This window comes from Choristoneura fumiferana, chromosome 14, assembly GCF_025370935.1.
Source record: "Choristoneura fumiferana chromosome 14, NRCan_CFum_1, whole genome shotgun sequence".
Lineage (NCBI taxonomy): Eukaryota > Metazoa > Arthropoda > Insecta > Lepidoptera > Tortricidae > Choristoneura > Choristoneura fumiferana.
In genome coordinates this window covers 8619593-8907950 of record NC_133485.1, presented here as the reverse complement: position 1 = coordinate 8907950, position 288358 = coordinate 8619593, and the positions used below count along the sequence as shown (strand labels likewise).

The 288358-nt window shown below is 37.8% G+C and overlaps 10 protein-coding genes across 29 annotated transcripts in view; 5 read left to right on the top strand and 5 right to left on the bottom strand.

Moving 5' to 3' along the window:
• LOC141435069 (uncharacterized) overlaps nt 1–28982 on the top strand; it is a 29900-nt gene extending 918 nt beyond the window's left edge. The window contains exons 2-11 of one of the 2 annotated variants that reach the window (XM_074097609.1): nt 142–573; nt 911–1069; nt 1728–1781; nt 1864–2191; nt 3305–3471; nt 3863–3991; nt 4158–4263; nt 4818–5025; nt 7506–7605; nt 27825–28982. In XM_074097609.1, coding sequence (XP_073953710.1) covers nt 142–573; nt 911–1069; nt 1728–1781; nt 1864–2191; nt 3305–3471; nt 3863–3991; nt 4158–4263; nt 4818–5025; nt 7506–7605; nt 27825–28016 — 1875 coding nt within the window. In that variant the 3' untranslated portion in view covers nt 28017–28982. Of the gene's footprint in view, nt 1–141; nt 574–910; nt 1070–1727; nt 1810–1863; nt 2192–3304; nt 3472–3862; nt 3992–4157; nt 4264–4817; nt 5026–7505; nt 7606–27824 lie in introns of both variants that reach the window. The other variant, XM_074097610.1, reaches the window with a different exon arrangement.
• Nucleotides 28983–68900: 39918 nt separating this feature from the next.
• Nucleotides 68901–119868, top strand: LOC141435081 (follistatin-A-like). Its single transcript, XM_074097628.1, has 6 exons — nt 68901–69041; nt 89385–89576; nt 93938–94147; nt 116264–116479; nt 116941–117162; nt 117809–119868. Exons 1-6 carry the CDS (start codon nt 68984–68986, stop codon nt 117880–117882), a joined length of 972 nt encoding a protein of 323 aa, XP_073953729.1. The 5' UTR covers nt 68901–68983; the 3' UTR covers nt 117883–119868.
• A 724-nt stretch (nt 119869–120592) lies between these two features.
• On the bottom strand, nt 120593–136988 carry Mad1 (Mitotic arrest-deficient 1). 2 transcript variants are annotated; one of them, XM_074097605.1, is made up of 14 exons: nt 136701–136988; nt 136449–136612; nt 134906–135094; nt 134290–134448; nt 133342–133536; nt 132557–132739; nt 130677–130850; nt 129262–129404; nt 128889–129055; nt 128224–128360; nt 127202–127279; nt 126891–126997; nt 124733–124831; nt 120593–123259 (listed from the first exon to the last, which is right to left on the bottom strand). In XM_074097605.1, the coding sequence occupies exons 1-14, from the start codon at nt 136840–136842 to the stop codon at nt 123043–123045; spliced, it is 2154 nt and encodes a 717-aa protein (XP_073953706.1). In that variant the 5' UTR covers nt 136843–136988; the 3' UTR covers nt 120593–123042. The 2 variants fall into 2 exon arrangements, with proteins under 2 accessions (XP_073953706.1, XP_073953707.1); XM_074097606.1 differs by lacking the exon at nt 120593–123259 and adding an exon at nt 126350–126395 and having other exon boundaries at nt 124745–124831.
• Nucleotides 136989–137243: 255 nt separating this feature from the next.
• Art8 (Arginine methyltransferase 8) lies at nt 137244–140444 on the top strand. The gene is made up of 6 exons (XM_074097608.1): nt 137244–137432; nt 137521–137757; nt 137998–138191; nt 138647–138858; nt 139396–139621; nt 140231–140444. The coding sequence occupies exons 1-6, from the start codon at nt 137388–137390 to the stop codon at nt 140418–140420; spliced, it is 1104 nt and encodes a 367-aa protein (XP_073953709.1). The 5' UTR covers nt 137244–137387; the 3' UTR covers nt 140421–140444.
• A 516-nt stretch (nt 140445–140960) lies between these two features.
• On the bottom strand, nt 140961–155106 carry Grip75 (gamma-tubulin complex component 4). The gene is made up of 12 exons (XM_074097607.1): nt 154776–155106; nt 154115–154247; nt 153206–153500; nt 151751–151925; nt 150282–150487; nt 146607–146733; nt 145661–145817; nt 144953–145093; nt 143539–143713; nt 143008–143209; nt 141658–141821; nt 140961–141172 (listed from the first exon to the last, which is right to left on the bottom strand). Exons 1-12 carry the CDS (start codon nt 154836–154838, stop codon nt 141013–141015), a joined length of 1998 nt encoding a protein of 665 aa, XP_073953708.1. The 5' UTR covers nt 154839–155106; the 3' UTR covers nt 140961–141012.
• A 210-nt stretch (nt 155107–155316) lies between these two features.
• LOC141435064 (uncharacterized) lies at nt 155317–160050 on the top strand. 2 transcript variants are annotated; one of them, XM_074097602.1, is made up of 7 exons: nt 155317–155561; nt 155684–155867; nt 155958–156145; nt 156238–156441; nt 156636–156926; nt 157010–157196; nt 157500–160050. In XM_074097602.1, exons 1-7 carry the CDS (start codon nt 155426–155428, stop codon nt 159634–159636), a joined length of 3327 nt encoding a protein of 1108 aa, XP_073953703.1. In that variant the 5' UTR covers nt 155317–155425; the 3' UTR covers nt 159637–160050. The 2 variants fall into 2 exon arrangements, with proteins under 2 accessions (XP_073953703.1, XP_073953704.1); XM_074097603.1 differs by lacking the exon at nt 155317–155561 and having other exon boundaries at nt 155757–155867; nt 156077–156145.
• A 539-nt stretch (nt 160051–160589) lies between these two features.
• LOC141435065 (zyxin-like) lies at nt 160590–162647 on the bottom strand. Its single transcript, XM_074097604.1, has one exon. The coding sequence runs from the start codon at nt 162311–162313 to the stop codon at nt 160901–160903; it is 1413 nt and encodes a 470-aa protein (XP_073953705.1). The 5' UTR covers nt 162314–162647; the 3' UTR covers nt 160590–160900.
• A 1457-nt stretch (nt 162648–164104) lies between these two features.
• Secp43 (tRNA Selenocysteine associated protein) lies at nt 164105–172523 on the top strand. Of its 3 annotated transcripts, XM_074097599.1 has the most exons (7): nt 164105–164253; nt 165370–165501; nt 166367–166595; nt 169025–169242; nt 170122–170199; nt 171002–171182; nt 172352–172523. In XM_074097599.1, the coding sequence occupies exons 1-7, from the start codon at nt 164221–164223 to the stop codon at nt 172474–172476; spliced, it is 996 nt and encodes a 331-aa protein (XP_073953700.1). In that variant the 5' UTR covers nt 164105–164220; the 3' UTR covers nt 172477–172523. The 3 variants fall into 3 exon arrangements, with proteins under 3 accessions (XP_073953700.1, XP_073953702.1, XP_073953701.1); XM_074097601.1 differs by lacking the exon at nt 170122–170199 and having other exon boundaries at nt 171074–171182; XM_074097600.1 differs by lacking the exon at nt 170122–170199.
• Nucleotides 172524–173557: 1034 nt separating this feature from the next.
• Bdp1 (transcription factor TFIIIB component B'' homolog Bdp1) lies at nt 173558–191255 on the bottom strand. The gene is made up of 9 exons (XM_074097581.1): nt 190424–191255; nt 188798–189036; nt 188182–188312; nt 186605–186703; nt 184990–185112; nt 184404–184575; nt 183487–183708; nt 182717–182927; nt 173558–177292 (listed from the first exon to the last, which is right to left on the bottom strand). The coding sequence occupies exons 1-9, from the start codon at nt 190995–190997 to the stop codon at nt 176694–176696; spliced, it is 2370 nt and encodes a 789-aa protein (XP_073953682.1). The 5' UTR covers nt 190998–191255; the 3' UTR covers nt 173558–176693.
• Nucleotides 191256–197659: 6404 nt separating this feature from the next.
• Nucleotides 197660–288358, bottom strand: part of Ih (hyperpolarization activated cyclic nucleotide gated potassium channel Ih) — a 263913-nt gene continuing 173214 nt past the window's right edge. For 4 of the 15 annotated variants that reach the window (XM_074097582.1, XM_074097584.1, XM_074097598.1 and 1 more), the window contains 10 exons: nt 254957–255233; nt 208919–209082; nt 208663–208805; nt 207077–207214; nt 205955–206029; nt 205595–205696; nt 205028–205177; nt 204385–204603; nt 202798–203062; nt 197660–200292 (listed from right to left, as the gene is read on the bottom strand). In XM_074097582.1, coding sequence (XP_073953683.1) covers nt 199661–200292; nt 202798–203062; nt 204385–204603; nt 205028–205177; nt 205595–205696; nt 205955–206029; nt 207077–207214; nt 208663–208805; nt 208919–209082; nt 254957–255233 — 2165 coding nt within the window. In that variant the 3' untranslated portion in view covers nt 197660–199660. Of the gene's footprint in view, nt 200293–202797; nt 203063–204384; nt 204604–205027; nt 205178–205594; nt 205697–205954; nt 206030–207076; nt 207215–208662; nt 208806–208918; nt 209083–254956; nt 255234–257603; nt 257901–259416; nt 259677–259819; nt 260209–283639; nt 283851–288358 lie in introns of those variants that run through there. The other 11 variants (XM_074097596.1, XM_074097595.1, XM_074097589.1 and 8 more) reach the window with 11 other exon arrangements.

The window sequence follows — 288358 nt, the reverse complement described above, 5'->3', positions numbered from 1 at the left end:
GTGCGCCTGGCTTAAACACATTTAATATTATTTGAACAATGACCTGGTTACATTTTTCTATTATGATTGAATTAAGTAGGTACTTACGTGTTTTATTTATTTATTTGATTATTAAAATAAAAGTTTTTTTTGTTATTTCAGACTCCTTTACAAACAACAAATGCATCCACACAAACAGAAAATGATCCTGAAGAATTTATTCAAGATAAAATTCCTACTAAATACAAAGAGGATGAAAGCATTGTTAACCATGAGGAAAGCAAACATCAAAATGCTTTTACACAGACAGATGTTTCAACTAATTTATCAAACACATCCCAAATGCTAGAAGTAACTGATACTAAGACAAATGAAGTAATAGAAATATCAAATTTAGAATGTCCCAAGGAACAAAATATTGCCAGTGATGAAAATAAGGGCTGGAAGTTGAGCAATGAAAACAGTGATAATGGAAAAAGCATTGCAGAGCAAGTGAAGGAAGCGGCACAAAGTGCCATGCAGCAATCAGGAATGGTTTATATTGAGTCAGCTGGCATGTATTATGACTACAAGACAGGTTACTATTACAGTTCTGTAAGTGATATTGTTTAATTTTAATAATAATAGAAAATACAAAAAATATATCATTGACCTGTTGGCAGTTAGAGTTCAAGTTTTATCATTTTAAGAGGTTGGTTGATCTAGTACTAGACATAGGCAATGCTTAACCATACTTAATCCATATTAAAAGTCCAAGACATAAGCAGAAAAATTTGCATTTTCCATACAATTATCTACTCTGACTGAAGATTGAAATCAGAACCTCTAGCTTCATAATTAAACCACTGGGCTAACCCATCATTAGATATTGGACTAGTCATTTCAGTACTATGGTGGATTGGAACATATTGAATATTGATTATTTTTTCAGGAACTCGGTCTGTACTATCATCCAGACACTGGATGCTACTATCACTACTCGGAAGACAAACAAACATTTGAATTTCACTCATACCCTGATAGAAGTCAAACTGCAACCAATGCGCTATATGAAGCCCATGAAAAAAAGAAGGCTAGAAAACTGAGAAAGGTTTGTTCAAAGCATTCAATTGTTTATTTTAAAGACAATAAATAAATATAACAAAGTCCCAGTGGAGATGTATGTCTTGTTTGTTTTGACATACGGGTGGATCAACTATTGCTTGTTGTTATTCTGTCCTGTCAGCAGGGGACAAAATTAGTACAGTTTAATAGAAGAAATGTTGTGTCATCTTATACCAACATGCTTATTAGACTTGACCAATTATAGAAGGGGCTTAAAATAACCACAAAAATGCATGTTTGGCAAATTTTTCATACAAAATGGATATATATATCAAACTTTTGATATATATTGGAAATATATCATAAATATCCGATATTTTCGAACCCTGATTTTAATCGTATAAAGTTATGGTTTAAAAATATACATAGAAATATATCTTATTTGCATTAAATGTTGTTACAGTAAATGATGTTTACAATCAATATCAATTAATACAAAAGTGACTCAGGAGACCGTAACTATAGCAATGAGTGACAAGAAAAGTTTATTGACCCATATAATACTGTGTCAAGTTATTTATGCTTATGCAGAGGCTAAGCATTATATTATGTGTCTGATTTTAACTAAATTTTAATTTTGGTGACAAAAAATCTCAGCCAAACTCAAATGCACTGTTCTTTTAATTTGTTTTCTTTTTTCACAGGAAAGACTACGTGAAGAAAAAGATATTGAAAACCTGACGAAAAATTTATCTCAGGTTTCACTCCGAGGCCAAACCGCCTTAGGTAATTAAATGCTAAAAGTATCTACGAAATACCAAAGTCAATGTTGTATTACAGGGGAAAGAAGACGAACAAGGAAGCAAAGCCAAGCGAAGAAAGAAGTCAAGTAAGAAGGGAACTGAAAATGGAGAAGATGAAATCACAGAGAAAGAGACAAAAGAGAAGGAAACAGATGCTGATTCTAAAGAAATAGCTGTTGAGAAAGAAAAAGCATCTGTTAGTGAAGAAGCTATTTTCGACGACAAAGATAAGCACATAGAGCCTCAAGATTTAGAAGAAGGTGAATGCAGTGAATCGGATAATGAACAAGAAGACGAAAAGGAAACAGATGCAGGGTCAGAATCCGATGTCAGCGTGTCAACTGTTAGTGATGCTGATAACGATGGTAAATGATGCCCTTGTTGCTAAAGAAGATGGTCGGTTTCGTATTTACATCGTAATACTGAAATGCCGTGCTTTTTTTCATTTTGTTTATCGTCAAATCAAGTAATAGCTGCCTATTTTGGGGTTAGTCAAAATAAATTTAGAAACACTAAATCCAATTGACAGAAGAGTTGGCTGGTCATATTTATGGATTATTCACATAGTTGCTTCGTCAGCATTTTTATTATTATTATTTATAATGCACAGGCAGCTTACAGCTGATGCGTGCATATCCTTGTTTACTTGTGTATTTGTCTTCAAAGTACTTATCAAGTCTGTTTTCGAAAGAATTCTTTCATAGAACTTTTTTCGTATTAGTTCATAGCACTATTTTCGTTTAAATAACTGGTGAGATGAAGGAGCTGCTCCAAATAATCCGTTTGTGTGAACATTAGTCTAGAAGATTTATGAGATTGGCTGTGCACTATGACCAATAATGTGCACAAAAACTACATGAGGTGTCTTAAAATTCTTCCGGAATATATCAGCAGGTGGTTCGTTTGACTGAACACCCCTATAAAAGTTTTCCGGACTTTCGAATTGTGGATAGCAAATATTGCCATACATTGATTGATGTTCAAAATGTATGGCACCATATGCATGACTACAATTTGAGTCGCATATTTTGATTAAAAAACCTTTCGAAGGCCCCTGGGCCTTCAATCAATCAAGCTATCTAACAGAAATATTTCGGAACAATTTAAGACATTCTGTATATGTTAGTTTTTTATTGCTATATTGTCATTGTTCAATTATATAATAGCAAATGTTAGTTATGTTATAGGACATGTGGGTGACTTTTAACACCAAAGGGAAGCGTAAATTTTCTAATTAAATATTTTGTATTTTGATAAACCTACTTTTTACATAATTACTATCATTTTTTATTTATAAAAAAAATGTGGTACTGAACATTAACTTATTTAAAATTATTGATTGATTCGGGACTTAGCATATAATGAAACTTACAACTCTTTTATTTGTAGTATTTTATTTATTTAGTAGTAAAGGAGCAAAGTGAAAAATGTTCATTAGTTTTATATTGTATATTAAATAAAATTGTATTTTGTTTAAGATTCCATCGCTAAGCACCATCCGCCTAGCATGCGCGTGATTGTGCGCGAGACCAATTTGCCCAAGCTCAAAGTGGGCAGTCTTTTCCTTGTCACCAAAGATGGCGGCACTGTCGGCAGGGAGGGAAGCTCGCATTCTATTCTCATTGAAGATAGCAATGTATCTAGGGTGTGTATACTACTATACTTATATAGTATAACAAGCTGTACTAAGGTTTTAGTTTTAACGTGCTTCTAGATGGGTTCCATTTCATGATAAATAAAGGCAATAAAGTCCGATTTGCATCTTTTCATCCAAAGTAAGAAGCAACGGCCAAGATAAGACGGTCTGAACGTTTCAACTACCAGACTTTTTTCCAGTTTTTTTTAATTGCCGGCAAACTTCTGTAGCGTTGAGCGACGTGGTGGGGGTAAATTCATGCATGTACTCGTATTGAACCCAAGAGACATTCACCATAGCTATAAATTTGAGAATCGTAATCAAATGGTGTCTTAATCTTAAACATTTCTGAGGAAGAGGTCCACTGTGCCATTTTGAAAAATTGTTTTTTTTTTTACAGAGCCATCTTGACATTAAATACGACATGATCAGGAGTATATACACCGTTACGGATTTGGGATCGAAAAACGGGACGACTCTTAACGGCGTGAGGATATCAGAAAGCCAGATTGTTAGCGAACCTGTTGAGGTACGATAGTTGAACTGTGGTTTATCAAAGTAACATCTGTTGGATGTTAGTTGGTCAGAATGAAAATAAACCTGCAGTATCTGTTTGTCCAATATACTGCAGTAGCAGTGTTTGGACAGTGTGCGTAGCCAGCGATGATGTTATGTTTATTTATTATTTGTTAAAGGTCATGCACGGGAGTATAATTCAGTTGGGAGAAACCAAACTGCTGTGTCATATACACCCTGGGATTGATACCTGTGGACATTGCGAACCTGGTCTAGTGATGGAAAGTAAGTTGTTATTTATATCAAAGTATAAATGTTCAGTTGCCATCAAATGTGTCAGTGAAAGAACCAACCCGGCCAAGTGTTAGGCGAAATCGCGCACCGATGGTTTAAATACTTTAGTTACTTATTGTTAGCAATATAGTTAGAAGTTACTATTGTCAAAAAATAGATTTGTATTTTATAAAATGTTAACTGTTGCCCGCGACTTTATCCACATAGAATTCGTGTATCGCTATCCCGCGGCAATTATGCAATTTTCCAGGATAAAAACTCCTATGTCCTTCCCCGGGACTCAAACACTCCGTATACCGAATTTCATCTAAGTCAGTTCAGCGGTTTAGATGTGATGAGATAACAAAGAAACAGACTTACAAACTTTCGCATTTATAATATTAGTGGCACAATGAAGTTAAACGAATAAGATAACATTTATCTGGATGGGTACTGAGGCTGATTGAAGTGGCTGCCGCTCAAAGGATATAACCACAATTGATACGAGTATCTTAAAAACTAAAATTATTTCTATTGTTATTAATTCGATTCAACAAACTTCACAGTGCAAGAGAAAGAAAAAAAAGTTGCATACACGCGAACGTGTAGCGTGAAGAAACAACATGAATTAGAGTTGGCTAGACTCAAGAACAAGTACGCGCCTAAACCTTTGGCCATCGAAGAGACGGCGTACAACGACAGAGCCAAGGAACGGCGGGACAAAGTCGGCTCCTCGCACCATTCGGAGAAGACGCAGAGCAGCGATTTAGAAACGTAAGTGTTTAAAGCTATCCTTTAATTTATTGCATTAGGCGTTACTTTGAGGACGTCCATGTCAGTGAACTATAAACAAAACTATCACCACCATCACACTACGCTGAGGTATCCTTCATCTCCGGCCTGTCGTATACGTCCTACTGCAAGGTACAGGACCTTACAGAATGGGAAGGCTTGGGCAATAGCTCCTACGTATGCCCAGTGAGAATTATAAACTTTACACACACCCACCGTTTAATTGCTTCGACGGTGCTTGCCGGTTTCGTGATGTTTTCCTTCACTGAAAGGCTCATGGTAAATTTTAAATGTAATTTCAAACATACTCGTAAACTCAGAAAAATTAAGAAGTCCGACCCCGGGCTCAAACCCACGATCCTCTACTTGAGAGGCCATAGGTCAAACCACAAGGCTGCCACGGCTTTAAGATTGCTTTATTTGTGCACCTTTCTGTTGAACGAAATGTGATTTAAATCTCATTTAAACGACCAAAGACGGTAACGTCTTTATAAAAATAAAAACTAGCTTTTACCCGCGGCTTCGCTCGCGTGAACCATAAACATTTCAAAGAATCAAGCAATCAAGCAAGCATACAAGTGAGCATGCAAGCAAGCATGCAAGTGAGCATGTAATTTTGCAAGAAATAGTGCCAGCAAGCATGCATTCAAGCATGCAAGCAAGCGTGCAAGCCAGAAGGCAAGCAAGCATGCAATCAAACATGCAAGCAAGCATGCAAACAACAGATAAAGCAAGCATACTCCCAAATGTGCAAGAAATAGTGCAAGCAAGCAAGCAATCAAGCATGCAAGCAAGCATACAGGCAAGCATGCAAGCAAGCGTGCAATCCAGAAGGCAAGCAAGCATGCAAACAATGAATCAAGCAAGAATACTTCCAAATGTGCAAGAACTAGTGCAAGCAAGCATGCAAGAAAGCATGCAAGCAAGCAAGCAAGCATGCAAGCAAGCTTGCAAGTAATAATGCAAGCAAGCAGAGTTAGTACGCCAGTGGTGGTAGTGAAAATCAGTTCATCATCATCATCATCATCAACAACATCATCATCAGTTCGTTTATCGCTATCCCGCCGGAACTATGCTATTTTCCGGGATAAAAACTATCCTATGTCCTACCTCGGGACTCAAACTATCTGTATACCGAATTGCATCTAAATTGGATCAGTAGATCCAGAGATTACCCCCTACAACCTCACAAACTCACAAACTTTAACCTCTTTATAATTATAAAAAAAATATTAGCTGACAGCATCGTATATAGGAAATCATTGTATAAAATTTCGCGCACCTCAATTTTTCCTCGAAGTCACGTTAGTAATCTTTTAAAAACATATGGCGATAATGTCAATGTCAACATCCTCGTCTGGCCACAAATATGGATATACCAGGACTCGGTGTATCATGACATAAATGCTCCGCATGACACAGACGTACTAATGGGTTTTTGATTCGGCGCGTAATGGAGTAATAATTTCTGAGAGAAAACGTACATTCCTATTTAATTATATATGTACCTAGCCCGTGCCTGTGCCCGTGCAAATAAAGAAAAACGTTGTCTGGTGCCATGTATGGCATAAACAAGTCAAAACCCAAAACATTTATTAAAGAACAAGGATAAACGATGCGCTTTGGGTACCGTCCAAACTAAACTAACCCAAACCCCAGATCCATACATTTGTAAAACGCTAGCAAACATATTCACCGAAATATTTGCATGTACGAAAGAGATGTACTATACCATTTCTAGCAGGAGCGATGGAGATGTCAACAGCGCAACGCGAATACACAACGCCGAGTGAAGAGCCACCAATATGTTAGAGTAGTTAAAGGCTATTTCAGCCTTATGTCCGGTTTACATTATTTCAGTAAAATCGTTCCAGCGTTATTATGATACTACAAGGCTGCGATGCAAACAAAGTTCAACAGATTGATAGAGCACCAGTGTCATACTACTGGAATAATGTAAACAGGGCTTGTTGTATTCTATGACTACGCCCTGTGCATTTTCCAGCGCTTGCCAGATTTCTCGATTCCATGTAAAAAGTTAAATATAGCGACATTCGCCCATTAGATTCTGATTTTTAACTCATGTTCTAGAAAACGTTTCTGCTTTAGCGTTATGCCTGGTTATTACGGACTTATATCACAGAATAAGTAATAATATAAGTATTCTATGCTTCTCTGCCGTACAAAAAGGAAGAAGCGTAAAGTAGGCATGATTCTTTTGCCTAAACGTGATTTATGCTTCTTTGTCTAAAACTTCTCTGGTTAAAATCGCAACCCACCGTCAATAAAATATGACCCTAATCGATTAAGTTAAAATGGGGCACACTTATGCTTGTTTTTTCATTTTATTATGTCACCACTTTTTTATCTTGTCTATTCAAACTTTTTATTTACTGAAATATTGACCCTGTAAGTTGACAGAACCCGTTTCGCGCACGACTCACACTCAAACCCTTTTGCAGGTTTATTGCACCCGAAAATAAAGGCTTCAAATTATTGGAGAAGATGGGCTGGTCGAAAGGCGAGGGCCTCGGCAAGGATAACCAAGGAGACACCGAGCCGGTAAGTCCACGAGCCCACATAAAAAATAATGAAGCCATACCTCATCTGACAATGTTGCCAAAACCCACAAAATTAATTGTATATCCATTCCGCTCTTGACGTGACTAATTAGTCCAGAGCGAGGGTATCGTTAACCTTGCCACGAAATCGTAAAACCTCAAAAAAAGGTTTTGCATCGTTTTTGGCAATAACTGGCAGTCTGTAGGTCAGCCGGGCGAGCCTACCTGCCCATTTAAAACAATTTGCGCACTCTTTTTTTTCTGTCGCGGCTCGCATTAGGCGGAGATATGATGCCCTGTCATTAATTTGCGCTCAGGCGGTGACGCTTAGGGCGTGCGTATGTCTCGAATTCGGGGTAAGGCCGTAGTTTTGTTGCCAGCGAATTTAATTTAACCTTATCTGTGTCCCGTACGAATTTGGCACCATACCGAGATAAAAAGTACCTAACGTATATTAATAATTATGTAGAGTGTAGCTTTCCATAAAAAAAACCGGCCAAGAGCGTGTCGGACACGCCCAAAATAGGGTTCCGTAGCCATTACGAAAAAATTAAGTAATATTTTTCTGAGGATTTCGTATTTTATACGGAATCTTCCAAGTTTAGGTATATTTTATACCGTAGGCTGCTATTTACTCATAAACTACTAATAATTCTCAAGCAAACTTAGCGGTTATAGTTTTCTTTGAAAGTTTGATAAGTATACTTACTACCATCCTGAATTTTTTCAAATTTTTCCACCCACCGGTTTAGATTTTAGAGGGGGGGGGGGAGACGCTCGATTTTAATGAAAATTTGCACTTTAAAGTTGAATATTTCGCAAACAAATCACTGAATCGAAAAATTGTCGTAGCAAACCCCTAATGGTTTTAAAAAACCTATCCAACGATACCCCACACAATAGGGTTGGATGAGAAAAAAAAATCACCCCCACTTTACTTCTATGGGAGGTACTCTAAAAAAATAATTTTTTGAAGTTTTTATTGTACCGTTTTGTCGGCATAGTTTACATGTATGTTATCCGTGCAAAATTACAGCTTTCTAGCAGTGATAGTCCCCGAGCAAAGCCGCGGACGGACAGACAGACAGACATGGCAAAACTATAAGGGTTCCGTTTTTGCCATTTTGGCTCCGGAACCCTAAAAATTAGCATCGGTTTAATGAACCTATTTTAACAAAATCTTACAAACGAAAAACAACATTTATTATTTAATTAACTAAACAGTAATAAGTTTACAACATAACTTTTCCCTGATCTAGATCTAAAATGTGAGTTTTACGAAGTTACTATACTTAATGGTAACTAATGTCAAACCAGGCCTCGAATCCTTTTAATTTGACGCTGATATGAAAATACATTCTAATCCTTCAACTTTGAAATGCTGCAAATCGTGTATTCTGAACAGTAATAAAATTTAATTCATTTCCTATCCATCGGGTTTTCGGTCATGGGGGACAAGTGTGCAATCAACTGAATGCAGTCAGTATTTCTCACAACTGACTTGTCACTGCTGTATAGAAATCATGGGCCGCCTTTGAGGGTCATTCAATCGCGCTCAAGCGTGCCATTACAAGCAGTTACAATGCAGTATGAGGGTCCGCCAATGATAATGGCGCGTAGCCGCTCGTATTCAAAATAAATAACCTTAACAAATAAAAAACGTCGTTTAAAATTACACTCCACATTTATTTACTCATATCGGATACCAAGACGTGGCGAAATCTCTGATGTATACCTATTCTCCCACATAAAGTATCTTACCTACCGTTATTGGTCGAGAGGCAATTTAGTCATTTGTCAGTTGACAGCCGTGGGCCGGTCGGCGGTCGGCGGTCGGTGCAACAATGTTGCTCCCTCCAACCTTTTGCACGTCATATATCATCGTTCAATAAGCTATAGGCAGGAACGCGGCGCATTATGCGTCATTAAGGCGCTAAGCCGATATTAGTTATTTATGGAGAATGGAACAAGCCCGAGATTAGACGAGATTAGATGGGCGCTAGCGGTATTTAGATGGCTACGAGATTTATGCATCGCTTCTATATTTGTGCTACATTATGAAGACGAACGACAAAGATAATCTCGAGAGATCTACGATAAGGAATTTTTAGCGTTTTGGAACTGTTACCAAACTTGATACTAATGCTATTTTGGAGAAACCAAATAAAGATGATCGAACACATGTATGTATTTATGTTACCGAAGCTATGAGTTAACATGAATTCGACTAATTCTTAACATAATTTTGAACATATTCTTGACTTCGCCCCCAATGGCTGCATTTGCCAGCTGTCTTCTGAACGAGTTTACGTCATCAAATTACTACGCCACGCCAAGCATTATTGATGACTAAAGATTTAGACATTTCCTTATATGTAACTATTCTCGCAACTTTCCACGAATTTCATTTTTCACCGCTGACAACACGTGGGGTTAGGTTAACGTAACTGTGAGTTCTTGGACAAAATAGTTTGAGTTAACTATTTCCTGGTGAATCAAGACCGCTTTTTTCCTTGTTTGTTTGTAACTTGGCGATGATGCCTTGAGATTTAGCGGCGTTCTCACACATAATAAGCAATTTTACACAGAAATACGTACGTGAGACGGGTCTCGATAAAAATAAGTTGTTGTTTACCTAAATTCATCTACCGCCTCCATTGTTTCATAGTTTAAGAGTTTAAAGAAATGATTACGTTTCTTTTAGGTACATCTGTCTATATCTCTTCACTATTATTTTAAAGCATCTAAAATGCGACATGAAACCTTTCCAAAAATTTAGGGACCTTATGTGCGATACAGTAATTACCAACGATCTGTTGTTTTAAACGATCGAAACGACTATTATTTCTATCTATAATGTATTGTCGCGCTTAGCGGCTAGCGGGTCAGCTTATAGGAGAGAAAGTAAACAATGAATTATCTGAAGACTCGATTTATTCAGTTGCTTAACAATTAGGCTCTCCTTCAGATCGCGGCATGAGATTTCAGGGCGAAGGATCGTACAAGTGGTTGGTTCAGGAATTACAGGCAGGCACTTCCCTTGGCCCGGGTGTGCAGGTGGCGCAGGTGGAGTAGCGGCTGGACGTGCTGGTCGGAAGCCTCTTGAGCAGACGGTGCGCTGGCGCAGACGCAGGTGCAGACGTTGAGAGGACCTCGGAAAGTTCTACTCCGTAGGGAGTCGCCTGGAATATCCATCAGCTTCAGCAAGGGCTCCGTGAGGACAGTCTTTGCCAACCGCAGCAGCCCATTCCCAGCTCTGGGCATAGGGAAAGCCTGGTTCTGGTTGCGGCGGCAATTTAGAAGGCAAGGACATTCGTTACGGAGTTACAAAAAATAGAAAGGAAGAAAGGAAACAGTAGTTTATTGAAATAAAATTCGGTTGAAGACCGTTACAGTTTTAAACTATAGTGAACAGCGACAGAGTCCGTTACGTTATATTTAAATTGAAACTGTTAAAGTGTTTAACGGACATAGCTAGAATTTAAAAATAGAAATTACACAGAGAAAGAAGTTTTGAGATTAAATATTAGGGCTCACCTTGAGTTCGGCGATGTGAAGATATAAAATTAAATAAATTGTTAATAATTAAATACGAATTAGTAGTAGTACGAATAGTAGCTTGATGTGCTCGAAGAAAGTGAAGCTTTCAGCCGAGCTTTCCTTTTTAAAGGTCGTTGACCTGCGATCAGCTGTCCGAATTAGGTGATCGATAACACGCCGTAAGATGCAGGCGAGAGTGTAATTTTTAATAAGCTATAAATACTCAGGAAATTAGCTGTTTTTATCCAGGCCCCTTTTAGATTTAGAGTATTTATTTTTAATAATAGAATTTAGCTAGCATTCATGTGAATATTTACGCTTAAACAGCGCCCTCTAACGGTGAGTATCAGAACTAAACACAGCTGTCATTAGGCTGTCAACAAAATTGTTAGGGCTACCGCGTGACAGTATGGAACCATATTCAGGTATCTACGCGTTCTTTCGATCAGTCGGAAATAAATGACAAATAGTATGCAATATATAATGTTCTGTTTCTAGCGCTCTATTTCTTGCGCTCTTGAATTGAAGTCTATTGCTTGGTTCGTTAACATAACTACCTCAATTTTATCATGCCTTAAGTTTGTTGTCTTTTGGGTGCTACTTGGTTACGCAGCAGAACGTACAGTTTGTTTGTCCCCGGTGCATTCCGGCCGAGTGTTGTATAAACAGTTTGGTCATCAGACGATTATGGGTGATTCTCTCGAAAGCTCAAGTTAAATATATCACGGGATGTGATTATTTTTATGGCAATTGTTATAAATCTATGATGGTGTAGGTATATTTGATATTGCTCTAAAAACATAATAACCGTTGAGCGAGAAAGTTTTACGAGTAGCGAGCACGAATCAGTTGACGCAGCGTTCACAGGCCTCCCTAGGTGGCGATATTAAGTTCTGAAGGGTAGGCCCTTGTTCAACAGTGGACGTTTTCCGGCTGATGATGATGATGATGATTTAGTTCCATGCTCAAACATTTAATAAACCTACGTTTTACGTTTTTATAATATTTATAAGGTTCAAATATTATGTGTTGCTTATTTGTGATCTGTTAATTCGGATAAAATTATTGTTTCTTTGATCCTAGTATTCCTAGTATACTTACATAAATTGGGTACCAACTGTGGTATATAAAATTTGTAGGTACAAGTTTCGTCTCAAGAATTGCTCTGCGGGTAAACCTGCCTACTTACTAGAAATTATGCTTGAAACTCAGCAAGTCAAACACTAGAATATGTAAAACATTGCTACTGCACATACCACTTACAGTAAAAGCCAAAAGCAAAGCAAGTTTCTCTTCATATCCAACTTAATTTAAATAGAAATTCATATCCGTAGACCGCTGCAATGCGATTCTCGTCCTCATATGATTCAGAATGTAAACTTCTTATTTTACAACTCGGCTTCAAATTAATTCCAAACTTCCAGAACAAATGATGCTATGAATAATATTTCGAGAAGTGCATATGAAAAATGAACGCCGCGAACGGAAAGGGCCTTTTTTATTTTTGCCAAATAAAAACTGCACCGGCCCACGCACGCTGACAATAAACTTTATTTTGGGACTTTGCAAAACGCGAACTCTTAAAAATTACCCTTTTTTACTTTTACTGAAACGGCCTTTTAACCGGTCGGAAAGGAACAAAAATGAAAAGATAAAATTTTGAGTAAGTGAAGGTTAAACATCAATCTGCGGACGTGCGCGCGCGGGTATGCGCGAGGGATCCGAATGTTTCCAAGTCAAACATATTTTCATCTACACGTAGGTATATAAATTCGGTAGATTCATGGATAAAAATGAGTAAACATTATAGGATACATATTTTTTCTTTTGTCCGTCAAATAAAAAATGACAGATGAAGCGCGTCAAAGTCCGGGAGTGGGGGCCTGTGACGTCACTTCTTAATAAAAAGTGTACGTAGGTGTGACGTCACACGGAACTTTAACTGGCTATATCTTCATAATTTTTTGTTTAATTGATAAAAGGAAACATAGTATTCGATATTTTTTGAAAATCTAGGTAACTGAAGGACTTGTTACATATATATTTTTAGAAATCTAGCCTATTGTGAATGACGTCAAGTCGGTATCGAACTTTTCTTAGTTCATAGCGTGCGTACTTTTTGTAATCTAATCTTACGCCTGACAGCTGTACTGTCCGGAACATATATGGATAGTTAGTTACACCTATCAAGTAAAGCGACAGCTGTTCCGCTTCATGTCGCTGGCCAGTTGTCTCATCGCAACATTGTTGCTTTATTACACGAACATGTTGGCGTTTCGCAAATTGCCCGTCCGCCTGCCTTGACACCTCGCCTTTGGCCATGCCCACTTCCCTGCATCACTGTGTTTACTATGTCTTAGGTGACGTCTGGTGGTTTTCATTTGGACTGACGAAGGCAACTGCACTGCGATGTTATAGTTGTTTTTGGTATGCAAATAGCCGACGGAATGTTCAATAACATCATTAGTTCTATCTAGTTCTGTTTAGCCCTGGATATAACAAAACCTCTAAGAATTGTCTCCAGAAACTCCAGAACAAAAGCATGTAAAGCGACTAAAAACCGGCCTGGTGCGAATCGGGCTCGCGCACTGAGGGTTCCGTTCAAATCTGCAGGCATCAATGAATCTAATGTTATTTTCATCACACTTGCTCGTCAGTGACGTTATTCCACGCCTGTATACTAAAAGACAATGGCCTCAATTGTTCCCGCGGGAATTATGGATTTACGTATAGTTTTCCTCCCCAAGGGAGTTATGACTGTTTTACAAAGTTAGTAGGTACTTCATTTGAGACTAAAGAGGTTTCAAGTCAGCCAACGTTTTATTTAGATCTTTAAAACTTACATATAACCTAATTTTACACCATAAAAATTTGCCACGCTTCATGAAACTTCGTTATTTTTATATTTTAAATTTATATCAAATTGTTTTGCAATAGATAATTTTAGTAAATATATTTTAAGCATGTTGGAATAATCTGGCCGTAAGACCATTCGAATTCTAAACTAACCACGGTTCTTAGTATTATCTATGGTTGACGACTCGAAAAAAGTGTCAAAAATTCGAAAATCGAAAATCGAAGTTCATATCGTTTTCCTGACGCTAATATTATTTAATACGAAAGTAAGAGGGACGGTATGATACGAACTTCGATTTTCGAATTTTGTAGTAGCCCCTGTATTGGCGGGTAGCCATATTTTATTCAGTTGTTTTCTTAGCGTCTTGCTTTTGCCAAAATAATTTAATTTTTTGCATTTTATCCTCGCAATGTGATGAAAATCATTCTGTGTATCACGGGCCGTAAGGCGGAGGGCTTTTAATAACCCGAGTTTGTAATCCCCTTCTTACGCCCCTTAATACACAATGTACTATTATTCGTAGTGTACAGTAGGTAGTGTCAAAATTTATGGAGTTAATTCCTAACCCAGAGAGAGTTAACGATTTCATTTTTCTAACCGTAGACCGTGCAACGACCCTCTCCCTTAGTGTCTCCCAACACCTGTCTACGCTGAATCGGCTTAAGCCGATAAAAAACGGTTTAGGTCCGCGCGATAAAAACGAAAAAGACGTCGATCGGCTCAGCCGACGTGCAACAACGTGTATCGACGGCGAATCGTCTACAATGCGCAGCCACTGGCAGAAGTAAGTGCCATTGAGTGGACATAAAGCGTTTTTTGATCGGCTAAAGCCGATTCCGTGTCTACAGATGTAGGGAGACCCTTACTTGTACCTGTATGTTGTGTCGGTTGACCACAAGCCTGCGTTGCAACTGACGTCTGACCATTTAGTCTGAAACTGAACACAATCAGAGCCCAACCGCATTTGGGAACAGCTTGAATACTTCATCAAGTGCAGCTATATCCGCGCAACAAATACATGCTACTGGAATGTAATAAACTATGATTTTACCACATCGTGTATGAAGTTACTTTGTAACAGATACATCGCTTCGACACTAGTGCATTTGCACGATATTGCAATAACTTGCTGTCGACGTAGTTTACATACAGATCTAAGACATAGAGCCTCTTAATCAGTGAGAAAGTATGTCATACTAAAATCATGCCACTTTTAGCAATTTGAGGTTTTAAGTTTGACAAAAACGTGAAAAAGTTAATAAATAAACCAGTTAGTTTACCTATACTAATCACTCTTACAGTAGGATTAATACCTACTTTTACTGTACAGAAAATCCCAATGCCCTTTGAAACATTATTATAGGTAGAGTCGTTCACGATGACGCGTGCCGTGGTTCTTATTACAATGTCATTAATTTTGACAAAATCACGCGTCTTCGTGGATGGCACTAGGCATTATGTAAGTACACAGTTGGGCGTTTTAAAAAAAAAAGCGTACCCTTTCTTCCTTGTGTTCCTTCCTTTTCTTGAAATTTTGGAAATAATATGGTTTTTCCTACTCAGAATCAAGAGCACAATCGATTCCGATCGTTTAAAAAAAAATCCTCATTTTTTCATACAAAATTGTATGAGTCAGTTTTGTCACGCCCATACTGAGTGTATGAAAAAAACGTCACAAAACTATCATTTTTTGGTTACATTTTTTTAATCTCGGAATCGATTGTGCTCTTGATTCTGAGTAGGAAAAAACATATTTTTTCCAAAATTAAAAAAAAGAAAGGATACACTTTTTTATTATACGCCCAGTTGCACAAAATTTGCATTACTTTACCATGGTTACTTACATCCACTTTATACTTTACATCCACAAAATAATAAGAAAAAAAACGGTCTTTATAATTTCAGCGAAACTTTCTCAAGCTGTCGCTTAAACACTGCCTCTCAGGTTTACTCACGGGTATTTAGTTCTCCTGCCCATGCCTCCCGCTCACACTCCGCTGCGGTTTGCCGTATATTACATTTCATTAGCAACATTGTTGCAAGGGCCTACTATCAGGGAATACTGACAGATCTTAGTATAAAATAAAATTAATTGAATTTATTTGTGTTTTAATTTCAACGTTAAGCCTGGAACACACTGGGTTTTTATGTATTTAGTAGGTAATTTTCAATAGCATAAATGTACAGTCGAGGATAGTGAATCACGTACCAGGGTGGAACCTTTCCATAACCAATTTCGCTATCATTACTTTGGCAAATGTATGGCATGTCAACGTGACATTATTAGTAGCACAACGGTTCCACCCGTACAGTCACCAGCACCAATATCTGACAACAAAGCGTGCATTAATATCTGATACGACTCTATGTCTTAAGTAGTTCTGCTATGCAGGTGACTGTACGTGATTCACTTGCCTCGACTGTACATACAATAGTCTCACAACGATGTATCTTTGTCGTAAAGACATAACTTTTTTCGAATAGAAGCTACGACCAATAATCGCCAAAATTTCAAAATGTGTATGAACAATGAATGGGCATGTGAGCATTTCCAGCAGGCGACACTAGTTTCGGTACAAACCCATGTCATGATATTTTCTCTTTTTTTTTTCTATTCCGTGTCGTGTGTTTCACACCTAAATAAAACAACTTGTCAGTTCAAAATTCCTACTAATATTATAAATGTGAAAGTAAATCTGTCTGTCTGTTACCTTTTCACGCTTCAACTGCTGAACCGATTTACATGAAATTCTGTATGGAGATAGTTGGAGTCTCGAAAAAGGACAACGGTTAAAGGTTAGGTTAGGTAAGGATAAAGGTTAAAGGTTTTTAATCCCGAAAAACTGCACAGTACCCGCGGAATAGCGATAAGCGGATTCTGCGTAGAAGGAGTCGTGGGCAACAGCTAGTCGTCGTATCGTATAATAACATTAATAACGTACCAAGTTTCCATTACTATCTCGTTTTGTTAGTTTGAGAATTGGTCGCAATTCACAGGCATACACTTAACGGGAGTATGCAGGTTAAGGTCGGTAGGCATAAACAAGCAGGAATGGCATTGTGGAAGTTACGCCCACTGCTGGGGACAGACCTACTCTTAGAATGAGAGGGCTTGGTCCTTAGTTCCCATGCGAGCCCACTGCGGATGGGAACTTCGCACTCACCACTGAATTGCTTCGCAGATTTCTACAGGTTTCCTCGCAACGTTTTCTTTCACTGTAAAGCTCGTGGTCAATTTCAATCTCAGAGGTTCAAACCAGAACCCAAGATCCTCTGTTTGCGAGTCTATAGGTCACCACTAGGCCACCACGGCTTTTAACTTGGTTTAATCTCTGGGAAAACGCGTGCTATCGGGTATTAGACCAAGTGAAGCTCGGTCGCTCTGTCGCTCACGTCCTGAGACTTAATAAGTGCCAGATTAATAGTATTTAAGTTGCAACTTGACTCTCACTGGTTTGCCTAAATTTTTTACGTGACGTCAGTGATGAGGAGCATTGCAAAGGCTGCGCACTTAAGCGAGTTGTTGCATCCAAAGCCTTAGCTAATTGAAGCTTCACTCAACTCTCCGGTTTTTTTTATTTGACCATTATCTTTGTTCCACTGGTGGGCAAAGGTCTCCTCCTCGGATTTCCAACATCGTGTCGGCAGCTAAGTCTAGCCGGTCGCTTCTATTTGCGTCTGGAGGCCGTATTGTCTAACGCGCTGTCGTTCGCGGTCGCATCCACTACTTCTTTCTACCCTCGTCTTATGTGTGTGTAGACAATAAGGCCTCAAGTCGTCCCGCCACCTTCGTCTTGATCTGTCTGTCTCTGGGTTGTCTAAAGAAAATGTTACTCCACAAACTGCAATGTTGTAAGCAACTCTTTTGCCCAAGGGGTGTCAAAATAGTACCTATTACAGTGCGTCCGTCTAGTCTGTCACAGAGTTGTATCTATTGAACCGTCATAGGCTAATAGCCCCTACAATAACAAATGTATAATAGAAATATAACAAAGCTAAAAAGTTAAGAGAAAACAAAAGTTTTTTTTTCCAAGCGTATATTTAACTTGCTAAAGTATGTGAGTTGTGAGTTCAAAATTTGCAAACCATATTTCGACCACTTCCTGGTGTCCGACTGAGCTGAAATTCGGCATACCTAATTGTATAAGGTCAGTGACTTAACAATCTGGTAGTGAAATTCTGGTGGTCCGGCCAGGATCATCTACGCAGGGCGGAAATCTCCTACGGTGTCAATGGCATCGATTTGAAACTTGATTTGGTACGGATATGTAGGTAGTTTAGTTGACAATGCATGCAAGTACAGTCAAAATTACCTGAAGGCAGAAAAAGCTAGTATTAAGTAGTATTAAAAATGAAATTACTTGAGCGTTGGTAAGGGAGTTTTCTGATGTGAGTCCAACTCGCTGTTGTTCGATATATATTTATTTAAAGATTATTAATTTTGTAGGGTATTATATAATTATGATTAAAAAGGTAACCTTAAGATAATCTTATTAATAATTTAATCGTGATTTTAATACATAAATCTTAAAAATAAATAGGTAGGTACAATGTAAAACATAAAAACTTCCTTATCTGTATCTGTCTGCTTACCTACAAAGTAAATTAATAACAAAACAATGGAAACGTTACAAAGCTAATATGTTGATTACGTCCCATTTTCTTTGCTCTTGACTATACATGAGTAATTGAGCATTCAGTTTTCGAGAGCGCAGACGACGGCTGCCAGCCAATGCAAATTGCACTGACCACACCCGGTGCATTGCATTCGCTTTAATTATTACCGAGAACGCTATGAGCTTGTGAAACTTTTTTTATACTGGTTTTTGAGATTTTTTGCTACTGTCCTTGTCATTTGTTATTCGTTAACAACACAACCTATTCATTTGCCATCTATCCCGTGTGAGCTTTAACTGTCAGAGGAAAGTCATTGAACTGTATTATTATGAATTTCAAAGCAATTTATAAGCATCCATAAGTGCATTTATGAGCCATAGACTTTTTCCCGGACTTATTATGTATATAATTGTATTCGTGTTTGTGGGCCTTTAATTGTCGAAAAAAGTACAGGAGTAGTAAAAAATATTTTGAATATCAAAAGCCAACGGTCGAAATCATTACCTTACCTACTTAAAAAGTTAGTCTACCTACTTAGAATAGTTTTATATTTTACTAGCTTTTGCCCGCGGCTTCGCCCGCGTGGTATTCGGTTATCGCGCGCTGTTCCCTCGGGAGCTGTGCATTTTTCCGGGATAAAAAGTAGCCTATGTCACTCTCGGGCCCATAAACTATCTCTATGCCAAAAATCACGTCGATCCGTCGCTCCGTTACGGAGTGAAAGACGGACAAACATACACAAACACACACACTTTCGCATTTGTAATATTAGTATAGTATGGATTATTATTAAAAATTGTTCTCTTAGTTCGAAGCAAGTAAATCTTTTATTAAATTAAAGCCCTCTAGTAATCTGCCTACTCATACTACCTATGCAAACTTGAAAAAAAGACGTGTTTGGACTTTAAACAGTTATTTTATAAGTTTATTTTGGATTTTATCGTCGCGTCCCATTATCAGAAACGTGAAAATGTCAAAGTATTATCCAATTTCGTTGTCATATTATTATGTAGGTATGAATTTTACTGTTTTTAAATGGCTGATAAGTTGCATCCATTACGTTGGCGTTAAGAACGCGTGAAAGATTTTATCTACCACTTTATATTGTAATCCGGCAAGAAGCAAGAACTGATAAAAAATTATATAAAAATGAGTAAGATCAATTTCGTGTTTTTAAATGTCGGGTACATAATTGTAATTTGTTATGTTTGTATTACAAATATATCTGAGTGCACCATCCGTAGCTTCAAGTGAGATCTTTGTAATTTATTTCGAGGCCTTAGATTTTGAGGTCGGGTGTATTGCGCGAATAAATGCATATAACTTTTGACAAAAACCTCCATGATGTAAACTTAGTCGCAATCAGCGTGGGACCGTTCCTGCTTGCTGTGTCATGGTTCCTAAACACCAGCAGTGTTCTCTCGTTGGAAAGAGACGCTGATTCGCTAAGTGAGATACCTATGTATCATCACTTGGCCCTTTGTTCCCCAATGGCGTCTCAATGCTTTTGCATCTCTATGATGGGCCTGTGTACTCTGGGTCCCCGTTAACCCAGGTTCTCAAAGCTAAAGTCACTAACATTTTAAACCGAAGTACGCTAAATCCGCGTGTTTAAGTGCCACAACACTATCTCCTGAAGCGAACAAAATGAAAGGTCGGCCTATTTAAATCGAAACTTTACGACTGTCTTTATCTACCCGTGCAGGCTTAATGTGTAAACATGCCGATTCAGCCGCGTAAATGGCGGACGAGGCTCGTTCACGGATTATCTAGCTTTTTATTGTTTGCTCCGGGATATTTTTATACGTTATTTTACGCGCTGCCTTTTCCAGATTACACGAATAAACTTTCTGAATCAGTTGAATCCTATTTGTTAACCCACACTATCATTGAAGCTTTGCTTTGAAACGTACCTATTGGAGCTTGGTTGGATATGTCAATTGTTATCTCTTTTTATATTTAACAATCATTGATAGAAAAATAATAACAAATTTTGACTTAGAGTCAAAATTATGGCTCACCCCCAAAATTTGCTGTGAAACCTTGAGTAGGTATGTGTAGATACGCTATTAAATATGTGTATTTCTATTTTGGAATTTTAACATGGGTCACAAATAACTGTGCAATAAATATTAACTTAAATAATGCACTATACCCTTACAAAATCGTGACTGCAATCTGCACTATATTCGTCCGTCATTCAGCACGCATCCAGTGCAGTGGCTGGCCATAAACCTCGCACTGGCAACACTATGGCCATTCGCATGCAGATGTGGCAACACCACGCCAACTCGCGCCAAAGGTGTTCAGTTTTCAGGGTTCTGTTGGATACGAAATTGGGAGAATGGTTAACGAACTTCTTAGAACACTAAGGTTAAATAACTAGTGGGGTAAATAAGTGTACCTATCTATTATCAATCCTGGAGCGAACTACTGGGTGCACCTTTGATAGGTTTTACTTTTTTTAATTTCTTATTCTGGCGATACTTATTGTATTTACATTTCGCACGAGTACAGAATTAGTCATTAAAAGCTCTAATTTAGTTATACGATGCGTTAGTTACCTACACAAGCTAGTTTTCGTTGTCGCCTCTGATTTGCTGTCAGTGGCCTGTATTTAAGGCAGTCAGTTTTGGCTGTACATATATTTTTAATTTTTGTCCTTGACTCTGTGGGACCCTGGGTGAGCGAGTCCAATTCACACTTGACTGTTTTTTAAACAATAGACAGAACCCAAATCTGCAGTAGGCTTGAATATTTAGATATAAACCCCTGGTCAGGTGTAGGCCTGTGCCAAAGACTTACGTGACTTTGTTAAATTTGCAGCTAGCATGTCAGTTTAAGTTTTCATTGCATGCGCACGTAGTGTTAAGCTTAGCAATGATTATAGGAAGAAAATAAACATTTACGCAACCAGGAATTTATGTAAAGTTACCATGCCGGCTCAGTCTTTGTAAGTCTGTTAAGTGGTAGCGCTAAACTGTGTCACGCATCTCTAAACATATTAAGAATAGGATGAACTAGCTTATGCCAGCAGCTTTAGTTTAAAAAATGAAAAACCAGCCAAGAGCGTGTCGAACACGCCCAAATTAGGGTTCCTTAGCCATTACGAAAAAATTAAATAATATTTTTCTAAGGATTTCGTATTTTATACGGAATCTTCCAAGTTTAGGTATATTTTATTTAGTTTAGCTATTTAAGAGTAAAACTACTAATAATTCTCAAGCTAACTTAGCCGTTATAGTTTTTCTTGAAAGTTTGATATACTTACTACCATCCTGATTTTTTTCAATTTTTTTCCACCCACCGGTTTAGATTTTAGAAGGGGGGGGGAGGGGGACGCTCGATTTTAATGAAAATTTGCACTTTAAAGTTAAATATTTCGCAAAAATCAAAAATCAAATTATAAAAAAAACAACAAAATAAAAAATTAAAACCAAAAAAAATTACAAAATTTGGATTTGAAATAAAAAATACAAAAAAAACTCCAAAAAACCAATCATAGTTTGATTGATTAGTAGCGACATCTGTTGTCTGGGTGAGCGGTTAGTTCCGAAAGAATGTGACGTCTCTATCTAATTAATTTTTATATTATAATTTCTATGCCAGCAATGTTGAAATGGAATTAAGCCCAAGATCACCTAATCTGATTTCTATACTATTTCGTATATAAATTTGATCTAATGAGAAATATTTAATGTTTAATCCTATTCAAGTGCTGATTCACCAGGACTGTTGTTCTCCGTGTAAAGCCTCGCATACCAGATCGTCATCTCGATGTTTGCGGTGATAACAGTGCCTACATTCCTTCGCGGTCGATTGCTTTAAAAACTAAAAATTCCTCCTTAAAAGTCAGATAAAAATTCCGAATATCTGTCAGTTTCACTGGCAGTTATCGGAAAAGGTGGACTTATTAGTCATGCCGACCGTCGGTCGCCCGCGCCCGGTGATATTGCAATTTGTTGCAATTATCTATAGTTTCTTAGTATTTATGGAAATGGAATGCGACGTTTTTTGAAGTCAAATTGTTACGCCGAAGGATTAAAGCTAATTGGGTTGAGTTACTGATTTTAATGAAGTAAAATTATCTGAAAATACGACGAATTTCTAGTCGTAGGACGTTAAATGTATTTTACCGCGAAATTTGCAGGATCTTTGATTATAACAATTATTCAATTTAATTAAAATTATACCAAGACATATAAATGTATTGAAATATGGTGGATATCATGTTACATAATATTATGGAAATGAATGTTAAACAAGTCTAGAAGGGATAGTAGGGGAGCCCACGATGCTAAATCGGGATTTACTCGAGCGTCATAGATACATATTGGGTTGCGAAGCTAAAAGAAAAAAATGACATATAATGTATACCTTTTCATCGGTGGGGGGAGCGGCTACAGATTTTCAAAAATGCAAAAAAAAACTGTTGCATGAACATACTCGAGCGCAGCAGATATTGATATCATCCATATCCTACGTATTTTAAAAAAATGTATGTATGTTAATCTGATTGTTTCCATGATGGGGGTGGTCGTACGTAAGGGTTAAAAATGAAAAAAAAAACGAGCTTGTCAGACTTTTAAAGGGGATGTTAAGTGAACCTAAAAAAAGCTCTTATATAATAATCTGACGATTTGGATGTGACGCTAACTCGCGGTCATTATTAGAATGTGCAAAAAAAATCGTCATTTTGAAATACTCAATAGCGCTTCAGATTAAAATATATGGTTCATCTTTGTGCGCTAGACGTGCTTTCTCATCATCTGACGATTATCTGGAGGGATTCGCCTAATCTGACAGTTATTTTTTTAAATCGTTGAACATAATTAATTGAAAATCTCAGGAAATAACATGCAAATAAAAAAGTGCATGTTTTTTTAAGTAGAATACTTGTATTTATAAGCTTGGGCTAGCCCGCTTGGGCTCCCCTACTAATATAATAGTTGCAGGATCGCTAAAGTGACTCTACTTTCTTAAAACATATTCATAATTGTTTCCTTTTCGTGTCATGTTTTGCTATGATTTAAGTAAAAAAAGGTATTTATAACCAAGTAGGAATTAAATGTATAAACATATTGTTTGGAAAAGAAATAAACTTTATACTTAGGTACTCATGTGAACACATTTGGTGTAGTATAACTCATTCAATTTACAAAAACCTTGCTTAGCTAGCGACGAATACCAACATAAAAGTTTTAATTTAAATTTCTCGACGTCCATCTTAGCCGGTATCAAAAGTGCAGATCGCCGACTCTCGTCATGCTGTCATTGTTTGGTCTGGGTTGCGAGTTGCCAAACCACATAACGACTTTTAACTTATGTGCATACATATTTATTTAAATTACACAATACAGTACAAATATTCTTTGTTGTACAATGAATTAACAAAATAAAACAAAGTTTGACAAACTGTATTTTTTATGAATGACGAAAAGTTTACAATACAATACAGTAACTCTATATTGAACACCAACACATACTAAGCAGTACAGAAAACAGAGGTATACAGAGATACCGCTTCAGAGCAATCTCTTCCTGGCAGGGTTTACTTTAGCGATATCTTCAAAACTTTAAACCTGTGTATACAAAAAGGGTTTCGTATATCTCTAAGTGACAGGAAAAAAGAGGAAATTCAAAGAAAAATCAGTTTTATCACTATATTGGTATTTGTTATTGTAATATGCATCAAAATAAATAAATAAATTCTTTATCAAAATTGAAAATGTCTGATCTTAATAGTGACGCGCGGTTTGGCCTCGCGCCGCCGCTATCTAAACTGCATCGACGCCTGCGCACCGCGCTGCACCGCTTCATTATTACCCGCTTTTAACAACTAACTGTCTTTATGGCCGTATTAAGTTTAAACTGCCCTTGGAATATGCAGGCGAAACGTTTTTGGATAACATGACTGACGTTTCCAAGTCTGAATCGTGAGAGTTGTATTCTGGAGATGCAACTGCAGGAAAACTTCAATGTGCGCCCGATTTGGCCCAATTAATCAACAATAAAATGTTTGTAGAAGACTTTTAAAGAATTTATAGTAAAGAACTTTGTGCGAATCCTGGATTTTTTACTAAGACTTCAATCGTTAGGATTAGGACCATTAAATTTGGCGCAAGTTTTTTTTTTATGTACCTAATACATATTCAATTTATTCAATTGCTTGGCCTTATGATTTACGCGTGCGACGCCGCGGGTTAAGACTAGTAAATTGTAATTATATATTTATTATTTTTTATACAAGACTGCTCTATCGTAGGCAGATGGGATAAGTTGATAACTATAGAAAGAGATGCAACTTAAAGGATAATAATTATGGCTATAGGCAATTAACGCTGTGTGACCGGAATTGCACTTTATTGTGTCGACAGTCGTCTCAAGAGTCGCTATTTATTTAAATGAGTATACGGAGAGAATATTCTGTACTTTGTGTTCTGTGCTAAAAACCATAATCGAAACAATCAATAATGACCTTATCTCAAAGAGAAGTGATTCACCTAAAAAACCCCCTTCAGTTTCAAAAGCCATTCAATCGGCTTATTGAATCAAACTGTTGATGTCACTGCATATCATTCTTAATCATTTATCGATTTGGTTTGGTCGGTCTTATGAACAAAAAAACCTTATGTGTAGATGACCTGTAATTCAGTTTGTACCTACATACATACTCGTATGCATGGCTCCTCTGTTATACAGGAAACGATAAGGAGATATATGCTGAAGAAATCATCTAGCTTAGGTATTATTTTTAATCCTTTTTTAGGGTTCCGTAGTAAACTAGGAACCCTTATAGTTTCTCCATGTCTGTCCGTCTGTCTGTCCACGGCTAAGCTCAGAGACCGTTAGTACTAGAAAGCTGTAATTTGACATGAATTATTTTTAAGGGTACCTCCCACGTACAGTCAACGTCATAAAAAAGTGATCACTTTTGTACCTTGTCACTTTCAACGTCATGTTTGAAAAGCCATACGAAATTGTCTAACGACTGAAAGCGACAAGGTACAGAAATGATCACTTATTTATGACGTTGACTGTACCACGTACACGTAAAGTGGGATGATTTTTTTTTTCACTACCACCCTATGTTGTGGGGTATCGTTGGATAGGTATTTGAAAATGAATTGGGGTTTGCAAAAAACATTTTTTGATAGGTACAGTGAATATTTTCGATGATATTCACTCCGAAAGTTCAAAAAAATGTCCCCCCCTCCCCCTCTAACTTTTGAGCCGCACGTCCAAAAAATATAAAAAAATCACGGAAGTTAAGCTAAAAAACTTTCTAGGATTTTTTTTTCAACTTAATCAGTTGAGCAGTTATAAGTTTTTTTTATTTATTTCTAAACTAAGATTGTAATTTAACCGCCACTGTTGCCCCCGACGGTTGTTCCCTTGTGTAGTTGAAATATATTAACTCCTTCTTCAGTTATCATCATCCCATAGGGGCCCGTTTTTAGCCTTTAAACTATAATAGTTAGTACCTATCTAACTAAAAAAGTATTTTAAGTCCGCCTATTGTGACGGTCGAGCCGGTGTGGCCCGACATGCTCTTGACCGGTTTTTACTTATAGGTACTACTGCTCTCTCAAACAATACATGAATTAGGTTTCCTGGTTTTCAAGAACACAAAATTTGTATACTTAAAGTTGTATGCCTTTAATTTGACTGTTTGGCAGAGTCCGAAATGCGTCCAATATCTCCAACTATCAAAGTAAAATTACCGAGTTCCTCATACAAACGGCGATAATGGTTTTTGGAATTTTTGATATTTTGTCACTTGACACTAAAACTAAGTTTTTACTAAATTTGACAAAATCAGCTAACGTTTAGAGGTAGGGAACCGTTATCACTTGTTGTATGAAAAGGCTTGTTTTCGGCTTACTTCACAATCCTCTTAATAGGGCGTACGTGTGACACACACTGAAGATGATACACGCGACCCATTCACAATCATTGTCGCCAACCGGTTGCTTCGCAAAAAATGGTCTAGCCGGCATTGAACAGCCCGTACAAGGAGTTGTTTTTATCAGTGCCGTTGGCCCCATAGACCACCGTAGGGAACCTGCGTTCTATTTAAAAAAAAAACATTCAACAAAATACTAAGAGCTGGCTTTATCACAGCAGAAGATCTGAACATGATATAAAGCATTTTTTACAACGTGTCTTCATCATTTAAGATTCTTGGCGATAAAGTGCCTGAAATTCGAATCTAGACTCACCTTAAAACGTTAAAATTGTAAACGCCATGTTATTTTCCTGGTCAGGCGATGCCATTTTTCCACTAAGTAAATTGTGAAAAGGTTCCACAGCGTGTCACAATTTAATTGCTTCGATGACATGGTAATAATGAATACAGATTTATTAGCACTCGAAAATAGGGAAACTTCGCTGGTTGCACTTATAAACTCACTCCAAAAAAAAACTGAAACATTTCAGAATAAAATTAATTTACTTGGCCAAAAGAAATACAGTACTTGCTTATCAAATAAGTAGGTTCTCTAGTTACGAAATTTGAGTAAAAAATTAGGATAACATTTAATGTTCCCGTTTCTGTGCCCACTTTAATTGTAATCAAAGCAGTAACGTTTTCCGCGCATGTTCCCAATTGCGCCGGAGTCAGATCTCGTAAGGCACCGGAAATCTGGACTTCCGCCCGTCTAGGCTGTTCACCTGGCTAGACAATGAACCGCTAATAACACATTGTCCGTCTGTCTGTCGTTATACTTAATGGATGCGTAGTTACCTGCCTTTTATGGTCTAGTGGTCCGATGGCTTTTTTGATAGCAAGTTGATGTCTGCCTTAGGATATGTCGGGAAAATTAACGAAGTACACTACTCGTAAGAGTTTATCAATCAACGACTTTATCAAAACGCACTATAATATAGGTAAAAAAACTTAAGAAGATGACCTGTTGTATCTAGTAGTAACGTATCTGTAAAAATAAGTCGACGTATCATATTCGAAAAATGACTTAAGTCCCACAGCGATTCTGTGCGCTACTAACATACAAAAGGTCATTCTTACATTTTTTATCTATACAAGATTCGAATGAGTCGATAGATTTTACGAGTAATAACTTTCAAGCGCCGTAATGTATACTTTAAAATCCTGCAAACCTAGAGGCCGATTTTTTAAATCATATTTGAAAATAACAAAAAATAGCGTAAGCTTGTGTAGTGCAAGAACTTTTTTGTTGTTACAGGTTCCCCTGGTCGGTAACGAAGGTAAGCTAGGTCTGGGCACAACCGGGGCTGTGGCGGCTCCTCCTTTGGTGCCCACTATCCGTCCAAAGAACTCCCTTGGCCCTTCCACGATGAGGTTAGCAGCCAAGACGAAAATGCTTCAGCCTCCCGCCAAAGCATTCCAGGACCCTTTGAACGATGATTCTGAATGAATCCTTAGTTTTAGACAAAATGTAAAAAAACATCTGTAAAATATTGACTAGCCTATTCATAGGCTATCTTTTTATCTTCATAAAAATACCTGAAGGACACCTGAGGTATTTAAAATCAAATCGAATGATTTTTGAATCATTAAGATTGAAATATACATTTATAAATTGATTATTTTTACCCGACTGCCCGAAGGAGGGTTATGTTTTTCGAGCGTATGTATGTCCATTTTTTTGGTCCTCGCTGTAGCCTAAACGGCTGGACCGATTTTAACATATGAGGTATCATTGGATTCGTTATAACTGTCGGAGTGACATAGGCATAATATTTAAATATGGCGTCTGCGAAAAAAAATATGGCGGAGGAATGAAAAAAATATATTTTGTATTGTAAGAATATGGGTATCAAATGAAAGCTTATAATTAGCCCATTCTAAATATAGATGGGTTATAATACTTTTAATCTACCGTTTTCACTTAAATATCAAAAAAGTGCAAAATAAAACATTAAATTAAAAAAAATTAAAAACCCGGCTGCCAAAACTAAAAGGAAGAAAATAAGCCTAGTGGTCTAGAACTCTGTTAAGTAGCTAATTTAAAGTTCAACAGTCGGGACCCATTTAAATCGTGACGCTCAAAAACTCTTAGTAATGGGTTGAACTGTTGAACTTTAAATTAGCCACTTAACTGAGTTCTAGACCAATAGGCTTATTTTCTTCCTTTTAGTTCTGGCAGCCGGGTTTTTTTATTTTATTTTATTAATGTTACATTCACTGAAATGTACTCAAAATTGTATTATGTTTTATTTAAGTAAGCGGGTACTTAACTTGTCTTTCTGGATTATTTGTAAATATTTTTACCTAGTGCTAAATTGTAATATTATATTTAGAATATATTTTTAAGTTTGTAAAGTTAGGTTAATTCGCCAAATACCATTACGTTACTATTTAATATACAGTATTTATAAGACGTCATGAGTTTATTTTAACATTCTCTAACGTTGTTAAGTCCTTATCTTTACTACTATTACATTACAAAAGCAAAAGTAAATCTCCGTCTGTGATCTCTTCACACTTAAACCGCTGAACCGTTTATAAAATTTGGTATGGAAATAGTTGAGATTTCGGGAAATACTTTTTATCCCAGAAAATTGCAAATGAATTCTTCGCAGACGGTATCGCGGGCAAGTGCTAGTCCATCATGGATCCAGAGGGGGTCATGGACTCTGGGGCTGGGTCTAAGACAACAAGATTTAGTCACCACTAGAATTTGATTACCTATGTGACCCCCCTGGCTGTAAAGCTGGATCCGCCCTTGTTAAATCTGACAATAATTTTGTAGGAAAAATTTTAGTTGTATGTTTCCTCCCTTCCCCACTCTTAATTCATCCCATCCCACTTACATTGTAAGTGCGAAAGTTTGTAAGTCTGTTTGTTTGTTTGTTACCTCGCCACGTCTAAACCGCTGAACAGATTTAGATGAAATTCGGTATACAGATAGTTTGAAGGGAAGGACATAGGATAGTTTTTATCCTGGAAAATTGCATAGTTCCCGCGGGATAGCGATAAACTTATTCTACGCAGACTCACCATAGACCCCTATTCATAGATCTTCAAAAATAGTTTTGTTATCGTTGATTCGACTTCCACCTAACCGATGTTTACCGACGATTCTCGAAGCACCGCTTGTAAAAAGCCGTGCAGTTAATTGAGGAAGGACAAGATTAAGCAGCTAATAATTAATCTAAGCCGGCTGGGATCCGAGTAAATGATACTTCAATTGGTCTCCATTACGGTTTCTAGAAACTGCAAATGCTAGGGGTGCGCTGGCGCAGGGCCGGTCACTCAGCCGCTCTGTCATTTTGCTGTCAATAAAAAGTTACGACTGGGTAATTTAACCGAAAGCCTCCAATATCCCTCTATTCTTCTATGCCCTAAAAGAAAGAAAGAAAATAAAAGATTAGCGCCTTACGCAAAACCGGCAGATTGTTGATTTGGGACCATTTGGTGACATGCGCATTTTCATCCCGTGTTGGCACGAATAAATAAATAAATATATATCACGGGGACAACACACATCAATTGTCCTAGTCCCAAAGTAAGCTTAGCAAAGCTTGTGTTATGGGTACTAAGCAACGGATAAATATAATTATATAGATAGATACTCGTACATACTTAAATACATATTAAACACCCAAGACCCGAGAACAAACATTCGTATTTTTCATACAAATATCTGCCCCGACACGGGAATCGAACCCGGGACCACAAGCTTCGTAGTCAGGTTCTCTAACCACTAGGCCATCTGTTAAATGTTATCTTTCTTTCTATCCCTAACTAACTTAGGTATCAATTTCATCAATGTTCATTTCAGTTATACCGCGAGAAAGGGGCGGCCGAAGTCTGAAGTCAAATCCAATCCGTAAAGGCGGGTTTTCTACTGTACCTAGTAGAAAATAGTTACAAAACTATTGACAGCTGTAACTTATACAATTAGTTCGTAGGATTTCCGTCAGTTATACATTTACCTATTCAATCGTTTTAGTGCCTACCTGTATCCACGAAAAATCTACAAGTAATTGCGAATAATAGCGAATATTAATTTAATTAACTAATTATTTAAATTTAAAATAATAGCCCATACAATTACCCGATCGGATATGGAGTAGCACTTGGTATCGTGTATGCAACATTCGTAGAAACATTGCCGGTAAAAAACATGCAAATACTGGCGCGTTTCACTGTAACCTATACTTAGGCTTCTTGTGCTAAGCCAGCTGTCATTAAACGAATGGAAATCGCTTTTACGCAATCAGTTGGACTGATTATTGTGGCCGTGGGAAGATTAATATGCGATCATTTTCTGTTTACAATTTACTTACTGAACTGTTTTTTTTATGCATAGTCTTACGATGTACCTACTGATGTTTTTGCGATTAAGGTACCTATACAAGTTAAATATACAATCTAGAGCATACAGCAAAGGTGTGCAAATATAAAAATTCAAGCGACTTTAATTTGCAATCGACGCTGATACTTTTGACTGACTATTCGAGAATCATGTCTCATATTTGATTTGGGATGCTAATTGCTGTGGTGATCATACTATCCATTCTTAGTGTAAACTTTCTTGCTGACTGTACTTACACAGGTAGTCATCCAAGCTATCTGCATATTTGTGCCAAATTTTAAGTCAATCCGATCATTAGAAGTGGGTAAAACTCGACTTGCAAAATTTAAGACAACTGATGTGCTATTGCTATTACATACCTATGTAAGAATATTGCAAGTTCAAAAACTTGTGAAGAATTATTTAAGTAAGTAGGTATTGAGAAACAAAACTCTTGTAGGTATTATAATAGCGTGTGCTGAAAGCTAGCGGTTTACTCTATCGTCTGGCGATAGCGTGCACAATCGACTATAGGCTTAGTGAGTAGGTACATAAGTACTTCCAAGAACATGCACTTTCCTGCCACAGCCTTGTCATTAGCAGCGGAAACGCCATTTTGATACTAGCCTGTAGCCACACCACAGCCTTTATTGTAAACATCTATACATTTAGTTGCGGTACTAACAATAGGTACCTACAATTCTGGAGCCAAGCGGTCTCGTATTGGAAATGTTGCCAGGCTGATAACTGGATGTTTTCAAAACGTGTAAGTAGGTATCTGTTTATGCATGTGTGGAACAAGTGGCGTGACGCCGTGATAACTCGATTCCCAAATTGTAGTCTAAATTTTTCAGTGGCATGTGAAGCGTGGCGCCTGAAGATTTATAGGTACCTAACTCAAAGTTTTCGTCACATTCCGGGTAACCTAACAAAAATATTCACTCCACGCCACTGGAGACTGCGCAGAGTTGAAGAATGAAAAGCTTGATCATTTTCATCAACAATGAAAATTTAACGTCCGGATAGTTCAGATTTTAGATAGATGTCGATGGATTTTAGAGAACCTGAATACGAAACTTGAGGAGCCGAGTTCGATCTCGTTCGGGACAGAAATTCTGCATGAATAACAAAAAATTTAACCGACTACAAAAAACCATGAAAATAATTTTCTATGAAATACCAGTCTGAAGTCGGTGCCTTAGCACGAGCCAGCAGGGAGTGGACCTATAGTCGCGTACCTAACCTACATTCTGTACATATATTGGGCTTCAATGACTCCTTACTGGCTCGTGCTAAGGCACCGACTTCAGACTGGTAGAAAATTATTTTCATGGTTTTTTGTAGTTGTTGAAATTTTTGTTATAAAGTTTTTTTCACGCTTTTTAGTGTAATTAATCTAAGATACTTACAATAGTTTAATGTCAACAACTGCTCGTCACCTTTTACGAAAGATTGCTTTTTTCGATGCTGAGACGTTCATTATTGAGGAGTCCTGGTGCTTCACCACCCATTCCATTTCACAATATGCAGTACGACGCGCGTAATTGCTTAGCAACTGTGTAAAAGTAATTGAAATTCAACCCGTGATGTAATTGTTATTGAATATTAGCTCCGTTGGTCAAATGCGGTCTTCATCATCAGTTTCACTGCAAATGATTATTTTCAAAAGCAAATGCACGAGTTACTACTAAATATATCCAACTTATACCATAGGTGTCACTACAATATTTGCAGAGTTCCTTCGATTTCCTTAGAATCATTCATCAGATGAGATCACACTTTAATGAGTCGATGTTCGTAATTCTAGTACCTACCGCCCGTCCGTGCGACAGAATACAATGTTTTTCATCACATTTGCCAGTAAAATAGTATCTATTTTTTTTTAATTGAATATTTAAAAAATTGTAATATTTTTACAAAACTTGCCGATACCGCTGGCTGCGATATTTGTAAAAATAATACAAATGTTAGTTCTCAAGTCTTGGTCGTTAAATATGTATTTATATTTATAAGTATGCTTATCTGTTGCCTAGTTTGGCACTAGGTCAATTGGTGCCAAATAGTCCTATGATATTTGTTTATTTTAACTCTGTGCCCCTAAGCTTGTACTGATGATAGACAGGGCTATTGTACGGCTTACGCATTTATAATTGTAACACATGTAAGTAATGTGAAAGGTCAGAGTGACCTCGCGGCGGCAGGTGGCGCCCGGGCATTAGCTATGCGCCGGCGGCGAGCGGCCGTCTGCCCCGCTTCCTGTAACCTGCACCCACCAACCCACCACCCTTCGCATTAACAGGGAACGCTTAATGGAATGTTTTTACACTAGCAAGTGAAGGTGTGTTGCTACGCGTTAGTGATGCGTCTTATTTTGTAAAGAGACTAATCTATAACGGGTAAGAGTGCTTCATGTTTGTCCTTTTCAGATTGATCCTGGTAATCCTCTCGTGGCATGGTAAGTAATGTAGGTAATTATCAGCAATAATTACGATAACTGTAACTATACCTTAAAATTTTGGCACTGAATACAACCTGGTAGAATAGAATAGCGCAGTGTTTTAAAACATATGAAAATGTGGAAATTATGCCAGTTTAACGACTTAGTTTTTGATTCAAAATTCTTTTGACTTTACTTACCTACAATAACCTAAAATGTTAGTAATAAAAGTCGAAAATTAGTACATAAATAAATTCAATTAAATCTAAAATAAAAACAAGTTTAGTAGTCTAAAACTCTGTCAAGTAACTTATACCCGTAGTTATTGAATTATAAGTTACCTACCATAAGTCGGGAGTACCTACCTATTTAATGGGTCCCGACTTATGTTACATGTTATGTTAAACTTTAAGTTAAGTACTAAATGCTAGCTAATCCTAAAAACTAGGATGCAATGCAGTACCCAAATGGTATGGACGGTACCTACACCAATTAAACTCAAAGTTATTTGTAATCGAATGAAAGCAGACGAGCTAATGCAAAAATAATAGAGCGTCTGCCACCACACATGTTTTTAGCTTGATCCTACTTTTCTGAATCATAACGACCACTTCAATGAAAGCGTCTGCGCATTATAATAATAAAAAGTTTACAGCTTCAGAAATAACTGGCCCGCCTAAACAGTCTACCAGCGGAGCAGACACTAACCAGGTGCTGGGCGCGACCTCTGCTGCCTCGAACGTTATGCAGCTACCTATATGAAGAAAATGAAGTAAACAACTCTCCAGCATTACTTATTCTGTGTCTCCAGTTAACTCAGATTTCGAAAAGCTTTAATAAAGACAGTCAGCTGCAGCAGTTCTAGTAAGCAGAAAGGAAAGACTATCCAATGTAAGACAAATACAAGTAGGTACTTACCTCGAAGTTAATACCTATTGACTTTGGATAAAAAAATTGATTTCTCACACCTGACCTATTTATTGCAGAATACTTAAAAATCAATAGATTCTTCATTAATTACCTCTATGTGAATTTATATTTCATGGCATATCCTTTGAACTCTTACTCCCAATTCAGTTACAGTCTCGAGAACATCATAGATACTGCACATGTGTCGGCTTCTATGTTTCCAGACAACAATCGCCGATTCCCGCCGATGGCCCACGTTTCGGTGATCGTAAAACGCGGTGCAACAGGTGCCAAGGTCGCGAGTCGCGGGCAGACGGCGTAACGCGTCCCCGAGGCGTATCCTTCGTAACCTTCAATGTGCCTACAGCTGTACGACTCGACTGTACAACTGTTACAAGTCCGTCTGGATTGTAATATACTGCAGCGTGCAATGTTAGCCAATTAACTGCTTAGGGTCGTCCTTACGCACCTACACCAAATAGGCTCTTAAATCCATAGTCAAGCTTTAAAAAAACCGACTCCAAAAAAATAAAAAAAAATGGAACCAACTACAAAACCCTTGAAAATATTTTTCTAGGTACGAACTAGCTCGAAGTCGGTGCCTCAGCACGAGCCAGCAGGAGTGGGACAAAAGTCATCTACCTCTTTTACATACTATGGGTTTCAATCCCTCCTGCTGGGTCATGCTGAGTCACCGACTTCGAGCTAGTACGTACCTAGAAAAATATTTTCAAGGGTTTTGTAGTCGGTTCCATTTTTTTTATTTTTTTGGAGTCGGTTTTACTTTTTGTTAAAAATATTCTTTATTTCTCACTTTTTAGAGATTTGTAGCCAAAGTACATCTACAATCGTTTATAGACGAGCGAGCATTACTTAGCTTTGATGAGTTCCATTGGTCATCACGGTCTTCTTCATCAGGTCCAGGTTACAAAATGATACTTTCTGAATGTAAATGCTCATCTTAATGCTAAAAATGCCAAAATCGTCATAGGTGTACCTATAAAATTTGAGGTTTGCCCTCGATTTCCCTAGGATCCCATCATCAGATCTTGACTTGGGGACAATGGGACCACCTCAGAAAAATACCCTTTCGATTAAAAAAATAATTTTGAAAATCGGTCCACAATTGACTGAGTAATCGGTGAACATACATAAAAAAAATAAAAAAATACAAACATTGGAACATAGAACCTCCTCCTTTTTTGAAGTCGGTTAATTAGGAGTTGATTTGCCGCTCCAAAATGCCAAGTGCGACCCTTTTTCGCTTAATTACATTTGTATTTGAATTTGACATGGATTGTTGCATGCTCTCCACACCGCTACTTTAAATACGGAATCGCAGTGACGTACCGTAAACGTCAGCGGGGCTACTTCAAAATTCGAAAATCGAAGTTAGTGTCGTTCCGTCCCTCTGACGTTTATAGTTTATACCTACTATTTAATACGAGGGTAAGGGGGACGGTACGATACGAACTTCGATTTTCGAATTTCGTAGGCACCGTTTACGTATTTCAAGCAGCAGTGTGGAAAGCATGCAAAAAAACGGTGCGCATACGATGCGTCACTGCGATTCGATTCCGTACCGTCACTGTTTTATAAGCAGCGGTATGGCCGCTCCTTAATTAAGAGCGTTTATACCTGCTGAGCTGGCAACGTTGCATTTTTGTTAGTTTTTCTTGATTATTCCATAAAAATTAACTGAAAATTAATTTTCTCAAAAGTGACCGTAAAAGTTGACATTAGCTCGACAATAATGAATTAGCGCTCCTGCAATCAGTCACATTTTTTTTTAAAGTTAAAAAGGCCATGGAAATGTTGGCACAAGTCGTATACAGCCAAGTCTAATGGCCGGTATCAGATATTTTGTTGGAACTCCGGACTTTTTCTATTGGGTCTGAAATAGCTTGTGGTGTTTTCGGTGGAAAAATACACCTGCAGTTTATTTTTAATGAAAAAAGGCGGGAAAGCATAAGAAAAATATTGGAATAAAATTAAATTTTACAATATATTTTGAGAAAAAGTTTATTCTATTTCAGAATTATTCACCATTTTTGAGAAAAGCTTTATATTAGTCTCGGCTGGAATAGCAATTGCTGGCTTCGTATTAGTTAAACGGACTCGCAAGCTCGTCCGTTTAATACTCATACTCAGCCAGCAATTGCCTACTTCCAGGCCACAACCATAATCTACTAATAGTTTTCTGATAGAACACTTCTTAATATATAAGTTAATGTGTCTACTTCAATAATTATTCGTTATAGACTTTTATTTAAAAACCGGCCATAAACATTAATTCGTTTTTAAGGAATATAACAGTCAGCAGGAATAAACGCTCTTATTATAGTACTGTTGTATGTATCATGAGTGCAAGATAGGTACGCCACCGACAAGAGTTAAAGAAGGAAGTGTATGTAAGACAATCTATTAATTTGTTTCATTGTTTTATTTTTTGTGTTGTATTTAGTAGGTGCTTATATCGAATCGTTAAAAGAAAATCTGGCAGCCATTATCAAATGTGGTTTGGCATTTGTTTCTCGAACATGATATCTGGGCACTGTTTGGGTAACTGGCGTTGCTGGGCCATCGGAGCCTAGACGGCCGCTTGTCTAGTCTAGACAGGCCATTCCGAGATCACGTTTCGAACGGTCGAGCATGCTAAGTGCACGTCTAGCCGTAGTTACAAGGAAGTGGAGGTGTCAGTTGGGGCCCACAATTTTCTAAATACCCAATATTCGAGTAGGTATCTGATTGGTAGAACCAACCAAACGTATTTTTTGGACATTCTTTACTGCCAAAGGGCCGCGACAGGTCAAACACATGTGGAAAAAACTTAAGTTAAAATTATATGGAGAATGAACCATTCATTCAATAAAGAACCAGTCATTATGAATTTAGGAAAGAATTATTAGGACTCTTACTTAACTTTATGTACTTACTAGCTTTTGCCCGCGGCTTCGTCCTCGTTGAAATCGGTTATCGCGCTGTTCCCTTGGGAACTATTCTCTATGCCAAAAATCACGTCAATCTGTCTCTCCGTTTCGACGTGAAAGACGGACAAACATACAAACACAGACACTTTCACATTTATTATATTAGTATGGATTTGTCTGTATAGCTTATACATAAGAAATTAATTATATTATTATAAAATCTCATTACTGCTGCATTATTTGTAAAAGTTATTAAATGTTACCTTATTAACATCTCAATTCAATTTTATTCAATTTTTGGGATTACAATGCCCCATCGAACGATGCGATGATTCCGCCAGTGTCGAGGTTGGATAAGACACTGCCAGTTGACTTTAGGTCGAGTAGATACGGTAGAGCTGTCTGTGTTCGGTAGAAAACGTGTACACATTGGATTACAATTCACAGACATTGACAGACACGGGATAGACGCGATACAAACGAGCGCAAAAAAACGTCGTGTGGTGGGTCCCTAAGACTATGTACTAGCTCTTGCCTGCGACTCCGTGTGCGTAGTATTGGCTTATCATATTAAATGATATTATCCCGGATAACTCACGTCTTAAATCGAGTTTAGCTCGACATATCCATAATATATATATTATACGAGTACTCGTTTATCGCTATCCCGCGGTTACTATGCATTTTTCCGGGATAAAAAGTAGCTTATGTCCTTCCTCGGAATTCCACCGATCTCCATACCGAGTTTCGTCTAAATTGATTCAGCGGTTGAAGCGTGAAAAGGTATCAGACTGACAGACAGAGTTACTTTCAAATTTATAATATTATATATAAAAATATATAAGGTATAAGGTAATATAAGGTAAATAAGGTAATAAGGTATATAATTAAGGTACTGTACCGATTGCAGATGTTACTTTAAAAAAGGTAAGGATGTAGGTATATTATGCTAAGATTGTAATGTAGGTACCTATCTAATCTTCCAGTTGCACTAGGTACCTATATCTCAATACCTACTCGTAGTACGAGTGCATAGGCCTAGACGGCACACAGTCACACAAAGATATCTGATTGCTAAGACAGTTAAGCGACACAGTACCGTGACGAATGCTCGTAATTACATAGCAATTGCATATACGTAATGGGGTATTGAAAATGATGTTTTTTTACAAAGAATCCACTAACATTGAAACGACCTAGACTAATGAGGATTGTATGAAAGTCATGCGGAGGTGTTTCTGGGAATATAAGTACGTAATAGTTACATGATTCATGTCTCATTATATGCGGCAATTTTTATTAAAATAGGTATACCTTTTGCAAAGTATACACAGAATAGAACAATTGATATTCGAGTTATAATTCATCATCATATCATCAGCCTGTGTTTGTAGGTACTCACTGGTGTACAGTAAAGGAATACAGTCAACTGAATCACTAAGTTAAGCTGCGAACGGACGGACGGACATAGCAAAACTATAAGGGTTATTGTACTACGGAACCCTAAAAACCGGCTAAGCGCGTGACGAGCCACCCACAGTGAAGGGTTCTGTACTAATATGCAGCAAATAATCATCATCATCATCCCAGCCTATATACGTCCCACTGCTGGGCACAAGCCTCCTCTCAGAACAAGAGGGCTTGGGCCATAGTTCCCACGCGGGCCCAGTGCGGATTGGGAACTTCGCACGCACCATTGAATCGCTTCGGAGGTTTGTGCAGGTTTTCTCACGATGTTTTCCTTCACCGCAAAGCTCGTGGTAAATTTCAAATGTAATTCCGCACATGAATTTCGAAAAACTCAGAGGTGCGAGCCGGGGTTCGAATCCACGACCCTCTGCTTGAGAGGCGATAGGTCAAACCACTAGGCCACCACGGCTTCCATACTTGCATGCAGCAAATACTTATTCAATATTAACTGATGTTAAGTTTAGAAAGACGGTAGTTAACTTGTGAGAACTATAACAGGTAATAAATAATAGTTATTTGTTATGCAAGGCTGGAAAGTATCTGTTTGGCACGAGTGCTTATATTGAAAGCCGAGCAAGCGAAGGATTCTAGGATTGAACCACGAGTGAAGCGAGAGGTTCAAAAGAAAAATCCTGAGCATAGTCGAGGATTTCAAAGGCACGAGATGCTAAACAACTTTACAGCCGAGCGAAACACAATTTTTCACCTCACGACAGCGAGGAAAATGTAGATGGAAGAAAATAAAATGAACACACTTATAAATCAGTTTCAGGTTATGCTAGCTAGCTTATGCCAATGGCTTCTAAATCGCAGAATTTTCATCCAATGGAAATATAAAATACATCCACGTTCTTGTCTCCATAAAAAGAGGGAATTTCGAAGTCCAAGTATAAGTTCAGCTTTCTAGATCCAGGGTTTGGGTTGGACGTTTATAAGTGAGTTAGCCAGTAATTTTTACATTTAATTATGCAAGTAGCTAAACCTACTTAAAATTAAAATAATTATTCGGCACTGGAATTGGTAATACAGTGTGAACTTTTTCCCTCCGGTAGGTGCGTTCTGAATTTGACCACACATCTATCAACCTACCTATTTGTCGTTATTTTTTGTGAGTAAAGACGAAAAAACTTATGTAATAGAACAAAATGTAAATAAATGTTATCTATTTTTTTTGGTATTAATAAATAACAACAATACTTATCTAATAAAAACAATGAAAACACTAACGCATTTATATTAATGAAATAATGACAAACCACGTTTCAGAACGTGTCATTGTGCTTTTTTTTTCTCGGGTGTGTTTCCGAATCTCTTTTCATCATTTGATATCCTATTTTCTTCTTGTTTGTTCTGTATTTTTTTTTGTAATTATAGACGCATTTGGAATAATTTCAGAAAACTGAAATGAGCTTTATTATTACTAAATAAATGTTTAGTAATAAGAATAAAATAACAGATTAATTAACAGATTTAAATATTAAATTAATTCAACAATGTATGAAGAACTTCAACGCTTACTTCCTCAACCTCGTATCTACCCGAAATATATACAACAAATCAACACTATCGTACCTACCATAAAGATGATTCTAAAGCAATATTGTGGCCAGATACGAGGTTGTGAAAGTAAGTGGTCGATATGTATTTTCAAGGCGGCACCCGTTCACGATAACGTTCGAATTTCAAAAACTCTTTCCAGCCAAGAGGATACAAAGTGACTTTCCACGCAGATTTCGAAGGATAACTAGACAACTTTTTCGAGCTAGTGAGGTGAAAATATAATAGGTACCCTATAGCGTCCGCAACTTTTTTGGCTCTGATGCTTTGACGTTTTGAAATTTCATCGCGACATTGTGACAAAAATCAAACCTATAACGTGACATTACACTCTTTCAAAGATCATAGTACATGGTCGCGCTGTCATCGTTCATCCACCATTACCTCTCATATTTCGTTTTCTAGAATTTTTTACCGTACAACGGCAAAAACTACTAGACACTGGCAAAATTGTCTTCCGATGGACAGAGCCATATTTTTTTAAAGAAACAGCAACAACAACAAACCTATAACGTTTTGATTTATAATACAAAATTACTGTGATACCGTGATTTGGGTGGACAAAAGGTCGTGAATTCATTTTTGGTCATTAAAATTAAATGAGGTAAGTAAAATTTATTCAAAAAGTGTGTTTTAGTTTCGTTATGTCAGGGTTTGTTTACTTCATGTTTAGTTGTACTTTTACTGTAAAACGAAAAGATAAAGCTATCTTATTAGTTTCTTTGAATAATAGTAAAATTATATAATTGTTCTTATATCGCTACTAATAAATTAAATATCGTTTTCAGATCAAAATGAGTATCATTTTGAAGACCGATTTTGTGAGTATCACTCAATATAAAATTTCAACCACAAACCGTTTTATAAGGAAAATTGTTGCTGGACATGTCCGAGATGTAGAGGAATTAAGAGCAAAACAGGGACAGTGTTCAATAATTCAAGCTCGCATCATAACTCAAACATCTATTACTAAAATTAGGTAGTTAAAGTCTATACAAATTGCTTTGTTAATGACAGATTCATATGAGTATGGCAGATGACAGAGCCAGAACTATTTCTACTTTTGGCCACTATGAGCGCTGCGATAGATTTCATCACCCCCACCTAGTACTTCGCACCCTCCCAATAGTACCTAACTAATATTCTTAAGCAGCCAAGTGTCGTGTCACCAGTTCTGATGACAGTTCTTACTTAAAAAATAAGACTAATAATTCTAATGAATGACACATTGACTAGAAGTAGTAGTAGGTACCTAGTAGTAGAGTGACACATTCTGCCGTAGGTAAATTCAAAAGATCACCATGCTTTGTTCCAGCGTGACAATTAAAACGCCAGTAAAATAACCTCAAACTTTTCGTAGTAGAAAGTCAAAACCATGCTTTGTGAATGAATGGGACACGAAAGTAAGTATAGCATAGTATCCTCGAGAGCGAGGCGCGGCGCGGCGTGGCACCGGTCCCTAGCGTCCGGCGCGGGCTGCGCGGGAGTGGATGCAATGTTGCCAGCTGCGTAAGAATACCATTATCTTATATACCTACTCTTATTTCTGCTGAAACACTAGACAAGGCGAAAGTAAATAAATTTCGAAAGTGAAGAACTATGTTGAATTTGAAGTGCTAGAGGAATAAAACGAAGTTACCATCCTACTTATTTTTCGCAATATTCTCAAAGTGCTGTCGATTTCAAACACATCGACTTTTTGCGACGACGATATCCAGAATGCCCGTAATTTAGTCTTGAAGTCCGGGATTGGTCCGAATTTTGAATTATATGTAAGTAACTATGTATTCCTAAATCTCTTCTGCGTCTCATTTCCCTGGAACACGCACGGACTAAGCATATTAATATTTTTCAATTTTCGTTTTATTCCTGAATTATGATTATTGTTACACATGTGTGTAATCGATAGGCCTAGCAATTTAATTGAGATTTCGGGGTTTAACAAAAGGGTAGCTCTACGAGCGTTTCAACCGCTATCAGTTTACTGAAGAACTGAGTCAGGTAGAATGGAAGGATTTTAGAAAACGATATGGTGTGCATGCGGTGCAATTACATATCTTTAAAATTTCTTACTTACGGTGTCTCATTTCTTCAATATAGGTATGGGACAGGAACTGCAGGGCTATTACGAAACTCGAAACTCGAAGTTCGTATTGTACTGTCCCTCTCGCTCTCGTATTAATTAGTACCTACAAGTGTCAGAGGGACCGTACGACACGAACTTCGAGTTTCGAGTTTCGTAGTAACCTTCTCTCTACCGTCTCTAACCTTAGCGGTTGACATTTTGGGATTGTATCCCGATCGCGTAGGAATTTTAGGGCAAAAGTAACCTAAGTGCGTGTTATTCCAAAAAGATTACTTACCCCAAAAGTTCCCACGGGGCAACCTTAAAATTATTTAGGTACATCTGAATTGAATCCAGCCAGAATGGTCCCCCGACGGAAATCCTCAACGTTTGACATTGACTTAAGATTTGGTACGGACATGTAGTTTGGACGACAATGAATGTTTTGAAATCTTATTGTTTAAATAAAAGGTAGGTAAGCCTTCACTATATTTTTATTTTTAACTGTCTAGAAAAATTGATTCCGCAGCCTAGCAACACAGTGGATGCAACTAGTTTTTTACTCGGGCGCACATCCGCGTCGGCCCAAGCTGGTTTTTGCGCGCCTGCGCGTCTGCGCGTTTTTCTGCCGGCGATTGATTAACGTCTGACTGCGCGCTGTTTACACGGCGCGGGCGACTAAACAGCTACTGTATTGTGCTGTGCGTAACGCGCATGGCAAAGTTACACGGCGAGCGAGCTGCGCAGCGAGGAAACAGGCCGTTTCAATTTTTGAAAAAAATATCTTTAAAATTAAATTTCTGATTCAAAGTAGCACCAGTCACGCCTTTGACGTACTAGTAAATAGGTAAGTAAGTTATCTTTAAACTATCATGTATGTACATGTAAAAAGAAAAAACGAATATTGGGAAAATCTGTCAACCACAGTTAATAAATCCAGAAAAACACATACAGGGATGTTCAATGAAACCAACCAAACCTGAAAATTTGCTGAAATATTCTGGAATAATTTGAATTGAAGACGCCTTTATTTATTTATTTATTTCAAACATTATGTAAGTTAACAGTTATGACCAAAACACTTACAAATTAGGTTAAATCGCACATATGACAACTTAATATTAATAGGTAATCTCGAAAACGGCTCCAACGATTTCGATGACATTCGGTATGTAGGGGTTTTCGGGGATGAAAAATCGATCTAGCTTGGTCTTATCTCTGGGAAAACGCTAGTTAGGTACCGTGTTTTATCCCGAGCGGAGCTCGGTCGCCCAGCTACTAAAATATTAATAAATCAATAGAAGATCCAAGTCAGAAATTACTTTAAACATAACAAAAAATAATGCCAAGAAGTGCAAAAGTGCATTACAAAAAAATACCTATTCAATGTAGAAAACTTTGTTCCAATAATCATATACTGCATTGCAACTGTCAAGATACAATTTCGCACATTTTGAGAATACTCCTAAGCCGGCGTCGTAATTATAATCAGCTTCAGGTACTACGATATTGATATGTGTACGGTATTGAAAATTATACCCGCACTGATATGGGCATCTAAAACTGTAGTGAATCTTAAAAATATCCGGAAATTGTTCTGAAAAAAAAAACTGTAGATTAAGATCACCCTAAACTTAAGGGCACCTCTCTTTGAGATGATGATTTGAGATGATCTCTTTTATATGACAATAATATTTTTTAGGGTTCCCTATCGAATTGTGACAAACAAAACCCTATCATTGTCGCTGCGCTATCCATCTGTCTGTCTGTTACAGGAATGTATCACATGTAATAGCAAGACAGCTAATATTTATTATATACTCTTGCCGCTACAACAACAAATAACAAAAATTAAATAAATAAAAACCCGGCCAAATACGAGTCGGACTCGCGTACCGAGTATTTCGTACAGATTTATTTAATGTATCCAGCGTTAGTAGAGCCTCTCTAAGCATAATGTACGCATTGTGGGGAATTTTAGATGGTTACTGGCATAGAAAGACATAAAATATTAAGGGACTGTTTCACCATCCATTGATTAGCTTTAACGACGGTTAAATGTGATGCCGTCTCCGTCTATTCGAACAAAACAAATAGAGACGGCATCACACCTAACCGCCAGTTAACACTAATCAATGGATGGTGAAACAGCCCCTTAGATTTTTAAATTAAGAAATCTGGCTGCATTTACCAACACGTTGACCAGCAGCATTGCACCAGATTAGGGTTTGTTACTAGCCCAAGGATTGAACTGCCTCCACCCTACCATTAAAAGATTTCGCTGAAGTTTTGGCATGAGATCGATCCATGAACAGCTATCAGACAGTCACACGATACGTTTGTTTGTCCTGCTTCGACGAACGTGGGCAGAAACAACGTTGAATTGATCATTTTGCTGGCGTATTTACTAAATCTTTTCGCTGTACGAGTATGTATATCAAACAATGTTATAAAGGAACCAAAATACTTTTATGCAGCGAGAAACCATGGAATGTAGAATTTAAGGAGTTACAGTCTCCGCGTATGCAAGAGTGTCTGTTGTAAGGTGAAAAATAAGCGGCTCTACTAGCCGTTGTTGCCCGCGACTCTATCTGCGTAGAATAAGCGGCTCTACTAGCCGTTGTTGCCCGCGACTCCATCTGCGTAGAATAAGCGGCTCTACTAGCCGTTGTTGCCCGCGACTCCATCTGCGTAGAATAAGCGCTCTACTAGCCGTTGTTGCCCGCGACTCCGTCTGCGTAGAATAAGCGGCTCTACTAGCCGTTGTTGCCCGCGACTCCATCTGCGTAGAATAAGCGGCTCTACTAGCCGTTGTTGCCCGCGACTCCATCTGCGTAGAATAAGCGGCTCTACTAGCCGTTGTTGCCCGCGACTCCATCTGCGTAGAATAAGCGGCTCTACTAGCCGTTGTTGCCCGCGACTCCCTCTGCGTAGAATAAACGGCTCTACTAGCCGTTGTTGCCCGCGACTCCATCTGCGTAGAATAAGCGGCTCTACTAGCCGTTGTTGCCCGCGACTCCTGCGTAGAATAAGCGGCTTCTACTAGCCGTTGTTGCCCGCGACTCCATCTGCGTAGAATAAGCGGCTCTACTAGCCGTTGTGCCCGCGACTCCATCTGCGTAGAATAAGCGGCTCTACTAGCCGTTGTTGCCCGCGACTCCTGCGTAGAATAAGCGGCTCTACTAGCCGTTGTTGCCCGCGACTCCATCTGCGTAGAATAAGCGGCTCTACTAGCCGTTGTTGCCCGCGACTCCATCTGCGTAGAATAAGCGGCTCTACTAGCCGTTGTTGCCCGCGACTCCATCTGCGTAGAATAAGCGGCTCTACTAGCCGTTGTTGCCCGCGACTCCATCTGCGTAGAATAAGCGGCTCTACTAGCCGTTGTTGCCCGCGACTCCATCTGCGTAGAATAAGCGGCTCTACTAGCCGTTGTTGCCCGCGACTCCATCTGCGTAGAATAAGCGCTCTACTAGCCGTTGTTGCCCGCGACTCTGCGTAGAATAAGCGGCTCTACTAGCCGTTGTTGCCGCGACTCCCTCTGCGTAGAATAAGCGGCTCTACTAGCCGTTGTTGCCCGCGACTCCCTCTGCGTAGAATAAGCGGCTCTACTAGCCGTTGTTGCCCGCGACTCCATCTGCGTAGAATAAGCGGCTCTACTAGCCGTTGTTGCCCGCGACTCCATCTGCGTAGAATAAGCGGCTCTACTAGCCGTTGTTGCCCGCGACTCCATCTGCGTAGAATAAGCGGCTCTACTAGCCGTTGTTGCCCGCGACTCCATCTGCGTAGAATAAGCGGCTCTACTAGCCGTTGTTGCCCGCGACTCCATCTGCGTAGAATAAGCGGCTCTACTAGCCGTTGTTGCCCGCGACTCCATCTGCGTAGAATAAGCGGCTCTACTAGCCGTTGTTGCCCGCGACTCCATCTGCGTAGAATTTATTTATCGCTAACCCTTGGGAAACTATGCAATTTTCCGGGATATAATTATTCTTTGTCCTTCCCCGGGACTCAAACTATTTATCTGTGTACCGGATTTCATTTAAATCGGTTCAGCAGTTTAGACGTGAAGAAGAAACAAACAATAAGACTTACAAACTTTCGCATTTATAATACGAGTATTAGTGGGATTTCAGACACACTTGTTACTTTATCGCCAATCTGGAGGGATTTGGACTCATTTTTCTAACTTTTCCACCATTCGCACTCCCAGACCAACACCGCATCGACTCAAAATAATACACCATTTTAATTTTGACTTAAATCAAATTTCTGGAAGGTCTAAATTAAAATGGTGTATTTTAGATTAAAATCCTATTTAATAATACACCTTAAAACCGTACCATAAAAATATCGAGCATGCCACAGTGTTGCATAGTCCTCGTTTTGTTCGGAAAAAAGGGAGGACAAAGGTTTCTGAAAGGCAAAACTGTCTCAAAACACAGACATTCATTGCCCCGGAACGCATATTTGCCATAATTAATTTCAGATATTGCAAAATATTCACAAAATTATTCTAATTATAAATAAACCCGCGTAGCTCACCCAAAAACTATGAGATTTGACATTTCGGAGACCTCACGCTACACTAGAGCCTCTAGCGGCGAATTCATACGCGATAGCCCTCATTGTCAGTGGGAGGTCACACGTGTCGGCACCCAAAAAAGTGAGGTCCGTATCCGTATCCACGAATCTCCATACAGATATACATATTTAAAAACCAGCACATCACTACTTCGGGTCACGAAAAGAATTTCTTCTACTACTTATGGCATAACCAATACTGATAATCGTCCCAATAATTAATCAAGAAGTTTGAAGTGCTACGGATGCTTGAAAAGTTAAAAGTAATGAAACTTCATCGACGGCAAGACATTAATCCCCTGTTTCATCATCAGCCTATAGCAGTCCACTGCTGGACATAAGCCTCCCCCAAAGAGTGCCATTGCGCCCTGTCCTCGGCTAGACGCATCCAGCTTCTACCAGCAGCCTTTCGCAGAGCGTCACTCCACCTGGCCGGAGGGCGTCCTATACTATGTTTGCCAAGACGCGGTCTCCACTTAAGAACTGGTTTACTCCAGCGGTTGTTGGTTCTTCGACAGATATGACCAGCCCACTGCCACTTCAACTCGCTAATTCTCTGAGCTATGTCGATGTTCTGTGTCGGATAGCCTCGTTGCGGATTCTATCCTTCAGAGAAACCCCGAACATAGCTCGTTCCATAGCTCGCTGAGCGACCTTGAAGTGGTGGATTAGCCGTACTGTGAGTGTCCACGTTTCAGCTCCGTTTCATCACTTATTGATAAATTTTATGTGACATATCTGTGATGCCCTATGTTTGTTTTGTCCGAATAAACAGAGACGGCATCACATTTATCTGACAAATAAAATTTATCAATGAGTGGTGTAACAGGCTCTAATTAAACATGTTAGAAATACTGGATGAATTCCGATACAAGATTCTTATTTTTGGCGTTAACTTTGGCTACTTCAGGTTCACGATATTATTACTTCCATTTTTTTCCCCCTTTAGGATCTGGGTACCTAAACAATTTACAACTCAGGCTCTATTTTTTTACAAGCTTTTATTTATACTTGAAGTCATACTTCGTGAGACTAGTAGATTGACAATTCATTGTGCACAAGTGTTGCCATAGTCAGGGTAGTGCTGACATGTCGATATTAAGAAAACATTACGACATTGGCTTCTAGTAGTATTTATCCATTACTTGTGGTGACAATATCAAATTAGTTTAATAATTTACTTTGCAATGTAAGATGTAATTTAAAGAAGTGCAAATACGAACCAACGACAATTATTTCATTTATTGTTATGATTGGCCTCTTCTTAAATCCGCTTTATCTATTTTATATGCGCATGATATCATTGCCATCACCAAGTGCGCTAACCCAGGTAATAGTTTCATCATTCTCTTCACAAGAGACGCCATTTTGACACCGGTAATGTGTCGTAATTGGCGGGGGCGGGAGGCGGTGCGGGGCATTTGTCGATTTTCACTTTGAATCGATTTATTGAATCGTTATGGATCGCAAACCTCTGAAACGATTCAGGGATCGGATCGCATACTCTTTAATCGATCTCACAAAAATCTTATCAAAAATCCATTCTAAATTTGTATTTATTTTGAAAAATTTAATATTAGATCTGACCACACATTGGATTTAATCGTTGGAGCCACTTAGCAAACCATTTAGTCTAAACGACACTGAATATCGACATTGGCTACATCACTATTTAATTTCTTCGAACCCTGGTAACCCTTTAATGTCATTTGAATTGTCAATCTAGTATCACGAATTATGGTTTCAACCATAGTTTCATCTGTCCCGTTGTCTGTCTGTAGTCTAATCTTGCAAGTTAAATTCGACCAACTTCCAGTCGTCAGATTGACTTGAAATTTTCCATACTTATGTAAATTGCGTGACAATACAATAATCTGGTAGTGACATCCTGATCGTCCGGCCTGATAGATCGTCTCCGCAGGACGGAACTCTTCAACGGTTAATAGCATCGAGTTGAAATTTGGTACCTATGCAAATGTAGCTTGGGTGACAATAATAATATAAGTAAAGTTCACAAAAAGTACAGTCAGCAAAATAACATTGTATTAAAAATTAAATTTTTACCAAAAACTTATTACATAGGTATACCGTATCTAAGTAAAATAGAATAGTAAAATATCCCAAACCCTAATGGAATATTTATTCTTGAACACGTGAAAACCATATGATTATTAGTCTCATAAATTACTAATAACAATCGTTTTGTTTCTATTAATTGCCACTAGCTAATCTATTTATTCATCGGCGTTGTTTATTACTCACAAAATCGGAGCCTCGAGGAGCAATTTGAGCACATTACTGAGTTATGAGAACAAAAACTGGACGATTTACATAATATTATTAACAAAGTTATGCGGATATAACAGTGTTTTTTCGGTGTATGATAAACGGGTGTTGTTTTAAAATTCAAATGATTATTTCAACGAATATTAGTCACTCTAGTTTTTGTGAATTTTGCGGGCTTCAAGAAAATGCAAAAGTCAAGACCGATCGCGAAGGAGAGTCACTGTAGGCGCACTTTGCCCCATTAAGGGTGCGATTCGACCAGAGATCTACGAGGATGCGTTGCGGTTTCTCATGAACCATAATAAATACCATCAACCTATTTATCCTCGCTCGGCTCAGCTGTTTTTACTAGAGCTGTGTTGAGTGAGTATAGGTAAATGAAGCGTTTCTGTTAGTTCATTATAAACACAAGGTTAGTGTTGTGAAAAATGCTCATTTCGAGTCCTACTCGTCGACTCGAACCCTAAAGACTCTCGAGGCTTAACGACTCTAAGGCCGCAAAGACGGTTTCTTTATCCATACGCTCAAAATAAGCCAATTCATTTCTCAAATATAGTCGAGTCTTTAAGACTCCGGGAGTCTTAAGAGTTCGAGTCTTTAAGCCTCGAAATGAGCGTTATCCACAACTCTAAACAAGGTACCTCGCATCGCATCATCTTGGGCACATCTCTAGTTGAAGCGCAATTCACGGGGCACAGAATCTCAAGTCAATACTATTGCCTAACAGCATAATTATGATTATATCCCTATATTATATTTACCATTTTTATAATATGTATTCCATCAGAAACATATCATGGAAAATTGGCAGACAAGATTCAACAAACTCATAAGCTAACGCTTTCGCTGTAGGTATAAAATTTAAGCTCAAAATCTAGCTAGTAAGTCCGGAATAGCTTTAAACGATATGTAATCGTTGACTTTCGTTTTATAATAGGTCGGGAAAACTTCATAAAAAGAGACGGGAATTCCACATTTCAGAAGTTTCAACGTGTGCGACGCACGGACGCAAGTGGGTTAACGACGCATACCTACCAACTATTATACTACTACTATACTCGTAATACTATACTACTATTATAATTTAATTTAACTGGCCTCGAATCGATTCTCTACTCTTCTACTTATGATCGAACACATGCATTAAATATAAGTCTCATTAACTAAAACTCGAAAACCATTTCTAGTTCCTTCGCTTTCAAAGTAGGATTTGGGTCTGCTAATAACACACTGACAGCAAGCAAAAAACAGGAATTCGAACAAAAACTTTATTAAATCAGTTTGTAGCATACATGCTCGCCGTTTTTGTGGCTGCATACTTCGTGAACTGTACCTATGGTTGAGGATTTTGTGGCACAGATACTACTGACTATGAATAATTAGGTGATTGTTGCTAGGTAGTTTTTTGAAGTCTCTCTTGCTGAAGTTTGAACTATGAGTCTGTGTAGCCTGTAGGAGTTAAGAATTAGGTAATTAATTTGTCTTTTAAACCAACACTGGTCGTAATTTTGATGATTCTAGACTTGAGGAAGATGTTGCCAAATTACTATATAGAAGTTGCTTTACACAGTATTAACAGTACCTAACTTCGTTCTGTCCTTAATTTAGCAAATTCATAATAAGTCACCATTAAAAATATGTGCATCTAAGCTGTAAATGAGACATAGCTTGGTTCTTATTAATTTACTTGTGCCTTATTTTTACCTCTTTCAGTTCTTTTAATATTACAGTTTTTGCTTGAATTTGTAGGAATAACAAGAGATCAAGTAGGTAGATGATTATAATAAATTGACGTAGGTTACACGTGTTTTAACGATAAGATGACGTTGTAGTTAGTTTTTTCTTGTTAACGTTGGACAGTTTCTTGTTAGAGTTTTTTTCGTTGATTGATAGATATACATATAAAAAATATCTAACTTTCCGTTCAGCATCTCAAAAAAAGACACGTGTTGCAGTTTAAAAGCTAACTCAAAGTCACGCTTCAAACCTGGCTTAGATAAGTCGAGTCCAGTTTTTTTAAGCAAATCTCTACCTTTAATTTCAATTGCCAGAAAATACAAAAATAAGAATAAATGTAGATTTGGGAAAATTTTACGATAATTTGTTACCGTTTCTTTTTCTTCAGTGTTTGTTGTAAAACTTTGCAATGTTACTTTCTATCTGTTTTTTCTTAACTTCTTTCTAAACTTTCTTTCTGATGTGTTCTACTTCTGCTGCGTAACGCTACATTGACGTACTTTTATGGCATAAGAAGTAAAAACACATTATTTTATTGTAATCCTCCGTCCCCAACAAACTGTTTGCGTCCAATTCTGACAATCTCATTTTCAAACTCATTTTGTCAAATCATCCTAAAATTGGTCCGGGTCCGTGTTATGTTGTGGCCGAGTTCAAATAGCCGGGTGTTTGCCCACTACTTACTCGTCTAGACGCGATGACATAATGATGTCTGTCGCGCCTGCGCCGCCCGTGCATCATGCATCGGCATACCTACCTGTCTGGGCCCACAAATCAACGAACAATCCAGCCAGACAATGTTATACCTTATTCAAATACCGTAAAGCTATGTCGACTACACGATCGCAAAATTTATTGCTCACTTATAATTCAACTAAATGTTAACACGTCGTATATCACATTTAAAGTTGAAAATAGACCAAAAAGTGAAGATATTTGATCGAATAAATACATCTTATATTTTTATAATGAAGCGTTTTTTGCGGTAAACGTAGTCAAAAGGACAAATGGTGAGCGCTCGTCAGGCGCACGCGCGCTTTCATGGACTGAAATGACACGTTTTACCTTCACGTGAGGCATAAATAAAATATGTATATCAATAACTAGAGTTTACCCGCGGCTTCGCACGCGTAAATCATTACCTAGATACAGCAGTTGAATAAAAATTCCGGGATTTTACAAAATTCCCCGTGGGAATTCCCGAAAATTACAACGTGGTTATTTCATTGACAATTGCATTAAAAACCAATATGCCACATTTCGTGACTCTAAACCCAATGGTTGTTATTTCGAGATTTTAACCCTGTCCCGTGGGAATATCGGGATAAAAAGTAGCCTATCAAATGAATCAACTTTGTTGATTTGGTCTCACACTGCTTAAAATTTCTTGACTTCAAAAAAATTACATATTAGGTACATATATATTTATTATGTGTACGTCGTCAAAGAACACATGCTTGTTATATAATGACTAGCTTTTGCCCGCGGCTTCGCTCGCGTTAAATTTGGGGTAACAATTAAAATACATTTACTTTCTGCGATCCTTTTTTTCGTGTTTTGATTGATTTTTTGGAGGATTACATGGAAATACAAATACAGTAAGACGTTAATTTAGACAGATGGTGCACATTTTGGAATTCAAAAATCAACCTACATACGTAATTAATCATTCATAATTCGTACCAACTCTGAAACCCTGTTTCGCTGAAACATTAAAGCCGTTAAAGTACTACGCGTTTCTTTTGCCGGCGACTTCCTACACGATATTATTATAGGATATAGGATTGTATCTCGAGAAATTGTAAAGTCCCCGCGGGACATGCATTACTGTTATGATCTATTTTAATATTCTTAATTGTCGATATTGTAGCTTTCTATTATTGAAAGAATTTTGAAAATCTGCCCCGAAATTGAATTCACTTATTTTTATTCTGCGGAAATTCTGCATTTAAAAAAAAGAAGTCTGTCCATCAGAGATATTGTACGAGTAGCTTTCTATTGGTAATAGAATTATTTAAATCAGCTCAGTAGTTTCAGAGATTACCCCCAACAAACAAAGAAACAAACAAAGTTGAGATATTTTCCTATTCCATGGGATTTTCTAAAAATCTTTCCCTAGTGCACCTCTGTATTACTTTAGCTTTAGCTTTAGCACCAGTAGTTTTGGCTATGCGTTGTCTGTCAGTCAGCCAGTCATGGTACTGTTCAGGTAGAGTTAGGTATAGAATTATAAATAAATCAACCCTGAAGTTGAATTCACTTTTTGCTATCCCGCGGGAATTTTACGTTTTCCTGAAGAAAAGTAGCATATGCCAATCAGGAATAATGTAGCTCCCAATTGGTAAAATATATTTTTAAATCAACCCCAATGATGAATTTACTTATTTCGACCCTGCGGGAATTTTGCATTCTTCTGTAGAAAAGCAGCCTATGTCAATCAGAGATACTGCAGATTACTATTAGTGAAAGAATTTTTAAAATCAGCTCCGAATTTGGATTGTCTTACTTACTTCTACCTATCCTGCGGGAATTTTGCGTTTTCCCAAAGCAATAGTGTAGCTTTATATTAGTGGAAGAATTTTTTAAATCTGCTCTAAAGTTGAATTCAGTTTTTTCTATCCCATGGGAATTTTGGATTTTTCGAAAAAAAAGTGGCCTGACATCGAGGATAGTCATATTATATGATATGAAAGAATTTTTAAAAGCAGTGCCAAAGTTTACCTTACTTATTTCTATCCCGCGGGAATTTTTATTTTTCCCGGAAAAACGTAACCTATGTCAATCAGGAATACTGTAGCTTACTTTTGGTGAAAGAACTTTTAAAATCAGACCCGAAGTTGAATTCACTTATTTCTATCCCGCAGGAATTTTGCATTTTCACGAAGAAGAGTAGTCTATACTAATGAGGAATAGTGTAGCTTTCTATTGGTGAAAGAATTTTTAAAATCATCTCCGAAGTTGTATTCGGTTTTTTCTATCCCATGGGAATTTTGTAATTTCCCGAAGAAAAAATAGCCTTTGTCATCTGGGGATAGTCATATCACATAATATGTAAGAATTGTTTAAATCAGCTCCGAAATTGAATTAATTTATTTCTATCCCGCGGGAATTTTGCATTATCTCGGATAAAAAGTTACCTATATTAATCAAGGATAGTGTAACTTACTAACGGTGAAAGAATTTTTAAAATCAGCTCCGAAATTGAATTAATTTATTTCTATCCCGCGGGAATTTTGCATTATCCCGGATAAAAAGTAACCTATATCAATCAAGGATAGTGTAGCTTACTAACGGTGAAAGAATTTTTAAAATCGGCTCAATAGTTTCAGAGATTCGACTACAAACAAAGAAGCGAAAAAAGTTTAGATATTTCCCTATCCCGTGGGAATTTCAAAAAATCCTTTCTTAGTGCGCGTCTACATCTATTAAGGAACATATATTCCAAATTTCAAGTTTCTAGCCCCAGCGGTTTGGGCTGTGCGTTGATCTATAAGTCAGTCAGTCAGTCAGTCAGTTTCTTCTTTTATATATATCATCATCCCAGCCTATATACGTCCCACTGCTGGGCACAGGCCTCCTCTCAGAACAAGAGGGCTTGGGCCATAGTTCCCACGCGGGCCCAGTGCGGATTGGGAACTTCACACGCACCATTGAATTGCTTCGCAGGTTTGTGCAGGTTTCCTCACGATGTTTTCCTTCACCGCAAAGCTCGTGGTAAATTTCAAATGTAATTCCGCACATGAATTTCGAAAAACTCAGAGGTGCGAGCCGGGGTTTGAACCCATGACCCTCTGTTTGAGAGGCGATAGGTCAAACCACTAGGCCACCACGGCTTATATTTATTATATATATTTTTTATATATATAGATAATATTTATTTTTATTAAAAAAAAACCACAAAGATAACAATTACAAATGAATACTTAGGTTATTATCATTGCAGAAATCAACAGTGAATCCTGACTCACAAACTAGGCGAGGCCTATATCTTAGGAGTCAATATAATATGGGCCACTTGTAGACCTAGGATTAAAAAATATAATCGTTAAACCGGGGTTAGAGTTGACAGTGCTACATTCTGATACTAATTAATCCTGGGTTAGCAAGCAGTTAAAAAATCGGAGTTAGGTAAAAGCGCGCAAGACCGTCTTAAGGTCTGTTTCACCGCTCTATCATACGAGTAATCTGGAAAATTCATGTAGCGTAGTAAAAAACGATTTCACGAAACAGACTCGCTTCGCTAGCAAAATCTAGTTTAAAATACACGTGTAGGTAACGACAAAATTCCTGTCATGACACTGTCAAGCGAACAATCGCCGCCTACGCAATGCTCAGCTGAACCTCGTGAATATCCACGCCCACTAGTTTGCTCACAACATCAAAGTTATATTGTTTATATAAACGTCGTGTAACGATCTGTCATCAATATGCCACTTATGACTGAGCAACGCCTACTCCTAGTTAAGTAAGTAACAATAAACTATTTTTTTCGGGTTCCATAAATGCTCCGCTGTGGCATGGTGTGAAAATTTTCGGTAAATAAGCTAGACTCCTTGAGCAAGAAATAACCGGGTGCAGAAAGGGCAAATGAAAGCTGTGGGCGAACCAAAATTCAGGAAACTCGGTGGGTATCGAGTTGTTATGGGGCCACGCTACTGGTGCTCTACCACTCCATACCCCTACCGGCTATCGTTAATACTTAATAATTCTAAACTCTTTGGCAATTGACTCGAAAATCTATTCTGTTGCTGTTACGTTACACTATCGGCGTTGGGTTACGGTTGATGATTATAGCGGCTACTAAATGCGAGGGTCGAATCAGTCTGTTCTCAAACTTTTATGACCGCGGAGTGCTATTGGAAAATTAAACATTTGCCTGAGTACGCAAATACTCAAAAACAATTAATTTAATGGAGATTCGATAATATAGTCAGGGCCGGATTATCATGTCGAGGCTCCAAGGCAATGCAATTCTCAGGACCACTTTTCATCCGTTTGCATCAGCTCTTTTCAAGCTCAAGTTCAATTAGATTTACTAACCATTGTGTCGATAAAAATAAATAATACCTTTGGTCACAGAGGATACAAATTTTCCAATTCGATTTTCTCTCCAGTTTGTGCGCGCGCGGGGTACCTAACACGTAGCCTAGGGAGGCACTACCTAAATGTTAATTCGGCTAACTCTACCTAAATGTTAATTCGGCTCTGGGGCTTGTATTCTACAACCTTACATCCACCATAAGCATTTATTTAGATTGTGGTCAATAGTTTTGTAGAGCCCACGTAGAAGCTTCAGAACACGCATTGAAAAGGGCTTATTATCTATGGTTCCGTACCTAAATGGTGACCAACAGCTCGGCTAGGTAGAAACTTTGCATACACTGCTGAAGGCAAACATTGGATGGCAAAGAGTTGCAGAAGACGAAGGTAGAAACATGAAAATTTCACAGAATGTGTGTATTACGGTCTACGGTGGCTACTATGAAAGTTTTCCTATTGATTTATAAATGTGAAAGATTGTGAGTACGCACGAGTGTATGTTTTTTACTCTTTCACGTTAAAACGACTAGGCGGGTTTAGTTGAGGTACGTAGACGGCTGGAAGTGTAGATTAACATGTGAAGGGTACACGGAAAGAACGTGTCTAGTCACCTAACTTTTTGAGTTATAGCGGTTTGAAAGTTATTCATCAGGAACAATTACTATGGTTACCATACCATACCATGGCTATGGTTAAATAAATATTTAAAAGGTCAAAAAATAGATTTTTTATTGTTTTCAGATTATTTAATTCAATGGTAAGTCATAGTACTTTGTGAGCTCTACATTTTGGCGTTAAAATCTCATTTTCAAAAAAAAGTGACTAGACATGTTCTTTCCACCCTTCATGTAGGCTAGGTAGGTACTTTTTGTTTCGATCCAGATAAAATTCCAATGTACTTTACACGCAAATTTCTAAAACAATAAAATAAAATAGCATTACATCATACTAGCCGTTACCCGCGACTCCGTCCGCGTAGGATTCGGTTTTCACTATCCCGCGGGAACTATGAAATTTTCCGGGATGAAAACTATCATATGTCCTTCCCCGGGACGCAAACTATCTGTGTACCGAATATCATCTAAATCGGTTCAGCGGTTTAGACGTGATGGAGTAACAAACAAACAAACAGACATACAAACTTCCAAACTCCAAAACTCCAAACCTTTCCAAACTTACAAATATTAGTAGGATGACCTACTCGTATCATGTATTTTGTATATTATTCTTTTTAAAGTTTATGAACTTATAATTTAACGCGTCTCTATGGCGGTATTTAAAACGGCCAAGTGCGAGTCGGAATCGCGCCGAGGGTTCTGTACAATATACAATATGTATATTTTTATTATATGATTTAACTAAAAATTTACGCTTTTCGCAATTTTTTCTTTATCTGTGCTACAGAGGTTTTGATTCGAAAATTTGCAGCATAAACGGCTGTATCTTTTGGTTGCGTTGGCTTAGAAGTATGATTTTTTCATAGCTCCAAGGGACAGGTAGACCTGAGTATTTGATATGAATTTCAGCTTGATACCTCCACGGGTTCCTGACAAAAAGGGCCTTGACAGACAGATAGTCAGACAGACAGACAGACAAAAAGTGAGGGTGCCGTTTTTTCCTTTTGAGGTACGGAACCCTAAACATGGCCTTTAGATTGAGGAATGAAGGAATAAAAGAGTAATAAAAGTTATAGAATTAACCGGATGTTACTCATTCTTAATTTATTCCGCTACTGTTAAGGTAGAGATATATATTTTTCTACTTTTGGTGGCTGCTTGTTCTTTCTTTGGGGCAAAAATTCCAAAGAAATCTAATATAAATTGGTTTGCTGCTCTTTAGTCGATAAATAAATATCATCATATCAACCGTAGGACTTCCACTGTTGTACCTACATAGGCCTCCCCCATTAGATAAATATCGAATAAGACATAATCTACTATTACCCACTTACTATCTAAATTGATTCACATTTATCTGTATTCTGCCACCAATGACATGATCAACAACTGCGTAGTGGAATTATACATAACAACGGTAGGTTATTTACATATATCTACGTATCTTAAATCTTTTTTATCTCCGTCCTTGTCATCTTAATTGCCTCGCGAGTGCATAAAGGCTGCAATTAAATAAACAAAACGTAGAAACGTACGTTTACGTGACGCTAATGCTCGTGTTATTGTGATATACAACGACACAACATTATTTAGTATTATACACTAGCTTTTTCCTGTGGCGTCGCTCGTGAACCATTTGACAGTTAAATAGAATTGCAAGAATTTGCGAAATTCCCGAAAATAAAACTTTGTCAAAGTTTCTTGTTTGTAGACGATCAAGAAGATCAAGATTTTGGAAATTATGTGTGAAAATCCCGATTCCGGAATTCCCGCAGGAATAAACGGGATACGAGTTAAAGTGCATATGCTACTTTTTATTCAGTTCTTCCAGAGATATTTACATACCACATCTATATATCTATAACTTCTATTACTCTTTTATTCCTTCATTCCTCAATCTAAAGGCCATGTTTAGGGTTCCGTGCACTCATTTAAACGAGAAGGAGTAACAAACGCACTCACAAACTGCCGCATTTATAACACTAGTGTTTACCCGCAGCTTCGCGTAAACGGTTAGATTCAGCAGTAGAATTGAAATTACGGGATTTTACTAAATTCCCACGGAAATTCTCAAAAATTACATCGTGGTCTTCATTGACGTTGCATTAAAAACAACCGTGCCAAATTTCGTGACTCTAAGCCCAGTGAAAAAGGAAAGAAAGAAAATGCGTTTATTACCAACAATTAGGTACATAGGTATATAATATTACGCAAGAAGGGTACCTACTCTAAAACTAAGTTAACTTACTAACTATAATGCGGGTTCTATAAAAGTTCGTGAGACCTTATTTCTAGTGTTGTTATTGAAGGGGTTAATGAACTTTTATAAAAATCCCGCCTTAACCTAAAAGTATCGCTGCATGCTACTCGACCCATTAAATTGCGGCAAATGGTTCGGGCATCAGCATAATGTTGACAGTGTCAGGTCTACAGACAGACAGTGGTTGAGATTTCGAAATTTTATCCCTATCCCGTGTCTTACTTGTGGAATCGCCTATGTTATTTACCTATGAATTCCATGATTTGTGACCATGAGATAAACTGAGGATATGTACTTAAATATTTTTGTCAGTTTGTTAGGCAACCACTCGGTTTACCCTCTCTCGCCTGTCCCAAAAAAATGTTCTTGGTCCAAAGTTTATTTCGCCACAAGGACAAAAAAATTAGTGTCCGTTGGATGTTGAGACAGTTACGAAGACAGTTGAGAGCTCGTTCCCCTGCACTATGCTACTAAGAATTTTATTGATAAGAACTAACATACAGAATCCCCGCCATTGAATATGTAAAGCGACTTTGATAAACAAGCTCGTAATTTCAGGGTAAAGTTATTCAAATTGCCTCTCTAACGGACTAGATTCTATATCTGTTCGTTAGAAAATTTACGAAGAACTATTAATGGGAATTGTCAGGCGGATGCCCGCTTAATAGCCGCCTTTGTTATTGTGGTCTGTAGAATTATAGAACCGATACTAGCTGTTGTACTAAATAACCTTGATTGATTTTTGTACTAGATACGCTTCTGGGGACCCAAGAGCTGGCGCGTACTTATCCGAGCGGATCTCACTTGCGGTCCAAAGGGGTAATGCGGCCAGCGTCATGGGAACCCTGCCACAGGCAGATCTTTTAGACGGGCTATTATTTTTATAATTTTCATTGTTATAGTTAGTTAAGATAGCTTTAATTGTACAAAATAATGTAAATTACTTATTAAACTTACCATTACTATATCTAGAAATTGATTTATGTCCACTCATCTAGTAGAGGCCGATAGACTTCTACAAGTGATGGATAGATTCGCAAAATTGATAGTATTATTTGAACTGAAACAATGACTGCTCACCCGCGGCCTAGCAAAGTAGTTGTTTCAGTTCATTGATATGGGCCGCCGTAAAGTAACGCCTGATTCAATTTTTTTTTTTGTTATTGATATGTTTTTAATACAGAGCTGATCTCAAACCATAGAAAGAATCTTTCTATGGTCTAAAGAGCTGATTGATAACATTATTTACACGTAATAGCCCCCCAGTAATTAGGTAAACACATACTCGTATTGATACCTACAAATTTATTCCACTTTTACTATGTCAAAATAACTTTCTATTTAATTTATTTTACAACTCACAACTTATACATATATATGACACCAAGATTGAAATGTTGAGCAATGAAATCTGGGAGAGCCTTGGCTATTGCGGCCAGACTCCGCCACCGCCGGCACCCGGCAGCCCGGCCCAGTTAGGGCGCGAACACAAATTAACGGTACCAACTTGGAACTCACTGGGCCGGTATTGTGGCAAAGACAGCGTATTCGAAAATAGCGGCGAGGTAAACAAGTGCTATGTAAAGTCGAATCGACCAAATTCTTGGCATGGCTTGCCCGCCCGCATATTTGAGCTGTTTAAGTCTCTCGGAATTTGTTAATGGTCGGTATTGGAGGCTGGTTTATGGAGAACGGAGGCTGGCGACACTATCGGTTTAGACACTTGTTTTAGAAAATAAACTAAAATTGTGCTTTGCGCTGTTAAACTCTGAAATTCTGCGTGGCGTTTATTATGCGCTAAGAACAGCGTTGGATGGCACAGAATAGGTACACGAATCTTGAAAATCTTATGCAATAAATTCTATTTTTTTTGTTTAATAAGGCAGCAAGCGATACCATCAGCATAATGTAAGTAACTAACGTAATATAGCCAGACACTAGAACGCTCGAAGGTACGAACTCTGTCTCAGCAGGAGATTGAGACGCAACATGGCAACTTTGAATGCACTTGTGTTAATCAGTCCAATAAAATAATAGATATAATTATAAATATCATGGGACAGTTCTCACCAATTGGCCTAGTCCCAAACTAAGGAAAGCTTGTACTATGGGTACTAGGCAATTGATAAACAATAATACACACCGATATAACCAAATCCTTTAATTATGGTGACATGTCCAACGTCAAGCAGTACCATAGGTAGGTACATCCAGAATTCGGTAAAACCTTGAACTCTAATAAATGTCCAAAAAACTTATAGCAACAGTTAGGTATGAATACAGTACGTCAAACAAAATTTTATGTTCTGAAACCATATAAAGCTCCTTCCTCTAGGTCCTTAACTATATATGACATCAAAGGAAGTGCCTGACTCATCCACGTGATTCCAAAAGCAGCGGATTGCGCAAGAGATGATTCACTGAACTAATTCCTACATTTTAGGGTTCCCCGGTACGCTGAAATGTTTTATCGCTTGTACCTAACGTGCCAATAGTATACTGTAGTAAGAATTTGCAAACAGAAATAGAATATGCAGTCCTTGACGTTACCACGCACATTTCAACTGGGCTTACTTTAGCACCTACTTTTAATAAGTCGATAAGTAAATATAGAGGTGTAATTTAATCTTAATAGACATTTAAAAAAGGTTTTTTTTATTTGCATAGGTACTTAATGTCAGTTATATTGATGTTTTTTTTTTAAAGTAACCCGCGGCTTGTTGCTCGCGACTCTGTCTGCGACGAACTCGTTTTTCGTTATCGGGGAATATGCAATTTTCCGGGATAAACACTAACCTATGTCCCGAGGCCTCAACTATCTCAATATCAAATTTTATCTTAATCGGTTCAACGGTTTAAGCGTGAAGTGGTAAAAGAGAGACAGATAAACGAAAGAAAGACAGATAGACAAGCATAAGTACTTATATATTCGTAAATCAGACATGCACGAAGTATCTCTATAAAATATCTAAAGAATCACTTCAAAAGCATCATCTCATAATCTCGTCTTGAATGCAGTTTTAAAAATATATTTTACACCAAGCATACCTTTACCAAAACTTTTAATCATAATGGAAGTAAAACTTAAAAAAAATCTTAAACCGGCACCCAGTGCTACAATACGACGTGCTATGAGACTACTTTTGGCAGTTTTTAAATTGCTATTATTCGAAATTGTCCATACGACGCGAATATTTGACATGTTAACGAAAAAATGTAGACGAGACGATACTTAGAGTATTAAACGCAAATAAGAAAGAGTTCGTTGTCAACTTGATCAACCTACTTTTTGAGGTCGCCAGTCAAACAGAGTCACTCTGATTTAAAATAGCTTTCAGGTATTTTGGACTGACTATACTTTAGGTAGGTACTTAACTATCTTAGCAGACATGTTCACGTGTAAACTCCCCTGCATACCGCATCACACTCGTAGCAGTTTAATCGACATTATTTCGACCATACGTCCGGCGCGTACACTGTGTGAGTCCGGCCGAGAAAGATGAATGAAACTCCCACGCACCGGCCTAAACTACGTACGCAATTGTAAAACCAATCATTTGTCAAACCGTAGTTTTTGATGAATGGATTGTTTTTGGTTCTGGGGGAAATTAGCGCCTACGCGAAAGAGCCGAATTTAAACGACTCACGCAGTGTAGCTGGCTCAATGCCTAATTTTATTAAGGTAAATATTTTTCATCGCTTGTTACCTTAACCCATCACGCGTCCTAGAGACTACATTAGTCCCTAAATTAAAAAAAAGTTAGGGACTAATGTAGTGTCTAGGACGCGTGACAAGCCCAAAATAGGGTTCCGTAGCCATTACGAAAAAATTAAGTAATATTTTTCTAAGGATTTCGTATTTTATACGGAATCTTCCAAGTTTAGGTGTATTTTATACCTTAGGCTGCTATTTACTCAAAAACTACTAATAATTCTCAAGCAAACTTAGCCGTTATAGTTTTCCTTGAAAGTTTGATATACTTATTACCATCTTGATTTTTTTCAATTTTTTCCACGCACCGGTTTAGATGTTAGAGGGGGGGGACGCTCAATTTTAATGAAAATTTGCACTTTAAAGTTGAATATTTCGCAAAAAAAAAACCACTGAATCGAAAAATCGTTTTAGCAACCCATGGTTTTAAAAGACCTATCCAACGATACCCCACACTATAGGGTTGGATGAGAAAAAAAATCACCCCCACTATACGTCTATGGGAGGTACTTACCCCAAAATTTTTTTTTTAATTTTTAATTGTACCATTTTGTCGGCAAATTTTACTTATATATCCGTCAGCTTTCTAGCATTGATAGTCCCTGAGCAAAGCCGCGGACGGACAGACAGACAGACAGACATGGCGAAACTATAAGGGTTCCGTTTTTGCCATTTTGGTTCCGGGACCCTAAAAACGATGACAACTAGAACAAACAACCAGTAGTCAAAATACCACTAACGGGACTTATCACGCAAAAACACACGAATAATATAAAACCAATAATAATATAAACGAATAATAAATGACCAATATTATGTGAACATTAGAAGTAGCATTAAATTAGATGTTTATCGTCAGTACTTTTGTTGTCAATACGCGGGTATGGTGATGACGACGTTCGTTCACGTAATACGTTCGTCCACTTGGAATGACTAACAATGACTGTATTTCATTTGACCGTGGTTTTATAACGTTTACAAAGCATGTAAAGACAAATATTCGGGCTATAAAAACGTGTGTTTTAATGTTGCTACATTTGGCGGGGCCACATGAATAACGGATAAAAATAGTCACAAATTTTGCTTAAAAGTGCGATGTCTAACGTACTCAGAATCATGGTTCACCACTTCTGGCTGTCACGCGGTATAGGCTGAGGGTAAAAAGAGATGGCGAATGCGATCACTACTCGTACTAGCGCCAGAGCGTTAGACAGCAAAACATCTTGATAAGTTTGAGAGTTTTGTCACAAACCCGAGATACAAACGATTCCTCTCTGTTATAGGTTAAGAAGATATAAGAAACACTCTGATTACCAGACTTTTATTTTATTGATGGGATTTAAATTATTTCCATTGTTTTTCACTCACAAAAAACTGGTCACGGGCATATTTAAGAACAATATTACGCATCTATAGACTAAAAATAGTACATTACTACAGAGGCCGGGAAATAAGGGGTTGCCGGCCGAATACATATAAACGGCCGAGCACAACGAGGCCGGATAGGTATAGTCGAATGGAAATATATATATACAGCCATAGCGTCAAAATATGTATACATCGGCCTTATGTTTCGTGGCATAAAGGTGTATAGATATTTTTGACGTCTTGGTAACCTATATATATTTATGCCCTTGACCGTACGAGGCTGCATGGTAACATCATTTCTCGCAGAGGTATGTGTGCTTTTCTCAAACATGCAATGAAATAAATAAAAAAATCCAAAAAATCAAAGTTTTATTTCTTGAGAAATTATAAGTAAACTGGACAAAACTAACACATACAATTATACGAGTATATACCAAATCTATTTTTTTAATAAGCATAGTGGCAGAATATCATAGTGAAGCAAAAAGCAAATGTTGTAGTTTTTTTTTCTGATCACCATGATGCTGTGTCACAAATTTATGTGAAATGGAAATAAGAAAAGAGCACCTTGCAGGTCTAGGCCTCCAATTTTTTGTGAAATTCCATTAACGACCTCTCGTCTACTAGCCTTACCTGACACGTGATATTTCGCAGCTTATTTGAAGGAACACAACATCAATATTTCATTGCATGTTTGAGAAATAGTACATTACTGCAGAGGCCGGGAAAGAAAGGCTTGCAGGCCGAGTATGTATAGACATGGATAGGTATACGAGGCTGGCATGTTCTTTCACGCCGAGGCTTGTATAGTTCTTTTCTCAAACATGCACTAAAATAAATAAAAACTCCTATAAATCAATGTTTTATTCGTAAGACAACTAAAATTGTACCAGACTCATTATAACAACCATCTATATAAGTCGTGTTTATTTCATTCTAACATGAATTTTTAAAACGTTAAAATAATCACAAAAAAATCAATTTGCTATAAAACATGTAGATATAACGGGCTCCAAAAATAAAAAATCATGTATCACGTTTCTAAACGAAACTTTTGAAATGACAATGGCACTTAGGTACTTGCAAAATGGCTAAAGCCCAAGTCCAGTCATTCAAAAAAAAGACAATGACGCTTATATTAAATGATATTGTAACGGATAACTCACGTCTTATACCGAGTTTAGCTCGACATGTTTCGGGCTATTTCGTAGCCCTTCTTCTCAGGAGCACGCGACTCGGGCTAAACTCGGTTTAAGACGTGAGTTATCCGTTACAATATCATTTAATATGAGTGAGTCTCACGGTAGTTTCATGTACAATGACACTTGCCAATTTTCCCGCCAAAACTTTTTTTATAGTGTTTGCTGTTCGGCTTTTAGGGCCATATACACGAACTGCAGCCCGTAATTTTATCAGCTAGTACATTAGTACTTTATTATGTAAATTAAATTGTAATTTTAATATATTAATTAGAATATTCATAGCCCTGTGAATTTATTCAGTAACTGATAAATGAACCATAAAAATTCAGATTATTAATTTCAAGTCGTGTATAATGGCTTTTATATCGTGGATATTTGACGTTTTGCAGTGAAAGAAAAGACTGTTGTCTTACAGGCCTGCAACAATATATTTTGAAGCCTTTTTTTAAGAACACAACATAAACATTACATAGCATGTTTGAGAAAACTATTTTTGCAAAACAACTTATCTGTTATATTAAACTAACAAATAAGGAAAAGTGCTAAATAGCGCTAAAAAGGTCAGACTCAGCAAGATGCTGTGGCAAGCCGAAGTGCTGGTTTTCAGTCTAAAACTAAGCCTTAAACTAGGTTTTCTTACTTTTCTTTAAAACTTAATGTTCTAATATCAAATTTAATCCAAAATGGAGTCCAAATAATATCAAAGGTCAAAATCACTTTATAATTAAGAAGAGTGAGACCAAAACTCAAGAGTGACTCACTTCGTCTGACTTTTTAGTGCCCATGCTTATATAATTGTTTTTGTGTGACTTGACAAATTATTTGGTCGTCCCGTCTGCTAAGTAATACGTCTATACCAAATTATTGTCTACATAACATTTTATGGCTTGAAAAAACGACATTCATGTGAATGAGGTCGAGAAGATCACGACTTCGCATTTACATCGATTTAATTTGACAGAAATAAATGGTACGAGCAGTTTTTACTCGGAATCGATTACTCTTTGTATATCTAGCTGAATGGAATGGTCAGCGATTAATTAATTGCACTGCACTATGTCTGAATGACCTCTGTCTTGTCTTGTCTGGCGTTCTGTCTGCGAATTTGTTTTGCAATGGATACAAAAACAGCGTATTTATCCAGACGCGGCAATAAGCAGATATGGACTATCGGTGGATATGGTGGTGGTGGGTGGCACTATAGGCGGATATGGGATGGACTGGACCCTGTCGCACAAACCTTCAAATTACAAATCCAAATACGTATTAGGTATTTTTTACATTAAATTGCATTTTTAAATATTCACCTACGTCTGTGTTATATTTGTATAAACATGAAGATATTTTACTTCGGGCTATTCCAATATTTAATGAAAGAAATAATCCCAAATCGGATCTTTTAAAATGAAAATCGATTTTAATAAATAATTCGAAGTCAAGTTGACAACAAAAAATATCGGGACTAAAGCTCTTTCTTATTCTCTGGGGATTAAAGTATTTTTTTAATTTACGTTGGAAACCCCTAAACAGCCAACACGGTGTTTGTGAATGGAGGATTTATACATACATACAACTGTGCAATTTTTTTAAAAAAACACGATTTAATTTCGTGAAACACAATTAATGATTACGAATATTATTATGAATCTATTCAATTATATTATGTTTTAAAATAGTTTTCAATTTTGAAACTGTTAGCTAAATATGCAAGCTTTTAAAGCGTCACTTCATAAACAATAAAAGAAAAGAAAAAACTGCGCAACAATTTTTTTTTGCTATTTGAATTTTGAACAGATGTGGCTTGTTTTAATCCCTTGTTGAACAATCTACTATTATTAACTCTAAAGGAACCCATGTAAATAAGTAAAAATATTATTTGTAAAAATATTTTTCAAGTTGTGCTAAACTGTTTTTCTGTGTTTTCTATTTTATATGGATTGTTAATTATTTAGTTATCTACCTACCATATTCCACAAAATATTTTCCTTATTTGTAGGTACCTGTTAGGTAATTGCTTCGTTTTTGAAAACATCTAAACGCGCAGTTCCATTTGACATTGTTTTGCACATTTTCTACTAAATCAATACAAAAAAAGAAACAGAAATAAAAATATTCAGTTTTTTGTGCTGTTTACTTTGTAGGTAGATATATCAAACACTTACTTCTATTGCTAATATTTTCTGGTTAAGGCCAAGTAGGTACGAGTATGGCAGGCTTACACCATAAGATCTTATTTTAAGCCAATTAGACGAGTAAAACAAATGTTACATTCTAAATTCACTTGAACATATTGTAACTTTAAAGGACCTTTTACGTCTTTACCTTACCATAAAACGGGGTGAGAAGGGATTGCGGGGGGAGTAGGGATACTTATAATGTGTTTTTACTTGCTATTTAAAATTTCTGGCTCAGCTTGCTCTAAATGTAGTTTTGTTTTAGTTATATTTTTAAACATATTTATCTTCTTCTGACCCCACTACGGGGTGAGCTGGGATTTGCTTATATTTTAGTGTTAATTGTTTGAACTATGAAACTAAACGACAGCTAATCATTATTAAACTAAAATTCATACGTTACCAATTTTTCATAAAAGAATTATGTGTCCATTCCATCCACTGTATGTAAAAAATAACTGTATCAAAAAAAAACACAAAAGTGACGAAAAATTAGGGACACTTTTTTTCTCCGTTCCATTTCATTTATTTTCCGTCTAAATCAATAGTACCCAGTCGTAATTCTGAGTAAGAAGAATCCAGAATTACCTAATTAAAAAAATCTAAATTCCTAACTAAATTCTAAACAAAAAAGTTTTTTGTGACATTCAAAGTAAAAATGCCCGATCACCAGATTTTTTTCCAGTCCTTAGCTTGATTCGAACTCTTTTCCTTTACAGAATTACCTAATTAAAAATTCTAAATGCCTAACTAAATTCTAAACAAAAAAGTTTTTGTGACATTCAAAGTAAAAATGCCCGATCACCAGATTTTTTTCCAGTCCTTAGCTTGATTCGAACTCTTTTCCTTTACTAAAGCATATTGATTCACGCACTGTAATTCTTCAATAAGAAAACGCAATTAAACTTTTTTGCCAGTTCCCGTCATGTTCCGCTTGCTTTTATAAAATGATGTTAGTTGTCTATACAACAGTGTACGATATTTTTGAAATCTTTTCATTTTTGAAATTTCCAGTTGCAAGTAATACTTAAGTTGCAATAAATAAATTCAAGCATTACTTGCAACTACTGGCCGTTTACATATATATTTTCAATAGTTTCAATTAATTATCACGCAGACTAGTTCCATTTACGGATTTTTAAATGAAGTAATAAAAAAAACGATTTCTTTCCGAAAAGATAAACGAAAAGTCACATGTGGACCAATATTGATTCTTATATGGTTTCATAATGAATTATATTTAGTTGAATATTGGATTCTCTATTAACTAAAATATACGTAAGTACTTACTAGTTATTAGATCTTCATAATTATACGTACGAAATTTTAGGACTTTTTTTAGTTTTCGCAAGTACTTAAATGTTCTGTTGCTTGTTAAAGGTTCGCGCCCTTAAAAAGACTTCAACGCTCTAGACTAAAGTTCGCCAAAAAAAAATCTGAAAATTTCTTCAAGCGATTAAAGTGACTTAATTTTAATAGAAGTATTAAGTTAATAGTAAGTTGATAAAAGTGAGACTAGTGAATATAGGCGTAGGTTAATAGGGCTCGAGACTATGTCTCGTGTCTCGGGCGCCGTCTGCCGCGCGGTCGTCGACTCGGCTGCACTTGCAGCCGGCGGCGGCATCGGCAGTGCGCGCCAACCCACCGCGGCGGCCACACGGCCTTACAGACTGTGAGCGCGTTTCGTTAGTGTGTTGTGTGACGGAGGCGTCGCACGCGCCGGCATGCGCCGCTGAAGCATGCGGCTGTTGCTGCCGCTACTCGCGCTGCCCCTCCTGCTCGCGCGCCCGGCATCAGGTGATCCTTTTACACCTGTTTTTCTGTTTTTAAATATATTTTTTTATTTTTCGGGTGAATTTGGTGCTTAATCTCTACTATGTGATTCGATTGAATTTTCTTTGCGTTTTGGAATACAGGCGTTTTTGAACCATTTTACACCTGGACCGTTACATTTAATTAATAAATGTTTTACTTTTGTTTTATGAAGTATTACTTGAAAAATAATACTATTTAATATTATTTTTGGACATATTCAGCAATAACTTTGTACCAATAGGTACATTTCTTTTTTTTTCATTCAACAGTACATAAATATGTACTTTAGTCTAAGAACTTTTGTTTTTGACAAGAAATGGTGATAGCATTAATGGAATTTGACTGAAGTGTACTTTACTTCTTCAAGGGTTTTACTTGTTTTAGACCTAAATAGATTAAAATATAGCTTAGGTGCCTATGTGAATATTGTTTTTTGTTTCTGTTACCTTAGTCCGGATTTTTTTATTGCAATTGTTAAACCGAATAATATTAGAGTTTATATTTATAAATATTTAGAATTACGAATTTTTTTTACGAAACAGTTTTATTTACTTAAGTTTTTAATTTAAACGCTTATTCCCAATTAAATCAGATTTTTCTTTAGCAGATAAAGATAAACGTTACAGCTTGTTTGTATTTTAGCTACTTTTTAGGGATCCGTACCCGAAGGATCCAAACGACACCCTATTACTGTCACTCACGTGTCCATCTGTCCGTCCGTTTGTCCGTCCGCCCATCCTTCCATCTTTCTGCCTTGCACACAGGTGTTACTTACAGCCAAGCGGTTACAGATGCAGACTTCAAATTATCACAGTTTAAGTTTATATCCTCGTGAGCCCTCGCGTACTTTATAAAGCACCAATTAACACTAAGAATAACGGACGAATGTACTTTATAAAGTCCATATTGTTTATTGTTTTTTTTTTAAAGATTTTGATATAATAAAATTAATTTGATATAATAATAATAATATCCAAAATAACAAAGCTGTTGAACCACGTCTAGGCCTTATTTACTACCGTCTGTTAAAAAAGTTAGGGCTCAGTAGGATATAAGTTGTCGACAACAAATATTTTTAAGTGTTTTTAAGAGACAGCCCATACAGCTAAAGTGCGGCGTAAAAAAATGTTTGACCTGTCCATTAAATTGGGTTTCATTGTTTAGAACTCATTAAGTAGGTATAGGGTATAAACACTGTATCGTTTTTAAACGAAGATATGCCACACCACCACACACACACACACCACATACCACATTTAATGCAAATAAATAAATGAATGAATGAATGAGAAGCGACTAAAATCAGCTTTTTACAAAAAAAAAACCTAAGATTTTTTAAACTTTTTATTGACCTATGAACTTGAAATTTGGTGATAATTACGTATATTTAACCAAAAAAATGAATACAACCAAAATAATTTTACGGTCAAAATTGTAGCACGGAACTGCCATTCGAACAGAGAGATTCTTATTCAGAGAGGTACAGAACCCTCGGTACGCGAGTCTGACTCGCACTTGGCCGGTTTTTAATTACTTGATTGTTTGTATATTTTGTAACATTTACTAGCATAGCACAGGTATATGAAACTTTATAAAATAAGTAGATACATATAAACGTTCTAGGTTCTTAACAGGAAAATAATAAGAATTCAAAATATCTCTTCATGGATTTTTTATAAATCACATTTAATCAAATTAAATTTTAAATTTCCTGTTAGAAATATTCGTGGAATCAGCTTACGGGTTTAAAAATTGAAATATTTAAACATATTTTTAATATATTTTTTCCACGTCTTGGTGGGTAGGTAATACCATGTAATACATAAAGCTAACATAAATTATCATTACCAGTTTAAATAAATAACATGAGGCAGTTAGTAAATCCTATTAATTAACAATAAAAATCGACTTCATTCCTTATTCATAATCGTTAAATTTTAACGTTGTCGCGTCAGTAGTTTTTTTCTTTATTTGATACTAAAATTTAAAAACAGAATGGAGATTTTTGTGTATCACTGGCTTATTTTCAATACTGGTAATATGGAATTTAATAAAAAAACACTTTTAATACAAGCTTTTATGGTGACAGTACTTTTTGACTATATTTGTATTGTCATCCAAACTACATTTTCGTACCAAATTTCAAGCATATGCCATTAACGGTCGAAGAGTTCCATCCTGCGCAGGTGATCCTGGCCAAACCACCTGGATTTCGCTACCAGATTATTGTATTGTCACCAGATTCACATGAGTATTCCGAATTTCAAGTCAATTCAACCACTGGAAGTACAGTCGAACAAATTAAACTATGAAGTGCGAAATTCAGAAGTAGAGACTAATTTTCGCTAAAAACTAAAAAAAGTATTAAAAGTGATCTAGCTACATTAACGCCCGACTAAATTGTAATTTTTTTCGAATTCAAAATATCCACCAAAACCGATTTTTTAAATTAAATTACTCAAAAGGAATATTGGAAAGTAGAGAGAAATTGTGCCGAATTACAAATATAGGTTTGTAGTAAATCACAGCCCTAATTAATCTTGTCAACCAGTTGAAAATTTAGTTTCAATTTTGTAGCAATAAGTAGGGTCAATTTTTACCACATTCAAATGTTGTTTTTATGTGAATCGAAAATCGATCCCTGCTCAATACGTCGCGATCTTTCCCGAGTTAATAAAACATCATTTGGTTTTTTGCAAGTCCTTATTAAACTCAGAAATTGTATGGGTTGGTATTAACATGGGGAAGCACGCATCTCGGAACGACGAGGATCCGGATACAATCCCTTATTATTAGATACCTATCTTAACAACTTTGTTATGTGTTGTTCTAGTTACGGTATGATAAAGGGATATTTTCAAGTCGCTTTAATATAAAGTACCTAATGAAAACATCAGTGCTTCGTTTCTCGCTACACGTTGCATCATAACACATTGTTACCCAAAATATAAACTTACAGGCCGGGGCGGCTGCCAACTTTACCTGCCTACGTAAAACTGTCTATCTACAATATGCACATCAAGTGCGCATATAAAATTATTCTTTTAAATAGCGGATTTTTTTAAATCATCCGAGTAACTATAGACTGCTGGGCTACCGGACTGGCTATGATGTATTATTCAAGACCCGCAATGTATTGCTACTAAATGTAATGTAATATCCCCACTTTACCTTCCTAGGTACCTACTAGGAAAGTCATTACGATTTTCATTGTTAATTATTGCGATGTCACTATGACGTTTACTGTGAAATGGTTCCACGGTGGCTCATGAATTAAAGTCCTTGACCGTAGTTACTAAGTAACTACCTCTACCTACCTATTCTGTGACCAAAACTGGCTGAATCAGAAATGGTTGTAGTTCATTGATATGAACCACTACAAAGTAACGCCTAAATCACTAAATCAGTACACATCTTTTTTTATCTAGGTACATTATTTTTATTTCATTCTACGTTACTTGTCCACAATGGCTAAGTACATGCCATATGTTGCGAAGCGTGCCACACTTGTGATTTTTAGGGTTCCGTAGACAAAATGGGAAAAACGGAACCCTTATAGTTTCGCCATGTCTGTCTGTCTGTCTGCCTGGCCGCGGCTTTGCTCAGGGACTATCAATGCCAGAAAGCTGTAATTTTGCACGAATAAACTATGCCGAAAAAATGGTGCAATAAAAAATTCAAAAAACATTTTTTAAGAGTACCTCCCATAGACGTAAAGTGGGGGTGATTTTTTTTTCTCATCCCATCTTGTAGTGTGGGGTATCGTTGGATAGGTCTTTTAATACCATGAGAGGGTTGCTAAAACGATTTATCGATTCAATGATCTGTTTGCAAAATATTCAACTTTCAAGTGCAAATTTTCATTAAAATCGAGCGTCCCCCCCCCCTCTAAAATCTAAACTGGTGGGTGGAAAAATTTGAAAAAATCAGAATGGTAGTAAGTACATATCAAACTTACAAGGAAAACTATAACGGTTAAGTTTTCTTGAGAATTATTAATAGTTTAAGAGTAAATAGCAGCCTAAGGTATAAAATACACCTAAACTTGGAATATTCCGTACAAAATACGAAATCCTTAGAAAAATATTACTTCATTTTTTCGTAATGGCTATACAGAACTCTATTTCGGGCGTGTTCGACACGCTCTTGGCCGGTTTTTGTTTTTAGCAATTGTAGCATTTGGTTTACTATTCTTGAGTCATTTTACCAAAATCTCTCTCTGATACTATGACACTTGCATTGATAGCTCATCTATGTAGATCAAATATGTAGATGTCAATCTATGTAGATTGATAAAATTCGATAATATTTTTGGCACAATTTTTCATATTGTGGGTAATGTAAGTTGAAAATGTCGGTTGTTCCCAAAAAATCAGTTAAAATAAAAGACCACAAACCAATCGTAACCCTTTTCCTTAGAGATAAGACCAAACTAGAGCGATTATTTGCCCCCGAATACCTCTACATAGCAAATTTTATCGAAATCGTTGGAGCCGTTACCGAAATTCCCAAAATAAATAAATATTGAAGAATTCTTCGTTTAAAGATGGTTAAATAAATAGATATGGCTGGAGACCGAAATGTGGAAATGTGGAATTTTGGTGTCATAACGGAAAACTTTCATATAAATTTCAGCTACCAGCGATAAATAGATAGGTTGATCAACCAGCAAGCTAGTTAAAACATTGATGCAATTAATGAAAAAAATATATTACATACATTAAACACGGTACTCTTAATCAATTAACCTTAAATAACTCGTTTCGATGACAATACAATATAATTACCTGCAAGCGATAGATAGATAGATAGATTTATTTATTACTTAGTGGTAATTACGTTACATTCCATACAACATGTCAAAATATAAAGAATTCACAAAAAGATCGTCAATAATAAAATTAGAATTAAAACAATGATCCAAATAAAATAAAAAAACAAAAAATTTACAAAAATACGAAAATAACAATATGTCAAGAAGTACAATCATGTCAAATAAACAATTATGAAATACACATGATTAAAATAATAAAAAATATACAGTCACATAATGTGAAAAATGACAAAAATTAAAACAAATATAAAAAGAAAAATAAAAAATGAATATAAACATTATAGTATTTTTGTTACATTTTTTCAATTAATTATGTAAAGTACCTATAAGTCCTAAAGACGTCACTAAACGCGTCAGCGTTACAAACAAATCATAATAACTTCTGACGTACTGTGATAGGTTTTTCATTTGACGCGAACAGTCAAGTCCCTCCCTGTCAGTACCTATCTCAAAGAAATAAAAGATAAAGATTCCAACGAATTGAGAACCTCCTTTCATTTCGGGAGTCGGTTACAAAGTTTTGATATCTTAGAACATAAATCAATGTGACGTCACCTTGATCTACATGTCGACTCTAGCGCCTGGAATGCTCAATCTATACCGTAATAACGTGATTAACTGACACACAAAACAAAGAACTAAACTATAGGGCTATAGGGTCTCGGAATATGGCAGACATAGAGGCACACTTAGAAAGGAACTTTTCGATACTCTCGCAAGATGAGGAACTAGATTACTTTTTTTATTATACTTCAAACTACGAGGACGAAACTGCGGCCATAAGCTAGTTAATATTCAAAAATTATGAAGTTTCGTATGACGTCACATAAATCCACCTTTCCATAATAACGAGTGAGATGCTTAATTTGTACTTGCTTTGAAAATCTGCATTAGATATAGAAACAATGCCGTTGATAATGTTCATGATAGAATATATGAGAAAATTAACAATTCACACGCCATTAAGGTAACCATTAAGGTTTCTCATTTTCAATAGTAATACCCGACTATTAGTGTTTATTTTGTTGTTACTCTATTTATTATTATTATTCAGAAACAATATACATTGTTTTTGAAATACACACTACTTACTTTATTAATTTGTTATTGTGCACATGAAACTACCGTGAGAATCACTCATATTAAATATATATTGACCCGGATAACTCACGTCTTAAATCGAGTTTAGCCTGACATGTTTCGGGCTAATCCGTAGCCCTTCCTCTTAGGAGCAACGCGACTCGGCTGCTACTGCAACACGCCCACTGCGCGCCGCCGAAACTCGACTAAACTCGATACGTGAGTTATCCGGGTCAATATATATTTAATTTGAAATTTGTTAGTTTTTCTACGTCACACATGGCACAAGTAACAGTTTTAATAGCTAATTGTATCATCTGAATTAAATTAATTGCGTGCCTCCAGTGAAGATTAACACAGCTCTACGTACTTAAAACCATATGATGTTTTTAAACCATTCGATCCAGAAAAAAAAAATGTTTTCAGTTTAATCAAAACTTGTTTTTAGCTCCGGATAAATTTTCATGCCATATGCCAGATCCCGCTTCAGTTTCACTTTGATTTAATTTAGATCGTTGTCGTTTAGTGTATATAAACACGTGTTAGTAAGTATCACTGGACTAATTGAAGCTAGTTTTTGTAATTCTTATTTGAACGCATATTACTCTAAGGAAATCTATATGCTAGTTGTTACCCGACTACCCGCATTTTTGTTCTTGTACTTAATGATATAAAATTACCAGAAATCAGAATCTTATTTCATGTATATAGTAATAATTCGAGCATCAATAAACGCAAATGTTTTAAATTTGGTAGCAAGTTGCTCAAACCCAAATTATTAGCCACTATATAGCCACGTAGGTACCTACTCGTAGATGTTTTTTGTGTATATTAATGCGTCTTAAAATGATTCATTACTAACCTTTAAGTTTAAATTTTTTGTGGCATTTAAGATTTATCAAACAAATGATCGAAATACATTATCTTCAAGAGTGCTCTATGTTTCTTTATCTAAGTTATACGAAAAGAAAGCTTGATATTTTTCAATTATTTTAGAGACACCTTCTAGGCTAAAAGGTATTTTTCTTAAACTTAAAACCCTAAAGATCTTAGATCTTTAAATCGTTTCATATGCTCTGCCTACCCCATAATTTGGTAATACAGGCGTGATGTTTGTGTGTGTAAAATCGCTGTCCTGAAAAGTAGCACTTTTCGAGTTGTATTTGTTTTCACAGGAAGAATTCACTGGCTTTTTCCCTATAATTATTTCGGTATAGTTTTGTCGCAATTCGAATCCCGTAATTATATCTAGAAACCAAAGGATTTTACTTAGTTTTACGATTCCTTTCCCGCAAAAAAAAATCTACGTGTAAAATAAAAAAAGGCAAAATAGTAGACTGCAGGGCTACTACGAAACTCAAAACTCGAAGTTAGTGTCGTGCGGTCCCTCTGATACTTATACTATTTAATACGAGAGCGACAGGGGCGGCGGTACGATACGAACTTCGAGTTTCGAGTTTCGTAGTAGCCCAGCTGATCCCTTGACTCTTGACTCATCATCTATTCGCATCCTCCAAAGGCTTCGTAGTCAACCTTAAATAAACAGTATTACTAGCCGTTTCTTCTTACTATTTTGTATATTGTTCTATTTTTACGTGACCTTTACTAATTTATTTTTGGTATATTCATTACTAGACTAGCTATAAAACGCTAGTCGCGATGTGTCGATGCAAGTAACTGGGTGACCCAGTTTGCGTATACTCCCAGAATAGTTCATAACCACAACTATTTATTTAGGTACTTATATCTAACTCATAATATCGATATAAAATTGAGCTACGAGTGATATGTCATCGGACACAATTTTAAGATGGATATCGATCGTAGATTTTTAATTAATTTTAAATTGTGGGAATTCTCTAGCAGTACCTATTATTTATGACTTGTGATATTATTACTACATCATCGGTTCCATAACTGTTACTTAGGCAGGCCACATTCAGTCACATAAATCCAAACAGGTGGAGTAAAAAAACTATGGGCTACATTGATACCACAATATACATGGTGGCGACGTGGTAGGCCTAGGAGGTTGCTGAGGGTATAACCTAGTTGTATTTTCCACCCAACAGTTTAGATTTTAGAGGGAGGAGGGGGGGGGGCGCTCGATTTCAATGAAAGTTTGCACTTTAAAGCTGAATATTTCCCAAAAAGATATGAATAGAAAAATTGTCTTAGCACCCCCGCAATGGTTTTAAAAGACCTATCCAACGATACACCACAACACAGGGTTAGTCGAGAAAAAAGAATCACCCCCACTTTACGTCTATGGGAGGTACCCTAAAATATATATTTTTTTACTTTTTTTTTTTATACCACTTTGTCGGCGTGACTGATATGTATATTCATGTCAAAATTACAGCTTTCTAGTACTAACGGTCTCTGAGCTTACCCGCGGACAGGCAGACGGACAGACATGGCGAAACTATAAGGGTTCTTAGTTGACTACGGAACCCTAAAAAGGGGTAAGGGTTTGCTAAGCAGTGGGACACTTCTCCAAGCTAAGAAATATAATTGGTATCCTGCCTGTTAGACATGGGGGATAAATAACGTCACGGTGACAAAGTCACCGTGACTCGCCGTCAAAAGGTGTCACTGTGACTTTTCACAAAAGAACAACGTTACAAAATCAACCTACTGTTCCCAGCGCCTAGCGCAGTCTCTGTTACTCAACTCACGACGCTGTGGAGTGCTGTGACAGTCCTAAGCCTGTAAAAGTGGGAAGGTTATTTTGGATCAATTACTTGTGTGATAACGGTGTGACAAAAACACGGTCATAATAGCACTGCGACAATATCATATGGTAATATGAGTAACAGGCGGGACATAGTCACGTTGAAATAACAGAGTGACAAAAAAAAACGTTTATTACAGGACCGTGACACGAATATCATGCAGTGACACGAGTAACAGGCGTGACAAAATCACGATGACTTTTCACTGTGACTTTTTTTGAACGGGATCGTCAGTCACTGATATCAAAATGTAACGCTTTTCCCGGTCATCGTTCATCCACGGCAAAACAACGTAACAACGGCAAAACCTACTAGACACTGGCAAAATTGTCCTCCAATGGACAGAGCCATATTTTTCTAAAAAAAGAACCAACGCTTTTCCCCTTTTCCCCATGTCTACTGACTGTTCGCATAATTATTGTTTGCCAAATGTTTAATTTGGCAAATGTTTCATTTTCGAACTGTCAAATTTCTCCAAAACCAAAAAAAATTCTCAGTGTATTTTCTTATGGTTTTATAGAGCACAGTAGGTTATGTTAGGTTTGTTTTATGAAAGTTCCAAAAATGATATGTTTTCAGAGAAAATATGAATAAAACATTTGGGCGAAAAGGCAGAAAATCAATATACTTAATTAATTAAATCCGTTCTCTGCAAAAAAACCCTAAAAACGAGCCTATCAGTCTTGGCAAAGAGTCGGCAACATCCGTGATATTCTTGGTGTGGCCCATGGTGGTGATTGCTTCCCATCAGGTAACCCGTCGGTATGCTCGTCGTTTGTCCTCTCTTATCTACAAATACAAATATTTTTTAACCGTTTTTCAATATTTAATCGATGTCGCATCCGGTTGCCAAAAATACCCGTATAAAACTCAGTACCGGTGTACCTAAGTATCATGATCTGTATGGTGCCAAGGACAGCGAAACCGGTATCCAAAAATACAGGTATCCATGCCCCCTGTACAGATAACGTTAGAGTGTTTCTACGATTAAGCCGATAGTGATTCCAATGCGCCCACGCGCGATTACAGCGAGTTTGTTGACACGAGCCGTGCGGGCTATTTACCGAGACATGTTCATTGAAAACTAAATCCAGAGCGTTTACTATCTGGTGAGAGCGAAATCTCCCTGGGAGTCAGTTGCGCGGTTACGTACGGGACACGGGACGTGTGATATTATTGTGTCAGTCGATTTGGTTTGAAGGGTTTAAATCAAAGAATCTCACAGATAAATTGAACATTTTGACATTGCTTAATCTCGGAAACTTATAGACGAATTTCAAAGTAAAGGTTATATGGTATCTTAAAGACCGGACAGGAGTAGATATAGTTAGGTATGTTAAAGTGAGAAAAGCCTATATGATATTAACATATTTAAGATTGGGTTGTAATTAACGCAACTTCTTTAAACTCATATCTGCCTTTAAATTTCTACTAAATTAATAAATTAGCATGACTATTATTATAGCAACTAAATTTGTAATATGTCTACAAATGTTAAGCTTCTAATAAGTGTCTCTATTAAACAATTTTAACAGACTAATTTAATATTATCACCTCTATTTTTCTAAGGCTAAGGCGGGGCTTCTATTTTCTGCTTTGAGGTCTAGAAGACAAAGGACGCACCTATCATTTTTATACAAACATCGAGGATAATGATCGAAAAGTATAACGTATCATTTGTGAAGCAATATTATCTGGGCTGCTATAAAAAAAAACCTAACATCGAAGGCTACGCTCCGCTTCGCTCCCGCCTTAGCCTTCTGAACCTAACCTATCCGAGTCGCTTCTGCTCCGATCCGACTTGCTCGCTCGCTTCGCTCGCTCGTACATACGACTTGCGACTACATGTGACTTGTTGCGGTATTCGCTGAATGCAGCACGCTCATTGGCGGAGCCGGCCGGTTCCCGCGCGTGCGAGCTCTAATGATGATGATGAGATGTTGATTCAATTAGACAGATATTGAAGCTCAAAAAAAATAAAGTACCTGACTTACAAATATTATTCGAAAAGTCATAAATTTTGAATATAATATATTTATCGGTAAACCGAGTTACATTAATTGTTGTTCGTAAATTGTCGCTCGATTTTGCATAATTTGCTGGTATTGCAAAGATGGCATATTAGTTTAATAGAATCTGTTCTGTTCTATTAACCCGTTGCTCACATACAAAAAAAGACGTTCCGTTGCGGATGCTGAATAAATCTTTAGTCGCTGCACTTATTATTTCCCTTTAGGGTTAAGATTGATTACGTGGCTTGTGTAAAAACTTAATTCACTGTACACAGTACAGGCATACCGCCTATCTGGTCTCTGAAATATGCTGCTATGTGTATATGCCAATAACCGCAAATATACGTACTTTTTAACATACAGCACCGGTTTAATACATTGTAAAGGCAGTTTCCTTAAATCAATTCATTTTAAAATCACACTGCAACGGCCTTTGCATGATTGCAACCTGAAAACTCGTTAAGCAATGAATGATGATCCTGTCGCGAGTTAAGTAAACGTACACAGTCGCTGTTCCAGGCATATTATAATCCAAGTAAGTAATCTTCCGACAGGCGACCGTACGCTGTTATAACTAACATAAACTTTCCGCAGCCTCAACAGTGAGAAGAGCAGAAGAGCTGGCAACACGTTTGGCCTGTGTGCAGCTTCGGCCCGTTGTTTCTAGACTACATACTGATTTATACTGTGCCTTGATTGAAGCTTAATTTACACTCTCCTTGATCATTACGAGATACTTCCCGGCCTTCGACAAGTTTTTGCTCACAGACTCTACTCCTTCTTGTCCCAATTTGCCGGATCTTGAATAATTTGCCCATAAGTCGGCTAGATTCATACACGCGGGCGTTTAAGCGAAATTAGCAGCAGTTAGCGCTTACTTGTACGTTTTTAATCTCCACTTAAATGAATAACATATTTCTTAGTCTGGGAAACATCCGCTGGCAGCTGGTATAGCTAGACCGCACTACCCTCGATTTCACGTATGTAATATCGTACATACAGTGTGTACTGAGTCATTATTCATTAACTTTAATGTCTAGATAACTTCCTTTCGCGTCGTCTGTTTAAATACTTAACAGAGGTGAAACGAGTACAGTAACTAAACACATTAGTACTATATACCGGGTGGGCCCTGTAACAGGAGCATAAAATTAAAACAGGTTCTGCTACTCAAATGAAACTACTTCAGTTCTGCAACTTTCAAAAATTAAGTAATTTTATCATTATGTTTATTCACAACGGCATCCACAATATAAATTACACCGCCTGTCACAAAATAAAATGCCAGATTTCGCAATACATTGCTTGTCCAATTAAAATCTAAACTTAAATTTTCAAAAGTTGTAGAACTAAATTAGCTCAAGATGAAGAGTTGAAGCTCTGCTGGTTTAATTATTTGCTCCTGTTATAGGGTTTACCTGTACCAATACATAGAATAGAGTTTTATTTAAGCTATGAGCTATGATTAGGAATACCTGTTAATAACTCTGAAACACCTTTTTACGTTCAAGGAGAGGATGTACTGAAACTGCGCAAAGCAAATAACGACTTTATTGATAATAACTAGTAACTACTATCATAAGTGATAGTAAAAAGCATGCTGATGCTTACAATCAGTATTTCAATTCAATACTAAAGTTATGAAAAATTATGGCATGAGTCTGTTCCATTTAATTTTCTATTTAGTAAAAGCCGTTTGAGTTTTTACCACAACTTATGTTATAAATTCATTTCTAAACAAACAAACAATTAAAAATTTATCAAGTAAACGGTAAAAGTCCTTTTTAAATTTCAATGATAAATAGATGTAGGTAGGTAGAACATCTAATAGAAAGTTGGCCTAAATTCAATCGGTGTAAAGCAAATTAAAAAAAATGCACCTTTAAAATTAAACTGAAATAATTCTTTTTTTTTTCATTTTAAAATTCAACCAGATTGTGTTTTATTTAAAGTTTATTTTGGAAATGTGAATATATAAAATTGTTTAAGTGTAATTTAAAAGATGCGAAAAAGTCGAGCAGTAATTTTGCTACAATGCAAGGATTTCAACTATTTTCGAGCGTTCGGTCTCAGGAATTGGCCACTTCCAACGAACGATCGCATGCATATTCCGTTTTAATTCCCGATCGCGATGACCCGGCTGTTGTTTTGGCCGCGCTGCGTACATTTGCATGTGTAAATAAATATTAAAGAGCCGTGGCCAAGGCGGTGCGGCGTCGCATTCGAGAGGAATCGCGAATCAGACGCTGAAGCACCTGCGGGCCAGTGACGTGCGGAGTATGAATATCGATTAAATATACCGATGCCTAGGCACGGGTAAATAAATAAAATATTTTTATTTACCAACATACAAAATGTTACACAACCGACTTTTGAATTCACGTCACTCCAAAGTTTCATTCGCAAGTGGTGAAAAAAAAATACTGTAGTACCAGGAAATTACAGTTCTAAATTATCTTATCAACTAGCCACTTTAACCACTAGGATAGTGAGAAGAGGGATGGTTTATTATGTCCGCGCCGCGCTAAACGACGATAGCGTTTAGCAAGAGCCTCTGTTGCAATCTTGAATATTGACATCCTTCGTCCGTTCAAGCAAAAGAGCCTAGCTTATTAATTTGTATGTATTCAACATGACAGGAGAAATCAATCGTATTGGTACCTACCTTAGCGTCGTGAAAAATGTCGGCGTCGCAACAAAATTTTAAAATAGAAAATAGTGAAAAATAGAAGTGCAAAAGAAGCTTTTGAACATCAGCTGCGTTCTTTTTATGTGAATCAAACGGATTCTGTGCACAATGTGTAAAAACCATGCATGTCTGCCCGTATTTTAGAGGTTAGTATTTTGTTGATAAAAGTATTCACTAGTTGTTATTTATTTATATAGAAAAATTTAGGTACGACGAGCGAAGCGAGGAGTGGTTAGTATTAATTGTGATCACGACGCACGAGCCGAGCGAGCGAAGCGAGCGTGCCGCTGCAGCGGCCGGCGAAGTGCCAGAACCGATATGGCGGCGTTTCATGATCTGCCTAAACTGGCCCAATCATGAAATGGCGGCGCTTCATGATATGCCTAGAAATTTCATGATCTGCCTAAACGTCACTAGGCAAATCGCTAAACGGTGAGTTTTGAACGATATGGCGGATGTCCCTTAGCCAATTCATGAAATGGCGGCATTTCACGATATGCCTAGGAATTTCGTGATCTGGCGGATTTTACGATCGGCCGCCGACATACATACCAAAGTCGTCGCGGTTCGTAGATAAAATCCTATTTAACAAATACCTACCTACGCAAAAAATCGTAAATGACTCTGAAGTCATACTAGTGTTGTACTGATACCACATTTGTCAGTGCGTACATAAACATTTTATCCGGATTTCAATTGAAATTCCAATGCACGCTATCAGTGGCAGCAAGAGAATAACGGCATTTCTAATCCTGTTTACGAGAAGGTCGATTTTTTATGAACACTGAGTCATAGTTTCAAAAAAGTTTATTTTTCGTTGGTATTGCCGTTTGCAACGTATGCAGTGATTTGGTCTGGACTAAATTAGTAATGATTTTTTTGTATTTGACTTTTACTTATCGCAAAAGTGAACCGCTACTTAATTTATTTAGAACTGTTGTAGAAAACCGCTTGTATTTGGGCCGCGTAAATTCCACTGTAGTGGCGTCACCGTCGACGTAAATGGCGTATTATTAATAGATTCAGCACGAGCACGTACCTGTGTTTCTTATGTGCAATAGACTTTTTTACTGTAAATACTATTAGATACTATTAAAATTTCCGTAGCTCCTTTCCGCTCCCACTCATTTATTATATGAGGCCTTTTATTATATAACGTTAGTGATGATAAACTTAGCAAAGATCGTGTAAATACAGTAACTGCAATGTGTTGTCAAAATCGCGGGATCGCGGTGGATGCGGAAAGCACAAGACCGGCCAGAGTGGAGAGCCTTGGGGGAGGCCTATGTTCAGCAGTGGATGTCTCTCGGCTGACATGATGATGATGATGAATGTGTTGTACCCGAAGATATACTTAACTCTCACGTCTCGCACTGTCCGGGTTGCCTAAGGAAAATATTCACTCACTCCATGACTTTGCCTGAAGCAAGTTATTTAAAGTACCTTACATTTTAAATTAAATTCAAAAATGTATTTAAGATTTACATATTGTCTAATTTTAAGCTCATTTTAAGCGAACCTTATTAAATAACATATCTTAATATTACATACATTAACAAGTTAATTTAAATTTTCTATACTCATATTGGCTCATACGAGCGAAACATACCAATCTAGTTCGTAGAAGGATTCGTGGTTGACGGTTATGTCATCACCTTTCTACTAGCATAGTAGTAAGTCCCTTATAAAAAAAGGTAAGTCCAAAAATTGTACCCTTTTAAGGTACGCGCTACATACAAACATACGACCCTATGTCTGAATATGTATATTATTAGGCTAACGGTCTGGGCCGGCGCGGGCGGCGTCTGCATGCGAATTACTTGCCCTCTTGAGTTATGCGTGCCGCAAGCGCACTCGTACTGTCTGCATTCAATCTACAGTCTCCAATCAATCAATCTATCAATTCAGTTTAAAAATAAAATCATTTTTGTTTTTTTAAACGGAAATGATTTTCTACTCTACGGGTACACGAACACCTTCATAAAACCAAATCAATAGGTACAAAAATTGATTACATGAGATTTTTTTAAGCGGAACAACGAAACGAAATTGCTACTAAACTGGAACAAAAACTAGCTATGTAGTTAGAAATAGGATACATCTATGCTACTTTTTACCCAAGCATCACATGTAAAAAATTATATGTTACATTATACATACCTACACCAATAACCTATCAGACTTGTAGATACCTACCTTATTTTAACATTCAGTCGAATTTTTAAAGTAAATTAAATTCTGTTATCACAAAATTGTCGATATCGATGAGACTGTCGGAGTCACCTCACAAGAGTGAATGTACGCGCTGGGTGCAGCGGTCGTGGTCGTGGTGCATCGCGCGCTCGCTATTGTGTCAATGTCAATACTCCGCAGTTTCTGCAGTCGCGGCTCAATTTCGCAAAATGCACATTTTTGATGAAATGCCTGCCAAAAGTTTAGCAGGTAGAAAGCTAATAAAAAAAATTGTAACCTCAACTTAGATATTTTCTTGCATACATACGAACATTAATTGCAAATTAAATAAAAGTGAAAAGACTGTATAAAGTTGCCGCTTTGATGATTTAGCTACTATGCAAATCGATTAACCATCTAAGTCAAATTGTAAGTAATTATAAGTAAATTAATAATGGATTGCAACAAATTGCAAAAGAATTAATAAAATGACCTTTTTGACTTATTACAACTGACAAATATACATGGATTGCGTCAAACTGTACAAGTATGAAGTAACAGATCTTTCAATCCCATTATATTCATTGTCAAAATCTTCTGTTTTTAATATTTTCATCAATAATGCCGTTTTTTTATTCGATACAGTTTATTGCAAGCAAAGTTGCAAGTAAAGTTGACCCACCTGGATACAAATAAATAACTTATTCACTAGGGGTATTCTCTTTTTGTTTTCAGTTATCCGTAACGGTATTACGAGCATTATACGTTTAAAACTGGCTAGACGACCGATATTATAATATGCAAAGTGCCCACCCCAGACACCTGCTTAAATTCGTCCTCTGCGTCCCAAAAACTAGGTCGACTGGAGGCTGCCAGACAATCACAATTTTAAATTAGAAACCCTTAGCTTTATACAGAATATACTTATGTACTTTAATGTTCGGGAATAAGCTTGGCCCATTTGGGTGGCATAAATTGAAACAGCTCGGTGATGGTGCTTGTAATTTAATGTTAATTTGAGAAATGGTTTTAGGAAAGCTAATTTTTAATATTTGAGACATATGTAAACTTACTCCATAAGTAGTTTAGCAGTCAGTACTTACTTACATCTAATAATGCTCTTGAATTTAATGTCTGGATTCATTTTAGAAACTTTTTGCTTTCTGCATAATAGTCTAGGAATATGTTTAGAGTAAATAGTTGTCCCGTGATATTTATTTATTATTATTATTATTTATTAATAGTTAAGCATAGCGTGAGTTGGTACTTCTAGTTTTGTCATTTAACTAGGTACCGGATATTAAAATAAGTAAGTGCCTTACGATTGGTTTGTAAAGCGTCTTATTACATAAATTATGTCACTGATACATAATTAAATAAATTAAAGCAAAATTCAAGTAGCTGAGGAAGGGATGAAAGATAACGTAGAAAATGTAAAAAAAGAAAAGTATATATCTGAAAGAAACCTCAATTATAACTCTGAAAAAATTGTGCTTTTGTGCTTCAGTCTACTCGTGACCACGGCCACTGTAATGTTGCCGAAACGTCGAGGTAAATATTACTCGTGTGTGTTAGCGTGATAAATCCTGTGCGTGGTACTCGTATTTTGACTATGAGTGAAAATCACGAAAGTTTAAGACATTATATAACAAATAGCTAATAAATACATTCAGGTACTTATAAATACAACTTAAATACCTACTCACATTACTGATTACAGTGTATCTCCCATAAATCGAGCAGGAATCCCAATCCCGATGCCGGTGCACGCATTACCGTCTAATTTAAAGCGGCATTCCGTTATCGTGGTTAGATAATACAAATATAAATCGTGTACTTAATGTCTCTAAAAAGTGGCGCCAAAACTGACGGAGCGGCACGCGGCACGGGCGCAACACGTTTAATTGAAAGCGCAGGAGTGAGGTCGACGCCCTCGCGTCGCTCCAGCTAAAATAATATTAAAATTTACAAGTTTTTTTATCATTGGCCGGTAATACCAGAAAATAAGGTAAGACCATAATTAATAATTTTAATACCCTGTCCGTCTGCGGCCGTATCTCATGCACGGCTCTATTTCGTGTAGGTATCTAATTAAACATGTTTTTTCCATTAATATAAATTTCCTTGTCAGATAGTAAAAGTGTGACTAGATAATCAACATTTTAACGGGGCTTTAAACGCTGCGTACCAATAGCTCCGGCCATACAATATAAAGTCATAAAATGTGTTTCCCCAGCATTTCATTTGTTTGACCGAATGAAATTCGAAATGGCTGTGGAGCCTGCGGTTGCGTGCGTCACTAACGGTTGGGGAATAGTGCCGGCTTCGTCTGCCGCTCGTCTAGCGCGTGACTCAGACTCGGCGAACAGGGAAGCCGACTTCGCTTAGGGCTGCAACTGCAAGTTTCGGCCAAAAGTTTATTTTTATTTTTTATTACTTAATGGCTTTCACACTGGCCGTTTTAGCAAGACGCATTTTGCTAATGTCAACGGCCAAGATTATTATTTTAGCCTTAAGGTGCATGCCGTTTAAAAACGTCCATTTAAATATTATAATTTGATTTTAAAGCAAGTTTAATTTGAAACACTAAGGGCTGTTTCACCACCCATTGATTAATTTTATTTGACGGATAAATTTATTCAATGGATGGTGAAACAGGGGGTAAAAATATTAAAAGATAGTTGCTGAAAATATCTAACATTTATAACGCATATTATGTCGGGATTACCTGACTGAGTTATGAGCGGAACTACGGCCCAAGTCCTCTCATTCTCAGAGGAGGTCTTAGCTTTGCAGTGGGACGCATACAGGCTGAGATGAGAACAGAAACATCATAATGTTTCATGAAAAAACTATTTTTTATATGAAACAAATAAGAAACAAAGAGCAAGTTGGAAGTAAATAATTAATAATTTCGCAAACTCTAGCGACCTAAGTAGAAAGTTTAAAATTTTTTTTAGCAAATACTCTTTTCTGTTGACAATGTCTGGAATATTAATTAAAAATATTGCACAATAAACTTTATTTTTCTCACAAATAAACTTCTCTTTAAAATCATAAACACAGCAGCGAGACAGCAGCAACCCTGCCTACGTCTACATGGAACCAGGAGCTGGTATTCCTCAATCTTCCACGCACTTGTTTTTGTTTAGTCTGCGGAACATGGAAGCAAACGCGATTTTTTATTGCTACTAAATTGCCTGTCGATTTTATCTCAAATAAAGTGGTTCGCCAAACTGGCCCACATTAGGCTGCGCTTTCGTTGAACTAGTAGCTTTGAATTGTGCATCATCATCATTATGTCACAGGCCTCCTCTCAGTTTAAGAAAGCTTGGGCCGTAGTTACTACGCGGGCGCAGTTTGGATTGGGAACTTCACACACACCATTGAATTGCTTTCCAGGTTTGTGCAGGTTTCCTCGCGATGTTTTCCTTAACCGTAAAGCTCGTGGTAAATTTCCTCAAAGTAAATTTCGAATGTAATTTTGCACATAATTTCGAAAAACTCAAAGATGCGAGACAATAGGTCAAACCACTAGGCAACCACGGCTTTTACTAGCGAATGAAGTGCACTTTGGTTGCATACAATTTTAAAACTAGGAATAAGAGGTATAGAAATATCATAATTTGTATTTCCTTAGAAACCGAACACACAAGAAACGAAAATAATGCACTTTTTTGTTTTCATTAAACCGGTATTCACCGGTGATTACGTAAAACGAGTTGTGAAGTCTGTTTTTTATTTCGTTTGTAAGGAAATTAAATAACAGCATCGAAAATCAATGATCGTATGATTAAAATTAAAAGTGCAAGTTACGCAATTAGATTATTGTTATATTATTCCCGTCATATTTACTACTTCCCGCCAATGTTCTTTTGTGAGTTTAATTGGGGTCAGCGGAATGGCAATATCCGAAGTTCGAATTTTGCACTTCGTAGTAAAGGGCCTAATTGTATTTTTTCTTGGAAATTAACTGATACTAAGTTAGGAAAATAATAGTAAATTATTGTCGTGGCGTGGAAGTAGGCAATTGCTGGCTGAGTATGAGAATAGTAATTGCCATTCCAGCCGAGACTAATATACTTAAAACTTTTCTCAAGAATTGTGAAGGAAAAAAACTAAATTAGAATAAACCTTTTCTCAACAAAATATATTATGACATTTGATTTTATTCCAATAAAATTTTTCATGCTTTTCCGCCTTTTTTTCATTAAAAGAAAACAGCAGGTGTATTTTTCCACCGAAAACACCAAAAGCTGTTTCAGATCCAATAAAAAAAAGTCTGGAGTCCAACAAAATAACTGATAGCAGCCATCCAGCTGAATTGGCTGTATACGACATGTACCAACATTTCCATGGCCATTAACACTTTTTAAAAAGTTTGAGACTCGACAATAATAATTTATTGTCGAGCTAGCGCGCCTGCAATCTTTTTAACCCCCGACACAAAAAGAGGGGTGTTATCAGTTTGACCGCTATGTGTGTCTGTGTGTTTGTCTGTCTGTCTATAGCACCGTAGCTCTTAAACGGGTGGGCCGATTTGAATGCGGTTTTTTTTATTTGAAAGCAGTTTTCTAGCGATGGTTCTTAGACATGTTTTATCAAAATCGGTTCAGCCGTTTTTGAGATATTGAACTTTGAAGTGACAAAGTCGGGGGTTTTCCAATATTTTGTTGGTTAGGTTAGGTTATTAACTTTTTTAATTTCTCGCTGACCATAAACTATGCACTTAGCCTTCTGATATGTAAGGAATAATGTACACTCTTACCGACATTTTTGAGAAAATGCTATTTATGATTGCAGCCGGGATCTGCTGGTCGGGGATGGAGCGCGACGGGCGCTGCGGCTCGGTGGCGGCCCTGCGCGTGGGCCGCGCCGAGTGCTGCGCGGGCGGCGCGCGCGCCCCCGCCGCCTGGTCCCCGGAGGACCTCGACAGCGGGGAGATATTCTTCTACAAGGCGCTCTCTGGCGGCGTGCCTTGTACGGCTTGCGCAGGTTAGACTGTACTGCAGCAGGGATAACACCAAAAGATGGGCAGCAGCGGCTTCTTGGCTACCTACAGTGCTTTCATTCTAGCATGGTGCGGGTGACAGCTGTCAATATCACAGACTAGAGCGTGAAAGTGTCGAAACATGAGTCGATAAAACTAATAATTTAAAATTTTAATCATAATTAATGTCTTCATTAATCCCACTATTACGCTAATTTTGATGAGAATATTAGTGAAATTCTATGTATTATTTACATGCATATTACGTTTCTTCGCTTAATTGTGCTTTGAATTTTATTAATTAATTATAAAAATCTGATAGGTTAAATTTATTTCGTATAACATACTTCCTTATGTATGTTCAAATATTTTATGTCATACTCAGGCTACAACTGAAATATACTTCCATATGTTTAGACCGCAGCAACTTTTTTTGAGTAAAACGAAACGGTGCATCAATTGTCACCCGCACCATGCTAGAATAAAAGCACTGTAATCTTCAGTGATCGTACTTTCTCTAGCATTTTTAGGTTTGTCAGTAGTATACAATATTAAATTGTTTGAACCAAGAATCAAATAAAATCAAAAATAAAAATAAAATAGCGTATTAAACCAATCGGAAATACAGAAAATATTCTTAGAACATGTAAACCCCGAACCATTATGCATACCCTGGTCGCTGTCGTGTGTCACGTGACGTCATCGCACCGAAAATGCTAGAATAAGTACGATCACTGGACTAATCTTATACTGCTCGCACCAACCCGCCTGCCAAGCGTCGCGAGTATTGGCAACCCCACACCCCTCATGAAAATGAAAGTGCACCATTTACCCAAGCCCCTAGTCTCCGGCTCTCCGGCAGCCCCGCTAATCCCGAATAACGGCGGCAAGGGGTGCTAAGTGGGGGAGGCGTATGTCCAACAGTGGACGTCCTACGGCTGATATGATCATGATGACGACCGCAGTAGGTGGGCGCGGTTAAAGGACGACCTATAATTGTAAACCCGGAATGAACACCAAAAAATTTACTTACGATCTGATAATTCAAACCCTGATGGAATGTAGGTGTGATTACAATCATTGGAAATTTCTAATTAATTGCGCGCCACTTTGGTGAAACAATAAACTGCTAACTGTTAAATTAAGACCTTTTGTAACATTATTTGAAGCAATAAAAGAATTATGAATGCCATCAAGGCCATCATAATTATCACTCTGAAAAAAAAAGATTTGCTAACCTAACAGTAACAATAGTTATTTGTTATGCAAGGCTGGAAAGCGCCTGTTTGGCACGAGTGCTTATATTGAAACCTAAGTAAGCGAAGGATTTTAGGATTTTTAGGAATAATCCTGAGCGTAGTCGAGGGTTTCAAAGGCACGAGATGCTAAACAACTTTACAGCCGAGCGGAACACACAATTATTCACCTCACGACAGCGAGAAAAATAGTAGGTAGATGAAAGAAAATAAATTGAAACACTCTTATAAATCAGTTTCAGGTACTTATTCCAGTTACTTTTTCTAAATCTCAGAATTCTCGTCCATGGAAATATGTCAAAATAAATTCACGTTCTGTCTCTATAAAAATTAAAGAGGGAATTTCGATGTCCAAGTAAAAGTTCCCTCAGCTTTCTAGATCCAGGGTTTGGGTTGGACGTTGATAAGTGAGTTAGCCAGTATTTTTACATTTCATTATGCAAATAGCTAAATCTACTCAAAGTTAAAATAATTATCACTAGAATTGGTAATATTGGCATTGTGAACTTTTTTCCCTCCGGTAGGTGCATTCTGAATTTGACCACATATCTACGAGTATCTACCTACTTACCTATTTGTCGTTAATTTTGTGAATAAAGACGAAAAAACTTATATACTTATTAGAACAAAATGTAAATAAATGTTATCTATTTTTATCGTATTAATAAATAACAACAATAATAATAAGAATGAAAACACTAACGCATTTATGTTACTAAAAATAAATAATTTATGACAAACCACGTTTTCGAATCTCTTTTCATCATATTTGATATCTATTTTCGTCTTGTTTGTTCTGTAATTTTTTTGTAATTAGGTATAGTCGCATTTGGAATAATTTCAGAAAACTGAAATGAGCTTTGTTATTACTAAATAAATGTTTAGTAATAAGAATAAAATAACAGATTTAAATATTACTTCAACAATGTATGACGAACAACCTCGTATATCTACCCGAATTGTATACAACAAATCAACACTCTTTCATACTTAACATAAAGATGATTCTAAAGCAATTTTATGTGGCCAGTTACGAGGTTGTGCAACTAAGCGGTCAATATGTATTTTCAAGAGGGCACCCGTTCACGATAACGTTCGAATTTCAAAAACTCTTTCCAGCCAGGAGGATAAAAAGTGACTTTCCACGCAGATTTAGAAGGATAAAGAAAGCTTTTTCGAGCTAGTGAGGTGAAAAAAAATTGTTTCTTGTAACATAACTTGAGTGACTACAAAACTAAGGCCTACTAGTAGCTCAAAGTTAGGTGATGTCTTACAAAATCAGTTTTGCAATATTAGCATTATTTTGGAACCTAATTAGTAAATTTTGGCTAAACGTCAAGTAGCCAAACTAGTTCAGCCATCCTTTTTTTTTTCAGTGCAGGTCGTGCGTTAGTGTCGTTCATTCCAGAGGCCGTATTGTCTATCGCGCCGACGTTTGCGATCGCATTCTGTCTATTTCTACCCTCGTCTGTAAGACCTCAGTTCAACTTATACGGGGTCTCTTACTTTAACCGCACCCCAGCAGGGGTTATCGTACTTCATTCTTTATGCCCCCCGATCCAAACGCGTGGGACTGGTTTTGGCTGTTTAGCTAAGAAAAAGCGAGCGTGCCTATAAAATACCTTGCCTTGCCTTGAGCATAACCTGTAAAGCCAAGTCAGTAGATATACATATTTTTCTCAAAAATTTCCGTAAAAGTTGACATTATTCTTTACATATCAGAAGGTGAAGTGCATAGTTTATGGTCAGCGAAAATTAAAAAGTTAAAAAGATTGCAGGCGCGCTAGCTCGATTATAATGAATTAGCGCGCCTGCAATCAGTCACATTTTTTTTATTAAAAAGGCCATGGAAATGTTGGCACAAGTCGTATACAGCCAAGTCTAATGGCCGTATCAGATATTTTGTTGGAACTCTGGACTTTTTCTATTAGGTCTGAAATAGCTTGTGGTGTTTTCGGGAAAAATACACCTGCAGTTTATTTTTAATGAAAAAAGGCGGGAAAGCATAAGAAAAATATTGGAATAAATTAAATTTTATAATATATTTTGAGAAAAGTTTATTCTATTTCAGAATTACTCTTATTTTTGAGAAAAGCTTTATATTAGTCTCGGCTGGAATAGCAATTGCTGGCTTCGTATTAGTTAAATAATACTAATACTCATACTCAGCCAGTAATTGCCTACTTCCAGGCACGACAATAATCTACTACAGTTTAGCGTAGATAAAAGACCGTTAAAAATACTGCAAATAATGTAACAAAAATTACCAATGGCTATTTCTCCCTAATTTTTCATATTTACGTACTACGCCAATGCCTGCAGTAAAAGATAACGTTGCACTAATAGACAATCGTGCTCCATTCATTGATAAGAATTAACAAACAGCCATTGTGTTATCAAGGAATTAGGACATAAGGAGCATCGACTTATATGCAAACAAATTTTATAGGTACGTTAAACATGAATGTATTTTTGTTTTTCTGGCCTATTCGCAAGTCGTTCTCTGACTCCGGATATAAAATTTGCGTGGAGTATTTGAATACTGTTTTATAAATAAAATGCGTACTTCAAAATAACATTTTGTGTAGTTAATCGAAAAACAACTACGAATCATCAACTTCATCCTTGACCCATGATATATTTTTTTTCATTTAATTGAGATGGGCTCTCGTGGCTTTGGTCTAAAATAGTTGTTCTTAAAGAAACACGCCTCTAAATCCAATCACATTTAAATTTAGCACTAAGCTGCCAGTAACAAAGTACTTAAATCCCTGCAATGAGTTTACATTGCATTTTTCCCTCTCCCCTATTGAGATTGGGTCTTCACTAACTAACCTACCTAAATGCGGCAATTTACACAGGTATACCTGGTGCCATCCACGAAGATGCGTGATTTTGTCAAAATTAGCCATTAATGACATTGTAATAAGAACCACGGCACGCGTCATCGTGAATGACTCTACCTATAAACTATATAGCTTAGCTAGAGATGACCTGCAGACGCTGGTCTGCTGTTCCCACAGATAAGAAACGCTTGTTTTATGCTGATAAAACAAGCATTTCTTATATGTGGGAACATGCCCTTACAATACCGTATTGTCATCCGGTAGAGTCATGCGCCGGAGTGTCGTGCAACGCGGGCCGGCGATGCGTGGTGCGCGGCGGGCGCGCGCGCTGCGTGTGCGCCGCGGCGTGCCGGCGCGCCGGGCTCGTCTGCGGCAGCGACGGCAAGACTTACCGGTCGCTGTGCCGGCTGCGGCGCCGCGCCTGCCGCCGCCCCGCCAAGCATCTGTCACTGGACTACACGGGACCCTGTAGAGGTAATCACTTTTACCCCTTTCCATTAGAGCTGATACATCGATCGTGCGGGTTAATTAAATTTGAATTTGACATGGATTGTACATAAGTCATTGTCGTAACTCTTTTCATACTCAGCTAGGTTCGAAAGGTTTACGTTACGATAAAAAAAATGTTTAATCTGCAATGTATAAGTAGGCCACAAAGGGCTCCTTTACATGTCCCTTTTTTGTACCACCAGCGCTTTCGGAAAGACCATCATTGCCAAGAAGAATGCGCCGCAAGAAATTTGGCATAAAGTCATTACGATACAATTGTAGGTATTTGAACATGAAAGCGCTGGTAGTTTTAAAAATTTGATGTAGTGAATAATGTTTTGCCATTCTATTTCGTCGGAAAAGTTCGTATTTGTCTTGCTTTCTCAAGTAGCTAAAGAAAGATAAATACGACCTTATCACACAAAATATGATGGAAAGGCATTATTTGCTAGATGTACTTGCTTTCCCTTCTTTTGGTTTGATCAAATCCTTGCCAATTCAAACAAAAGTTTATTGAACATAATCCTCGTATTTGAGAACAGAGTGAACTACCACGTAACCAGGTATCTACTTATTTTATCTAGACTGATAAACACACATCAGGCTACTTTAGGGTCTCTCAAGATACACTAATGTAGATCCAGAGGCGCTATAATGCTAAGTTTATATGAATTCCAGTGCGCAAGGATTATAAAGTGAGAAATGTGCATTTCCTCATGCTTGCCCCGTGATAACTGTCTCTTACATTACCGCGGAAATTCCTGCAGCTGTCACCAGCACGTCGGCTTAATAGCTTTTAGAAATTAAGTGTACTTACATAGTCCGCACTCTGTATAAATAGACCTCATTCCCGGTACTTAACTATCTTACGTAACTATCACTGGAGAGGGCCCAAGGGTGGAAAGTGACCCAGTTCGAGGGGAAATGGGTAATTTAACCCGAGTTAGACACTCTACTTTTCATTTCAACTGTGAGGAAAGTAAAATACTGGAAAATAATGAGAATAATAATAAATCGAATTTACTTATATCTAACCTCCAACGGTACCTTCTCGACCAGGCTACTTGCCACGGCCGACTATAAAAAAAACGAATTGGTCACGACAAAGGAGCTTACACGTATATACAGAACTGGAGGTTGAACGCCGAACGAAGAAGATACCTTTATTACTTATTTATATGTTCCATCTCTTTCTTTCACATTTCACGAATACTTCCTCTCATTTTTACCTAACTAAAGAAAGAGATGGAATATGTTCGTGACGTAATAAAGATCAAATTTCTTGTATCTAACGGATGTTCGACGTTCAACCTCCAGTGTTGTATATAAGCTCCTTGGTCACGACACAGCTCCTCGCACTCCAAAGTGCCCTCACCAGTGCGGGTTATGTAAGGCGGTTATGTCCGGGGAGCAAATGAAAAATAGATGTACTTAAATATAATAAAATAAAAAATATTTATTACAAGAAACAACACATACTATAGGGTTACAAATATCTTTTGGTCCCACACTAGGCTGGGCCTGTAACGTGGTGACCGGATTCGGTACTTAATTAATTAAATTACGGTTTGATAATATGTGTCTGTGAAAATATTATGTCAGAAACAATTTGAACATAAGCTAATTTCAGTCAATTGTGGTTGAGATAGAGGTTGTGTGTTTGTATGTGTGCGTGTGTGTGTGTGTGTGTGTGTGTGTGTGTGTGTGTGTGTGTGTGTGTGTGTGTGTGTGTGCGCGCTTGTGTGTGTGCATATGTATGTGTGTGTGGCTGTATGTGTGATTGTTTATGAGTGTATGGAGCCGTGAATGGGCGCATGAGAAGGGTAGATAAACACGAGATAACGACCTCAAGAAACAACCTTCAGCAGTGATTCAGTTTCGTGATAGTTAAGACTTTTTAGCCAGCTGATGATTTTTTTTTAGCTTGACGAATTCTGTCTTTTGAGATGTTGCAGAACTTTAGTGTTTTGTTATATATGTAAGGATGTAGAAATTTTGGGAAACGTTTAGCGAAAGCAGATTTTACGATTGGGATTGGGATTTTGAATAGTCCGCCTGCTCAATAGCGCAAGGTATTGCGGAGAGCGAGTGGTTTCCTCGTGCATCTGAATCGACACACGCCGGATCATGAGCTGGCGCACGGTAAGGACATCTGCTTCCTTGTATAGTTCAGTCGTAGGGAAGAGGATCGGTTTACGAAGCACGACTTTCAGAACGAATCGTTGCGCTCTTTCGAGGGGTAAGAGCAGATGAGCCACCCCATACACTCACGCAGTAAGTAATAATTGACTCGCAAAGGGAGGTGTACACCAGTTTTAGTACGTCTTTGCTTGCGGAGTTTCGTAGAAGTTTCATTATATACACTATTTTCCACACTCTTGCCGATAATAACTTTATATGCTCTTTAAAGTTTAGCTTTTCGTCGAGTGTGATTCCGAGGTATTTAATGGTAGGAGAGTTGTAAATTGTTCCATGATCCTTAGTGACGTTGTCATTGGCTGTATTTTTTTAAATATATTTAAAGATCTTAAACTGAGGGTTTTGCTCATTGGTGTATTCAGGGTTTAAATGCATAATCATTTTAAACAAAGGTAAAGGTTTTGTATACCAGTACATAAAAAGTACTCCGGAAATTTAATTTAAATTTTAACAAAAAAATCTATCTTAATTTTACTGATATTTTGATGTTTAATATCAACACAGCCCAACCGTTCCTTCTTAGAATTACATTTGAGTCTCCTCAACGCCACTTTCGCGTTTGAATGTTTATAAATAAATTTCCATGACATTTTGTCAGGTGTAGAATGAATGGTGCGCAGTAAAATGGAGCGTCCAGCGGTGAATAGAAGTGCAGATTGCATTTTGCAATGTTGTTGCATTTGAATACGTCGAGAGCAAGATAATAGCTGCATATTCTGACTTGGTCTAGCCAGTTTGATGGATGAGTGCAGCTTTAATGAAACCAAGTAATCCTAGCTCTCTGTACTACGAGTGATATTGCAAAAGGGCTTATGTCAACTTCTGATAAACTAAACAAAATAGACTCTACATGTATTAAATACGTAACCCTCTGAACCAAAATTCTAATCCTATTTACGTTACTAAGTTAGTTGCATAAAAATGTAAGTCTTTAAATGATTACTGAAAGTAATGTTTTTTTTTAACTGAATCAGAATGAAAGTTTTTGTATGATTCCGGGTAACCGTCCATTTTTGTGAAAGATTTCATCTAAATCCGTACAGCTGTTAAAGCGTGAAAGAGTAACAAACGTCCAAACTTTCGCATTTTTAATACTAGCTTTTACCCGTTTTGCATGTGTCAACCATAGGGATAGCAGTTCAATTTAAAAGTTCGGAATTTCCCGAAAAGTCCCAGAGACATTCCCAAAAATAAAACCGGCCAAGAGCGTGTCGGACACGCCCAAAATAGGGTTCCGTAGCCATTACAAAAAAAATAAGTATTTTTTTTCTAAGGATTTCGTATTTTATACGGAATCTTCCAAGTTTAGGTATATTTTATACCTTAGGCTGCTATTTACTCTTAAACTACTAATAATTCTCAAGAAAACTTAGCCGTTATAGTTTTCCTTGTAAGTTTGATATACTTACTACCATTGTGAACTTTTCAAATTTTTCCACCCACCGGTTTAGATTTTAGAGGGGGGGGGGACACAGATTACAGCTTTCTAGCATTGATAGTCCCTTACTGTCCGCGGACGGACAGACAGACAGACAGACATGGCGAAACTATAAGGGTTCCGTTTTTGGCAATTTGGCTCCGGAACCCTAAAAAGGTAATTTCATTAATGTTGCAAACAATGCCCTACTTCAAATATCATGTGGGAATATAAAAGTGACCTTTGTATTGTTCCAGACGTCCAACTATGCACTAGATTTCATTCCAATCCATTACAAACACACACGCACATTATAAACTTTTGCATATATATTATTAGTAGGATGTTTGCTTTTAACTTTATTAAGTAAATACTTAAATGTCCACCATTCCAAATAAGTCAATTTATTACAAAAACCCAAAAGAATTATTTGTTTTCATATGAGAAGGTCGGTTCAAGGTAAATTGCCGTTTTATTTGAAGAATTTTGAGCGTGAGTGACATATCTTTTTACAATTATAGTTGGACTATAAATATGTTAAAAATTAGGAGCTTTGCCAACTCTTTTGGCGCCACTAAAATGTTTTTAGACGTTATTCATATTAATTTTAAGCGTGGAGTTATCAGCTCTAGAATTAGAGTTCCTAACTACATGTTAAGAGACTTTTCGTCCCAACAGTACGAGTAAGTAGCCAGGTAGACAAAATAAAACAGCCCTAAGCGTTAACGAAAGTAGGATACGTAAAGATAAAGAAATAGCATTTTAATTTACTTACTTATTTACATAGTTCCCACGCGGGCCCAGTGCGGATTGGGAACTTCGCACGCACCATTGAATCGCTTCGCAGGTTTGTGCAGGTTTCCTCACGATGTTTTCCTTCACCGCAAAGCTCGTGGTAAATTTCAAACGTAATTCCGCACATGAATTTCGAAAAACTCAGAGGTGCGAGCCGGGGTTCGAACCCACGACCCTCTGCTTGAGAGGCGATAGGTCAAACCACTAGGCCACCACGGCACTGCAGAATATTGTGTTTGATGATGATGATGTACCCCATTAGGGAAGGGACATAAAGTAATAAAAAGAAATAAAAGTTTTCTGACTATACCTAACCAACAAAAATTTGGAAACCTCCGACTTTGTTTCTTCAAATTTCAATATCTTAAAAACTGCTGAACCGATTTTGATGAAACATGTCAAAGAACCATCGGTAGAAAACCTGCTTTCAAATAAAAAACCGCATTCAAATAGGTCCACCCGTTTAAGAGCTACGGTGCCATAGACAGACAGACAGACACACACACACACAGACACACATAGCGGTCAAACTTATAGCACCCCTCTTTTTGCGTCGGGGGTTAAAAACTGTATGACGTGTCTTGTTATCGCGCAAACTGAGTTTCGTGGTAACAGTCATACACAGGCCCTATACCTACTACGAAGTGCAAAATTCGAACTTCGTATCTTGCGTCCCGCTGACGCTTATAAATTATTTAATACGAGAGTGAGAGGGATGGTGGTTTTCGAATTTCGTAGTAGCCTCCCCAGTTCTGTCAAATGCCCGGCCCGTTCGAGTGAGTGGACGCGGTGGCATTGCCATACATTTGCATCGGGTTTTCCCGTGGTATTTGTTTTTTTCCAGTTAGTAATTGTTTAAAATTATTATTTTAATCGGTGAAAATGGAGTAAGAATCCCTAATTTTTATGTTTTTTATCAACTGTCGGCGAACAGACAGGACGAAAAATAACAGCAGAACGTTAATAATAAAAACTTATAACACCCCTCTTTTTGCGTCGGGGGTTAAAAATAGGGCACCATTTGGGAACGGAACCCTAAAAGCTACTTTCTTTGGCATAATTAGTCTACTTTAATCTGTCTGACTGGCTCTTGTGTGTTCCGCTAAATGTGCCCGTGTGTGTAATGGAACAACTTGCGTCAGAAGCATTTCCTTCGCGGCACGTGAGTGCGTGCGCCCGGCAGGGGTGTCGAACTTACGGCCGCGGCCCGCATGCCGCATATGCTCCGGGACTACACTATGATATTAATACCTACATACAATCTTTCATATGAATTAAGTATTATTTTTACAAGCTTTTATTTTTAATTTGCCCTGTTCGTTGTTGTTATTGGATCAAATCTTGTAAGCTCATTTAGACCCACTTCCAGTGGTTGGATTAATTTAAAATTTGATATACATATGTAAGTTGAATAACAACTCAAGTATAGTCAACAAAAAAGCTGGTATCTATTAAAAAATATTTTTTAACAGAAACGTATTTTTGACATTACTTGCATTGTCATCGTACCGTACATGTCCATCTCGCATATTAAGTAGATTTAAAAAAACTAGCTGTTGCCAGTCGTCTATGTGATATTAAGAGTCAGCAAGCGAGTACTGCCTTTTCGCAAAGTAACGTTGGGCAACCTGTTTCATTTCGCTAACTCTAAAACTGTAAGTATTTCAGGATTTATTTCAGAGCCATCGTGTAGAACCCTTTAGTTTAGGTTAGGTTAGTTTTATAAAAAATCTGAAATATTCACTGTTTCAGAAATATTAAACAGTTGGGAAATGAAAAGTTGCGAAATGAAACAGGTTGCCAAACGTTATTCGCCGAAACATTAGTAAACCGTCAGCAAGCTATAAATGAAACTATTCTTGGCTACATTTTAAGGTATATAATAATGAGGATATTACGAGGTACAACTGCGTACTAAATACAACTGCGTACATAATAAAATTGAAATTGGCGCCAGGAGGAGTTCGGTATAATAACCAGACGACATAATTGTCTAAAGCACGAGCACTCGCGATCTCATTTACCATCTCTTTCTACCCTCATCCTACACTGTGTGTGTGACAGAAAGAAATGGTGCAAATTATTATGGATCGGAGTGCGTTCGACAATAAGACCGCATGATGCTGCCTGACCCGACACTGCGAATAGCTCCAGTTTAGCTCCAAAGACTCTGTAGTAATTATTCAATGGCTATATCGAAATATGGCTATGGCTAAAATCGAAATATGGGTTAATGGTCATACCTAATAATAACTGACGTTATTCAAATTGACTACCTATAGTTCTATTTTATTTGACGCCTATATTCACTAAACTTACCTACGCCTCTCTTTTTTTACTTTTTATTTAGTTCTAAATAATCTTTTTCTCTTTTATTTAATCGAATAATAGATTATACAACGAATGCATATAATGCGTTATTTAACCCGAGAAGCTTTAATCCACCCGAACAGGCGATAAATAATGTCCAGAAAGTACTCACAGCTATGCGCTAACTACGAATTTGTTGCGCTGGCTGTAGAGACTTTGGGCCCGTGGTCGTCTCAAACAAAAAAACTATGCAAGGAGTTGTCCACAAGGTTGGTCCATGCCACTGGTGATCTCAGGGCTGGCTCCTACTTTGCCCAACGGCTAAGTCTCGCGATCCAGCGTGGCAATGCTGCCAGTATCCTGGGATCCTTGCCGCGGGTCAACTGCGATAGCTTGTATTTTTAAGTTAGTTTTATTCTCCTACTTTTTTTTATTAATATTTGTAACTTAATGTGTTAAATATTTAATTATTCATTTACTAGCTTTTATTTTCATACATTACTTTATCTATACTCACTTGTCAGAATTCTACATCCAGGGTTATACAAAGTTCATCGGCATAAAAAGTGAAAAACATTGTGTTTGTTTATGTTGATCGGAAGTTTCTACAACTAGCATTTAATAACTGATGCGATAGAATACAATTGTGATCGCATTCACCATCCTTTCTCCCGTCATCCTATACAGTTCGACAGAAATAAGTGGTGTAGACTATGTGTTAGACTATATGGCATGACAATGGCTTACACCACTTCATTCAGTTAAATGGTACTGGTAGAAAGAGATTGATAATGTGGTGGCGAGCATCCAGGGGTTAGACGATACGGCCTCTGGTTTGTCACCCCTGCATTGTACGGTCACCCAGGGCCGCTTGGCAACAGGCATCCAACATGCACGCGCGAAACCGTCCTAGACCTAGGCTGTTTAGAGCCCCATCAAAGTTTACTGGCTCATTATTGGCGCACTCGAGCCTGACCGGCTGAGCTGCGACCAAGACGTAAGAGATGGCGGAAAACAAATATACACTAATTAATATACTCACATACACAAAAATTATCTCACTCCACATACAAAATTACCTATTATTACTGCACACATTTAAGGGGCAGATTTTTTGCCACTTAGTATATAGATTATGTGAAAGTTTATTTGGCTGCACACACAAAATGTGTATATTAGTTACTCAGCTAACTTAAAACGTAATATGCAAAAACGCAAAAATGTTAAAATTATAATTGTAGTGCATCAATGTAAATCAATGTAAATTGATGCACTACAATTATAAAGCTAAATTTCATGTAGGCCTGGTTGAGATTTTGCGGTTTTAACATTTTTGCGTTTTTGCATATTACGTTTAAAGAAAACTGAAGTTACCTATTCGGCCACTTGACACTGACGAATATAAACAAATAATTTGGCATTAAATATAATATTTATATGTATTATCAAATTACCTACTACCTACCTACCCACTGTTGTGTCCCAAACACATAATCTACAAAGAGCACGATGAAATCTGGACTGATTAGGTTACGCACAACATTGTATGTAAGATCTTTTTACCTGTTCAAATATCTAATTATACTAAGTACCACTTTTAATTTAACGTCCTCGTAATGAAATTTATAAGCGCTCATTTGGAGATGTATTTCTTATTAAAAGAAAGTGACATCCAAAACACATTCAAAAATATATTGTTTCTACTGAAAACAAAGTAACTGTACTTTAACAGTTTTCAAACCAAATCAAATTAGCTCTATTTGTTGACATTGTTATTTGCATAGTGACTTAACATGACTGGTAGTTTTTATAGCTTCAGTGTTTTTGACAATTTCAGCGATACTGTGATTTGTTTTACGTGTATTTATATAATATCTCCCTGCGACATATATACATGAAAAACAAATATCTATCGCTTAACGCTTGGACCTAAGCCTTATCGCTTTTCGTCCGTAGGTATTGTAAATGTAGTCTTTATAACGTACCGTTTTGGAAGAGAAGCGTGTTCTGCCTGAATTAATTCAATGTTTACTCGAGGTTTACTCGTATGTTCACTTCACGTTCACTTTATGAAGATACTTGACTGATGACTGATTTGATTCTACTGCTACACGTCTCTATCGTCATTGGACCGACACAGAAATTGGTATCGGCACTGATTATTTGTTTTAATATAGAAATAAATAAAAAATCAAAACTACAAAAATAAAATACCAAGATATTCTTAACAAAAGAAAATGCAATTAAACTGGGGCTTTGCGACCTCGCAAAATGGCTGAAATATTCTCCACAATTAATAAAAATATCTGAAAAGTATATTGACAATACTTTTAATTAATTGACTATCGAACTGCTTACCAAATCTCACTAGAATCGATTGACAAATGTTTGTACAGGAGAATAGTCACACAGACATAAGTACGAAAGTGTTTTTTCCCAAGTTGAAGCCGAGACGCTTCGTTCGCGTTTCACGCTCGCTCAGTCAAATAATTGCACACGCGAGACTTACTTACTTAATCACGAGACGATTTAAATATGCTAATATTACCTCGGCATTTCGGCCACGTGGTCACGAGTAGACAGATGTGCTAGTAATTATAATTGAAGCCCGCAAAAAAATAAAACAAAGACAGAATTACTTTTCCTACCTTTCTAGAAAACGTATTTCAAAATCAAGCCTGTGAAACAATTATAAATTGGAAAAAAATATCTGAAATTACGAGTTAAACAGAACACGAATATTACGTAATTAATTTAACAACTGTACATAAAATAACATAAAACACATGTAATTAACTCTATTATTTTAGAATGGAACCATTTTTTGACGAACCATGTGGCTGAATATTTTTATGTTTTTATCTAACTATTCTTCGTTTATTATTAAACATAGGTTTTCAAAGGTGATATTTAAAAACTTGGCTCCTTGTTCCGGAATCTTCTGACGATTTACTAAGTTACAAAAATACCCGAGCATGATACGAGCTCCGCAGAAAAAACTATAAAACTCGAAACCTGTTACGATGTTACGATTACAAGTTTCACATTATTGTCGCTGTCATAACGATAATTAAAATTTAATGGGACAGTGATAGGGTTACCATTTGTCTGGACTTTCGACAGTGTGGAAAAGACACACACTTCTTCCCACGAAAACGCATATAAAACGTCTAGATTTATAATTTAATTAAACTATGTTTAATCATATTGTTACGACGGTGGTTAGGTGCTAAACTTTGATCGTGTTTTTCGACCCATTGGAGACGTTTTCAGTAGGCTGGAATACGGTTTCAGGCCGTTTCAGATGATGCTCTAGCACATATTAGTTTATCAAAATTTCACCCAAGTTACCGTTGTTTTCAGGCGCCTGAAACATGTTTTCAGTCCGTTTCAGGCCACCTTCTATCCGATGACGCCATAACCTGAAAACCCGTTTTCAGGCGTTTTCAGGACCCCTTATGGGCCTCTGAAGTACATTTCAGTATATGGCGAAATTTTCCATAGGAGTGAAAGAGATAGCACGATTAGAAAGAGACAGCTATACTGAGAACATTCGAGAAGGTGTGTGACAAGGATAGCCTATATGTGTGAGAGAAACAGACTGATGATCCTGTTTCCGGAATATTCTAGTAACTGTGTGAGAGAGATAGCACATGAAAGAGACAGACACTCTACTCGTTTCCGGAACATTCGAGATGTAGGTATGACGTCCTAGCTGGACTGTTCTCGAACTTTGTGGACCGATTCACCGGGGGTATATAAGCCGGGTGAGGTTGCGGCGGAGGACAGTTTCGAATGCGATACCGAGCGATAAACATCGAAGAGAATCAAAGCGACTTGTAAGTGAGTTTTAGAGTGCGAAATTACTGTGAACTGTTTTTAAGTGTTTTGTAAAGTTAAGTAACATTGTGAAAATAAATCCTACTCTTATTCATCGGTGTTAAAAGTGCTTTTCAATCACGAACCCACCCCACGAACGTAACATTTGGTGTCAGAAGTGGGATTGAAAATGCCGCTTACTCCGCGAGAACAAGAGAAGGAGATGGCTGAGGTCCAGGATAAAATCGTGGCAGTTGACATTAAAGTCAAAAATTACGAAACGCGTCTCAACGGGCTTAACGAAAAGGTAGAGGGCCTCGAGAATCGCCTCCAGAAGTTGGAGAATAAAGTGGCCAATGGCACCACCAGTTTTTCGGGCACACTAGCCACAGGAGGAGAAAAGTTAAAGGTACCACCATTCGATGGTACCTCTTCATGGGCCACGTACAAGCTCCAATTCGAGATGGTTGCCGAAACGAACGGCTGGACTGACAAACAAGCTCTAGCTGCCCTCGTGCTGGGACTGCGTGGTAAAGCCTTGATTGTATTAGACATCATGGCGATAGCGGGAACTGAGGTGACTTTGGAGCGACTTATGGATTTCCTAGAGTCGCGTTATGGTGACTCCCATCTGGAACCCGTTTATAGAGCTCAGTTGAAAGACAGGGTGCAGTTAGATGGTGAGAGCCTGCAGCAATGGAGCCTGGAAATTGAGAGGCTGGTCAGAAAGGCTTACTTGTCATTACCATCTGTAGTAGAGATTATGCTAGTGCAATCATTCATAGATGGGATTCGAGACTTTGAAGTGAGGGCTGCTGTACGACTGGGCCATCACAAGACCTTAAAAGATGCACTGGCGCACGCATTGGAAGTAGAGGCCGTACGCACCGATCCTCGTTCTTACCGCAATCCAACGGCGACGGATAAAGTGAAACTTCGAAGCGGGCCTACGTGTTATGCGTGTGGGGAATAGGGCACAGGAGGTTGTGGTGTCCTAAGCGAGAGCCTCGGAGCGTTGAAGCTGGGCGCAATGGATCGAGATCAGCAGAGATCCAAGTGGAGACAGATAAAGTGAAACTCCGACGGGGACTTATGTGTTATGCATGTGGAGAGAGAGGGCATATGAGATTTGCGTGCCCTAAGAGAGATGCTCGGAGTAATATGGAAAGTTGGCGCAAAGAATCTAGAGCAGCGGATGTAGTAACGAGCGCCGCGGCAAGACAGCGGCAGGAAAACGCAGATGTTTTATCCAGAAGGCCATGTAATGCTGACATGAGGCACGAGAGAAAAGAACACGCTTATGTGAAGCTGCTAAGAACAGACACCATTAGTCCGAAATGGTGCGGGGAAGCGATTAAAGAAGTACAACATCACCGTAGCGATATCAAGCCCATTCTGAGTTGGAAGAAATCTAAAACAAAAACTCAATGCGACAGGAAGATGGATCACGTGAAGTTTGAAGAAGGCTCACTCGTCTGGCTTTGTAACCCAGTAAGACGTAAAGGGAAGTCTCCGAAATTATCACCGAGTTGGGCAGTACCGTACAAAGTAGTCACTAGGATCAACGATGTCACATACCGGATACAGCGTAACGCGCGTAGCCCCTGTAAGATTGTTCACGTTGATCGGTTGCCAAGTACCATGGATCTAATGATGCTCGGGACGAGCATGTCTTAGGAGGGGGCAGTGTTACGACGGTGGGTTAGGTGATAGACTTTAATCGTGTTTTACGACCCATTGGAGACGTTTCAGTAGGCTGGAATACGGTTTCAGGCCGTTTCAGATGATGCTCTAGCACATATTAGTTTATCAAAATTTCAGCCAAGTTACCGTTGTTTTCAGGCGCCTGAAACATGTTTTCAGTCCGTTTCAGGCCACCCTCTATCCGATGACGCCATAACCTGAAAACCCGTTTTCAGGCGTTTTCAGGACCCCTTATGGGCCTCTGAAGTACATTTCAGTATATGGCGAAATTTCCATAGGAGTGAAAGAGATAGCACGATTAGAAAGAGACAGCTATACTGAGAACATTCGAGAAGGTGTGTGACAAGGATAGCCTATATGTGTGAGAGAAAGAGACTGATGATCCTGTTTCGGAATATTCTAGTAACTGTGTGAGAGAGATAGCACATGAAAGAGACAGACACTCTACTCGTTTCCGGAACATTCGAGATGTAGGTATGACGTCCTAGCTGGACTGTTCTCGAACTTTGTGGACCGATTCACCGGGGTATATAAGCCGGGTGAGGTTGCGGCGGAGGACAGTTTCGAATGCGATACCGAGCGATAAACATCGAAGAGAATCAAAGCGACTTGTAAGTGAGTTTTAGAGTGCGAAATTACTGTGAACTGTTTTTAAGTGTTTTGTAAAGTTAAGTAACATTGTGAAAATAAATCCTACTCTTATTCATCGGTGTTAAAAGTGTTTTTCAATCACGAACCACCCCACGAACGTAACAATATTTTAAATTGTCTACCTAATGCGAAGTCCATCCGATCGCAATCTCGTACCATATTAACTCGCTAATCCTACGAAAAGTAACGCGAAAGCTTATTAAAGGAAATCTTAGCCATTTAGGTTAAATAGCAACGCAACATCAATCCTTTAGCATTAAGTCCGAATAGCTTGCCTTGCGGCGCCGGCGTTAGAGTGTTACCCCCCCCCCCTCTTCTATAGCTGCCGTAGAAACCGGAGGGATAATACCAGAAGAGGAGCAGCAGTGTATTCTTGGCAAACTTTACATCCTATACTACAAGCGTAGCGGAAATTGGCAACCCCTCATGGTTCACGTTTGGATGCAGGCCGCTTGCAACCGAAGCAACTGCTATGGGGAGACATATGGACGCCTCCATAGACCTCCAGTTATGGCTGTAGACATAATACGGCTGATATGATTATGATGATGACGAATAGCGATAATCACTTACTTATCACGCACTTATCATTTTCCTTACTTAATTTATAAAAAATGGTTACCCTGGTGTCGTTCGCCGACTCACTGCGACAGATTATGGCGGTATCACGTCGGCGTCGCCGCACCGCCAATTTTGTACTTCGCGCACTTGACCCAAGCGCTTTGCACTTGCAGTTGCAGCCATGATGTGGCAGAAAGAACTTCCGTGACTTGCGTTTTACTTTTCTACTTGATCCTTTTTTCAATTTATGACGAAGCCTTATTGGACTTCCTCCAATTTTTCGGTCATTATACTTTGTGAATTTTTGTCCGCGCAGACAATGCCCATACCCATTTTGGTCGACATACTCGTATCTGTAATCTTAGATTAACCAAAAAACCGTAACGTCGTTGAATGAGTATTTACAATCGATAGCTGATAAAAGACTATTAAAAAGTTAGGGAACAGAAAATCCTAATTGGTAAGTAAGTAGTTCTTAAACAACTCGAGCTACTATAGATTACAGAGTATTACTGAATAATTGATTGATTCATTGATTCAGACGTTACTTTACAACGTCGGAGGTCCTTAACAATGATCCAACCATGTTTTACAATGAGCCAACACATTTTGAAAGTAACATTCGAAAGTTTTAAAATCCGTAAGTATTTATATTCCTACAAAACTATACATGTCATCTTATCAGACTGTATGCAGAGGGTGAGTGGAAGTTATTACCGACTAGTGAACAATATGAATTAGAGCTTTTGTTGTCTACTTACTCTACACGTAAATCAAATTCATCACAATTCTTTACCACTTCATCATCATCATCATCTGAGGCATTACAGCGGCGGTGGGGTTTACCACTGCTACTTTTTAATTTAATCTGGTTTCTCGAATCGACCCCCGACTGTTCTTTAAAACAAAATCGAGATCATTACCAAATACAATTCCAATTTTAAAACCCGCAAGCGTCCGATTTATAACCCGCTGATGTTCCTAGCTTCCTGGTTTGCCCGGGATAGCGTTCATTTATTCCCAAGAAACAATCGTCCATTACGCCAGAGCTTCGTTTTGTTCGCTAGTGCACCGCTGCTGTAATGATCGGACACTCCCCCACTATCGCACTAGTAAATTGCTCGTTCCTAGAAGGTACATCTCTATTGGGATCGCGACTCAATAATGCCTCATTGCGATGCACGATACGTCTGGCCGGCCGTCGCCCGGGGTGCATGCATGTGAATGAGAGTCGGCCCTTACCCCCGGCTCGCGCAACTCGAACGTAAACTTAAAGCAATTAGTAACAATTACAGACTATCTACAATTATTTACACTACAAATATTTGTTACGGGATGTAGAGTGATTACCTATAAAGAGCTTGTGATTTTTCGACGCCGTTCCTTTTTTTTCGGACGGTCTGTTGCTGTTAGCCTCAGGTGGCTTTTACAACTTACAGGAGAGAGGTTGAGCTACTGTTCAGCAAAGGTGACGTGATGTATGCAACTAAGTCGAAATATCGGGAGCTTGTTAAAGCTATCACGGTCTATACAAATACTTCAAAGTAATTTAGTTTGAATTTTAAAATTCAAACTATATACCATATCGAGATAACATATACCTATATATGCAGATATAATGTCTGGTGCTCATTATTACTTGAACACTAATGCACTCGTATATAGAATTTGACACAAATACTTTAAGTATTTTACGTGGCGTTTGTGATAGTTCGGTAGGTATTTGGGATTGCGTGACATGTATCGTGTTGTGTATGTGGCGGCGAAAGACGTTTTACATGAATACATGCGTGTCGCACAAATGTGGCTCTCTTGGACAGTTACGAGTAAAATATAGATAAATATACTAATTTTATTCTTCACAACAAAAACATAGCTCAATGACATAAGACTAACAAAAACAAAAAAAAAACAAACTTCAAATCAAATATGGAAAACAAGAGTTCTACAAAATAGAACTAAACAAACTGTCATTAACATATTATACACAGAACAGGGAGGAAGTAGGAGGAAAATTTTAAATAATTTGTAGCTTAAATTAAGCGTAGATATATTTTCAAATTTTTGTGGTAGCGCTTTTTTACGCAGACCGATTATAAAAGTCACTCTCTACGTTTATTTTTACAACAAGGAAAATCTAAATGTCGATTCAATGCGCTCGCGACAAATTTTGAGCTTGATGGAAATGGAACAGACATCTCTCGAATTCTTTATATTATTATACTACACTTGGGAGCAAAAATGTTTGTGACCAAACTCATTCGAAACAGCTTGATCGATTTTTATGAAATTTTTTCCTAGCCTATATTCGGTAGGTCTGAGAATAGGATGTAAACTATTTTTCATACTTCTACGCGGACGGAGTCGCAGGCAACAGCTAGTATACTATAAAAATAAAATAAATTAAATCACTTGCCGCTGTCTGTCTGTATGTAGTACTCGTAGGTACGCTTAGATCTTTTAAACTACGCAACGAATTTTAATGTGGTTTTCACCATAAATTAGATCATTTTTCCGAAAATGCCGGAAGGTTAATATATAGTATATGATACATAATATACTAGTAGTAGTTACTAGTATCTGGTGTGGTTTGGGGTAATGGCAGTTAAAAATGTCAAGTGACTTTTTTTTAATTGGACCTGTGCGAACCTGGGGCGGGGCGCTACTAGTTGATAATGAAAAATCTTGGTCAGTTTTTTTATTAAAATCAATTGATGCTTTAGTTTATATTTTTCATGTAATAGTATGGAACCTTTACGCTCAGTGCATCCCGGTAGGCTTATCGGAGAAGGCGCGGTTGCACCCCGTGGCTAACTAATTGCAGTAATGTAGCTAAATTATAGGCCAGGAGCAGGCGAGCCTCTTATGTGTTTACCGGTAATGACCAGTCCGACACTTCGTGTTTTGTGTAAATAAACCGTATTATTAGGGTTCCGTACTTCAAAAAACCTCCGAAGTGCGTGTCGGGTCACGCGCAATGTAGAGTTCCGTATGTGGCACGTGTTATGTTGTGATTGACTATTAGTCTTTAACTTGTGATGCGTATGATAAACTGCCATTGAGTGTTTTGAAATTTTGAGTAACTACCTACGTATAAATACGCCTAGTAGGTAAACCTAGATATGTAAAAGTTAATTTCAACTATGACAGTGTTTAAACTTTAGACCTAGCTGGCGTTTTTACGAATTTAGCATAAATCATAAAGTGATCTAAGGGCATATTACTCTACCTACAGGGAAGACGAAATAAAAATCATCTAGGTCCTCCACTTTATATATTAACGAAATTATTACCGAAGCCCAATTACAATCTTCTAGTACCTACTGAAGGCATGACGAAACTTAAGTTTAATTTTTACCACATTGGCTACGGAACCCGAAAAATACCTACATTTATTTTAACCTTGGCTATGATCGAGGGTTGTTGACAGAGATGACAACTGTGAACTGAGACAAGTGATCTTTTAAAAAAAGGATTGTTAATAAATTAAATAAAATGCTTTGATAACACAGGCTAACACAGACTTGCGAAGGAATTAATGGCGTGTGTGAAGTTCCCAATCCGCACTGGGCCCGCGTGGGAACTACAGCCCAAGCCCTCTCATTCTGAGAACAAGCCTGTGCTCAGCAGTGGGACGTAGGTATATAGCCTTGGATGATGATGAACACATGCTTTAGGTAACTCTGTGACTGGATGAGAGCTGATTTTATTGATTGATTGGTTAAAAGCCTTGCCAATACGTAAATATTACGTACTTACCTAGGTAACTACATAAAAACTATATCACTAGTGCGCTATTACCCGTTTAAAGTTTCTCAGTAGATAAGAAAATTATAGTTTTAACTAAAGGCTCTTTGGAAGGTAAAAATGTTGTTTTTCCACATTTCTAACTTCCTGCAATGGGCTGCGGGTATTCATGGGGCCACGATAAACCATCTCTGAAGCCTGTTCATTAACGAGATCATGGCATAATAAACTACAATTTTAATATTCCTGGGAGTTTCCTTAGTACCCTTGTAAAACTAGCTAGTATCTGCATATTCAGATTTCAAATGGGTGTTATGAGATGAATAAGAATTAGGAAAAAACAGCTTGTATCTAATTGATGGCTGTATGCAAGTAACCTGTTAAATACATATTTCCCGTACGGATTACGTAATTGCTAGTTAAATAATAAAGAAGCTCAGTCTCAATGAGTTAATAGATCTTAATGGTAATTAAATAAAGCTAACGACTTATAATTATATATAACAGATAACTTAGAACAGAACGCTCATTATTCCCAAAATCAATTATCTGATTACAAAAAATAAAGATATCGACGTCGGATAAACTTCGTCAGCTGAGTATCGCCCATAAATTGACCTAGAGATCTACTGACCGAAAAAAAACGCAACAAGATTATTATCATTTACCTACGGTTACATATTTGAATATCGAAAATTAAAATACCTACTGTTAAAATGTCGATGTTCAAAATATCGAATATTATAATGTCGACTGTATCGAAATATCGAAAATTAAAATAAAGAAAGTTTATATTGTCGAATGGTTAGATAGATAACCTACGTCCAATATATCGAAAGCGTTGCCTAGTTGGAAATCAGTTATTGTCAAGCTGACCTGATTTGGCAGACACTCCGATGACTTCTACAGGAAGTAAGACAACGTGTCAAATAAATTGTCAAAGACCAACACGGACAAAAAATGTGATGCTCAGGGTACGAAACTTAACGATTAAAATTTCAATAACGTCAAATCGATTTCTGAAAGTTAGATTTAGTGCTAAAAATTCTCCAATTGCTAGAATAGATATCCCTTAAAAAATCCAATATCCCCTAATCTACCAGAATCCATTTAAGCTCGACCTTAATTTTCAAAAATTCAAACAGGACTTGAGGGTCCTCCTGGTTCGGAAATGTTGAAATTCTATTTCTATCTGAAACCTAAAAACCTCTTATATGTATTCTAATTATTGTATGTATAAATTGTAAATTTTGTTATCCTGTAATTCTACCTCAATAATTTTATATAAATTAATGTAAGTATCAATAGAAATTTATTATCGCTGCCTGTATTATTTTAGAAAGTTATTTTTATGTTGATTTGACATATATATACTATTCATATTAAATTTGATAATTTTAGTCTTAACCTATTATACCTAATAATATAATTGTACTGATGTCTATAAGATTGCTGTGCCCTTGCAGGGTTCATGTTCCTGGTCTTATAAAATAATGTAAAATCTTATGTACAACATGAAACGCAATAAATAAATGAATGAATGAATGAATTATCCTCAACTTATCGTACAGATACATTTACTTGCGTCTTATTCGTCATAAAAAGCTTTCCGGAGATCGAAATCGCACGAGAAATTCGAAAATCAGTGGTTGGGTGGATGCAACAGCAGGATGTCACCTGAGTGCAGAGTATAAGTGCAATTACAAGAACCGGCCCGCGCGTCCGGCCGCAGCCGCAGCTTCCTCGCCCGTTACGTATTTACTTATAATTTTAAATCTTTCAATTCGACGGCGAACTGACTACTTCAGGGGGCAGATTTCTACGCCTGCAATATTAATCAAAAGTGGTGAAAGTAGACATAGAACCGAGTTAAATTTTCAGATAGTTACTTACACCCTTCCAGAAGGTATTTAAAAACTTTAGATTTTAACATATTATTTATTTGAATATGTTGAAAGTAGGGAAGAGACTAATGTTTAGATGATCGTGCTTTCAAACATCGGCGTCTTGTATTCTCTCCTTGTTATTGTTCTTTGCTTAACTGGAGAGAGTACCTACCTTCTGGTTCTCCTAAGCTGTTGTTTAGGTACTACTAATCAATTTCTAGGTCGTAAGTAATTCCCAACTATTATGACATCGCACTTCCTCAGCCTTTTGACAGTTGACAAAAACAAACTTTTTTAATTGATTCAACCTAAATAAAAAATATACCCAAATCAATCAACCAATCAAAGTATCCTTCCTACCTAATATTCGATACTAGTGGTATGTGTATGCACTCTTTTTTGCACATAAAAATAAAGGTCAACAATGAACAGGACACACAACACAACAGTGAACTAGTCTCACCCGCAGCAGTCAGGAAGATCACGAGGATGGTCACGACTGGCAGGGCTATAAAATCAAAATAGCAAGTGTCGTAGCCTCGGGTGAGTTTGGTGTATTTGAAGTGAGACCCAGGCGTCCTCGTTCCTTATTATTAATAATGCCGACAACGTCCACGAGCGAACGTTCCGCTGCGTTTTACGATCTAGGGTCGGCGACGTTGTTAAGAGACTAGGTTGGCTCTTAGTGTACTCTACCTATACGTAGATACTTAGAAATGGCATTAGATATGACCAGGTTAACCAGAATTAACAATTTTTATTTAAACATTCATATTTAAATGCTCTTTTTGGTGTAATAAAAATATTGTTTTAGTTTGATAAAATTCAGAAAACAAATCGCTGCTTTAGTTGGATAGTGACGTAACTAAAAACAAAATCATTTTTTCCAGTAGAGCCATTAAAAATCACGTTAAACTGTCTTTTCATGCATAAATAGTTTATTTTCGTTTTCAGGTACTTAGTTACTTGGTCTCATTTAAAATTCTGAATCGTTAATTTTCAAGAACTAACCCGTTGCAATCGTAATTTAACCCAATAATAATGAATGTTTACAACAGCCTACAAAACGTCAAATGAAACTACTTTGGTCTCTTAGAATTGTAACTTACAGCTTCGTAAATGGAGCCCCATGGGGCTTGGCCTCTTTAGAAGTGATAAATCCCCTTTAATCTTAGCTCTAAATGCTTGCAGTTGATCAGGCGTTGTCTATACCAGACTAAAGCTGATCTATAAACCGATGGAGTGGTAAGAGTGAAGTTAACGTCTCGTTGATATATCCGTTACCTAATTATAGTATACGAGTATACAATACAAGGTAATTTTTTAAACGTGATAGGTACACAAAATTTGTTTTTCTAGCTTAATCTATGCTGGACAATTATAACGTATTAATGGTCATTATTCGAGCGTTTATTCCATATTATTTTTGTGGGCACATTTTTCTTGACATGGTAGAAGATTCTGTTACAGTTTCCAAGCTATCTAGCAAAAGTAAAGGACGTCTAAAAAATAATCAAAAATGGCATCAAATTCTGCAGCCCATTCATAAAAAAGTTTTAATTAGACTTTTTAATATAGATATCCATACACTAAAGTTAAGTTAATCTGATAGTGGGGCACTGTTAAAGGTTAATTAAAAAAATGCACTGAGTTTAAATTGTGTACCTATGTATTAAATGTATGTCGGTTCAGTTTGTAATCTTTGCGGCTGACAATATACTTACCTACTTTCCTTATAGTTAGGTGCCGAAGTCAAAACGGGAATATTTTACCTCTTATTTTTTTACTTCTAAAGCTAGACCATTCTATAGGCCGCTGGGCCAAGCTTAAGTACTTTGTGCGATGAAAAATAATTAATCCGGCCCGAAGGACCATTATGTTGGATAATAATTTCCAGTTGCACTAAAGGAATACGATATAGCGTAGTTGTTCTGATCACTCGCCTATTGAACTGGATTACGTTACGGTAATGTGAAAGGAATAGGAGGAATATTCTATTTCAGTATTCCTACTTAAGACCCTATGCCAAGCCAACTTACGTATTTCCAATTACTATAATCCTTTTAAAGCTGTGTCTGTATGTACCTGTTTATGTAATAGTGAAATTTATTATTACAGCCCAGAGGTTAAAGTATAGCTCTACCGGTTTAGCTGGGGCTGGGTCGTTAGAAAGCATTTTGATGCTGGAAAAAAATACGATTGTTCCATTACGACATTCCTCAGGTTAGCCAAAGTAATGCTTCATGAAAATAATACTAGGTACATTGTGTCTTAAGGGCAGGAAATAGGAATTAGGAACGAGAGTCTATTAGAAGCTCGAGTACCGCCCCTGCGACATACATACAATATTTTTCATTTGTGAGTAAATATATATAAAATTGAATAGGTATTTATAAAACAACAAACATTATTTTTGCAAAATTTGTCGTTACCTTTGGTGCAGCTCGGAGTTTTTGTGGATGAAGCCCATATTCGTTGGTACCAATTGTACACCCTATTACTTTTCTCTAGGATTAGACTGGCTGTCTACGTGATGTCCGAATGAACCAAGATTCAAACATAATATGACACATAAAACAGAATTTGGGCAGTCGATCTAAGGCAATCAACATATTCAAATCATTGCATTCGTTGAAGTTTAAGCAAAAAGAAAGTGAAAATGTTTTTCTTTGAATATGGCTTTTTCAGATATTAAGGACCTTCAGTCCTTACAATAACCAAGGGCCACGGCATGCTCTACATAAACAAACGGCCGACATAAAGCAGGTTTCCACCAGAGATGGATGTGCGAGGTTGTGTTGCGAGGAATATGTTTTTCATTAACCAATAGAAACGCTTCATTTACCTCGCCTCTTTCCGCTCAGCTGTTTCCACCAGAGATGTGCTGTGAGAGGATGTGTAAATGAAGCGTTTCTATTGGTTATGAAAAACTGAAAAACACATCCCTCGTAACCATCCTTGCACATCTCTGGTGAAAACACTGATTAAGGATTCAATTTTGGATTTTTCCAGTGGGCAGCTGCGAAGGGGTCCGCTGTGGCGGTGACAAGCGCTGCGTGCTGGACGCGGAGCTGGGCGCGCACTGCGTGCGGTGCGGCGCGTGCAGCGTGGCCGGCGCGCCCGTCTGCGCGGTGGACGGCCGCACGTACGCCGGCGCATGCGCGCTGCGCCGCGCCGCCTGCGAGCGCGGGAAGGCGCTGCCTCTCGCGTACAAAGGCTCCTGCGTGGGTAAGTCAGCACTGCGTGCGTGGTGGCCAATAAGTTATGAATGTCAAAAAATCTACCATTAGTTCGGAAAAACAAGGAAAAACCTCGAGAAAAATCCGGCAAGAAACTCAACGAAGTAGGTTCTTTTCCAAAACAGGTTTACGATGTTATTTTATGACTTAAATCACGAATATTTAACACAATTAAGTACATTTTTAAACGTGTGCAATTTCCCCGAAACATATTTTTAGTTTTTGCCAGCCTGCAAAACGGAACTTTAAGCTTCTCTCTCGGTACCTATTTCTAATAGCCTTTGGCTTATCAACATTATTGGGAAAACGACGACAGGGTTAGAATACCCGCTTCTTTAAAAAAGATCTTAAAGATTCACGCGTCTCCAAATTATAGATAATTGCCCTCTGTTGTATAATAAAGGTCCACTTCTATCCAATTGCTCAACTATCCACTTTTAAAATCCACAGCAAACGCGACCTGCGCGTCGATAACGTGCAACGCGGGGCAGCGCTGCGTATCGGGCGGCGCGAGCGGCGCGCGTTGCGTATCGTGCGGCGCGTGCGGCGGCGGGCTGCGGCGCGAGCTGTGCGGCTCCGACGCGCGCACGTACCCGTCCTGGTGCCGTCTGCAGCGCGCCGCCTGCCACGCCGGACGCGTCGTCGACCCCATGCACCCCGGACCGTGCAAAGGTAATGCCGCATTTACAGTCGACGAAACTGAATCATGTACAGTCAACGTCACAAATAAGTGATCACTTTGAAAGCTTCAAGGTACAAAAGTGATGACTTATTTATGACGTTGACTGTACCGAGGTGGAACCTTTTCATAATCAATTTCGCATTGACTTCTTTGGCAAATTTATGAGATGGTAAGATGACGTTAGTAGCAGCGTCACGCCACTGCCATTGCCGCTAGCGCTGCCCGGCGCTCCCCAAGTGTTTTTTTTTGTTGGGCAGTATCTATCAAATGTAATGCTGTATTTTTTATTGATAAATAAATAAATGTTACTTTATATGTTTTATTTATATATGTAAAAAAGATCGAACCTGTTCAGAAGCTAGCTTGGGGATGGCGAGAAGGGCAAAATTGTTCTTGCTTTTGCAGCTTTTTTCTGACTGTACTTGCATATCCGTACCAGATTTCAAGTCTATCCATTTACTAAAAATGACCAAGATTTGACAGCTGCAAGGTAGAATAATTAAACAGAGAATGAGAGAAAGGGGGAACCATCATGAGTAGTTTTAACTTATTTGACTTCACTCAGGGGCCTTGACCTTTATGATTATTCCTAAATAATTGAACTTAATTGAATAATAACAAATATTTCCTTTCCAGGGAGCAAAAACATAACGGACAATAGAGTGACTGACAGCCGCAAAGGCAGCGACGGCGAGAAACGCATACTATAGTCATAGACTCTTCTTATCGTAGCGTTACTGTGTTCTTAGTAGTGTTTCTATGTTATCATTATCAACAAATATTCACTGCTGAGTCAGCAGGACAAAACTAACTTTAAATTCACAATATATTGCATTTTTACTATCTTGAATAGCTAAATTAATATCCACCTGGTCTTTTTGAATTCTAAATTTCGAGTTAGGTCTTGTCTAACTAATAAGTAGAACAAGAAACCAACTTGCTCACATTGCTAGACCATTGAAGTTAGACATATTTGGCCTGCGGGCCGCTCCAGAGTCATAACACTGTTAGAAATGTCGGATTTCAAAAGAAGCTTATTTTTAGCTCTAGTTGATTCTATCGAACGATTCATGTTTCGAATTATGTAGATAAATAATAGGTACTATAGTTTATAATTAACACTTACATACTTAATTAAATTTGAGCACCAAATCGTACTTAATGTTTAGTCAGAAATATACTTAGGAGTGTAGTTAGCACAAAATTTGGAACTTAGGTACTTCTAATATAGATAAATTCGAATTACCGTCTTGTTAGGGTCGCTGCGAAACTTGTAGGGTACCTAACTGTTAAACTTTCATCGGACTGACATTTGTTCTTAAAATTTTATTAACTAAGACTTGATATTTTTACTTCACGTGAACGTGGTTTTTGACGCTTATGCAATATTTATTATTAAGTTATGAAATATTAAGTTTTAGTGCAATAATTTTATTGAAAATGGTATGAAATTCATGTATGCGTGTATATTTTTGTTTTAATGAGTCAAACTGAACTGTGGCCACGGTCTAATCGATTCGGGCATATTTAGAGTGTTAAATCGTTTTCAGTATTATATGTATTTAAGATTATTAGAATATTCTTATTTTCGAAACATTTTATACATTGGATGTTAGGTGATTTTAATAGACTGTAGATAAAAAGTAATTTATTGTTACTTTTAAATTATTTCTAAAAGGTTTCCACATGATTATTTTGTTAGAATACTCGGGTATTTCTCTAACTTTATCAAAGCGATGTGTGATGTCAGTTTTAGTGAATTGACTCTCTTGGCGTCCGGCTTAGCTTTAATAAGTAACTCGGTTCGGGAATTGTCGAGTCGCGGCTAGTCCACATTCGCCTCCTGTTGCTTGTTGGCGGCACTTTTAGTTTTAACTATATATTTATTGGTCTAAATTATTCATAAACTCGCCTGTTCGATTTGCGATCATCTTTTGTAGCTGCAAATCCCTCCTAAAGCCAAGATCGAGACACTACACATAGATTATATTAGATAGTATAATTATTATACTTGTCACTCCTATTGATGTTGTAGTGTGTAAGTTTTTGGTAGATTTTAGAGTGGCACAAGCAAACTATCTTGACTATATTTAGCTATAGAAACTAACAATACAGAGAGCATTTGGACCTCAAAGTGTCGTATTGCGATCAATTTCAATTCACAATCGATTGTTGTTGAGCTTGTTTAATCTAGTGCAGGCAGTTAACTATAGTATAAATCATGGTGTTCGAGAAAAATGAGACTTAACTCCTACACGAAAGAGTAGAAATTGAATAAAAGAAGAACTACTAAAAAAAAGATATGCAAGCATTTTATGCCTTCTGAGCATAAAAAACGTAAGAAACCAGCACTTTATTTCAATGTCTATTCTTCTTGTTGTACTCTGTGTAAAGGTGATGTTTTTAAATCGGTGTTAGAGAAAGGGACGCAATGTACTGTTGTCTTGGACTTCTCAAACAAGGTTTCAATCCAAATGGTTCTAAATTTAGAATGTGGACGTTACTAATACTTTAATTACATAAATATTACTTAGCTCTTGTCAATTATTTCTCTGTGCTAATCAAGTTGTTAACTGCATCTGATATAATAATAATTACTTGTTGTAGTTGCTCATTGCGAACATTAGATGAAGTATAATATATTTGTCCTTGTTGATTACTTTTCTTGGTCTTCATAAATATTTTACATGGAATAATGAGATTTTATTTACCGATCCCTAATAAGGTATTATAATTGTGATTGTGTTTGTGTGTGTGCGTGTTTTTACTCTTTCATGTTAACAACTGATTCGGACTAAATTTTGTAATACATAGACTACATTTCTGCCGTGCTAGCTATTGGAAGTAAGTGTGATTTCGCCCAAGATTAAAATTAAACTTACTGCTGATATGCGTTAGTACTATTTTGGCAAAAATAAAAACAGACTTACTGTTGATATCAATCGCGCGGCAGATTTAATCCCGATATTTCTACGGGTTTATTATCTTAAGCTAAGCACGTAAAATCCCGATGATTTTGCCCAACTGAACTTACTGCTGACATCCATAGTAAGATTTTGCCAAAAATAAAAAACAGACTTACAACTGATATCGATCGCACGACAGATTATATCCTGATATTTCTACGGGTTTAACATCCCGAAATCTCAACCTCTAAAGTTTAGAGTCTAAATCACCGAAAGATAAGGTTTATGTGATGAACCCGGGGCAAAGGCTAGTCTTCTTTTATAAATAAAAATGAATCGTAAAATGTATTGCTAAGCGCAAAACTCGGGAACCGCTGGACCGGTTTCGCTAATTTATTTTTTTGTTGCGGTCGTTATTGTCAGGAGAAGGTTTTTATGGAAGAAAATTTAGAAACATTACAACAAGGGGCGAAGCCGCGAGCAAGAGCTAGTTTCAATAATAAAACCGTATGCGTAATGCGTATATCAAAATTTATTACAATACTGTACAGTGACACTGTTGGCTTAATTCATACTTTCACTTATCTTATTATACACCAGATTGCCAATTAGGAATGTCGCAATCATAATTATGAATAATCAACACTAGGGCGATTATCACATGGCAACGGATACCGCTATATGCGGCGATATGAGGAATCGTTTTTTTTATACAAAAAACCACACATTAACACACAGGATCCTGCGTGCAAGGGAGCGGTGCGTGCGACAGTACAATCACCAGCACCAAAATCTGACACAGCAAAGCGAGCATAAATATCTGATAAGACTCTTTCCAGGGCCGGTAGGAAGTATCAGATATTTTTGCATGCTCCGCTGTGGCAAATATAATGCAATGACTGTACAATTGGGCGGCGAATTTCGTCGCTACGTACACCGCAGCGGGATGCAGTGCCAGTGCGATAATCGCATAAGAGCTATTACACAATGTCTAAAGATCGCCGGTGACTCCAGGGAATAGAGAAAACAAGAGGAAAGGACACGCCAACGAGCTACGCTGATCATAAATAAGTTTAACTGAATATAGTTACGTCAACTGCTTTGTGAAATTTGAAGTTGATAATTCGGGTATCATCCGGTAGTTTTCTAGTCGTGTTGAATCTAAATGCTTTCGCGTAGTGTTCATTTTACCATGCTATTTAGAGACATTATTGGGGAGATGATTACATTTTTCACTATTCGACGCTAGGTGGCAGCACATTGTATGCATAACTGTACCTGTATTATATAATACCTGTACTGTATAATACGATATACCGTTGTCAGAGAGTTCAAATCATGCTAACATTTCAGAAGTTATTATCATATTTTTCAAATCTAAGCTACGATCAATAATCGCTAAGGTTTCCAAGTGAGTATGTTAGCATTTCCCGACACACTAGTTTCGGTACAAAGCGGGACTTATGATATGACATTTCCTCTTGGTTTTTCCAGTCCGTGGGTAGTCAAACTGTCGCCGACGACACAAAGAAAATGCTGGCCGGTCATCGCGACCAATACCCACTGTTGACTATCCGAGTAGTCAGGTCTTGTACTTCGAGTTCCAAATTCAAAGTTCATATCGTGCCGTGTCCCGCTTACGCTTATAGTATTTAATAGGAGAGAAAGGGACGATACGATATGATAATGAACTTCGAATTTCAAACCTACAAGTAGACACCCAGTGCGTAATGAACCTAATAAAGGGCCACTTCACACCGCGATGCGACGCAGATTTTACTGAGAGCGTTTGTAAATTAGAAAAAACTCGTTTACAAATTTTACCCATGATATGTGCAGCATCACGTCGCGTTGGTGTAAACTGATCTTAACATACCAAGGCTTAGTTATAATCGTCATGAATCTTGTTCGAATGCAGTGGCGTCTATTGTTAGTGTACAATCAAAAACAAAATCTAAGAGTATAGGCTGCTGATATTTCTTAAACTTTAGCTGTTCTATATTTATGATTGTTTTTATTTATTTATCAAGTAGTGCTTTACCAGATACTACATCAGAGTACAAAAATGGCCAATTTGGTACATTGACTTGTAAGTAAAAATAGCCTTTGATGTTTCAAAAGTAAAGGAATTTCTTGGTCAGCTATATAACCATAATGAAGTTGCTATGCCCACCTCATAGACAAAATATCCAATAGAGTGGTAACACGAGTTAATCAATACGGCAACACAAGTGATTCTTCAGTTATACCATATATCACAATGGAACAAAGCTTTTGGTATTACGATCTTGAATTTACCTTGGTGTGTCATAAAAAAACAAGCTAGTTTTACTAACTATGCGCCACGCAACGACTTAACATTTACTATAGATATCGATTATAACATTAGCATGTCTAATTTTAATTGTCCTGTTTGACCTTGGGCCAGCCAATCAGAATGCAGCAATCGCTGCTGTGGTTTCGCAATTTTTTATACAAATATGAACGAGGCATACCTATGATATTTCCACTCTATCGGATCATTCATCTATGGCTTACTCATTTAAAAACATGTTAGGATTTAATTGTAGGCAAAACTGATTTTTAGTGTAGTTTACCACGTCACTATATACGCAAAACACTACCTTAACAGTAGTACTTTATTTTATAGATACAGACAGATCAACATTCACACCATAACCGAATGTACAAAAAAATCACTTGCATTTTACGCATTTTGCCTTCAACCTATTTAAAATATACTCAAAATCACATTAATTCTACACCTAACTTACACTAAGTCTGTTACCGTTTATTTTTCTAAGTATTTCAGATGGAGAAGGATGTGACTACAGTTATCAAGAAAATTTCACGCATGCTAGCCTGTCTTCTAGCATTTTTAGCGTATAAATAACTCGCTATTATGGTCAGATACAAAGAATATGTGCGCAGAAAACTAAACACAACTAACAGATTTCCACTAGTTTAACCTTCATCCGAGTCCTGCTGCATAGTGGTCCTGGTGAACAGTTCCATGGTGAGTGCACTCAGGAACAGCGGTATGGACCTGTGGTGGTGCAAATGCAGTTCCACCAACTCTTCGAGGGTCGCGGAGTAGTCTGTGTGCACCATTTCGATGCCGTCGTCGCAGAGCGTGAACGTTAGGTATTCTTCAGCGGACTCTGCATACATGTTTGATATTCTGAAAAAGGAACGCATCGTATTATTATTGGTGGGCGTGAAATGAGTCGATTCGTGTTAATCGATTACATTACAGATTTTACAATCCAAAAGCAGCGGAAAGCGCTTCTGTTGCCGACAGACAATGCATCATAACCTAGGTCATTGAAGTTAGAGACTTGAATTTGTAAGATATATATTATACCTACACAATCATTTGCATTAATCCAGATTATTTCAGCAAGTTATAGAATGCACTAAAAATGGATTTAAAAAAAATCCATGGAATAAAACACTAGTTTTTTTTTATTCCGAACCAGCAATCCGTACTTCCATACTAATATATAAACGCGAAAGTAACTCTGTCTGTCTGTCTGTCTGTTACGCTTTCACGCCTAAACCACTGAACCGATTTTGATGAAATTTGATACAGATAGAATAGACCTTGGGAAAGAACATAGGCTATCTTTTATCGCGAAAAAGAGGCTTTAAGGGGTTGAAATAGTGGATGAAAGTTTATATGGTGGAAGTTCGTCGCTGTCGAAGATAAAACCATGAAACTTGGCATTTAGGCACTTAATAAGAAATAAGTGGAACATGTATGAGTTTTTTTGAAAATTAGACCTGTGAGGGGATGAAATAGGGGATGAAAGTTTATATGGAAGGTCGTCATTATCGAAGATAAATCGATGAATCTTCATTTAACTTGCCATTTCGGCACGTAATAAGAGATAAACAAATGTTAGTTTGCGCGTTTTTGTAAATTCGACCTGTGAGGGGATGAAATAGGGGATGAAACTTGGTTCTTTATAAAACTTGGCATTTGGGCACTTATAAGAAATAAATAGTTAGATTTTTTCACAGCTTTCGGGACTATTGACCTGAGTTTAGGGTTTTAATTTCAACGCGATACGGATACTCCGCGCGTTTACGAGATAAGTGGTCTTGACAGAGAGACGGACGGACGGACAGCAAAGTGATCCTTATAAGGGTTCCATTTTTTCCTTTTGAGGTACGGAACCCTAAAAAACATTTTTTCCGGGGCTTTTCATATTTCGACATATTTACTCGAAATTATGGGGATGAAAGTTATTAAGGAATTCAAAACAAATTTACTATAAGTATATTTATCGGAAATATGTGTAGCTATGCTTAGTAAAAATGCCGTCTTAATTATAATCCTACCCTCCTAACTTACAATAAAGGACGTAAGGTGTCAAGAGTTCATTGCTAAAATGTGGCTACCCGCAAAATATTTATGGTTTACCAAAGAACATGAATGGATGGATGGATGGAAGAACAAGAAAAAATAGTTTATATTTATAGCAACGTATGAAAATAGGTCGTTTTCAGTAAACCATAGATGTTTCTATGAGCTATTATTGGCAGAATAGGTATCCTAAATAAATCAAATACTTCCCAAAGTTAATTCCACACGGACGAAGTCGCTGGCAAAAGCTAGTGTTCTATAAAACTTCAGTATTATAAAACTGACCTATAATTCTTGTGTCCGGTTCTGTCAACCTTATAGCCCAGCAGCATATAACACACGTCCCTGTACTCCTGCGCAGACGACGTGAACTCCTCCTTCATCCTGGAACGTTTAAAATCAGTTAAGTCAAAGTTGAATCTGTTATGACAATCTTTTCCTTCAAGAGCATCACTAGTGAAAAACAATATTAGGTTTTTTGTCCACGTTGATGCGAATTTGACAGATATGTCACACGCGAGCGACGTTCGTGTAAGTATTGAAGGCTAGAAAGAAACCCTTTTAATTTGACAGATATGTCACACGCGACGCGACACGCGAGCGACGTTCGTGTAAGTATTGAAGAAACCCTTTTAATTTGTTCTTACGGCTGCGTTTCCATCAGAGAGCGAGGATGTGTTGCGAGAAATGTATTTTTCATGAACCAATAGAAACGCTTCAAAGTCAAAGTCAAAATATCTTTATTCAATTTAGGCTAAGCACTTATGAATGTCAAAAAAAAACTACCACAGGTTCGGAAAAACCTCTGTTGAGAAGAATCCGGCAAAGAAACTCAATGAGCCATTTTTTTAAAAACAGATTTACATTATTATTAAATGATATATACATCACAAGTATTTAACACAACTTTATTTTTAACACAGTAGGTTCGCTATTTGAAGGGATCGCTAATGCGGATCGGAATTATTTCCAAATATCCCTGTCCATGATATAATCATTAACTTTATAATACGCTTTGATATTAATGATTTTTTTGAATCAATTTTTAACTTTATAAAACGCCAGCTTTGATTTATTAATGTCTTCGATTTGATATTAATGTCTTCTTGACAATAGATCTGAATTTTGTATCCGTTTCATTTGCAATATTTTTTGGAATTTTATTATAAAAGCGTATGCAATTTCCCAGAAACGACTTTTTAGTTTTAGCCAGTCTTTAAGATGGAACTTTAAGCTTCCCTGTGTTTCTAGTAGCCTTTGGTTTATCGACGTTAGTGGGAAAATCACATATGTTCTTCCTAACATACATGATTAATTCAAAAAACATAAAGCGACGGCAGGGTTAGGATACCTGTTTCTTTCAAATAAGAATAAAATTCATTCATTTACCTATCTTCGCACTGCACAGCTCTAGTGGAAACAACTGAGCGGAGCGAGGATATGTAAATGAAACGTTTCTATTGGTTTACGAAAAACATTCCTCGCAACACGTCCTCGCGCATCTCTAGTGGAAACGCAGTCTACACGTGGCGATAGAAGATACAGAGAAGCAACGGTACGCAACAACAAAAACGATCTTAAAATTGTAAGACATACTTTCAAGTGCTTACTACTGGCGAATATATAAAAGTGGTTAGATGAAGGCGGAGATAACAAAAGATTGATACATAAAACTCGAGCAAAAGTCTATCTTACACGTTTACATGAAGATCCCGAAATACCTTTATCAACTTGGATGTTTCAAATATAAGCAAAATAAACAGTATGAATAGACCACAGATTTAGATTCAAGTGACCAAAGAAACTTGTAAAGTAACAAACACAGAAATGAAGTAGATATACATCTACAGCAATAGTAGATATACATACATATAACATCTATAATTATATGTATAAAAGTACCGTAGGTAATCAGTTGTCGACCGCCGCCGGGGTCGACTCTTCATCACTGCCAGCCGGCGAGGGACAAAATAATATCGTTAAGACTTTACAATTTACATTAATTTTTAAAAGATTCTGTACTGTAGTTTGGACATGAACAAATGTACATCTGCGACGCACGAATATTTAGTCAAGGAAATCATGACCTTCTATGGTCGTTAATCGATCATATCGAAATCAACTCAACGCTACAAACTCGTCAAAACACGTGCACCAGTCTAGCGTACCACATATGGCACACCACAAAGTAACTACCCTACAGGTGTGTTCAATCGCTATGAAACGCATCTTTAAAAAAATAACAAGCTTACACATATTTAATAACGACTGTACCATATGTGGTACATTGTAACTACCTTAGACATAATTATTATCTGATATGTGCTTCATACAAGGACTGTCAAAGCGATCGGGCAAGTGCTTTTTTAAACTGAAAACGTGTTAAACGACTTCATCTTTTGCTCTTAACATAAAACTTATAATTAATAATACAATTTATTACCTCTGCAGTTTAATTTGACTATTTTCAAGCTGCTGCTTTATCTGCAACAGTTCATCGGGGCATCCGCCCGAGCCGCCTTCGCGTAACGCAGCTTTCAGTTTCTTTATCTAGAAACATACAAATGTTTGCTATACTATTACTAACATAAGGTAAAATAACGAGAAAAAAAAATAATTTATTTAAATATTTTTTTTATAAATCTTTCACCAATAGAAGGCTACGATTATCAGTGAGTTACATAAGGTTAAACTGAAGTGCGAACTAATAAAGTTTAAGGACCCCTGAGCTAGTTGTTATAATTATGGTTCTACCTCTTCATTGGCTGCCTCTAAATCTCCTTGGACTTGCTTGTGAGCCAAAGCGGCGGGGTTGTCAGCCAAATGTATGACCTGAAAAATTAACTGTATTGTGAATCTAGTATATATTTTTTTCATCACACTTGCTCGTAAACAGTGTCAAAACATGAAGGCTACCTTGATTGCAACCCCCCAAATAAAACCCTCGACCGTAATGTACTTGTCATGAAACCCGTGGTCGGTAAAAGAGTCATTGCGCGTACAAATTGTCTTGTCATGAAGCCCAAGGTCGGTCGCATGAGTCAGTGCCCGTACTGATGGCGCTGTGCATGGCGTAGCAGCAGGACCACATGCACACGCGGCTCAGGCACATGCTGAGGGAGGGGGAGGGCGACGCTGCCAACAGCGCAGCCTAAGGTATCGCCAATATTGGGAACAATTATATTTTTTCTTTTACAAATATAAAATTTTACTCGTAAATGTGATGAAAAACATTGTATGTCGCACGGGCGGTACTAGAATTACGAACATCGACTCATTAAAGCCCTCAGTCTTCGACTTCGGGCTTCTAATAGACTCTCGTTCGTAATTCCTTATTTACCGCCCTTAAGACACAATGTACTATTTTAACTTCGATGCTTTGACAATAATTATGCATCACTTATACAACGCGATACATTATATATGATAAGGAAGTTACATTGATAAAAATCAATGCATAACGCTCTGAAGAGCACAGAACAATAATTATAGTAATTATTTAATGACTAAAATATGTAAGGATTTATAGTGATTTTTGTGACGTCACTAGCAAGTAAGTCTTTCTCTGTCTAATCTTGAATTTCAAAACCTTTTTAACTCTGTTATATTTAAAGGTAGTTTAAAAATTGTTTTTCTGTTCGATAACATGCAAGTCAAGCTTTGATTTATAAAATAATTAAAAAATAGTCAAATACCGTATTATTAACATACACAAATAAAGCCGTGGGACACCCTGTATTGTATAATATCACTGGAGTTACCATGTTAGTTGTTACCTTGGTGGTGGGCACGCTGAGTCGTTCTATCTGCCCCTGCAGGTTGTCTCTTTGCGCGCGCAGCTTGGCCGTGTCGCGCCGCGCCGCCTCTGCCGCGTCGCGCCACTTACTCACGTCAGCGCGAAGCGCCTCCACCACTGGGGATGATATACTGTTAGTTGACTGTGACACGGGTCACATTGGCTCGAGCACTGATGTTCATAATTTTTTGAGTTAAAGTGGCTCGAGACAAAGACGTAATTGCAAGCTTGTGGTTCTTCAAGTTATTTTTCAAGTAACTTATGCCTATACCTGCCAAGTTTTACTAGGATTACGTAGATAGCGTGTGATTCCGTGTAGCAACATCATAACAATCATTAAGCCCTCTTTAAATCTTTTGAATGTTTGCCAAGCGAGATAAAGACAGCATACAGCCTTGACGCTTGCCAAACGTTGGCCAGCATTCACAAGCATCAGTGGGTGAACGGGTTTTCGGCACGACTTGCGTGGGTATGGAGGAACTTATAGGGGATACGGTGGAGTGTTGGGACAGGAAGCCTCGACAAGCACGTATAGACGGCATAATACGAACATTGCTAAAGCCCAACACAGGGCTTAAGACACTTTGTAGATAGAAGTCACTGTGTGTGGTTGCCGGCACAGTGCCAGGTGTAGTGTGTACTGACCGGTGGCGTGCGAGTTCTGGTCTTGCATGGCCAACAAGTCCCGATAGCCCTGCAGGGCTCGCTCCAGTTGTTCGACGCGCGCAGCCAGAAGTGCGGCGCTGCCCGCGGCTCCGCCTTCGCCAGTCAATGTCACCGTCAGCTCCTTTTCGTAGCAGTCCAACTGCTGTCTGCACATAGCATACACACAAATACGTCATTAACAACTTTCACAGTCAGTATCCAAGGGTCGTATATGTAAATACTAAAAAGCCGAGCGGCATCATACCATCAATAGCGGTCAAACTTGTTCCAGCCCTGGCACGGCGTAACGAGAATCCAAGACGTAAGACGTAAGGGAAATTCAGTGACATTGTCATAAAAGTGAAGATCTTACCTATAACTGTCTCTCTCTCTAGTGACAAGCAGAAGCCTCTTCTGCAGTCTGTGGATTAGACTCTCCTGACTCTTCCGCACGGTTTGGAGGTCGTTCAGTTTGGTCGTGGCCTTGTCACGCTCGTATTTCAACGTCGCGGTTTCCTATCAAAACAAGTTTCGGTGTCAAAAATTAATGAAAAATAATCTAACGTCGCCTTCGCGTTTGGCCGATCTTAGCTAGCACTTTAGCGGAAGTGAATAGTAAGATTAGGTGAAAATTTAATTATAACATTTGGAAAGACAGCCTAGGTTCCAAACTGGAATTTGTTGAATAGAATTTACATTCACAAAATGGTGACTAGCAAATTTATGCATATTTCTGTGCCTCTGATACAGGTTTCGTGGTCAGTGTTTTGTGACCTTTACACTCAATTGGTGTATAGTCAAACAAATTTAATCATGACCCAGGGTGGAACCTTTTAATAATCAACTTCACTATGATTTCCTTGACAAAAGTATGAGATGTCAACACGACATTAGTAGCACAATGGTTCCACCCTGGGTCATGATTCAATTTGTTCGACTTTACATATACCGGGGCCATCCATACATCAAGCTTCAAATTGAAAGGGGCCAGGGGGGGTTTGTGTGACGATTTGTGACACGTGAACAAAATAATTGTGATTTTAAAAGTACCTAATAAGTGCGACTGCATCCGGACCGATGGGCAAGACTCGTTACCGAATTATTTCCGAGGGATGAATGAATGAATGATAATTTATTCGCTGAATATGGTTACAACAGGTGGAATATAATATAATACTTAGTATCTAGCATATCCTGTCGAAATCCGGCGTGCGAATTTAACATTTATGTACACAATGAATTATCCACAGTCACAATTATATTTAGGTATTACATGTCAATTTTATAATAATAAGATACAATTTTCAACAATAATAACACTTTAACTGTCCGTGCATTACATGTAATGCACCGTCAAACTAGCTCTCCAAGTTCTATGTGACGGCAGAAATGGATGACTCCGTACATATTTTGTGCATTACCTGTAATGCACGGACGTATCGACCCATGACAGTGGCGACAGCGAGGGCAGTTAAAGTGTTCATAGTAATAATTTAAATTATAAGCATTACAGTTGTCAGGTTTACAAAACTTTGTATTCAATTATTCAATATCTATTGTATCTACATGCACTCTTTGATATGAATTATTTTACTGAATAAAAACATTGTTCTGTTAGCCATAATTTGAATGTCTTGTAGAACTGATTAGCGGGTAAACTGCCTGTTCCCTGTTCAGCAGTGTTCCAGTTGTGCCTGTTCAAACTGCCATGGTGGCTCATGAATTAAAGTCCTTGCCCATACATAAAAAAAGTGTGACGATTGGGGGCCTGCCTCTTATAGAAGTTACCTCAGTGACAGCGGCGAGCTGCGACTGCGCCTGCGAGTGGCCGGCGACGGCGGTCAGCTGGTTAGTTAGCGCGTGGTCAAGCGCGGCCGCGAGCGCGCGCGCCGAGTCCGCGCCGTGCGCGCGCGCCGCCGCCTTCCACTCAGCCAGGGACGACTCCAGCGACGCCAGCTTCACCTGGAGACAGATACGGTACAGAGGTTAAACATATTATAGTTAGTTACACTTTACGTTTTGATTTCATTAATTTGACTGTATTTGGTTTGACATTGGTAGCTTAATTTGATGTGATTTAATTGAATTCACAAATACTAAAATTAAACGAATTCAATTAATTAGGTAGTTCTACGGTCAAGGGCTTCAAAATTCATGAACAACCACGGAACCTTTTCACAGTAGACACTGGGAATCGAACCCAGGTCCTCGGTATTCCCTACCGCGTGCTATACCGCTGGTCAACGGTACAGACACGAATTTCCCCTATACACCACATATCTCAGCTTGTTTGTTTCTTATTTAGCCACTTAAGCAGTGACGCTAGCGACATCTATACCGTAGCCCTCATCGAGAAACTTTCGGCATTTCATTGGAACTAACCGCTCACCCGGACAAGAGATATCGTTATTAAGCAATCAAATTAAGATTGGTTTTTTGGAATCTTTTTTATTTATTTAAAAAGATTCCAAACCAATCTTAAATGGTAGTGACTTTTCCTTTGAAATGGTTCCAGGGGGCTCATGAATTAGTCCTCGACTGTACATGAATGTCATGGAAATTGATTTAATGTAATCTGCTTAGGTGGGTCAATCAACTTTTTTACCGACACTAATCTGTCCGCGACATTTTTCAAACAATTCCAGCTTTTTATAATTTAATTGGTGCTTTGGTGCTTTTTTTCTGTAATTTAATAGATGGTGTACATGAATTCATGCGATCCTACGTAAGTTCAACCTATTAAACCGTGAAATATCTTGTTGGAAGTACGATTTTTTGGTAACGCCAGAGACAATTTTGGTAACGCAGGAGACGCCCAAAGTGTTGGTAAAATAGTTGATTGGCCTAGGTACTAACTAACATAGACCCATATGAACATAGTATACACTAACAATGCTTGGTTACTCAGTTATTGTCTACCCTGAATGTATGTGTATATATAGGTTTTTTGTACTGATTTGTGGTGAGTAATAATAGTTATTTGTGTCACAAGGGAGCAAAATGGTGTATTTACGGCGAGGGCGTACATTGAATCCAGAATGTAGCGAAGGATTCTACAATAGAATCCTGAGCGTAATGAGGGATCCAAGTGTTAACGCCCAAGATTAAAATAATTTTGCTCCCGAGTGGCTCATACAACTTTTCACACCAAGCATTAAGAAACTTGAAAAAAATAATCTAAACATTATTAAAGAACAACCAGCATAGAAACTGGCATGGCTTTACAATTATCAACTTCAAAAAAATGGCATTTGTAATAAAACACTTAGAAAAGCCTTGAACAGAAAAGTTGCACTTTGCTCCCTCTCGTCAGGGAGGAAAAGTTACTTTTCTGAAGGAGAGGTGTGAAAAGAATATTTGTATTGAATCGTTGTATTGTTATCCGAAAATAAATGATTATTATTATTATAATTACTACTTTGTTGCTGTCACTTCATGTTTGAACTTTTGTATAAAAATTACAGATGGCATACAGTGACTGTACAGTTGAACCAATTGAATCATGACCCAGGGTGGAACCTTTCAATAATAAATTTGGGTCATGATTTAATTTGTTCGACTCTACAGCGTGGGGGTATTAGTGCCTGATTGAAAGTAGTAGTCAAACCTTGATAAGCGGGAATTCAAAGGACCAAGTCAAGTGGAAAAAAAGTTGAAATTTTACTTACCTTAGCTTCATGCAACTCCTGCTGCGCCGGCTGCAGAGCCTCCAACCTGGCTGTCAGCTGGTGCACCTGCTCCTCCAAAAGCAACTTATTGCAGATGGAGTCTCGGAGGGACCGCTCTGTGGCCCTAAGGCGCGCCACCTCCTTCTCCAGCTCGGCCATGTTAGTGAGTCGTTTTTGCGCCGTCTGTATAAGTCAAAGAAGCTACTTCAGCATTGGTGTGCATTCGGTGAATTCCATGGTAGGCAGCGCTAGTTTGCACCATATCTTAAGGCGCTGCCTATCCTGAAATTGACCCAAGGCACGCCTATGTTTCAGAGGGTGTTGTGTGTTGGTGGTGGCCCTTAAGAAGTTAAGACTTTTGGTCACTCATGCTCGAGCTGCTGGAATGTGGCCGAAACTTCAAGGTCATTTTAACCCAGACAACCGGATAGCCAAGTGATTACAAAACCTGACTATGAAGCTGAGGGTCCCAAATTGAAACACCGGTTGGGGCAGATATTTGTATGAATAATATGGTTGTTTGTTCTTGAGTCTGGATGTTATAATATGTATTTATTTATTTGTCAATATAAGTATGTTTACCTGTTGCCTAATACCCACAGTACAAGATTTGCTTAATTTGGGACTAGGTCAATAGGTGCCAAGTGTCCCATAATTTTACGTTATTTAAATATCAATAGTTGCAGTTAATTCCTGAGATATTATTGTGGACAATACACATTGTTTTGCATCAAAAACGCTCTTAGTAATTATTCTTATTCTGTCCATTATTTATTAATTAATACCTTAGCTTGTTGCTGCCAGTCTTTATAAGAGTCCTTCTCATACTGAATCTCCTTCAGTTTACTGGTGACTTGTTGTAATTCAAATGTTTGTTTCTCAAGCTTGGTCCGAAGTGCTGTGCATTGTTCCGCTCGGCTTGTCTGCTTTGCTAATTCTTTCTTCAGCATTTCTACCTCTGACTGGGCACCTTCTAATGCCTGAAAACATACAAGTACATTCTCATTTCCATCCATCATTTTCATTCTCATTTGTTGGCATTCTCACCAACAAACTGTCATATCAGTTTGGCGAATGGATTAGGCAGTAAGCAAATGTATGATAAATAAATAAATAAAAAACAGCTGTATTTTAACAATAGCCATAGTAAAAATAGTAATCTATATGTATAGCTTCATTATGTTACTATCCTTTGGGGTTATCAATAATATATGTCACACACAAAATATGTGACAATGGTGAGCTAAAAAATTATCAAAATGGGTGTTACATACTTGGATGGCCCGTTTTCAATGCCAAGCCTAGCTAAATAGTAAGTTCAAAACTTAACCCTTTGTATGCTGAGCTGCGCAAAATATAAGTCTTTTTCTCTCATACATTGTACTTTTAACAAGTGCTCTCCTCTGGCAGGCAGATATTTGAACTGTTGGCATTGAAAATTTTTGAGATTTACATAGCCACATTAAAATGTTATTCTCTTTCATAAAAACACTTTGGCACAACCTTAGCCACAACTTTCCATGTATAAACCTTTAGAGCCGGCAATTTTTTTTTTATCTGATATTTTAACGAGGCTTTAGCGCACCAAATGTCACTATGTTCCAGAAAAGTAGCCTATGGGATATTTCAGAAATCCAGCTATCTGGATACCAAGTAAATGTCTTTCAAGTTTGTTCCCCACACAAACTTTCACATTTACAGTATTAAGGATTATCTTACGGTAAGATTCTTACCTGTAACAATTCATCCATATCTTTCTTCATCTCTGAGATCTGGTCCTTGTTGCTAACATTGGCTTCCAGCAGCTTATCCTTCAACTCTGCTATTTGTTTCTGTAGCTCTGACTTCTCTCCCTCCCATTTAGTCTTATATTCCCTATGCTCCTTTATTGACTGAAATAGATCATCCATAAATAAGTTTTAGCAAATTTGCTGGCAAGTTTTTGGTTATTCTTCAAAAAAATTCAATCCATTTTAGTCCGTTTATAACAACATACCTATCAATTAGGCATTATAACCAAGAAAAGTCCCGAAAGCCTTTTACATTTAAATAACACTGGTTATAATGATAAACCACCTTTAAGGACCAAATGGTTGTTATAAATGATTGTCATTTAAATTACAAATGTATCAATACATTACTGGATAAATATTACATCTGCAGAGTAATTTTAGAACATGCCGGACATTATGGGCATCAACGAATATAAGTTTCATTGATAACAAAATCTCATTATTTTAGTGTTAGCAAATATTTCTGAGTTTTGGGCCCCCAAGAAGTTGTGGGCCCTGTGTGCCCTTATAAAAAAGAGAGTATTGTTTGTAAGTTTATAGTTAAACACTATGATACCTCGCTTAATTCATCCTTAATCTCCTGTTCTCTCCGTCTTATTATATTAAGCCTGTCTTCCATATCAGACAGGGCCCGTTCATCTCTCTTGTGTTGTTCTGTTAATGACGCTTTCTCCTCTTCAAAGAGAATCTGCATTTCTTTACGTATAGTGTGCTGATGGTTCACACGGGCCTCAAGTTTAGTAATCTGTAAACAAAGAATAATAAATATCACAGGACACTTCACACCAATAGACCTAGACCTGAAGTAAGCAAAGCTTGTGTTATGGGTACTATGCAATGGATAAACTTAGGGACACCCTGCTTATCTCCACTTACAAACCTAATTTGTATTATTTTATGTTGATATATTTTAAAGTCACTGCACCTATAAAGAGTATTCAGGACCCCCAATTTTTGTGCTAAAATGAACTTTGTACATAAACAAAGATCAAACCCCCATATGCTCAGTTAGCAATGTACTGATTGAATATTTATGCAACGGGAATTAAGTGTGAACTATTAATGCACCACCACCACAAGAACTACCTCTGGTTATGAACAATGACTCTTAAGATGTTTGCACAACTTTAAAACTAATGACAGTTTTAACCTGTGGAATGGCAGCGCCATAATTTAAAATTTACTGTCAAGCGGCGCGGCATTTGAAAAAATCTTTCTTGACTGCAGTGACACCTACGAATTAATTTCGCGAATTCGCGAATTTTATTAAAAATATCACCAAAAAAAAACTACTTTAATTTTATAGATAAGCCTTACAGTGATAGTTTAGCATAAAATGGCATATCTAATTAAATAACAATGAATGACCTTCAATTTCTGTGAACTTTATTCTCATTATCAAATATCTGATAACCAAATTTTCTCAGTCATGTAAAATAACTATAATTACAAAATAAAACATTACCTGTAGGAAACACTGATTTATTTCGTAAAATATTAATTTATTTACGAACAAAGCCCTTTTATAGTCTTTCAATATCAAATAATAGTATATACGAGGTTTCCAAAATACAGCGCACGGCAGCGGCCACACAGTGAAACTTGAGTAAACGATAAGAACGAAATTTCTTCGTAATGTTGTTAATAAATGCCATCCTTGTCTATTTATGAACGCATTCTGCAAGAATAAGCAAGCGAGATATAGGTCTACCAGTTTATATTTGTTATTGAAATACGTCACCCGCCAACGACCGGAGCCGGTCGCTTGCACTCAAGGGTTTTTGACAGCGTGCCGGGAGACGGTCGCCTGCCAAACAAGGGTGTGCCGGGACCCGGACGCTTGCCACTCCAAGGTTAAAGAAACAAATGAAGAAGAGAAGGCAACGGGTGACACTCTTTCCCGGCCCGGATAATACCGGGATGGAGAAACCGACCCTGTTTTTCGTGTACTCGCCCATAGAAGCTCCTGTCAGTTTCTATGGGCGTGTACACAAAAAACAGGGCCGGTATTTCCATGTCGGTGTTATCCTGGCCGGGAAAGAGTGTCACCCGAAGGCAACCACTATGTTTTGAAAGTGTTAACAATTTTAAAATTGAACCTGCGCTTTAGCTGCAATCAAGTCGATCTTCATTCTCTTGGCCTCCCAGGGTGACGGAGGTACAGAAGCCGAGCAGGACTCAGTACGCTGCCTCTTGTCCGGCGTAGCATCAACCATGCTCAAACTTGACTTTCTTTTACCAATTGATAATAGGTTAGACAAACCTGTAAAGAACGAGGAAAAATAAAATCATGGACAAGTCCTATATTGAAGAATCCAAGGTGAAAACTAATGAAATTTCTTCGACTTTACCTTCTTTTATAGATTGATTGCTATCCGTGAAATTCATTTTTGCAGACGCCGACAACTTTTCTTTCGGCGGATCGGTGTTTATCACTCGCCTGAAAGGCTCAAGAACGTCTTGATAAAGAGACATATCTCCTTCTTTAGCCATTTTCACTTATAATTGAAGGTAGAAATGTTATTTAAAACATCTTATATTTTATGAAAATCTTGAAATTATTATTGTAAAAAAAAATTTACGACACACACAGTACCACACCACAGCACCATACATTCCACAGATATAGAAAAGTATGTGAATCACAGATGATATGTGAATACTCGTTAAATGAATGACTAAAATGGATCCTTTCACACTACAGACTATACAATCGTAAAGTTGCATTTAGGCTCTAACATTTAGACCTTTATTTTATTTCGGCAATCGATTTTGTATCGATACTGAGATAATTTATTGAACGAGTAAATAAATGCAACATTTTAAATAGTGCCTTAAATAGTTTTAAGAACATTTATTTATTTTATTTATTAAAAAAAAATAACTGTCATAAGTCATAACTTTCAAAACAATGTGCAGTTTGTTGAGTTTTCTTCATTTTTCCATCAATATTATTTATTTTATATCGGAATAGCCTTCTATTTGCTGTTAAAAATCTTGTAAATAATTTAAAGTTATCCGCTCAGAAGTCTTAAAAAATGGATTTCAATGAAGAGTACTTTTGCAGCTATGAAGACTTAGAGGTAACCTCTATTTTTCAGTGTTTTTTCATGGTTTTTTCCGTCGTTTTTCAGAAATTCCTCATAATGTAACTTGACACATTTTTTCTAGATTCACAAATTAATGCTCAATGATGTACCCAGGACCGTAGCCTATCAGAAAGCGATATTAGGCAACAAAACATATTTCAAAGATAAAGTTGTTATGGATGTGGGCTGTGGAACTGGGATTCTGTCAATCTTCTGCGCCCAAGCTGGTGCAAAAAAAGTGTATGCTATTGAAGCAAGTAATCTGGCAAATATAGCCCGAGATATTGTTAAGGAAAATAAGTTTGAAGAAGTAATTGAGGTACTTATCTGATCTTCTCTATCCTTCCCTGTCAACTTTTAGTATGAGCATGGATCCAATCTAAATTGAAGTCTGTTTAATTTTTTTTTTGCTATTATGTTGTCAAAATTATGACATATTTTATGAATGGCCTCATATATGTATATTACACAAATTCAATCTTTTTAGATTAATTTGGGCATATTTAGTTGCTTTTTTTATTTACAAATTAACTGAAAACAATTAAAATATGAATTTCAGGTGATCCACAGTAGAGTTGAAGATGTTGTTTTGCCAAATAACATAAAAGTTGATGCCATAGTGTCAGAATGGATGGGATTTTTCTTGTTGCATGAGGGTATGCTGGACTCTGTTCTTTTTGCTAGGCACAAGTTCCTGAAGGAGAATGGAGAGATGTTCCCAGAGAGTGCTACTGTTTATGTTGCTCCATGTAGGTAAGTTAGAACTCTGTTCAGGCATTTATTGCAGTGCTTCATGATCAGGGGACTAGTTTTAGAAATCACATGTTAGATAGAAAATACTATACTCAGCGGCACAAAATCTGGCCCTCTGCATACAACATTACCCCATTACTGCATACATTTGAGAGCCAGAGTTTTTGCCGTTCAGTATATTGTATTTGAATATGTTGCTGAATTGGAAAAATTACTAGTTACTATGAGTCATATGTTCTGTTTTCCTACTGGAAGACAGCTTTAAATCATCTTGTCAACTAGCTGGAAATTTTGGTTTGGGCTCTAGTTTTGTACAATACACAGTTTTTATACAACTTTGGCATGGTATTTTTATGTATTTGATTTAAATATTCAAATCCAACATAGAATTTGTACTATGTACATTTTATCATGATTAAAAACAGTCTGCTAGAAAATATCTAATCAAATTTCAGTGTCAGCTCATTATATGATAAATGGAATGATGTGTATGGCGTTTCCATGTCAACATTTGCGAAAGAACTCAGAACTAGCAAGAGTCAGAAGCCTGAAATTCAGACTATTAGTGCTAATGAAGTTATGGGAGAGGAGATAGCAATGGCTTGGATAAATCTCAAGGAAGACATGCCGGAAGACTTGAACTCCTTTACTATACAACATGTTGTTGGTATGTATAAGCCATAGCATACACGTTTTATAAATAGAAGGGTTTTATCTTTTATTCACCAATTTTTGGCATTGACATTGCATGGTCAATTGTCATGTGATTACTGAAAATATCCATTTTCAAGCTTTGATTTGAAAATAAATAAAAAATAGTGAAATACTTACCATATTGCTAAAACACTGTATAGTGAAAAAATGGAACTGCCTACCAGGGTGGAACCCTTTCGCTGCAAATCCATACAAACAGCAAAAAAAAATCTAGAATTTGTTTTTAATTTTAAAGTAGTTTTTCTCATGTAAGTGAATTGTAATAATTATTTATGAGAATAAAGTTCTTAAACCAACACAATCCTTCTAAAGACTGTTAAATATCGGATTGATGAGGGTGATTTATGATTTGCAAAGGAATAAGAACATTACACTATTCTTCTTTTATGATCTAGAAATTGATCATCTAAAAGTTCCACCCTGGTCTGCAATTCAGTTATCTCACTCTACCAACTGTGAAGAATAATATTTTACCCTTTATTATTTACAGGTGCAAATAAGACAGGCAAATACCAAGGTATCTGTGTGTGGTTCGAATGTATGTTCCCAGAATTATCAACTGAGTTAGGAAGGGAAGTTCTCAGCACTGCACCCTCCAGCCCTGAAACTCACTGGAAACAAACTATCATAGTGTTGCCAGAAGAGCTAGAGGTTGAAGCTAGCGAGCCAATTGCATTTCAATTGGACATGAACAGGGATCCACTTAATGGAAGAAGGTAAAGTATTTCTTACGACTTGCTGGTAATTGCGCGAGTGTTTGTTAGAACGGAGCTACAGAAGAAATGATAGTTAAATAAGTTGTTTTTAAAACATAGTTTTAATGTAACCTTTTTTGCTAATAATTCAATCTAATATGTAATAGACTTCAAGCCAATATGACTACTGAAGTCAGTAATTTCGACAAAAATTTAAAGATAAACAAAAGCTTGTAATGTAGAATATTTACAAGCTTTTGTGAACATTTTTTGTGCATACTCTTTTTTCGAATAGTCAGAAAAATCCCAAAAAAAGAATTTTGAACATCATGATGTCCATATGTCAATGACTTTGAACAATGTCACATAGATATTAGTCTTTTAATAGTTCATTCACTATCCTGTCATTCGCAATAAATTATGAACTTACCTTACTTAATAGAATAGTAAACACCCTATACTACCATTACAAGTGATTTTTTCCTACCTATTGATAGATATGTCCCTCTAAGAAAGAGAACTATGTAAGCCACCATTTAATACTAGTAGTAAGGCTTGCCTTCGCTAGTTTTAAAATTGAACCTGTAAATGGCAAATCAGCTAACCATAAAGAGTATTTTCTTTTTACAGATACAATCTGGAGTTCACAATGCTGGACCCAGCCGACATAGAACACCCCCTACCATGCTCTTGTGATATGACCAAGTGCATCCTTATAAAGAAGTTCATGAAACAAACCGAGCAACAAGCTTTAGAAAGCAAGGCTTCTGGCACTCCTATGTTAGTAGAAGAGAGTATAGACGACGATGACGACAGTTAAAATAAAACAAAGTTTTACTGAGAATTGTTAATTTATTTTATATAAATGCAAATTGTGTTCATATTTATACCATGTGATTCTAGATATTTGGGCCAATCAAATTTTCTTATTTTTTATTCTGTTCCATTATCCAATCCAAAAGACAACAGTGACTGAGTTTTTAAAAAAACTTTCATTATATGCTACTAATGTGCTTAGGAGATGAAGTAAAAAATAATGGGCTGATAACTACGACAAAAATGTACCCTCGATGAAATTTAACCACATAAAACCTAAACAAACTCAAAGTTTTAAACAGTTGCCTTGGCAATGAGATAGAAGAAAAAGTTGATCGACCCATTTATGTTAACTTTATTTGCAAACTGGCATGTTATTTAGTAAAATTATATGGTTGTTTGTTGCACATAATTGCTAGCGAAAATGGTCATTATAATTTTTTAAGCCATATTAAAGAATTGACAATTATTTATTTAGAGAGAACTAGAGACTTGAGGCGGTGCTTGCAAGTCACATTAAAAGTCTAGGCTCTAGGTTATAAAAAGATCCAAAATGCAGATAAACCAAAGAACAAATGTAACACAGCGTAATGACCTTATTGTAACATATTGGTAACAGACTGAGTGAGCTGTGCTTCCCCGCTCAGCCACCGGTTGTAGTCTAATCTCATGAGCAGGCGAGCGAGGAACAAGCCGCAGGGACGGTCCCGAAGCGAGAGGAGCAGTTGCATCAACTGCTTCACTAATTTGTTGAACCTGAAAACAGATAATTAAAAATGAAACATTAATCAAAACCTAAAGTTTATACATCACGAGATCACGACAGATTTATACGGGGTTGAGTCGAGTCGAGTCGTAAGAGAACCGTTGAAATTACAAGCTTCACTCCCGGCTTAACCTTCTAAACCCAACTTATCCAAGTCGTTTCTGCTCAAAACGGTTTTGCTCGCTCGCGTGCCACTCCGTACCGTATGATCTATTAATTATGGCAAATGACTGTTGTGGCTTCAGATATTAGGGATTATGAACATTATAGAAAATGATTAGGAAATTTTTTAACTTAGGTTCAGCAAATAATTAGGTTATACAAGTTTAGCCATGATAATAATAAGGCTAATGAAAATCATATCTAACTTTGGTAGAAGTAACGAAATTAGCACTAACGTTCTAAGGTTTAGTGGAGGATCCCGTCAAATAACCTATTCTATCCTCTATTTATTTTAATTCAAGTAATGTTTTACCTTTCAGAATATCCTCTGATATAATAGTCTTCGGATTCCCTGTCCGTAGCCGAGTTGCTCATATTGCAGAATGAATGGCACAGTTTGAGCAGCTCCATTATGTTGCAAAAGACAGGGTTGCTCAAAGAGTCCTTGGTATCGCAAGGGCTATCGCTATTTGCTGACTGGAAGATTTAAAATATTTATGATGTTGCATGATAATAATTCAGGTCGATTTAGCTACGGCATCTGCTTCTTCGTTCTAATTAGTGGCAGTGCAGGGGTATGTATCAAATTACATAAAGTTTCAAAAGAATAATTGCCAAATACATAATGGTCATTTGATATAGGTAATGCAATTTTAAATGCATCTTTACAGGATTTTTATAAATAAACCTAACGTAACCGAAACCAATCTGTAGATTAAACGATCATAAAAGTTTGTATTTAAGCAATAGTTTCACCGAAGATTAAATATCAAATGACCATTATGTATTTCATCCATTTTTTTTAACTTTATTATTTTGACACGTTCCCCAGCGCCGGCACTAGCCCTTGATCAAGGTAGAGCGCTACGATTAATAATTTCGTAGGTAGACCGAGATTATCTACACTATTTACTCGCCTCTCAAAAGGCGCCATCAAAATGTTATTTTTCATCACACTTGCTCGTCAATGATGTTATTTGATGCCTGTATACTAAAGGATAATGGCCTCAATAGTTCCCGCGGGAATTATGGATTCACGTACAGTTTTTCTTCTCAAGGGAGTTTTAAAAAGTAAGTAGGTAAGTCATTTCAGACTAGAGGTTTCAAGTCAGCCAACGTTTTATTTACATCTTTATTATTTATTTACATATTTATTACGGTATAACCCAATATTTTACACCATAATTTTTTTCCAGGCATAATGAAACTTCGTTAATTTTATATTTTAAATTTATATACTTACTTTCTTTAGCAATAATAATAATAAATAGTTTTTTAGCATGTTGGAATAACTTGCTTAGCATTATCTATGGTAGACGACTTGAAAAAAGTGACAGTCAGGAGGGCTACTACGCAATTCGGAAATAGATGTACGTATAGTTTTACTCACGCAAATATTATTTAATACGAGAGTATTCCGAATTTTGTTGCAGCTCCCTGTATTGGCGGGTAACCATTATTTATTTATTCAGTTGTTTTCTTAGCGTCTTACGTTTGCCGAGCTTTGAAATATTTAGACACAGAATAATTTCATTTACAGAACAATTGAATGCCGGATATTTATAAATGCGGCGGTTTCAAACCTAATATATTTTGGCATACCTAAAAATTTGTACGGAACTCTCAGTGCTTAAGTTCAATTACTATTTCAACAAAAACTTACAGTAGATATTGTCAAAAACGACTGACTCAAAACATCGGCCAAGAACGTAGCATGGGCTTTCTTCAACTTCTCAAAGTCGTTAGTCTTGTTAACGGCATCCATGAGCTTAGAGAAGGAAGTGTCCAACACATCTGCCTGCATGTAGTGTTGGAGGTTATTTACCAGGAACATCAGCTTATTGTGAAGTTGGCACATGGAAAAACTGCAACATTTAGAAATTTTGTAAATCTACCAAAGTAATTAACCCAAAGTTCAACATATTTTTATACAACTTAGGCGTATCAACGTCGTAAATCTACCATTGGTTCAGAAAAACACCTCTGAAGGGAAAAATCCGGCAAAAAACTCGAAAAAAATTTCAACAATAATCCCGTGGGAATATCGGGATAAAAAGTAGCTTGTGTTATTCCAGATGTCCACCTTTCTATGTACCAAATTTCATTCACATCCGTCCAGCAGTTTTAGCGTGAAGAAGTAACAAACATACACTGTCGCTTTATTATATTAGTAGGATTCTTTAACGGTACTCACTTCGCAGACTGCTTGTAAGTCTTCCAAAGGGAATGCAAGTCGTGTTGCGTCTTCTTTATTCGCAGCAGTAGTCGGAACATGTCGTTGTACCGAGCCAACACTTCAGGAGTGAACAGCAGGTGGAGGGGCCACTTGAAATCGTATTTGAGTATGAGACTGGACCATCCGTCTGCCTCTAAAAAAAGTCAAGCTAGTTTATCGCTATCCCGCAGGAACTATGCCATTTTCCGGGATTAAAACTACCTATTCTATGTCCTTCTCCGGGACTCAAAATCTGTATACCAAACTTCATCTAAATTGATTCAATGGTTTAGACGTGAAGTGGTAACAAACAAACAAACAGACTTGCAAACTATCGCATTTACAATATTAAACCACTGAATCGACTAATATAAATGGGATGGGATCTGTCTTGTTAACATGCCGTTTTCTCCTATTTTTTAACCGACTCCAAAAAAGGAGGAGGTTCTATGTTCCAATGTTTGTATTTTTTTTCTTTGTAATGTATGTTCACCGATTACTCAGTCAATTGTGGATCGATTTTCAAAACTCTTTTGAAGTGGTCCCATTGTTACCAAGTCAAGATCTGATGATGGAATCCTAGGGAAATCGAGGGCAAACCTCAAATTTTATAGGCACACCTATGGCGATTTTGGCATTTTAAGCATTAAGATAAGCATTTACATTCTGAAAGTATCATTTGGTAACCTGGACCTCATGAAGAAGACCGTAGCTAACCAACGGAACTGGTCAAAGCTAAGTAATGCTCGCTCGTCTATAAACGATCATGATTAATATACCTAAATAAGCGACTAAGAAGAAGATTTAAGTTAATGATTCTTTCGAACTGATCTGATGCTGAAGCCAGAAGGTAGACAACGGAACTCTGTTATTAAACAACATAACTAAGTCGTATTTGGGCTTAATGGAATCGTTGTGAAATGTACTTTTTAAACGAAAAAGTAAAACCGACTGCAAAAAAATAAAAAAATAACAAAAAGTGGAACCAACTACAAAACCCTTGAAAATATGTTTCTAGGTACCTACTAGCTCGAAGTCGGTGACTCAGCACGACCCAGAGTTATAGTATGTAGGTGAGGTAGCCGACTATTATTCCACTGCTGCTGGTTCGTGCTGAGTCACCGACTTCGAGCTAGTAGCACAGTATATATATATTTCTAAAAATATAAAAGTATAAATATTTTCAAGGGTTTTGTAGTTGGTTCCATTTTTTGTTATTTTTTTATTTTTTTGGAGTCGGTTTTACTTTTTTGTTAATCTTTTTTGTAATACTTGCAATGTCATCCAAACTAAAAATCCATGCCAAGTATCAAATCAATCCGATCGCAACATAGATTTAGGTGAAATTTGACCTTTACAAAGAATAAAGACAAAATGAATTCAGTTGGTATACCTGAACAAGTTTCATCCATTACTGAAGAGTTAGCAGATGTGTTTGGTTTGATATAAGGTAGTTCAAAACTAAACTTCTCAACATCCGCACTGTTACTAAGGAATACTGCTCTGGTTGCCAACTGGAACGCTTGGTTCATATCTGTTATAAAAATAAAATATAATGCGAGTTAATTATTAGATTAATTATTTTGTGATATAAATTTTGTATACCAACCTCCTGCTAGACAATATCTATTCACCAGCCTGGCCTCTAGTGCCAGTCTCACTTCTAGTGCAGTCTCAGCTCTAATGCTAGTCTAACATCAGTGCCAGTCCCAACTCAGTGCCATTCTCAGCTCTAATGCTAATCTTACATCCGGTGCCAGTCTCACTTCTAGTGCAGTCTCAGCTCTAATGCTATGCTAGTCTAACATCAGTGCTAGACTGCCAGTCTCAACTCTAGTGCCATTCTCACCTCTAATGCTAATCTTACATCCAGTGCCAGTCTCACCTCTAATCTCTAATGCTAGTCTTACTTCAGCGCCAGTTTCAACTCTAGTGCTAGTCCCGCCACTAGAGCCAGTCTCACTTTTAGTGCCTGCCTCTCCTCTAATTTATTTGTCAATAAAAAATTACAGCATTACAATAAATGAAAAATGCTGGTCTTACATCCAGTGCCAGTCTTAACTCTAGTGCTAGTCTCGCCACTAGTGGCAGTCTCACTCACCTCTAGTGCCAGTCCGTGTAGTAGGCTTCTCTAGCATATGCGCGGTAAGGCGAAGAAGTTCTAAAAACAGTTCCCCTCTTCCCAGTAAGTAGAAGTCTTTCATCAGTCTTAACTCGTGGATCAATTGTGCTTCTTCAACAGCTACTGCCCATAGGTGCTAGAGAGAAGACACCAAATCTAAATTTTAGAACATAATCCTACTAATATTATTAATAAGAAAGTTAATGAAGATGTTTGTAAACTTTCAACAGTCCCCAGGCATAATATCTGCCTGGAGAGATGATCTCTATTGTAGTCTTTCCCCACAATTACATACATACATACATACATACGCTCGAAAAACATAACCCTCCTTCGGGCAGTCGGGTAAAAAGTAATAACAGATGTAATGTAATGTTTCTTTTGGGATCTGTTGCAATCATGCAATAACTTCTGAACGGATTTAGATGAAACTTGGCGTACATATAAATAATAATCATGGAACAATTAACACCAACTGACCTAGTCCCAAAGTAAGCAAAACTTGTGTTATGATATGGGTACTAGGCAACTGAGGGGCTACTACGAATATCGAAACTCGTATCGCACCGTCCCTTTCACTCGCGTATTAAATGACATAAGCGTTAGCGGGACGGCAACATACGAAGTTCGAGTTCTGCACTTCGTAGTATAGAGCCTGAAAAACAAACTTAGATATATAAACACATATTAAACACACAAGACTCGAGAACAAAAATTTGTATTTTTATACAAATATCTGCTTAGTATTTTATCACGGCGTCCTTGCAGCTAGCCAGGGAAACCTAGCTTCTTGAAATAGGGTATAAATGCTAGATGGGGAGGCGCCGTAAGTGCGTGTTTTAGACGCAGGAATTAGATATTTAGAGTTTATAGTATATTTAGAGTATATAGTATTATTAGTTAGATTATGAAATTATGAACTTACCTTAGTAACACACTCCTTGATCTCTCTCACTACACTCCTCAAGTTGTAAACTTCAAATGATTCAGGATCTTTGAACTTTTGTAGTTTCTCGTGGAATTCAGCTTCTTTATCTTCCCAAATTGTGAACCTGTATGCAAAACCAAGCATTTTGTTTTTAATAGTAAAGGTAACAGATTACTTACGAATATAAGCCTAATTTGGACTTATACTATACTTGGTTTGGATAAGTATTTAACTAAATGTAAACAAAACAACGTCAATTGGCGTCTTAAATATTGAAATTCCCGCATTAAACTATCTAAACATTTACATTTCTGTATTGAAATGCACTATTCTAGTTTGTATTACAATGATAGATAAGTAAGATGTTTAAAATCCTTGAATGTACCAAATCTAACAGCTGAAGTTTGTTTACATTTAATTAAATATCTATCCAAACCAAGTATAGGGCATATTGAAAGTTTCTGGAATTAGGAACTTACAAGATAAATAAAAAAAAGCAATTGCAAAATTTATAAAAGGAACTCTCTTGGAGAATTTTATATCGCTATTACAATGTAGTGAAAATGGAAAGATGATCGGAGATGATGATGATTTAGTTATAATGAGGGCTATCGCGTATGAATTCGCCATTAGAGGCGCTAGTGTAGCGTAAGGTCTCCGAAATGTCAAATCTCATAGTTTTTGGGTGAGCTACGCGGGTTTATTTATAATTAGAATAATTTTGTGAATATTTTGCAATATCTGAAATTAATTATGGCAAATATGAGTTCCGGGGCAATGAATGTGTGTTTTGAGACAGTTTTGTCTTTCGGAAACCTTTGTCCTCCCCTTTTTTCCGAACAAAACGGGGACTATGCAGCACTGTGGCATGCTCGATATTTATATGGTACGGTTTTAAGGTGTTTTAAATATGATTTTAATTTAAACTTTGTTTTCACGCCAGTAATAACAGACTTTGAAAGCCATACTTAAAAACCTCACGCAACAGTGCGCCATCTAGTGAGACAAAAAACGATAGCCCTCATTATTGTGAATTGCCGCAGCTCAAAACTCTAGCGGTAACAGTTAATTTCTGTACATAATATGTGAGAGTCACGCCAATCAGCGCTGACGCTTGCCAGCTCCGTCCGCCCCGCGCAACGTTTAGTTACTTTGTGTACGCGTTCTGCGTATTTTGGTGCCGTAGGCTATACCTTAGGCTTGTATATTTATTTATTTATTTAAGTCCTAAAAATAAAGTCTTGTACAGTGAGCAATGACCTTCACTACTTGACTCTGTCACTCGCGCGTGAATATTTCACGTCGCATTCGTACAAGTTCATGTGTAGTGAAAGGTCATTGTACGAAATTCTTCGTGCTCGGCGACCGGAGTTACTCTAGAAAGAACTATTCCCATCTTTCTGTTCTTAATACATGTAGTACAATATCTCGAGACAACAATCGAACCGAATCGTTCCGAACTACTCCGGATAGTTCCGAATGACCGACCCATCGAGCGCCAACCGAATCAAACAGCGGTGTAGACTCGGTGAACGATCATTTGAATGTACTAGTTTGAGTGAGAGAAAGATAGCAAAAAGAAAAGGAACTGTTATGATTGGTTATTTGGAGTCTTTTTGTATTTTTTATTTCAACTCCAAATTTGTTACTTTTACGGGTATCCCGTGAAACCATATCGAAAATACAAACTGAGACATGGATGCACAGAAAAACCAGAAAAAGAGACCAGCGCTGGGAATCGAACCCAGGTCCTCAGCAATCCGTGCTGCGTGCTATAACCCCTACACCACCGCTGGACAGGAATTTAGACACGAATTTTTCCTATGCATACATATCTCAGGTTGCTTATTTCTACTACGCTACTTATGCAGCAGCACTAGCGACATCTATGTTTTCGCTCTCATCGAGAGACGTCACATTCTATCGGAACCAACCGCTCACCCAGACAAGAGATGTCGCTACTAAGCAATCAAATTATGATTGGTTATTTGGAGTCTTTTTGTATTTTTTATTTCAACTCCAAATTTGTTACTTTTACGGGTATCCCGTGAAACCATATCGAAAATACAAACTGAGACATGGATGCACAGAAAAACCAGAAAAAGAGACCAGCGCTGGGAATCGAACCCAGGTCCTCAGCAATCCGTGCTGCGTGCTATAACCCCTACACCACCGCTGGACAGGAATTTAGACACGAATTTTTCCTATGCATACATATCTCAGGTTGCTTATTTCAGGTTGTTTTTTTGATGAGAGCGAAAACATAGATGTCGCTAGTGCTGCTGCATAAGTAGCGTAGTAGAAATAAGCAACCTGAGATATGTATGCATAGGAAAAATTCGTGTCTAAATTCCTGTCCAGCGGTGGTGTAGGGGTTATAGCAAGCAGCACGGATTGCTGAGGACCTGGGTTCTATTCCCAGCGCTGGTCTCTTTTTCTGGTTTTTCTGTGCATCCATGTCTCAGTTTGTATTTTCGATATGGTTTCACGGGATACCCGTAAAAGTAACAAATTTGGAGTTGAAATAAAAAATACAAAAAGACTCCAAATAACCAATCATAATTTGATTGCTTAGTAGCGACATCTCTTGTCTGGGTGAGCGGTTGGTTCCGATAGAATGTGACGTCTCTCGATGAGAGCGAAAACATAGATGTCGCTAGTGCTGCTGCATAAGTAGCGTAGTAGAAATAAGCAACCTGAGATATGTATGCATAGGAAAAATTCGTGTCTAAATTCCTGTCCAGCGGTGGTGTAGGGGTTATAGCACGCAGCACGGATTGCTGAGGACCTGGGTTCGATTCCCAGCGCTGGTCTCTTTTTCTGGTTTTTCTGTGCATCCATGTCCCAGTTTGTATTTTCGATATGGTTTCACGGGATACCCGTAAAAGTAACAAATTTGGAGTTGAAATAAAAAATACAAAAAGACTCCAAATAACCAATCATAATTTGATTGCTTAGTAGCGACATCTCTTGTCTGGGTGAGCGGTTGGTTCCGATAGAATGTGACGTCTCTCGATGAGAGCGAAAACATAGATGTCGCTAGTGCTGCTGCATAAGTAGCGTAGTAGAAATAAGCAACCTGAGATATGTATGCATAGGAAAATTCGTGTCTAAATTCCTGTCCAGCGGTGGTGTAGGGGTTATAGCACGCAGCACGGATTGCTGAGGACCTGGGTTCGATTCCCAGCGCTGGTCTCTTTTTCTGGTTTTTCTGTGCATCCATGTCTCAGTTTGTATTTTCGATAAAGGAACTGTTGTTGGAACGGGAGCGAACCATGCATAGACTCTATTACATGTACCTTGACAAGTTCGTATGTGGTACTCGGTGGAACCCTGTCGCAGGGAGCCTCCTTATCAAGTTTTTTTTTATAAGTTCGGCAAATGCTGACTTCGGCATGGTTCTACGGTGTCACGCACAAGTTTATGAAGGTATAGTATACTAAGGGGCTGTTTCACCACCCATTGATTAATTTTTTTGACGGATTAATGTGATGACGTCTCCGTCTATTCGAACAAAACAAACAGAGGCGGCATCTTTATCCGTCAAATAAATTTATCCAATGGATGGTGAAATAGGGGGTAAATGAACTAAAACATTGAACTAGTACACTTGAACGATAGTACTAGTTTGAAGTGATTAATTTAGTGAACGAGCACACACAACTCTACTACCTTCGCGAGTCACCTATTTTTTTTAAAGCCAACATTGGCCTGCTTTTCATAGCCGTGCTCCCCTTCTTGACTTTACGCGGGTCAAATCCAAACAGGATTACAGTCTTCCCAATGAACAGTATCTCCTGGGCAAGAGAGAGGGGCATGAAGTATGGTATCATATTGGGATTCAAGATGAATCCACAGTCCAGTGTAGCATCCTGCAACTGAAAAGATAACACCTATTATATAATAGCACAAGTTGAAGGCAAAGCTGAACCCTTAATAAGCCCATTTATTCGAGCATCCTACCACAGTATCAAAAGCAGCTATCGAATAAATACAAGGATATTTTTAAAGCTAGTAGTATTTTCAATATTTGCAATGGATATTGTAACTTATTACTAATGTGATAAGGTTGAATTTCCAAGTTAATGCATGTGGTCGCTAAATCGCCTCTATAGGTTGTCATTCACGATGACGTTACAATGTCGTTAATGTCTAATTTTGACAAAATCACGCGTCTTCGTGGATGGCACTAGGTATATCTTTTTAAGGGTTAAATAATGCAAAAATTGAAAATACAAACTGAAATAGAGATGCAAAAATTTGGAAAATGCAAACTGAGACATGGATGCACAGAAAAACCAGAAAGAGACCAGCGCTGGGAATCGAACCCAGGTCCTCAGCAATCCGTGCTGCGTGCTATAACCCCTACACCACCGCTGGACAGGAATCTAGACACGAATTTTTCCTATGCATACATATCTCAGGTTGCTTATTTCTACTACGCTACTTATGCAGCAGCACTAGCGACATCTATGTTCCGCTCTCATCGAGAGACGTCACACTCTTTCGGAACCAACCGCTCACCCAGACAAGAGATGTCGCTACTAAGCAATCAAATTATGATTGGTTTTTTTTTTGAGTCTTTTTGTATTTTTTGTAACCATATCGATATGGTTTCACGGGATACCCGTAAAAGTAACAAATTTGGAGTTGAAATAAACAAATACAAAAATTCCCAAAAAAAAATTTTTGAATTGAAATAAAATAGTACATTGTGTCGTAAGGGCGGTAAACAAGGAATTGCGAACGAGTCTATTAGAAGCTCGAAGTCGAAGACTGAGGGCTTTAATGAGTCGATGTTCGTAATTCTAGTATTACCGCCCGTGCGACATAATAATCACTATAAATCCAATTTTCAACCGATTTCAGTTTTCTCTGCGCTAAACACTGTCTGTACATCTATATTTTCATAATAATATTAAGATATGGCAAATTCAGGAGTTGTCAAATACCGTATTGAAAACCCTACTTTAGGTAAGAAACTGTAGGAAAATGTTAACTTATATTTTCATTTTTGGGAAAAAACTCATGTGGCCTATAATTAATTTTGAGTAGCATGTTTCACAGGTCTATTTCACCACCCATTGATAAATTTTATGTGGCAGATCTATAAGCTTTGAATAAAAAAAAAACATAATTACACTTGTCAAAAGTGACTTGTCATTCTGCGTACTCGAAGGGCAGGATAGAAAGGTATCAGAGATGTCATCCTTGTTGCGAACTATGAAAAACTCTTGGTAGGGATCTCTTAATTCTCCATACAGTAGCCAGGTGCATAGTTGATTCATAAAAACATTATTAATGTTTGCAAATATTCTGAAAATAAAATTATATTTATTTGGAATTATTAGGGTAAGGATTGAGTACAAAATAGAGTTGTGGATAATGCTCATTTTCGAGGCTTAAAAACTCGAGCCCTTAAGACTCCAGAGTCTTAAAGACTCGACTATATTTGACAATTAAATTGGCTTATTTTATGCGTATGAATGCAAGAAACCGCCTTTGCGCCCAAAGGTCATTAACGACTCGTCCTCGTCGTCGTTAAGCCTCGAGAATCTTTAGGGTTCGAGTCTTTAAGCCTCGAAATGAGCGTTTTTCACAACACTACTTCAAAAACATGGACCATGTTAAAAATAGTTAAACACAAAACAGTGGTGTGTGTGTACAAGTATGTCCAACTTTTTTAACGTGCGTGCGTGCGTGGATTATTTGCGTGCTGTGCGTTTGCGTGCGTGCGTGCGTGCGTGCGTGCGTGCGTGCGTGTGTGTGTGTATGTGTAAATTAACATTTCTTATATTTAGGCACTCATCTATGCTAAATTTAAGGCTATATTTATCAATTTTTATTTTAATGATTAAAATGCAATTTGGAGAAGTTGGCATTATTTCAAACAAACAAGACGCAGGGTTTTTCTTTCTGTACATAACATTATCCTTAATAATATCACAATACAAGTAATATAGGTTATTTGTATTGTGCTAATATACTATATGTAACACTGCTTATGCCCACTACTATGCGTGGAATTCGGTTATCGCCCGGTTTCCCTTGGAAGCTGTGCATTTTTCTGGGACAAAAAGTAGCCTATGCCACTCTCTGGCCCATACACTATCTCTATGCCTAAAATCACGTCGATCCATCGCTCCGTTTTGACGTGAAGGACAGAGAAACAACACACACTTTTGCATTTATAATATTAGTATGGATTACAAATGTGAAAGCGAGTTTGTTTGTTTATTCCACTTTCACGCCTTAACAACTGAACTGATTGCCATGAAATTTTGCATATATCAGATCAATAATAGGCTACCGTTTTTTTTGACAAAATTAGCTATTTTTTGTTTTGTATTAAAAAAAAACGATTAATGTCTACTCAGGCAATTAAGAAACAGTTGAGGTCTACTCAGTCAAAGCAATTGATAACAGTTATGAATGGTTGCTCTGTAGATCTTATATTTCTACAATAGATATGTATAGATTCAACATAGTTCTGACATAAGTATAGTGTATGTTGAAAAAATCTAATTTAACACTAGCAAAGCCCCGTGGGCAACAGCAACAGCTAGTGTAAAAACAAATTGGACTATTAAACTTACTTAGTAATGGCTTCATGTACCATTTCATTGCCATTCAGGATATGTTGATGAGTCAGGCTCAAAATCTGACATCCAATTAGCCTCCTTTCCTTTACAGTAGTGATCAGTCTATTCAAAGTGTTGAAAAGTCCTTGGAACTTCTCAACATAGCTATATACAAAGGACAGTGTGTAATTGTGGTTTCCTATAACTAGTCCTTCAACTTCAACTAGAGTTTTTTTGTAGGATTTAAGCACCTCTGTAATTCCTTCACTCAACGCTTGGGCATAGAGACCTGTTATTCGGAGACTTGAAGCTGCAAAAACAACATATTTGATTGACTTAAGCGTTCATTTAACTAACAATGTTTTTATGTTTTTTAAGGTTCTAGTTATTGTTTTTAAGTTGCCATATTTTATTTATTTCAACCATGTACCTATAAAAATGTGGGTTGAGGTTTTAAAATACAAAAGTGAAATCTAATAAAAGGATGTTTCTACATTTTCATTTCAAGTTAGGACAAGGGAGTGGCAGTAAATTAAAAATAATTAGAATTGACCACACATCACAAATTCACTTAGTAGAGTTCTGTCTTTACTTTTTATTTGGTCTAAAGGTCTGTTGAAAGGTTCTTGCTATTTAAATTAATATAATAATAATAATAATAATAAAAGTGTTTATTTACTCCACCACATTCCAGTAATACAATCGGTAAATTTACACATTACAGTTGCATTAGATACAAGACTTGTGCGGTGGAGACTGGTGCCTGAACTAGGGGAAACCTGTATGTCAGATCACCAGGCCTCCGAACCCCAGATGTCTGTAGCTACAGAGGTTATGCTATACTTAGGACTTAGGAGAATTATTCATGTGAAGTATACAAATAAAAAAATATATATATAATTAGGTATATCTGATATATTATACCTGAATGTGTTTTCCTGCAGTGAAAACCCATACTATCAACAAAAGTCTGAATCCTGTGGTGGCTCTTTGCTATCTCGCATATCCTATTGTAGACATCTGCATCACCTTGATTTGCATACTGAAATTTGTTACCCTGTAACATAACAATTTACTCTGTTAGATTAGTAGTCCAAAACCAGCAGCTTGCCACAACACTATGCTGAGTGGGACCCTATTTATACTGTTTGATGTTGTTTCAAAATGTTTTCCTTCATAAAGTATTTTACCTTGTGTATGGAATGTGTAAATAAATCTCTCTCTCTCTCTCTCTTTCTCTCTCTCTCTCAATATCACATCAAATGTAATTATCTTTTTTTATTTCTTTATTTCGAGAATCTCAGAAGCTACTGTAACAATGTATAATGGTAGTGGTTTTATGTTAAGGGGATGATCCAGTGATCTAAGAAAATCATAGCTTGTTTGAGTTGCGGGGAAAATTTGTGATCTTGTTTTAGCCCAAGCGAAGTTTGGTCACTAGTATTGGTAGTTATTCTAATAAACAGTGGCTCTGTGCTATGTAGGGAATAAAGGAAACCGTAGTTCCCATCTTCCTGTGAAAAGAAAAAAGTTGCTTGCAGTAGATAGTTAGTAGAAAAATAAATTTAGACTGAGATTTTCCTACCTCTGGTACCTCTGGTGTTGCTTGGGAACAATCCCATAAAACTAATAGAGCGTCGTGAATCATTATAATTTTAGTAAAAAGAGATGTTGTAAGTGTACTGTATTGTTTTCTTTACGCGCCGCGCCGGATACTTTAAAAATAGGCAATGAACGCATTACTATTTTTTCAGACTTAGGTCTGGGACCATATCGCCTTATAATTATAGTTAATCAAAGTATTTATTTATTTTAACGTATAATATATATTTTTAATATTTTAATTTCAACGTCCTATGAAATTATTTATTTTGACACAGCAAAGGCAAAGCAACGCAACTGTCACTGTCGTGCAAGGAAGAAAAAAAAAAAAAAAAAAGAAGCGAGCATGCGGACGGATCTCACAAATCGGTCCCCATAAATCGATTCAAGTCTGTGAACTACATCACTATATTACCGACTTCAATTTTGAGTGAATGGAAACACCTAATGAATAGAATGAAAGTGCAGCGACCTGCGCCCGCGCCGCCAACCCCCCCCCGACCCCCTTCCGTTCGCTACCCCATTCTTCTACCTGGACTGGAGCCTCGGGGCCCTTGGGGTTATTTTATAAAAAAAAACCGCAGCATCTTAAGAAATTACTTAACAATATGAGAGCTCCATAAGTTTTTAAATATGGCTGAGGCTTGTAGGCTGGGGAATTACAATTCACAACGAAAAACTGACAGTATTCAAGAAGAAAATGTTTGTTTATTGAATGTTTTGTGTGTGTTTATATCGCTTGTTACCATACTCGCCGATTTAACTACAGGTGTGTGACAAGACTTGTTCTTAACTTTTGAATTGTTCCGGTTAACGTTTTTTTAAGTAATGTAAAAATAACAAAATCATATTTAATCGACAATAAATAAAAGCAACATTTCTTAATTTCAGATATTTTAGTTTTTGCTGAATACTGTAAAAGTGGATACCCTTATTGGGCACTGACAACTTTGATTTTTATAATTGCTCCAAATGTTATGATAAATGTTTTTTCGTTAAGATGGTTTATCATAGATCAAAAATGTAGCATAAGGCATTGGATAAGTCATGGATTTATGGTGGGATTGCTGGAAAGGTATTTAAATATAAATAATACACAAATCAATTTAAGTACTTTAAATTAAGTCAATTAACTAGTAACTTATTTATGGTTACTTGTTTACAGGTACATAACATTTATGCACAAAGTGTTTGAATGTAAAAATGTGGAATCAATCAATGCACTGAAATTGTTTACTCAAATTAATGATCTGAATCTATTACATTTTCTATACGTTTTTATAGGCACTATTCCGCAAATTATTTTACAAGTTTATGGAATAGTCACACTAAATGAGAATTATCACACAAAAGGTAAAGTGATTTTCACTTTATTGTTTTGAATAACTAAGCATTATACATATTTGCTGATCATATTTTAATATTTATCATATTTTATTTTACAGCTTTCGCATTAAGTGCGTCGATTGCATCGGTGATATGGGGGTGTGCAAACTATATATACGGTTTGTCTTGGTTTAGTTGTGAAAGGTTTCAATGGAGTACCTTTTCACTAAAAATTATTTGGCATTTTGGAATGCTCATTAGCAGAATTTCGGGCATTATACTATTTACCATTGTATTTGGCATGTGGACATTAGTTCCTTTGGGTAAGTTTTAATAATTAAAAATGTCCGTTTACACATGAATAACCTTGAAATTCAAATCTTTTATTAACACACAATATATGTATTCAATAATTAACAAATACAAAGAAAGAAAAATAGAACTAAAACTAAATTTCTTACTACTATGTGTTATATTCTAAATGATGAATATACGGTTCAATATCGTTTTGTTTCAGGACTTCACTGGTTAGCTATGACATTTTGGATCGTTACTCAAAAGACGACTTTTTGCCCAAATAAATTAGAAGAAACTTTTTATAATGTTGTAATGGGACTGGTTTATTGCTTTTGTTACATAAATTTGAGAGAAGGTCATACTAGATATCGCCTTATGATGTTTTATACTTTAATGGTGACGCAAAACTTCGGTAGTTTATTTTTATATGTTTTGATCACGGACTCAGAAAGGCAAAAGAAATCATGGTCTATTACCACATCCATTTGTGTAATAGCGGGAACTGTTATCGGTAAGATGTTAAAAAAAAACTCAAAAACCTATTAAGTAATTTATTTTTTAGCTTTGCTAAACCTTTTCATTTTGTTCTTTCAGGGATGTTTGCTATGATTTTATATTATAGATATTTTCATTCGAAAGGTCCAATACCATGGAAAAATGGGAGTAATGATATTGAACTGAACAATAAAATTTCTACAACACGAATCAACAATATAGGTCTCAATTACGTCAGGTCTTTTAAAAGTTCTCAAAAAACAGAGATTAAAAATGAAAATCCCAGGTACTATTTTTTCTTAATTTATAAAGTAAGTAATAAAGTGGAGCATGGCAATATAACAGCCTTATCTGTAACGAGCAAGCAAACAGAACCAAGGGATGGTTTATACATTTGGGAAGTTAAATCATTGCTTTTTGTCTTTTAAGTTATTAAAAAAGTATCCCAAATTTACCTTGAAACGATAGGTAAATTGACAAACTTTCGTTCGGAATTCATCCATGGGGCTTATAGGGTGCTGCTTGTTAACACCGTAAGTTTTTGGGTTTTTATTCCACATCAATTTTGAATTTATTTTATAATTTACAGAAGAGAATGCACGCAAGTTCAACCAACGGATATCGAAAATGCTGATAAAAAGTTTCTTCTGGACCATTGGATTGCGAGATCTGGAACTCCTACTTTTACATCTGCACCTGTTGGAGATAATAGCATGGATGTTTCGAGCATACAATTACATACCGTAGAAAATACTCCACAAACCATAAATAAGGATGAAAATAACTTTTACGACAGGAGTAGACTTAAAATTCATCCCAAAAAAGGAAAAACTCCATTGTTAAGCTCAAAAGAACTAACTTTAAAGTTATCTTCAATAGACAATTTAGAAAGCTCTATAGACATAATCACTTCAAGCAATCTAAACTTACAAAAACGTCGAGGAATATGTTCATCTGATGATTTGCGAGACAACTTGGCCAATATTAATTTAGACGAATGTAATATTGTTCACTCAGATTTCATAAAAACAACCAAGCCAGACCAAGGATCTGAGTTTAGCCACGATACAGATGGTTCTAATAAAAAGACATCTTCTGATTCAATTGACATGGATTTAGATTTAAGCTTCAGTGACATAAATAGTTCAGATATAAATACGTTCAACGAAAATATTGTTCAAAAACTTTGTCTCAGTGCGTTAAAGAATATAAAAGTAGGTAATCAAGATGCTGATATTGAAAATATACAAAGAATTGCCTTAGATATTCTTAAAGAAATGTACACCAGGAAAGGTAAGAGCAAAAAAATTATGAGTGGTGAATCTATAACATCCAAACAACGTGATTTAGAAACCCCCACAGAAATATTATCTGTTCATGATTACGAAAATATATGTGCAGTAAATATTGCGAGAGAAGCTTGGGGTTTAAGATCCTGGAATGGGTATTCGGACATTGAAAACTGGCTTCACGATGGAAGTGTATTCAGAGACAGAAGACGTGATACACTTACTTCAGGCAGCTCAGAAATAAGTAGCTGTATATCCCAAGACTTAAAAACAGCTATTTTAGCTGCTCCATCGTTTCCGAAGAAACCTCCAACTTATTCCAATGTTTTTGTTAAATTTGATCCAAGTAATCAAGAACAATATGTAGACTCTATTATTTGTCAATCAAACGACGACACTTTTCTGGCTAAACCATGCATGATTGATACAGGAAAAGATTATTTAGAGCCAATTATTGAGGAGTTAGATGACTTAGGCGATCTAGATCCATCAAATAAAAAGAGGCTTACTTCGGAAAGTTCACTGGTGGCGACTATTGATGAGATACGTAAAGCAACTATTGCAAATTCTCCAAGAAACCTATATCATAAAAGAAGAGATTTACAATGGTATACACCAAAAGAAGAAGTTTCTGCTAAAATAGAATGCAATCTGGAAAGAGCTCTATGGAAAGAACCGTCGAAATTTGATTCGAGTAATATAATGGAATCACTTCCCGAAAAAGAGAATATTTTAAATGTGTCTCACGTTTCCAAGTACGACTTAAGTAAAAAAGAAATAAACTGTACTGTAACTTCATCATCGGAAGCAAGTGGCTTTGAAAACAATAGTCGAAAAAATACTAGAGAACGTCAAAAATCTGCATGCAATCTGAAAACGCAGTACAAAAAAAATGAAACTAAACCTGACCAGAGTCTCAAGGATTTATCAAATAAGGACATTGACTTTTTATGGCAATTAGTAACAGATAACTCCCTGCCTCTTAGTTCAACAGAAGATCTTGCTTCAAGTAGATTAACATCTTCTTTACAATCACTCATTCAGAAAGAAACATCAATATCACATGTTCAAACGTCTTCAAAAATAAGCAACATGAAAAAAAGTGAAAGAACTAAACCTAGACGCAAATTTTCTATGTTAAGGGAAAAGTTTGAACCCAAGTTGAATATAAATTCAGATGAAGAGATTTTATTCCACTGCCCAGAGAATCTTTCGGCGTCAAATGAATCTGTAGTTGTTAATCAATTTAATGTAAATGTAGATACAGTAGATCAGAAGAAAATAAATATATCTCCTGAGGAGGCTAAAACGAATAGGTCAGCTTCTAACAGATCTGACGTAATAATGTCAAAAAATATGAAGGAAAAAAGATCTTTATTTATGAAACAAGTTTTGAGTCCACCTAAATTCAATACTAAGTTAAAACATAAAGCTTGATCAAAAATCAAAACTACGGTTTTTTTTAACTCAAAATGAGTAAGTCTTCCTAATACTTTCAGTATGAAAAGTCAAGAATAACATGGATCTCATTTTGGGCGTAGTCATTTTACCAGATAAAAATGAAATTTTATAATTTTCGAGTGATAGTAAATTAAATGTTCGTAAATTGTATAATAATAGGTATCTCGCGAACACTGACCAATTTAATGTTTCTGAAATCTGCACTCAAAGTACTACATTATTATAAGTATAGTAGTTTTAATACAATGCAACTGTGATTTGTGTGCCTTCTTTCTAAAATTATAGCCAGTATTTTTAGGCTTAGCTTTAATTTTTTATACCTTTTAGGAAATGCCTTTTGAATAAAACTGACCATATATATCAGTGAGTTCAATTTCTTATCTCCTCACCCTTTCATCTCTCCAAAGATATAAGTGGAATAGAAATCCTTTATTAATATCAAAATTATTTATATAAAAAAACATTTAAAAATACACGAAAAAAACTACGTATGGTGTTTATACAAATATTTAATATCAAATTTACAATAAAATAAATTATTAAATAGATTAAAAGCACTATCTTATAATGCATGAGTAATAAATATTACCTTATATCTGAAACTAGCAGCCAATATCACATGAATCCTAATTTCTACGAATTGAATGTTTTTAAACAATTGTAAAGTTAATTTATACAAATTTTATATAAGTTGCTTCATGATCGCTATGTCAAATTGTTTACGTTGGTTATCCAATATTCTAGTCCGTGTCATTGGTGCAGTTTGATCTCTATCTGACCTACATTCACCTTAAAAATACGTAATAAATAACTGTCTTTATCTAATGAATAAACTATACTCTCAAGTCATACTTAACGGTTTTGTAACATAAGTAAACAACAAAGAAATTTGGAACATTAGAATTTTGTACAAAAATATCCTAAATGAATAAAATAAAGAGTTGTTGTTTATTTTACCAATAAAAACGACAGAAAATACGATATATACTTCGTAATAGTAATTTTACCTATGAACTATGCTTTAGTACGAAAACAAAAGAAGTAAAAAAAAAAACAATACATGAATACCTGTAGGTGATAAATAATTATTTCTTTATAATAACTATCCATTGCAGCTATGACCTTTAGTAAATAATGGTCTGCGTCTGTCACTTATCTATCACTGAAATGTTAGATACATCATACATTTAACGAAGCTTGTAAACACTTGCTTAACATCCTTTTTTTAGTATAAATAACTTTACAAATCGGTTGTCATTACGGGAACAGTAAGCATGCGTATACGGTGTGCATTACAGTTTTTGCACAAAATATGGTCGTCAAGCGGATAGCATCCTCTACCTTCAGCTTCTGAAGATAGTAAAAGCCCACAGTCTTCGCATCTGTAGCATCGCACATGAAAACTGCGATCAAGCGCTACAACACGTACAGTCTCCTCTTGTCCCTCTTCTGGCATTATAGGTAATTCACAAACACAACACCGTGGAGCAAATTTTTTGTGAAAATCTTCAATACAATGAATTTGATTCATTGCGTCGACGGTAAACGGAATGCCATCAAGACTCTTGCCACATACCACACACGTAAAACAAGTAGGGTGATATGGTTTTCCAGTAGCGCGAAGAATTCTATCTAAGATAGGTTTGTCACAAACAGAACATTTTTCAAGCGTTTCATAGTAATCTACTTCACAGAATGGCTGTCCTTCAACAGCGTAAAATGGCTTTCCTTGTAAATTAGTATTACAGCGGTAGCAACAAAAGCACTGGACATGGTACATATTTCCCATGGCTGTGCAACCTGAACTTTCCCCCACGACTTTACCATCACATTTTATGCAAATGCCAAATACATCCAAATCCTGGCTATCTGATATAGACTGCACAAGCATGTTGGTAAGAGCGTCTACCTCCTGTTCTTTTGGAGTTGGTGACTTTCCAGAGGAAGATAAATTATTTCGGTAGTTTTGAAACGTATGTTGAGGTGAAAGACTGCTCTGAGGGCGAGGATTTATCGGCTCATACAGGGATTCGTAGTTTGATGCCTGCGATGCTCCGTAATCTCCAAATTCGTTTTGGTATATCGGTGGATAATTTGGTCTTTCTTGATTGTAATTTAAATTTGCTGTAGCACGAACTAATTCACTATAGTTAGAGCTCACTGGAGATGGCGGTGGTAGATACTCCTCAAGGCCTGGATCGGTATCATATGATTTGGATATCGAAACGTGCTGCGGTGGGGGAGGAGGTGGAGGCGGCAGACTGTCGTTATTGTTTCTATATGGTGGCATGTTGCTGTATGTGGTGTTGTAATTTTTCTGTTGATTTGGAGAATTTCTAGATAAAGAAATACCAGGCATATTCGAATGACCCACATTAACATAATCTGTTGTAATTCCGGAATGAACATTGTTAAGACTTGAGTTATAAGAGGTAGCATTGTTATTCGATACTGGTGAAATCTTCGCAGAATATGATGGCTCCCGTAATGTGCTGACGACTGCACTACGAGGAACTTGAGGTTGAGCTTTCTTTTTTGGTGGCACAACTGGTGGTATCTTTTTTCCTTTACTAATAGAACTGAATTCCTTTGCTGTCATTTGCAAATCAGCTAACTGTTTTTCAAGTGCATCGATGTTATCAAGACGTGACATTTTTGCTTATGATCACCCGATTTGATTAGATTAGCACTTCACTTTAACAAGTTAAATTATTTGTGATGGAATTTTCCTATCTGCATTTGGAACTTTCAATTTCACTTCTTATGTTAACATTATTCTTTATTCATAAGTTTCCTTTAAAAAGGAAATATGAAGAAAACTCGTTTTCACTAATTTCGTTAAGTAGCTTTAAGAAAACTTTGATTTGTCGAGCACAGTCTGCTAAGAATCGACGAACTTGGTTGGCAGAACAAAAGTCAATGACACACTCGATCGAGAGAATGTTCCGCGAGTCCGCGACTGAATCATCAGTATGGTGCAATGTTTCGTTCAATATGTCCGTTCCGTTACCACCTAACTACCGATTTAATTATATTAAAACAATTTATTTTTTCTTTGTTAATTTTATCGCTAAATATTTTTCTGATTGTTCAGATAATTAATTTACAAATAATTCAGATTCTGCTAATTATGATGAATGAATTAATTTAAATCGAGCTATCAATCGATACTCATTGGAACGAATAATGTCTACAATTGACTATATAAAATGTACTCTGTGGTCTGTCCTCACTCCCGTGTTCCTCCTTTATGTTTACTTTATTTATACTTTATTTTGTAGTACATTTTTTTTAATTTGACAATTTGGGTGACAGACAGACAGGCCTTGTTTTTTTGTGTCCACGCCCATAAAAACTGACAGGAGCTACTATGGGCGTGTACACAAAAAACAAGGCCGGTATTTCCATGTCGGTGTTATCCGGGCCGGGAAAGAGTGTCACCCGACAATTTGACTAAAATATTTTTTTTTTCTTTTTTCTTTTCCTTTCGTTATATTTAATTACGTTGTCGTTGGGTGACACTATTTACCGGCACTTGACCGGCACGGATAGTACTGACATGGAAATACCAACCCGATATTTTGTTTTTCAGGTCAGTATTTCCATGTTGGTATTGTACGTTCGGTAAATAGTAAATAGCAGTGTTGCCAATTTAGCAACTTTGTCGCTAGAATTAACGGCTTTTTCTTTAGAGACAAAAAAAAGTTTTGACGACAAAAATGGTTTAGCGACTTATCTGGCGACTTTTGGAATACAAATTTAGATAGTTCTAGGACCAATAATGGATACTTAATTTTTTTTTCAACTTGACGACGACGAGAATTATACAGTGCCAAGAGATTTATATGGAAAGCACTTGAGCACCAAATTCAAACTTTATCGTCCCAGAAGGCTTTAAAAGATTAGGTTTTGTCACCCGTAATTGAATTCACACACATGGGTATCGTCAAACTTCTCTATACGGCACTAGTCAGGCCAAAACTAGAGGCGAGCTCCTGTGTGTGGAATCCCCACGAATCTATGTATGCTCTCATGATCGAAAAAGTACAACAGTGGTTCTTGCGTTTCCTTTACAAAAAATCTTGCGGATACTATCCTTTTATGTATCCAACTGTCTATCTCCGAGGTACTCTTGGCTACAATTCGCTAGACACACGTAGACTTTACGAGCAAATTCTGACTGTAATCCGAATTTTGCGCGGACGCTTCGACTGCCTCGCGCTACTGAGTGAGGCGTGCCGCCTGTCTGCGCCCGAGCAGCAGGGCTACTACGAAACTCGAAGTTCGTGTCGTGCGGTCCCTCTGACACTTACACTGTTTAATACGAGAGCGAGAGGGACGGTACGACACGAACTTCGAGTTTCGTAGTACTAGCCCTGCTGGTGGTTTAGCGAGAGTTTCTAGGAGTTGGCAATACTGGTAAATAGTGTCATGTTCCTGTCAGTCAACTGTCACCCGTCCATCGTATCAAGCGTGATAACGTGTTGAACTGAGCTGAAAACAATAACACAATTACGTATAATATTTTCTTCATATTTAAAGACTCAGTTCACAATAAACATGTCGATGCAGTGCCAGTTATGGATGGGCAGTGTAAGCATTTAAATTTTGTTCTCAACTCAAAGTACTCGATTCATACATGATTGACTAGTGCAGTGAAAATGTAGTTTTATTTTGTCTGCAACAGGAAGATATTTCATATGTATTGGTTGCCAACGTACCTGAACCTGATACTAACCCCAATACATGTAGTCTTCTAGCTGGTTCTTTGATTCTTTCACGCACTTGTTACATGGACGCCAACCATGCCTGATGTATTTATTTTATATCTATAATAAATACTAGGGATTCGTTTTATATTCGGTATTCGGCAGATTTATCGAATATTCGTATTCGGCTAAATGACCGAATGTTCGGCAAATTGGTACTCAAAATGTTTACTGTATTGAGCAATGTGTGAGTTAAGTGTTAAATGTGTTATTTTTATGAGGTACCACTGTACGTAAGCCTCACTAGGCTTTATAAAGCCCCACTAAAACATAAATGTTTTTGTTGACACAGTAGGTTTATTTCCTGTTGAAAATACAACACAAATGTTTTTAAATATTGAATGAGAACCAGTGGTAGTACTACATTAAATATAAGCTTGTGGTAGCGCAGCTGTCAAAAGTAAAAAATAAAAGAAGTCTGTTAGAATCTATATCACTATGCATAAAGCAAATATGTATCTCTCCCCTTGTTTTAATTAGTTTATAATAAAAAGTATAACTACAGTGATAATATTTTATTAAAAGAAAACCTGCACCCCAATAGTAAATAAAATAATATTTCCAATAACAACAGATAAAAAAGATGATTATTATTAATAAAAATCTAAATATTAGTAAGATTTTTATAATAAAAAAATATGTAAATATAATCAATCAGGTCTTTATTGTGAGAAATTAAGAAAGTTTTTTGTTTTAATCAAGAGATATTAAATTGATTAAATTACAACATTTAAAAAATTATAAATTCATCATATTTCTAGTTTCTACTTAGGAATCAATTATGCCGAATATTCATATTTGGTGAAACCCATGTTCGGCCCATCTCTTATAAATACACAATAGGTACTTTTAACATTATATTAGATGTTAGACTGGAATAACTCAAACCAATTCTCATTTGCTTAAAAATGTACACTTACTTATTCTTTTTCACTTTCAGCTGGAGCCCAACATGACAGAGAGTTTTATTGTAGCTGCATTCCACAGGATGGGCCAGCGCCCTCTGACAGTGAAAGTCATGAGAAATAAGTTCACAGGGGAGCCAGCAGGCTATGCTTTTGTTCATTTTCAGGTATGGGTAATTTCTGTATTTTACTTACTCTGTAAGTTGAGACTTGATATTTCTAAATGTGCTAATATCATATTTCAATACCTTATCATTCATCATAATATATTCACGAAAAATGGGAATATTTGTTGTCCCTTCACTTCTTTCTAGTCTTAATTGTCCTATACAATATAATTCAAAAAATTAAGCAGATACAAAAAGAAAAATTGTCTAAAAATTTGTCATTAATGCTTGTGTAACTAAGCATTTCATCATTATCTGAAATGTAGGCAGTTCCACTAAATCTGAACTTTGTTAGGTGGTTGGGGCCGAGTACTGCCTTTTCGCAATGTAACGTTTGGCAACCTGTTTCATTTCGCAAGTTTTCCTTTCGCAAACTCTAAAACTGTAAATATTTTAGGATTTATTTCAGGGCCATTGTGTAGAAGTAGAACTCTTTAGGTTAGGTTAGGTTAGTTTTATAAAAATCCTGAAATATTTACAGTTTCAGTAATATTAAACAGTTGGGAAATGAAAAGTGGCAAAATAAAACAGTTTGCCAAACGTTATTCGCTGAAACATTAGTAAACCGGTTGGGACTCTAGTGTTTCAGTCAACATTTCCTGTGTTACGAAAATCAACTAAAAATTGCAATCACCATCACCATAATAGCATTGCAATTGGTTTTAGTTCATGGCCATTATCCTTAGATTTTTGTTACCCATGGAAAAGGGAGGATAAAACACTTCAGAGCCCCATATCTTTTGGAACTCTTGTGCTGAATGTCTCTTGTTGAATGTATTAGGCAACAATACAGTGATGTGAACTGTATTTTTTACCTGACTGCGAAGAAGGAGGGTTATTTAACAAAGAATAACTTCTATTTCAGACTGATGAAGAAGCTATTGATGCCATGCACAAACTGAATGGTAAACCCATTCCAGGCACATTCCCTGTTGTGCGTTTTAGACTGAACACTGCGTCTCGGGAAGCCAGAGCCAATATGCAGTCAGAAAGAGAGTTCTCAGTGTGGGTTGGTGATCTTAGCTCAGATGTTGATGACTACTCGCTTTACAGGATTTTTGCCACTAAGTACAATTCTATTAAAACAGCAAAAGGTAATTTTACAAGTTTTTTTTTCTAATTTATGTAGAGATAAAATTGTATTGTAATAGGCATCTTCTTCTTAAGTCTGAATTCGAGACGCACTCCAATGACATATAGTATGAGTCATCAACCTTCTAACCATGGGCATACCCAGCTTCTGGCCTAGGGAGGTGCAAGTCAGATTTTTAGGTGAGATCACCCGCGCTTGTTTTGTCATACGGAGCAAGTTCATACATATTTTCTGCGAGTGTGAGTAAAAAATTTATTTATTCATTTATTTTAATTTTCCAAACTAACAAATATCATTACATTATGTACGTACCCAAAATACATGAACTCGCCCTAATCACTAATCAAAAATGTAAACGAGGCGTAATATATTGCAGAACATACAATGTCAAGGGGGGGCAGCCGCCCCCCTTTGCCCCCCCCACTCCCTGGGTATGCCCATGCTTCTACAGTCATCAGTGGTGATGGTTTAATTGTCAATGTAAAACCTTGTTTGTTCTAAAAGCTTCATTCAAGTATGTACTTGGGCTTTGTATCCAACAGAGATATGTGAAGAAGCAGAGTGGTATGCAAGGAAAGCCACAAATAGGCAAGCAGTGCTGAGCATGGCTAGCAAAATGAAGTAATCCTATTGCTGAAGCTTTTACTCTCACAATGCACTCTTACCTTGTATTGTACAGTATCGATTCTAGTGCTTGATCAAGGTAGAGGAGATTGTTTACACCAGTATTTTTCAACTTTTTTCATGACAGGACTCCTTTAGTATGAAGAAATATCTCGCGACGACCCCCCTACCTATTGTTTGTTTTTTCATGTATTTTATTTTGTGACAAATGTATATTATATTATATACTGAGCAGCAAAAAATCTGGCCCTCAAATCTATGCAGTAATAGGTAATTTTGTATGTAGAGTGGGCCAAATTTTGTGCCGCTGAGTGTATTATTAGTTAATATTTTCTTAATAAATATATTTAAACTTATTTGGGTCGCGATCCACAGGTTGAAAGTCTACACCATTTCCGAGTGTCTGTAAAGCCGCCATCTTAATTTTTTTTTTCTCTGGAAACTGAAAAAGGGTGCTGCTTGCTTGCCATCTTGCATTGCATTTGGCGTGGAGAGTAAGACAGCCGGTGAAATTACTGGCACGTGAGGTATCCCATCTTAGGCCTCTAGGTTGGCAACGCGTCTGCAATACCCCTGGTGTTGCAGATGTTTATGGGCGGTGGTGATCTCTTACCATCAGGAGACCCACTTACTCGTTTTCCATACAGTTGAATAAAAAAAAACTGGTGCCTAGAGCGACCGCTCCTCTTGCTGTACCCCAGGGCTGGCGCTGCTTGCACAGCCCTGGTTGATGTGCAGCATAGGATTTTATTAATGTATTAACACAGAAATTTGAGTTAAGTGTACGAGGGTTGCCTTTTAAGTTGTGTCGTTTGGAAAAACTAAAGACAATTTAAGAGTTAAATGGTATTTATTGTTTTTCAAAGTAATCACCGTGACATGTATACACTTTTTCATTTGATCGAACCAGTTTTCGAAACATTTATTCCAGTCCGAAATCAGGGTCTCTAAAATGGCCGTTTTGTATGCCTCAACCGCTTCTTCAGGACGCCTGCCTGACTACCGTTGACCACGAAGTCGTTGCTTGATTTTTGGATCCAGAATTTTGACGTTTTTCTGTTTTAAAAACGCAATTGTCTGCCGCGCGGTGTGCGAGCTCGCATCATCGTGGTGCAGTACTATACGACGCGACGTCTTGGGTTATTTTTTCGGAACTCGCCGATAACTTCAGGAAAACAAACAGTGGTATACCTACCAGTCAGCATTCATTGTTTTACGGTCTTCGAGCACGATGGTGGCAACGAGGCCATTTATCGCTACAAACGTGGCGACCATTTTTTTCGAAGTGCTCCATGAGCGTATTACCTACTTTGGTAGGTTTTGGCTCATCTTGGAACACCCAAACAGTCGACTGCTGTTTAGAATCCGGATCGTAGGCATATATCCAAGATTCGTCACCACTGATAATGTCATAAACGTGTTTAGAGTCTCCTCGCTTGAATTGCCGCAGAGTTTTGCGACACCATCTAACGCGAGCCATTTTTTGATCTTCACCAAGTCTTCACTAAGTAAATGTGGTATCCTAGCGTGAGATCAATTTTTTTACGCCTGAGTGATCATGCAAAATATTTTGAACACTGGTCCCTGAAATGCTTAATGAAGCTTGTATCTCACGGTATGTCGCATGGAGATCTTCGACGATCAGTTGCCGTACAGCATCAATGTTCTCCTGGGTTCCGAAACCGAAGCTCCAATTTAACGCCGAAACTCACCGAAACCGAATATTCAGTCGGACTTCACTTAAAATCACAAGTTTAGGTAAAAGTAAAAATTGTAAGCACAGCTTATTCTAGTATTTTATTTCAGTGATACTGGACAGTTCAGGCTACACGAAAGGGTATGGCTTCGTAAGATTTGGTAATGAGGAAGAACAACGGAACGCATTATACGCCATGAACGGCTATACAGGGCTTGGTACAAAACCTTTAAAAATTTGCACAGCGGTGCCAAAACCCAAGAGTGCTATTCCGACTCAGAACCAATCTGCTCCTAATTCGTCGGCGGCGGCGTACAACAGTGGGACGGTATGGTTTAAACAATTATTTAACCTTTTGACTGCCTTTGTAACTAGTGTTATTTCAAACACCTCTGTGATACTGATAAATAAGTAACATATCCCGAATTGATGAATTTTCCTTTCAAAAATAACAGATCTGAAAAGAAATTATTAATTGTTAATGTACATGAATTGTTAATGTACAAGATTTAACAAAACTAGAGTTTCATTTAGCGGTCAAAAGGTTAAAATAAGGCTTTAACTGCTTAGCGATTATTTTTATTAAAAAATAAATGTTTTTTAAATTGCAAGAATGTGAATGAGCTTGGTCTTTGCTGTTGCATACTTACAATGCTATTTCGAAATAGCTCAAAGAATTTAGCAGAGTTCTAATGCCGCATTAAAGCTTGCTACAAAGGCTTGCTTCAATAATGCATCTTGCATTCATCCTTTACCAGTATAGAACATTGAAAAAATATAATCGTTTATTAAACAGCATTCTTATCCCCATTAGGATGAAACAAAGTATAGGCCAGCTTCTGTAGAATTTGAAATAAAAAATTAAATAAATGATCATGTGGTTGTAAAAATAATAATAAAATCATTCAGCCACAAATTGGTTCTTTAAGTTACTTCATTGGATTTGTTCACTTACTTCGCAGCTTAATGATTTATAGGTTACTTGTTTCAGTCAGTTTTATCCTGTAATTAAATTAAACAGCAGCAGAACAGAAATATGGAATCTCCTTCCTCTAAATATCACAAGACCCTTTTGGCCCATAGTTTTGTATTTTCATAGTCCCATTTGTTAGTACTAGTTTTACAAACCATGAAGAAAAGGAACTTCTACTATAGTTAAGTGAGTCATATTGGAATGAAATTGGTCCCGTTTCAATGAACCCCACAGGTCGATGTAACTACCCTCACGGTGCAGGCTCAGTCATACGCTCTCCGATCAGAGTCTGAGCTTGACTACACTTCCTCTGTGAGGCGCTTAGCGTAACTGTTTGCATTTTTATTTCATTAATTAGATGTATGTATCATTTAGTCAATAGACGTGGTTTATGCTTTATAGCTCCTTAAGATAATATGTATCATCATTTCTATATCTTGTTTTTTGACTGAGACAGGCTAAGACTAAAATAAACAACCGTTTTCTATTAATTTACCAGGTGTGTACAATTAGAAGCAGAAGTAGATGAGCAGTTGTGGTGCTCAAAATGATCTAAACACTTATTACCTTGGCAATAGAGTCGTGTATGGATCATTTTTAGCACCCTGACCGCTTATCCACTTCTGCAGCTGACTGTATCATGATTCGACTGCGAGAAGTTACGTTTAAAGCAACATATTTGTATGACGTTTTGTGGTGTGACGCGTTAGTATCAGTTTGATATATTTATTACTGGCGGTTGCCCGCAAGAATTCTTTTATCGCTATCGGAACTACGCAATATTCCGGTATAAAAAGTAGGTATCCTATAATATGTTAATCCAAGTTATGAACTGTGTACCAAATTTCGTACAAATTTATCAAGTTGTTATTGTGTGATTAAGTAACAAACATACAAACAAACGTCACAAACTTTTGGAAGGTAATCGTTAGCCAGTCTCAGTCACATCAAATAGAATCGTATTTACAACATCAGCTACCTCGCTCTTAAGGCATCCTAACATAACTGTTCCGTTTGCGGCTTTATCTGCAGTACGCTAAAATTAGCATAGCTTGCATCATGGCAGATAGTTCGACGAAAGCCGAGTGATATTGACGCACAGTTATGATTATAGGAGTACAACCAATATTATGATCCGTCAGCCTATTGGCAGAATTACTCAGCGTGGTCTGGATACTATGGGCAGGGCGAACAGGCGGCGGCAGTGGTCCCGACGACTCCTGTTGCCGAGGTGGCCGCTCAGACCGCCGCCGCCGCTGCGGCGAAGACTCAAAGCGACGAATTGGCGCTTGTCGGTGAGACACAAACACTGCTACTTACAATTTTATTTCGAATTAACCATTGTAGTTGTCTTTTTATTTTTCCTGTGTTCCGGTTTTTCAGTGTTAGAAGTCTTTTTACCAGGCACCAGTTTAAAATATTCATGCAATGCGTTTAACAAATATTAGCTCTATCACAAAACAGATAGGTACAGAAATCAATCTACATACAAAGAGCGTTTGTGGCTCTATCGTGTGATTAACATTATCCCCATCCCTTTTCTAAAAAAAACGTGATAGTCTGATAGTAGCCTAGTGGTTTAAACCGGGCTCATATCTCTTGAATTTTTTCGTGAAGAAAAACATCGCAAGGATCCTGCACATATATGTGAAGCAGTTCAATTGTGCCTGTACGAAAATGTGCTCATCAGCTGAACATTTACATATAAACTGGACTAACAGTCACTGATTTTTATGGAAGCGTTTTAGTTGCTCCGGGACACCATGTATAGTGCAATTGAATTTACCACGGTAAGCTAAGAGACACGAAAATCTTTTTCATCACACTTGCTCGTAAACAGTGTCGTAGTTAACATTCAGGATACCTTGGTTGCAACCCCCCAAATAAAACCCTCGACCTTAATGTGCTTCTAATGAAACCCGTGGTCGGTAAATGAGTCATTGCCCGTACTAATTTTCATGCCATGAAGCCCAAGGTCGGTAAATGAGTTTGTTACTGCATGGTGTGCTGCTGCTCCGTGCGCGCGCTGCACACGCACGCCATGCACATGCTGCGGACGGGCAGCTCGGCGGGGAGCTGGCGCTGCCAAGAGCGCAATCAGCGGTATCGGCAATTTTTGATAAAATATTAGTTTTTCTTTTACAAATATACAATTTTACTCGCAAATGTGATGAAAAATATTGTATGTCGCACGGGCGGTACTAGAATTACGAACATCGACTCATTAAAGCCCTGTCTTCGACTTCGGGCTTCTAATAGACTCTCGTTCGTAATTCCTTATTTACCGCCCTTAAGACACAATGTACTATTATTTCATTGAGCAAACGTTTCTTCTAATAAAAAAATAACACGTGTTCCATTATGGGTATAGCGAAGCGAGTTCATCGCAGTTGTGAAAACTGTTACACAGGCGTCTTTTGCATTTTGACGTACCTATCACTTTAATATTTTCAAATGTTTACAGAACACAAGAAATGTATAGACATAGACGAGATGAACCAAGAGTTTTTGCAGCCGGAACTGTCCTTGTGGGACGGCCTGGAATCTTCGCAGTGGTTCCCCAACGAAATCGTCGAAATACACTGTTAGAATAGTATGTAAAAGAATTTAAATTTATTATAGACTGGCTAAGTGAATGATGTTGCGTTTTATTTTACTGCATCACTGCGAGTGCGGCGCCTACCTCAAACAAATCATAGTTTCATTTGTAGATATTATAGAACACTTGGTCTAGATAAAGTATTCCTAGTATTAAATATTATCGAACTCCAGAAAATTATACTTTGTGATTTTTGTATTTTATTTTACGGCTTTCCCGTTAAAAATATTTTACTTCAATACATTATCTTACTAGAACATATTGGAATAAAAAAAAACGAAATAAATGATGTGAACTGTTAATATTAAAGGAAATTTTTATTCTCATCATTTATATAATTTTGTACACCAATTAAATTATTTCAATACAAATAAAGTTTAGCAAAACTAGTACTGCAGATAATTCGAAAATATACATCAATCTACAATATACAAAAATACTACAATCACATCAAAAATACTGACTGCACAGCAAAATAATTAGAGCGTGCGTAGATGATACTCATTCTCATAGCAAAATAACTTTTATTGTCAATTTGGCACCTGAAAATTAGGTACGACGACAAGCGGAGCCAGGAGGAGCGTTAGGTACAATGAGGGCTATTGTTTTTTGTCTCACTAGATGGCGCACTGTTGCGTGAGGTTTTTAAGTATGGTTTTGAAAGTCTGTTATTACGGGCGTGGAAACAAAGTTTAGATTAAAATCATATTTAATACACCTTAAAACCGTACCATATAAATATCGAGCATGCCACAGTGTTGCATAGTCCCCGTTTTGTTCGGAAAAAAAGGGATGACAAAGGTTTCCGAAAGACAAAACTATCTCAAAACACAGACATTCATTGCCCCGGAACGCATATTTGCCATAATTAATTACAGATATTGCAAAATATTCACAAAATTATTCTAATTCTAAATAAACCCGCGTAGCTCACCCAAAAACCATAAACATTTCGGAGACCTCACGCTACACTAGCGCCTCTAGCGGCGAATTCTTTCGCGATAGCCCTCATTGCGACCACAACGCGCGAGCCGAGTGAGCGAAACGAGCGCCGCCGCGGTAGCGGCCGACGAAGCGCCAGAACCTAATTTATTTGAAATGCTGTTTCATTTATGTAAACTGCTGTGCGTTATATGAAAATAGAAGCTAGATTTAAATAAAAAAGAGTTACAAGGTATGATGTGCGTTAGTCATTATTAGCTGTGCAATAATAAAAATGCTTTACTTTAAGATAAATAGCGGTACGCCACGAATATAAGTTGCGGTTTATTACATAATATTTTGAGAGAAGTATTTTGCTGTGCAATCAGTAATTTAAATGTGAATTCGGTTTTTTTTTTGGATAAAAAAGGACTTTTTGATGTGCGTTTAAATACTACCCAATATTAAGTGGTATTTATTTCATGCGAATGCTTATCAAAGTTATCAATTGTTGGGAACACTTGGAATCGCTAAGGTACGGCACGTAAGTGTATTAATTTCCAAATGACAGTGGCGCATGCCAATCAGCGCTTATGCATGCCAGCTCTGTGCCTCCCGCGCATCGCTCAATCTTTTTTGTACAGACAAAGAAACTGAGTCGTGTAACAGGGTGGCATGTTCCCTCCAGACCCACCGTACCCCTCCTGGCCATACCCCTGGTCATACGGTGGGTCTTTTAAAGTTAAAAGATACCACTGATCACTGTCTGTTGACATCCCAAACATTTGCCAAAGAAATCATAGTTAAATTGATTATGAAAAGGTTCCACCCTGGTACGCGATTCAGTTTCCTCTACTGTACAGGGTCACTATCACCGCTAGATTTACGTGCCGCGGGCTGTATCGCATTGTCTAACGGCTCGGCCACGATTACGGGCGATGAGCTTTTTCTCTGTTCATTGCGTGAGTTGCCAGGTATTAATATGCGATGTTCGCCTCGCCCGCGCAATGAACACAGAAAACTCGCGTGTATTGTGGCCACCCAGGCGGGGTTATTACGAGATTTGAAAATCATAGTTCGTATCGTACCGTCCCTCACTCTCGTATTAAATAATATTAGCGTCAGAGGGACGGCAAGATACCTACGAAGTTTGAATTTTGCACTTCGCAGTATAGGGCCTGGCCGTAAAGGTTGCTATCAGACAGTAAGAAAATAAAACTAGAATATTTGTAAAATACGTGTACTTAAAACGATACATAACATGTAAAAATCCTTACATCATGGACGTTGGATCCATATAAATAACAGTTAAAACTAAGAGCGAGTGGGCAGTGAGGTATGCCGGTTATTGTGCATTCGGCAAATCAACAAAACCCACCCTTATTAACGCGGACAAATGTGGGAATGAAAACAAATAAAAAATAGGTAATTCATTTTTAAGACAAGCTTTTTTATTGGCGCTTAATCGGCATATTTTACTGTTCACTAGCACTATCGCCGAGATTAATAAAATTATAAGCGCAGTGATAATTATTGCTTTTTCAATTTCATATACTTTATAGCAAGTCAATTACCTACATAAAGATTGGCAAATTCAAACGGGGCACGAAAGGCAATTTTAATCGTTAGGTACCTAGTACCAAACGAAAATAGTCTTAGGCCGCTTGTAGACGTCCGTTGTTTCACCGGACTACGGACCGTTTTTTTAATGCCGGACTTGCGGTGTTGTATGGCTAAGTCGCCGGACGAGTGCCCGGTGCATGTACACACATTAATTGTAAGCCATACAAAACCACAAGTCCGGCAAAAAAAACGGTCCGCTGTCCGGTGAGAACAACGGACGCCTACAAACGGACTCAAGTTTCGGTCTCTTAATCATATCATAACAGATATTTTCTGTTCAGTGATAATAACGCGCAACACTGCTATAAACGGCTTCAACGTGTCAGACTTGCTCTTATTTTTATGTCGATATAAGTAAAAAAAAATATATATAGTCCACGAAAATAATAAATAATCCTAAAGGAAAAAGGAAAGGAAAAGATACCTCAGTACTAGAAAAGCCAGAAATCGAAACTTACTTCCCCATTAAATTAATATGGAAAAGCAACCTTTTTTTAACAATAGGTAACATTAATCCATGGTTAAACCTAATCGACAACATCTCATTTTAGAAACACTTCAAAATGTATATGCGATTCGAAAGCATGTTGCTTTCTGAAAACTACACTATATTTATATTAGTAGTAGTAAGTAGTATGTGTTATTCCAGACGTCCAGCTATCTACGTACCAAATTTCATCCAAATGCGTCCAGCCGTTTTAGCGTGAAGGAGTAACAAACATACACACACACGCACAGGTTTTGCAGGTGGTAGGACCATGTGCAAGGTCCGCCCGGATTGCTACCACCATCTTGTTCGCTAATCCTGCCGTGAAGCAGCAGTGCTTGCACTGTTGTGTTTCGGCGTGGAGAGTAAGACAGCCGGTGAAATTACTGGCACTTTAGGTATCCCATCTTAGGCCTCTAGGTTGGCAACGCATCTGCAATACCCCCGGTGTTGCAGATGTTTATGGGCGGTGGTGATCTCTTACCCACATGCTCGTTTTCCATCCAGTCGAATAAAAAAAAACACAAACTTTCGCATTTATAATATAAGCAGATTAATTTATAATAAATTAAATACAAGCCCTGGTTAAAAAAGTAAACTATCAACGTATTAGCCTTTTCAAACAAAGTACAGAGAACCAAATAAAATGAAAGGCTCAAAAAAATGAAATGTTGTCAATTGTTGGGAATGAGACTGGCCACAAAGAGGAAAATTTCTAATTTGAATTTCGAACGGCACTGCTCTTTGATGGCTTTGTCCTCTTTTGTGGTATAATCCAGGGGTTTTTTTCTCATCCTCTGCGACAAGGATATAAGGCTGCGCATTCACTAGAGCTGTGTGTGAGGGAAAAACCACCAATAATAGGATTAAATTACATAATTGTTTTAGCCTCACGAAGCACCGTTTTCATATTGGTTTATTTGGTGAATTCATGTCCCGTTTAAAATTACCACCGAATTTTCCAAAATATCAAATAGTAACGATAATTCAGCAATAATACATATTATTTAGTTCGGTAACTGTAGTATAGTAAAGTATTGTTTCTAAACTGATTACATTCAATTGACAGGTATACATATTAAAAACAATAATGATGTGATGAGATGAGATGATGATGTGAGAGATGAAATTATTTAAAAACACGGCAACCAAAGCATAAAAACAACTAATACAAAATTAAAGCTGCGTTATTGTATACGAACTGAGTCTCTGTCTTTTAGTGTGGGTTGGATTAACCTGTATAACACTAGGGGTGGTTGCTCCGGCAGTCCGGCTGTCTACACTACCAACACTAGTCGGCGACAACAACTGGGGCGACGAATCTGTAGACACAGTACCACGAGGCGTTCCTTTTTTCATATAACCCACTACAGAATTGAGTAGTGTCGGTGGTAACGCTACAGGGGTTAATTGTCCGGCGCCGCGTGAAATATAGGTCTGTAGCATTTTCTTTGTTGGTGATTTGGGGTCGTTCACCGTTAGCACTACGAGTGATCCGGCTTCGATGTTTGGAGGGACCTGTGGGTTTGTAGTTTTAGGTTGTTGGACGTCAGATAAACCGGGTGGTTTGGCGTTATTGATGAGAGTTAGCGTGGCGTAGTGGCTCGGTGTGGTTGAGGTGGTTGGCGGCTCGGGAGCGGTTTGCTTGAGTTTTTTTCGCGGTTTGGTGTCTAGTGCCCTCTGGATGAACTCGTCTGCGGTGACCGGGTCGCGCGGGGTAGTTTCGTGCAAGGTTTCAGGAAGTGCATTAGTCTCCAAAGCTTTCGCTCCTCTACCTGCAAACGGAAAATTCGAGGTTAACCTTCGACTGTATGCAGATAGCAAAGGCATGTGTAAAAAGATGAAAGTCCAATATTGACGTAGTAAGTTCACCCATTTACAACATACCTAATACATTACAAATGTATTTTTTTTGTTGTAAAAATAAGACCGGTTTGTTTGCCCGCTCGCGCTCGGCCTCCGCGCTGCGCGCCTCTGCCCGCCCCACTTACTCTGCCTCAGCCGCATGTGTTGCGCGGCTCGCGCGCGCTCTCGTTGAGCGCGGCGCGCGGCGGCCAGCAGCTCGCGCTCGGCCTCCGCGCTGCGCGCCTCTGCCCGCCCCACTTACTCTGCCTCAGCCGCATGTGTTGCGCGGCTCGCGCGCGCTCTCGTTGAGCGCGGCGCGCGGCGGCCAGCAGCTCGCGCTCGGCCTCCGCGCGGCGCGCCTCTGCCCGCCCCTTACTCTGCCTCAGCCGCATGTGTTGCGCGGCTCGCGCGCGCTCTCGTTGAGCGCGGCGCGCGGCGGCCAGCAGCTCGCGCTCGGCCTCCGCGCGGCGCGCCTCTGCCCGCCCCACTTACTCTGCCTCAGCCGCATGTGTTGCGCGGCTCGCGCGCGCTCTCGTTGAGCGCGGCGCGCGGCGGCCAGCAGCTCGCGCTCGGCCTCCGCGCGGCGCGCCTCTGCCCGCCCCACTTACTCTGCCTCAGCCGCATGTGTTGCGCGGCTCGCGCGCGCTTCTCGTTGAGCGCGGCGCGCGGCGGCCAGCAGCTCGCGCTCGGCCTCCGCGCTGCGCGCCTCTGCCCGCCCCACTTACTCTGCCTCAGCCGCATGTGTTGCGCGGCGCGCCTCTGCCCGCCCCACTTACTCTGCCTCAGCCGCATGTGTTGCGCGGCTCGCGCGCGCTCTCGTTGAGCGCGGCGCGCGGCGGCCAGCAGCTCGCGCTCGGCCTCCGCGCGGCGCGCCTCTGCCCGCCCCACTTACTCTGCCTCAGCCGCATGTGTTGCGCGGCTCGCGCGCGCTCTCGTTGAGCGCGGCGCGCGGCGGCCAGCAGCTCGCGCTCGGCCTCCGCGCGGCGCGCCTCTGCCCGCCCCACTTACTCTGCCTCAGCCGCATGTGTTGCGCGGCTCGCGCGCGCTCTCGTTGAGCGCGGCGCGCGGCGGCCAGCAGCTCGCGCTCGGCCTCCGCGCTGCGCGCCTCTGCCCGCCCCACTTACTCTGCCTCAGCCGCATGTGTTGCGCGGCTCGCGCGCGCTCTCGTTGAGCGCGGCGCGCGGCGGCCAGCAGCTCGCGCTCGGCCTCCGCGCTGCGCGCCTCTGCCCGCCCCACTTACTCTGCCTCAGCCGCATGTGTTGCGCGGCTCGCGCGCGCTCTCGTTGAGCGCGGCGCGCCGGCCAGCAGCTCACTTACTCTGCCTCAGCCGCATGTGTTGCGCGGCTCGCGCGCGCTCTCGTTGAGCGCGGCGCGCGGCGGCCAGCAGCTCGCGCTCGGCCTCCGCGCGGCGCGCCTCTGCCCGCCCCACTTACTCTGCCTCAGCCGCATGTGTTGCGCGGCTCGCGCGCGCTCTCGTTGAGCGCGGCGCGCGGCGGCCAGCAGCTCGCGCTCGGCCTCCGCGCGGCGCGCCTCTGCCCGCCCCACTTACTCTGCCTCAGCCGCATGTGTTGCGCGGCTCGCGCGCGCTCTCGTTGAGCGCGGCGCGCGGCGGCCAGCAGCTCGCGCTCGGCCTCCGCGCTGCGCGCCTCTGCCCGCCCCACTTACTCTGCCTCAGCCGCATGTGTTGCGCGGCTCGCGCGCGCTCTCGTTGAGCGCGGCGCGCGGCGGCCAGCAGCTCGCGCTCGGCCTCCGCGCGGCGCGCCTCTGCCCGTCCCACTTACTCTGCCTCAGCCGCATGTGTTGCGCGGCTCGCGCGCGCTCTCGTTGAGCGCGGCGCGCGGCGGCCAGCAGCTCGCGCTCGGCCTCCGCGGCGCGCCTCTGCCCGCCCCACTTACTCTGCCTCAGCCGCATGTGTTGCGCGGCTCGCGCGCGCTCTCGTTGAGCGCGGCGCGCGGCGGCCAGCAGCTCGCGCTCGGCCTCCGCGCGGCGCGCCTCTGCCCGCCCCACTTACTCTGCCTCAGCCGCATGTGTTGCGCGGCGCGCCTCTGCCCGCCCCACTTACTCTGCCTCAGCCGCATGTGTTGCGCGGCTCGCGCGCGCTCTCGTTGAGCGCGGCGCGCGGCGGCCAGCAGCTCGCGCTCGGCCTCCGCGCTGCGCGCCTCTGCCCGCCCCACTTACTCTGCCTCAGCCGCATGTGTTGCGCGGCGCGCCTCTGCCCGCCCCACTTACTCTGCCTCAGCCGCATGTGTTGCGCGGCTCGCGCGCGCTCTCGTTGAGCGCGGCGCGCGGCGGCCAGCAGCTCGCGCTCGGCCTCCGCGCTGCGCGCCTCTGCCCGCCCCACTTACTCTGCCTCAGCCTCATGTGTTGCGCGGCTCGCGCGCGCTCTCGTTGAGCGCGGCGCGCGGCGGCCAGCAGCTCGCGCTCGGCCTCCGCGCGGCGCGCCTCTGCCCGCCCCACTTACTCTGCCTCAGCCGCATGTGTTGCGCGGCTCGCGCGCGCTCTCGTTGAGCGCGCGCGCGCGCTCTGCCCGCCCCACTTACTCTGCCTCAGCCGCATGTGTTGCGCGGCTCGCGCGCGCTCTCGTTGAGCGCGGCGCGCGGCGGCCAGCAGCTCGCGCTCGGCCTCCGCGCGGCGCGCCTCTGCCCGCCCCACTTACTCTGCCTCAGCCGCATGTGTTGCGCGGCTCGCGCGCGCTCTCGTTGAGCGCGGCGCGCGGCGGCCAGCAGCTCGCGCTCGGCCTCCGCGCGGCGCGCCTCTGCCCGCCCCACTTACTCTGCCTCAGCCGCATGTGTTGCGCGGCTCGCGCGCGCTCTCGTTGAGCGCGGCGCGCGGCGGCCAGCAGCTCGCGCTCGGCCTCCGCGCGGCGCGCCTCTGCCCGCCCCACTTACTCTGCCTCAGCCGCATGTGTTGCGCGGCTCGCGCGCGCTCTCGTTGAGCGCGGCGCGCGGCGGCCAGCAGCTCGCGCTCGGCCTCCGCGCGCGCGCCTCTGCCCGCCCCACTTACTCTGCCTCAGCCGCATGTGTTGCGCGGCTCGCGCGCGCTCTCGTTGAGCGCGGCGCGCGGCGGCCAGCAGCTCGCGCTCGGCCTCCGCGCGGCGCGCCTCTGCCCGCCCCACTTACTCTGCCTCAGCCGCATGTGTTGCGCGGCTCGCGCGCGCTCTCGTTGAGCGCGGCGCGCGGCGGCCAGCAGCTCGCGCTCGGCCTCCGCGCTGCGCGCCTCTGCCCGCCCCACTTACTCTGCCTCAGCCGCATGTGTTGCGCGGCTCGCGCGCGCTCTCGTTGAGCGCGGCGCGCGGCGGCCAGCAGCTCGCGCTCGGCCTCCGCGCGGCGCGCCTCTGCCCGCCCCACTTACTCTGCCTCAGCCGCATGTGTTGCGCGGCGCGCCTCTGCCCGCCCCACTTACTCTGCCTCAGCCGCATGTGTTGCGCGGCTCGCGCGCGCTCTCGTTGAGCGCGGCGCGCGGCGGCCAGCAGCTCGCGCTCGGCCTCCGCGCTGCGCGCCTCTGCCCGCCCCACTTACTCTGCCTCAGCCGCATGTGTTGCGCGGCTCGCGCGCGCTCTCGTTGAGCGCGGCGCGCGGCGGCCAGCAGCTCGCGCTCGGCCTCCGCGCGGCGCGCCTCTGCCCGCCCCACTTACTCTGCCTCAGCCGCATGTGTTGCGCGGCTCGCGCGCGCTCTCGTTGAGCGCGGCGCGCGGCGGCCAGCAGCTCGCGCTCGGCCTCCGCGCGGCGCGCCTCTGCCCGCCCCACTTACTCTGCCTCAGCCGCATGTGTTGCGCGGCTCGCGCGCGCTCTCGTTGAGCGCGGCGCGCGGCGGCCAGCAGCTCGCGCTCGGCCTCCGCGCGGCGCGCCTCTGCCCGCCCCACTTACTCTGCCTCAGCCGCATGTGTTGCGCGGCTCGCGCGCGCTCTCGTTGAGCGCGCGCGCGCGGCGGCCAGCGCGCGCGCCTCTGCCCGCCCCACTTACTCTGCCTCAGCCGCATGTGTTGCGCGGCTCGCGCGCGCTCTCGTTGAGCGCGGCGCGCGGCGGCCAGCAGCTCGCGCTCGGCCTCCGCGCGGCGCGCCTCTGCCCGCCCCACTTACTCTGCCTCAGCCGCATGTGTTGCGCGGCTCGCGCGCGCTCTCGTTGAGCGCGGCGCGCGGCGGCCAGCAGCTCGCGCTCGGCCTCCGCGCGGCGCGCCTCTGCCCGCCCCACTTACTCTGCCTCAGCCGCATGTGTTGCGCGGCTCGCGCGCGCTCTCGTTGAGCGCGGCGCGCGGCGGCCAGCAGCTCGCGCTCGGCCTCCGCGCGGCGCGCCTCTGCCCGCCCCACTTACTCTGCCTCAGCCGCATGTGTTGCGCGGCTCGCGCGCGCTCTCGTTGAGCGCGGCGCGCGGCGGCCAGCAGCTCGCGCTCGGCCTCCGCGCTGCGCGCCTCTGCCCGCCCCACTTACTCTGCCTCAGCCGCATGTGTTGCGCGGCTCGCGCGCGCTCTCGTTGAGCGCGGCGCGCGGCGGCCAGCAGCTCGCGCTCGGCCTCCGCGCGGCGCGCCTCTGCCCGCCCCACTTACTCTGCCTCAGCCGCATGTGTTGCGCGGCTCGCGCGCGCTCTCGTTGAGCGCGGCGCGCGGCGGCCAGCAGCTCGCGCTCGGCCTCCGCGCGGCGCGCCTCTGCCCGCCCCACTTACTCTGCCTCAGCCGCATGTGTTGCGCGGCTCGCGCGCGCTCTCGTTGAGCGCGGCGCGCGGCGGCCAGCAGCTCGCGCTCGGCCTCCGCGCGGCGCGCCTCTGCCCGCCCCACTTACTCTGCCTCAGCCGCATGTGTTGCGCGGCTCGCGCGCGCTCTCGTTGAGCGCGGCGCGCGGCGGCCAGCAGCTCGCGCTCGGCCTCCGCGCTGCGCGCCTCTGCCCGCCCCACTTACTCTGCCTCAGCCGCATGTGTTGCGCGGCTCGCGCGCGCTCTCGTTGAGCGCGGCGCGCGGCGGCCAGCAGCTCGCGCTCGGCCTCCGCGCGGCGCGCCTCTGCCCGCCCCACTTACTCTGCCTCAGCCGCATGTGTTGCGCGGCTCGCGCGCGCTCTCGTTGAGCGCGGCGCGCGGCGGCCAGCAGCTCGCGCTCGGCCTCCGCGCGGCGCGCCTCTGCCCGCCCCACTTACTCTGCCTCAGCCGCATGTGTTGCGCGGCTCGCGCGCGCTCTCGTTGAGCGCGGCGCGCGGCGGCCAGCAGCTCGCGCTCGGCCTCCGCGCTGCGCGCCTCTGCCCGCCCCACTTACTCTGCCTCAGCCGCATGTGTTGCGCGGCTCGCGCGCGCTCTCGTTGAGCGCGGCGCGCGGCGGCCAGCAGCTCGCGCTCGGCCTCCGCGCGGCGCGCCTCTGCCCGCCCCACTTACTCTGCCTCAGCCGCATGTGTTGCGCGGCTCGCGCGCGCTCTCGTTGAGCGCGGCGCGCGGCGGCCAGCAGCTCGCGCTCGGCCTCCGCGCGGCGCGCCGCCGCCTCGCGCTCGCGCGCGAACACGTCTTGCAACCCCGCGGCGTCCCACGCTGTCTGCGACCGCAACGCCTTGTCTACTTGGATGCCGTTTAGTTTCTCTTCTTTTTTGAACTGAAACGACCGCAAATAACAATCAGTGAGTATCCCTTAGAAAGATTTGGCTAAAGTATAAACAGTGTCAGAAGTAGTTGAAGCGTTCAAGACCCCTTTTTTCAGGAACGGTACGTTTAGTGGTACTGGTACCTCAACATCAATTTAAAATTAATATCAAATATCCCTTAGAGCTTGAAAAATGAGTTTCAGTAACGTGTATTTTCATACAAAAATTTTGGAAATTAAAACCTATACTATAAGTATACCTCCCGTTTAACTCAGTTTGAGCATAAATCTACTCAAGCTAAGTCAAGCCAAAGCAGCTGGTCTAAGTAGCAAGTGGTCTAAAAAGTTCCACGAATGTCTATCAAGCTCCTATTCCGCGTGGCTGAGCCACTTCGCACCTTGACGCAACTCTAACCTACCTAACTGATGTTTTTTAAGTTTCCACCACAAACAAATTGGAATTTTAGACCACTAGCTACTTATAACAGCTGCTTTTTAGACGAAATAATACTAATGGCTTGATCGTCGCCGAAGCCGTCAACAGTGTCTATAATTCTAATTCTATTATTACCTTGAGCTTAAGGTCCTTTCGTGTCCGGTCAGGGAACAGCGGCGCCATGAGCGTGAAGTCAGTGCCGACGGCGGCGAGCGCGCGGTAGAACCGCACGGTCTCCGCCTCGCTCCAATCGGCCGTGCGCGCCGAGCGCGAGTAACGCCCGCCGCCGCCGCCCCACGCGCCCTCGCGGACCACCGACGAAGACAGCTTGCGATTGCTGTCCGTTTGTTTTATTACCTGAAATAGTATGTTTATTTTATCTATCATCTCAAAGTCAAAGGGCCGTAACATTTTTCTGTACCTCCCTCCCCCTTCCTGAACGTTACGTAACACCCATATGACCATTTGTTTAATTTTTTTAGCTTTTCCTTAGCCGTTTTCCGAATTAAGTTAGCATTTTTTGGCGCAGTCACACTAGCAACTCAGCATGAGAGCATTTTATACGCCAAGAACTGATGATGCGAATTTCCCATTTTTGAGGACATTATAGTATGTAGGTACTTGTTACAAAAAAACTGTGACGTAACGCGTTGTTTGAACCCCCTTCCCGCCCTTGTAACGCATCGTAACATTTTACAAGACCCCTCTTTCCCCAAATTGCGTTACGTAATATTTGAACGCTCCCTTACCGTTCGGAATAAACTTTGTTGCGAAGAATCCGGCAAGAAAGTCAACGAGGTATATATTTTTATCTATAATCATATCAATGACACCTGCGATATATTTCAACTCAGTTGCATGCGTTTGTAGAATTAGCTTTAGTTATATTATAAGCTCGTTAACCAAATAGGTAATTATCGATATTATAATAATTGTTTCGGCCACACCACTACCGCATGCCTCACTCAAGATGAACATCAACTCGCGCGCCTATTGTACACTCAAGCCCGAGGTGCACAGATATTTCCCACGTTTATCCATAAATTCCTCACCAAGCTCTGTTCGTCCAGCATGATCTCTCCGTTAGGGCCGAGTTTGATCTGCGGCACGGGTGCCGACTCCGCAGGAGGGTCGTCGACCTCTTCTTCTTCCACCGGCGCCTTTTTTCTTTCCTCTTCGTCCTTCAGTGTTGCCTCTTTGGCTTTCAGCTCATCCTGGTCGGGGCTGCAATTGACGACAGGCTGAATTTACAACTCACAAGTCGCAAGTATTGTATGCAGATCCTAAAATAAATGCAGTCAGAACGTCCACCAAGTAAGAGCATTGCAATCTGTAAGCGTCAGAACCCTTGTCAATGGACATATTTGATGTTTAGAAAATACCAAAATTCATTATTTTTTTGCTACTATTTGATACTCAACTTGAAATAATTAGAACCTCCATTGACAATGAAAAATGAGTAAAAAAAGTGGCCAGACATTCCGCATCAGCATGTCTGGACCACTTTTTTATATAGTTCGAGACACTTTATCTGTGTAAATATTTACTTTTTAGTACCCTAACATATAGTTTATGTGCTTAGTTACACTTGAAATTTGCGATGAGCTTTTCGGTGAAGAGAAACATAGTGATACTTACACAATGGGATTGGTGGTGGGATTGTAGAATATCAGGTCGTACATGGTGAGAGCGTCCTTCTTGACGGGGTCCCAACGCCGGCGCATCGCGGTTAGCCGCCGACTCATATCTTGACGGCGACACCTGAAGATGCAAGCTACGTTTGTATCCTTAGACAAATTGTCATTCATAGACAAACACGGCCATGATACAGTTGACGTTGAAGGGGTTTTAAAAGGTTAAAGGCTGCAATGCAAGGTATTTATTGTAAGTGCCCGAAATAGATGGTTTTATTGTTATTATTGGTACGGATTTCCGATCACGGGGCCCATGGACCATTTGAAAGGCATTCATGGGGCCGAAGCCAACATGAAGAAGAGGCCTTTGGACCATCCCACTAATATTATAAATGCGGAAGTTTGTAAGTATGTTTGTTTGTTACTGCATCACGTCTAAACCGCTCAACCGATTTAAATGAAATTCAATGTACAGATAGTTTGAGTCTCGGGGAAGGTCATAGGATAGTTTTGTTTCGGAAAATTGGATAGTTCCCGAGGGATAGCGATAACCGAATCCTACGCGGATGGAGTCGCGGGTAACGGCTAGTATCATATATAAAGATAATCCTCCTTCGGGCAGTCGGGTAAAAAGTGAGATGGGGTCCATGGAGGTCTATTCCCTAACAGACCAAGAGGATGTACTAGGTAATTATTATATTTATTACTAAAAGAATTGTAGTATATCAGCGACCCTAGCGCTACCTACTTATCAACATATTGCTATCAAAGTTTCTAAAGTTGTAGTACATAACTTCGAACACTCTTCGGGCTTAGGCCCCCAGGCACAACATTTGCCTAGAGAATCTCTGTTGTCGAATGGGGAATGGATGATAAGTTTAGAAACGCTTAAAACTTTTTTTATCGATGGGAATAACCTTTCTAAATAACAGAAAAAAATATCAGATTTTTAAGTAGCATCGATTAATTAAAAAAAAATGAAAGAATTTTCTTTACCGACAAATTACGATAGTCCGGTCGGTTACGGGTTGTTCCATAGCCCAGAACAAAAAACTTTAAAAAAAGAATTTATGTGTCTTTTACTCGGTTCGTTTTGACAGGTGACACTCTTTACCGACCCTATCGAAAATACAAACTGAAATATAGATGTACAGAAAAACCAGAAAAATAAGACCAGCGCTGGGAATTGAACCCAGGCTCTCGGCATTCCGTGCCGCGTGCTATACCGCTATACCACCGCTGGACAACGGTACAGACACGAATTTCTCCTATGCACCACATATCTCAGCCTGCCGAGGACCTGGGTTCGATTCCCAGCGCTGGTCTTATTTTTCTGGTTTTTCTGTGCATCTATATTTCAGTTTGTATTTTCGATATGGGTTTTACGGGATGATCGTAAAAGTAACAAAAATTTGGAATTGAAATAAAAAGTACAAAAAGATTCCAAAAACTAATCTAATCTTGTTTAAAACTAACCCTGTTTTTCATGTAAACACCCATAGAAGCTCATGTCAGTTTCTATGGGCGTTACATCAGTTCCTATTTACGCGGATGACTCGCTTGCTCGTTTGCCTCCCTCTCATAATAATAATAAAAAAAAACTGAAACGTGTAACTAACTTGGTGACATGTCGTTCCTTGAGCGGCGATGCGGGCGGCGGCACCGTGACCTGGCTCACACCTGAGCACACAGAGTCGTTCCGTATGCGGGTCACCTCCCTATTACAATAGATTAAATATAGACAAAAGAATGTTATAAATCATGAGTAGTTTTGTCGTTTGTCTGAATAGTATTTGCTGTGACGCAATGATATATTTATTATAGGCGTACTAGCCCATGCCTGCGGTTTCGGTGCTCTTTTTGTAAGTTTTTATTTTATGTTTGTATGGTATAAAAATTTGCAAACAATTTTTCGGACACTTCTTGGTATCCGATTGAGATGCAATTTAGCATAGGGTACTTATGTAAATCCAGTGACATTAAGGTTGCCTGGAAGGGATCGCTCTTAATCGATAAGGCCGCCTATTGCTCACCTTGTATTTTTTTCTCTGTGTATCTGTTTTCTGTATCGCTTACTATGTCTGGTGTACAATAAAGAGTCTGTATTGTATTGTATAATCTGGCAGAATCGTCTCTGCAGGATGGAACTCTTCAACATTGATGGCATGCATTGACTTGAAATTTGGTATGGAAATGAATTTGAAAAAAAAGCAGTTGTCTCTTCCGGAATACAGTGTAATTTTGCTGTCACAATGAAATTCCTCTTTACACAGTGATCAAAGCTTTTAATTGTATTTGAACACACACATTCTATCTCAAGATTTTCAAGTACCATTACAGTCAGTAAACTATTCCACACTCCACATAAGCAGTTAACGATAAGTACGATAACCAAACAATAATCTGAAACATCCAATGTAACCAAGAATCTAGACTAGTAGGTAATGTAATAAAATCGTAAAAGGAAATGATTCTCAATTCGGCAGTTTTAATAGATTAGACTGGACTACAATATAAACAAAACTTAATCTGAGTAATGAACTGCAATTTTTTTTTTAAGGAAGTGATTATTTTATGATCAGTGGATCATAATAATATAACAAGCAATCTTCGCACAGATATTTGTAAAAATAACTACTTATTTGATTAATGTGTTATGAATCAAATACTTTGCAAGTTTTATTGATACTGTGAGTTTCGACGATAACTTTCTACTAATTGTGATAATAATGAAATAAATAATCGACAAAAGGTTTACTAATCGACGAAACATTTAAGTTACGTACCTAACCTAATAAAATTATTCCAAATGTACTCTGCTAAACGAAACATTACGCTAATTGTCTGCGAAATGAAAATCGGGGAAATGATAGTTTCCGCATTTATTTACATACATTACCAAATTGCCCCTCCATTCTTGGTCCGTCTGGCTGGCTCCCACCATCCCACCAAGTGGTTGTGTAAGCCCACCTCTGTAGTTGCAGTCTTTTCCTCAATGTCGGCCACGCGTGTTCTTAAGAGGGACTTGGAGGGAGAGGGGACTTACCTTAGTTTTCTACTTATAAGCGATTCCGCTATATTTAGGCGGTTTTCAATATTTTCTTTCTACTTTTTTGGTAAAAAAAATATTACACCCGCGGAATCAAGTTATGGAATCGCCCCTATAGAGGCACACTATATATAGTGTTATGTATACCTGTTAGGCAAAGAATGCATAGTGCTGTGTGAAGTGTGTGAGTCGTGCCGCTGCCGTGGCGGTACCGACGTGGGCGCACCGCCGGTCAGCAGCGCGCGCCGACTCTCGTCCTCCGACTCGCTGGCACTGCCCTGAGACGTAACAAACACAAGCTTAACACAGAACTAAGAACAAAAGGAAAGGTATATTTTGCGAGGCCCTAATGATGGCGTACCACACAATAGATTACGGATTATTAAATCAGCAAAAAAAAAAACAGGTATCAAGCTTGTTATAGGAAATGAGGGGATCCCAAATTTCTTGATACCTTAATAATTATTAGAGACACAACATACAAGTATGTTTAAATAGATGGCTCAAAGAACATCACCCTACTAATCCCGCTAATATTACAAATGCGAAAGTTTGTCTGTTTATTTTGTTTTGTTACCCTTTCAAGTCTAAATCTCTGAACCAATTTAGATGAAATTCAGTATACAGATAGATTGAGGCCCGGGGAATGGCATAGAATAGTTTTATGCTGGAAAATGACATAGTTCCCGCGGGATAGCGATAAACGCGGACGGAGTCACGGTTTACAGTTAGTAATTACAAAATATTCAGTTTATGGGTTTACCTGAACACTGTTTCTTCTGTGGGGAGCAAGTCTTGGCGCTGGCCGTAACTTGGGGCGCACTTTACTCGGAGAAGGCAATGGAATGATGGGGTCAAACAACACTGGCGCATTTTCTGATATGATCTCACTTTTTAATAAGTCTAAAGGTTTTGGTATGTTCCGTGTTGGCTGCAATGGGACTATACCATCCATGCCAGTTTCATCGGTAATGCTTTCTGGAATGCTGGGTGGGTTGTAATCTGCGTCAAAAACAAAAACATTTTGAGTAAAAAAAAAAACATGTACATGCATTAATATCTACCACAGCGGAGTGTGCAAAAATATCTGACCATCCTACTGGCCTTATAAATGTTATCAGATATTTATTCATGCTTTGTTGTATCAGCTATTGCTTGACTGCGCAAATAGTACATTACTGTAGAGGCTGGGAAGTGGGGGGTTGCCGGCCAAGCAGATATAGACCAAGAGAGGATAGGGATGTGAGGCCAGCAACCCCAGGTTCCGGCAGAGGCTTGTATAGTGCTTTTCTCAAACATTACATGAAATATTGACGTTGTGTTACAAATAATAGGCCGAGAAGTATCGCGCTGCAGGCGCTGTGGCTCAGCTGCGTGCGCGCGGTCACTCTAGCGCCCTGCAAAGAGATTTCATTCAACCTTGCAGGCCGTTGGCCGGCAATGCGACCGTCTTTTGTTTCAACGCGCGCTCTGCGACACGCACGCGGCCCACGCCCAGCAACACCACAGCACGCACAGCAGCACCGCCAGCAGCCAGCGCGACACACGCGTACACAACACCGCGACCAGACTAGCGTCCCGCCAGCTTCATTTCTTGTTTTTTTTTTTTTTTATTTTATTTCATGTAATGTTTGAGAAAAGCACTATACAAGCCTCAGCCGAAACCTGGGGTTGCCGGCCTCACATCCCTATCCTCTCTTGGTCTAAATCTGCTTGGCCGGCAACCCCTACTTCTCGGCCTCTACAGTAATGTACTATTACAATGCACATGCTCGGAAAGTGCCTCTTGACGTGGGTCAATATATCCATAGAAAATTAGTGATTCCTGCATGCATCCTCAAGTGTGCAGAAAAGTTCTGACCTACGCTATAGGTTAAGCACAATGGTTAACCTATTGATGGACTTTTTTAGTTTTATCTTGTATTATTATTAAATCATACACCAATTGAAAATCAGGGATTCATCACTCATCAGTATGAGTGCCCTATGCACTTATAATTTTTCAAGTGGGTAAAAATAAATGGAGGGTGATTATTCAAGCATTTCAACCATCTCATTTTTCTGGTCACTTCTGTAAAAATCGCCGAATATTCTGATAGTTTTTTAGTTATCTGGTAGAAACTCAGGAACTGTAACAAATAATCATAAAACATCAAAATCTACAGCCAATTCGTAAAAAATGTGACCAGATAAATGAGGCGGTTGAAACACTAATAAACACTCTGGAAGGACACATATTTTTTTCAATAACAAACTACTACCTTCAATAACAACCTACTTAAATAGAAAGGTAGAAGATTTTCTAAAAGAAAAATTTCTTGCTCTATTCAATATGCCAATTTATGCACAAAAATGTAGGTAAAAGTATTTAGAATAATAAATATGTTACCTTCTAGTGATGATAAAGTAAGTCTTCTTTCTGAGGAATTTGCTGGGATTACAGGTTGCTCCACACATGGAGTGTCAGTCTTAGCTTTATCTGCAACATATGGGCTAGTTTTGCTGCTATTCGGAGATTCAAGTCTCTCAATACCTTCCGTAGAAACTGGCAGAGTTTTGGAGAGTGGAGAGAGCCCTATAGGGGAAGGCACAGCCTTTCGCGCTGGGTTGTAGCATTGTAGAGGGGAAACAAATGGATTCGTGGCTGGTCTTGGTACTGAAGTGATTACAGGCACTTTTTCGCTGCGTTTTGGAGTTCTTACAACCGAGGGTAGGTTTTTAGGTGAGGGCGAAAGTACATCTGCAGTCAAAGGAACATCACTAGGTCTTGTTTCTTGCAGCGGCTGTATCGGCGATGCGGTTTTATTGACGGGTGATTTAATTTTAAAAATCTCATCCTGCAATGTTGTTGGCCGTGGTGTTTCAGGACTCTTTAGTTTTTCTTCTTTTAATTGGCCTTCTGTATTTTTCCGCCTTACGGGCAGTGATGCTACGGCTTTTATTCTAGCTCTCCGTGTAGACATCGTGTATCCAAACTACTTATTTGAGTAGTTTGGAGTGTTTGAATACGCAACTTATAACGAAGTTCAATAGTTACACACGTCTCACGAAAATTGTTATTTAATGAAACAGATAGGAACGGAAATCTGAATTTAATCGAGTCGTAAAATACTTCATTGTGTTAAGCTTAACAATATCGAATGATTCGCCTCGCACTGCTGCACTGACTGCATTTCGCTCGCAGACGAAATTCACTAAATTAAATTAATTGACATGCTGCTTTTGACGGGGACCAGTAATGCTCGACCCTATACTGCTCAGCCATCACTGTACGACCTGATAATACGAACTCATTTTGGATTAGAATTATCAAGTCGTACAATATTAGGTCGTGCATTATTAGGGGGTCCAAATTTTTGCTCGGCCTGTTAATACTCGACCTGTTATTGTACGTCGTTATAATCGGAATCCAATCGAATCGAATAACCATAGATTTGTGTTAGGTTGTGTTAGGTCCAATTGTGACCACAATGCGCGAGCCGAGCGAGCGTAGCGAGCGTGCCGCGGCAGCGGCCGGTGAAGCGCCAGGACCAAATTAAGTTATTTTCTACTAAATTTATTAATATTCGGTGTACACGAAAAACTTGATCAATCGTGCGAATCGATTTCTTGCTGTCAAAAGTGTGCTCCGATTATTAGGTCGTACAAAATCAGGTTGTCCAATAGCACCTTGAACATTATCGGTACAGGGTGATAAAGCTCGACCCGTGTTCCAAGTGACATGTGATTGAATTATCAGGTCGTACAAAATCGGTCGAGCATTGTCCAGGTCGTACAATAACTACACCCCTTTTGACAATTCGGGTGGGTACGCTATTTACCGGACGTACGATACGTGTACAATACCGACATGGAAATACCGACGTGATATTTTGTGACAAGCCCATTTGCTCGTTTTCCATCCAGTCAAATAAAAAAAAAAAAAATAGAAACTCTTGTCAGTTTGACACCAGTTTATATGGGGGGGCGTGTACACGAAATATCGGGTCGGTATTTCCATGTCAATATTATCCTTGCCGGTAACAAGTGTCACCGTGTCACCGGTGTCACCCGACAATTCCATTGTAGCACAGATAAAGTAAAGTTGCCAACTGGACCTTCGAGTTGAGACATTACACTATTTTCACTGAATTAAATAATAAGAGTGACCAACATATCGAAAATTATCATGGAGGAAAGCTTGCTTCTTCTATCGAAAATACAAACTGAGACAAGGATGCACAGAAAATCCAGAAAAAGAGACCAGCACTGGGCATCGAACACAGGTCCTCAGCATTTTGTGCTGCGTGCTATAACCCCTACATCACTGCTGGACAGGAATCTAGACACTATTTTTTCCTATTCATACATTGTATATCTCAGGTTGCTTATTTCTCTGCAGCAGCACTAGCAACATATCTATGTTGCAGACGTCACATTCTTCTTCTACTCGCCTATAGGTGGCGTACCAGCAGGGCTACTACGAAACTCGTAACTCGAAGTTCGTATCGTACCGTCCCTCTCGCTCTCGTATTAAACAGTATAAATGTCAGAGGGACCGACGACACGAACTTCGAGTTTCGAGTTTCGTAGTAGCCCTGCTGTATGACTTCACGAGTAGGTAGCGGCCATATTTTTCCAACGCAAATCCAAGGATCCGAGTCCCACCTTTTACGCGGAGTGCATTTTTTGAGATTCCACGGTATTTTTAATTAATATCTGTTATTTTATTTGCGCGCTATTTTTTATTCAGGTGTGTGTAATCGTTTTTCGTTTTTTTTTTGTTTCTGACATTGTTTCCAAAGCACTAAGGCTAAAAGCTTAGATGAATGATTGGTCTCGCGCGCTCGCTCGACTAGATACCGCGCTACCTAAAAACAAACTCTGCCAGAGTTACCAACTCTCAAACATATTTATCCCTAATGCTTAAGTTAAAAACCCCTAAAACTCGATTTTAATGAAAATTTGTACTTTAAAGTTGAATATTTCGCAAACAAATCACCGCATCGAAAAATCGTCTTAGTAACCCCCTAATGGTTTTAATTTAAAAGACCCCACACTATAGGGTTGGATGAGAAAAAAAACCCGTACTTTACGTACTTCCGTGTGTGTTGCCCTTAACCCTCTGGCACACGTCATGAAGTCACTGGAAACTTAAAAATAATACTCTAAATAAGAACCGAGTCCAACTAAGTTTCTAATTCACCAGGGGTTTCGTTGGAATCAATTTTGTTTTATACGCTTTGGTCTAGACATTAGCTAAAAATACTGGACCCTTAACGCGTTTTATGTAAGCTATAACTATAACTAACATATTTCCTTTCAGATGCCTCTGACTCAGTCAGAAAAATCAAGAAGATATCGGGAAAAACTAAAAAAAACTAATCCCGTAAAATATTTAGAGATGAAAAGGAAAAATAAATTAAGAGCCATAAAATCTCACGAAAATAAAAAACCTTTAACTGATGCACAAAAAGAAGAACACAGATTAAAATTAATACAGAAAAAAAATAGTCTTCGGCAAACTGTTCACACTATGCAGTCTACATCCAGTGAAAAATCATTTAATATGGAGCATCAGAATAATACAGAAAACCGTTCAAATCAGAAAGATCAGGAAGCTCAAATCATTTTGTCTGTAAAAGTTCGAGGCAGTTCTGCCCAAAATGAAATGGACAGACCTGATCAAAATGAGGAAGAAAATCATGTGTCTTTAAATAGGATGACGATTAGAAATATGCCAAGAAGTTTAGACAAAAAAATGCGACGTGAAACAAATACACTTCGTGAATACGTTCAAAAGTTGATGAGAGGTTATAATTCTCTTCAAAGACAAATACGTAGATTGAAGAGTGACTACCAAGATTTAGCGAAGAAAGTTCAAGAGAAGGAAGCTGAAACTGATAAGCACGCTATCGAACAAGAACAAGAATACACTCCGTATATGACCGTTTTCAGATTATCCGATCCAATATCGGTATCGGCCGCCGATACGATATCGGGGCAAGTAAAATGTATGAAATATTATCCGATATCGGATCGGATAATCTGAAAGATAGGTACACAGACAGACAGACAGACAGACGGACGGACGGTCGGTCGGACGGACTTGACGAAACTATAAGGGTTCTGTTTTTGCCATTTTGGCTCCGGAACCCTAATACATTTAAAGATGCTGTGGTGTGGATAGCCCGATAGTAAAAAAAAAACCGGCCAAGAGCGTGTCGGACACGTCCAAAATAGGGTTCCGTAGCCATTACGAAAAAAATCAAGTAATATTATGTGCGTTTTAACACAATTAAAACACACTACAGTCTTAAAATCTATTACCAGAAAAAAGCGTATCTTTACGGCACTTACGTCCTTTTGTTGAGAAGCGCAGTTTTTCGGCAATAACTCAAAAACGGTATATCCGATCATGTTGAAACCAATTTTCGTTCAAAGTATTTATTAAGCATTACCTTTCAATATTTTTTGCATATTTTTTGGACAAATGGTGTACAAGATGCGAGGGGGGGGGGACAGTTTTTGCTACTTTGGGAGCGATTATTTCCGGAAATCTTCACTTAATCAAAAAATTATTTGAGAAACCTTCCTATCTTTTCAAAAGAGCTGTCGAACTATGTGCCACAAGTTGATGCGAGTAAACAATTTTTTTTTTTAATTTCTGTTACGTTTATAGGGGGGCACTATAAATATTTATTTTTGTAATTTAACTACAAAACTAATAGCGGCTTTGACAAGACATCTGTACTCCAAATTTTCTTTGATATATACATCTTGTAGTTTTCGAGTAAAATGCCTGTGTGTGACATACGGACGGACAGACAGACAGACAGACGGACTTGACGAAACTATAAGGGTTCCGTTTTTGCCATTTTGTCTCCGGAACCCTAAAAATATAAATTGACAAAAACAAATCATGAGTGTAGTTAGAAATTAAGTAGAATTACTGACTTAGCAAAACACACCAATGGCTTTTAAAATAATGAAGATATTCATTAATAAATTCAATCAAGTTACTTAAAATGGAATAATATTTTTGGGGTGTCTGAGGTTTTCAGTTATTTAATTAACACCTTGTATATATATATCGGCGTATATATATACGATGAAATTTGGTATGTAGGTACGTGTGGTATGTGTTTTTCGGGGATGAAAAATCGATTTAGCTTGGTCTTATCTCTGGGAAAACGCTTGTTATCGAGTTTTAGCCCGAGCAAAGCTCGGTCGCCCAGGTAGGTACTTATTATTCATACAACTTCCGACGCTCTTCCTTCGGACTTCGTTCCCTAGGAGGCATAACATCAGCCTGGAGAGAGATATTTCTTATTGTGGCCTCTTGTAAAGTCGCTATACTTGCACCACCCCTCTCTGTCAAGCGTTATAACGGCTGCGTGAGTAAAAGGGTTACTTATAATTAATAATTATTATATTTTAATTCATCCGTGTCAAAACATGTAAAATACAAATAACAATAAAAATTATAATTAACCATTTAAGGCTTCTTTTATAGTGTCTCAAATGACTTAAGTGTCATTGATAGAGCATCTGTGAAATCTTATTTTATTAATTTGGCACTTCGCTTTCGCCAAAGAGTATAAGTACCTATAGAGAAAGCTTTCGCCTTCTATTCCCTTATGTTATGGACGCTGCTCGCTATCGTACGTGTGCTTTAAACACTGTGTTGATAAACCTATTTTCATCTCTAGTATATAAGCAATATTCATTGTGTACTATATGCTGAGACATTATACAGCGGTGAATATAAACGTGTTGAGTTTAATTTCAATCCAATCAAGAAATCCTGTTGGCAATAACTTCCATCTACTGCACTGATCCAGGCTCTAACAGTTGTAATAGTTTAATTATTTATTAATGTTGTTGTTTAGGGTGTTTTGTCACAGTTAACAGTCGCCTCCTCGTTTTCCCACTGTCTCATTATAATAAAGACAGAGAGATAAAACTGTCTTTCTGACAAACTTATTAGGTAGGTATAGGTAGTCATGAATCTGAATTTTTGAGCCACTTGCCATTGTTTGAAATTTGGCCTTGTAATGCTATTCTGGTTTATTAATTATAATATTTAGTACGAGTTTATATAAAACAGCTAAGTTATCTCTATAAACAGTGGCGAGTGGCGTAACATTTACTATTTGCGATGGTATAGCAGTCCATAATATAGTACGGTACGGAGAACAGATGGCCGTTGGGGCCGAAAAGTTCTCGAGTGGAGACCCCGGATCGGCAAGCGCAGCGTAGGACGACACGTTCGCTAACGAGATGGACGGATGACCTGGTTAAAGCCGTGGGTTCTCGGTGGATGCAAGCCGCTGCCAGCCGAGGCAACTGGAGGTCTATGGGGGAGGCCATAATTATGTCCAACAGTGGACGTCCTACGGCTGAGATGATGATGATGATGGTATAGTAAAGGAAACTAATTTGCGTACCAGGGTGGAACCTTTGGGTGCGCCAAAGTTCATATAAAATTGCAAATTCGATTATTGAAACTTCGAAAATGTATCTCATACAATTTTACATCCTAATGAATCATTATACATTTTTGTTTTAGATAATAATCATTGGAATTCCGAATTTATTATATTCATAATGTCATTCAACATAAAAATACCTCTATTACTACAATTTATGAATATATCATTATTCAACATATCGATTTTAGGCAATAACATTTGATATTATATATATATTTTAAAACATACACTTGTTTATTGCTAATATATCCATACATAAATGCAAGTAAATTCAAAATAAGAAATTAAAAAAAAAAAACAGTTAGGTTAGAATTGTGACCTTCACAAAATCTAAATGCTGCCAAAAATGGGTTAGGTTAGGTTAGAACTGCGACTCTCACGGAACCGAAATCCTGCCAGAAAAGTGGGTTAGGTTAGAACTGCGACCCTCACAGAACCAAAATACTGCCAGAAAAGTGGGTTAGATTAGGTTAGAACTGCGACCCTCACAGAACCGAAACCCTGTCGAAAAAGTGGGTTAGGTTAGGTTAGAACTGCGACCCTCACAGAACCGAAATCCTGCCAGAAAAGTGGGTTAGGTTAGGTTAGAACTGCGATGATTATATTAAATAAGTTTATAAATAAAAAAAAATCTCTCAAATAACATTATGGATAGGTATAAATCTAATAATCTCAAAATCTCAGTGTTGACATTATGAGTAAAAAAATCTTAATATGTAGGTATCATTATGAACAATGTAGGTAGTTTTTAAAAATATATAACAAATAATTTTCGGAGAAATGATGATTATGATTACAAAGCGGTATTATTATAAATAATCGAATAAAAAATGGTATATGAGCCAATATGGACCCGGAACCCGGAACCTTTTCATAATCAGTGTCACTATGATTTCCTTGGCAAGTGTATGGGATGTCAACATTTTTTTTTTTTTTTTTTTATTCGACTGGTTGTCAAACGAGCAAGTGGGTCTCCTGATGGTAAGAGATCACCACCGCCCATAAACATCTGCAACACTAGGGGTATTGCAGACGCGTTGCCAACCAACCTACATGACGTAGGTAGCACAAAGGTTCCACCCTGGTACGCGATTCAATTTCCTTTACTGTACCTATATAAATATTTGCTTCAGGTGATAAAAACAACGAGACAGTTTTCTTCATTCTTTAATGCATTTTTTCTCTAATTTTCTTGACAGCGATGAGCACTTTTGGTGAAAATAGTTAGGTACCAGAAATCAGTAGGTATACGTATAATAATAAGTGGGTATTAAAATAACAGTTTGGATTTAAAACAATTTGTGTATAAGTTATTTTTTTTAGCTCAACTTCACAATAAAAATAGATCTCTTCTATAAAATTTATAATCATTTACAAAAGCAGTAATAATGTCAGTTACGAGTAAAACAACAGTTAAATGCTCTGGGAATTAAAACGCAATGTTTTATACTCTTTTAGATAAATTGACAGATATTCACTCTGCTAAGACCAATCGTATAAATATCTTACGAGTATAAAGTATCTATTGGTGTTAGTCGCCAAAATGAGAACTAGGCTGCGTTCATCTACGAGTAAGCTACTGCGTATTGGTTCGTCATTCATTACCTATATTTTGGCTAAAAAGTCAACATTTGCAAAACCATCTTTACAAATTGTCATGACACTATAAGAATTAGTCAACGATGATTCGTTCCGAAGAACGCCGGCGCGCCGCCGCGGCGACCGGCCTCCGACCGGCCACTCACTACGATATGTTGCACTTTGTATTCTAATTATTGGAATATTAAACGTTAACTTAGAAGCGGCCACATCAAGCTGTGCCTAGGAAGCGTACTCGCTGGAACCACTACTTAGAAATAACACTAGTGATCGTTGTTGGCAAAACAAAACGGCATCGAGCTCACATCGGTATCACGAGTTTAGTCTACTTTGACTACGCGATGGGTCCTTCGGAGGCCGGTACCGCGCCGGCGCGCGGCGCCGCAGCCGACTGCTGCTCTACGAGTATCACATAACGTAGTTCAATCGAATTTGTTAACGCTCCGGCCTACTTACTCCTACGAAATGATCTCTATCGATAATAAATTATTTACCCTACAAGTAAAAACAAGTTGTGAAATGCGAAGGCATCGCAACGGCGACGGCGGCGCGTCGAGAACCGAGGCGTGGGGCCCGCTACGCGAAGCTACTCCGCAATATTACAAGTGCGCTGCTCCGCAGGTTCGTAACGATGTTTTGGTTATTCCGCGGAGTGGGTCCGCGCAGGCCCCCGCCGGCCCGGCGCGCCGCATAATTGACTGGACCGCCGCTCGGCGCTCCGGCGCCACGGCGCCCCTCGCTCCGCTCGCTCCCCTCGAAAACAAACCGCGCTAAGGCGAATCCTCGATAATACAATATTTACATAAAGAAAGGATTTCAAAAAGATCCGAAGCGCTACTGATCCACCTCTAATTAGGAAACAGAGAATTGTTTTGCGCTAATTATATCGATTATCGGTAGATATGACTACTTATAATTAAAATGAAGAAAGCAAAGTGTGTGCTATTGGAATCGCGCGTGAGGCCCATGCAGCCGGGGCGGCTTCACGAGCCGACCGTTACTTTATATTCATAAACAACTTCAATTACTATAATTATATCCGATTCGTGAATAAGTATAAGGAACGTTTGATACTCTCTTAACGTTCGCATTCTTCCACCGATTATTCGGCACCCGTCAACAATAGAGGTCTATTTCATACGTCAACAAAGCATAAAATAGTGATATCTTTACATTTTCAGTCTAACTATTATAATCATTTTCTCTTTTAATGGCAAGGTATCTCTATAAAGATTCAATAGTATCATTCTTCAATATATAACAGGTATATCTATACAATCGGAATACGTCGCGTATTCGCCGATTCCTCACAGCGTCAATGATATAAAATTTAACCTAAATTATAACACAGGAGAATTAAGTATAAGATCACAAAATGAGATTCAGCGGGCGGCGCGTCACGTGCGCGCGCGCCCGGCGAAGTCGCAGCTATAATACTCGGGTCTACGCTACTCTAGCGAGGCCGGCGCGGCGGCGCGGCGCGGGCGGCTCGCACTAAGCCTAGTATTGCTAATTGTCGGCGGGCCCGGTGGGCCCTAGCACACGGTGCGGCGTCAGGGCGCTATGCCGGCGTCCGACTTGTGGAAGGCGGCCGCGGCCGACGACAGCGGCGGCTGCTGGCTCTGCGTTGAGCTGAAGTCATGCTCGGACTTGGGGCGCGGCAGCGCGGCGGCCACGCCCAGCCCGGGGAGCGCCACGCCCGCCATGCGACACGACGCCGCCTGCAGCGGCTGCAGCGCCAGCCCCAGCGACCGCTCCGACAGCCGCGCCACGCTGTCGTCCGACAGGCTCACGTGCTCCGCCTCCGCGGCCAACGCGTTAACCACGGCGTTGATCGTGTTGCCTTCGGACGTCGTGTCGTCCTCGCGGTGCGCCACCAGGTTCGGGTTCTTGCCTATCTTATTGAGTCGTTCGGCGGCGACGCTCTCCATGGTTCGTCGCATGAGCGGGTATTGGTCAAGGACGGCGTTAAAGTGGTCCACGGACAGGGAGAACAGATTGCAGTAGGTTTCTGCGCGCACGGACGCCACGCGCCGCGCGTTGGTCAGCAGACAGATCTCGCCGAAATATGAGCCGTCCGAGAGACTCGTTGCCACCTCGCCGTTCGCCATCACTATGTCCACGATGCCTTCTTGGATGAAGTACATCTTGTTTCCAATGGTACCTTCTTTTATGATGATATCACCTGAAATTACAATTGGGAACAGGTTAAATATTAATTACTAGCGACTCGCCCCGGCTTCACACGGGCAAAGTAAAAAAAAAAAAATGGCCAAGTGCGAGTCGGACTCTCGTACGAAGGTTTCCGTACCTATACAACATTAGACATTAGCATAAAACGGCAAAAAAAACACGTTTGCTGTATGGGAGCCCATCTTAAATATTTATTTTATTTTAATTATTTATTTTTAAAGTATATTTATACAAATAAATATTCTGTGAATATTTCAAGCAACTACCTGTTGCCGTTATTAATATCGAGCAAAAAAAAAACACATTTTCACCTCAGCACCTCAAACAGGCAGGTTTTGCTATGAGAAATCACTGAGTCAAAGTAGCATTCCGTGAGACAAAGTAGCTTGTTAAAGATTTTTTTTAAATGCTGAGTACAGTGTTGGGTCTACTCACTGAATTCTAAATATTTGAACTTTACTTTGATCGGTCATTTCACTTCAACACGAAAAAAGCGAGAGATAGGATCAAATGTGTTGTGTGATTACAATCTTAAATTAAATTTTTGGTATTAAAAATATATCGATACCTAATAAATTCATGACAACGAAATATTTACAAAACGTAAATTTTCCCGATCTTTAATAAAGTATGCAACCTCGTTGCACGAAAGCCGCTTCTCTTGTTTTTTTTTTTTAAAAAAGATTTCAGTATACTGCCTCTACAGTTGGAATAAATATTTGTTAAATTGAATGAATTTTTAACAAATTTATTTATGTTTATGTAATAGAAATCTTAATAAAATTCATATTTAAAGGTTTATAAACATTTATAATAAATTATACGTTTATTGTTCAACCTTTTTAATGATCCCAAGATGAGGCTTTTTGCAGTATTAAAAAATAAGTGTGACATTAGGACAAGAAGTTCTAAGTTCAAATTACAATGCATGTTTTGAGTATGAGATTTGTATTGTAGCTACCGGAACACTTTTTTATGGTTTTAAATGTGATTATTGTATTTGTTACTTAATAATCGGATTATATAAAAAAATGAGTTTTTTTTGTAAACAGGTAGGTATATGTGGTTTTATTCTTATGTTACATTTAAATTATGTTCTCGCAGCTGAGGTGAAAAATTGTATGTGTCACACGAGACCAAAGTTTTTTTGCATCTCGTGCATTTGAACCCCTTGCTGGTCTCAGGATTCTAACCTAGAATCACTCGCTGACGCTCGTGATTCAATTATAGAACCCTTCGCTTACTCGGGATTCAAAATCAACACTCGCAACAAAAACAACTTTGCTCTCTTGTTGCACAAATAACTATTGTTGTATGGGAGCCCCCCTTTAACATTTATTTTGATTTGATAACAATGGTTTTTAGTATTTGTTGTTATAGCGGTAATAGAAATACATCATTTGTGAAAGTTTCAACTGCCTAGCTATCACGATTCATGATATACTGCCTAGTGACAGACAGACGGACAGTGGAGTCTTAGAAATAGGGTCCCATTTTTATTACCCTTTGGGCACAGAACTCTAAAAAGGTCTCTAATCAAGGGATCTTCACACACATTTTTCAGCTCAATTTCCCAAAAACTACTTATATACACCCGACAAGCACGCAGCCGGGGCGCGTCAACGTAGAGTAAATTATGCATTTTTTGATTAGATTGATATTTTTAATTTCGTAATATCTTTTGAATGGAATGTTCGGACAATTCAAAAAGTAATCTACAGGTATTGAGACCGTCTTGAATATAAAATTATTTATTTGGATAAGGAATAATACAAAGGTATAGATAACATGTTCTGATTTTAGTCGTCATTTCTGTCAACTTTTAAAATGTAAAAAAGTAATTATAGTGACATAACTACAATAGTTGGACATAATGGTATCGCGAAGTTTTTTGTAGATCTTGATTAAAGAATTTAATATCGTAAAACATTTTTTTGTTCTATTATCAATAGTTTTCTACAGCGCATGCGATGAAACATGTTTTATGGCAACTTTTTTATACTTTGAGGCACATTATTGAAGTTTTAGTACGGAACCCTAATTTTTTCTGGCAATAAATATTATAGCCTATGGCACTTTGGAATAATTTAGCATTCTATTAGTGAAAGAGTTGTTTAAATCGGTCCAGTAGTTTGCGAGTTAATTCGTAGTAAACATCCAAAAATCCAAATCTTTTCTCTTTATAATATTAGTATAGATATAGACATATTTAAGTAAATTCAATTAAAACAAACATTAGATTATTATAAGATGGATAATCTTTGCTAATTATTGCGTTGCTTTCATTTAATTCCTCCCACTAATTTTTTTTCGCGAACACCTTATTGATATATTAATATTGTATACCCTATGTTTTTCCGACCGTTATGTATGACGAATCTAATATACCTCATATATGTTAAAACAGAGAGAACCAAAGAAATCGACATATACCTACATACGATCGGAAAACATAACCCTCCTTCGGGCAGTCGGGTAAAATGAAGATAGGGCTTACCAGGTTGGAAGACTTCATAACGTAGCTTAGTGACAACGTCAGACACGAAGTTGGAGTCAGCGTTAGCGAAGAAGGGCACAGAGGCGACGAGCGAGCGGCAGTTGTAGTTGATGACATCTTCCCTCAGCTTCTCACTCAGCTCGCCGAGGATCAACTCCTCATCGAAGAACTTGCCCTGGTACCGGTGTTCGAAGTACTCCGTGATACGCTGACGCATTTCACGCGGCAACTTGCGGTAAGCCATGTATTCTTCTACTTGTTTCACCTGGAATTTTTAAAACAGTAGTTTAGATGAAAAGTCTGTAGAAACACGTACTTGTGTACCCTTTAAAATTTTTAAGTATGACCTTTTTTCTCTGAAATATCGTAAACAGATAGCCCTTTTCGTCAGTTTTGAGAAGCACAGTGCGTTAAATCCAAAGATACACACGCAATATTCACACGATATCAATGGTGCTCTTCGTTGCATGCTGCAGCAGGACCCAGTTGTATAATAAAGAACAAGAAAAGAATTGGGTATAGCGATTTTGTATTGAAATTCACTAATGCCATTTACTTCTTGGAACTTTATAATTCAATCCAGGCCCTGAGGCCGAATTGTCTAATGTACTGACGCTCGCAATCGCATTCTACATCTCTTTCGGCTCCCATAACGGACAGTTTGACAGAATGAAGTGGAGAAAGCTCACAATGGCTTCGGAGTCCATCAAACAAATGGCCTAAGTGACGCCTTATTTTTTAACATAAGTAGGTACTTCAAATCATAATCGTTTTTACCACTTCCTTCTGTCAAACGGTGTAAGATAAGGTAGAAAGAGATGGTGGATACGATCGCAAACTTCAGAGCTTTTAGACAATTCGGCCACTGGGCTTAATATGAAACTCATTTTAGCTTATTAATGTTTGCGTACTTAGTAATATTACTGCATCATGAGGTGCCTCGTTCATGAGGTTCGTATTAAGGCCAGTAATTAGTATTAGGTGTAGCCCATGAGATCTACCTGTATACACCCTATTTAATCAATAGATATAACGCAGCAGAGATTAATAATAATAGAAATGGAAATGAAATTGTTAGTAGGATCCTTGGAAAGAAAACTGTTTTGAACACCCGTTAATGTAATGATGATGAATTATTATTATCCTTATTAGCTAACACCTATTACACAGAATGTGATGAATATATGCCACGAGTGTTTTGAGTTAGAAAATAAATTATTACTTCGGTACAACGACATTGACACACGAACATGTACGCGGTACTCACGTCTAATCTCTGAAACAGGTAATGATGGGTTTAGTAACTGGCAAATGTTTAAAGGTATTGCATGATGGTAATACTTAAAGTATGAACGGGCTTGATGCGAAGTTAAAAACTATTAATACAATGTGTATATAGTAAACAAGTCGGTTAAAAAGGTGGTCCACGCGTAGTTTAATAATTATTAACAATATGGAGGTGTTCATAACGGTTTAGCATTTCCAGATGGCAGGCCCTCTGTCAGAGCGTTAGAGGTCTTCAAATCTGAAAGGTAGTTAATAAAGACAAAAGGGGAAGTAGTAAAAGTGGATATAGTTGTACTGTACCTTTTCTCTGTATTGTCTGCGTGAGGAGTCAAGGGACTGGATGAGATTGGTGGCGTGTCCGAGGAAGAGAGCGTAGCAGGTGGCGCCGGAGATCATGGAGAGCATGGTCAGCCACATGTCGGTGAGAGACTGCGGCGGGAAGCGACCGTACCCGATGCACAGCATGTGTGACATCGCCTTGAACAGCGCCCACGAGTACTGCTCTAACCAGAACGCCTCCTGTGCGTCACCATAAATTTAAAGGTGAGGTGAGACAGGTAATGTATTAAGCTATAGTAAACTTGGCACAAAAAGAGAAGGTGAATTAAGTCTTCTACTATTCGACTAAAGTTTTATTCTCACTGTCTGTAGATAATAGTACTTATAGATAATTAAAAAAAAACTACAATTATTTGATGAAATCTACCATTTTGTTTATATAATTATCATTATTGCATTATATTATTATTGCATTTATTTCGGTAATATTTTTATCATTGTTGGTCGCACAGCACAGAACGAGAGGGCGTGGGGTGTAATTCCCACGCAGGCCCAGTGCGGATTGAGAACTTCACATGAACCATTGATTTGCTTTGCAGGTCCGGCAGGTTAATCTTACCGAAACCTCAGTCTTCATCGATATACTTAACAGTAAATTACTGACCTGCAATTCATTTATTGCAACCCAGGAGTTCGCTGGGAACCCCTGCAGCATAGGAACGAGGAATTGCAGGCATCCGGACCAGTGGCCGATCAATAACATCATGCAGATCAAGTTGAATATCCGCATGAACACCGATGCCATGTTGAGGAACTGCAAAGAGAAGAGTTCGATCAACGCTACGCCACAAGCCAGCTTCGCCTCTAAAGGAAGCCGTGCGGACTGCGCGCGACAATGACGCTCGAGATCAAGCATCGCGATGATTCTCTACCGATGGAGTCGTAAAGTATTAGTGAGAAATAAAACATGATTCGCGCGAGACGATTTATCGAGCGAGCATGCGTGAGGGGGCGGTTTGGGGGTCGCGCGGCCGCGGCCGCCGCGCGGTCGCGAGACCCCGCCGCCTGGCCGCCTCGCGCGTCCGCCCGGCGGGATGGGGTCGGAAACAGAAACGCCAAAGTAAGAGAGAAAGCGAAGCGAACGCAGAGGTCTAGGGCGCCGGGCGGCGCCGGCTTCATGCTAAGCGGGCGAACGAGCACATGCGCGCCGGCACGTGCCGACCCTGGTTACCTTGAAGATCAGATTGCTTTTGGTGCGACCCTTCTTTTTGGCAACGTCGGAGCTGAGACGTCCCCTTCGTTCCGTGCGCTTTTTTTGAAGATTCTGCAAGATCTAGAAAACAAGCGAGAAACACGAGATAGTAGGAAGAGAGCCAGGCGCGCCCGACGTGAGCGCGGATAGAGTTGGCGGGCGGGGGCATCGCGGGGTTGCGGGCGGAACGGGGTGGGGTAGCTAGTCACGTGCGGGTGGCGGAGCAGCGGGCACGGATACACACAGGATGCACTAACAGCGAGACGAACAGGACGCGGGCTAGGCCCCTATGCTAGCTAGTGGGCCACGGCATGCGAACGGCAGACGGCACAGCAGCACCTGCGATGCGAGGTCGCGCGAGCCGGCGCCCTCCGCGTCGCCCGGCGCGCCGCGGGGCTGCGGAGCGGGGCTCATCTGCACACAACAGCGTCACTGCGAGGTCGTCCGTCGCTCCACGCCAGCCACCTCCCCGCGCCTACTCCACTTCTCTCTGAATCTCCGCTTCGTTAACGCGACGAACGTTAACGAGCTTGCGACGACAAATCAAGATCGATGCTCTTATTGTTACTAGCCTTAGCTCATGGTCTTGTCTCGATTAAAACATTAGCGCTAAGTTTATTTTTGGTCTAATTGGTAGTCGATTTTGGTTTTCATTATTCATGTTTAACACTAAAGCAAGCTCCATTCTCTAATTTAACATTATGACGCAATTTTACATTTACATTATTTTTACCCGACTGCATCGAATAGAGGGCGGTGTTTGTAATTTAGCCAGTTCTTTGTTTTTGATGAAAATATCCAATTTGTACTGGTAATGTTATGTTACATAGTGGAACCATTTTAATCGTTTTTTATTCTATGATTGGTCTATAGGGATATCTATGTTCTATTAGCCAAGTGTCAGGCATCAGCGCACCTTCTAGAGGCTCCGGAAAAGCAGCAACAAAACATATGAAAACTTTCGCAAATCATATTATTATGTCATGTTGGGTGGCGAGCAATGGACGTAGGTAGCCGACGGTCGAAGGCTCGCGGGCTCGGGCGCGGGCGTAGGAGGAGACAGATCAGACGTCACGAGTGAGAGCGTGCTCAGGCAGAAAGAAGCTTGCAGAGAAGCAGAAGAGAAGTGCAGAGCGGGACGTGGGGCTTACATACAGTGGGGAGGGGGACGATGGTATAATACAGGATTACAACACTCCGTATACATGGGACCACTACTGGCTAGAATTTTAAACATATTACTGATTAACACATTAGGTATATTATAATTTTTCATTAAATCAAAATCAATAATTATCATACGCTTTTAAGTCTGATATTTTTAATCCTGAATTAGGTTTGCGTTTGGTAAGTTATGTCGTGTTAGTAAATGTGAGCGTAATGTGTTAGAGCAGTGTTAGTAAATATTGGTAGGCGACCCGTATAAGTAAGTAGATGGGGTCAGAAGGGGTGATGGCTTACATATACTTCCTCCCACTGCGAGACATAGCGGACCAGCCGCGACAGCCGCAGCAGCCGCACCAGCGACAACAGCTTCGCTAACCGGAGTATCCTTAGGGCACGACCCGCGTGAAGAATTTGAAAGCTCTCACTAAAGTCCTGTCAACACAATCAAATCAATTCAAATAACAGTAACAAATATAGGTGTTCTTAAGACACTTAAGTACACCTGACAACTAGGTGGCAATGTTCTTTATACATTTTAAAGTGTACAAGACATGCATTGCTGATATTGAAAGAGAAGTATCAGCCAAATAAAAGTGCTGAAGCGTAACAACAAACATGTCATGTTATGATTTGTTATTTTACATTCAGATTTTCAATGGGCATTTTTTGTAGAGTGGAGGGTAAATTTGATTCACACAATAAGATATTTGTCAGTTAGTATCCACAAACCATTATGGGTGAGACAAGTCAGTGCTACCAGGTTCCGATAAGTTGGGTAAACCATCCTTAAACATTTTAGTAACATTTCTGACAGACGAATAGTACAATACTTCGTATTAGTCAGCAACATTTTTACCACTTGGAACCAAGTGTGAATGACTGGCAGCGAAGATAAAGATGGTAGGTACTACGTAGTTACTTAAATCATTAATTTAAGGATTATAATATTTAAACTCATTTTGTTGTCAAACTCAATTATATTGAGCCTACACTTTAAGTACCAGTTCACGTGTACTTAATAAATGAGTTGTAGGATGTTATCAATTCTTTATTTTTGTTTAACAATTCGGTCGTGTTGTTGTTAAATAAAACAGCCATTTCATAGTTAACAAGGACAACATAACAAGAAAGCTACAACTTAGTAGTAAGAGATAAATCGATATTCTAATCCAGAAACACATAAATCATGCGGTGTACGAATCAAAAGGCATTAAGGTATAAAATAAAAAAATATTTTACCTAATAGTTACTGGTAATTAAGAGAAAATGGCGTGCATGATACCATTAATAACAGGATTGAATTATGCGGAACTATATTTGAATAAACGATAGAAACGATAGCATATAGGTACAGTAGAATTCTTAAAAGTGCATAGTTAGAAAATATAATATAATTATCAGCCAGTGCACTGTCGAAATTGCTCATTTAAATATAAGATATATAATCCACAACCAATAGAAAAGGATATTGTGTATCCCATACGTTCCAAGGAATATCGAGATGATTCAAAACACCTAGGAGGACGAAGAGTAAGTTTCATACAGGAAATCATATGGGTTACCAATGATGCGTGCAGACAATATAAAAGTGTCGAAGATAATTTAAAATATGAAGGAACATGGAATCGACAATGAATCTAATATGATTCAATCAAACCTTTACAAGTTCTCCTAAACCTTAAAACGAGATATAAATTGAAACACGTTGTCGCCTCGGACGTTCTCGTGGCAGTTGGGCAAGATCACAATGAGAAACGAATAACGAAAGTAACAAAAAGAAAAATACTAATGGAACAAATGCTGAAACAGAATATCAAAACAACATAAAAGACAGTTTAAAACTACAGTAATAAGAACAACACGGCCAAATTGCAACGTACGTTTACCTGATTGAAGATCAAGAATATATAATCTAGTGGTATACTAGAGATGAGGTCAAGGAAGAACCATGTCCTCAAATAGTGCTTCGCTATTAACTTGGGATCTAATATCACTTGTTCTGCATTATCTTGCTGCATTATTCCTGAAATGAAAAGAAACAGACTCGTATTACTAATTCAATGAATTCCCAACACTGAATGACTGTGCAAGTAGCTATTCAATAGAAGAAGCAGTAATTTGTGATAGTAAGCTTACCTGTCCTAAAATTAACAACGATATCTATAAGGAAAATTGTGTCGGAGAGACAGTTGAAGGCTATCCAGCGTGTGCTGAGGTCATCGTTGAAGAAGGAGATGGCGACTGGCAGGATGATCAGGTTGGCGACCAGCAATAGCAGCATGCACAGATCCCAGTAGAATCTGAGGGCAAAAGGAAAATAACACATTTAGAAATATTGCTTACACAGAATGCAAAGACAAATGAAAACCATGACCTTCAATTCGTTGACTATATTTACTTTGATTTAAATAGATGTTATTCAAAAACAGTCCTATTAACAAACTTACCTACATAAAATAAAAAACTTACATAAAATAAAAATATAACCTAAAACTAAAACAAATTACATAAAGAGTACCTCTTAGGCAAGGTCCCGAAGCTACTAATCTACTAATCTTTTCAAAATTTCTTTAAAAAGTTAAAAGCCCTAGGACCCCACGGACATGTCATTCTATGTCATTGGATTGGGCTTCAAAAAAATCTAATCGCGTGATTGTTATAGGTATTTTTTTACGGTTAAGGCCAGTAGGAACTGACAACGATGTTTATTAATTGATCAGAGTTCCATAATAAATAAAGATTAAAAAAATACTTCAATTAGATTTAGAAGGTTATATCTGAATTTTATTTATCTGGATGGAGTAAATTTCAATTTACGAAGGCGTTAAAATTTATGGCGTCCTTGCGCATGACGTGACCGAAGCCAAAACATACAAAGTCTGCATGAACCAACGTAGAGTTTAAGTTATTTCTCATAACATAAGACGTTTCACAGTTTGCCAATAAACTTTCGGTGGTGATGGGACGAGTTTCAAGGCTACAAGTGACATAGTTTAGTAGCAAGTTTTGAGACAGAGTTTTCGAGCAGTCTACATACTTATTACTTAGGTTAAAGAGGTCGCCCGTTGTTGAGGATATGCAATATTGACGCAGTTTGAAGTAGACAATGGAATATTGCGATACTATTGGCTCTTCCCAAATAATTGAGTAGAAATTATACCTACAGTGGTTTGCAATCATTATCAATGACGGCCTAATAGGCAGCCATTTTTGTATAGATAAGCGTAGTACACTAACGTCTGGCTGAGATTCGAAATACAATACCCCTGGCACTGTACCGGAGGTAAACATAATTGTTGTGGAATGAGACGGCGGTATCGCATGTCGGTACAATGCCTTGTATTCTACAAAGACACAATGAACACAAAAATGATCTCATCGGTCATTTGGTTTGATTACACGATTTGTGATCTGAGTCAGAGTGCATTACTGCACCTCGCATGCTTTTGTTACAAAATTTTAAAGAAATTAACAATTTATTTCCACGCACGATTTTCGTTTTAAATGTTCGCTGGAATTCTAATATCTACACAATTGTAAGAAGAGCTGAACTGACAATTATTCATTACTCTGCCTTCTCCGCAATGAGGCAGCAAGTAAAAGCGAAGGGAAGCATAGCTCCGATTTGCAACAATAAGCCAGAAAAATCTGCACAATATGTCGCCGTCAGCGGCGTAATAGCTTTGTAACCTTTTCTACTTCGAAATTTCGCAAATATTTAGGTAAAACGCATCCGAACTCTTACAAGTAGGTATTAGTGGTATGTTGTTGTACACCGTACCAGGCCATAGACTACCCTAGAACCTTGTCACACCTTGTAGCATTTGCGTCATTCGTTGTTATACTTAGACGAACAATAGTAATTTATATAATATAGTAATGAATATTGAAACCCGAGCAAGCGAAGGATTCTAGGAATGAACCAGGAGCGAAGCGAGTGGTTCAAAAGAAGAATCCTGAGCGTAGTCGAGGGTTTCAAAGGCACGAGATGTGTGTTATGTTATGTTTGTTCGGGTGGAATTCATATTTCAACTTGAATTTGAAGTGGATATCATCAACCGATTGAGCTGAAATTTTGCATGCATGTATAAATCCAATGACAATGCAATATTATTATGACGTAGAGCTGATCTGATGATGAAGTTAGATGTTGGTCATAAGAACTCTGTAATAAAACGACACGACCGCATCGATTTTGATCTCATTTGATTCGTCTTGACGACTACCTACTTTGGTAACCAGGGGCAAAAAGAACCGCCAGCAAAAACCTTGTACTTATTAGAATTTTTTACAAAAAAATATTACGGAACTACTTGTTTTTAAAACATTGTACGGAGCTGCGGAACCCTTCATGTACGAGTCGCTCGCACTCGCACTTGACCGTTTTTTTTACATTTCATTATGCAAGGAGGTAATCCTACTTAAAGTTAAAATAATTATTACTAGAATTCGTAATATTGACAGTGTGAACTTTTTTCTCTCCGGTAGGTTCGTTCTGAATTTGACCATTATAATCCAAGTAGACCACAAAATAATAACAAGAATGAAAACACTAACGCAGGGTTTCTGAAACTTATGGCTCCACGTACCCCTGTTAAAGTTTCTAGACGATAGCGAACCCCCCCAAATAAAGTAATAAAATTGACTGTTGGAGAAACTAAAAATAAAAAAGACTCCAAAACCAATCTTAATCATCTTGCTAGTCTTGCAGCCTGGTGGTTTTTGGAGTCACGTAAACCTTGTCGCGAACCCCCTACCGTCGAATAGCGAACCCCTAGGGGTTCGCGTACCCCACTTTGAGTAACCCTGCACTAACGCATTTATATTAATTAATGAAATAATTTATGACAAACCACGTTTCAGAACGTGTCATTGTGCTTTTTTTCGGGTGCGGAAATGTCTTTTCATCATTTGATATCCTATTTTCTTCTTGTTGGTTTTGTATTTTTTGTAATTAAGACGCATTTGGAATAATTTCAGAAAACTGAAATTAGCTTTATTATTAACATTCAGTAACAAGAATATTAAGTAATGTATGACGAACTTTCTTTGTGAACACGTTAATATGCAACGCTTACTTCCTCAACCTCGTATCTACCCGAATTGTATACAACAGATCAACACTCTATCGTACTTACCATAAAGATGATTCTAAAGCAATATTGTGGCCAGATACGAGGTTGTGAAAGTAAGTGGTCGATATGTATTTTCAAGGGGGCACCCGCAGGGCTACTACGAAACTCGAAGTTCAGATCGTACCGTCCAAAATTCCGTCCAAAATTGCTTTAGAATAATCTGTATGTTAAGTACAATTCGGGTAGATACGAGGTTGAGGAAGTAAACGTTGAATATTGACGTGTTCACAAAGAAAGTTCGTCATATATTGTTGAAGTAATATATAAATCTGTTAATTAATCTGTTATTTTATTCTTATTACTAAACATTTATTTAGTAATAATAAGCTCATTTCAGTTTCCTGAAATTATTCCAAATGCGTCTATAATTACAAAAAAAAATCAGAACAAACAAGAAGAAAATAGATATTAAATGATGAATGAAAAGAGATTCGGAAATGCACCCCAAAAAAAACCACAATGACACGTTCTAAAATGTGGTTTGTCATTAATTATTTCATTAATATAAACGCGGTAGTGTTTTCATTCTTGTTATTATTGTTGTTTTTTATTACTACATACCAAAAAAAAATAGATAGCATTTATTTACATTTTGTTCTATTACATAAGTTTTTTAGTCTCTATTCACAAAAAATAACAACAAATATCTCGGCTTTCAATATAAGCACTCGTGCCAAACAGTTACTTTCCAGCCTTGCATAACAAATAACTATTAAATAATTTGTTATTTTAAATGCTGAGACGGAGCAATTTCACAATTAATAAAGATAGGAACAGAAAGATCGCATTTTCAAAACAATTTACGGTTGCACGTCCATTCCCAGTGCGTCTAGACTAGATCTAGCTATCTAGTCTAGATAAAACTTAAATTCTAAAAGTATCTTCCACAGCGTACACTATTAGCATTTGACCATTTCAAATTAAAGTTATTTATGCGCCTTGCGGGACTCATTCGTAGGATTGGATAGCGTAGGCAGAACGTACATTGACTATTTTTACGGAATTGCCGTAAAATAAAACTAAAAAGGCTTACCTACCAGTTGGCTCTTAAAATTTATAAAAGTGTAATATCGAGGTCAGATAATATAGCCGATTTAGTGAATTGCAATTGAAATTTTAAATACTAAGTAATGGCAATAGTATTAAAAATTATGGCATGCTAAAATTTTTACGGATTAAAAAAGTAGGTAGTTGAATACTAATTTAACATGAGAATAGATAACATTTTTTCTATGTCTTTCACGCTACTAGATCAAGTTATTAGATATGATAACATTGCATACACCGCACTTAGTCCTTAATGTAAGGTTAACCTGTATCTAACAATTTATTACACACTAGTTTTTTCCCGCGGCTTCGCTCGCGTTAAATTTGGAGTAACATACATTTACTTTCTGCGATCCTTTTTTCGTGTTTTGATTAATTTTTCGGAGGATTATATGGAAATACATATACAGACAGATTTTCTTTTAGACAGTGCAAATTAGGTAATACAAAAATCGACCTACATACGTAATTAATTATGATTCTTACCAACTTTGAAACCCTGCTTCGCTGATTCAGGGTTGGAATTTTAGAAAACGTTAAAGTACATACTACGCGTTTCTTTTGCCCGCGACTTCATACACGATAGAGGATTATATCCCGAGAAATTGTAAAGTTCCCGCGAGACATGAATTACTGTTATGATCTATTTTAATATTCTTAATTGTTGATTAGAGACACATTGTAGCTTTCTATTATTGAAATAATTTTGAAAATCTGCCTCAAAATTGAAACTTATTTTTATTCTGTGGAAAGTTTGCAAGGGATAGTGTATTTTCTATTGATAAAATAATTATTTAAATCAGCTCAATAGTTTCAGAGATGACCCCCAACAAACAAAGAAACAAAAAAAGTTGAGATATTCTATTTCTCTAATCTTTCCCTAGGGCACCTTTGCATTACTTTAGGTCCATCTATGCCAAATTTCACACCGTAGCATGCTGAACGGTTGTGTTGCTCTGAAGATGAGCTCTGGTTGAGTTCGAAACGCGTCAGTGTAAAGTGGTGGTGGTGATAGATGGATTTGTGTGATTTGTATGTTCTTACAGTGTGGAGGTGGAGGAATAAAGATCGCGGGTGGGCAAAGTAATTGTGTCAGCTCGTTGAACGTACATGTAAAATTTCTTATCTATGCTATCAGCCCTCTGAGGAGTTCCGTCATCAGCAGACAACCCTGGCTGCAGCATCAGGCGGTGTATATCATATAAACGCATTGTCATTGAAATTTAACAATCATGTAAAGTCTTTTGCGTGTGCCATCAACTTTTGAGGAGTTCCCTTCTACGGAGACGATCCTCGCCAGGATGAGCAGGAAACAGCAGGAGCAGGATGAGGCTGCTAAATAATTGTTACCAGATTTACATCAGTTTGCCAAATCTCCAGTCCCCAGTTTTATTGGTTTAGCTTATGCGTTTTCTGATTCAGTTGTTAAGTATATAAAATTCTCTTTATTCGTTTTATCCCGTGGGATATTCGGAAAATCTTTGAAACAGTTTTAACCTACATGCATGCCAAATTTGAAGTTTCTAATATTTATAATTACGGAGTAAGGGCCACTTTGAAGCGAGAGATAAAGATAACTGTTACCTCTATAAAGTTTAGGTAAATTTATGACTTTTCCAATTTGCTAGGTACATACCGGGCACTTATATCTACATTTTATTCAATAGATAGTTTGAAATTAACACTTTTATTCTAAACTCCAAAATTATCACAAATCTGCTCTCTTGTTATGTAGGTAAGGAGAAGGTCAAATTAATAAAGCAGACGTAAGAATGTTGTGGAAATGGTGAATAAACCAACAAGTCATGTAGACCTCATAAATAAACACGTAGAAACTTTTCAAAATGTAGAATCATCTCATACATGAGATGATGACGGTCGGTATACCTATTTTCATAGCTTTAAGATGAAATCTATTGGTGTACAATACAATGAACAATAGACAAAAGCTAAGTAAGTATATGGTTAGGTCTTAAGCAGAGTTACAAGAGCTAGCGATACAACAAGTACCTAATGAATGATGATGTTGTAAGTTAATTAGTTATTTCTCTATCAAATGCTATTTCCCATTTGGTATAAATAAAAACAAGAAGCAATTACGGTTAAGGCTGAAACTCGTTTAAATTTATAACGACTCTGACTGACTGCCAAAACTCCCGGTTAAACGAGAAAGCGCGCGAAACTGTGCGGCCATGACATATGTATAAGATGGCGTTCAAATGTTTCGGCCTCTAGCGTTTCTGCCGCTTTATTGGTAGCTTTAATGCAATTTTTATTTTCTCTTGTCTGACGGGCGGAACGCAGTTTTTGTTTGGTCCCTCACGTAGGTACCTATTTGTAACTGAAGGTATAAGTAGATACACGCATTTCGGACCAATCTGTTGTTATATATGTCATGCCTTATACAAAATCATTTTTGTTAAAGAAATTCCAACATTTTTTTGCTGATTTTAAGCTCTTTGTTGGCCGTACTTGCATTGTCGTAATAAAGATCAAATTTCTTGTTTCAAACGATGTTTTGCGTTCAACCTCTAGTGTTGTATAAAAATCCTAGGTGGGACGAGATAAGAAATAGTAGATTGATAAAAAAAGTGTTAAAGTAACCCATTTCTATTCGAAAAATCGAACGAAGCGAGAGCGCCCAATAGTTCGAGGGGAAATGGCAATTTCCACCCGGCTAGACACATGACTTTTAATTTCCGAACAGGAGAGATGAAAAAGTTATATAAAAGCTTGTAAAACAATGACGTTATTGTTACAGTTTTCGGTCTCTTTATACCATCTAGTCTTCTGTAACTATAACTAACTGTAACTACTGAATACTGCATTCAATTTTTATGACCGACTGTGTAAGTGTGTGTACACAAGTAGTTAATACTTAATCGGAATACCACAGCCGACAGTAGTGGTTGTAAAACCCGGGGGCCGTTTGGCGACGCAGTAAAGTCCGTGAAGTATCGACTATGTTACTGCTACGCCGAATGGCGATAGTCTATCTTAGCAATTTTGCTAAAAACGTGTGTGTATTAAGTACTAATTTGATAAAATTAATTGAAAATCAGTACGAACAATTACCAGCTAAGGATGCAACTACCGCACAATTATGCCGTGACTATCAAATCACAACAAACTGAAACTGGCATTGCTCTAATTAACCTTAATTCGAAACACTACCTACTATTGCACTGAATTCAATTGTTCTATCAGATACGATAGGACTATTATTAGTGGATTTTTAATAGTAGGCACTTTAATTTTTGCTTGCACCATTAAATAAACTTTTTTTTCTTTATATTGATATTACTCTTTTTATCTTCATATATAAAGTAGTAGTAAAGTAGTAGTTTCCGAGAGGAAGCCTGTGCCCTGCAGTGGGACGTATCGTATATAGGCTGGGATGATGATGATGATGATGAATATATAAAAATTTCGTGATTATAACCGCACTCCTCCGAAACGGCTCGACCAATTTTTATGATTTTTTTGCATATTTGGTAGGTATGAGTACAGGTCGTAAAGTATTTTTCACCCTCCTATCTCAACACCACATTTTTTAATCGCGATTTTGATACATTTATTTTTATGAACAAAATCCAAATCGTTCATTGATATATGATTCATTAGGTATACATAATAGCTTGTATAGTTTAATTACTTCGTAGTCTTCTAATAAATTACTGTAACAAGTAATATTAAATATTGTTTCGTAAGCTCCAAAAGACCGAGTTCTCTCATTTATAAAATTAAGTTAGAGGTTTGTTTTAAACTCGCTAAACACTTTAATTATGATGAATTTCTTTTCGGACCTTTCCGCTCTTGTTTGTATTATATAGAATACCGTTGGTAGGTAGTGAAATTAAAACTGGGAAAAAAATAAGCTACATTCATTTCATTATCCTTCATTTAGCTTTTTTATTCATTGTCTTTCATTAGCTTTACCTAAACTTCCACTAGAAGATACCTAGTGCTATAAACAACTGATTCAACCATTTAACATTATACTACTTTAAATATAAATAAATCTTCATGTGTATTTGGGTATTATTATTATAAAACTAACAAAATAATCTACATTAATGACGATACAACATCATAGGTATTTAAGCACACAAATGAAGAGTTTCATGGCCCTCAAAATATCACAAATACCTACGCAAATTTTAGCTTAATATTATATAACTATACATAATGAAAAGAGATTAGAAATATAGTCAAAATAGAGTAGAAACTGCTGTAAGGTCGCGGGTGAGCAAGGAAATTGTTTTAGTTCATTGATATGGACCTCCGCAAAGTAACGCCTGATACAATAAATTATGTAAATTGCTGTGCCAACATTTGTTCAAATTCAAAATAAATTTATTTGTAAGAATAGAATACAGAAAAAAAAACACATTATCGCTGCTGTCCTTGTATTCAGCTCGCAAGCAATTGTTCACCCAAACCGGGTCCGATCTATGAGGCCACAAACAGGACAGACAGATTCTCCAAGATTTTAACTTCCATAAAACATTTAAAGTTTTTTTAAAATCATCAGACAAGCACTAATTTTGTTTGTGATTATCTTATCTTATTTAAGATTTCTTGTGATTACTAAAGGGCTGAAGGCCATTGCAAATACGATATAGTTGTGTGTGTGTGTGTGTGTGTGTGTGTGTGTGTGTGTGTGTGTGTTCGTGTGTGTGTGTGTGTTGATGTAGTATGCGTTCAAATGAGCAAGTTTCGCATTTTGCATTTTGTGGAATGAACGATCAAGTCACGCACATGTATGACTTGATTGTAATTTCGCTTGTGTTTGTAAATTTAACGATTCATTACGTGATGAACCATTTCAGCTAACGACATCCGGAATGGATACTCTTCCAGGCACTCGCGTGTTTTAAAAATTCCCTCAGCCCTAATGCGAGTAATCAGCTTTAACGATCAAAGCTGCGATACGTTGAGCTTCCTTCGTCTTCACCTTTGGGATTTCGTCTTAAGTAAAGACTTTAGAAGCTCTTCACTGATGGTATGTAAGAAAGGACCCTTTATGACTTTATGTTTGATTTGATTCATATCCATTTTCGCCAACTACATCATCTTAAATGTTATTATAACGGATAACTCACGTCTTAAACCGAGTTTAGCTCGACATGTTTCGGGCTATTTCGTAGCCCTTCCTCTCAGGAGCACGCGAACCGGCGGCTGCCGCAACACGCACACTACGCGCCACCGATCTATCGATCTATGTGATGTATCCGTGCAAAATTACTGCTTTCTAGCACTGATAGTCCCTGAGCAAAGCCGCGGACGGACAGACAGACAGAACAGACATGGCGAAACTATAAGGGTTCCATTTTTGCCATTTTGGCTCCGGAACCCTAAAAGAGAAAAGGTGCACTTTTTTTGAAAACGCCGTATTACAAGTTTGACTCTAAAGTCTGTCTGTCTGCTATGGGACATCTTTCTTTCAAATCGGTCCATCCGCGATTTCGATGCGGTTTTTTGTGTAAAAGCGGGTTTCCTTGCGGTGTTTCTTAGTTATGTTTCGATTATATTAGTCAGCGTCCGTGTATCACTCAACTATGTTTTTAAAGCAATCCAATGAGGGTTTTCACAGAGGCGAAATATCGCTAGATGGCGTTAGTATTCTGAGGTTCATTTGACGTTTGACGTTTGCTTGCGATTGGCTCATTTAGTTATTTAACCAATCACGAGCAAACGTCAAACGTCAAATGTTAAACGGACCTCACGATACTAACGCCATCTAGCGATTTTTTGCCTCAGTGAAAACCCTCATTGAAAAAATACCTTCTATAAAGCCGTCATTTAAAACTTTCAAAAGATCAAAAAACAAAATATATCCATATACACGACCGAAATTCTCATAAATAGTCTAGATTCAGCCTTAGACAAATTTTTATTGTGCATTTGCCGTTTTGGCAACCACCGGGAGCTTATGAACTTAAAGCCAGTTCCCCGTCTGATTAATTCAAGCTGACGCTGCGGTAAACTCGTGAATGTCAGTTAAAATTAACATTTGCATGGAGGGCAGGGCCCATTTTAAATTGTCTTCGGGATGCCTGCGCTTGGTAGGTACTTGGTAGAGAAAACAATACGATTAGTATTTACCTCCGATCAACGATATTTACATAGTTTAATTTAGGGTGAAAGTTTTGTCTCATATTAACTACTTAAATTAGATTCTAAAGTGAGTTTTTCGGAATTCAGGTGTGAAATTATATTTAATTTAGCTTATGAAATGTGAAATTATATGTATGTGCGAAATTATATTTGAAAATTTATCTTTACGGCGAAGAAAAACATCGTGAGGAAATCACGAAATTCAATGGTGGTGTGAAGTTTCCAGTCCATCCAGATGAGAGGGCTTGGGCCGTAGTTCCCACGCTGGTCTCAGAGCGGACTGGAAACTTCACACCACCATTGAATTTCGTGGTTTTCTCACGATGTCTTTCTTCGCCGTAAAGATAAATTTTCAAATATAATTTCGCACATACATAATGTATTGTTTACAATAGGCGGCTGTTCCTCGACTATAGGTATTCCTTTCCTACATTTATTTACACCTTTTTGTGTCCAGCTTAAGCAAACTTGCTTTGTTGTGGTCCTTTTGTTGCTACTGTATTCGTGGCGCTGTACGGGGCACATTATGCGCTGCAGTAACTAAGTCGGCATTGTGCTGTAATAATAAGCACAATTTGTAGAACAAAGCTCTGTGTAATGTTGCAATTCGCATAAAGGGTGATGCATTATGCTCTTACGTCTTAACTCCGCTGTACAAACGAGTTATTCTAACTCCATTGGTGATTTAGTGACAAAATTCGTGGATTTAAAAATAAAGTGTGATGCTAGAAAAGGCTCTTTAGGTAGTTGTCACAACGGTGAAACAAAAATATTACCACAGCAAATGTTAAAAAGAAATAAACCGACACACGACAAAATATTTAGCAAACTGCTACGGCAGGTAATAAGCAAATATATTTTTGCAACAATAGCTAGAGTATATACGGTTTTACGAGACAGTAAAAAAGTTCCCAGCAGTTTCATTTGTTACAGTCGTAGGAAACATAATAATTTTTCAGAATAAAAATCAACTACCGAATTTCATAGCTCAATACTGCGCGACTTGCCGTTTTTACTCGGATTCATGGAGTACGAGTACCTACTGGAGAACTGGAGAATATACCTACACAATTATGGTTGAAAATTCAATAAAGCGCATTTATATTCCTATCAAACTTTCATACTTCTCTTTGCACACCTATTGTTATGTCCCTTCAATTTGAGCCGGCAAATGCCAAGGTTGTTCCTGACCTTTAAAACAGCCCTACGTAAAATTGCTGTTGGAATATGTAAATTTCGATTACTTATCTTTTGCTAACTATAAATAACGAATTTCCATTCGTCATTAAAGTAGGCAAATCATAAGAATTATTTTGTCATTTTATGAACGAGTCTAGTTTGACAAAATAAAGAACACGAGTTTTAGGGAAAGAAATACAGCATTTGATACCCCTCGGGGAAACAATCGTAAATCGGTTTCATAGTTGCTAATGGTTTCTAAACCGTTACACGTTAGTGTACAAGAGGAAACGAGAGATGCATTTTCTGAAATATCCTCACCGAGAGAGGTAAGAATTTACATTGTATTCCATAATTATAGGTACCCTTACGCCCCTTGAAATTTGGGGGGGGGGGGGGTGGTTGTGCGACAAGCTAGTCGACGCAGTACCACTACCATGAGTTTACTTACAGTGACTGTACTCGATAGCGATGGCGTAAATTTTTTGTATGGAGAATTGTACAGCGCCTCTACCAATAATTTACGCCGTCGCTATTGAGTACGGTCACTGTAAACAGTACTGGTACTGGTATCGTAAGATCCGTTAAACAGCTTTGACAATACGGTATTCGTCAAATCTTGAATTTGCCATATCTTAATATTATTATGAAAATATAGATATACAGACAGTGTTTAGCGAAGAGAAAACTTAAATCGGTTGAAAATTGGATTTATAGTGTTTTTTTTTAAAACTATATACCTGTAAAAAAAATTATACGCTTTTCTCTGTGCAGCAAGTATGGCGGTACTGGCGTGTGACGTCACATGCCAGTATGGTTTTCTCTGTCTAATCTTAAACCTTTATAACTTTGTTATTTGTAAAGGTAGCTTAAAAATTGTTTCTCTATTCGATAACAGGCATTGTGTGGTTTTCATTTATAAAACATATACAAAATAGTCAAATACCGTATTGTATCACATTTGTGATTGGTTAAACTAAATGGCCAATTGCAAGCAAGACTGTACGTAGTAAACGTCAAAGGGACCTCTCGATACTAACACCATCTTTCGATATTTTGTCTGTCAAGAAACCCCACGATTGTCAGTAGACACGGATTAGATAACAAGGGAATTGTTGCGAGTGAAAATTGTAATACATACTTTAATGTCATATTATTATTAATGTTGATTATTTAAATGAAAATAGACCACATACAAAACATAGTTTTTCTAGGCATTGTCTAACGCAGTGTTTTTCAATTTTTTTCATGTCGGGACCCCCTTTGGATTGAAAAATATTTAGCGACCCCCTGCTTACCGCCACTTACAGTTAGTTGTATTGTCTTACGTGGATGATAATACAAACATTGGATAATCATATAAAATAACGGTGAGAGTGTTTTAAAGATACTGCGACCCCCTTAAGGGGAATATGCGACCCCCCTAAGGGGGATCTGCGACCCCCGGTTGAAAAACAAACACTGGTCTAACGTATTGCAGACAAAATAGGTAATATTTTCTGTTGTTGCGTAGTAATAGTAAGTAGTATGTAGTATGAGTAGTAATAAGTAGTATGATAAATCACTAACAAGGTACTAATTGTTCATACTTATTAGATTTTCCACTTTGGAAGATATATTATAAGGTCCAGTTGAGATATTTCGTATACCTTCTCGGCTTTGATTTTTTTTTTTTGACCAATAGATAGATCTGTACACAATCCTATAAATACAATACTGATTGTTAAATAAAGAAAAGAAAGAAAGAAAATACATTTATTCACAACATAAGACACAACAATATTAAGTACCTACAAATAGACAACACGAAAGATAGCATGTGTCACAGCGGTAGTGAATCGGACATTGGCTCAGCATAATGCATAAATGGATAAATTAAACTATGTGTTCAAAGTGATATTTTTATATCAATCTGATGAATAATCTGATAAAGTTACTAATAATCACGCATTCGGTTGACCCATGGTTGATCTCTTGTACTTAGAGGCATCAGCGTTGGAGATTACTATGTAGTTGGGATTAAGTTTGCATAACGGGGCAATGTTCGTGGACACAAGGGACTAAACCTGGATGCACTAAAGCTAAACGTTAACACGAACCTCTAAGACAATGTATTATATCACTTTGACGTCATTGGGATTGACGAGGCTTAGTTAGTTAAATATTAACTGCTTGATATATTTAAGAGCGTTTATTCCTGCTGAGCTGGCAACGTTGCATTTTTGTTAGTTTTGCTCGATTATTCCATAAAAATTGAATGAAAATTAATAATGCTGTCTGATAGAACACATTTTAATATATAAGTTAATGTGTCTACTCCAATAACTATTCGTTATAGACTTTTATTTTCTTTAAAAACCGGTCATAAACATTAATTAGTTTTTAAGGAATATAAAAGTCGATCACGAATAATTATTGGAGTAGACACTTTAACTTATATATTAAGAAGTGTTCTATCAGAAAACATTTTTAACTTTCATTCAATTTTTATGGAATAATCGAGAAAAACTAACAAAAATGCAACGTTGCCAGCTCAGCAGGTATAAACGATCTTAAATAGAAGATAGGAATTCGAAAGGAAAAATTCGTATAGGGGAAATCTCGCACACATGACTATGATTATTTGGAAGTACAGCCTTGGCCAAAAGTATTAGCTAGCACCTTATAAAAAATATAAATCCACAAAATATGTGCATCCAAATTGTATATAACATTTAGAAATTATTAGTAAATACACATAATTAAGTAGTTTTATACACAATAAATGGCATGCGCTGATTTGCAATAAAATAAAACCTGTACTGTTTTTGTTTCGTGCAAGAAAAAAATGTATATTATCCTATTAACCTGTCCTCTCCCAGAGGCACAAATTTGTGCCCAAATTCCTTTGATCCTGTTATCCTGGGAGATGACAGATTAATATGCCCAATAAAAGAGAACTTACGCGTACGAATATAGGTGGTCAATACTTGTGGCCAAGGCTGTATGTATATACACAATAACTCAAGTTCTTTTATCGATAAAAATAAGAGTTTAAAACTTTTTATGGGTGACACTTTTTCCCGGCCCGGATAATACCGACATGGAAATGCCGACTCTGTTTTTTGTGTACACGTCCATCCATACGAACTGACATGTTATTACAAGTTTTGTTTTATTGCGAACCCGCATGCTATAATTGTGTATAAAACTACGTTGTGTACAAAATGTTATATACAATATGGATGCCCATATTTTGTTGATTTATATTATTAATAGGGTGCTAAGACTTTCGTCAAGGCTGTATGTATGTAGGGAATAATCATAAAACTTCAAGGCGACTGAGCTAAGTAATTAATTTGGTAGAGATTTGATTAATTAAAAAGATAGTGTCTGAGCTTTCAGTTAAGTAAATTAATTCAATAAAGTTGCATCTGGTATGTTGTAGTTGGAAACTAATTCACGTTTTTGATGATTTTGAACACGGAAAGGAAACAAAGTAATTTGGTGTGGTCGTAATAAGATTTTTATGCCTTTTTTATGGTTTGCACGGACGGCATCCTAGAATATTAATGGAATTTTGATTGAAAACTGAGTCGCTAAAGCCACATGACTGAATCTACAATTGGCTTTATTTTAGACCGCTGGCTTATTATTCAATGCTTCATTTGCTTTGTGTATTTGAGATCCAGGTCGGTCAATTTGGAAATAAGTACTAAATCCAGTTGCACTGCTTAATTATTAATTTAGTGCCTATTACGATTATTGCGTATCAAATTATGCAGTAAGAAATATTGAATTTAGTAATTTCCTGCGGCCCAAGTCAATTTTTTATTTTATGAACTTGAAACGTTGTCTCTTATATATCGGACACTGGATCGCAGGAGGCCCAGGTGGTGGTGGTGGTTATGAGGTCCTAACCACTACGATTTACTAAAATATTTAAGTGAGGGAAATGTAATGCTTTTTTAAAACATTTTAACTCTCATATTTCGAAATCACGGTGCAATTAAAAGTTTTATCCTCAGAATTTGAATTTCGACAAACTTCGACTCGACTGCGACCTTGTAGGTTTTATCACGTTTTCGAGGGTCCTTCCTCGGGAGAGTGCTGCCATGATCAAAAGACTGTCGTGGGCACTCGATGTCTTGGGAACATTTGTTCTGTTGTAATGCCATTTCTGCTGGGAATTTAATGAATTTTAGCTACAACTTTGAGATTGTTAAAAATTGTATGCGCAGCTGACGATTATTCTATTGAAACTATACGATTTCAGGTTTTGTTATGGTTTCCTGCAGTTTCTTCAAAGCTAAATAAAAACTATTTAACTATTATTCATTGTAGTGGAAACTTAACTTGGACAAACTATTTGCCATTCTCCCGGCGCATGCTAAACTAGTTTGCTCTTGCTTGTGTAAATTTTAGCTTGAATTTTCAATTCAGTCAGTGGCAGCCTTCCGTTTTCTACCGTTTACCTTTATGGCGCGGTATCTTGATCTGATAGCAAGATTATCTGAAGTTAATTTGCTTTCTGCGGATTGTTTCGAATCATTTCTGAAATATTTTTTAAGTTGATTTAAACTGAATCAGGTTATGACCTGGAACTTGCCGAATCGTGAAATATTGCTGAAATTTGAACGGCAGAGAAGGCAAAAAAAATTCCAACGTGTCGGCTTATTCGAGGGAACTTGAAGGAGAGGCCGAGTGGGCGAATCCACTCGAGCTCGGCTGGCGGGCCGCCGGTACCTGAACGTGTCTCAGCCCACTTTTTGTACCGCCTCAGGTCTAGCCTATTGTTCAGACATTTACGAACAACTGAAGTGCATTCGAAACATCGAATAATTTTCTTAAAAATAAAACTTTGCCTTTGAAAAGCTATCTGTGTTCGCGAACGTGCTTTCCGTTGGTTTCCTTCTGGAAACTTTCAGTAAGTAGCTGTAATTTAACAGGCCATATTTCATACACTTTTTCATGGCTGGCAACATGCACGCGGAATGTCAGCGTAATAAATTAATTTCAGCGGCACAATTTACAGTTTAAACCATAAAAATGAACAATTCAAATCTCAAATAGTTGTACAAATCGATCCTAATTGTAAGTGTAAATGCAGTAAATGACTGTCCTCTGACTTTGTTGTGATTTGTCACATAAACACATTAACGTTATAGTCGTGAGTTGTAGTTTAGAAGGAATTTGATAAAATTAAACGAGGTAACGATAACAGGGCGTATCATGAGGCGCTAAGAGTTGTAAAATGTTGTAAAGTAATGTGGACAAAACATCGAACATTAATTATCGCATTGAATACAATACTTTACCGGGGTATTCAAAAACTGGAAAATTTTAGCACACGAGTCCAATCACAACATGGTAAACTTAAAGTTCCGCATTACAAATTTAAAGAGATGTCAAATTGACACATTTTGTAATAATAGGCGTTTGAAGTTATCGAGTACCAAGCAGAAATGCAGTGGAAAATAATACACAATGAAAGTAAATAAGTACGTATTTACTGTTAAAATGCGTGTAAATAAATGATTTTGCCCGCGTTAAGGGCATTTTGTACGGCGATAAGCAAGAGTAATGGCCGAACAGGCTTCTCTGAGAAGCGTTTGAGAAATGGATTGAAAATGGAAGGGGATATAACTGACTGGTCGTGCTTACGTCATCGTTCCTTATCTTGCGATTGGTTATTTGAGGGACCATGTGCTATATTTCAGCATTTGTCGATTGATTTGAATTACGCGTTGGTAGACATCTTTGTCAGACATCGTTGTGATGACTTGAATTATTCTAATGTTTTAGGGTTCCGTAGTCAACTTGGAATCTTTATAGTTTCGACATGTCTGTCCGTCTGTCTGTCTGTCTGTCCGTGGCTAAGCTCAGAGACCGTTAGTACTAGAAAGCTGTAATTTGGCATAAATGAATATACATATCACTCACCGACAAGGTGGTAAAACGCAAAAAAAAAAAATTGTGTACGTCCCCCCATAGACGTAAAGTGGGGATGTTTTTTTTTCTCGACTAACCCTAGTGTGGGGTATCGTTGGATAGGTAGTTAGGTCTTTGTTTTGATAAATCATTGGGGGGTTGCCACGAAGATTTTTCGATTTAGTGATCTGTTTGCGAAATATTCAACTTTAAAGTGCAAATTTTCATTAAAATCGAGCGTCCCACGGCTAAGATTGCTTGAGAATTATTAGTAGTTTAAGAGTAAATAGCAGCTTAAAAAATTCTGTGATGAAAACTTTTTGCCGATTATTCTCACCGTTCATGATTATAAGGAAATTTTACTGCACGATTTGACTCGCCAATCGTCGTAAAAGGGATTGGTTAGTCCCATTTTTGTCACTTTTGAACTGGCTATAATCGGAGTTTATACATTCATCTTTCCCTATGAAGTAAAGGAATAATAAAGGAATATCCTAAGTAGCTTTCCATATGCCAAATGTCATACCAAATAAAATAAAAAACTTATGGTACTCGTAATTTAAGTCGCATAATACTGAGTGACTTTTTTAAGTACTTAATATAAAATGAATGATTTTATCTCAGTTAATGCTGGACAATGCAATACATATATTAACTAAATAGTGCTTATTAGTCTGATTACATTTAGAACATTAATACTTTGTCAAATTATAAACTACAAACTAAAAGTATGGACACACTATATTTAATAAAATTAATTGAAAAAAGTTGATGATTACACTGTTATTAGCAGAGCTAGGTACACTAATTTCGTATCGCGTAAAAATATTCTGTATTAACACCATCACCATACGAAAGTCATTCCTTAAAAGTTATTGACTGTCTCCTCACGTAAAATGGAGGTGTTACCAAATTTTATAACATCTGTCTCCTCAAAAATTCCAATCGAACGTTAGGCAATTCTACGAAATTGGAATTATTCAAAACACATATAACGTTGAAAATCTTACGTGTTCCGCAGTCGTTAGTCATATATCTACGTGTCTGTGAGCCCGTGATCGACTTAATTTGTATTCTGGATCCAGACTTAGAACTAGCGAGCACTGGGTGGCACCAAAGCACGTTGAAAAGTTTCTGTAATGTCGTTATTATTAAGTCATGTTTCTTAATTTCATACTCGCAGAGTTTTAGGGGAGCAGCAAACGATCTCAACCTCAGTACTTCTTCAAAGTATTACTTCTATAAAGTAAAAAGAAGGGAGCCGTAATAATTTGATTATCGCTGGATTGTCTAAATCTAAGAAGTGATTTCCGTGATAGACGATGTGATGGTGCCTATAGTGGACAAGCTTTGCTACATAGGTTGGGCTACTTATGGTAGCGACATTATGTGTCTCAAGTCCATGATCATTTAATTATTTATTTTATTTTTTAAAGGTTATATACGGCAACTGCGAGGTGTTGTATCCATAAAGGCTAACACACGATTCTCTCAATCTTCAGGTTGCCTCATAAAGATTATCACTCTACGCCTCTGACGGATAATACGAGTATGAGTGATAAGAACTGCATCCTAACTAATTAAATTCGGTTGATTTATCACTCTTCCGGATGATACGCTAATTCTACATCAAATTGTATCACGTGCAGTAAAAAATTGGAAATCATGCATATTTTTTATGAAGTGGTGGTTTATTGGATTTGATCGCACAACCGAACTCTTAATACATAGTCTATTCATTCACGCTAGTATGTTTTAATCCTCTTATAAGTTTATATCGGATGAACGGACACGAGTAATTGCGAACAGTAAATTCATGCAATCTAACAACGTCGATGTCGGTCGTAAATACCGAACCAATTCGAATCCTCCGTTGTTATGATTTCAATAATTCCAAATGAGAACTCGTATGTTTCAATTTATTTATTGTTTCGTGATAAATTCAGCTTTTGAATGTTATTTTTATACTTACCGATAGAAAGTCTTGGTTAGGAAGTGCGGTTATCAGATGGACGACGAAGTTTTAGTTGCAAAATTATTAAAATTTCTTCTTGAGCTCGTAAGATGCCGGTTACGGATACCCGCGAATTTGAGTTGGAATGAAATAAACAATTTGTTGTGAAAAGCTTTATGGTTAGTTTCTTGACTGCGTCTGTTTGTATTGTTATTTAAACCACAAATCCTTACCAAATTTCAAATCAATCGATCCTATATAGCTTAATTATTCTTCAAAAATTTTTTAAGACTACTTTCACTTCGTTAATACCTACAAGCTTATTTAATTATGTTTACAATGTTTTTATGAAATTACGCTATTGAACAGCATTTTATTGCTCGAATGCGCAAATGGAGAGTTACATTTACACAAAATGATTAAGTGTTACCTAAATATTTTACAGACTTTTCCGTAAATAGTTTATCCATATCTAGGTTTACTTTCTCGTAGTTTCAGTGTTGACTGTCTGGCGGTTCACCCTTGTCTTCGTAAATATAGCCCCTTTTTCCACCACAAGATCGATACAGAAAAAACTGACGGCTCCAAGTCACGGCAAAATGGCTACGATTTGTATATTGACGGATTCTATTGGCTAGATAAGGTCACCGTTTCATTTCATTAAAGAAATATATCATATACCTAATTTCTGTGCTAAAAATGCTGTTAAATAAAAAGTTTCTACAACTAAAGTTGAAAGTATTGTCTATATAGTATTTCAATAAAGCGTACCTACCTACATACTCATGTTGCGCATATGTATATTGGTTGAGAGGACAGGTAGAGGTGTAGTCAAATTATGAGTGGTATTAGTTTTATAATTGTTCACTTAATACCTACCCATGAAGTATGTACCTACATATAAGTATGGATTATCACGAAGTTATCACTGTTAATTAGTGTTGGACAAATGTTAGTTATAAAGGCAATTAAAGAATAATAAAATTATTGATTGTGTCACCTTAAAAACTAACGACCTGATCAATCATGATGATTTATTTAAATAAATAAATCGTAGGTAACTCGTTCATTCGTCAATCAACCGATCACATTATCAAGCAAGCGAAAATGGGTGAGAAGATGATTTTAACCAACACGATTGCTTATTTCTGCACGTCTCCGCTGCTCACTATGGAAGTCCAGCAGCGCTACTCCGAAACTCGAAACTCGAAGTTCGTGTCGTGCGGTCCCTCTCGCTCTCGTATTAAATAGTATAAGTGTCAGAGGGACCGCACGACACGAACTTCGAGTTTCGAGTTTCGTTGTAGCCCTGCAGGCCCTATACTATGAAGTGCAAAATTCGAACTTCGTATCTTGTCGTCCCGCTGACGTTAATAGGTACGGTACGATATGAAATTCGATTTTCGAATTCGTATATTCGTAGTTGTTCAACGTCTAGACTTTGTGCCACTTGAGAATCGCAACAGCATTTAGGTAGGTACTGCATATATATTGTGAACTGAAACGGTATTTAGAGTATACCTACGAGTATTTAGGAGTTCAATAACCCGTTTACGAAATATTGAAATCAATCCTCTAGCGTCAAATCAAGCAAATTAGTAACTTACAGGTATCGTCCCATAGGTACTCCTAAATCGAGTAATCGTGTTGTTTATATTATTATTTATTTTGAAACGGCCATTTTTGTAAAATATTTATTTATTTACACATTTGTTTAAATCGCTAACTTGGCCCTACCTCTGGAAAAACGCGTGTTTACAGATTATAATGGGGTTTTAGTGAAAATTTCACGCATAATAAGATCGGTCATTGGGCAATTCCATAGCTACATACATATGTCATTAAAGTGTTGATTCAGCGTTATAGTGTTGAATTTGTAAACTGGGGGTTCAAATCTAAGTCAGACGCGATTTAGTTTTTTTATATTTAAAGTTAATTAGTTTACGTTTTACTTTTAAAGCTCATTAATAAACCTTGGTTTCCCAGGTACTTATGTTCTAATTCGCGTCTGGTGATAGAAAACCTTTCTAGCGAGGCAGTTAAAACGTCAATAAAAGTTAGGCATTTCGCTTTGTTTACATAATTTTCATGGAATTTCAATGCTACCTATTTCGCTCTGAAATAAAATTAAATGAAACATTATTTCAGGAATGTCGTAGGTAAAGGTAAAAGGTAGGTAGAGTAAGTACGTTATTAAACGATGCCGATTTATTGCGTTGGAAAAACTACCTACGCCTATTTTTGAATAAGTAAAATACTTCTACTTACTAGTCAAAATAGTTAGGCATTATTTAATATTGAACGAACGTGGTTCATGAAGATGTTTGTTAATACATAATCATGCATTAATGTCTAAACCGATTTAGATGAAATTTGGTATGATGATAGTTTTTATCATAGAAAATCGTGTTTAACTTATGAAAACAATCAATAATCACAGCAACGTCCATGGTATTAAAGTTTTAGTACCTTATTATCCTCCTGATGTAGTGATGTACCAGGGTGGCTTTAATAATCAATTTCACTATGATTTCATTGACAAAAGTATGGGATGTCAACATGATATTGGTAGCGCAAAAGTCCCCCCTGATATTTATAAGTTTGTTCGACTATTTACTGTGATTCATCTTTTATTAGGCACATTCTTTCAATTTCGAGCGGCTATCAACTAAAATAGAAAGCAATTGAGGCCTCCATGTTTACCTTTGCCTAACACGTTATTCAGCAGCGGGAAACTGTTTAAATAGTTCGGTGAAAGAAAAACCGCTGGCTTTGTTCAAATGAACAACCTTTGTGCACTAAACTCGGCGGTGGAACTAAAACTGTTTAGTTTGTTCACAATTTAATTATGTGGAGTGAGACACTCCGTTGGTTATTCCATTTTGTTTTGTGTGCGCCACCAATGCAAAACATTGTAGCGTTTAAAGTATTCTAGACTTTGAGGACCGAAATGCAGACGCCAACTTTTTATGACTGTCTTTAATAACAGCTGAGCATTTCTGTTACTGTAGGCGCTGTTCTTCCAGCGTAATGAGGGCTATCGTTTTTTGTCTCACTAGATGGCGCACTGTTGCGTAAGGTTTTTAAGTATGGCTTTCAAAGTCTGTTATGATGGGCGTTGAAAACAAAGTTTAGATTAAAATCATATTTAATACACCTTAAAACCGTACCATAAAAATTTCGAGCATGTTACAGTGTTGCATAGTCCCCGTTTTGTTCGGAAAAAGGGAGGACAAAGGTTTCTGAAAGAAAAACTGTCTCAAAACACAGACATTCATTGCCCCGGAACGCATATTTGCCATAATTAATTTCAGATTTGCAATATTCACAAAATTATCTAATTATAAATAAACCCGCGTTGTTCATCCAAAAACTATGAGATTTGACATTTCGGAGACCTCACGCTACACTAGCGCCTCTAGTGGCGAATTCATTCGCGATAGCCCTCATAGATTTACATAGTTTGATTTGATAATGTAGTTACTCTATTACACATTACACCTACGACATTCCTGCAATAATGTTTAATTTCATTTTATTTCAAAGTCAAATAGCATTGGAATTCCATGAATGTTATGTGAACAAAGCGTAATGCCTAACGATTACTGACGTTTCAATTGCCATGCCAGAAAGATTTTCTATTACTATTACCAGACGCGAATTAGAACATGGGAAACTGAGCTATGCTAGGAGTTTTTTTTTAATAAGCTTTGAAAGTATTTACTACAGTTACGTGTAAGTATATCGAGATTCTTTAAAGTTTTCTACATTTTCAATGTTCAAAGAACAAACGGCTGCAGCGTCCACATTTTATTACTGTAAACTTAGCCGGCGGTTACTCGGTATCGTTCTTTTAAATTTAAAATTTATTTTATGAAAGAACAACTTTTTAAAATAAACTATATTAACCTACTTAGACAAGTTAAAAACCCCCGACATTGTCATTTATTTATTTGTTTAAAAGTTCATCACCATCATGCACCGATTTTTATCACACAACGTGATCAATTGTGGCGGTTCTTACACGCTCGCTCGCTTTCACGAAAAAACCGGCCAAGAGCGTGTCGGTCACGCCCGAAATAGGGTTCCGTAGCCATTACGAAAAAAAAAGAGTAATATTCCAAGTTTAGGTAGGTATATTTTGCCCAAGCCCTCTCATTCTGAGGGGAGGCCTGTGCCCTGCAGTGGGACGTATATAGGCTGGGATGATGATGATGATGATGAGGTATATTATATACCTTAGGCTGCTATTTACTCTTAAACTACTACTAATAATTGTCAAGAAAACTTAACCGTTATAGTTTTCCTTGTAAGTTTGATATACTTACTTATTTACCATCCTGCACAGGAAAATACCATAAAAATTTAATCTGCGGATTGCCCAGTGCGCTGGGCCCGTGCGGGAACTGAACTACGGCCCAAGTGTTCTCATTCTGAGAGGAGAACTGTGCCCAGTAGTGGGACGTGTATAGGCTGGGATGATGATGATAATTCCATAACAAATAAAATGTCTCACCTGCACGGTTGAGAACGATTACAATGAGTACCCTACATAAGAGGGCGGCAAAAATTTCTTCCGCCCCGGGCGGCTGATACCCACGCTACGCTATACATAAAGTTTCAGCTAATCACGGACAATTGAAAATGAACTTTGTACCTAAGTATGTATTTATGCGCCAGGATTGTCATTAATTTATTATGAACGCTCGTCTTCAAAGGCAGATTGCAGTGTCAATATTTAAGCGGTCGCCTAGTCTGCTCCGTAACTAGATACAGCTGACGCCCGCTTTGAGATAGATGCGATCTTTTACGTGCTATGTTTGCGAATGTGTATTGAAACTCTGTCTTTTAAAAGACAATGTAAGTACCTAATAAATAACCTAATCACTTTGAAAGGGTAACCTGTTGTTTCGTCGAGTTTTATTACGCAGATTTTCGTTTCGCAGACAACTATTGGCAGATTTTTCTTTTGACTGTTACGCCTATTATTCGTTTTGCCGAGTAGTCGATAGGAAGAATAGCGATAAGCAGATTTACGTTTAGTAGATTGTTTGTTTCGTAATTGTTTCAGTTAACCGAACAATTGTTCGTCGAAACACGATAAGCAGAGTTATTACATGGCATTCATATTGATAAGTAGATTTAATGTTCAGTCGATTTAACTGTTCGTCGAGATACGATAAGTAGATTTATCACATGGCGTTCATATTGTTAAGTAGATTTTTGTTTCGTAATCTGCGTAAATAAAATCGGCCAAACGACAGGTAGGTTTTTACAGAGTTGATTATTATATACTAGCTGTTATCAAAATGTAGTTAGGTGCGACGACGAGCGATAGCGAGGAGGAGTGTTAGGTAGAATTGCCAGAACCGAACTGCTAGCGTCGCGACTTGGTATGTTTAGACTCCAATATAAAATAAATACAAATGATGGTCTCCCGATTTTTAATGAAATATAGCTAAAAACCACTAACTACTAGCTAGCAACGAAACTAGCTTTCTCGTTAAAAAACCGACAGATAATGGCGTCAAATTTATAACATCCCTCTTTTTGCGTCGGGGTTTAAAAATAATACGTACAGGTTGGAAAATTATCGAAATAGACATGTTTTTCAAATTTTTGAGCAAAATCCGTTCTGGAATACAACTACGAGTACGAGTACATTGATATTTTAGAAATTCTTATATTTTAACTTATAATTGTTTGTCGTTTAATATTTGACATGATTCTCAATGGCGTTAAATCACAATCAAGCGAGTTTTTACTGAAGCTTAAAAAAGCTATTATAAATTGATCCTATTCATCTACGGCAAGAGCCTACGTTTGTTCCAAAAAATTGCACCGTGAAAAAAAATTGTAACGGCACCGTGGGTTCGACGGACATACGACAGATAGATACATAGACGGACAACAAATAGATTCTATAAGGAATTATAGGATAGGTATAATTGTATAATTTTTGGTTTATCCATACTTATATACTTACTTATAATATAAATATTATAAATGCGAAAGTGTGTGTGTTCGTTTGTATGTTTGTCCGTCTTTCACGTCGAAACGGAACGACGGATCGACGTGATTTTTGGCATAGAGATAATTTATGGGCCAGAGAGTGACATAGGTTACTTTTTATCCCAGAAAAATGCACAGTTTCTGAGGGAACAGCGCGCGATAACCTAATTCCACGCGGGCGAAGCCGCGGGCAAAAGCTAGTATGATTATATAATTTTTGCCAACTGAGGTACGGAACCCTGAAAACGAATCTTATCTCTATAAAATATGTGCCGGTATTCCGCGAACAGGTTTACCTGGAACTGAAACCCACTACACTCTGATCTTATGCCCAAGAAAAGGGTTCTGATCCACTAGACAAAGTGGAAAGATAAAAGGGATATCTCCGGTGCCAGTGGACGTATTTAATTAAAACTTTGCCAGCATGCACCATTAAGCGCCAAGCGAACGGCCGGAGTGTTCTCGTACGCTGAAACGTACCTATCTCGTGTCGACTTGGTTTATGACCAAATTACACACTTTGTTGGTATGATTTATAGCGTTTCCCGGGCTAGGGCTGAGGCAATAGACCCTAACTAAACTGTGATAGGGCTATTTGAAACAGTCCGAAAGCCGAGTAAATTAGGTAAGCTTCGTGAAAAACCTTTTCGTTATTTTTTTCTTATGAATGTTGGCATTATGATTAATTACAGAAGAACGGTTTTTATCAAGCTCCTTTAACGAACCCGCATTGTAATTGTCTTTTCACAAAGTTTACAATGTCGGAGACAGAAAGACTACCTATGCAGACAAAGATCCTAAGCCTACACATCTGTTTCTTTCAAAGTTATTCTGTGGTTGAGCGTTAGTTAGTTGTACGTTTTTACCATCGGAAATTGAAATTAAAGCTTTTGTGTTTTTTTATATGGTGGGGCCTGAGTAAATATTAGTCCAGGCCGAATTTTAGCCAAGCCGAAGCCAGCATGACCTTTGTGAGAAAAGGTATAGAGCTACACGCGTGGTATATATTATGCAGAAACATAAAACTGCGAGGCGCAGCGGGCGAAACAAGAAAGTCGATACAAAAATATGGAGTATGCTATGTAATATTGCTAAATCGTGCTCGCTTAAACGTTTATTTGCTTTGCTTTTGTTTCCTTATATTCCTGCCTTACATTGGATCTAGGATTATTGTTTGCGTGGAAAATAATTTTTGGTTCATTTAGAAACATTCGGTGTTCGTTTTTGGATTTGCCGTTTTAATTGCTCGTTTGAACATTTTCTGGAGGACGGTTTCTAAATTGCTTTTAATTATAATATGTACCGTGCGTATAGTGAAGATATATAAGTTTTAAAAATTGATTACGCGAGTCTTGTAGTGAGTAGGTACCCAATAGTTCATTTTAATTAATAATGAGAAAGTCTCATTATTAATCTATATATATAAAAGAAGAAACTGACTGACGACTGACTTATAGATCAACGCACAGCCCAAACCGCTGAGCTTAGAAACTTGAAATTTGAAATATATGTTCATTAATACGTGTAGACACGCACTAAAAAAGGATTTTTTGAAATTCCCACGGGATACGGAATAAATGGGATTTATATTTGCACTTCAAAATGGCCCTAGTTCCGTAACTATAATTATTAGAAACTTTAAATTTGGCATTCAAGTAGGTAATACTAACAGCTAAAAACAGTTTTCAGGATTTTCCGAAATTCCTACGGGATAGTGAATAAATGGGATTTGTCTTTTCACTTCCAAATAATGACCCTATTTCCGTAACCATAATAATTATTAGAGACTTAAAATTTGGCATGCAAGTAAGTAGTACTAACAACTAAAAACAATTTTCAGGGTGTATGAAAATTCCCACGGGATAGGGAATAAATGGGATTTATATTTTCGCCTCAAAGTGGCCCTAACTTCATAAATTAATAAATATTAGAGACTTCGATATTACTAAAAACTGTATCAAAGATTTTTCGAAAATTCCACGGGACAAAACGAATAAAGAGGATTTTATACAGCAACTGAATCAGAAAACGCACAAGCTAAACTTAAACTAATAAAACTAGGGACTGGAGATTTGGCAAACTGATTTAAATCTGGTAACACAACAAAAGATTTTACATGATTGTAAAATTTCAATGACAATGTATTTATATGATATACACCACCTGATGCTGCAGCCAGGGTAGTCTGCTGATGACGGAACTCCTCAAGGGCTGATAGCACAGATACAAAATTTTACATGTACGTTCAACGAACTGACACAATTACTTTGCTCACTCGCGACCTTTATGATAGCTACTTTTATGCATGAAATGTGTGTTCATACAGTTACTCCACCTCCATACTGTATGAACACACACAAATCACACAAATTCATCTATCACCACCACCACATTACACCGACGCGTTTCGAACTCAACCAGAGCTCGTCTTCAGAGCAACACAACCGTGCCCTACCTAGAGGTGCACTAGGGAAAGATTTTTAGAAAATCCCATGAAATATCACAACTTTCCCATACAACCATTTTCGGTCGTAAAATTTTCAAAAAGTCGCAAATTAGTATCAGTGTCGAAACTTTTACTAAACTTAATAACTGTGAATTTTGGTTGCAGCATGTAGTAACTGTGTCAAAACTTTGTACTAAAAATTTAATAGTAACTATGTGTTATCCCTGCTTCGACAAGTTTCGACATAAATGTTTCTTAATTTATTTTTGACACATTGTGTTCACTTTGAATTTATGTGAAGATATTAAAATTAAATTGTTTACACACTATCGAAACTAAGTTGCTATAAAATTTGCAGTAACATATAAGTGTAATAACGGTTACGACAATAAAGTGTTGGATTTGACCAAACGTAAAATGAGAATGGTTCTCAATATGTGCTGCTGTGTATAAGCAAATTATTGTTTTTTCATAAAAATGAGCTAAAAGCAACCGAAACGTCTTCGTCTATCGTCGAGCTTTTACAAAAAAGTGTACATGAGATCAAGTTAAAAAAATAGACAGACAAATACGGATTTTTCATCGATAAATAGGTAGATACAATTGATCGTAAAATCATGACAGTCATTTTTTTAAATTCTCATAGACAATTTGCTTATACTGCCGTCCACCTCGAGTGATGGAAGTTAAGAACCTATATCATTTAATAATAACTTATAATACTTATTTAATAATAATCTTTTTTATCAAACACATTTTTGTTGCAAAAGGTGGAGGAGGAGGTACAGTGTGGAGGTGGAGGAACTGCATGAACAAACATTTCATGCGTAAAAGTAGCTTAATAGCTATCATAAAGGTCGCGGGAGAGCAAAGTAATTGTGTCAGTTCGTTGAACGTACATGTAATATTTCGTATCTGTGCTATCAGCCCTTGAGGAGTTCCGTCATAGTGTAGTTCCGTTATAGTTACGTTACAAAACAACGTATTATTACAAGTTATTAAGTCGTAGGACCTCATGCGCCTTAATAAGTGTGCACGTGCGGTCTGGTAAGATCATTATTATACGAATGACACAAATCTTTAGTCACTCTGTGGAATGATGATTGCAAATACTGATCTTGTAGTAATAGCTTATACTATTAAACAAACAGATTTTTTTCCGGTTTTTTTTCTCTTGTTTTAGCTCACATTTTAATATATTTATTTAGAAATTTTTAGATCGTAGCTAACACTGATGGATGCTAATAAAATACCTTTTACGTTCAAGCTCGATCTTTCGGCACAGTTGCATGCGCTATGATCACGAGATGATTGGAAAATTGCGTATGCTGGTATAACCATGGGTAATATCGAGCTTCTCTAAAATCAAGGTACGCGGAACAAAAACAGAATTTAATCGAAAATCATAAAATTAGTAAAGACCGCGATAGTCTAAAACATTGTGCTTTTACGTATAAGCGTAATAATAAATATGATTTTGAAAGCTTCAAACAGCCGCACAGCTGGGCACAGGCCTCCTCTCAGAATGAAAGGGTTTGAGCCGTAGTTCCCACGCGGGCCCAGTGCGTGGTCATTTTTAAAATACCTTGTAATAATAAAACAATATCCACCGAAATGTAAACTAGTTCACGTAATAGCAATTCAATTGAAATGCAGTGAGCTGTAATAATATTCCCGTAGGCTCGAGCAAGGGGCAAATGAATCGATAAAACAGATGCTGCGTCGGGCAGGTACCGGATATGAATAGTTAAAATCAGCCGGGAAATTGAAATGAAGCTATATGAGCCATTTCATGTTGAAGTAGCTAGAAGATGGGTTTTGCATGAAATTGTATTATGACACACCGACCCAGCTCTTTTTTTAGGGTGAATTTGGTGTTAATTGATAGCTGAATAGGGTCGCCTATTGCTTACCTTGATTTTCTTTACTTGCCTTTTTTCGGTCTATTTTTAGTGGTACCTATTTAATATATAAAAATGAGTCATCGTGTTGTGCAAAAACAAAAATATATAAAGTGACAAAATATCTCAACGCGCCGTTGAGCTATAGACAATACTGCTTATGATGGTGACTGTATAAAAAAGCATATTTCACTAAACGGCTCGCATCGGATCGTATCGGAAAGAATTTTACAATCTGTATATTTAGACTTTAAGGAGCGCACATCAGCATAGTTTCGGCTACGAATAACCGTTCTAAAGTGAAAACTAAAGATGCTGAAAGTTTACGCCGTCCTTTTGACTTTTAAAAAGCTTTATAAATTCAAATTTAAAATTCAAATTGTCTATAAATTGGAAGGTATTGATAACTGATCAGGCTCAAGAACACTATCATGGATGTCAGTAAATCAATGATAGTGAATGAGTTCATGTGATTTAAATGTAGGACGAGGACCACCGCTCCAACGTTCGAGTCGTGCATGTCATAGAGACTGACAGAAGTTCAATATCAAATTTAAAAATTAAATGCTTTGGAAGTGTTGTGTGTGCATTCTTCCGGGTGGGTCCTGTAACAGGAGCAAAAAATTAAAACACAGGTTCTGCTACTCAAATGGAAGTACTTTAGATCTGCAACTTTCAAAAATTAAGTAATTTTATCATTACGTTTATTCCAACCAAATTAAATGGTATTTTCAATGTACGGCATCCAATAGCCTAAATGACATCGTCTGTCACGTAACAAAATGGCGTATTTCGCAAAACATAGCTTGTCCAATTAAACTTATAATAAAAACCATAATACAAGTTATTTTCAAAAGTTGTAGAATTAGATTAGCTCAAGATGAAGAGTTAAAGCTGTGGATTATTTTTTTGCTCCTGTTACAGGGCCCACCTTGTATACAAATATTCTTAGTCAAAGATTTTAAGCTAAACTTAGGTATATTTTTGGCTTTATGGTACATTTTTACATTAAAACGTGCATATACTCGTAAGTATGATTGAGTCGAATAAAGATGTCTGCTCAAGTTCTTTGAACTGCCTACACTTGATTTGTGCCGGTAACTTATGTCATTTCGACACAAAACAGAACATAATATAATATCCGGCGATTATTTCAAATATTCTTGACGATACATTTGCCTATTATCGATAAGATTGCTATAATATTATTAAACTTGACCGATATATATATTTTGCCGTGATCCCCTAAAAATTGCTTCATCGCCATACACTGTACTTTATTTCAGGGTCATTATCCCCGCTATAAAAATCAACACTTTTGTAAAAGTATGTTAAGCTAATTAGCTAGAAAATAACAGAAATAAACAATGCTCTTGTGTTTTTCGTAGCCAATAAAACAATAATAACACAATAACAATAAAAATGGGTAACTAATTAAATTTGGTTGGAGCTACCATGGTAATTAGAAGTTCCTATCATTTTCCGCCAATAGATACTAACAGGGTTATTAATAGTGAGTATCATTTATAGTTTTATACATCTTGTTCTAAGATATCCGTGTTAAATTGCTCTTTCTCTGCCAACCTCATTCCAACCTCTTCTCATGTTAGTTCAGTGTACCTACCTGCCTACTGTACTTATCAATGATTATAAGATGTAAGTGTGAGGGAGATTCGATTTTTTTTATTGTACCTAATAATGATCTTTATTTAAACTCTGCAGATCTAATAACGGAGTGAGGTCAAATAGCATCGAAATGATCGATTTCGCACGGCACGAGACAATTCTATTAGGAATACGATCGCAATTGTCAGCTCACATTTCTTTTGCAATAAATCATTGATTGTATGATTCACGTTGCCTTGTTCGGCGCGGTGTGCGATGTTTACAAAACATTCCATTCTCACTCGGCCTTTGTAGGAAACATTATTGATAAACCGGCCTATTTCCTTGCAGTTAGGCTATTGTTGTATTATAGCTCTTGATTTATAGCTCGTACTGAAACATGATCTTGGTGACTCCTAGACAATACCTTCTGTGTTTAAATGACAAAGCAACTAGTGCCAATTGTGCCCAAATTTGTCTCACTGATCTCCATTTGTTGATTGTGAGCGAAAATAAGATTAATTTGACGCTAAAAAGACACTTTAAAAAGCTCAAACATCGGTTTTTGGTTCAAATAGGGCGCCACCCTGAAAAAGATTTACTTTGATTGGTACTGGTGGTTCCTAAGTCTGGCGACGAGATAAAAAATACCTTATGTAGTCGTGTGCGCAATATAAAAAATCTGACAAATACGAATAGATATATGTAATTACCTACGATCTGAGTAATTCTTCATTTCCCTATTACTAAATATGATTTTGATGTGCAATGTTTGACTAAGTAATTAATTAGTACCCAGAGTATATTTTAACACCTTTTAAAAAGTTTTTCAAATGTTATTAAATTGTGGTTGACAAACTTTTCACCTAAATATGTTGATGTTCAAAATGTGTACTTACCTACGTCACAATATATACGTAACGTAACTTGGTTGTGTGTATTGTGCCTACGTCAAATATGTGACGTGATCTTAAATAAAAAAAATCAATGAAAAATCCACACAAGTGTATACATTTGAACTTAACTTAAAAAGGATGCCTGCATTCGTTTTGTACTACATACCTAATCGTAAGCCTCGTTATATCTACTAAAATATTAATATGGGCTATGTATGACCAATAAAGTAATTTTGTACTACAAGGTCTATAGGGAAAAACAAATGAATGAAAATTGCCTACACCCCGACCTATCGATTATTCATGTTCATTGCGTAACGAGATGGAAAACAGGGCCGGTTCACGTGAAATCTGAAATTCATTAACTGTATTTGACAACGAATCGGTTTGCGTTACAAACATTACATCGGAAATTTTTGGTCTACAATATAAATCAAATTTCATGTACTTCAGACCAATTATTCTAAATACAGGGAGAAGTTTTGGATGTGGCACAAAATCAGTGTTTCAAGCTCAGTTAATGGTGGAAAATATAATGCATTAACTCGTAAATGATCACCGGCCCGATTTCAGGCAGGGGTTAAGATTCGCTTGTGCTCTTAGCTGTACATAATTATCTCACCTTCTGATTTATGATGTCTTTATTTGTTATCCAAAACCGGCCAAGAGCGTGTCGGACACGCCCGAAATAGGGTTCCGTAGCTATTACGAAAATATTAAGTAATATTTTTCTAAGGATTTCGTATTTTGTACGGAATATTCCAAGTTTAGGTATATTTTATACCTTAGGCTGCTATTTACTCTTAAACTGCTAATAATTCTCAAGGAAACTTAACCGTTTTAGTTTTTCTTGTAAGTTTGATATAATTACTACCATCCTTAATTTTTTCAAATTTTTTTGCCCACCGCCCACGCTCGATTTTAATGAAAATTTGCACTTTAAAGTTGAATATTTTGCAAACAAATCACTGAATCGAAAAATCGTTAGCAACCCCCTATTGGTTTTAAAAGACCTATCCAACGATACCACACACTACAAGGTTGGATGAGAAAAAAAAACACCCCCACTTTACGTCTACGGGAGGTACGGAGGGGAAGTACCTTAATTTTTTTATAAAAATTTTTATTGTACCATTTTGTCGGCATCGTATACATATATATTCGTGCAAAACTACAGCTTTCTATCATTGATAGTCCCTCCGGAAACCCGCGAACGGACAGACAGACAGACAGACATGGCGAAACTATAAGCGTTCCGTTTTTGCCATTTTGGCTACGGAACCCTGAAAACTGAGACTGGGAATCCCATTCCCTATTCATTCAAGCGCTACACCATTACTTATAGATTCGACGTCTTACACGAATCGCATCGCATACTCATGCAGGCAAATAGTTGATGGAATTCAGTGGCATGGGCGTGATCGGTCGTGATTCTACTATTGATATTGCCTTACGTTCGTCGAAATCAATTTTCGCTGTACAGCTGTGATGGTGACATGAATGCGCAATCATCTAGCAAATGGCTCCCAGTCGCGGAACTCGAGTGTTATTGCACGACTTAGTTCTAGCCAGATGCTACCAGGTGAGGCCTAAAGGTACAGTTAGGAACACAAGTGCACTGCGGTTTATTTAGGGTTCCGTAACTCAAAAGGAAAAAACGGAACCCTTATAGGATCACTTTGTTGTGCGTCTGTCTGTCTGTTAAGAGCCTTTTTCTCAGGAACGCGTCAAGGTATCAAGCTAAAATTCATCAATACTCAGGTCTACTGTCCCTTGGAGCTGTGAAAAAATCAAACTTCTGAGCCAACGCAATCAAAAGATACAGCCGTTTATGCTGCAAATTTTCGACACTCGCATGGGATTCAAAACCTATACGAGTAGTGAATTCAGAATCTTGAAATTTGGAACGAAGCAACGTCTTATAGCACAGATAAAGGAAAAATTGCGACAAGCATAAATTTTTAATAACAAAATAAAAGTAGAAATTTTTGTAATAAACATATTTTTACGGAACCCTCGGTGCGCGAGTCCAATTCGCACTTGGCCAGCTTTTTTGATTTCTATTAACTTCGACAAACGGCCCAGTTCATTAATAGAAACTACCTATTTCATATATTTAATACAGCTTCACAGTCATTGTTAAAGGTCAAATTGTAAAATTCACAAACTTGACGAGTTACATTGGTGTGTGTGACACATAAGAGTCATAAAAAACTTTCTTAAATCATCTTTTGCTAAATACATAATGTGTGGATTAGAGTATCCGTTCAATTCGCAACTAACGTTTGGCAACCTGATTCATTTCGCAACTTTTCATTTCGCAAACTTTAAAACTGTAAATATTTCAGGATTTATTTCAGGGCCATCGCGTAGAACCCTTTAGGTTAGGTTAGGTTAGCTTTATAAAAACCCTGAAATATTTACAGTTTCAGAAATACTAAGCTGGTTGCCAAACATTAGTTGCGAAACATTAGTGAACAGGATTAGATACTTATTTTGATACGGACTTTAAACAATCACCATAAATTAGCACATTTACACTGTTTTACAGCGCATAATTAAGTATCATAACTCTTAATTATCTTTTAAATAGTGAGTTTGGCCACTAGCTCCTTGGAGAAATTACCTTACTTGATCTGTTCCCATAAAGTTAAAGAAAATCATAAATAACACGGCGTAGATGTGGCAGCGATGGTCAGACCTTTATGCGCTATTATCCAATATCGGACACGTCAGCGGTGGTGGAAACATGGTGGACGACGTAACGATGTGGTAAAGCGATATACTCGGTCTGCATAAATACATACATAGTTGACATCGGGGCAAATTTATACAGGGTGTCTGAACATGCGAGGCTTTAAATCCAGTGTTCGATTCTACTCGCATAACTGAGTTATTTTAAATTTGTTCTGCTACTTTTAAAAAATATGACCACTGTTATTTTTTTTTCACACAAATTAAATGTAATTTTCAATGTATGCGATATAATACTAAATTGACGGCTAATTGATAAATATTTATCTTAAAGATGACAAATAAATGTCAAAAATTATTTCAAGTTGTACCAAGAGACAGCGATAAAATCGTCATGTCCGATACCTATACTGATTTAACAATTAAAATTTGAAGATCAACAAATATTAAACGCCAAAATATTAATTCGTTTAAACGTGTCAATATCCCAGGCAGAATGCAAGCAGTGCCGCGGCGGTTGGCGCTGCTTGATAAAAACCCGCGCGTCTTGGGCCCTAGACTTTATAACGGCGGACATAAAAAATTAATGTTCGTATGAGATATTTGGACGCACACTATAAAAACTTCTTTTAGACAAGTCATTGTACTCTTTAAAAGAATACAGTGAGATTTTATGTTGACATCATATTATTATATGCATTTCATTTTTGTTTTTAAGTACCTTGTTTTGTACTCTTATTTTTGTTTTGTTGACATTTTTCACAGTTTTGTGAAGTGAATTTAAATTTTATATTTAATTTTATTGTTTTTTGACATTTTAATTATTTTATTGTTCGTTTGATTGATAGGAACACCTATTGCATAAATTTGACTTAGATTTAAGTATATTCCTGTTTTTCTTTTAATTATTATTATTGAATTGAATTCTAATTTGACATTTTAAATTTATTTTTTTATTCTCGCTGACAATTTATTGTAATAAGATTTATTTTTTTTGTATACATTTGACGATCCTTTTGTGAATTTCTTGTAATTAACTGACATGTGTTTATACTTAATGTATTTTTTCAAAAGGTAATAAATAAATCTAATCTAATTTAATCTAATCTAATGATCTAAATTTAAGTTTTTTGAAAATGTTAACAAAAGTAGCTTAGTTTTGTGAGTAGATTCAAAACTTGAATTTAAGCCCCATGGTCAGAGACATCCTCTATACATAGATACAATAATATATCGAACTACAAAATTACCGGAATTCTAACGTTTTTGCATAGCTGTGCAATAATTTGTTCTTTAGTTACATTAACCTATTTCTATAATTTAAATCACACAAAGTTAAATTCCTCAGTGGCTTAAGAAGACGAAAGTCTTTAACCAACCAATGTGTGTTGCCAGTTACATTTGGACCCGACACGTGGTGCTTCACTATAGACCTTATAAACAGGCTCAGAGTTGCTCAGAGCGAGCTATGTAGAGAGCTATGTACGCTTGGGGTTTCTCTACGGCATCTAATCAGAAATGACGAGATACGTAGAAGAACAAGGGTCACCGACATAGCCAAGCGAATTAGCTCGTTGAAGTGGCAATGGGCAGGACATATATGTCCGTGTGCTATACACGGAGAACAGATGGGGCCGAAATGTTCTCCAGTGGAGACCGCGGATCTGTAAGCGCAGCGTAGGACGTCAACCAACGTAATGGACGGATGACCTGGTTGAAGCCGCGGGTTCACGGTGGATGCAGTCCGCTGCCAACCGAAGCAACTGGAGGTCTGTGGCGGAGGCCTATGTCCAACAGTGGACGTCCTACGGCTGAGGTGATGACGATGATGATGAAAGTTAAATTATTATGGCACAATAATAATAATAAGTACATTGGGTTAAAAGGAATAAAGTAGTAAAAGGCCTCGGAGCGTATTATGGGAATGCGTGACCACAAAAATTTGTTTGAATAGTGGACTGACCCTGCGCACAGACCGTGTCACGCACCGCGGTTATGGACATTTTCATACTTCAATGTATTTCGTCGACAGTAATATTAAATAAAAATAAATAAATAACATGAGACAATTTACCCTAATTAACATATTCGTAGTCGGGAACTAACCAAAGACTACTATGGGTTCTGTGGGATGTCCCGTAAGCTGCACGATAAACTTATAAGGTGAAGATACACGCCGTATGTATACCGCCGTGTGTATGGGGTTAAATATTTAAATACAGGTAAACATATTCGTATTTTTCATACATTCGTATCTGCTCCGACCCGGGAATCGTACCCGGAACCAAAAGCTTCGTTCAGATTATCTGACCACTATGTTATTCGGTCGCGGTCGGTAAAAGGGGTTAAATTTTAAATTTTATTTTCCCTATCTTTCCTGGGACAAAATTAAATGAAAGAGAATATTAAATAAGATCCATCAAAGTCAGTTTATATACAAATGCCGGCTTACTGTCGAATAACAAAGAAAACACGCAAACGTGCGTATAAATATATAAAGACAGTAACTCGAGTCTTCAGCCGGATTATCTGGGATCACAATAGCGATTTTATAGAAACAAAAGACAAGAAACTTCTCTCGTGAACCGTACGTATTGGGAGGAGCGTAGGACCTTGCGTGTGTACCCTTGACATTGACCGAACGATTTGCCGTCGCAATCGTAACTGGTAATATCTCCTTCCAATACACGTATTTCCTGAATGGACACTGTGATTGGATAATTGTATTAAGGTATAGGTATTGTGCACTTGTTGCTCGCCGCGGCATTGTTCTGCCAATGAACGGCAATAGCTTTGATGACTTATGAAAATCACATTGTGCTCGTCTATTTTCAGATGGCCGGTTGAATAAATTGCATTCTCATTTTGCTATAAAAGTTTGCATTTGCACACCGTGAAACACAAATAGGACGATTTTTGTTTCGTTCGATATTTGACGAAATTGTTAACTAGTTAAATAGTAAAAAGTTTTAATTTTTGTAATTGTGTAAATTTTTACGCTACACTAGGTACATCGACAAAAAACAGCTAGGGAATTTTTAAAAAAGAACTAAAACAAATGAATATGTCGCTAAAGTCGAACTTTCAAACAGACACGGCTAATGGCATTATTGTTTTATAACATGCAAAAGATTATCAACTTTAGGGTGGTAGACCACATATTTGGCTGATGGTACAGAACGACATAAAACAGCAGAGAACGGATAAAAAGAACTAAAACATTATAAAAACGACACGTTTGACATATTCAAACACACGTCAAATATGTGACAGTTGTAGAGAAAGTGACGCCCCCATTTACTTTCAACTCTTTTCTTTCATACTCTATGGAGACTTAAATGGCTAGATGATGGTCTTAGGTAAATTTCTCGATTTGGAAAACAATTTTAAATGTCAATGATTATTTTTTCAAAGAAAAAGCTTCCATCCTTTTAGCCTATGGCTTCTAGCTGGCTGCATCTAATCTAGAGCTAGCCAATCGAGCGGAAGCTGTCATCCCCACCGGCTCTATCTCGGTATCCGAACAGACTGTTGGTACAAGTACAACTTGCCTTTTGAAACGGAATTTATAATGTAACATTACTTTGTTGAGATTTGAGATAAGTCATTGAATATAATCATTTTCATTACACTTTTTTTTTCCTTCTATTACTACATCCGTCACAAAATGTCATCAATGACGTTACTTGAACCAATTGCAACAGTAAAAGCAGCGTTATGGAACAAAAACCAAATATAGGTAAGGACCAAAAAAAAAATTATAATGTACTTTTCAATCTAAAACATACGCCTTCGCCGTGGTGTAAAAACGTATAATTCAATAAATAACAGAAATTGATGAAGTAGCTTAAATAAAGCGATGACACACCGGCACCACAACGACAAAACTATCCATGCGCGAGTCTACCGTAAAACGTCGAAAAAACGCGATTCTTGCATGACCTACGAATGAAAATGTTGTTGCACTGGATATAGTAATGAAATACACATATAAATATTTCAGGTGTGTACCTATTAAGAATCAAAAGTACACCATCGACAGACGGACGAACAGAGAACGGAACTGTAACATTAGTTACATTCTCACTCTGTACAAAACAATGTAGGTACCTAAATTAATAGAACCGGAGACATACTTTTGCTAAGTATTTTACTTTGGAGAGCTATATAATAATGCGTTAAAAATACCGCATCAAGAATATAATCACTTCCGGCAAGCTTCCTTAGCCCCGAAGCAAACCTTCTGCTGGTTTTCGCATTTTGAATTTTAATATCAGACTGTTGTTACTAACAAATGAAGTTAATTAGTCAGGTAAGACGCAGCGTAATTATTAAACGAAGCACCATTAGCGATTCTACGTAATTGTGTAGCATCGGAATAGTTAACAAGCTTTGTGCTTTAAAGGAGTTTCGGATGTTAAGTTATTTAGCATTCGTGGGCCGAATTAGGCCTGTAACGAGCTCTTTGTAAGCCTCCAGCTTGTCTACAGTACCTATAAGCTACAGTAGCACTAATGTCTTGCCTTGCACAATAATTAATGGTTTGGCTCAGAATAAGATTTACTTCCAATTTTTAGCAGTACTGTCTAGTACAAAATGATGTCTTATTTTTTATACTTTTCTTTCTATTAGGTATTAACGTATCTAGTGAAAAGTGTAGATACTTAATTTCGCAACTTCGCAGGGTATGGTAAATTAACCTTTTCTCACACATCCAAGGAAATGTCGTCCTTATCTTCGTGATCATAGAACACCAAGTACGTCATTGTATAGCACTTATTGAAGATTCGTTCTAATTTCAAATTAGAGGATAGTACCTAATGGAATTTCATACAACATTGCCGGCCAAGGTCAGCAAAGAGATGGTCTTATGTTTCAGCGGGTTTTATTTATTTTATTCACTATCCATGCCATAGATTCTATGGCATACTGCCAATTAAAAAAAAACGTACCTACCTAGTTCGTGAATGTGTATTTACTTTTTAATCTCTTATTTGACTAGATTATTTAATTAGAATAAATCAGGTATTCAATAATAAACAAGGATTGACATTTATTGTTTACCTATAATTTATTAAAATAACCAATTAATACGGTATCCTCATTTAATTTTTTAAATAAAATCATTACAAGATTTGGTGACAAAAGCATCAACCCGAACAGCTTACAAAAAATTGTATTTTGGCGGGAATAGAAAAAAAAACAAATCTTATACTGTATATACCTAAATCGAGTTGATTTTTTATTCAAATAAGTGTTATTGTTTCCGATATGAGTTCATCATCAAGTGACATGGTATTATTTCCTTGGATTTATTTGAGAAATGCACTATACAAGCCTCGTCCGCGAATAGGGATTGTCGGATTTGTCGGCCTCGTGTCTCTAGATGGCCTTGTTAGTTTAACACGGCCATCTATAACTACTCGCCCGGCAATCCCCTATTTCGCGGACTCTGCAGTAATGTATTAGTATATATCAATTCTACTGTATTCTATTCACTGTGGTATTGCCAAGCGTGGCCTGAACAGAAATTTATTTTAAGTTCAGGCTGCAACCGTTTCACAAATTAATATTTAAAGCGGCAAGGTAAAACTTACTATACAGCGAAAATCATTCGGCAAAGCAATTATCTAGTTTTTTTTTTAAACCGAATATATTGATTTGATCCGTGAGTCCTGGTTTTGCACAAGTTGAGAACTTTTTAAGTACCTATGATACCACCAAACAATTAAAATATTTTTATGAGCCACAAACTTGCAGTCGCCATCACAGTGACATTGACTTACGTCAGGCCCCGAAATTTTATAAAAGAGAATAGTTTGGGCACAAATGCAATAAATAATAAGTAATCTAGCGCCACAGTAAAAGATAAAGTATTTACATGGGAAAAGCTTTAGCGGGCGTTTATGAACAGGGTTATTTGCTGAGTGAGCTTATAGCAATCCTACGAGATGCGATTTGTCGTAAGCTCTATCGAGTGTGCAATACCATTATGCTCGCTACAAAGCACGTACAGAGTTCCATTCGGTTCGTGTATTGCTCCCATTTCTCTGTTATTGTCTAATGCAACACAGCATCTGTACCTATTTGCTTACAGGAATTACTCCATATCCTTTACGTTTCAGCTATAGGTAGGTATTAAAAAAAGTCAAACGAGTTTCACTCTTTTTTTAAATAAAGAAGAGCCAAGTATTATAAATTAAGGCGTATTATAAAATTAATGATCATATCATGAACAGGGATATTTGGAAATAATTCCGATCCGCATTACTTCAAATAGCGAATCTACTGTGTTAAAAATGAAGTTGTGTTAAATACTTGTGATGTATAGATATAATGACGACCAGATGGCCTAGTGGTTAGAGAACCTGACTACGAAGCTTGAGGTCCCGGGTTCGATTCCCGTGTCGGGGCAGATTTTTGTATGAATAATACGAATCTTTGTTCTCGGGTCTTGGGTGTTTAATATGTATTTAAGTATGTATCTATATCTATATAATTATATTTATCCGTTGCTTAGTACCCATAACACAAGCTTTGCTAAGCTTACTTTGGGACTAGGTCAAGTGGTGTGAATTGTCCAGTGATATTATTATTATTATTATTATCTGTTTAAAAAAATATACCTACGAGTATATCTCGTTGAGTTTCTTGCCGGATTCTTCTCAATAGAGGTTTTTCCGAACCGGTGGTTGTTTTTTTTTGACATTCATAAGTGCTTGTTATAGCCTAAATGGAATAAAGATTTTTGACTTTGACTTTATACTAACGATTTAATAACAAAATAATGCACCATTGGCCAAGCTATACCTTTGAAAAGTAACTTGCCTGTCTGACAACGCACAGCCTACTGCTGTAACTACGAGTAGTTAGAGATTTGCTATTTGTCAGAAATACTACTTGAGCACCGAGCACCATAAAGCGGCAAATACACTGCGTCGTTCACCTAATGCGGTCGCCGATTTTGTTTCAAACTACTTCGGCGAACGCACGTCGTCTTTACATTAGTCTGTCCGTCTACTGCGGCGGCCATATTAAGGCGGTGGCAGCTGTTGCTCGCCGAATGCGGACGACTACCGTGTTTTTTATACTTTTGCGGTCGCCGCATGCAGCATGCGGCGAACGACTCAGTGTAAATGCCGCTTAATAGAGATGCAATATCAAAGAACATGATGGGACTCGAAATTCCATTGGATAGGGAGAATTATTGCAAATAAGCAGTATTTAAATTAATGTATACTCGTTAGTAGTTGTACAGTCTATTGCGGGGTAATGGTGAAGTTATACCTGCTGGGTACCTATCCAAACTTCTAAAGGTCTACTCTGAAATGGTTGAAACTATCAAAACCAATCCTAATTCACCAAGTTTATGCACATAAATTTGTAATTTTAATTGCTGTGATTTCCTATAGGGATCATTCAAGGTAATATTTAGCCAAATAAATGTTTTGGAATTTAATAATAATAGTAATAACATTATCTCTTTTATCTATACTTATAAAATAGTATCGTAACTGACTGACTGAGTTACAGACAACGCAAAGCCTGCATAGAAACTAAAGAGCGCACTGGTGATTAGAAGAAAGGCAGACATACTTTAAGTTTCACGGGGTGCACTATTAAGAAGAGATTATTCTGTAAATCTACAAATCAGGGACATTGCCTTGATTGCCTAGTGCTCGAAGTGATCTACACATGACGGGTGTATAATTTGAAGCTCTACGATCGCTCATTCATTTTTCTTGTTGACTGCTCCTAGGATTTCCATCCTTCCATTACTTGTTCGTACCGTATTCTCAAATATATTTAAATACATACATGCGATAGATGTGTCCTACATAAATTATTTGTAACTCAATAAGCCATTGGTTGCGTACTAACACACCATTTTAGTTAAGTGACTATGAGTTGTCAACTGTCAACGCGTGCGCATACCTGTAATTATACAACCAACACTCTTTTGTCGATCACGGTCCGCTGGGCAAAATGATCGGCTGTGGAATAAATCGCTGACATCCACAGCGGTATATTCAAAGATACTGATGTAACAGCGTAAGAGGTTAAAACCATGTTCAAATAGCCTTTGCGTGGCGGCTTTGCGTGAATTCATGGACGATCGGATAGCCCAGTGGTTAGAGAACTTGACTACGAAGCTTGAGGTCCCGGGTTCGATGCCCGGTCGCGGCAGATATTTGTATGAAAAATGCCAATGTTTATTCTCGAGTTTCTGGGTGTTTGACATGTATTTGAGTATGTTTATCCGTTGTCATGTACCCATAACACAAGCTTTGCTTACTTTGGGACCATGTCAATTGATGTCAAGTGTCCCGTGATTGATATTTATTTATTTGTAAATCATTATGCGTGCAGTTGTTGAATGGAAATTCCCAGATTGTAATAAATGCCCATGGTGTTTCCCAAAAATTAGATCTTGATATTCATTGACCTCGTACGACGAACACTAGTGCAAAATTGTATGTATCTAAACTTAACATTTGAGTGTTTGCGATTTTGCACGTGCTTGTCCCCATTTACCAACACCAACACAAACCATAACACAAGCTTTGCTAAGCTTACTTTGGGACTAGGTCAATTGGTGTGAATTGTCCCGTGATATTTATATTTATTTATTTTATTTATTTGGTGGGAATATCGGATTAAAAAAAATCCTTTGTGGTATTTCCAAGATCCAACTATCGAAACATATAATTTTAGCGTAATGGAGTAACAAATACACATGCGGACGCATTTTAATATTAGTGGGATTGTTATGAAGTCGCAAGTCGTACGTATTTTTTATTATTTCCATATTTATTTTAACTTTTACTAGCTGGCTCATAGAGAAGTAGGCATCGTATAATATTACCAGTTTAAGAATGAAATTAGACAAAGAAACCAATAAAATAAAGCAATCTACTCAAATTAATATTAAAAATACACAAACATCACACCTGTATTCCTAAATGGGGTAGGCAGAGCACACGAAACGTTACCGCTTCGGAGCCACTTTTAGAAATTTTAGGTTTTAAGTTTGACAAAAACGGTACAATAGTGTCAGGTTGCTAGCCTGTCGCCTACAGTATACCTTAACCTCTATCCTCAGTCGCCTTTTACGACATCCACGGAAGAAATGGAGAGGTGTAATTCTAACCCGACACCACAAAATAATTAATAAAATTTGAATTCAAAGTATTTATGGTGCAAATAAAGTTAAAAATAATTATGTAAGGAGGTACACAAGCAACATATTTGTAATAAACCGACAGTGTCAATAAGATTAGTCATATAATGTTCGTTAAACATTACGAGTATATGTTTACGGCAGAGTCAGTACATTCATTTGTACAATTGTCATTAGTCATTTCAATGGATTTGCCATACAAGTTCGACCCAATCGTACATTTGCTAGAACCTGTTAGTTCTTTCCCCAGATTTTCCGCTGTTAAATCTTATTTGAACGATTTCAATAAGTTTATAAATTGTACACACTAAAATTGCATATGTTATGCAATTACTTTCTAATAATATTGCAGAGAAAGGCCTTTGCATGACAAACCAATAATTAACACTATCATACAAACAAATTAAACACGAGCGTTTTCACGTTTGATGACATAACCATTATGTCATTGCTGCTCCTTGTCTTACTTACGAGTAAATGCTGCATTGCTTTTGTCAGTTGTAAATGTTTATAAGTACCAAAACATTAAAAAAAAACCTGTGTCAGTAATGGCAACATTAAAACAACTTTCTTTCTCTGAACTGAGAGACGTGAATGAAGAGATATCTAGAGGAACCTAGAGAATTAGCTATGGAGTTTAGTATTATATTGGGTAATGATGTTGAGGAATTGTCATTAGAAACGAAATGCCATGTTCCGAAGCTCAGAATCTCTAAACTTACCTCAAACAAATAAGAAGCTCAAATGGGACTATGATAGGCCTTAAACCTTTGTCGCATTGCTAGTTAACTTGTCAGTTAAAGTAACCACCCCCATTGAAGTATCCCATACTTTAATCCCAAGCATGATTGTGTGAGTGCGCAATGAGTTTCACACACAAGAATCACATATTACCGTAGATCGCGGCACATCATAACAAAGCCTGATGGGAAACTGCTCTAAAAACTAATAGACATATGGAAGTACATATGCAACTAATTAAAGTAGACGTTTCCCCAGCAACAGTGGGACATTTTGGGGCGTTGACTAAATTAAGAGAGACTAACTAGGGCAGAGAATATCCAAGCACGTGTTTTTATCATTATAAAGCGTCTATTGAGCCAGAGCCTATTAAGATTTCCAGAACTGACTGGTTACTTCGGCTTTTTGTGCTATACAGGCTGAAATCTAGGACGTAATACAAAATTAATATTTCGTGCTCAGTTAATGCTGGGTAATATAATGCATTAACTCTTTTGTTGAAATAAGTCTGAAAAAAATTGTGGTTTCTATACATTATTGAAATAAAAAATCGTGAACAATGTATGGAAACCGCAAATTTCATCGGACTTATTTCAACAAAAGATTTAATGCATTATATTACCCAGCATTAATTGAGCACGAAACACTAATTTTGTATTACGTCCTAGATTTCACCCTGTATAACATAAACAGATAAGAGTTGAAGTACCGAACACATTACCAATAACATATTTTATGTAGTTCTTTAATTTCTTTAATTCTTTAACATATTTATGTTAGAATTTATGTTCTTGTTAATATATCATTGGCTAATTGAAAAAAAAGTTCATTACGATATAAATATGAAGAAAAAAATATAAACTTCATTCTATCTATACCTAGTGCCATCCACGAAGACGCGTGATTTTGTCAAAATTAAACATTAGTGTCATTGTAATAAGAACCACGGCACGCGTCATCGTGAATGACTCTACCTATAATATTCAACAATGTAAAAGCTAAAAATGTTGTTTTATTCAAATTCAACCTAATTTCAGTCAACCTTCAACCGAAAATTATTGCACATGTAACGTGCGCAGTGTCTGTGAGTCTCGTCGTGTTCCATGGCGATGTTCTATTCAGTTACCGATTCTTCTTTCTTCTCTTAAAACTAATGTGTTACTGGTACCATCAGCAAAATATGTGGTCTACCACCCTAAAGTCGAAAATCGCTTGCATGTCACATAACAATAATTCCAATAGACGTGTCAGTCAACTTGAAAGTTCGACTTTAGCGACATTCATTTGATAGGAACTTGTTTAAAAATTGATAGACCACTTATTTGGCTGACGGTACATGAATGATAGACTCACCTGAAACTACTGCACGGATGTATGACCCAGTGGCCAGCCGCCTTCTGCCTGATGCGCTCCTTCATGAGAGCCTTCTTGGAGCCGAAGAGCTTCATGGCAAGCTTGTTGTCGGTGGGCTGGAAGAGTGCCTGCAGCTGGTTGCGCAGGAAGCCTTGCTTGGCGTCCGAGACGGGCGGCGCGGGTTCCACTGGCGTGCCGTACAGGGACACATCGTCCAAACCACCGAAGTGGACTTTGCCGGTGCCGCTGCCCTGCTTTAGGGCCATATCGGCGTCGCCTGAGGACAAAAGGTTGTGTTACTTTTGATTTTACAGCTTGGATGCCCCATTGAAATGTATAGTCACTATTAGTCAGCTAGTTAGGAAAGTAAATTCCCTGTTATGATGGCTAGTTAACGTATAGGGAAGGTTAATTTTTTTGCAGGGAATGAGTTGGTGTTCTTCTAAAAGTAGTGTCTAGTTTTTTGAGGTACTTATTAATTATGGTGTTATACCAAGTTAATGTTGATTTTTTTGAAGATTTATGTTTGAGTATAAAAAAGTACGAGTATGTTACTAATTCCTGGAAAATAAGATTTATGTACTACAATCTATGGACCCTGGTCGCCAATAAAGTTTGTATGATTATTATTATTTTACTTACTGTGATAATAATGAATGCATAATGAATAACAAAGGTTGACCTAGGTAAAATATTAGATCGAGGAAATAGCGGTAGAATTAGAAAGATGATTATTTGATTATAGATAATTGGCAGTTTTCAACATTTAATTAGCAGCAGCACTTAACACGGACAATGTTCTCGGTTTCCCTTTACTAATATAGTTCAATGAAAAAATGAGGTTGCACTTGAATCTTCTAAAGGTGCTTGAACTATAGAGGTTTTCCTTCCGCGCTAATTTATGCTAATTCCCGCAACCTGCGCTCTTTTTGCATTAACTTCACGAGTCGAAACCTCGTAAACTCGAGTTAACTCTTCAGTGCCAATTTTGTTGAACTAGCCTGGTTGCATTAACCGAGTTTGTCATCGGAATCGATATTGCTTGTTCAGATGTATGTATGTAACATTTATTTTGCCGTATAAAGCTTATTCGTTTCGGAAATGAAGACAGCATGTTTTAACAATGGCCGAGGTCACTAACTTATCAAACGGCAATATGTAGTTCAGTCGTTCCAAAATATATGGATGTGTGCACATTCGGCGGAGCTCACAATAGCGCGGCCGGCGTTCGAGCCAGTGTTATTGTTCTTTATACTGCATTCGCTGCCACCGTACTGTTTAATGTAAAACGTTTCCTGTTTATAGTGTGAAATAACGTCCGCACTTCAGGCTCGTAAGTGTTACTTACTCTGAAATAATTTCTATCGTCATTACAAAACAAAAAAATGTAACAGTAATTTGGTGATGGCTTTGCATTTCAAATTCTTGTACCTAAATGTGTACAGGTGCATCATAATTCTAAGAAAAAGTAAAAGGAATACAAAATACTTAAGGCAAACTGTGCAATTCGACATAATTTAAGTCAAATTGATTCATTTACAAGTACAACTTCACGGTAACAATGGTAAAGGCCTAGATGATGATGAGGTCAAATTGAAATTCCAGTGTGACTATACCAGTACAGATAAGTGTGAGTTAACAGTTACGAGAATAAAGCATGTTCAGTATGTTCATTACAGCTGATAAAACAAACGATTAAACAATGAGCCAATGGCACTTCATTGATTCTGATGGCGTCAACGACGTAACTGGAGACCGCCAATCAACTGAGTCAGTCAGCTACACTGTTCTAATGACAAAATCGTCATACAGTCATGCGACCAATTCCGCCTTTGCACAGTAATCTGTATCATTACGTAGTCAGACCGGTCTATATTTTTACGTTTACTTTAATCGTGTCGTACTGTGGCGTAACTGTTTTGATAACTCATCTGTGCGGCGCGGCGGTTATTACAAAGCTCGATGTCTTGTTTGTCTCTCGACCAATATATCATCAATATATATTTCTATCTCCCAGGACCAGCTGTTTCAGCGGAGATATTAATTTATCTGCCGAGTTTGACTGGAACTTTAATGAAACGTCATATTCCGTTTGAAATTAAATTATCAGTGGAAAGTACAGAGACTGGCGTAGCGTCGCCTTGGATTTCACAAGCTACTTATTAGCTGTACTCGGTGATTCATTTAACAGTTTCTTAGCTTTAATTGTAAGAATTAGGTGACCAGTTTTTAAAAGTCTCAAGGATTGTTATCTACATCGATTGTTTGTTGATTGGTTGTAGTGTAGGTACCTAGCCTTAAACTGTGTAACAAACATTGAGCTACATTTAGGCAATGTCACGAGACCCGGACACGTGAGTGGCATGCCATCCACCTCCGCACCAATTAAAAGCTTCGAACGATTCACTTACTCTATTAGACTGGCTTGTATTGCACGTAGATAAACAACTTGAGATTTTTTTTATGATGGACAAAATTGTTAGTCACTTCACTACTACGTTTTAAGATCCCAATTCTGAGAAATATCCATTCATCTCAGATGTTTATACATCCGTGTCTTGCGGTCAAATAACCCAGAAGCCAACATAAAGGAAGGATATTGTAGAAAAGAAGTTTGAAGATCGATTTTCTACAAAATTGTACTTACCTTTTGGCATTATGAAGATTCTTTGGTTTAGTATTATCCGTAGGAGTAATCGATTATGGTTAGTGATTACTGGTGTAATCGGGTATCACGTGTTTCCCCATGCAGTCTCTAGGTGAACACATCACAGCACAACGGACACAGGTCACAACACAAACAAACTCGACGACCACAAATGAGTTAGCTTTCAATATGTATTCAGAAGAATCTCACAAATTCTTCCCACTTACTTATAAAGATGTAATATGAAACTCTTGTTTTAATTGACTTAAATTATCAATTTTTTGGCGTTCTGTTTGGCTCCAATTTAAACATGCAATATTTTGATGTAAATCTTAAATTGGTATTCGTTATCGCCAACTACTGATTTAAAAACTTGGGAAGCATAATTGTTACGTTTTGACACTTGAGCTAACAAAGTTAACCCCTCATTTCCAGTTGAGGTGCAATTTGGAGACTCAACGTAGGTGCAAATTGTATCTGAGAATAGAACTGAAGACGTCTCTGGCAATTACGGGCCAATTGAGACAAAAGGATAATGTTTGGCCGCGGTGTCAAGGACGGTACGCTTTATTTGTTCAATTGAAATCAAAATTGACATGCAAGATTTGTTCTGTGTATATGTTTGTGATAATATATGTGGCGATGCAACACGTACGCGCGTGCGCTCATGTCAAGATTTTGATCAACGGCAATGTCTAACTAAGCCCACGTTTTATCACCGTGGTTCAAAATTTTAGATATTCGTTGATTGAATTTTAGCAATCGTCTATATGCTTAAATACAGGATGTTATTAATTCAAGGTTAAACATGCAATAAAAGTTAACCGAACGTCGTTATTAGTGTATGTATTTCGATTTTAATGAGAATTTGCACTTTTATGTTGGATATTTATCACTGAATCGAAAAATCGGTTTGAAAGCCCCCCAATATAGGGTTAATCGAGAAAAAAAATCATCCTCACTTTACGTCTATGGGAAGTACCTAAAAAAAAATTTATAGTGTTTTTTATTTTACCACTTTGTCGACGTGACTGATATGTATATTCGCCAAATTACAGATTTCTAGTACTAACGTTCTCTGAGCTAAGCCGCGGTCAGACATGGCGAAACTATAAGGGTTCCTCGTGGACTACGGAACCCTAAAATTGACGTACTATTTTTTTAGTCCTGAATCAAAAGGCAATACATACTTTTACATGTAGTTAACACTTAAATGAGTTGTTGTTTGTATCTAATAAAAACCTGAATTGAATTGACTTAAGACGTAGTCAGCTGACTGACTGACTGATTAATAAGTATATACCTACCTATACTATACATATCGTATAGAAAAAGTACGTGCGTACAATACTCGTAAGTACCTACCTTTAGATGTTATCAGAGATCAAGGTAGGTAGGTACATTAGCAGACTTATAATGAGAAGTGAATTCATTCTTGGACTGAAGTACCTTCCTAGTGTTTGTGATCACCAGAGCTTGTTTATTTTGTTCACATTAAAGATTTAAGAGTAATTACAAGTAAACAAAATTAATTGTCAGAACATATATTATGTAGGTACACATAAGTACTTACTTATAAATTAGTTGTTCAGTAATATACGTTGCTGAACAATTATAAACCCAATACGAATATTTAAGTACCTAAGTAAATAAGTACCTATGAAGTTTTGTGTCGCGATTATATTGAAATACCTTGTTAGTGTCACTTTTCCTTAAACAAGCAGGTCATTAATCACCATCCAAATGAGTGGTTAAGTCAGTAAGCATACACTTAAATAATAATTATATTACTACCATGTAGGTAGGTACTCACAGTTCAATTGTTCGTATTGCATCTATTTAACCTTAACGTCGCGTCTATTTTTATCTAGGCTGAGGAACACCGGTAGGAACTAGAAAGTTGTTTCGAGAAAAGGCGTGTGCGACGTGGGTTCTAGATGTTTATAGTAAGAAGAAAATAATAATAATTGAATGTGCGGGCTCCGTATCGCAACAGCATTATTTAATGCGATGCGAGCACAACAAATGCTCGATTCAACGTTCACTTGTTTGCATTCCAGATATATATGCCTACCCCGATATAAATAGACCGGCTAACTAAATTAGCTGCAATTTAAAATCATATTAGACTTCGATAACGGTTATCGGCAAAACATTGCTCGTTTAGAAATAACATGAAATAAACCAGCAGCTTACAAAACACTGGCAATACTCACTTTCGCGACTGGCAAATCCACATGTGTACTTCCGCAACTTGTGGAGCCAGTAGTTGGTGAATCTCGCACAACACATATTGAACGTTTTTGCTAAATTGGCTGGGGAATTACAACTGAACTTGTTCGATCATTTTGTCACGCGGGAGTTGCGCGAGCGACGCGTCGCGACGAGAGCGGGCGAAAGGCGCGCGCCACCGATCGACGCCCATACTACTATGCAATTGCTTGATTGAGCTTGCCCGCGGACGGACTACGGCGCCCCCGAAATAATACACTCCCAGTTTATACAATACAATACATAATGTGTTATAAACTACACATGTCGGTGTACCCGTTCGTAGGTACCCTGTGCCGGCCACGACTGGCCGTGCCCACTACACACCATGCACTGATATTTTCCCGCAACGAAGAGCAATTAATGTCAATGACTGACGAAACAGATATAAAGCAGATGACTGGTATTACTCAAAGTTACTAATTAATCTTTCGGTACTAATGCCGATTACAGTCTACGGTCGGTTACCAAGACAGTCAGTCTCTTTATATTGCATATATAGGATTTCTTCACTTTTAAGTCAGGTGTTCTTAGAATCAAGATACAGGTAAAAGGAGGAAAATTACAAAGAGGCTGTAATTTTGGATGGACTACTCAGTCAGGCTCAGGCGCAATTAAGTATTAAGTAGGTGTCTACATCCATCCATACTAATATTATAAATGCGAAAGTGTGTGTGTGTTTGTATGTTTGTCAGCCTTTCACGTCGAAACGGAGCGACGGATCGACGTGATTTTTGGCATAGAGATAGTTTATGGGCCTGAAAGTGACATAGGCTACTTTTTATCCCGGAAAATGCACAGTTCCCGAGGGAACAGCGCGCGATAACCGAATTCCGCGTGGGCGAAGCCGCGGGCAAAAGCTAGTTACAATATAATTACTATAGATTTGCAAATATCGTTCTACTCGTGGAAAAAAAAGCAATTTTAATGATGTTTACGACAGTAGGTATATTGCATATACTAATGACTACAGAAACCGATAATAGCATAATATGGGCAATAATAGATTTGCAGTTTACACAAGTTTTAACTACACTAGTATATAGATCACGCAAACATCCATGTTGAAAAAGGAAACAAGTCAACAATGGAATGAAAATGGCAACTTTGTAAGTTGATCTATTATCTATTACACACAAGTACCGACCTCTCGGGCATCCGAGCTCCACTCGGGATAAAACTCGAGAACACGCATTTTCCCAGAGATAAGACATAAGATCAAGCTAGATCGACTGTTCGCCCCCGAAAACCCCCACAGCACATTTCGTCAAATTCGTTTGAGCGGTTTCCGAGATTCCCGAAATATTTATAAAAGAATTTCTTGTTTAAAGGTTAGATATAAGTAGATATCAAGTGAAACAAGCCAATTAGCACGTGCCGAAACAGTTAAAGAACAATCTTAATTGATTGATTATGATATGATTGACTAAGTAATTACATTTCCAATTGCAATGGAATAAAATTATTAACGGTTTTTCGTTATCAGTCAACTAAGTATTTTCTGTTTAGTTTGGAATAAAAAAGTAAGTAAAAAAGATTTTTATGTTTGAACTTTTTATTTCCAAAACTTTTTAGTAATTTTTAAGGTACCTATTAAGATACAAATACGTACTTAAATTGCCAGGTCGATAGTACACTTACCTATACGGGATCAAAACGTTAGGTATTGTGTACCTAAACTGCTTTTTTGTCTCAGGGTCAATTACTTAGTTTATCTTCTCTTTCTGCGTTTTTCGAGTCGCAAAATTCGTTTCTTTGTTGTCGAATTTGTTTACTTAGTGTTTTATAACAAAATGTTCCAAGTTTTGACCAAATTCACTTATTAAGTTCGTTTATGCAACTTTGCCAGCATCTTTTTCAGTTTCTATTGAATTTTTGGTAGCCAGTGTGGTTGGCAAACAATTAACAATATTTTAGATGAGAAATAGTATTTATAATTATTGTTATCCTATGTACCCACCATTTTTGTGTATTGTACCATAAACGAAGCGTGTTTAAATATGTCTAGTCACCTTTTTTTGAAATTGAGATTTTAATCTCAAAATGTAGAGCTTTTTTTATTTTTTTTTGACTGGATGGCAAACGAGCAAGTGGGTCTCCTGATGGTAAGAGATCATCACCACCGCTTGCAAAGTACTATGACTTACAATTGAATTAAATAATCTTAAAGCAATATAAAATATATTTTTTACCTTTTAAAGGAATGGTAACCATAGTAATTGTTCGTAATGACTAACTTTCAAATCGCTAGGTATAACTCAAAAAATGGCTTAGGTGCCTAGACATGTACTTTCCGTAGACTCTTTATATGGAGAAGATTTCCCTAAGTATAACATCCAAGTAGAAAGTTGCAAGTTAGCAGTTTCCACACTGCCTGCAGCTTTATCTAATTTGAAATTCAAAAGTTTGCACTAAGTACTTTAGTTTTCCGGAAATGTCAAGCGAATTTGGCATAGAATAATGTTTTTCACGCTACGTCATACGAAGTACCTACTAGTGGAACATGTAAACGTCATTTGAAGAATATTTTAAATTCTGTATGTAGAAGAATTCGTTTCACGCGTCACTCTGATTGTGTCTCGAGACTCTCGACTCGAAATAGTTAGGTACATTTCTGAAAATTTAAGCAACATGTTTATCGTTTGTTTTTGGTTACCAGTAATAACAAGTAACAAGCTATCTTGTTTACAATTTGCTATGGATTTGGTTACGCTTAGGCTATTCAATAAGTGGATACCTGGGATACACAATGTCTTTGCCCCCAGTTGCCATCTTAACTTAACTTTTAACTTGGGTGGTTCAAAATTTATATGCAACATGGTGATGCGTACTTCTATGCGTAAAACATTGAAGCATGTTAATACTTTATTGTACAGAAATAACGAGATTAAATCAATTGACAAATGGTGAACTTATCCCTTATAAGTATTTATTCACGTGGATTTTAACAAGATTCGCTTCACCCGGCTTAAATAAGAACGTCAATGAAGTTTTATTTTTTAAACACTGTTGGAATGATTTGGGCAATAAATAAAACTTTAATCAAAACAGTTATAATATAAGTATATAGACGTCCTATTTAAACTTAATAGAAATATAATTGCCTAGTGTTTTCTTGGTGAGACACTGTGGTTAAGTACTAGATTGAGCATCATCTTATAAATCTTAGAACAAAGATCTAATGTACACACATACGTGAATGTTTTGACCTAATCGTTGACGTTTAACTGACGTAGGTATGCTATTAACGAGAACAAATTTATAATTATCTGCGTTTGGTTCTTTTTACAGTCGACATTTTGTTTTAAAAATATGCATAATAAAAAGCATGTGATGAGCTACGTATACACTTACAGGGTTAATTGAAAATCAGCAGCATCCTTTTATTAAAACCGAATCCCTGCCACTTTTTTGCTATCCAACTTTTTTCATAATTTAATATTTTTGTTGTAAATTAGTGTTTTCAAATTTGAGTTACTTACTCTGTCACAAATATCGTTGGGCGGGTTTTTAGACATTCATTAGTTGTCCGCCGTGACTCCATTTTAAAATGTCGTGAAACAAAAATGTCTGTTTATGTGAACTCAGAGGTACTTAAGAGGATGCCGGGTGAACTAAAAATATTCTTGTATTGGATAGAAGAATGATATTTAATAGAGGAAATATCTTGACAAAAAAAAATAGTTTGAAACGTAGGTACATAAAATAACATAAAACACATGAAAATAACATTTAAGTAAAAAGAAGACGAAGAGAACTTACCTAAGAAACCTTGACTAAATATTTGAAACGTGTTAAAAACGTTCTAGAGATCCAGAACAATGTCTGACAACTCTTTGGCATTGAATTGGTATAAGTGAGTAATACTTAATTAAATTAAAGCATACACGTACTTTAATCTCCATGCCTTATCTTAATACACAAGTTCAAAGTTGTTACAGTAAAAATACTGTTGGGTTAACTTCTATCCACTGAGGGTCTGCCAGCGTCAGTTGTGTGACCTTAGATAACGTCTGATAAGGGCCTTAAGCCATTTAGCACGTTCAAGGTGATTTAGACTACCAAATATATTGGAATATTAGGCTAATGTTTATCCATTTGTTTATCACGAAGTCTTCATGTGTGTTAATTCTGATGGTGATTAAGAACTTATCGTGTTGTAAGTTGTAATTTAGAAGATTATTTAAATCTGCCTAGCCTGTTATAAATCATTTCGATGGATGGGTACTAATTGATCTAAAGTTTATAATTATATTTTTTACTCATTTTAATTGAATAAAAAAATACGATTTATACCTCTGTCTAATTTTCTTCTGAGAGGTCCGTGTGTAGACACTGTTTATTGAATGAGCTAGTACATAAATAAATAATCTGTATCTATTGCACTAGACTAACATCTAACTAAAGAAGTACAAACTTGACCTTAGAAACTACGAGAATTGATTCTTGGAAAGAGCAAAATAATTGACGAGACCCCAGAGAAAGTATTCCAAAGTTGGCGCCGATCGATACCAGTGTTTGCGAAGTTGGCGACAATTTATATTATTTAGCGGAGTTTTATATAATTGTTGAAGGAGAGCGGAAAGGAAGGAAGCTTTGAAACCTTGCGCCTGAGTGGCCGTGGCCTTTCACACAATGATTTATAACGTGAGAATGCATTTAATAACATGCATTTTGTTGGCAAGCTATTTATACGAAAATACTGCGTCAGAGTGTAATAGGTATTTTTGGCAAACATTTTACACTTCCGAGAAAAACAGATGCTTAGGTAGAGAAGACAAATGAGTTCACAATTAAATAAAGTTAGAATTTTTAGAGTATACAATAAAACGATTTCATAGGAACGAAAGCTTAGGCAAGTTGGTATACTATCAAATGGAAGAGACAGCAAATGTTGTCCTGATAAGATATCAAATTTTAAGCGAACAAGAGGAAGGAAAGTATAGTTCAACTTGATAATTAAAATAAAAAAACAAACAAGCTGAGATATGTGGTGCATACTATAGGAGAAATTCATGTCTGTATCACTGTCCGGTAGTGGTGTAGTAGTATAGCACGTGGCAAGGAATGCCGAGGACCTGGGTTCGATTCCCAGCGCTGGTCTTATTTTTCTGGTTTCTCTATTCATCTATATTTCAGTTTGTATTTTCGATTTGGAATTAGAATAAGTCAAGTTCATAAACTTGTGAGCAAAAATTTGATCAAAATATCTGAACACGACTCCATTGTTAACGGCGTAGAAGCGTGTTCAGATATTTTCACAAGTTTATGAACTCGACTGTACAGTCAACTACAAAGAAATGCATCCATGTTAAGCTTACAAAATGATGTAACTTTTCGCATGCCATAATTGATTACCTACCCTTGGTCGGTGACATTTCTAGTAGCAACAAAACCTTACATTATCATTGACTCGTTTAAATTGCAACAATTATGTATCCCAAAACGCTGCCTCTGAATGTACACTAATAAGCCTCTTTTACTATCTACCGATATATTATGACAAATATATGTAAGTAAACGTTCAATGTTCCATAAAAAATGTAACCAATATTTTAAATTTTTCAAAAATTTAAATTCAGAACAGGACCGAAGTGCAAAATTCAAACTTCGTATCTTGCCGTCCTGTTGACGCTAATACGAGAGTGAGAAGGATGGTACGATACGAACTTAGATTTTCAAATTTCATAGTAGCCCCCCAGAATCCAAGCAAACCGATTCGAAGTTCAAACACTCAATTTCTTCTTCATTATAGTTATACTAGTGTTTGCTCGCGGCTTCGCACGCTTAAACGATTAGATCCAGCAGATGAATTGAACTTCCGCGATTTTTACTTAATTCCCATGAGAAAATTATTGTAGATTTCATTAACCTACCAGTTGAGATTACGAGATATTATCGAGATCTCGTGGGAATATTTAGATAAAAAGTAGCTTATGTATTATTCCAATCACCATGTCCATGTGCAGCTTTCGCAAATTTTAGCTAAATACGTCTAGCCGTTTTATTAGCGTGAAGGAGTCACAAACTATACACACACATACATACTCACAAATTTTCGCATTTACAATATTAGTACTACATATTTGAATTGATTTGATGCTCATTGTAGTAAATAAAATAAATGTCGCTAAACTTAAAAAAAAAACTGATGTTTCAAGAAAACAGTAGGTACACACTTGTCATTGCATACATCTGTCTCAGGTAATTGGATAAATAATATTTGTTTAGTGTGTTCGTTACATATTTTGGAACATTGAACGTTTGCTTATATTTGTCATAATATATCAGTAGATAGTAAAAGAGGCTTGTTAGTGTACATTCGGAGGAAGCGTAGTGGGATACATAATTGTTGCACTTTAAATGAGTCGAGTCGATGATAATGTAAGGTTTTGCTGCTACTAGAAATGTCACCGACCAAGGGTAATTAATTATGGCATGCGAAAAGTTACATCATTTTGTAAGATTAACATGGATACATCGCTTTCTAGTTGACTGTACAACCTAGATGAAATGATAATGTTTTGCTCTTTGACAACGTAATGTACTACCTACTGGCGAAACCGAACACATGTAGTCCAGTGGGGTGAAGTGAACAACTTCCGTTAAGTAATCCAAGAGCTTAAGTTAGGTATCTTTCGATGCATCATATCGCATTACTTGTGTTCTAAAAGTTAACTTTTGGGATACTATCCCCACCACACTGACCTGACGTCACGTAAAAAAAGGCAATCCAGTAGGAATCTAGTTCATACGACACCAGAGTAGTTTGAAGTAACGTTTTTTTAAACTAGGTACCGTATGGCTCGGATAAAGGGATCATTCATACGTGTTCAAGTGAAATTTAGTCCGACATGTTTCGTCTTTTTAATTTTCTGGAAGCAATCGCAGTGAGACGAAAATTGCAGATTTAACTTAATAGGAACTAACAGAGCGTCATAAAAATGAAGGTAGGTATATAACGCTTACGGAAGGAGGTAAGTACCTAAATTAATTATTAATATGCCCTTCCGTGAGTCCTCGGTTGCTTACCTAATCTTATAATTATATATTTTTCCTTATGTTATAAAGCTAATGTGTTATAAAGCTAATGATTTTATATATTTGTGTCTATATTAACCTATTTATTAGGTGTCTAAGATTAACGTTAATTTTATACATTTAACTTTAAAATTTTGAATCCAAGCAGAATGTATATGTACGTACGCATGTAAACTTTTGATTGTAGTTTTATAAGGAAAAAGTGCAATCGAAAAACCGAAAAACGTTGAGATACGAGTAGGTACAAAGACGAACTAAATTTCACTATTTGCAATTAATAAGTGGTAGAAATACTTAAGAACTTTAAAGACTAAAAGTTGTTTTTTTTTCAAAGGAAAAAGCTTCTCTGTTGTTCTTGCCGGGATTTGAACATAGTTGTATATCGTTGAAGTATATGAGTTATTCTAGTGTGAGTCCACTGATTTAGATTTATTTGGAACAGCGAAATAATAAGAAATACTAAAAAAAACATAATAATAAGTGAATGATAACAAAAGAAGTAAAAATGTATGTCAAAACATACGCATAATGTTAAAAATGAAAAGATGACACTTTGTTAATAAGAATGATTTAAACGCTGATCCGATTGTTCGTTTTTTTATATTTGTTTATAATGTGTTTGTTATGTAAATGTTTTAAAACACAGAAAGTTAAAAAGTCCCCATTAACTGGTGTGAGTTAGTGTAAGCAAGACAGTTAGATAATTAAAAAAAAAAACTTAACCGTTATAGTTTTCCTTGAAAGTATGATATACTTACCACCATCCTGATTTTTTTCAAATTTTTCCACGCCCCGGTTTCGATTTTAGATTTTAGTAGATTTCAATTTTATAGGAAATTTGCACTATAAAGTTGAATATTTTGCAAACAAATCATTGAATCGAAAAATCGTTTTAGCAACCCCCTAATGGTTTTAAAAGACATATCTAACGATACCCCACACTAGAACATTGGATGAGAAAAAAAATCACCCCCACTTTAAGTCTATGGTACCATTTTGTCGGCATAGTTTACATAATATATATTCGTGCAAAATAACAGCTTTCTAGCATTGATAGTCCCTAAGCAAAGCCGCGGACGGACAGACACACTGACAGACAGACAGACATGGCGAAACTATAAGGGTTCCGTTTTTGTCATTTTGGCTACGGAACCCTAAATACCTAGAATTTTTTTATGATTGAACCTCTTTTGATGTGGCAATTGGCTACTAGAATTGATTTGAGGCAAAATCTACGTCGCAAGGTATTTTTATCACTAAAAATAATTAAGTTAAGCTGTGTGGTAAAAGATCAAAATTTTGGGTAATTCCTGTTTGATCTCTGAAGTGATCAAAGAGTGGAAATAGAGTTAGAACTCATATCAATATTTAAATGAAACAATTAAAATGAAAATCATCAAAATTTGTTCAAAATAACTAAATATACTAGTAGATAACGCAGTTGCTGTACGTATTGGTTTTAAAGACGCATGACACGCCATCATCTGCATATACAACGATATTAACTACTTACCTATACCTATTTATACAAAAACGATTTGAAGAGGTATTATTATACGTTTTATATCAACTAAACAGGAAATAAACTCTCCAAATACCTTCGCTTACATAACTAACAAGAACCGATCTTGATCTCGAAATTGTATCAACCCGTTTAAATATTCAGGAAGCCGAAGGACAGGGTCTCAGAATTGGGCCAGCAGGTAGACAGTACCTACTGCGGCTTGCATTAACAAGGTCATACGAAGGTAGTTTACAACTGGCTAAACCTTTGCTATGGGATAACTCAAAATGAGATTAAAGGCATGATGAAGATACTTCAACGTCATTGCTTGGGGGCATTAGTTCAGTGCGTCAATGATATTCTAGATAGATTAGCCGCGCGAGCTTCAAATATGAATATGGAAATTAAAATGTAAATGTTTTTCAATACGGTAGAGTAAAAAATGTAGGTATGGCTACTGAAGTCTGTCTTCCAAAGAAATTGAGATAATAAAATCAAATTTAATTTAAGAAGTCTACAATTTTGCCTATATTCTTTAGGGCAAGCGATACATTGGTATGGTTGACATTGTGATAAATAAGCCACGTTAAGTATTAACCCAAGCTTTGCTTACTTTGGGACTATGTAGGTCAATAATTGGTGTCAAGTGTTACTGTGATATTTATTTTTTATTATTATTTATTGAGATACCAACGCAATCATAGCGATAGCGAATCTAGCTTCACAATAAGAGGCTTGATCGGTATTCCACGTTGAAGCTGTTGTCGGCCCGCTGATTCGTTCCGTTTAATAACATATGGAAATATCGTCTACTAAACAACAGCTAAGTAGCAAATTACCTCAATGCCCATTTCACAAAGTTATGTAGGGACTCAACGCGAGTTACAAAATGTTGGCATATTTTTACCTAAAGCTATGCTAGTTAGGTAACTTTCTTGTTTTGTGAAATGTTTCAACTCAATTTACCTTATAAATGTCTTCTTTTATAAATTTGCATGTATTAAACTGAAATATATTATCTATAATAATTCACCTGAAACTTATTCAATAGAGTAAGTGATATATCAAATGTGCCGATTAATTTAGGCCAATTATCGATTATTATAATCATATACGCCTCGACATTAAAACAGAAGATGTCACCTGTTTGAATAGTTACATTATATTATACAGTTATTGACACTGCGAGTCTGAACATATAGTAACTAATTATATTCTAGTTCACAATGTAGGTACCTCATATCTATTAATACTATAATTAATTGGATAAATGTCTACTTATTGCGCATATGCTTTAAACCCCTGGTTCATATCGCAACTTAATCGTCATTAACTGCGGGCAAAGTATACGTTATGATTAGGTTATATTCATCATAATTGAGATATAGCTTGCTCCAAGATAACCTTTCGCTATTTCCTAGTAAATCGGATTATATGAAGCGAAAACACGATTATTTCTGCAATAATTTATCGCTATATAATTTTCCTAGCATTTCTGTTTGATAACAAAAGGGTCTGACGTTGAATATAATCTGAGTATACCTTATATGCTTTATTGGTATGATACGATTTAAGTTTTATACTATGATTTTTACTGATACTTTATACTTGATACGTAGGTACATACCTAACCTATTAACTTTATACAGTTTCAAGTGTACTTTATACAATTTTACTGCCTAGATTTTCAAGAAGGTTTAATGAACGATTTTCACAACCCTATCGAAAAGACAAGTCTTTTATTAGGGTAGTAATTATTGGTTTTTGTTTTGGCTGTCATTGTCACTTAGTGCACATCAGACTCACGACATCGATGAGACGTGGATGTACCTACTAGTCTTTATTAGGCATCAAATATAAAGCGTAACTCTAGACAGCCATATCATAAACACAAACAAAGAAAGAAAGCCACAATGAACGATAACTCGCCACCTGCATCCACTGGTTTCCCGCAACTCTCACGATGTCGTCAGTCCACCTGGTGGAAGGCCTGCCAACGCTTCGTCTTCCGGTTCGTGGTCGCCACTCGAGGAATATTCTCCCTCAACGGTTATCTGTTCCGAAAAAAAACTGTTCGGAAAATTCCGTTGGCTATTGGTAAAATGGAAGGATAAGTACCACATCATCCCAGCCTATATACGTCCCACTGCTGGGCACAGGCCTCCTCTCAGAACAAGAGGGCTTGGGCCGTAGTTCCCACGCAGGCCCAGTGCGGATTGGGAACTTCACACGCACCATTGAAGTGCTTCGCAGGTTTGTGCAGCTTTCCTCACGATGTTTTCCTTCACCGCAAAGCTCGTGGTAAATTTCAAACGTAATTCCGCACATGAAGTACCTACCTACTTTTAAATATACCTACACTTCAACTTATTACAATTCCACTTTTTATTAACGTTTGCTATTCAATTGGTAATTGTGCATAATTATCGGAGCTTACGATGACGAGTCAGGTCCCAAAAATTAAGGCCGTACGTGTTGATTTAAACCAGCAAAAATGTTGTTGAAGTTAATTCTGATTCCGTATAGGTAAATATTGTTGCTAAAGGAGACAAAAATGCTGCCTAATCTCGCGTGTATTTGAATACGCTTAGTAAGCAGAAATTTTTAAATAATACAAAACTGAAATAGAAGACTACGTTGAAAACTTGTGATTATTTTGTATTTTATGTCAAACTAGAGTTGAATTGATATATAGATATGTAGTAGTATATCCCGTACCCGCTACGCATCTGAAACTAAACGAGCTGCGAAGTTGATATTCATGTATGCTACTTGAGGTTTACGAAACTGTATCAAAATTAACGTTTCAATATTTACTGCTGGTTCCCCCAATCATGATAAGTAAAACGTTGGCCAGCAAGTTTTTTTTTATCCACAAGGGCACAGTATTTTATTAGGCAATAAGATCTGTCGAATTTAACATATTCGGAGTTACGGGCTCTAATACTCCGGGTAGGTCTATCCCCGCGGGTCCTTTCTGATCCTGACATGTTCATCTTGTTTGTTTATTCCATTGACATCTATTCTATGTACTTAGACTGCATGTTTCTTACATCAAAACGGCGCACATTATTAGTTCTCAGCGCGGTTTTGTGAACAGTTCACTATAGTTTGTTGACGTTCGTGACCGCGCCTTTTGTTCTAAACAGCTAGTCTAGTGCCGTAAGGTACATAGATGTCGCTGGTTTATTCGCATGTCTTAACTCGACCAGGTAATTTTAAGGTATCATCAGGTCCCTATTTTATAACGTCAACGGCGATGATTCAAAGTTATTACTTATATTGCAGACTCAAGGAGTTCGTGTTTCCGGGCTTCAAATTGACTACGGAGTTCAGAACGAATTGTCAGTATCACCTGTCGCCTGCCACGTTTATGAAGTAGGGTAGGGACCAGGTAATAAGACTTTCGTTAACTCTGTAAAGAACACTTAGTGATATCATCATTATCCGGAAGATGTCTAGTCAGCAGCAGAAGTGGATGAGCGTTTACGGTGCTTAAAACGATCTACCCACGACTTTACTCCCAAGGTAATAAGAAAATGTTTAGATAATTTTGAGCACCACAACCGCTTATCTACTTCTGCTGCTGACTGTCCACTGCTGAACAAAGGCCTCCCCTCGAACGCCACAATGAATGACAACTCGTCACTTTTATCCACCGGTTGCTCGCAACTCTCACGATCTCGTCAGTCCATCTAGTGGGAGGCCTGTCAACGCTTCGTTTTACGGTTTGTGATCGCCACTCGAAGACATTTCTCCTTCAACGGCTATCTGTTCTCCGAGTAATGTAGCTCACCCATTGCAACCTCAACTTTTATATTCTTCGAGCTATGTCGGTGACTTTAGTTTTTCGGCGAATTTCCGTATTCCGGATTCTATCGCGCACAAAAACTCCGAGCATAGGTCTCTCCATAGTTCGTTACGTCACTCTGAGCTTTTCCAAGAGGCCAACAACGGTCAAGGATCATGTCCAACAGTCAAGGATCACGTAGGTAGTGAATAAAGACTTGTTGTGAATATTAATCGATACATTCGATACTATAAATATGTCATATTGAAATTCTCCGAAAAAAAATCTGTTCCCAATTTTTTATCTCTCAATGCATTAGGTTGGCATGTAACAATTTTCGTACGGAAACAAAATTGACATACAAATACGAAACATAACAAAACTTTTCCCATGACATGACACATTTCCTTTGGCAACGGGGAAAGCTTCGTATTATAAAAGAATCCATACTAATATTATAAATGCGAAAGTGTGTGTTTGTTTGTATAATTGTCCGTCTTTCACGTCGAATCGGAGCGACGGATCGACGTGATTTTTGGTATAGAGATAGTTTATGGGCCAGAGAATGACATAAGGCTACTTTTTATCCCTTACAAATGCACAGTTCCCGAGGGAACAGCGCACGATAACCGAATTCCACACAGGGAAAGCCGCTGGTAAAAGCTAGTAAGGTATCTTACAGGTAATCACTAGTTGCTAGTCTCTTATTTTTAGTTTCCACTCCAAATAATCGCTTATTGTTGAGACACGCCTTTCTTCGAATCGACGTCGCGGACTAACTACGACTACTAACTTGTAGATACGCTACTAACTTATAGCACAATAAAAAAGTTAGGAACGTTACATTTCCAGACTTAATTAAGCCATTTCTTATAATACATAACAGTTAGACATACCTACTTCGTTGACCTATTTGCCGACCATACATTTAGGTAGTACCAATCGAACATTTCGAATTCGCGACATCGTTTCCGGCCACAGAAGGTTGCCCGGTGGAGTTAGAGGCTCAAGATCAATAGTTTCTTGTGTCCAAACTTATGGCCTTTGTTTACTGACCTTACTTAAGTTATTGCGGTTTGTGTTCACGCCAGCATAGAACAACGAATTAGGCTTTAATGTGGATATAATAAACTTTGAGCAGATTAATAACAGCATAGTTGATATATTTCTTAATAGATTCTGTTAAGGGGATCCCATGCCCCAATGACCTTCGATCTGAATTCCTTAGTTTTCTAATTATTTTTGTAGCTTATTATATTAACAACAACGGCTTTAAGCTTTAAATTAAAACCCTCGACCAGTTTTTAGAGACGTCAAAGACGAAGTCAAATATGTTAGATCTTTCACGTCAATAGAGATACGAAATAAGTGTTTTTTTCAGACAATGTTTAAAAAAATCATACAAAATTAAGTATTATTTTTTTTTCAAAATCCGGTAGATTAAAATGGAGATAAAAGATTGGAGAACCGAGAGCCGTTTGACTTATAATTCTATCTGTAGTGCAAAAGTAGGAGATACGATTCAAAACTTGTCAAAAATCGATGAAAACCTCGGGATAGCGATAAATTTATTGTTGGGTTGCTAGTTGAAGGTATTTATGTCTGTACCGAGTAGTAGAATAGAGAGAGCTCTATTTCTAATAGTCCTCAGAGCTTTGGATAAATAATGGTACTGCAAGGTAGTTTTTTTGGATTCCAAGGAAACGAAGAATCCTTATAGTTTTCGCCATGTTCGTTAGTTATTATTTTAATAAAAGCTCCGTAGTTTCTTATCTCTGCGCCTATCAAAATTCACCTTTTATCAAGATACTTATTATTAATTTATTATTTTATAATTTCGTATAAATTTGTCTTAATCTACATTTGTTTTTAAAACTGAAACTAAATAAAAAAACAGTGCATTGCTATTTTTTTCTAAAAAATGCAACGAAGCATGTCTCTATGTCAAACATGGCTGGTAACTTACATAATATGGGACTAATTGTTTGCGGGATGGTCCATAACTTCCTTTATTGCAGGTAAAACATCCAGCAATTAATCAGAATAACGATGCAAGTCCGAAACAATTCATCATTACTGTAGGTTTATTACTTGCGGAAGAAATGAGCGCTTTACTTTTGCATTTCATTCTACTTACGGGTTTTCAAACAAGTGTTCACAAAAAACAGAACACAACTTCAAACAACGTAATGATTTTAATCTTAGACATTCTATGTCAATCTCTTGGTAAAACGTAACCAAATTGGAGCAAAACAATTAAACATCTTCTTTAATTTCAGATTCGATAAGAAAGTCTATTGTAAAACGATGCCAGCTAACACTGAATGCCCTTTTTAGGGTTCCGTAGTCAACTATAGTTTCGCCATGTCTGTCCGTCCGTCTTTCTGTCCGCGGGTAAGCTCAGAGACCGTTAGTACTAGAAAGATGTAATTGGGCATGAATATACATAGCAGTCACGCGGACAGTGGCACAATAAAAAAAAGTAAAAAAATTTTTTTAGAGTACCTCCCATACATAGACGTAGTGGGGGTGATTTTTTTTCTCGACTAACCATTATAGTGTGGGGTATCGTTGGATAGGTCTTTTAAAATCATTGGGGGGTTGCTAAGACAATTTTTATATTCAGTGATCTTTTTGTGAAATATTCAACTTTAAAGTTCAAATTTTCATTAAAATCGAGCCTCCCCCCCCGCCCCTCTAAATCTAAACTGTTGGGTGGAAAAATTTGAAAAAATTCGGAATTATATCAAATTTATAAGGAAAATTATAGCGGCTAAGATTGCTTGAGAATTATTAGTATTTAGTAGTTCAAGAGTAAATATCAGCCTAAGGTTTAAATATACCTAAACTTGGAAGACTCCGTAACCAATACGAAATCCTTAAAAAATATTACTTAATTTTTTCGTAATAGCTACGGAACCCTATCCTGGGCGTTTCCGACACGCTCTTGGCCGGTTTTTATAATATTAGGTATACAAAAGAAAGAAATAATATTAAAACCAAATAACAACAGTAAGTACATGAATGTAAATATAATGACCCGGATAACTCACGTCTTAAATCGATCATGTTTCATGATCGGTTTCATGTTCAAAATTACATGAATGTAAGTAAAACTAAGTGTTAATTGTTGTATCTGTTAATGGCATCACTGACCTGACACTATACCCGGGCCGTTTCTGCGGGTAAATGTTCTCTACCTTCTATTCCCAGAAGTTTCGTGTTACCCAAGAACAAATTGATAAGATTCGTTTTATTTCTGAATAACAACACAATTTTGGATATCAAATAGCGACTCACGGGTCTGGGATTTGCAATATCATCCCAGCTTTGGGATTTTATATCCCCAAGTTATCTAAACTTCTTCTGTAGGTGTTTTGAAGATCCACGTGTAAGTGATGTGGGCCCTTCAGTGAGGGATGGGTGACTACCTCACCGTATTTATCAAACACCTTCCTACTGACCTTTATTTAACTTAGTCAAATAGCTCGTACCCTACTTAAGTTTCCTGTGTGTTGTTATAGTGCCTGTGACTTCTGTAGATTGATACAGGGACAGCGAATTATTAAAATACTTATTACTATATTAAAGCAGCTTTAGAAATGGATTTTGTTGCTTTTAAATGTATTTTTTTTAAAGTCTGGCTTTTACTAACATGCATCATTTTGGCTACTTAACAGTTTTCATTTGCTTTGTGTGAGGAACACTTGTGAAAAATTTTAACATCTCTAGACATACTCGTATTTAGTGGTCGAGATCTCAAGATTGCTTTTTGTTTAAATTCTCTTTCTTTATGTACATACCTATGTTTTTGTTGTTGATTGTAGGTACTTTTTGATACCTTTATATGCACTGTCATCCAACTATGTACATTTCCGTCCAAACAAGTCGATACCATTAATCGTTGAAGAGTTCCGTTCTACGGAGACGACACTGGCCATACCACCAGAACCTCACCACCAGATTATTGTGTTTTCGTCAGATTTACATAAGTATGATAAATTAAGCTCAATAAAATACCAGGTAAGTGGTCGAGAAATACCTAGTTTGCAAATTTACAAATCACGATTTTAAAATTTACAAACATACGAATATTTCAAGTTAAAAACAGCTTGTTCAACGGACGATCCCAAAACAACCGTCATTTAGTTACACATTTTTTCCTTTTTTGCATCGTTTGAGACAACTCAATCATCGCTTTTAATAGTGTCAAGCGTAACTAGTGCAAAATTATATAGCAAAACAGGTTACATACATTCTAGTTTATTTTTAAATCTATTATCAGATGCTACCGGTTTAATTAATTACTCTACCTACTGTGTGTGAATTTTTAAGCAACTATAAAGATAATATCATAAATTGTAGGATTAAATGTAAAATAAAGGATTTAAGCTTATATATGCAGACGCTAATTTCAAGTAATTTTTAATACATTATTAAGAGTAAATCAGAGTAGAGTAGAATGTATGAGGTAACTTAATGACATCATTCATCTTAATACCTTTTTATATTGAGATATTTCGATGGTTTCCGATTCGATGGATTCATATTTCGTCGGAATTTATCATTTCAAACACAACTACAAATATTGAACCGAATACATTCTGTACAAAAAGGATTCGACGAAGCAAGAATATGTCGAGTTGAGAAATTAATAGATATTCCAGCAAACAAAATGATTGAAATCATGTTAACCCGACTAATTGAACCACTAAAGATGCTAGAGCGTCACCAGATAATATTTATTTACATGGACCTAGTCCCCCATTACCACAGAATAAGTAATAGTCCAATGTATACCTCTGAAGCTATCTGTTCGAGTATATCTACTGTTTGTCTTTGGTTGAATCCTATTGAAATTTCTAGTTATACCGACATAGCGACCATCAGAAAGATCAAGGCCCAGCACAATAAGCTTCAGCACAGCAGATTAGCAGGCGTAAAGCGCAAACAATGATGCCGCCGGGCAGTGGCGTCAACACCGTCGCACGGAACGAAACCTATCACTCAGGATTCTTCACGACTGTCAAATAATTTGCAACATAATAACAAGAACATCACACCCAAAACTGCGAGAGGAGGTTGCTCAGAACACTAACTGTCGCCATACTCGGCAGCGAACGTGGTAAACATGTATCGTATAAATAATTCGTATGCCACAGTGTCAAATAAATCCTATGTAATAACGTAAACTTTTTACACGTACATTTTTTAATGGCCATTTACTGAAAATATCGATTAAGTGTTAAGGTCAGTTCAGTAGTGTTAAAATGTATGGAACGATCAGGTTTAAGCCAGGTTTAAAACTAGATCGAGTTTTTTTTGATAAATTGGCTTTTCTGACCACGCGAACGCGAAGGGCGAGCGAAGTGTGTCCGTTTCTGCTTCGGCAAAAATGCTTTCGTATGTATGTCCAGATGCCATGCAGATATACGGTTGTTCTTTTTGCAGAGGTTAAAAACGTATAAATATCATATTTCACTATTTCACACAGTCCACAGTAAAATTAATTTAGTTTGATTAACGATTTGATCCTAATTCGAGCTTTTATTAGGTGCACCATATTTCGACGTTTCTGATTCATATGCTACATGAAATCTTCATTGATAATCCGATCCGTCTCAACCTTCGCTCAGAATACACGTGCTAGGCGTCTGTTTTGATATACTTATTTTTTCGTTTACAAAACTATATTTAACTTGTACAGGCGCTAACTGACATGTTCGAGAACAGACATATTCTTTGAAATGAGCGCAAGGCCGTGCCCGTGAAAACTATACAAATGTCAGATTTACGATTATACCATTTCTTTTAACAATTCAGAATACCTTCGTTATAGTAATTACGTAACAGTAAGTAAACATGACAGAACTACTTAGTTTAAGAGACCTATAAAACTACTTTTTAGTATGACATATTCCATTATACAATGTGTTAATTAAATAACTGAAAATCTTAGACACCCCAAAAATATATTTTAATTTTAAGTTAGTTGATTGCATTTATTTTTTAATACCTTCATTTTTAAAAAGATATTCGTGGGTTTTGCTAAGTCAGTTATTCTACTGCATTTCTAACTCTACACTCATGATTTTTATTTGTCAGTTGCACTTGGTCGTTTTAGGAGAAAATCACACATTGACAGCAAAGCCAGTATTAAATTATCGAAACGCCTGCGCCTGTTACGGTCGTAACTTAGACTGGCCACAATAAAAAAGGGGTTTAAGAACACAAACACAACCAAATTTAAAAGATAGTGTAATCGATTCTACTCTCAATTCTGAGCCAACTACTTTTTGGTTTTCAGTTATTTAATTAACACCTTGTATAGAACTGTTGTTTTTACGCTTTTCGGGTCCATATTGACTCGCATAAAATCGATCCTCCGATTTTTTTTCCTGCTACCGATTTGTAGCCAGAATCGCTCTTCCGAATTTTTTACTTCATAATTTTATTTGTCATAAATTTGTACTACTGCCAACTGACTGAGGTCATAATAGTCACTATCAGAATATCGTAATTCATAACGTTGTCACTAAGATATGTTTGTACTCATAATGCTGGTTTTCATATTTCTTTCATTCATAATTATCAATTTCAATAAACTTGTTAATCATAAGATTTAAACAACGATACAGTTTTTTTTTACCGTTAATGCGATGTTGGAACTGGAGTGAAAGTTTTTATATATTATTATCAATATGGAGGAGAAATAAACAAATATAAATAGGCCCAGATGACGATATTGATAAGATTATTAACTTAAATTGTGATTATCCTACTTTACTGGTGGCAGTTTGGTTCTGTAGGGTCGCAGTTCTAACCTAACCTCACCTACTTTACTGGTAGCAGTATGGTTTTGAGGGGTCGCAGTTTTAACTTAACCTAACCTACATTTCTGACATCTACTAAAACTTATAAGACGATTGAGGGTAAAATTCATATAAAATTGATTTGCTGACGAATTGTTTTTTCTTTGGGACTTACATCTATTGTGGTTAAATAATGTCTGCACTAATAACATCCAACAGATGGTGATTGCTTCGCCCATTGATTGCGTTGTCATCGAAATACTTATTTTATCACATTTTTTTTCACTAAACGAAAGCAACGCAGGCCATAAACTGTATTACAGTGAAGTTTATAGCTACAAATAAGTCTGCTTTAAAAATATATGATAATGGAGTTTTATGAGTACAAAACAATATGCTTAAAAAAAGTATGACAAAAAAAAGTAGTAAGTATAGGAGATATTTATGACAACTGCCATTATGGTTTCAAATGTTTCGGAGTTATGATCGGTAGTAATAATGACTAAGTATTAATAGTGAGTATTATGACAGAAAATTATATGACAAACTTTTCGGAGTTCCAATAATCGGGGTTGAAAAATTATGCCAACTTTGGCGCACCCTACTAGGACCTGTATTAATTTTGACCCTAACAACACCTAGTTTTCCGTTTCGCTCTTCCTTTTTTGCGACAACTGTCGTCATGGCCAACCGCTATTATAACCCACGACGCAAAAAGAGGGGTGTTATAAGTTTGACCGCTATGTGTGTCTTTGTGTCTGTATGTCTGTGTGTCTGTCTGTGGCACAACAAGTTGGAAAACCCCTGACTTTGTCACTTCAAAAAAGCTCCATTTTGATAAAACATGTCTAAGAACCATCGCTAGAAAACCTGATTTCAAATAAAGAAACCGCATTCAAATCTGTCCACCCGTTTTAGAGCTACGATGCCACAGCCTGACACACAGACAGACACACATAGCGGTCAAACTTACAACAACCCTCTTTTTGCGTTGGGGGTTAAAAAAACACATTATGTGTACATTTTAGCTGTCATTCTATACTCGAAACACAGCCCTGTGACTGGCAGACAGACGGACAGAGAAGCGACAGTAATAGGGTTCCGTTTATTTCATAGTACACCCTAAAAATGTAGAGTATTTAAATTAATTACACTAGTAAGTAACATAAAGTGATTTAGAGTTTTGCTTTTGCCTTGTGCTTCTTCTAGTTCATACTTCAATACACAAAACCTAAGTCTGAAATTGGTCAAAACGTCAGTTATGAGAGTATTATTTGATTATTATGTAGTTCCAAGCGTGTAGCAGCTAACTTGTTAATCCAGAAAATGGAGTACATATTTTCTCAAGGCGAGAAGTTCTAAGTTTTTTTTGGATGTTATTACAAAAGTTCTAAAAAAAAATTTCATTACCAACGGATAGTGCCAGCTAAGTCGTGACTCAAACAACGCTCGCAAATGAAATACATTTTGTTATTATAATGAACTAAGTTGGACGTGTACTTCGTACTTACCTACTCTTTCTTAGGGCACCGCTTTCTCCGAAATTCCACAAAATTACTCTTGTTTTTTTACATAATACAGGTTGTGTATTACAACACCTATTTAAAGTTTCCGGTTGACTTGGTTATTGTAGAGATGTCGCTGCTTGAAGTAAGTTTTTTCGCATCTTCAGAATTAAACGGACCTAATTTGATATATTCTCATTGCAATAATAAACTGTGTACCAAAACAACCAGATATACTTTGAAAATGAGATTATGTCGAATGGAGCCAGATTAATTATGAAAGTTATGTGATGTGCATGATGTGAGATAATGCTCTCAGTATGGGGTCTATTATTAATGAATATAAACTTTAATTATTTCACTTCTCATGCTCTTAAATGTTACTTTAGCAATGGTATTAATAAAGCTCCTCAGTAATCTCAAAGTATTTTTGAAGGACGGTTAAAATATTTATTAATAATTTGTGGGTAGTTTTTGTTTCATAAAAGTCGTGGACTTGAGTTACAGTCAAGTTAGAACGGTTTGTGGTTTGTTATTAACAGGTATATGGTGTACGGTTTGTACTCTGAAGATGATCTGTTTAGTTCGAAACGCGTCAGTTATTGGTTTGATAGATTTGTGTGATTTGTGTGTGTTCTTACAGTGTGGAGGTGGAGAAGAAACGCATCAAAGCATAGCTATTTGCTATGCAAGGAATTTATTTTATTTCGTCCATTATATATTGAGCCTACGTTTTTAAAAAGTAATATTGTAATTTTGAACAGAACGATTTTTTTTCCTCGCATTCAAAGTGAAAAGTAGAGTGTTTAACGCGAGACTAAACAACCATAATGACTTGTTTTAGTCCCTCGTTGAACAATCTAATATTATTTTCAAACAAAAAATAAACCTTATGGTATGATTGATAGTTAAAACTTAATTTAACGTGTTTCATACACCTCAAATTAGTTTTTGTATTCTACACATTCGTACAGGTATTTCAATATTAAACTACTTACGTGATGATGAAGTCCTTTACCTACACTAAATAGAAGCAAGCATTATTAGGCTAAGCTGGATAAGTTTACTAACAAACTAATTAGCTTACATCGTGAAACAGCTATTACTTTAGAGAAATATGGTTTTAATTTCAACGTAAGCCAGCCAAATAAAAGAGCTGGCAATAAAAATATGTAAGCCGACACTGGCAATAGAACTGGGGTACGAGCGTGCAGTAAACATGAGAACAGTACGGGGCCACCGTCGTTGCCAGTGGCAACTGATCCCGCTTTTTCTTACGAAACGATAAGACAGGCAGCAGGGCTACTACAAAACTCGAAACTCGAAGTTCGTGTCATGCGGTCCCTCTGACACTTATACTATTTAATACGAGAGCGAGAGGGACCGCATGACACGAACTTCCAGTTTTGAGTTTTGTAGTAGCCCTGCAGATTAAGCGAAAACATGCGTGTTTTTGCAGCTTGGAAACAGATGTGCCCCGGGCAGCGTACCTACTGTCGTCCGTGTTTTTGTTCCAACGTTGAGGTAGGTAGTGATGACTAAGAAACGGGGTTCCGTTATGAAATGATGGAACCCTGTTGCTACCCTGTATCGTATGTCTGCTTAATTGTCTATATGGCCATATGTTTTATATTGGATTGGATCTAAATTTAATTTTAATTTAAAATTTCAGAATAAATTTATTTCCTTATTATAATTTTGTGGATAACAGAGGCCTCTCAATTGATAAATGAATACATGTTTGTTATCTGTTTCTCAGCTCAATAACAATTGCAAAAGAAACTGACTGGCTTCTGGGGTCTAACAACTGGTAGCATTTGTACGGTATTATTCCGAAGATGAGCTGTGGTCGAGTCAAAACGTGTCATTGTAGTGTGGTGGTGTGATAGATGGGTTGTGTGATTTGTGGTTTTTTACAGTGTGGAGGTGGAGGAACTGCATGAAAACGCATATTTTGCATAAGCTTAGCTATCGTAATTTCGCGGTTAGCAAGGAAATTCTTTTAACTCAAAGTTATTTCCTGTCGATAAAAAAAGATTCAAGCTTATGCAAAATATGCGTGTTCATGCAGTTCCTCCACCTTGTGTAAACACAAATCACACAAACCCATCTATCACCACCACCACATTACACTAAAACATTAAATAATAACAGCTCAAATTTGGGTAGACTTAAAGTTAGGAACCCAACAACAACAACAAACAACTGGTTTGTACGGTGGTACGAAGACGATCTGGTTCGCGATTCTGTTTCACACTTGACCAGTTTTAGTGATAACCATGACTCATGTGGAATTGTTGGAAACTGCATGAACACGCATATTTTGCATAAGCTTAGCTATCGTAAGGTCGCGGGTGAGCAAGGAAATTCTTTTAGTTCAAGGTTATTCCTGTCGATAAAAAAAGATTCAAGCGTTTCTAAAATTTTCATTCATTCCCCATTGTGTAAACATAAGTAACACTTCGTGTGACTAGAGCAAATTTTGTTATAAAACATTAAATAATAAACAGCATTTGGGTAGGATTTAATTTTATCAAAGTGAAAAGAAGAAAGAAAAATTTGTTTTGCACTGTGGTACGAAACGATCGGTTCGCGATTCTGTTTCACACTTGACCAGTTTTAGTACTAACCATGACTCATGGGAACACTTGTTGGAAACTTATTCACTCATCGACTGATTGCTTTCTCGAACTCCGATCATAATTTTAACTTTATTTCGTACATCTAGTTGTTAGCATTGTGAAGAATTAAATTACCTACAGCGTCTTCAATAAGCGGCGACAGGATAAGATGCAGGTTAAAAATATGCATTTTGTAGTCTATTTTATTTTTATCAAATATGATTTTGTTTGGTCAATCTAATTTGAACAGTTTACAAAATATTACACTTTAAGTGATACGAGTACCCAGACTATTTTACGTTATACTGAATAACTCTAAAACAAAAGAAGATCGAGGACTGATATTAAGCATAGTGTTCTTAGGGCCTGCCAGTACAGCACCTGAATGAATGACCAGACCAAATCCGTCGCTGGGGGCCACTCTTGTTAGCTTAGCTGGCTAGACCCTTTATGTCTGAATCAAATAATTATTAAAAAAAGTAAAATGCTTACTTGGACAATACATGGCGCGGGTCGATACACATTTTTTGCCTACACGGCATAATCCACGCAGCTTTTTATTTACCGTGTAACTGAAGCTCTTTATGTAAACCATGGTGTAAGTAATGTCTGTTGCGTCTCTAATGCATGTTAGCATCAACTTTGAGATACCGCGTCGCGCACTTTGGTTGCGAGCAAACAACTGATCGATAGACACGGCATGTTTGTCTCAGAAGGAAAATAACACTGAGTATAATAACTACCTGTCTTAATTTCATAGGCAATAAGCAAAATGCAATAACAGAAAATTCATTAACAGCTGGTAGGTGCAGCGAGTGTGGAGTGTGTAACATGTGTGTGTGCGTGCGTGCTTGTGTGTATTTCGAATAGGTTAATATACGATATTTTGTATTGAAATGTTATGTGTGACATTGTCAGTTATGTAAAGTAAGCGAGGAATTAAAATTATAAATTAAATAATGATTATTAATACGTAATTGAACCTTCAGCCGCATTTAAACAAAAAAATAGATAAAAAAGAAAAGAATGACACGGATAGATTGATAGTTTCTATGGTAAAAAAACTGTTTTCTATTAATTGAACCAAATGGACACACCGATAATAAAGAAAGAAAAAGAAAGATAGAAAGGTTCATTTTGGCTCCATAAGTACCACCTAAAACTAAGACCCCCCCCAAGCCCCCCTTGAGGCCTAATACTTAATGGTGTGCTTTCAATATTTTCTGTAGACAACCTCGAGCAAAATAGAAACCACCTTATCTGCGACATGTGAGATGCCAGATTTTTTTTCGAAAATTCGTTGGGAATCGAATTTCTACGGGGCTCCGCCACTGAGACAGGTAGATTGTCTTCCTGTATATACAAATACTCGTCAATAAAACGAAAACCGTTAAAAATTTGTTCATCATTATAATGATAGGTATTAGTTACCGGCACGAGCTCACAATAATGTGGAACTAGAGGATGTTTGTCATTTTACTATTAGCGGCACAATGCCTCTTGATTATCAGATTCAGTCAGATGTCCAAAGCAGGCGGTTGGCTCGCGTTCGAGTTGATAATAAGTATAACATTAAATCGGAAACTATTCGGAAATCAGATAATGAAAGCCCATTTCATACAAACTGTGGTAGGTAACGTTTTCCACCAACCAAAAGATAACCGATTTTAGTGAATATAAAATCTACGTACCTAAGTATATATTTTTTTAATACATAATTTACAAACCAGCTGTTGCCCGCCGCGTTAAATTAGAATGAAGCTAAAGGCTGCAAAATTAGTTTCTTTTTTTATTATTTTTCGCAACTAATCGTCAAGACTGAATCTATATATACGCTATAAGTACGAATATGTGCTCTTTAAGATCATAAAAGACCTGATAGGACCTGTACAAAATTATTTAACAGGTTTCAAGAGCAATTTTTATTTATAAATTATCGTAAACATATCTAACGTAATAGTTGTTATAATTAGTTGGTAAATACTGATGACAATTTTTAGATTAATTGACTACAAAAATTCTAAAGACATTTTTATTTCATAAAATACAATCTTAATAGGTATAGATTTGTAAAGAAAATACAGATCAGTGCCCATGATCGGTGAATATAATAATGTTTCAATCGCAGAAGTTCCATATAGAATATCACCATCTAGACGCCATTAATCGCGCGCGTCTAATTGCTTAAATTTAATATTTTGTTTTCATTTCGCGCGGAAATGACAGTGATCAATGAAATGACAGATGATTACTACTGCGCGCGTCTGGGGCACGAAATTGAATAAACAAATAGTTATTTGTGCAGCAAGAGAGCAAAGTTGTTTTTTTGCTGCGAGTGTTGAATTTGAATCCCGAGCAAGCGAAGGTACGCTCGTGATTCTAGGTTAGAATCCTAAGAGCAGCGAGGGATTCAAACACACGAGATGCAAAAAAACTTTGTCCTCGTGTGACACATACAACTTTACACCTCAGCAGCGAGAACATAGGTTAGAATAAAACCACATATACCCATTTACAAAACAAACATTTAAAAAAAAATATAATCTGATTATTAAGAAACAAATCACATTTAAAAGCTTTACTCAAAAATGATACGTACAGTCGCCATTACATCTTTTTAAAAAAGTCACCAAAACTTAAGAATGTCAGACAATGATCAAAAGTCTCCGGCAAGTAGAGAGGTTTTGAATTCGGAACGAATGTGTCCAGTAGGTACGATACAAATCTCATATTCATAACATGCATTGTAATTTGAACTTAGAACTACTTGTAAAATATGTCATATTTTTTAATACTGCAAAGAGCCTCATTTTTGGGTTATTATAAAGGTTGAACAATAAACGTATAGTTTATTGTAAATGTTATTAAATCTATAAATATGATTTTATTTTTAAATATAATATTATTTATAGGATTTCTATTAAATAAACATAAATACACAATTAACAAATATTTATTCCCACTCTAAGAGGTAGCCAGTATACAGAACGCTTTTATTAAAAAAAAAAAACAAGAGCAGCGGCTTTCGTTCGTGCAACGGGGTAGCAGACTTTATTAAAAGAGCGGGAAAATGTTGACATTTTGGAAATATTTATTTTTCATTTAATTTATTATAGATATATTTCTAATACTATAAATTTAACTAAAGATTGTAATCAACACATTTGATCCTATCTCTCGCTTTTTTCGTGTTGAAGTGAAAAAGACAGATCAAAGTGAAGTTCAAATATACTTATTTGGAATTCAGTGAGTAGACCCATCACTGTCTAGAATTAAAACTGATTTTTAATAGCGAAACCTGCCTTTTTGAGCTGCTGAGGTGAAAACATATATTTCTGGTTTATTCACGATTCTGAAAACCAAAATGTTTACTTTGAACTATGAACACTTCTGTTTGATACTGGGAAAATCTATGTCAAATCGATCGGGATAAAACTAGAAAAACATTCAGAGATAAGATCCAACTACTTAGATCGATTGTTCATCCCTGAAAACCCCGACATACCAAATTTCATCGAAATCGTTAGAGCTGTTTCCGAGATCCCCGAAATAAATAAATAAATATACACGAATTGCTCGTTTTAATGGTACCTATATCAAACTTATTTTTAACCCAATGCAGCACAAAAATGTAAAATATGCATGAAAAACGGGTCAAGTGGTTCTGGAGAGAGATCGGAATATTAGTCGTGAAGTTATTTTGGTTCTCTGTTGCATAACTTGCATAGCTAAGGTGACGCGTATCAAACAAAGCGCTTTGTTTTAAAAAAATCTAAAGGGTCAGAATTATACAATAAAAATGAATATAACATTAGATACCTACGGTAGATTTCAGGTGTTATATTAATTCTGAATGAATATTGCGAAACTTTAAAACATTAGGTATAATCAAGTCTGTTTTCTTTTACTTTGTTTTTTAGAAAACATTACAATACAATGTTATTTTTCAAAATGTTTGATTCATTACCCATTTAACTGAAATTAAACTATACACTTCAGCCTCAAAACATTTTACTAATTTAGGGTCCTTATTATGCTGTTAAACTTTCAAAATCATTAGAAGTTTATTTATAGCAATATAATTCATCGTAATACTTGAAATTATACATGTTATGTCATGTGACATTGAGAGTATTTATTAGTTTCAATGCGGCAATCCTATATACAAATAGTTATCGACAATATATCTCTAGGTGACATCACGTTTCTGCCCTTTAATAATTGCAATGACTTGTAATAGTAACTTCTTAAACTTCGCCCACTGTCTATTATTTCATTTAAATTAAAAATTATCGCCTACATTACTTTTATCGCAATAAATTTGCCACGCTTACATGCGGAAACTTTATAATCAATTTCACGTTCATATCGATGGTCACCCGCGTCAAATAGTTGGAAATTTAGATTTCCCATTGTCTTGGAAATGTTGCGATATTTCTTTGCGTCAATAAACATTTATTTCTTATTGAGTGTCGCATCACTTTACGTAATTAGCAGGGTGAATTATGCCGCAGCTGAGTTGTGTGTGTAGTGGTTAATTTGTTTGATAAATATGAATTAATCGTTGTTTGCGGACGTCTTGCCACGTGACGAATATCGTTGCAATGTCAATTGGATGTAACCAATACCGGCACTGTGACGCGGATTAAATTAGCCGAAGGGTATAGGACTAGATCTCAATTGATGATGAACTTTAGTCTCTCTAGAAGTTATTTGCGTATTAAGATTTTTTTCTTTTGAGAGAGTACCAATATTATTGGTGATTCATTTATTTTAATAACCTATTTCTCAGTATGAATGTAAAGTAGGTAACTGTTACGGGCTGACGATTGTGAAATAAAATATTTTCATATAAGCGATCGGCTTCGTGAGTTGACTTTGTGTGTGTAAAAATGTTATTATTATTTCTAAATTCGTAGACATGAGCGAAACAGTTTGAACATAATATAATTATTATTTCAATAGCTAGCTGATTTGTACCAGAAAGACACGGATTATTCTTTCGCGACAGTAACAATAAACTCATGTAGAGTTTCAAAATCTCGACAATTGACTTCAGCCAGCGTTGAAATTTGAATAGCTATGTGTTTATTTATATTTTTCGTGAACATAATACCTACTGTGATGTCATTTTTGCATAAGTAATTCAAAGGCCGCGTAGATACTTCCAGAAGCATTTCCGCCATTAACTTGTTACCTTGCAAGTATTTG

Excerpts from the sequence above, each read along its gene's own strand:
- Mad1 (XM_074097605.1), bottom strand. The coding sequence starts at position 136,842 with ATGGCTAAAGAAGGAGATATGTCTCTTTATCAAGACGTTCTTGAGCCT. Across the intron at positions 127,280-128,223 it reads TCAGCGTGCCCACCACCAAG|GTCATACATTTGGCTGACAA; the intron begins GTAACAACTAAC and ends TTAATTTTTCAG. Across the intron at positions 124,832-126,890 it reads AGTCAAATTAAACTGCAGAG|GATGAAGGAGGAGTTCACGT; the intron begins GTAATAAATTGT and ends TAAACGTTCCAG.
- LOC141435064 (XM_074097602.1), top strand. The coding sequence starts at position 155,426 with ATGGCTGAGGCTTGTAGGCTGGGGAATTACAATTCACAACGAAAAACT. Across the intron at positions 156,927-157,009 it reads AATAGCGGGAACTGTTATCG|GGATGTTTGCTATGATTTTA; the intron begins GTAAGATGTTAA and ends TTGTTCTTTCAG. Across the intron at positions 157,197-157,499 it reads ATTAAAAATGAAAATCCCAG|AAGAGAATGCACGCAAGTTC; the intron begins GTACTATTTTTT and ends TATAATTTACAG.
- Grip75 (XM_074097607.1), bottom strand. The coding sequence starts at position 154,838 with ATGATTCACGACGCTCTATTAGTTTTATGGGATTGTTCCCAAGCAACA. Across the intron at positions 145,094-145,660 it reads TACACGGACTGGCACTAGAG|ATATGAACCAAGCGTTCCAG; the intron begins GTGAGTGAGACT and ends TTTTTATAACAG. Across the intron at positions 141,173-141,657 it reads ATCAGAGGATATTCTGAAAG|GTTCAACAAATTAGTGAAGC; the intron begins GTAAAACATTAC and ends ATCTGTTTTCAG.
- Bdp1 (XM_074097581.1), bottom strand. The coding sequence starts at position 190,997 with ATGTCTACACGGAGAGCTAGAATAAAAGCCGTAGCATCACTGCCCGTA. Across the intron at positions 188,313-188,797 it reads ACAGAAGAAACAGTGTTCAG|GGCAGTGCCAGCGAGTCGGA; the intron begins GTAAACCCATAA and ends GTTACGTCTCAG. Across the intron at positions 183,709-184,403 it reads TGCTGGACGAACAGAGCTTG|GTAATAAAACAAACGGACAG; the intron begins GTGAGGAATTTA and ends ATACTATTTCAG.
- Art8 (XM_074097608.1), top strand. The coding sequence starts at position 137,388 with ATGGATTTCAATGAAGAGTACTTTTGCAGCTATGAAGACTTAGAG. Across the intron at positions 137,433-137,520 it reads GCAGCTATGAAGACTTAGAG|ATTCACAAATTAATGCTCAA; the intron begins GTAACCTCTATT and ends CATTTTTTCTAG. Across the intron at positions 138,192-138,646 it reads GTTTATGTTGCTCCATGTAG|TGTCAGCTCATTATATGATA; the intron begins GTAAGTTAGAAC and ends ATCAAATTTCAG.
- LOC141435065 (XM_074097604.1), bottom strand. The coding sequence starts at position 162,313 with ATGTCACGTCTTGATAACATCGATGCACTTGAAAAACAGTTAGCTGAT.
- Secp43 (XM_074097599.1), top strand. The coding sequence starts at position 164,221 with ATGTCGATGCAGTGCCAGTTATGGATGGGCAGT. Across the intron at positions 164,254-165,369 it reads GCCAGTTATGGATGGGCAGT|CTGGAGCCCAACATGACAGA; the intron begins GTAAGCATTTAA and ends TTTCACTTTCAG. Across the intron at positions 169,243-170,121 it reads CGGCGTACAACAGTGGGACG|GTCGATGTAACTACCCTCAC; the intron begins GTATGGTTTAAA and ends TGAACCCCACAG.
- LOC141435081 (XM_074097628.1), top strand. The coding sequence starts at position 68,984 with ATGCGGCTGTTGCTGCCGCTACTCGCGCTGCCCCTCCTGCTCGCGCGC. Across the intron at positions 89,577-93,937 it reads GCCTTGTACGGCTTGCGCAG|AGTCATGCGCCGGAGTGTCG; the intron begins GTTAGACTGTAC and ends GTCATCCGGTAG. Across the intron at positions 117,163-117,808 it reads GCACCCCGGACCGTGCAAAG|GGAGCAAAAACATAACGGAC; the intron begins GTAATGCCGCAT and ends TTTCCTTTCCAG.